Consider the following 257,335-nt stretch of genomic DNA (forward strand, 5'->3'; position numbering starts at 1 on the left):
GCCCAGGCCTGCTTAGGCCTAACCCAGCCACGGCCAACCAAGCCAAGGCCTAGCCCAGAATAATTCAGCCTATCATGTTCGAGACAAGTCACAGCCACCCATGTCCTGTCTAGCCCAGCACAGTTTAGCCCAGGGATCAGCAAACCATAACCAGGTCAAATACACCCCTGACCTGTTTTTGTAAATAAAGATTTATTGGAACACAGCCATGCTCATGTGTTTGCACTATTGTCTGAGGGTGTTTTGTGTTAGAATGGTAGAGTTGAGCAGTTCCAACCAAGACCACCTAGCCAAATATTTACTCTGACTCTATAGGAAATGTTTGTTGACCCCTGGTCCAGTCTGCCCCTTCTCAGTCCAGCCACACCCTGCTTCCTGCCCCGACCCAGCCCCATCTGGCAGTACCCACCTGTACATGAGCACAATGATGATGACTCCCAGAGCCAGAAGAGAGGTGCCCACCCCCAAGCCCACCTGGGCTGCCATGGGAAAGGCCATAGGGCTCTCGCTATCATACTGCACGAAGCCCAGGGAGAAGCGCAGGTTCCCCATCTGCACCTGTGTGGGGAGCCACCTGTGAGCAAGGCTTCAGCACAGGACCAATGCCTGGCCCAGTCTGGAGCCTGCCCACTGACCGTGAACTCAGGCAAATCATCAGGTGCCTCCCGGAGGGCATGGTGCCGGGGCAAGGGCTGCTCCACAGGAGGCTCGCAGTACAGGTCGCTCCTGGTCAGCGTCTTCACCACGCAGGGGCCGTCCCCTATCATGGCCACAACCTCCTCCTTGGATATTGCAAGGTCCAGATTCTCCCCCTGGAACATGGGGTCACTGATCTATCACTCAGATCTCTTCCCTGAGGGGAGGAGCTGGTGGTCACTCAGATCCTATCTCCCTAATTATGGGCGGGACGGTCCTGAGACTCACCCGCAGAAGCAGGGCTTACGGTGCCTGAACACCTCACCCCTGCATGTGGAGTGACAGTCCTGTGGATGTCTTCCATTCTGTCCCCCCAGCCTGACCCTTCACTGCCCTTCCCTATCCTTCTTCCTCAAGTCTTACCTTCTCCAGAGCTAAAAGTCTGGAGACTCTAAAGTTGCCCCAAATTCTGCCCAGCTGCCTTGCAAAGCCAGAACCCCTACTCCGTCGGCTGGCCTGCCAGGTCAGTGATGATGGGTTGTCTACCTATGGCATGTGTCAGAATACGTGCCAAGTGTGTGTCTGCGTGAGTCAGGCTGTCAAATGGGAATCAGCCCAGGCCCCTGCTGTGTACCATGCCACCCACCTATTGCGTGTGCCAAACCATTTATATATTGTCATTCTGATGCCTGCCATGGAGTGTATCAGGACCCAGGCCAAGGACCTAGGCCGCTGCTAGGTGCGTCGGGCTAGGCACTCCACCACCCGCCTGCTCAGCTCTTGCCACATGAAGGGCGAGGAGCCAGGTCCATCCTTACTCTGCTGTCATGCCCCCTCTGCCACACACGGCAATACTGTCCAGCAAAGTAAAGCGCCTGGGTCCCAGCAGGAGCAGTACCTCTACAGAGATCACACTTCCAGGCTTGTGCCGGAATGGCATGGTGGGGTCCTCACGGTTGAGGGGCTTCAGAGTGGGGTCAGCCTCATAGGAGAAGGGTGTGGGGTTCAGCGCAGCAAAGTCAAAGACCAAGTTGTCAAGGATAAATTCCACGCGGACCCAGGGGTCCTCGGGCAGGCCCGGGAGGGCAGGTGTACGGCACATGATGAGCTGAGAGGAGTTCACATGGCATGGCTCCTCAAACTGGGGCAGTGGGCGGAACGACAGGGGAGGGTCAGCTGAGGGGGCACGCAAAAACAGGGCCCAGTAAAGATGGTCCCCGCCACCCACGGCTGTCCACAGGGCGGTGTTGGGTGAGGTGGGTGACACCAGCCCAGCACAGGCAGGGGTATCGGGGTATCCTACGGGTATCCTACGTGCTGACTGCCACAGGAGGCTCCCGGGGAGCATGCTGTTTCCGGGATCCCGCGGCGCTTCCGCCCGAGCTCCTGGCCCAACCCAAGTGTTCGCGGGGCCACAGTCACTCGGATTCTTGGTGTCTGTACCACATCCAAATTCTGGCCACGGACCTTTATCTCACGTCCTCCACTGTAACACAGCATGTGAGCCAGTCATGGCTTATGAGAACCAGGCTTTAAAGCACAGCCCAGTGCCAGTTAGGTTAGCTCATCCCCAGCCCAAAGTCACGTGGTCCCTCTTCCCACCAGCAATAAAGCCCTACAAACCCCTCCATGTACTGGATCTGCAAAGACCTCCCTGCCACATGTCATGCAGCCATGCCCTTGACCCAGTCAGTACCTGAGGAAACTCTTGGTGGGGCCAGCAGAAGTGACGTTGGGGTCTGACGTGTACTCGAACTGGCTGTGTTGAAGCCTCCGCTCAGTGGCCCCAAACCACACAGCCACAGGGAGCGTGGCAGGCGTGGGGTGTGGGCTGGTCTCACACTGCAGCTGCTCTTCCTGGTACTCCAATAGCCTAGGGAAGGGAGGTAGGAGTGGAAGGCAGGCCCGGCTGGCCAGAGTGGGCACAGGAAGGAGAAAAGGACGGTTCCAAGACACAGGACCCATGCAGGCCTCAGCTCACTTCCATTCAGTGCTGACTGCCATCTCCACAGAGGACCTGGAAGCTGCATTCGCATGACAGCCCCAGGTTCAGGAGGGGCTGGCCACTTTCTGATGAAGGAAACTTGGCCCTCTCCCCGTTTCTGCTCTCCCCAGCATCCCACCCCTCCGTCTTCTCCCTGGAATGCACGGATTTTTATAGAATGAGGAAGCAGGAAGCAGCCCTTACAGGTGACAAGGCTGATCTCCAACTACCACTCGGATGTCCTCCAGTCGTCCAGTCAGGAGCTTGGAGCCGTGCAGGGTGAGACAGGTGCCCCCGGCTCTGGGGCCCCGTGTTGGGAAGATGGAGTACACCTTTGGGTCCTGTGGGAAGGGGGATAGGGAGAGACAGGCATCAGGCCAGAGACAGAGGCATGGGAGCCTGAGGCAGACAAAAAGACCCTGGGGTGGGGAGCCCAGGAAAGTGAAACCAGATGGGCTGGAAGGAGCCACCAGAGCGGGTGGCCCATCAGCAGCTGAGGTGGTGGAGGGGGGCACAACTCAGCAGTCATGTACCTGGTAGGCAAAGTTGTACTCTGAGACGCCGCGTCCTCTTCCTGGTACCTCCACTGTGACAGTGCCTGCCACCTCCTCCCCACTGGCTTCAGTGATACACACGAGGCTGTGGGCACAGAGCAGGCTGGGGTGCCAGGCCACACCAAGGGCCCCTCAAACTAACCTGGCTGTGCCTTCCTGCCCCACTAAGTCAGGTGGTCTCCCCACTCCCCCATCCTCCGCAAGATTGACAGAAATCTTTCTTGCTTTGGAGGGAATTCCTTCTGGCATACCTGGAGGTTCTGGCACCTAAGAATTAACATTCGTGGTTTAATCATCTGAGTCCAACCCTAAGGCCCCCTAACAAGGAGGAATTTCTCTGTGTGGCACAAATTAACAAAGGAGCCCTTTAAGGCTAGTGGTGGGGGAGAGTTGCTGAGCTAATGAGTGGGTCCAACTGGCCGTCATCAACGTGTGCACAGCACCACTTGCAAAGTGGTGGAAATTTGATTTCCTCATGAAAAAAGGTCCCTGAAAGCCTCCAGTCAGGTCTGAGTATAGACGTGAATGGAAAGTGAGCGATCTAAGAAAATGCTGGTTCTTGGCCAGGAAACAGAAGCTTGGGGCAAATTAATTTCCAGAATGTGCAGCCTATAGTGGCTTAACTTCGTGACATTGTCACGGTCACTGCAAATACTCTGAGGAAATAGAACAAGTGATGTGTAAACTATCCAGGAGAGGCTTCAGTCAGAATATATTTTAATCACATTATAAATCACTTCATAAGTTTCTTTAGTTTTATGATTCTAAAATCATTAACAGTCTAGACAGTCACCTAAAGTTCTCAGTCACAACACATTGAGGGGGAAAAGCTACATGCTCTAGCAAAGTTTTGTTTAAAACATAGATTACCAGGCCCCAGCGCACGCCCACAGACCCAGATTTCCCCGGTGAGTCTAAGGATCTGCTCTGCAGCGGTTCTGGACAGGCTGTCCAGGTAACCCTGACATGAAGCCGGGTTTGGGACTTGCTGCTTGTGGATATCTCCTTGGCGATGTCCCATGTATGCACTTTTGGGACCCTGCAACTGCCAGACGTGTCCCCATGAGCCAGAACCTCTGTAACCCACGAGCCCTGGGAGGCAGGGACCTCAGGGACTGGATGGAGAAGCCTGGCACTCAGCAGGTGTGCCACACGTCTGCCTCTGGGAAGAGCCCGCCTGGGGCAATGCTTAGAGGAGAACAGTCAGTCGGTGTGAAGGCCAGCCCCTGAGCATAGCTATCTGGAATCTGAAGACCCTGCTATCACAACTACACCCACAGTCACTCAAAGCCAGGCGAGGACACTTGGGTGCAGCCAGGAAGCAGAATCACCTGACAGCTCTAGACAGTGGCTGGGCCCCAGGCCCAGGAATGACCCCCCCAGTAGCCCAGGCCCAGAAGCTACAGGTGTGTGCATGACACCAACCCCAGCACTGAGGCATTGTGACCAGAACCAAAGAATGGGGACAGGGGAGGGCAGATGAGTAGTGGGTGTGCCGCCCTGAGCAGGAAAGCCAACCGCAGAGCCCAGCCACCGGCTCGTTGGTCCAGCCAGCTCACCTGCTGGAGACCTCGTACATCTGAGCATCCACCATACAGGGCACGCCAGCCACCCTGACCATGTCCTGCACGTCCTGCACATGTTGGCCCAGGTTGGAGCCCTTGATGGTGACACGGGTGCCTCCATCTACAGGCCCAGTCAGTGGCTCCACCTGTTCCAGGACAAGGACGGCTCACTGACAGCGTGGAGAGACAGCCCCAGCCTCCCCGCTCGGGGCCCCCTGGGCCCACAGCAACCCACCCTCCCTCCAAGGGCAGCAGTGAGGAAGGTACATGCCAGAGTTTCAACACACCGAGTGGATGAGGGGTGCAGGGCACTGGGTGGCCACAGCGTCAGCATTGCCACAGGCCTCCCGGGCCACACAGCGTGAATGTTCCCCCTCGCACCACACACAGTCATACTGGGGCAAGGCAGTTTGGCAGCGGCTGCAGTCCCCGTGTCCCACGGAACAGTCATATAGTACCACTGGGGGTGGCAGAGACAAGTGTGAGAGGCAGGCCTGGGAGAGCCCCATTGCCACCAGCCAGGAGCAGCCCCAGGCAGCTCACCATGCAGCCCCGCGGCACTGTCCACTCGCAGACGGCCGGCCCGACGCAGAAACAGCCCCACACGGAGCTCTGGCTGCAGAGCCTCATAGCTGAGCTGGACAAATGGAAGTGGGGTCAGAGTCTAGGGCTGGGGGAGGGGGTGTCAGAGAAAGGACCAAAATGACTCATTGTGGGAACACAACGTCAGAGGTCAGAGTTGGGGTACAGAGACACCATGGGACCATAGGGTCAGAGGTTAGAGCTACCAAGACTCCTGGGACACACAGTCAGAGGCAGAACTGGAATGGAAGGACGCAGTGGGGCCAGGGGCCACAGGGCGGGGAGTCAGAGCTGGGATACAAGGACCCCACGGGACGAGGATCAGAGGTCAGAGATGGAGAACCAAGACTCTCTCAGGGCCACGGGGTCAGAGCATGGGCTGGGAGGAGGGGGTGCAGTCCGCTAAGGGTGGTAGCCAGCCTGTGGCCAGGGCGCCTGGCCCACCCCGACTCGTGATCTGCACCTGGTGCTGCTGGCACGTGACACGACACTGGGTTTCCGGAGGCAGCTCACATGCGACCTGGGCCTCAAGCACCACCTCGCGGCCCTCCAGCTCCATCACACACTCATTGTCTCCTGGGCTATCCTGCGGGCAGAGGACATGGCTGCGCTGTCGGGGTAGCTTCAGGAGCTGGGCCCAGTGAGCCCAGCAGGCCCCCCAGCACAGCCCCTGGCTTGGGTCTGAGACCTGGGGCCCTCTTCCTGCTCCCTCGTGCTGGTATATGATTTGCCCACAGCCAAGGAGGCCACGACGACGCCCGCAGGCAAGACACGCTCACCTGGAAGAGGTGCAGGTTCCTGCCCAGCAGCTGGACTTCTCGCTCCACGTGGACAGGCATCAGTGCGGAGCCCTGAACACTCTCCACGCAAGGGCAGGAGCTTGCCCCCCAGATCACCTCTTCCTGCAGGCACCAAGAGCGAGGCAGGCTATGGAGCCTACCCTGCCACCCCCGTCCTTTCCCACACACAGCCCCAGGGGCCAGGCCGGCATGAAGCTACAGCCCCCACCCTGCCCCTCGATCCCTGCCGATGCAGAATGCAGAACCACAAGGTGAGCGCGGGTACACCTGTCCCAGTGCCCTCCCCTGAGGCCTCCTTCCTGGGCTGGGCCTCACCAGCTCCCAGAGCCCGGGGGTGTCGTACTGGTAGTCGAGGCTGGACAGAAGGATGAGGGGGGCAGGAGGGCCTTCGTGCTCAGCTGAGTCTCCATCACCTGAGAGGAGGGTGGAAGTGGAGAAGGCGGGCGTGTCACCCCCTGTCCACTCGTCCGCCTCGGGCAGCTCGCCGCCTTCTCTCATGAGCCAGTCCAGAGCAGGCTTTGTGGAGCCAGCGGCCCCTGGGAAAGTGGTGGCAGGAGCAGTGCTGGGGGGCTGGTCCAGGGGTACCGCAGAGGGGAAGGCCTCAGGACCGGGGTCTGCAGGGGCAAGGGGCCGTGGTGCTGCATCTGAGGGTGATGGGTGGGAGGCCAAGAGGTCCTCGGGTGTGGCCGTGGGTCCGAAGTCAGTGACAGCAGGGACAGCAGTTCCAGGTCTGTCCGGGGGGCTGGGAGGGACAGGCTCCTCATGGAGCGGTGACTCTGTGGAGGCCGAGGCAGGTGTGGGGCTGGGACCTGCCCGTGGCCCCCAGGGGCTGAGCAGGGAAGGCGTGGCCCCAGATGGAACATCTGAGGCTGGGGCTGAGGAGGGAGCCCCAGGCTTCATGGGAAGGGTGTCAGGAGCAGGGCTGACCGTGGCCTTGGGGTCTACAGGTGGGAAAGGGGTAGGTGCATCTCTTGCAGGAGGGGCTGAGGAAAGAAGCGGGCTCTGAGGGGGAGGCAGAGAAAGACGAGAGGGGCCACTCAGCAGGCAGGCGCGGGAGCAGGCAGCAGGCAGGCAAAGGGAATGTTAAGAGGAAAGGAGACCAAGGAAAGAGAAACAAAAACAGCCCATTAATTCTCCAAAGGAGAAAAGGGGAGGGCAGGCTCCGGGCCTCTGTGCTGAGGTGGGGCACGAGGCCCAGACCTCCCCGCCTCTCAGCTACAAATGTCCTCTCCTAAAACAGGCAGGACGGCGGCAGCCTTCTCCAGTGAGTCCATCACACACAGCAATTCAGGTGCTCACAGGGGCAGGCAGGCACACAGACCCCGGGCCATCAGAGAAACCCTTATAAGGGGACCCCAAACACCCTATGTGGCCCAGCCCAGAGTCACGCTCACCTGTTGGCTGACCACCATGGGCCCGGAATCACACGAGATCTTGTGTGTGCACAGGTACTGCCAGACACACCAGTTACACCGCCAGCGGCTGCTCACGCAGGCCTGGCACCTGCACAGAGCACAGCCATGGGGCAGGGGTCGCCATGGGACAGCCCTCGGACTGGGGCCCAGGGTGAGGGACTCACTGAGCAGAAGGGTGGAGGTCAGCGATGGCTGCACAGTCATAGAAGGAGAGGGAAGCTTTGGCAATCACGACGGCGCCAAACCTGAGCTCCACACTCACAGAGATGTGGTCTGCAAAAAGGGAGAGGAGGCAAGGGCTAAGGTGTGTGGAGGGGTGCTCAGACCCCGAGCCGCTGTCCTGAGACCACACAGAGTATGCACCCCAAATGGGGAAGGCTACCTGAGGTCAGAAGAACACAGTCCACAGGGCACAAAATGGGGACTTTAGGGGAATGGGGACTAGTGGGGGGCTCTGAGAAAGGCGTCGCTTCAGGGCTCTGGATTCACACCTCACCCCGACCACACCCCTTGGAGCAAGATAGTAGGAGGGCAGGGCTCCCAGGCCCTGGGGCTGACCCCTGCTCTCACCCACCGGCTCCTTCCGGCAGCGCTAGGGCCTCACTAGGCTCTGGTGAGGGGCACATCACACCAGAACTGGTCAGCAGGGCAGGACTCTGATGTTCCTCAAAATGGCAGGAATATGACTCCCCCGGCCACAGGGGTGGCAGGTCAGGTATAGAAAGGAAAACCTGCCAAGAGAGGCCAGGACACACTGTTGGAGCCATTGGGCAGCAGATCAGGGCTCAAGCTTAAGGGGCACCCAATGTGGGCAGGCATCAGCACCCCAAGCCTTCACAAACACCCTCTGGTTGGTTAGTAACAGATGGAGAAAGCGAGGCCCCAAGAGAAGTGACTTGTACAAGGCCATGTGGTGTTTGGTACATCTGACACCGAAATCCAAAGTGCCGACCCTTCACCAGAGCCATCCCCACCAGGGCCCCGCCTGCTCTGGTCATTCACCTCCCTCCTCTCCTCTCGGCTGATGTTAGCAGGACTCAGAGCTGCCACTTGCAGACAGCTCAGCTCAGGCTGGAAGCTCCACAGCCACCGCTCTGGGCCCTGGCCCCTTGAGCACTCGGAACGGCGGTTGCACCTGGGCGAGAATGATGAGCGTCCACCTGTGACCCTCACAGGGCCACTGGGAGTTCATGGGGCAGGAACACCTATGCTCCTGGGGAGCTGGGCAGGATCCTCAAGGGGGCCATGACACCAGGCTGTGTGCCCTGGCAAGGCACCGATACCAGGGTAGGGACAGAGTAGGGTGCTGGGGTCAGGAGTTGAGAGTCCTGGGTAGGGCAGTTATGCAGGAGCACTGAGGGCAAGAGGCTGAGGGTGGGGTTGGAGAAGGGGTTAGGAGTCGGCAGAGCACTAACCTGCCGAGGAGCACACACCACCCGCAGTAAGGGTCCCTGTGAGCAAGACAGGACGCACAGTCCAGATGCTGGGCACAGGAGGCCACAGGAACCTTGAGAAGCTGTGACAGCAAAGAGGACTTGGAGCCAGCCATCCAAACACCAGGGGCTCACCCTGGCCCCGTCCAAGATCCCTCTAGCAGCCAGGCCCCAGCTCCCGCCTGGCACTCACTGTGCTCTGGGTCATGACATAGAGGTGCTCGAATGCCCCATCGAAGGTGAGGTCTCTGCTCACTGCAGACCCCTGCTGGATGCTCTGTGTGATGTATGGTTGGCCATCACTTCCCGGACCCAAGTAGACCTGAGATCAGAGACCACAAGGTCTGGGACCCAAGACCATGGCCACAGGCTCAAGATGCCCTTTCCCCACAATGTACAGGCATATTTCCTCCGAGGAGTACAGGTCACACCACCCAGCCCTGCAGGCAGAAGTGGAGGATCAGATCACAGATAAACATTACCCAGCTTTAGGAAGAGCACAGGTCATCTCTCACAGCCTGGGGCCAGGAGCATGTGAGATCCCACATCCCAGCCCCAGAGGTCACGGGGGAGGTTCTGCCCAGGCTTGGTCACCAACAGCCTGTCCCCTCCAGACTTTGGGGTAGGGCCCAGCACTTCCTGTGAACTCACCCTGTGCAGCTGCCCTTGACTGTCACCCAGGAAAGCAATGGTGTGTCCATCCTCCATGGTGACCGCCACAGCTGTTAGCTGAACCCCTGGCCACTCTAGAACTGGCATGGCTTCCAGGGGGACACGGCTGGCCATGGGGCTGGGTGTGTGGTCTGAGCCACAGGGATAAGCATCCAGAGTGTCCTGTAGGCAGCAGGAAGCACCATAAGGCCCTCCCTGGATAAGCTCCCTGCACCGTCCTCCTGGGCGACCATCCACTCCCTCAGAACCCCTGCCAGCCCTCCCTGAACAATTCTGTCTTCTTTGCAGGGCCTCCTGGGACAGCCTCGTCCCTGCCCCAAGCCCCTTGCCAGCCCTCCCTGACATCTCCCACAGTGACATCCTTAGCCTTGCCTTGGGGGCTTATCTCCAGCTGCCTCGAACACTCTCCAGCTGCTCCTTCCCCTTTTTTTGAGCCCCATCTGCCTGGGGCCCCACCTTCACCCATCTCTGGCCTGGGAGTTGCTTCCTGCAGCATATGCGTAAGAGGAGCCTTCTCCTGGACCGCTTCTCCAAAGCCTCTCTTAAGCTTGCACCCTCATCTCCAAGTCCACTCACCTGGGCCCTGCTACCTCTCACTGACTCATGTGTGCGGCTTCTTCCCTTTTGTTTAACCCATTCTGAGGCTAGAGCTAAACAAGTTTCAACCTCACCTGCCCTCTTGCTCCAGAACCTAAAACAATGGGTCCTACCCCACACACACATTCTAGGTGGCTGTGCCGTACCCCAGAACGCCGGACACCGTCTCAGTCCACCTACACAAATGCCACCCCTTCAGCGTCCAGTTCGAGGAGGCTGCCATGCTTCCCGTAGGTTCTCTGTGTCTGCCATGCCTCCACGGCTCAGACACCAAGTGCGTAACATCTAGTGACCTGATCCGCCCCCACACTACCCCCAACTTGCCTCAGACTCCCCAGGCAGCTGCTTGGCAGTGACGTCCTGGCCAGTGGCCTCAGAGATGGGCAAGGGCTGTGGCAGTGCTGGGACTCACCACAGGCAGCTGTGCACAGTCGGAGTTGACATCATACTCGATGTAGGCCACCTCGGCCCCGTCCTCGGTGCGGCCCTCCCGAGTGTAGCAGGCATCACGAGTGCGATTCGCAAGGCGGTCCACCTCGTCCAGGGGGAAGGCACAGAGGGCGGACGCTCCAGATGCCCCGGCAGCTGCTGCCGGGGGTCGGCCCACAGTGGGGGGAGCGGCCGAGGAAAAGGCTGCAAAGAGCACCTCCCCCCGGGCCACCTCTGGGGATGTGGCCACAGCCGCGGCCTGGATCAGCCCGTAGCGGCCACCCTGGCAGGCCAGTGGCAACTCCACATAGGAGTAGTAGTGCTGGTCCCGCAGGCACACACGGGACACATAGGCACGAAAGGCTCTCGACTGCGCCTGCAGGTCCCGACGAAGGAACAGGAAGTAGGCATTGGTCCCACGTGCAAAGGCGCTCACAAAGTGATGGCTGTACTCAGAGAGGCGGCCCACGGCCAGCTTGGCAGTCTCCTCGTAGGAGAAGGCAGCCTGGGGGTCCGGTGGCCGTAAGGCTCTGGTCGTGATGGGAGGGATGCCACCCCCCACACCCCTGCTGGTGTATCCCCGCCCCACGAACAGGAGGGGCTCCCCAGCCAAGCCCTGGGCTACCAGTCCCACCGTGCTGACCGCAGGGTCATTGGCCGCCACGTACTGGGTGTCCCCAGGCCGCTCTGGCCGCAGCAGCAGCTGCTCAAGCTGCCCTAGGCGCCGCTGCTCACAGACGCCCTGGTGCACACTCCCGCACACCACCAGGGCCCCTGGGCTCACCAGGAGCAGCTGGTTCAGGTTGTTGGTAGGCTGGGCCTGGGGGCACTCATCAGGCACCACAGGTGGCAGGCAGTCCCTGCTATCTAGCACAGGGCCAGTGGGCACAGCGGCCTCCAGCTGTAGCCCAGGGCTCAGCTGGAACAGGAAATTGGTGGCTCCTAAGTAGACGGTGCCTGAGGTAGGATCCTGTACCAAGTGCTGCAGATATGTGCCGTTGGGAGTGAAAGCAGCTGGTGGAGGGGGCTGGAGGGTAAGGACCCACCCGGCCCAGAGCATCTGGAGAAGAGCTGGGCCAAGGGCAGGCATGGTCACCTGGCAGGGAGAGAGTTGGAGCAGGGTCACGTGGGGCCACTGGTGAGGGATAGGGCTATGCCATTGCCAAGATACCCCTCCTAGCCCAGGGGGTGAGGAGAGGACCAGGCTTAGACAGGCACTGGAGTCCAGGATACCCCAGGACCACACATTAGCAAGGGGTCAGGAGATCTTTTCTGGAAACTTCCACACTGCCCGTCTCTACAAGCACTATTCTCTCAGGAGACCTGCACCCCACCCTACCCTCACCCTGCACTGCCCCACGTCACCTACCACAGGGTCTGAGGGTGAGAGGCTAAAGGGGCAGATTGTAGGAAACATCCCATCCCCAGGGACCGGGGCTTGGAAGGGGCAGGAGAGTAGATGACTTGAGGGAGAGGCGCAGAGCCCCGAGGACGGCGCAGCGCCCCGAGGACGGCGCAGAGCCCCGAGGACGGCGCAGCGCCCCTTTCAGAGCCGTCAGTTTCCTGGGCAGAAGGAGGAGGGAGGGCTAGGTCCCATGAGCCACTCACAGGTTAGGGCAGGGCAAGAATTGGATGAAGGGCCTTTCAGGCAGGAATCCAAAAGGGTAATAAGCATAGAACCAAAGGGCCAGAGAGAAGAGGGAGGTTAAGGCTGCCAGGGATGGGGCCTGAAAGCCTGGACCCCATCCTGGAGAGCCCCCCGGAAAGATGAAGGTCACACTTCTCCCAGATGCCTCGGTGTGAAGTCAGGCTCACCTGGCAGGACCGGCTGGGTCAGGAGACAACTGCATGACCTGTGTGAGTCACCTAGCCAAGGAGAAAGCAGAGCATCAAGCTGGTGACTGGGCTGCAGGCATGTGGAAGCCGCAGAGGTACCCCCTTCCCGCTGGCCAGCCTGCCGGTGGAACTGGGCCCAGCCTGGCCCTTGGCCACCAAACACATTCCACATGGGACGCCTCCTCAGAGCCCACACAGAGAGGGGGAGGGCAGTGGAACCAGGCACCCGCAGGTCCTGGGAAAGGGCAGCTAGGAAGGAGTCCTATGGCTGGCAGGGCCCAGTGAGGCCCCCAACATGGCCATGTCCCCCTGCAGCCCCTTCTCCTCCCTTCTTGGCACTCTCCCATTCTCACCCTCTGTCAGAGTCCACTCTATCAAGGCACCCAGGTACACACTCTCCATACAGGCCAGGGGCTGTCCCAGCCCAAACTGCCACTAGCACATAAGCAGACACATGCTCGCGCACACCAAGCATACACATCACCCCGCCTGCGTGCACACACCCATACACAAGCACATGGGTACTTACATACACACACAAGTGTGCAGATACAATCGGGACACAGAAACACAGACAGACACACGGATGCTGACACACCTGCACAAAGACTCATCCACATAGCGACAACTTCCTTAGACACAAAAACACACAAATCACACAAACATGCACTTTGCACAGGCACATGTCACACCCACCTACCAAAGACATACACACCACCACCATATTCAGACACCCACACATATAGATCCACGCACATTTCCCTGGTTCAAGCCCTGTCCCGGAGGGCTGTGGAAGCCAGGCCATCTCTTGCTATTTCCTCCCCTGAAGGTCAGAGCAGAGCCAGGGCCCAGTGGGGGGGAGGGAGGGTGCCGTCCTAAAAGAAGTCACCATCATGCCCAGCTGAGCCCCCCAGCCCCAGGAGCTCCCAGAACTTGGGTGCCTGCTCTCTTCACAGACTCCTCCTTGTAGGCCCCAGCTAAGGCCTGCTGGAACCAGGAAACCATGGCAACACCATCTTCCCCAGCCCCGGGTGGTCCCCAGCCAGGAGCTCCAGGAGTTGGTGAAGTGCTGAGACAGGCTATACATTACAGGCCGGGAGACACTTCCCTTACTTGCCTGTGCCCAGGCCACGTTGCCCAGCCCCTCCCGCCATCCATCCAGCTGCCGGTCTGCCTGTGGGAGAGCTTCCCTCAGCCCAGGTCAGCTCCTCCCAGCCCAGGGCCCCACGGGGTGTCCCTGGGGCTGCCCCAGAGTGAGCGGAGCTAGGCGCAGGAGCTAGGCGCAAGGCGCAAGGATCGGAGGAGAGGCCAGCAGCCCAGCGGGAGCAGGGGAGTTGTGGCCACAGCTCGGCTGGGCACTGCTCCCGAAATAGCTTGGGGGTTTCCATTTTTAGTGTGCAGAGAACAGGACAGCTCTATGGGAGCAAGAACAAGGCCGCCTCTGTTCACCACCCGAGGGGGTAGGGAAGGGGGCGGCAAGGAGAGTTGTGAACCCGGCGAGAAGCCCAGGACTGTGGCAAAGCCAGCCTTCCCAGGAGCCCCCCACCTTGTTTCCAGGGGTGAGAGAAGAAAGTTTCCTCCTCTTGGAAGGCAGGGTCTGCCTGGGGACTGGCAGAGGCCACCTCCTGCTTGGGATACGCCTGGGGCAGACGGCCCATACTTGGACCAACACTCACTCCTTTATTCATTTGCAAACATTTGCTCAGAGCCTACTATGTGCCAAGGTTCTCTACTCCTCAAGGGGAAGCAACCAAGACACTCCCAAATGTAAAATCACAACGGGGTGGCCCACAGGAAGAAGGGTGGGATCAGAACAACTCCTGGCCAAGCCAGAGGAGGCTGGAGGCTGACCCACCCTGGGAAAAATGGCAGGCTTCTTCTATCTCTGAACACCGCCTGGTACCCCTTGCCCTTCCCCACATACCTTGAGTAGGGGAGGAGGAAAAGAAGGACAGTGACAATTTCTCCTCCCTTTTGGGCACTCCTATTTCATTTAACCTCTGCCACAGGCCACAGAGCAGCCCCCAGGCCCTCCCACTTCACGGGAATCCAAGCACATCCCTCCCCTGAGTCTTTGGGGGACTCTAGAGCCTGTGACAAAGGTCAAACCTCTCCAATGCCTACCCTCTTACATCCAATCCATGCCAGTGCTCCCCCACACATGCTCCTCATTCCTGCCGGCCTGAACTACAGGCTGTTCCCACTGCCTGGAATGCCCACTCCCTGTCTGTCCCATTAATTTGACTCCCAGCCATCATGTCCTAGGGAGCCTTCCGGGCTGCTGCGGAGCCCATTGGGTGGGTGCTGAGTACACTGCAGCTCTGCCTTGGGCTCTATGAGCCTCAGAGTCCCCATTTGCAGAACAGAAGGCAGGAGGACTGCATGTGCTCTGACTGCTGAACGTGATACGGTGTGTGCCTGGCATTAGTGGCACCAACCAAGGGCACTTTTGCCCGTTCCACCCTCCCACTATGGAGTTGAAGTTGCTTGAAGGCAGGACTTCAAGAGGCCCCAGCAACTCAGAACAGGTTAACACAGAGCAGGTGCTCCTGGTATTTTGAAAGAACCCCCTTTTCATAGCCAAGGAAACCTAGCCAATAGGAGAGATACGGGGTTCTCTAAGCTACTTGGCCTCTCCGAGGACAAGGTGTGAGCCCCACTTTTGTTAATGACCGGGCCAGAGAAGACTGAAAAGGATGGTTTGGAGCCAGGCCTCACGTCCCCAACTTGCACAGCTAGGATCTCGTGCTCACTGGGCAGATCTCAGGCCCCGTCCAGACTCACAGCCACAGCCTCTCGGCCTGTGCGCAGGCCTGTGCTGAGGTCTCTTCTAGCCCACCTTTCTGTGGATCTCGGCAGCAAGGCTCAAGGCTGCCTAACTTCTGTCTGCAAAGAGCCAGCACCAACTGGACCCTCGAGAGGCTGTCCTCACCAACCAAAGGGGCTCACAAACTCTGCCCTTCCACATCTGAAGACGGGTCATCATAAGCAGCCGTCATTTCCGTGTCCCGAGTCCCGAGTCCCAGGGATCAGTGAGAAACTGGCCTTTCCTTTCGGGGATCCTGCTGGGCTCCCAGGGTCCAGCCAGGAGAAGAGTTACTCATTGACAGTGCTGGAGCGCACACTGCTCGCCCTGTTGTCTGTGTGTTGACGTGGGGTGGGAGGATCCACCATTTACCCGGCCCCCGCGAGGACTCAAGGACCGTCAGTGTACTAAGGGGGGGTCCCCCTCTGGAGGTGCGTGGCAGGAGGCTCGCAGCCCGCCTTGAGCGCAGCCTGGTAGGGCGGCTACTACACGAGGGGAAGCCTCTCCTTCCCGTCGGCTCTTCCCCGACCCTCCTCCCTCTTCTCCGGACCGCGGGGCAAGGACCCCACCAGTGGTCCTGGGAGGGCGGGGAAGGGGCCGGCCGGTTCCAGCTGAGGCGGCGGCGAGGAGGGGGCGCGGAGGAGCAGCTCCACCTCCTCTGTCTCCCAATCGCGTTACAGGCGGAGCCGCCAGAGTTTCCCTTCGCGCGAAGAAGTGTGGTCCCAACTCCCAGGACCGAAGCCGCCCACCACTCACCCGGGCTATCCCTGCCCCGCGGGGTCGAAGCCTCAGGCCCTTCACCCCGGGGTGCACCGCCGTGCCGGTCCCCCCCGCCCCGGCCCGGGTCCCCGCACTCACCGCCCGGCTGGGCCCCGCGGGACTAGTGCGCCGAGGCGGGCGCCAGCCGCTCCGGGCTCGGGAATCTGCGCGCGGCGACTTCGCTGCCCGACCCCCCCCCCCCCCCGGAGGTGGGTCTGACGGAGCCGCAGCTGTTACCCGGAGACCGAGGGGCGGAAAACTGCGCCCGCTGCCCGCCCCTCCCGCCGCGGCGCTGCCACCGCCCGGAACAAAGGAGACAAAGCCGCGTCGTCCGGGCCCGCTCCGCTCCTTCCCCCCGCGCCCGCCGGGCCGCCCTCCCCCCGCCCGCCGCCCAGGCCAGGCCGGAAGCAGCCGGGAGAGCCGGGCGCGCGCCCCGAGCCGCCCGGGACCCCGCATTCCAGCCCAGCCGGCTCAGAATTTGCAGAGGGCGGGGGACTTGACCCCTCCCCTGTGGGGGGGCAGGCACCCGGGCGGTAGCCATGGCAACGCGGATCGCAGCGGGCGGTGGGGGGGAGAGAAGTGGAGCGTGGCAGCCCCACCCCGCCCCGTCCCTGCCCGGCCTTACCTGTGCTGCGCTGGAACTGGAATTGGGAGCACCCCCAGGACTGGCGGGGCGGGGATGAGGGTCGCGTTCCGCACCCCCAGGTGTGGTGGTACAGCGCGCGGTCCTATTCCTGCCCGCCAGCGCCGGGTGGGACCCACGCCCCTCACCTGCCCCGCCTGTTAGCTAGGCACCACCTCTGCCCTCCAGTGTCCCGAGCTTCCTCTTTCCTTACCTGGCTCCCGTAGTCAGCCTCCTCCAACTTTCTTTACCTAGGCGCCTTCTTTCTCCCACTGCACCGGGTCCTGCCCACTGCCCCTACTCCCTGGACTCCCAAACAGCCAACCCCTCCTTCCGGCCCCCACCTCTGGCTGTGCGGGAAGAGCCCAGCTTTTGGGGTTGGGCCTGGGTTTGCGCCATCACTAAGCCAAGTAACCTGACCCCCGCCCCCGACTGTATCCACAAGCCTGTTTGCTCACCGGCAAGTGGAGGTGATACCACACCTAGCCTGGCAGTTACAGGAGGGCTCATCGACTGTAAAAGTGCACAAGCAAGGGCGCATTTCCTTCGTTTTCTCCCAGGCCTGTCCCTGGATCCACCCCAAAGAGAGAAGCTTGGGCAAGTCCAGACTCCCTCACTGACAAATACCTGGGCATTAGGAGGGAGGAACCGCTGAGCCCAAGGGTTCTCTCCAGAGGCCCATTTGTGCCCCCTGCTGGGCCCTTCTCACCTTGGCCTGCCCATTGCAAACTCTGGAGCGAGGACCTGGCCCATCCTATTAGGACTTTTGGAGGACTTTGGCTTAAGGCCATTGGGATGGCTTCCGGGAGGAAAAATTTGTCACATACACATCACCCTGGAAGATCCCAGAGCCTCCCCAGACTGGGAGGAGTCTCAACCACAAAGTTCAGGTCATCCATACTTGCTACTGTCCAAAAAGCTAATACCACACAGGCACCCTCTTCCCACCTCCCCCCTCCATCAAGAGTGCCTTCCCTCTCATCTACCTCATGCTGCCTTCCTAATTCTCCCTCCTCAACTCCGCAGGCCACTCCTTTTCCTCCACCCCTTCCAGCAGCTGGGGCCAGGCACTCAGTACCTGGTCTGCACCAGCATGGCACCCTCTCCCCAGTTCCCTCATCCATGGCCTCTGACACAAGACCTCAGGTTCCTGCCCATCTGGCACCCCAGGTCTTACGCTCCACAGTCCTATATCCATCACCATCTCAGCAGGTCAGTCAGCCTGAGTCGCTCACAGGCTTTCCTGCCTGTGATGCTTGTGGGAAGCCCTTTCCCCGTGGCTGGAATCCTCCCCTCCCTAAATCCATTCACTCAAGTGCACACCCTTTAGGACCTACATCATCCAGAGGGGGACCTGGGACTTCCAAATCCCATGGCACCCCTCATCTGATATGGCATCTTCTACCCTATTGGAAGGGGAGCGCCCCAAGTGCAGAGGTCGTGTCATCCCATGCCATCCTGGCGAACCATTACAAAGAAAACAGTGCCAAGGATGAAGTGACCCAATGACCAAGGGACCAGGTGCTCAGAGGTTCATAGCACATGTGGGGCCACTTGGGCCATGCTCACTGCCCAGGCCTGAGCACAGGCTCCAAAAAGGGAGGGCACCTCATGGGAAACACTTCTGGCTCTGAAGGCCTCTGCTGAGCCAGCCTGCACAAGTCCCCACCCGCAGACCCTGTGTAGCAACTTGGTTCTCTGAAAGGTTCTCGAGGCCCACAGGTCCTCCAACACTCCAGTGGAAGTACAGAGTGCCTCCCCACTGCTCCTGTTTACTCAAGGATACACAAGGCCACGGTGGCCATTTAGCCGGGGAGGTCAAAGTTTGCCCTTTCCCTCTGAAAAGGCAGAGGTCAGTGGTTCTCAAGCCAGTCTGCCTCCATGCCCCCCACTGTACCTCCCACCTCTGGGAGGCCTCTCCCCATCACTGCCTCTCCATTCACACTGCTGATGGGCTGAGCTCTGCCATCCCTGGGCTGTGTGGGGGAGCATACCCAGCACTAGTGGCACACCAGTACTGCCCAAAGCACTCTGCACCAGGGACCCAGATTGACCACCAATCCCTGTAATTATGTCCCCAGCAATATTTATCAACCCTCCCCACCAGTCCCTCTTCCCTGCTCGCCCCTGATCATTGCTCCAGCGTTAGATTCAGGAGGTTCTCCCCACCATGGCAGAGAAAGTGATCCAGAAGAGGGGCAGTAACCATGGTCACCAATGAGTGGGGAGCAGGCTAGGTTCCACTTACAGGAACGCCTATGCCACCTGACACAGGAGGGTTGGGCAAGCGGAGGGCAGGCCAGAAAATCCAAAATGAAAATCCAGGCCTCAAGGGTAAGTGTATCCAAAATGGTGCTGCACCAAGGACAAGACCAATGGAGATGAGAGAGGAACTAAAAGGGGTGATTACGGTAATTCCAGACCATGACCAAGGGACCAACAGACAAAACTCAGTCCGATATAAATTACTTTAAATAATACAAATTCAAAGACATTTTAATTGGACACTAGCACAAATTTTTCATAATTACTGTAAATGAGCATTGCCTAAAAAGCCAAGTGTGCCTGCTAGTGAGCGACAGAGATGGTACTCAGACTCCAGCTGAGGCTCACTTCACTGCTGGGATTCTCTAAATCCGCATCCATACCCATCTCTCAGGCCCTCTGGAGGAGGGTCCAGGTGCTAGCTGGCCCTAAAAAGCATGTAGAGCACAGGCATGGTGGCCGCAATTGTCACACAGGTGACCAGCGTGCTGTAGATGGTGTTCCTGTTGACCTGGGCTTCTAGCCTCTGCTCCATGTCCGACAGCGCCAAGATCACACCCCCCTGCTCCAGCAAGGAGTCAGGCAGTGCCCCATCTGCTGGGTCCACCAGGCCTGGATGTGCTGCAGCCTTTGCAAGCTGAACCACCCCAGCTATTTGGCTGAAAGTCTTTTCCAGGCCGTCAAGCTGCTCTCGTAAACCCTCTAGACAGGAATGGACCTGCCTGGAATGGCTGAGATGCTCTTTCAAGGCAGCTGAAAGGACATCTGTGTCTCTGTCTCGGGTCGGGGAAGTACCTGCCTGGGACCCAGAGCTCTGCCCCAGGCCCCTTAGGTCCGCCATGAGGTCATGGAGGTCCCTCTGCTGGAGGGAGTAACTGGATGCCTGTTCCCGGATGGCCTCCTGGAGGCTCACAGGCCCCTTCTGTGCCTCCAGGAGCAAGGCCTTCAGCTCCTGTAGCCGCACACGGTTCACGTAGGTGGAACCAGCCACACCAATCAGGGCGCCCAGGACTGACCCGATGAGGGACCAGTTCTTGGTTCTCTCCGCTCGAGTGCGCTCCTTCTCATGACTTGCCCGCACGGCTGCAGAGAAGAGTGAGAACTTCTCTCGCTCAGAGTCTTCAGCACGCACATAGGCCGCGCGAAGCCTCTTCTCTTCCTGCGGAAATGAAGCGGTATTAGACAGCAGCAATATGACCCTGCAGCTTCAGCTGCCAGCAGATGTCCCACTACCGTGTCCCTGGGGATTAGCCCCACGCCAGGCACACATTACATGCTAATGAATGAAGGCAGCACAAATCTGGCTGGGTGGGGCGAGCAGATGGATATCAAGGGTGGTCGAGATGAGCGGCACTAAGCTCCTACCTGAGCAATCTCAGGAAGTATCTGGCACTCTTGGGGCTACCCCCTCCATGGTGCTCTCTCCTCAGCAATCTGGGACCCAAATTATACTGTACTGGACCGTGGACCCCAGTCCTCCAGGCAGGAGGAAGTGGGTGGACGGGTTCTGGAAGCCCGGGGCCCAGTCCTTCCAAGAGGGGCTTCCGGTTTACCTCCTCCCCAGGTCTCCAAACACCAGACAGTCAGGGTTTCCGCCCTGCCCCTCCAGGACCTGCCAGGCTAGGGTCCCTGTCCAGGTGACGGAGGGCTGCCTGCCAAGGCACCTACCTGCAGCATCCTGTGCTCCAGGGTAGCCAGTTCCAGATACTGGCTGTCCTCTCTGGAGATGCGGTCCAAGCGGTCCCTCACCTCCTTCAGCTTGGCCTGCTGCCTTTCCAAGTCCTCCTGAGCCTCGCGCACGAGCCCCCGAGCTACCATGAACACTTTCTCCGCCTGTGGAGAGAACAACGGAGGCCATCTGCCCCTTCTCTCCATACCCACATGGGCTCCGCTCTATTCCCAAGAAGGCTGTGGCTGAGAACAGGGCAGTGGGGTGTTGGTGCAAAGGGTGGAAAGAGAGTCCCTCGGACACATAATCCTGGCTCACCCAGGGCTCCTGAGTGCAGCCCTGGGCCACGCCCATCAGAAGCACCGGATTTATCCATTCAAGTTGAAAAAACATGCCCCTGAGAACCTCAAAAACAGCTAGGAATGCAGTCTTTGTCCACCAAACCCAGCCAGCTCTAGTCTGACACAAACATCAGGAAGGAACCTATGAAAGATGTTTCCGTGTGTTACCTAATTTACACCTCACAACAGCCTCCATTTTGCAGGTCCAGGAACCCCTCTCAACCAAGGTCATGACCTCCAAGGGGAGAGACAGCACTGTACCTCAAAACTTCCAGTTGAAGCCCGGGTTCTTCCCACCTCACAACACAGGCCCAGGCAGAGGCAGGAGTGGGAACAGAGGTGGCAGAATGCATTTCCACTGCCAAAAATGACTTAACAAACATAGGCAGCTCTTTCCACCTCACAGAATGACATTTCCCAGGGCCTCTGCCTTCACCAGGGGTGTTTTAATTACACAGCAACCCCCAAACCATCAATGAAGGAAGTGTTTGCTGGCCTGACAGAACAGATGCTAACGTCTAGGGACTCACTGGTACACTTGTTTTCGGGGTGGGTGGGTCGGGCACAGTTACACAGAGATCTTCACCCCAGCAGGCTGTGAGCAACAGTCAAATCCCCCTCCTAGAGGTATTTGTTCAAGAAAAGACAGATCATGGTAGCTTCTCAGCCACGTGGCTGGTGACCTGTTTGGCAGGAGCCTCCGGGCTCTATTTCCCCAGTCAGAGGGCAGGGCCCACCACTCAGGCTCCCCTCCTCACCTCAGTCACGTTTCCCTGGGCATCTCGAACCTCATTGAGTCCAACAAACTCTTCATATCTGTCCCACCAAGTCTTGGCTGTGGAGGACGCTCGCTGCTGAATGCCACGGCCCAGGGCTCTTCCCAGCGCTGTGAGGCGGCGGTACGGCCCAAGAGCCACCTCTTCAGGGCCTTTCTCTCTCGGCTGGCTGGGGCCCGGGCTGCAGAGAGTCCTGGTCATAGAATGGTCCCTTCCCAGGAGGCCTCTCCGCACCAGCACAGCGGGCACACCCATGACGTGCTGCATGGCAAACACAGGGCTGCACCCTGTCATCGGGAGACCTGTGGGGCACACCAGGCAGATCAACTCGTGGCTGAGAAAGGATGGGCATAAGTCAGGTTTCGAGACCGAGGGACAGTTCTGAAATGACTTAACTTCCATTAAAAAGTCAAAACTTAGGGCGGCCGGATGGCTCAGTTGGTTAAAGCGTGAGCTCTGAACAACAGGGCTGCTGGTTCGATTCCCACATGGGCCAGTGAGCTGCACCCTCCACAACTAGATTGAAGACAACGAGCTGCCGCTGAGCTCCCAGAGAGGCGGCCAGATGGCTCAGTTGGTTAGAGCACGAGCTCTCAACAAGGTTGCAGGTTCAATTCCCACATGGGATGGTGGGCTGCGCCCCCTGCAACTAAAGACTGAAAACGGCAACTGGACCTGGAGCTGAGCTGCGCCCTCCACAACTAGATTGAAGGACAACGACTTGGAGCTGATGGGCCCTGGAGAAACACAGTTCCCCAATATTCTCCAATAAAAATGAAAAAAAATAAAAAGTCCAAACTTAGCGCAACTCTGCGCCTGGAGACAGCCGACACTGTGGTCAGGCTTCCCCCTGGCTGCACCTGAACAAGGGGACACATCAGGAAAGAACATGTGTCAGAAATCACACCTTCCACTTTCCTCCACGACGCCACACGAACCAGACCCTCTCATTCCACCCACCTTCTCCCCATGCCCCAGCTCTGTTGTAACTCAGATAAGAATTCTGATGCCCAGGTTTCTGATAATGTCAAAGAAAATTCTCAAACCATAGTTGCGCCCATGCTGTCAAAGCCCCACAAAGATTGATAAAGGCTCCTGGGGTTTCGGGGACAGAGGACAACTTTTCTGAGGTTCACACTAACCCTTCTCCACCTGCCCTGCAAGCCCAGACTTTCCAACTGCCAGTCTCACATTTCTCACTTTCCTTAAGCTTTCTCCCTCCTCTCCAACCTTAGTCACTGCTCAACAGGTTAGGTTTCTTTAATCTTTCCTTTTTCAACTTTGCTTTGATGTTTGGGCCCCAACAACGCCTACTTCTCCACCTCAACAGCACAGGGAGTCTCCCATTATCCAGTCAAGCCTTGCCAGAGCACAAGAGCAGCTGTGACCCAGGAACCCCTGAAGAGAAGGCCATGTGATGCAGGCTCCCGGGCAAACCTGAGCCAGCAGCACCCTCTCCTGGCCGAGCTGCCCCTCCACCCACAAGCCCTAGAGTACTGACTCTGGCTGTCAAGAGTGACACCTGGTGGCCGAACAACCAGGCCAGAGAGAGAAAAGCAGAGGAAGCTGGAGACAGTAGGACAAATTGAAGGCGCTCCAGTAACAAAGAGGCTTCCTGATGTATGGTGACGTGAAACAGAGACCCGCTCAGGACCTTCTACCCATTGAGCTGTGCTTAGAGAAGCTCAAGCCCTCTTGAAAACAAAATTGGATAGGGAGGGACATACCTCCTGGACAAAGTGAGCCTGAGCGGAGAGCCACAGAAGGGGGCATCCCTGTTACAGTGGTCCCAAGCTGGTGCTGTACCGGAACCCCTGGGTCCCATTCATAGGGCCCAAGGGAGCACAAGTCATGCAGGCCCAAATGGCTGGGCGAGCCTCTTAGGCCTCCATGCCAGCGCCCACAGCGCCCAAGCTGTGACCCCACAACGATCCTGCAGGTGTACCCCTCATCAAAGCAAAGCACACAGTCTTACAGCCCTGCCAAACACAGCACGCAGTCTCAGCAATGCTCAGCAGAAAGGTGTCTACCTGGGCCACCAGTACTTCCTCCCTCTCTCAATCCTATCCTACCAAGGCTGCTCTCCTGGAAGCCCTGCAAAGCGTCCACCCTGCCAGGTCCAGCAGGTGCTTCTCACATTTCTTCACCGACCTCTCTGCAGCTTTCAACACCCTGTCTGTTTGAAATCACTACCCCCTCTAGGCTTCCTCCGACCTTCTCAGCCTCCTTTCCAGGGTCTTCTTCCACCAGCTGCCCCCTCTTGGACCCCAGGAAGGATACCTACCCCGGGCAGAGATGACAGCTACTGCCTCCTACGAAGTCTTGGCTTCCTCCCTGCCCTTCACAGCTGTTCTTCACAAGGCAACGAGAGGCTGTTAACTCCTAAGTCAGATCACGTCCCTCAGCTCGAAACCCCTAACAGTGCCCATCTCACTGGCATAAACACTAGTCCTGCCAGTGGCCAACAAGCCCCGATCCTCTCAGCCCTCACCCCCTTCCTTCTCTCCATCTCTCTACTCCACCCCAGCCACCCTACCATGCTAAACATGATCCTGCTACTTCCTCTGCCTGGGCTACTCTTCCTCCACAATACGGTCGGCTCACCCTGACTTCTATGTCTCTGCTCAGCTATCACCTCGGTCCTCAGACGCTTCTCTCATCTAATCCCATGGCTTTAAAACAAATCTACGAGAATGTTCTAAAATTGATTGTAGTGATGGTTGCACAACACTGTGAAACACTACAACCACTGAACTGTCCACATTAAATTGAATTATATGGTATGTAAATTATATCTAAGTAAAGCTGTTACTTCAAAATAAAAACCAACTATACTGACTTCTCCAGCCCAGATCTCTCCTTTGAATTCCAGGCTCATTTATCAAACTAGCCAATCTACATCTCTGTGTGCAAGGTTAATGGGAATCATAGATTTCCCTCTCAAACTGGCTTTTCCCACAGCCTTTTCCACCTTGGTTGATGGGAACCGCAAGTCCCAATCAGGCCAAAAATCTCTTATCATCCCTGACGCTGCTTTCTCTCCCACCTCACATCCAATCCATTAGCTAATGCCACTTCCTTTCTAAGTCCAGAATCCCTCTTACTCTTGCCCCTGCCACTGCTACCACCTGGTTCCAATGGCCAACATCTGTTCCTAGATTATTCTATGAGCCTCCTGACAGGTCTCCCTGCTTCTACTCTAGCCACTAGAGTCTACTGTCAACACAGTGGTCCTTTCAATATGTCTCTCTGGGCTCAAACCCTGCAATGGTTCCCCAGTTCTCTCAAGGTAAAAGCCAATCCTTTCCATGGCCTACAGGCATCCACTGCCTGGCGGTCACTCTTCTCTGACCTCATTTCCAACTAGTCTCTCTTTCCTCACTCTGCTGCCGCCACCAGGATGGTTTTCTTCCCCAGCTTTACTGAGATATAATCGACATGTACCATGTCAATTATACTTATAAGTCAGCGTGATGCGATACACCTACCTGCATATTGCGGGATGTTTCCCACAACACAGTTGGCTACCACAGCCTTCACCTCTCAGAATTACCACGCACGGACTTCTCCATGTACCTGGCACACACTAAGCTTGCCCACCTCAGAGGCTTCACGCCGGTGTTCACTATCTGTACTGCTCACTCCCTCCTCTTCTTCAAGTCCTGCTCCAATGTCAGTGCCATCCCCCCCCCCCAGCGCTCCTTACCCCCCTCCTCTGCTTCATCAATCTCTGCGCACACTATCACGGGACCTGGGACAGGGATCTCACTTATTTACTGGGCTCACGGTCTGTCTCACCCACTAGAATGTCAGGCACTGGTTTCTTCACTGCTGCATCCTCAGTGCCTAGGACATTATCTGCATATAGTAAATACTCAACACAAATGTATTGGAGGAATAAACAATTTGCAAAAAGTTGCACGTCGTACTACATTATGAAATCCAAACTCCTTCGGGGGGTCTCCAAAGCTCTGAAACCAGGTGATCTAGCCCTCGCCCACTTCTGCCACGTCCCTCGCATCTTCCTCCAGTCGCGCTGTGCTTTCCTCGGTTCCAGGAATGCGCCAAACTTCAAGGCCTTTGCACACGCCCTTCCCTCCACCTGCAGCGCTTTGCCCGCGCGCCGTCCCAGGTGCTTTCTGGTTGGCACCCCTCCTGGCTCCCGGAGCCTCCCCTGGCAGGACGACTCCCTAACCCCTCACCCCGGTACCTGGCCAGCCCAGCGCCGGAGCTGCAGCCCCAACCGGGCCCCCGCCACTCAATTGATCTCTGAGACTTTAGCGCCCGCCTCCAGAGGGCCGCTTCCGGCAGCGCGAGCGCAGCTTCCTGACTCGGAGCCAATCAGCTGGCCCGCGTGGAGGTGGAGGCTCAGGGGAGGGAGCCGGGCTCCGCTTCCGGTGGCAGGGTCTGGGGAAGGGGCGGCAGGCGCCATGTCCGGCCGCGAAGGTGAGTGTGAGGGGGTGGCGGGGCGAAGTGACGGGACCCGGTGGGGCCGGGCTGAGCGTGATCATGTCGCCCATAGGTGGCAAGAAGAAGCCCCTGAAGCAGCCCAAGAAACAGGCCAAGGAGATGGACGAGGTAAGGGCGGCGCGGAGGCGTGGGCGGGCGCGGAGGGGCTGGGGAGCCCGCCTGGAGCGAACCCGCTCTGCTTCTCCCTAGGATGAGAAGGCATTCAAGCAGAAGCAAAAAGAGGAGCAGAAGAAACTCGAGGAGTTAAAAGCCAAGGCCGCGGGGAAGGGCCCGCTGGGTAAGTGAGGGCTCGCTCGGTGGAGCCCGGGCCCTGCGGACGTCCTGAGCGTCGGTGGACGCGGCCCGGGGCGGCCGGTTCCTGCCTGGGTGGGGAGTGGCGAGGTCTCCCTGCGTGGTGGCCAGGCTTGGATTCGCCGCGGCGGCAAGGGACGGGAGCCAGACCGGGTCTGGAAACGAAGTCTGCCTCCCAGGCGGTCTGGGCTTCCCTTCTTGGGGAAAAGGCAGAAGTGGAAACACAGAAACTCGTATATCTTAGGCATAATTCCAAACAGCCTCCACAATTTCTCGCCCCAAAGTCATATCTCATTGCTTTTTAACTACTGTTGTTAACGCGAGTATATACTTTTGCATCCTGAGTCTTTTCTGGATGCGCCTAGACTGAAATCTCCGGGTTTCTTGGCAGGCTGTTACGCTCTGTGCTTTTTCTAACTTAATTCCCCACCGTTCTGCCTCTTCTTTTCCTTTACGTAAGAGAAATTGATTACATACCAAAGATTTTTCAAGCCCAACAGCCCCGGTGTTTTCTGTGCTTCTTAAATGCTGTTCACATTCATGCAACTAGTGATTAGTGCCCCCCAGTTACGTGTGCCCTATTGAGTCACGGTGAGCTACGAGGGGGACGATGGAGGCCGGGGGGATGGGAGCGTCATCCAGGGCTTCCCAAGGCCTTTTCTCAGTGCGTTTGATTCATTATTATCCGCACGGCCCTGGGAATTCTAGCGATTGAGATTCCATTTTGGAATGATGTGATGAGGTATCGTGCACTTTGCCTGACTGTGTATAGGAGGTCAGTCCTCAGTGAAATCCTATACGGCTTGTTTCCACTGAACATCATCTAATTTTTTTTTTTAAGGTTTATTTGGTCACAGCCCTTTAGGATCTTCATTCCAATATTAGGCATGCTTAATTCTACGACTATGTTTTCAGTTACTGTGTGCCAAATAGATAGTCATTTGTAAATTAAGTGAAATAAAGGTATTGAGGAAACCAGACTCCAGAAACATAATATGGAAGGTACTGCGGTGTGATGTCGCAGTTAAGAATATGGACTTGGAAGTCAGACTACCCAGGCTGGAATCCTGGCTTCATCGCGTATCAGTTTATGACTGAATACCTTAACACTAAGACTTCATTATCTGTAAAATGGGTCGATAGGGGATGAGGATTAAATAAGCCAGTCTGTGAAGTACACAACACAGTGCAGATCCAGACCAGTGTGCAGCCATTTCTTGTGCCCCTGCTTCATCCTCATTCTACTTTTGCCCAGAATAGACAATATTGGTAAAGTTCTATATATACTTATGTTAAAAAGAATGCTCAGTAGAGAGCTTAAGCCTTCCATGTCAGGCCCTGGGGTTTCTACCATAGGAACTGTATTTTTTCCTAGCTGAAACTTTTTTTTTCCTTTGCAGCCACAGGTGGAATTAAGAAATCTGGCAAAAAGTGAGCTGTTCTTGTGCCTGGGGCAATGGTGATCCTTAATTCCATTCCAGTTTTAACATTTGGATTCCCTGCCATAAGACCTGTTGCCACCTATAGCTAGAATGAAGTGTTGTTTTGTAGTCTGTTGTACATTTAAGAATAAACTTTTGTAAAAATAATAATAATAATACAGTGGCTCATCTGTTTAGTTCTTCTCACTCAGCCATTTCAACCTTAGCTGTGAGGTCAGAGGAAACCCGACCCAGAATCCTAAGTGTGTTCTTCAGTCTTTGTTCTATCCCAAATTCTGTACTGCCTGGAATTAAACCAACTCATTTGAAATGGCTGTCGTTTTTGTGTAGTTGTATACCCGACGGAGCATTACATGAGGTTAGTGGAAGAATTTGCGCTTTGGAAAGAAAACCCATCTTTCTCTGTTAAGACATCCACGTTGCTATTTGTTTTAATGGGGTAGTTCATCTGCTCATGTAAGGAGTCTGCTGTTTGTAGGCTGGGCTTATACCAGCGAACAGTTACTGCTGTCAAGGAACTTCTCCATAGTGGGAGGGGAGCAGGACAAGTCCACATGATATGCGTTGTAAAGGCAAGAAAACGGGAAGGAAGATTCCTGAAAGTCTTTAAGAACCAAGCTTACTCTGAAGTCCCCAGGTCTGCATTTCCACTAGGACTCCAGAAATATCCTTCCTAGGTTCTTGTGTCTTACACCCCATATTCAACTCATCAGGAAAATTAAATCTGATCCCTTCATACTTATTACAATGCCCCCCCAATTGTCACCCTAAAATCTCTCACCTGGATTACTGCAGGCACATCCAAGTTTGTCTTCCTGCTCCTACCCTTGCTCCCCTACAGTCTAACCTTCACTCAAGACGCAGAGTGATCTTGCTAAACAGTGAAGTTATACTTCATTTCTCCTTGGCTCAAAATTCTTCAATGACTTCTTAGAGCAAAAGCCAGAGTCCCTACAATGACCAGTGAGGTCCTAAGGGACCTGAACACCACTCCATGCCCTTTGGTATCTACAATTCTGTCCCTTGATCCATTTTGAGCCGCAATGGCCTACATTCCAAGCAAGCTCCTGCCTTCCTGGGCTGTCACCAACTCTATACCTGTCACTCTTCTGGATACTGGAAAGTCCCTCCCTCCCTTTAGAGAAATGAAACATTACAATAGTGAGCTTTTCCCTGACCACTATAAAGGAGCAGTCCCAGTGTCTCTTACCCTGTTTTCATTTTTCTCTCCTGACATTTGTTATCACCCTTGACTCCGGGAGGAGTAAATTCCTGGATGACAGAGGCCATTTATGTGTGCTAAATGCGTATGTATTGAAACAATTCAGAAGCACAAATATTTGGATTTCCCCTCCAGAACCCTTGATACAACTATGGGAATAATACTAATACCGTGTTTCCCCGAAAATAAGACTTAGCCAGACAATCAGCAATAATGCATCTTTTTGGAACAAAAATTAACAGTAAAATAAGACCAGATCTTCTATTAACTTTTGCTCCAAAAGACGTATTAGAGCTGATAGTCCAGCTAGGTCTTATTTTCGGGGAAACACGGTAGTGCTAAGCTTTCTTTGAGAATGTTCTTAAAAAGGACTCTAGAATTAGTCAGATTTTGCTAAGTCAAAACTGGAAAAGGTTTTGACAGATTGAAGCCTGTTTTAAGACTAATGTACTTGATATTAATGGGGGGAAAAGAGCAAAATCCTGCTTTGGTCCTCTCCTGGAAAGTGGCACAGACAGCAGCATCTTTGGACTTGATGCATTCCCTGTGGGACCTTGCCAGGTGGCATCCAGCCCTGTGCTACTGAGAACAACCTTGGGAGCCAGCACACGCCCCTGAGAGTGAAACCTAAAGTCTCCCAACAAATCAAGTGCAGTCCTATCTCTACAGGACCAGACACCTGCAGCAATTAAGACTTAAGGATTCGATATTTGGGAAACTACCTGAAGGTAACCAGCAATTATTTCAAAAAACTAAACTCAGTACACCTGAAATTAAAATTACATTGAATGTCAACGGTAACAAATAATTTTTTAAAAAACACCTAAACTCAGGTATTCAAGACCCTCAGGATGCTGACAACCATCTCCTTTTCACTTACTGCTTTCACAAATATTCATAGGACATTCACAGGCCGTTTGGCATTGAGCATGAAAGGATGAAAGTCTTGCCCCTGTTACTCTCCAACACCCTGTTCCCGTTAACTGTCTGCTGCCCGTTAACACCACTGCTGCCCAATAAAATCCTGCCAGGCACTCAAGCCCAGCTTGAATCCTTGCTCCTCTGAAGCCTTACCTTCTCTCCGCCATAGATAACGCCTACCTGGCACTTGGATGGCCTCCATCTTTGTATTGTTTGCTTGTCTGCCTAGTCTTGTGGGCCAGCCTCCGTGCTCACTCCGATAACTCCCACTCAACCTGTAGGACCGCCCAGGGGACCTTCCTTGACATAAGCCTCATTCATTTCTATATTACCAGCACTTGGGTAAAAGACTCGAGTGCTCTCAGAGAAATGAATGAATAACGTTAACGGACTGAGGAGCCACACAGGCACCTTTTTAGGATCACCCTTCCTTAGACTTTCTTCCCATACCTACCTCAAATGCACACATTCAAAACAACTGCTGTTCTCAAACCTGTCTGCTCACAACGGTTCTATTCATACTCTTCGCCCAACCCCACTCTCCCGGAGAACCTGGAGTACGTGAGGGGTGGGTCCGACAGAGGACAAGGAGGTTACAGCGACCAAACCCCTAAACGCTGGCTGCCTCGATTCACATGCGCACGTGTGAATGCCACGGCGAACTCCTCCGGCGGGTACTCCACGAGATGCCGGGAAGGAGGCGCACAGCCACCCGCACGGTGGGGCTGGTGAGCCGGGAACCCGCACTGCTGTAGCTTGGGGAGCGCCGCACAGAGCTCCGGGAGCCGACCTCCTGAGTCCCAGCAGCGAGTACAGAGAGGCCAGAGGCGACCGAGAAGGGTAGGTACTCCGCGGAGCACCGCGGCGCGCTCGGATGTGTGTCATCGCTCCGCGCCCGCCAGCTGGCAGCTGATTGGCCCGTGGACTCGGGGGCGTGGCCCCAGCGCCTGAGGCGCGCGGCGGCGCGCGGGAGTGTGTCCAGTTCTCCGGCTTTGCGGCAACCAGGCCGCGCTCGGTTCCTTCCGACTCTTGCTGGCAGCAGGCATGGCTGGAACCGCCGCGCCGGGCAGCAGGAGGCGGAGCGGGCCCCCGACCCCTAGCTCTGGCCCGCCGCCCAGCACCGGGCATCCTCCGAGCAAGCGGGCCCGCGGCTTCCCAGTGGCCGCAGCTCTGGACCCCGAAGATCCGTTCGGTCCGCACGGGGATTTCACCGCGGACGACCTGGAGGAACTGGACACCCTCGCGTCGCAGGCCCTGAGCCAATGCCCGTCCGCTGCTCGGGACGTGTCCAGTGAGTGCGCCCAGGGGTCTTTTTCCCGAGGGAGGTGCAGACTTTGCCAGACACCCGTGAGCGCTGTGGCTTCGGAGCCCCGCGGCGGCCGCTGCCTTGCACCCACACCGCCTCTTCACCTTTTAAAAAGATAGGAACAGCTTGATGTAAGCAGCGGTCGTGTTCCCCAAAGGTCCTTTGATTTGGGGGAGAGATGGGTCAGGAATGTCAAACAACCGATGTGAAATACAGAAAGTTAGGCTAGCGTTTTACTTTAGTTTTTCAGGTTAGGGTCACCGGGTTCTTAGTTCTAAGCAGAGGTCCCGCCTGGGACTCCCACCGTCAGAACCATCACTACCTTCGCAGGGAGACCCATTCGTGTGGCACTTGGGGGAGGTTTCAGATCCAATGAAGACCGCTGTCCCCCTTGAGCCTCACGAGCTTAAGAGGAGTCCGGCAGAGGCAAGAGACGAAAGAAGCTTATTATCGTATACAACCAGTAAACTGTTCCAGGTGCCCAAACCTTAGAAATTGCAGCACACTTAGCAACGAGCAAAAGACCAAAATCCCTTCCTTCGTGGAGCTTGCATTCTAGTTGCGGAATGAGTGACATCTTGTGGCGCTCACAGAAAGAGAAAGGTCTTGAGAGCAACTTGCATCTGTTCTTGGATGTCTCACAGGCATCTTAAGTTCCACACAATTGTTTCATGGAAACCCACTCATCCTCCAGCATCGCCAGCATGGTGCCTGGAAAAGCAGACGTTCAGAAAACACCCATTGATGACCCAGTGTTCCACATGACACTGACCAGCACCGCTCCCCAACAAGTCGCGCAAGGCGACAGCTCCCTTTCCTTGACTATACATCAAATTCCTGTCCACACCCTGTAACTTGACTTTCTTAATCTGTCTTGGAATCCATGCTCTTTGCATCATCTCTACCATCTCCCTGATCTGTTACCATCACCCCTGCCCTGGACAGTAGTCTGCTAAATCGTCTTCCCGGTGCCAGGCTTGAGTGCCTACAAATCAGACTTCCCACCCCAGCCAGAGTGATTTGTCTTGAAAAGATCACTGTGTCTCACACACTTCCTTAGCCTTCCAATCATTCAGTTGGATCAAATTCCTCTATTATAGGCTTTCCTATATTTGTTCTCTGCAGTTCTCATTACAGTTGTAATTTTACATTTATACATGTGATTATTTTTTAATGTCCTGTAAGCTCCACAAGCAAAACGATAATCCATTTTGCTCACCATTGTACCTTTAGAGACTAAATCATGCCTGGCATATTACAGGTGCCCAGTAAATATTGCTGAATGTAAATCACTGAGTTCTGACTAGGGGGATTCCCACAGTGCCTTTCAGCCTTTAGATGAGACTCTTAAAACTGGGTGGGGGATGGGGAGAGGGTGGCAGGATCTATTATTTTATAAGGATCATTTATGAGTTTGAATCATGTTCTTAGATTAGAAAAGTTCCTATATTGCTTACTAGATCTTTCTCTAATTTGCCTTCAAGAGGGATTCTTTTCAGCATTGTCTGGTAAAAGTGGAAAAATGTTGGGTCCTGAAAAGTATGTGGGGACTTTTTTTTACAGGTGTCTATAAGGTTCCCAGATTAGATGGAATGTCAAAAAATCCTGCGGGGAAAAACAGAGAAAGTGTTCCAGTTAAAGCTAATTTTGAATTGGAGGTACTTCAAGCACAATACAAAGAACTTAAAGAAAAGGTAAGTGACTTAACTTGTGGTTTTTATAACTAATTCATTCACTTATGCATGCATTGTACAATAAAATATATAAAACTTTAAAAACTAGAGTCCAGATTCATCCCCATGAAAGGGGAGGGGGGGAGGCTGGGGAAAGAAAGCCAGAAAATTGACACCAAAAGAAACTAAATCCTGAGATTACTAACAGCCAAGGCAGGAAAGGAAACACTATACACCAGTTCCAAAAAGAGATACAAACTTGCTGTTTTAGCACCAAGATAAATTTATAGTGTATTTCTTATATAAAGGATACAGCGTCATAATGGTTGCTATTCATTAGCAGTTTTGCAAAAAAGCAGACATCTTTCATATAACCAAACTGGGTCACTGTGTAAACCAGGAGCATAATGTGGAATTTTAGTTTTGTAAAGTGTGTGACCCAGATTATTTAAGACCTATAGAGCCTACAGAATCTGCATGCATGAGTGACAAGTATGTCATTAAGCTGTCTTGCTGAATAACTGCTGTCCCACGAAGGAGCCTAGCAGACCACGGTGACGATTGGTTGGTATGGATATATTTTGAGCACTCACTGGTCTGTAGGACGTGTTTTACATTGGCTTTTTCCATCTCTCCAGGTATATGTTGAAACAAGTACATATATAATTTTCTCTTACAAATTTTTCACAAGATTGATTTGGGATTTACAGATGAAGGCAATGGAAGAAGAAGTCCTCATTAAAAATGGAGAAATTAAAATTTTACGGGACTCACTGCATCAGACTGAATCCACTTTAGAGGAACAGAGAAGATCACATTTCCTTCTTGAGCAGGAGAAAACTCAAGCACTCAGTGACAAAGAAAAAGAATTCTCCAAAAAGGTGACCCAGAGCATTTGTTTTGATTGTTATGGACACCAGCTTTGCCTGCTCACTGAGTTCTTTAGACACAGTGGCCAAAGTTTCATGTAAATCTTCCCGGAAGATTTCAACAGTTGTTTGTCTTAAGTACTTTCTGGTATCAGCTCATTGCATGTCCTTTTCTTCAGGCTCTTTTGGCAGATCAGAAACACGATCTAGCTTAGGCCAAAAGGAAACGTATTGGCTTCCATAACTAAGTCTGGGAAAGACGGTGTTCTGTGGCTTCCACTGAGTCAGGCATTACCAGGCATTACCAGGACTTCTCTTTATTCTCTGTACTATAGACAGGCTCCATCCTTCTGGTAGAGGATATGTTCTCCAGAAGCTCCTGGGCTCATATTTCATAGCTTTAGAGCAGACTGAAGATTTGGTCTCCCTTCTCTGGTTTTAAAATTCTAGGGGAGTTTTAACATTTAAAATTGGTCTCACCTGAGTCAGGTGCCTGTCCTTGAACCAGTCACTGTAAGAACACAGGTGAGAGCTCCCATTCATATCACGTAGTCAGAGGTAGGGAAACGATTGTTTCTCAGGGGGGAGATGCTGCTCTGGGAAGGAAAACCGTTGGTGTCCAGTGTGTACCACTTTCCTTAAGCACCTCCCAAGGCTTCAGTCTCAAGGACATGGAGTCTTCATTCAGCAAACGTCCCAGAAGTACTACCTGTACCCAGCACTAACAGTGCTAGTTGCCTTTCCATATATGTGATGAAGAGGAAAGGATTTGCGGTCAGACAAACCAGAGTTTGAATCGAGATTTTGTCACACACAAGTAGTGACCTCAGAGTAATGACTTAAACTCTGTGACTCATTTCCCTTGTCTGTTCCAGGGGATTACCCGAAGGGCTGTTGTGAGACTTGAAAGACTGCACTTACTGTGTCTTGTGCTGAGCCTGGCATGGGGTTGTGCTCAGGGAGTGACACCGATTACTGTGGGCTATAGACTCCGAGGGCCAGGGCAGCAGGTCTCCCCACACTGCACAGGGCTTTGGTAAAGCTCTTCCAGATACTCTGCCCATACTTTCAAGAAGACCTGGAATTGTGCATCACTGTATTCATTAAAAGGCCAACATGTGGGGCGGCTGGTTAATTCAGTTGGTTAGAGCACGATGCTCGTAACACCAGGGTTGCCGGTTCAATCCCCACATGGGCCACTGTGAGCTGTGCCCTCCACAACTAGATTGAAACAATTACTTGACTTGGAGCTGATGGGTTCTGGAAAAACACACTTAAATAAATAAAAGTTAAAAAAAAAAAAAAAAGGCCAACATGTTACTGGGAGATATGGTACCTTGTCAGGCTCTGCGGGGCATTTTACATTCATTATTCTAATTTAATCCCCCCAACTGTGAAGATGGGTATTTATGTTACAGGTAACCTACGGCTCAGAGAGCCTGAGTAAATGGTTTTTGAACACTCACAATAGTTCAGGTCAAAATATCTTTCTAGAACACCATCTGTCTTTCAGAAAGAAGACTAAAGCTCACTATTTTAGGACATTTATATCACAGCAGACTTTCTTATTTATTTTTCATTGTTTTCCATTAGCTTGAGATTTTGAAGCCCAGAGATGTTTTTGTACGTGTGATGCAGCCACTACAAGAATGTTTCTTTTGCCTTCCAGCTCCAATCATTGCAGTCTGAACTGCAGTTTAAAGACGCAGAGATGAATGAATTAAGGACAAAGCTTCAAAGCAGTGAGCGAGCCAATAAACTAGCTGCTCCCTCCACTTCTCACGTCAGGTAATGATGATGCTGGAAGGAGAGTTCTATTTTGCATTGCCTAGTAAAAAGTCTGAAAATGTCAGGCTAGTCCTGAATAGAAGCCATTTAGACTCTGGGCTGGGGCCTAGGTCCTCTTGCTGAAGGCTTCAAAGGTGGTTTGGCTGAGGCCTCACAGCATACAGGCCCCACACTCTAAGAGTGCTTCCTCTGAATGGGACTTTATAAACATATCTCCTGAGGACTAGAAAAGGCTGGAAAGATCATCCCTAAACTTTTGGGGTGGGCCAGTCTTCACGTTTATGAAATTTGTTTCAAGTAACTGATTTTTGCCCCAAGCATAGTGTATTTCAGTCCCAACTACTTAGAATATTTTTTTCCACTTGCTGCCCTGGGACCTTTGTCCAATAGCCCCCGCCTTTGCTACAGATATGATGAGCTTGTTAATGGTCTGTGTCCTGCCCCCAGCCTGCCAGAAAAGTCTGGCCCACTGTCAGTATCAGCCTTGAAATTTGGACGGTGTGCATCAAGGTGGCTTTCTCTGCTATTGAGCATTCTGCAGCCTTTGCTCACAATGGGCAGAGTGTGAAATTGAACTCTTCCTGCTTTGCGTTGTCCAGGGAAGACAGGAGAACAGAGGGAATCCATCCTCACACCTTCACACATCACTAACTGAAAGGCCTCGGTATGGTCAGATCTGATCAGAGGGTTAAGACTGCTTCTCTAACATAGAGCCCCTGGCACTGAAGAGCTGGCTCAGTGTCGCAAGATACAACACACCTTTTAATAGACCCTCTTTCTACTGAAAAATCTTTGAATACAGTCCCTGACTTAAAAAAGAGGCCATTCCCCAGTGAAAGATGTTTTGGGGGAATCGGAAATAGTAATGGAATTCTGGCCAATATCTTTGGGTGATTAGAAGAATATGGAAATAAAAGAAAGATATTTTTTAACGGATCAAAATGCCTTGAATTTTACACTGCTGTCTTGATGAAGAATGATAAATATATAGTAGATAAAACCTTTGGTCAAATCACCAAGATATGAAAAGTTTCAAGCTTGTTAGAAGTTTTATAACCAGGTATTTTAAGTGGCTTTAGCAGAATCATTACTTTGCTTACATAGTTCACTTTTTCCAGTCCTAGGAAAATAAAGACAGAAGCATGTTCTCCACAATTTGGAAAACCATCTTTTCCTACAAAGGAGTCTTTTATTGCTAACATGCCCCTTCCCCACCCCTGCCAGACAGAGCCAGGATACAAGTCCCCGGTAGGCAGAGAGGGTAAGTCAGTCTATCCATCACCTATTGCTGTATAACAGATTACCCAAACGCGTGGTTTTAAACGAGTATTTGTTTTCTCTGGTTTCTGGGGTCGGCAATTCTGACAGGATACAATGGGGCTGGTTTGTCTGTGTGGGGACTGGAATCACTGCAGGCTGGTCTGGAGCTGGAGGATCTGTTTCTAGGTGGCTCACTCAATGGCTGGCAACAGTTCCTCTCCACACGTGGGCCTCTCCCCAGGGCTACTTGGCTGAACTCATAACCTGGTGACCGGCTTCCTCTAGAGCTAGCAGACCCAGAGAGAGCCAGGTAGAAGCTATCCTATTTGTGGCCTAGCCTCAGAAGTCACATGGCATCACTTTTGTCACGTTCTGTTTGTTAGAAGTGAGTCATTGAGTCTGGGCCTCATTTAAGGGAAGGAATCTAGACTGTACTTTTTGAAGGGAATTAAGTGTGTCAAAGAATTTGCAGGCATATTTTAAAGCCTCCACAGTCAGCATCCACTGACATGCCAGAACCACAGCTAGTATCTAGGGACATGTGTTCCTTTCAGAGCCCAGCCTTGACCTTGTACATCCCAGTCCAGACTGATGGAATGCTACTGCTTTCTAGAGAGTTACAGTCTAGCATTAGCGGGTTTTCACTCTGAGACTGTGTTGTGCCAGTGAATCTTGTAATTCGGATACATTGCTTCTCTCCTACCACCATCAGCCTGGCCATGAGTCCCAGTCACACTACTTCCTGGCTTGTGTGATTTGGACAAGTCCTTTACCCTTGCGCCTCAGTTTTCCTATATAAAACAGAGCTAATGATAACACCCTCTCGTAGGGTTGCTGTGAGGAACAAGTGAGGAACATGTGTAAAGCTCTTAGCACTGTCTGGAACACAATAAGCACTATCTAAACGTTAGTGGCTACTGCTTTTATGTTATTGCCTTATTTTGAAGGGGGGCAAACAGCTTAATTTTCCTTTCCTCTCCTTGTGTGACTTCCTACTTTACATGAGGAAGGCAAAAGATGTGAGAGAGCCCTTGAGTTGCTCTGGCTCTTGTTTTGATCCAAGGTTGAAAAAGTAGAACAATCTTTGTCTTAAACTTGTTACATTTAAGAGTTTCTGATATACCTGTGCTTTTGTGCTCAGGTTTTGATTCACATTTTACCTAGTTTCAGAGAATAAGGCCCACAGTCTGGGAGGTGCCCCCGGAAAGCAAGAAGAGTCCCAAAAACATGTTGTTGACAGCTGGATGCAAAGATCAAACACTCGAGGTACCAGAATACCTGCTCCTCGTGCAGGAGGCCTGCTGGCTCCAGTGGCCCTCTGCCATGCTGCAGTTGAATTGCCTGGGGAGCCGTCCGGGTCTGAGGACAGTGGTCAGAGGGTCCAGGGAAGTCGTAGTTGTGACTTAAGCAGAAGACTTTATTTTTTTTTATTATTTATTTATTTATTTATTTATTTATTTAGAGTTTTAAAGGAAGATAATTTATTAAAGGCAGGAGAAGAGGTTGCAGCTCCCAAGTGGGAGGGGATACCCGAAACTGGGAAGCCCCCAGAAGACTTTAAAATGGAGGGGGCCAAGAGCAGGTGTGTCACAGAGCTTTCAGCACCCGTAGGTGCCTGTCTCAGTGGGGCGTAGTGCCAGCTTAGAGGACAGTTGGCATCCAAGGAATCCCCCCTTTTTCCTTCTGAGGCCATAGAAAAGGCCTCCCACGTCAGAACTTCTAGAGTCACCTTGTTTTCTGCAGGTTCCATTTTGATAAACCTTCTCCTGAAGCAGCCTCTGATCCCAGGCTCATCCCTAGGTCTGTGCCACCTCCTGAGCAGTTGTTCCGAGGCTCCTCCCAGCACCCTGTTACAGCCACTGGGGTTGGGCAGGTAAGCATGAGATTCTTAAAAATCTTTTAGGAAGAAGCTTCCAGGAAGCAAGTCCCTTTCTGGCCTTGGCCAGCCTGGGAGGCCGGTGCTCTGGGCAGGGAAGCTAGAGAGTTTGCCAGGCAGGTTGTTTGGGGCCCTTGACCTTATCTCCGTCTCACACTGTGTGTTTTCTTTTGTGTTTATTGCTAGTTCCTTGCCTGGGATTTCAAACCTGAGGACCACAGTTTCTCAAGATGGGTCATTTCCCCTCTCGGCCCTTAGAGAAGCACAGAACCTGGCATTTACTGGACTGAATCTGATTGCCAGAAATGAAGGCTCATGTGACAGAGACCCAGCAGAGGGAGGCAGCAGGGCCTTCCCGCTCTGCCAGCTCCCTGGAGCTGTGCACCTCCTCCCCCTGGTACAGTTCTTTATCGGCTTACACTGCCAGGCTTTGCAGGATTTGGCAGTAGCCAAGAGAAGTGGGGAGCCTGGGGACACACCGACACATTCCTCCCGCAGGAGCTCTGGGGTAGATACCAGCCCCGAGGACTCACTTTGCAAGCTGGAAGCCTTCTCTGTGGCTTCGCTCAGCCTTCTTCAGCACCTGGTGTGCCACAGTGGAGCAGTCACCTGCCTGTTACTGTCACAAACCGGAGCGGATTCTGCTGCTGGGGACGGAAACCAGAGCCTAGACTCCCATGGGGACGCGAGCCCCGCCCCAGGGGCGCTTGCTGGTGACCAAGGCCAGCATCCACTATTGAAGATGCTTCTTCACCTCTTGGCTTTCTCTTCTGCAGCAACAAATCACCTTCACGCCAGTGTCATCAGCCAGTGCCTTAAGGTTTTGGTGAAATTAGCTGAAAACGCTTCCTATGATTGCTTGCCCAGGTATACTGCAGCGTGGGAGTCATGATTGTGTGTGGGGCTTACCCGACCTCTTGAGGTTTATCCTGTGGCACTTATATTCTGCTCGTCTCTTGACTTATCTATACTGTTCAGTTCTAAGCCTTGGTTTAGGTTGTAAAGCTTTGTTCAGGGAGTTCTGAAGTGAGAACCAAGGAAGTAGTTTATTTGGCTTAATTCTGCCTCTGTACAGCAGACGCAAAAGCCTCTGTACAGAAGACGCAAAAGCAAAAAACACACGAGATAAAAGAGAGCGGTTAGTCATGAGGGAAGAATGTCCTGCCCCCGGGACAGACAAAGGCTATACCAAGAGGCCTTTAAACCTGGGACGTGGATCAGGTGAAGCCCACGTTTCATTTTGGTGGGGTTCTCAAAAGAGGGTGTGGGAGGGCGTGCAGCCCACACACTGACCTTGTTGGGAATCTGCCTGTCATTGTGCCCACCTTGAGCAGGAGCCACCGGTTCCTTGCTCCACTTAAGGTTTACTGGAAGTGGTAGGATAGTGAACCTAGCTCATGAACACTATTGTCATAAATTCCAAACTTGAGGTTCCAGAGCCTCAAGACTGGAAGAAACTAAACACCATCTGGCCCATTCCCTCATCCAGTAACCCCACCGCCCCCTCTCCTTCACCAAACAGGCCAGTTCCTGTCTCGAAATGACTCTGCTGACGGCATGTAACTTTTCATCTCTGAGTTCAGATACCTGTTTCTAAAAATACTCCCAGATCCTGGTTTCCATCTGAATCTATTCTAGCTGGTCTGGTCTATCGGAGCCAGACCTGGTACCACAGAGAGTGCGGGCAGCACGGTAGGCGCAAACCATCTCCTGGGTGCCTGGCAGGGGCCCAGCTCAGTGGCTGGTTGCTTGTTTCATATTTGTTAAATGAATGAATACCAGGAACCACATTTTTACCACTTCTCTTGGTAGAAACACCATCATTCCATTCCTGTTCAACTTGTCCACAGGACATCAAAACACAGCCACTCAGTGGGTGTTTACCACAGGCCGGACACAGATGCCTTCCATTCACTAGCTCGTGCGACACCCTCGGAGCCCTGCATCTTCACACTAGCACAGAGCCTGGCTCACTGAGCACTGTGTTTGTTGAGTGAATAAGCCCTGTGTTGAGGTAGGAAAAGTTGTCAGATCCCAGAGGGAGCACGCTGGATGGGTTTCAAACCAGTTAGGTTCCTGAGCCATGGCCCCTGATCACGTCTGATACCACCTCCCACTTTGTGCTTCTCTTCAAAATTCCTTTACACTTGCAAGCTGAACCCCACTACCGCACAGCTTCCTGTCCACCTTGGCGTGAAAGCTAGGGACGAGTGCCACCAGGGCTCTGAACCAGCATGCAGTGCAGGCAGGCTGCAGCCTCCAGAGGCACGCTCCACCCGGGCCTGAGGGCAGCCTCACCCCTGTCTTCCTACAGCATCTCTTGTAGACATAGGTCCGGGGTTGTCCCCAGGTACTATGATGGCAGGGGCTTTGGGGCAAATAGGTCTCATCCCCAATTTCAACCAGAGCAGCATGACTTACCTATTGTGCGTTGGCGGGGTGCTGCGAAAAACTGCATCTGAAAAGAAAGCTCTGGTGCTATCAAAACAATTTGGAAACCTCTGTGTTGTACATGAAGATGGATTCTTCATGCAGATAGTTTCAGGGGCTTTAGTGGACTGGTTAGGAGCCACTTCTAACAACGAGGTTGAGTTCCAGTTTCCCACAAAGTCCCGCTCTCCTGGCGATGGAAAACATTCAGCTTCTTGTCTGCCATACAGGGATTTGCTCTAAAATGAGTTCACCCCAATAGTGAGAACTTGCTTCCTAGTGGCATCCTGAGGAATATTCTTAACCCTCGATGCTGTGCGCCAAGACACTGCAGGTGCGTGAAGGGGGACATGCGCATAGAGCTGTCCCTGCCCCCCCATGAGGCAGTGTAGGTCGGACAAACATCATTGGTTGACTTGGGATTTGGTTCCTTGGTAATAGCTGCCCCTCTGCCCGGAGACTTGGGGGAGAGTGTGCTCACCCACGTGGGTACCTTCTCATACTCAGTGGCAGAGAAGCTGCTCTTCTTACGTACAAGTGGAGAAAATGGGCTTCCTTTCTTGGCGAGTGGTCTCGTAAGATCCAGCCATCCTGAGTCCACATTGATCACTTCTAGAGCCTGGCCAGTCCTTTGGTGGTGGGAACAGGGCACTGCTCTCACCCAAGACCGGCCTCCCTCTTTGGGAGCAGAAGCAGTGTGGAGGTCAGGCACCCCGGGTCCAGGGAGGCAACCCCCATTTACTGGGTGTTACTGTGCCGGGTGAGGGCCTATCTCTAAGCCACAGTGAAGGGGAGCACCCACTCATTCGTGTGAAAGTAGGTGGTAGTCGGCTGGCACTGGAATGCAGGTCTTTCTGGACCACATCTCTACTGGCCTGAATTCCTGTTCCCTTCAGTGGAAAGGGAGGGTGAATGTGAGACTGGATGGGAATTGTCACGTTCCTCTGGGCCCCTGTGTTGTAGGTTCCAGTGTGTGTTCCCGGTGCTGCCGCCGTGCCTCAGCCCAGAGGCTCCCCTGCCCAGCGTGCTGCTAACAGTGGGGCTCCTGTCCCTGCTCGTGGACCACGAGAAGCTCACGTCTCAGCTCTGCTCCCACTCGGGTAAAGTGGGCAGCGCGGGCGTCTGGACTCCTGCAGGGTGGAGGGAAGGGTGGCAGCAGGGACGGGGCTTCTGCAGCTGGTGCTGGCTCTGGGTGAGAAGCGGGGCCCCCAGTGAGAGCTGGGCGTTCTTTTCAGACGGCTGTCTGCTCCTGCTGCTACACACGTACATCACGTCAAGGCCTGACAAAGTGGCCTCGGACACACAGTGGCTTCAACTAGAGCAAGAGGTAAAAACGCCAGAGCCCCTTCTGCGGACTGTTCCCCACCCCGCCTCACCCCAAGAGCCATTTTCCCTCCTTCCTCTGGAGAGACGGAGCTTTAATTCATTTTGGTAGCTTATCTAGCCACTAACAAGGTAAACTCATTTGGGGGGGCTCCACTCCACACAGCTACAAAACAGTGGAGCCCAGGGTATCTTGGCAGAGTTGTCTGATAACTGGTCCTACCCAGACCTTGGAGCCTGGTAGCTGCAGGTGGGCCTGGAGGAACGTGGGTTGTTGGTGAGACATGGTTGTTGGTCCAGAGATTGGTCTGGGAAGGACCCCATTTGTGCAGACAAGCAGTTGCTAAGGCAACTGGAGCTCTTGTAGGAGCCTGAGAAAGGCCTCGCTGTGATGCGTCAGGGTCTCGTTCTGCCACAGATGGAACAGTCTGCTCTTATTCTAGGCCGTGTGGCTCCTGGCTAAGCTCGGTGTGCAGAGCCCCTCCTCCGCTATCACTGGCTCCAACTGCCAATGCAACGTGGAGGTGAGTGCCCGAGACAGGCAGGGGGCGAAAGCAGGGCAGCTCTGCTGGGGGGTGAGGCGACCCTGTGCAGGGCCCCGTGCCGCTTCTAACCCTGGTGCCACCACGCAGAGCCCTCCTCACCTGGGGGGCAGGGGCAGCTACTGCCCAGCAAAGCAAGTTGTTAGGGTGCAGGAACTGCAAGCCTGACCTCAGTCTGCACCCCCAGGTGGTCAGAGCGCTCACGGCGATGCTACATAGACAGTGGCTGACAGTGCGGAGGGAAGGGGGGCCCCCCAGGACCGAGCAGCAGAGGCGGACAGTGCGGTGTCTGCGGGACACGGTCCTGCTGCTGCACAGCCTGTCCCAGAAGGACACGCTGTTCACGGTGCACTGCGTGGAGGCCCTGCACCAGTACGACCAGGTGATGCCAGGGGTCAGCGTGCTGATTCGAGGGCTCCCAGACGTGACAGACTGTGAAGGTGAGCTGGCAGGAGGATCCCTCGCTGCCCTGGCCCACCTGTGGGGCTTTCCTGAAGTTCATGGATGAGTCAGCCTTCCCGGCCTTGTAAGCAGCCCTCCTTCCACCACGGTCTTTGCCAGCACTGGAGTCGTTCTTACCTTCCTGCTCCAGTTCTTCTCTGAGCACATCAGGCTGCTTTTTGCTCATATCTGTTGAGTTGGCCTGGCAGAGCCACGGTTTTTCCAGAAACATCCCTGTTTGAATTGCCTTTGTATCACTGCTTGCCGTAGGTGAGGGAGCAAGGCCTGGGCATGGAAGGGACGGGTTAGTTCCTGTGGGCGTGGGGGGAAGAAAGGTGGGACCTCCCCCAGCTCCAGCACCTTCAGGTCTTCCCCACAGAACCCTCTTCTGTCTCGCTCAGAGGCTGCCCTGGACGACCTCTGTGCCACCGAGACCGACGTAGATGACCCAGAAATGGACTGTGGCTGAGGCTGAGAACCGAGCCACCTGGTGGCACCAGCACCACTGTTTTCCTCACCTCGTCAACTGATTAAAAGCAGTGACTGCTGTTTAAGATCTTGCCAGCCTTGTGTTCCGAGTCTGATCTGTGTTGGCTGAGTGGGAGGGATGGAGCAAGAACACGACTCGGAAGGTTGGGCTCCTTCCTGTCCTAGCTGGAGCTGAGACTGGTCCCCATGGTAACGAATCTGCCTAGAGGAAGGAGCCCTGCCCTGCCTGTGGAATTGTCCCTGAGTCATCGCTTTGGGCAGAGGCCATGGGAAGAAAAGTATGACAAGAAAGGAGGCAGCCCTCAGCCCAGGCCTAAACCAGGGAGGCCTGGGGAAGTGGGGCTAAAGGGTGGGTGCAAAATGGCCACGGCAGGGGCTGCTGACAGGCTTGAGTCCTGGAGCTGGCCTTCCCCAGTAGCATGGGCACCACTGCCGGTGTCCTGACTGGCTGTCTTGCTGCTGAGGGCCTGGCTGCACTGTGCCAGCCAGCAGGCCCACAGCTGTACATCTGAGGCGGCCTTTGGGGAGTCACGGGTGGGGGGGGCTGACAAGCAGGGCGGGCCTTGCTCTCTCCAGCCCCGGGGGCGGGCTCAGACTAAGTTTCACTTCCCGCCACTGCTGCCAGCAGCAAGAACCAGTCAGTGTGCACCCGAGTCATTGCTGCTTGCCTGCCTGACGCTTGGTAAGTGAGGACCCCCAAGGGCCTGGGCAGGGTGGGAAGGCCATGGGTTCCACCCACCTCAGGTTCCTCTCCCGACTCAGCGGGCACAGGAGGCGGGGGTGGGGGGGGGGTGGGGGGGGTGGTGGACGGACGGACTGGACGACAAACCCCGGACAGTTGAATGTGCTGATCGCACTAAAGAAGCCATCCCACCCTCTCTGGCGTCCTGCCTTGAAAATGGGTCCTGGAGCTCACGACAGTGCCTGCTTCCCCTCCTTTCCCCTCCCCTCCCCTCCTTCAATCTTACCACTGGAGCACTCACACCCACTCCCCACCCTGTGCTCCTCCCCAGGCTCAGCGGTAAGTACCCACCATGGCCTCGCAAGCCCTGCCCCAGGGGCCCATGCAGACCCTCATCTTCTTGGACTTGGAGGCCACTGGACTTCCCTTCTCCCAGCCCAAGATCACGGAGCTGTGCCTGCTGGCTGTCCACAGATGTGCCCTGGAGAGCCCTCCCAGCCCTCAGGGGCCTCCTGCCACGGTGCCCCCACCACCCCGAGTGGTGGACAAGCTCTCCCTCTGTGTGGCCCCAGGGAAGGCCTGTAGCCCCGCAGCCAGTGAGATCACAGGCCTGAGCACAGCTGTGCTGGCAGCGCACGGGCGTCGACACTTTGACGCAGACCTGGTCAAGCTGCTCCAAGCCTTCCTGCAGCGCCAGCCACAGCCCTGGTGCCTCGTGGCACACAACGGTGACCGCTACGACTTCCCCCTGCTGCAGGCGGAGTTGGCCATGCTAGGCCTCTCCAGGGCTCTGGACGACGTCTTCTGTGTGGACAGCATCGCTGCCCTGAAGGCCTTGGAGCAGACTGGCAGCACCCCCGAGCATGGCCCGAGGAGGAGCTACAGCCTGGGCAGCATCTACACACGCCTGTTCGGGCAGGTCCCGCTGGACTCGCACACGGCCGAGGGTGACGTCCTCGCCCTGCTCAGCATCTGTCAGTGGAGGCCGCAGGCCCTGCTGCAGTGGGTGGACGCTCATGCCAGGCCCTTCAGCACCGTCAAGCCAATGTACGGGGTCACAGCTTTTACTAGAACCAACTCAAGGCCACCTGCTGCCACAGCCACTACCCTTCTGGCCAGAGGCGGAGAGTCCAGTCCCAACCTCGGGGGGAGCAGGAGGCCCAAGGTCCTACCTCCCGCGAAGGGCCCTGAAGCCTCACCCAGGGAGGGCCTGCTGGCCCCACTGGGCCTGCTGGCCTTCCTCAGCGTGGCAATAGCCACACTGTACGGGCTGTCCCTGGCCCCACCTGGGCAATAGGACAAGAAAGAACGTCTGATGAATAAAGACCCGCACAGCACTGTGGTCCCTCGCCTCTACCTTCCCGGGCAGCTTGGCAGCCGCCTACACCTCTGCCTGCACCTCGGCCGGGGAGGGGGCACTGAGGGCGGTGCGGTCTTTGTCCCTCACCCTCCCCAGCAGGACGGTCAGACGTCTGAGCCCAATACAAGCAGGGAAAACAGGGAAATCCAAGGGCTGGATGGAAATGGTACCTGGCCTTCTACCCAATGCCTGCAGCCAAAGCTCTGAAGAAAGGGGGCAGCAGCTCCAAATGTCCGCATTTATTATAAACAAGGGTGCAGACCCTGACTCTCAGAAATATATCAACAGGCACAAAGCTGAGACAGATGGTGAGACAGAAACAGGGACAGGGAACCCCGAGGTATTCATGTCCGGGCCCACGGCCACCCAAGGCCCCTCCACTTTGGTCCCTTTGCTCCAGACAGTCCATTGGCCCAGGTGTCCCCACTGCCAGGACAAACTGTAACCGGGGGCACAGGACCTGGATATTCTGTGGGGCTGGTGTGGGGGAAGCAGGGGCCACAGAGGTCAGGGGGGTCCCTCTCCTCCGGGACCCAGGGGTTTCAGCCTCACAGAAACGATCACATTTTGAAACAGAAAAGAGGCCAAATGTTTGGCTAAAAGTAAAACAAAAACACTGCAGGAAGGACACCTGAGTGTGTAGGTAGGTGGACAAGGCCACCCTGCCCACCGCTGGCGGGGGCTGGGGCCAGCCAGGTAGCCAGCACCGTGGGTGGAAGTGGCCCTCCAGGTGGTCCCAGGGAAGCTGCGGAACAGTCCAGGCAGAAGGCTGTCAGGGTGGGTGGGGCTCTGCCTTAGGTGTTTGGGTACCAGGAGGCTGCCCCCCTCCACTGGCCATGGCACAGGCTCCAGGGAGCTATGGGGTCAAAACCCAACTTAGCCAGGTCCCAAACCTCACCCACTTGCCTGAATCACAGCTCTGGTTCTTCGAAGGGAAGCACACAGCCCGGGGACAAGCTGTGGCCTCGAGCAGTGGCCAGCCATTCCACTGAGACCAGAACGTGCGTGCATCCTTCCCAGAAAAAAGCTGTGCGGTCCTAATGTGACAAGCCCCACATGGTCCCCCTGGGGTGGTCTGGAAAAGAACTCCCACCTCATGCTTTGAATTTTGCTTGAGATTTCAAGGAAGAGTAATTTCAAGTGAGGAAGAGAAAAAGGTACGGTCCCAGTAACTGGTACGGACTGTCCCACCTGGCAGCACCACCAGAAGCCTTATGTACAAACAGGACACACACACATCCTGCATGGGAGAAAAAGGCTGTGCCCACGTCCCCATTCACACGCACATACACACACAGAGTATCAAGTGGCAGCCAGAGAAGCAGGGCCGTTCTCAGTGGGCGGCCCTCGGCGGCTCCATATAGGCTGGGTTGTAAGGAGGCTGGCTGGCAGAGTAGGGCATGGCTGCACCTCCTGAAAACAGAGAGGACACCGGTTGGCTGGGGGTACAGTGGGGTCTTTGGGGTTAGGCAGAGTCAGAGTTGGCAGTGGTACTCACCAGACAATGTCTCGTGGTAGGCTGGCGGGCCCATGGGCTGGGCCGGGTAGGGTGGTGGGTACTGTGCCGGGTAGGGTGCTGCCGCCAGCCCTGGCTGGGGGGGCATGGGGTGGTAGCCCTGGTATGACGGCCCAGGGTAGCTGGGCGGCACACTTGGAGGCTGAGGGTAAGGGGCGTGCACCACGGTGGTGGACGTGGTGGTGGTCACGACCGCTGTAAAGACAATCCCCGTCAGGACCCTCAGGCTTGCCCTTCCCCCTAGTTAGCCGAATCAGGGTCCCGGTCAGCTCCCCTTGCCCCCCTGGGATCTGTGCACAAGGGCCCACTGGGCATGCTCACGGCGTGGTCGGCGGCACATCTTGTACAAACAGCAGCAGGAGCAGGTGAAGCAGACGATGATGGTGACAACGAAGAGCACAAAGATGGTCAGGCCAATGGCCACAGTCGCCCCGAACCTGCCGGAGAGCCGGGCATGACCAAGGCCCCCATGCCCAGGACCGGCAGGCCACAGCCCACCCCCCCGGGGGCACCCCTCTCACTGAAGGAGGTCGGGCAACAGATACAGCCACTTCCGGTGTGTAGTTTGAACCTGTTTCAGTCTCATTTCCTCATGCAGAAAACGGGTTGTGAGACTAGGTAAAGCAGCCCACCTGGGCTCTGCCCCCTGGCCCCCACCCTCAGGAGTATGGGAGGGCATTTTCTGTGCCTCCCACCATACACACATCCATCCCCCAACTGTCAGCAGATGGTCACCGAGCACACGCCACAAGCCAGGCACTGTGGTCTGAGCCAAAAACTCAGCGACGGGTGAGACAGACCAACCTGTGGCCTCTGGGAGCCCACAGGCCACTGTAGGAGGCAGATGCTGGAGGTAAAACGACTCAGGAAGCACATGGGACGAAGATGGGGAGAAGTTCCGGGACAGCAGAGACCAGTGTGGCCAGAACAGCGAGGACAGGAATGCAGCAACGGCAGCCTCTGTGCTGGCCAGCTCGCAGCCCCGGGCAGGGCTGTCCCCGAGGTGACCTGAGCCTGCTGGGTGCGATCAGCAGGCCCACTATTCACATGCACCTCCATCTGGGCTTCACAGGGTGGGTAAACTAAGAGCCACATGGATGACATAGAGGGGCTGGAGGTGCCTTGACTTCTGGAAAAGGAGGCCACGCTGCTTGACCCAGGCCCCTCAGCAAGGAGGACGATGGTGGAGGGCCTGCTCTTTGAGAAAGCAGGCCCTGGGCCAGAAGTTCACCCAAACTGACTTTCAAGGGCAGAAAGAACCTGTGCTATGCTCCCCTGTTCCCAGAGGCCAAGCTCTGTTCTAATAAAAGGCAAATGCTTAGCAACTGCACCAAGCCCGTTAAAACCTGGAAAGAGCCTGGTGAGCTGTCGGGTATCTGCCTCCTGAGGCCCAGGGCAGGGCTGTGGGGGCTTCCACCTCATGCCCAGACAGGCAGCACCCCCTCAGCAGGGCCCTGCGCCACAGCCTAGGGACAGAAGGAGGACAGACTCTTCACACTCCAGACTCAAAAATACCCAGCAGCATTTGCAAAGCAGGAGCCACTGGCTGCTGTGCGGCCCAGAACAGGCCCCAAGACAGGACTGTCAGTCAGCTCCTCCCTGACCCTCTGCTGACCCAGGGAATGGAGACATGCATCCATTCAGAGACGGTCAATGAGAGTGCCATCATCTTCAATTTCTCCCACTCTCCCTTTCTCTCCCTCACTTTCACTCTGCCACACACACACACACACACACACACACACACACACACACACACACACAGAGGGGGACCCAAGCTCACCCCATGTTAGCCTCCACTTTCACTCAGAGTACTGCACCCCCGACTTCCCTCTTTCCATCGTGGGCCACTCACTTTCAATCTCCTCCCCTTTCAGAGAAAAGGAAAGCAAACCTCCTAGGCCCTCCCCTATCGTGACGTCAGTGGCAGGAAGGACAGACAGGGGACCCTCTTAAAGACACAGCACACCAGGTGCCCCAACTGTTCCCAGCTGTGTGCTGAGTAGGGAAGGGCCAGGAGTGGGGAGGGAGGCAGGCGCTCAGGTGTCTTCCCAGGACAATGCCACCACGGGGTGAGGGGTGAGAGAGACACCCAGACTCAGTGTGCCTGAATCACTCCTGCTCAGCCCCTGCTCAGCCTGTTCCAGCCACCCTCCTTGACGGGCACCTTCAGCTACCTAGGCCTCCCAGCAGGACCTTGGGGCCCCCTCTGCCACCCTGCCGGGTCTGCTCATGTGACTCCCCACTCAAAAGCCTACTCTGGCTCCTGTAGCTCTTGGGATCACTCAGGAATTCGCTTTATAATTTGTTACATTGTGTGTGTGTGTGTGTGTGTGTGTGTGTGTGAGTGTGTGTTTGTACTTTCCTGTACATTTATTAAAGTTGACAAGGAAAACAAAATCTATTTGTCTCACTTACAATAAGGCAAATTTTTAATCCTTCATTAAAAGTCTAAATACAGTAACACTCCTGTGTGGTCTAGGACTCCCACTTTCCCTCTGTACTCCAGCCACACCACCCTCCCTTCAGCTTCGGAAAGCACCAGGCTGTGTCCTGCCTCGGGGCCTTTGCACTTGCAGTCCCTCCTGCCTGGTCTACCTTTGCTTCCTCCCATCCCCATATCAAGTTTTGTTCAGCCTGCAGCTCAAAACATCACTTCCTCAGGGACACATTCCCTGACCATGCAGATGAAATCAGGCTTCTTGATGTATGCTCTTGCAGAATCAAATTCCTGTCTACCTCAGTTTATAAACACGCACGCCTTCGTGCGAGCATTTGGTTAACTTGCAGCTAGCCTCCCGCTTGTGGGTTCGTGGAGGCACAGACTGTACCTGCTTTGGGCCATCACTGCATCTCCAGCACCTGGCATACAGTAGGTGCTCAGTAAGTCTCTGACAAATGAAGAAATTCACTCAGGGCCCCCGTGGGAGCACTAAGGAGGACTGCCAGGCATGACGCTCCAAGGAAGCACAATATTTCAGGGGTGGTCGCAGAGTGTGGCAGGGGCCCATGGCCACAACAGGTCATGAGACTAATAAAACCATACCTCTGAGAGGAACGGGGCTTCCCAAGGCTGGCGCTACCTCCCAGATCAAGGAGTCTAAAGGCCAATTCAGAAGGCAGAATTGGGCGGCCCCCAGCAGGCTGAAGACTCCCAACGTTCAGATTGTGAAAGCGCTGTCTCTGGAGCTTGGACACTAACTCTCACCATTATGTTGACAAGGCAATAGACCGGCCATGACACAGCACGCGGGAGAGCCAGCACAGGTTCACCGCGCCCACACCTCACCTAACGGACCTCCGGACCTCCGGGCCTTTCCCCTGCACTGTCACGGTGGGGGCGGGGCAGAAGATCAACATGGCTGTCTGGGGCCCACAGCCAGAGGTCCTATCACTCAGGTGCCTAAAAACATACCAATCTTGCCCAATCATCCTGTGAGGGGCAAGGATCTGGGAAGGGACAATGAAATCAGAATCCAAAGAATCATGACAAGGGAGCAAGGCAGCTCTGGGAAGGGAACAAGCAGAGAATGCACACAGCCACTAACTGTTCAACAGAGCAGGATGGGCCTCATCTGCCAGAGTTGGCGTGGGGGTGGAGGGCTGCAGAAGACCTAGGCCAGCGCCAAGCGCACAGGTAACACGGCTTCCCTTCGGGAAGTACGGTGCCCGTGTCAAGGACCCCACCATCCCGGCTGCACCAGGCAGATGTGGGCTCATCAAGATCCCTGCGCTCTGACCTGCTGCCTTGTTCTTGGGGAACCCAAGGAGTCACCCAGAGGGAGACCCAAGGGCAAGGATCCAAGAGTGAGGAGGAGGAGGCAGTTGGTGGCAGAGAGTGAGGGTGGAGCTGGCACAGGTCCCTGGAGCTCCCAGCTGAGGCCCAGGCAGCAGGGGCTGGACCCCACCAAGAAGCCAACACTACAGTAGACAAACAACAGTGCCCTTGGCACAGGGGGCAGCACACAGATGCTCACCCAAGAGGACATCTCCTTGGGGCTCGGACAGGCAGCCACCTGAGGGCATTCACAGAAGTGTCATTGACAACCCTGTCCCTCTACCCAACTAGCACCGGCTCCCCAAGCCCTAAACCTTTATAAGGTGGGCGCTGTGGGAACCACTGGGGCTCTGCTCAAAAAGCAGAGATGGGCGGGGGGCAAATAGGAGGGGACCACTACTTCAGTCATCTGTACTTCCCAGTGGGTGGGCAAGACAGCATGAATGGGTGGCGTGGGGGGCAAAGCAGGGCAGGGAGGCTGTAGGGCACACCCACAAGGCTCCATGGTGCGCAAACCATGGTGTGCAGTCAGGCTGGCCAGGCCTGCTTCTGGGAGCACACCTTGGGGAGGGAGAGGTGACCCAGTCACCTCCCTGCCACCACAGCCCCAGGAAGCCACTTCTCCTCCTGTGCCCCCTCTGGCTGTCCCCTCTCTCCACTTTCCCAGCTTAAGTCCCCACCATTGCAAAAGCAGCCTTCTTCAACCTGATTCCTCCTCCAACTCCTGTCTTACTGCTCATTCGTTCACGGCCAAGTCTCCACGGAGCTGTGTACACTCACCTCACTGCACACGCTCCCCACTCACTCTTCAATCTGCTCTACTGGACAGCTCCTGCCAAGGGCGCCACGGCCTCCATGGTGTGGAATCCACATTTCTCAATACAGTCTAGGCCGCCTTCCTGTCTCCTCCCCCTCAGGTCCCTGCCGCCAGCCCTCAATGGTTGTTGACCCTCAGATTCAGTCCTCAAAACATTCATCCCACCCAAACCAAGCCCTTCACCCCAAACCGACTCTCCACCCTAAATCCTCATGCTGGGCACGACCTCTGACCCTGTCACTGCAGCAGAGACCAGGGCACCCCCAACCCCTTGCCACTCCCTCAGCTCCCTTCCTAACAGACAGCTACTGAATGCCTGGCCTCCAGCTCACCTGGCCTCACCACGCACAGTCTGCCTCTAGCCTCCAGCACATGGGACCAAGAAGCCATGGCTGCCTCCCGTGGCTGCCTGCCTGCTCTCCTCATCCTCCACGGAACAGCTAGAGAGGTCTTCTTCCTAAAACACCATTCAGACCCCAGCAGTGCCCAGAACCCTCCGTGGTGTTAACTGTCATCAGGACAAGGCCCACGCCTGGGCGGCCTACAGGCCCACACTGGCTAGATGTCAGGCTCCCCTGAGACCATCTGAAAGCCCACAGTTCTGGACATGGAGGGAGGGGTGCTTCAAAAGCTCAGTCTCCATCAGCTGAGGAGGCAGGATCAGCCCCAGGCTGGGAGGGATCACAGGCTGCACTTCCTGCCCTCCCGCACTCTCAGGAGTCCAGCCTCAATTTCCCTGCAGCCAGTGAGGCCCCACACCCGCCCAGGCCCACAGGGCAGGATGGGGCAGGGCAAGAACCAGACAGCCACACAGGCCCAGAGCCCAAAGTCTCTTCCCCCAAAGGATCAACCAGGCCTGGGCGGATCTTCTCCTGAGAGGGGCTTCTACACCCACCAGGGCAGGGACAGACAACATGGGGAACAGACTCCACCGGGAAAATACACACGAGTGGCTGCACAGCCATTCCATCCACATGAGCTGTGAAGTCATGAGACCTGTTATGGTGGCAACAAGACAGGGAAGGAACCTGGCGAAGGAGACTGGAGTTTGGGAGAATGGGTTGTTCCTTGGCCCCGACAGGAGGGCCCTGACACGGTAACCACGGCCCACAAACCGGACACAGGTAGGTACTGGGCATCATGAGTTGTCTGAATAGCTTTGCCCCACAATTGTCACCCTATCACCATGCACCCGGCATTGCCACAGCCCCTCTCACTGCCACCATTACTCCCTCCCCTTGTACCCACCATCAGCATCCCCATCACACCTCGCTGCCACCATCGCCCCCCCCCCACCATCTTACCACAACTGCTTCCCATCACCACACACTGCCTGTCACCCATCACCAGCAGCCTATCCCCACAACCACCCGCTCAGCACTAGGGCCCCCATCACCTCATCCCTGCCCCCATCGCCCCATGCCTGTCACTCCCTCGACTCTCCTACAGCCATCAGTCACCCGTGCCTACCCCCTCACTTAGGTCAATATAAACCCCCACCCTTGGGGGGGGTTTCACATGTCAACCCCCCACCACAGTCACCCCCATTGCCAACACCCCAGCACAATGATAAGGACACAAATTCCAAACATAAGGATCAAGGGTCTTGGTGGTCAGATATGGTAACCACTTCCCTGCCATTCCAGTCCCCACAGCCATCACCCGAGCCCACCTGAGCCCCCTTGTCACCTCTGCCAGGAAGATGCACCCAGCCTGCAGGTTTTATTTACCCTGACATGGGGTCGCTGTCTATGTCAGAGCGGAACTTCAGCGACTCGGCCAGCTCCCGCACATGGTCTGCGTTCTCCCTGATACTGTCCAAACTGCAAAGAGGAAACCTCACAATTAGCACAAGGCCCACCCAGTGTACCAGGAGCAAACAAACATTACACGAGTGCACACACAGGACACGTACAAGCGCCAACCCGCCACTGGGTCATTGAGGCAGCCGTGGTGGCCCCGGAGCATAGATATCACACCACCCTGGATCTCAGGCTACAATGCCACACATTCTTCTCAAGTGCACATGGGACAAAACCAGCACAGACCACATGTGAGGCCACAAAAAGAGTCTGATGAGATTTGAAAAGACAGCTGTCCTCCTAAGTATGTTGTTCTCCAATCACAAAGGGTGAAGTCAGAAATCAGGAACAGAAGACTAAAAAGCCACCAAGTTAGAAAAACAAAAAAGGAATGCTGAAAATAACTCATGCTTTGGGAAACTACTAGTTAACATGGCACAAAAAAGAAACAACAACAACAAGAAAAACCCTGTGGGTTTAAAGAAATCCTAAAGGAAATTAAGAAATATGTAAAACGGAATGATAATGAAAGTACTACAGGTCAAGTTCGTAAAACACAGCTAATGTAGTTCTTAGAGGGAAATTTGTATTTTTAATAGTGAGATGGGGAAAAAGTAATAGGGCAAACCCAAAATGTAATATAAAAAAGGAATTAATCAACGTAAGTACAAAAATAAGAGAAAAATGGCCACAGAAAATAAGAGATTAACAACACCAAAGCGGCTAGACCTCTGGCAAGACTAATCAGGAAAAGGAGAAATGATACAAAAAGAAAAAAATACAGAATAAAAAAGGGGAAATAACTATAGGAACCACAGAGATTTTTTAAAAAATGATAACCTTGTTTGGATTCTGACTTGAACAAACTACCCATGAAGAAATTTTTGAAACAAGTGAAGTCAACTAAAGACAGACAAGTATTAAAAGCTATTACTGAATTACTGTTAATTGTGCCATATGTTATTGATAACAGTGGGTTAATTTCTTTTTAAAGGACTCATTTGTACTAATATAAACTAACATTTAAGGAGAAATGTTTATGAGGTCTGGGATTTGTTTTTAAATAATCCAGAAGAAAAGAAAAAGTGGCAGGAGGTATGTGGAACTGTGTCAGAGTGTTGGTAACCATGGAAGTGGGTGATGGATATACAGAGTTATTCTCTCTGCTTTTGTAGTTATTTGAAAATTTTGTAGTTATTTGAAAGTTAAATGTAAAAATAAATAACATTTCAAAGGCTTAGGAACAACTACACCCTAATAAGTATGAAGGACAACCCACAAAGCTGAGGAGAAAATATTTTTAGAAATCAGTGTGAAGGAGGAAGCATTTGAAATCTTGCTCCCCAGCATACGAGGTCTGACAATTAAGTTCGCGAACTTGTTGCAATGATGTTGCTAACCTTTTTTGATATCAGAGGGATCATTCATTATGAATTTGTACCAAATGGACAAACAGTTAACCAAGTTTACTATTTGGAAGTGCTGAAAACGCTGCATGGAGAAGTTAGACAACCTGAACTTTTCACCAACAATTCATGGCTCTTACATCACAACAATGCACCAGCTCACACAGCACTGTCTGTGAGGGAGTTTTTAGCCAATAAATAAATAACTGTATTTATAAATTGTAAAATAATTGTATTTATATAAAAATAAATTACACCCTTCCTATTCACCTGATCTGGGCCCCCTATGCTTCTTTCTTTACCTGAACATAAAGGAAATATTGAAAGGAAGATATTTGATGACATTCAGGAAATCAAGGGTAATACGATGACAGCTCTGATGGCCATTCCAGAAAGAGTTCCAAAATTGCTTTGAAGGGCAGACTAGGTGCTGGTGTCGGTGCATAGCTTCACAAGGGGAGTAGTTTGAAGGTGACCATAGTGATATTCAGCAATGAGGTAGGTAGCATTTTTTTCTAGGATGAGTTCGCGAACTTAATTGTCCGACCTCGTATGTCGTCAGTTTGGCTCAAATAAACTCTCATACAAATTCTCTTTGGAAAAAGAAAATCAGTGTGCAGGCTTGGCGGGCAATGACACAGGGCAGAGTACCAGGCTGGGATCCAGTGGTGGGATCCAGTGGTGGAAGGCTGGGAAGAAAGATCCGTGGACATGAGCCGGCCTCTGAGGCCCTTTTTCTCCTGGGGACATTAGCCAATTTCAAGGGGTAGCTGAGAGGCTAAGGAGAACTTCTTTTTTTTTTTTTTTTAACGTTTATTTATTTTAAGTGTGTTTTTCCAGGACCCATCAGCTCCAAGTTAAGTAGTTGTTTCAATCTAGTTGTGGAGGGCGCAGCTCACAGTGGCTCTGATGACTACCACTCACTTGGGCTGGGACCTAAAAAGCTGCATCCCAAGAGGAAGGGAGAAAATTGGCACACAACATGACTAGTTTTGAAGAAAATCCTAAAGGTCTCTGGATACAGAGTCAATTTATAAAAATTATATCTCTGTATGTCAATAAATAATTAGATAACAAAAACTTTAAACTGTGCTATTTACAGTACCATCAAAAAAATCAAAAACTTAGGGAAAAATACCATGAAAGATATACAAGGCTTTAACATAGAAAACTATAACACATAATTAAGAGAAAATGAAAGAAAACCTAAATACATGGACAGATATGCTGTGTTGATGAATTTGAAAACTCAATATAGTAAAATATCAATTCTACAACGATAGCCTATAAAGTCAATGCAATCTAAGCTGATTTTAGAATCACCTTGACAAGCTGATTCTAAAATTTACATGCAAAATAAAAGGCCAAAAATAACTAAAACAATACTGAAAAATATCAAACCTTATTATAAAGCTATAGTAATTATGAGTCTTTTAGCTCAAGGAGAAACAAATTGGCAATGTTAACATAATAGAGAGCCTAAAGACATATCCATCCATGTGTGGACACTCAATTTATAACAAAGCTGGCACGACAGAGTGATAGAAAAAAGATCGTTTTCTCAATAAATGGTGTTGGGTCAACTGGGTATTCATATTAAAAAATAAAATTTGATCTCTACTTACATCTACTACTAGCCACATACTTAAAAGAAATGCATACCCATGTACACCAAAACGTAAGTACAAGAATGCTCAGAGCAGCAGTTTGTAACAGCCAAAAAAATGGATATGCTCCAGATTTCCATCAACATTAGAATGGATAAATTATGGTATAAAACTAAATACCACACACCAAGGGAAACGAACAAACACCACACTATGGTGCTTCACATGAAACTCACATGTGAAGAGAAGGAAACCAGATACAGAATAGGCAAATACATATGATTTTATTTGTATGCCTCTACATGTCTATGTAACAGGTGTAGCAGGTCAATGGATACCATTAGGGTTACCAGAGGAGATGTTAATTGGGAAGGAACATGAGAGGGCTTCTGGGGCTCTATGATGTCCTATTTCTGGATAAGTGGTGATTACATGGATGTGTCTACTTTGTGATAATTCACTAAACTGTACACTTCAGATTTGTGTAATTTTATTTATTTATAATATGAAAGACAGACTCTTAACGGTGGACACTGAAGCAGAAGATGTAGTATATGTCTAATTGGAGTTCCAGAAGAAAAAAAGGAAAGGAAGGGTAACATTTAAATAAGTAATGGCAAAGAATTTTCTAGAACTGATGAGACACTAAACCAGATTTAATAAGCTCAACAAATCCACAGCAACATAGACAAAAAGATATCCATACCTAGATACATCATAAGATGACTGAAGAATACCAAAGGCAAGAAAAAAAATCTTAAAAAGCTGACAGAAGGAATAAAGGATTTCTTGTAAATGAGGGACAACTGACTATAGAGCTGATGCCTTAACAGAAATAATGAAAGCCAGAAGACAATAGGTTAAGAGAAACTAACCATTAACTTAAGTTCTGCTCAGATGAAATATTCTTCAAAAAGGAGATCAATGTAATGTACCCCATTAACAGAATAAAAATAGAAAAATCATACAATCAACACTACAGATGCAGGAAAAATATTTGACGAAATTCAGGAACTCTTCATCATAACAACTACAAGCAAACTAGCAATAGAAGAGCACGTCCTCAAGCTGATAAAGGACACCTATGAAAAAGCTACAGCTAACATGGTATCTAATAGTGAATCTTTTCTCCCTAAAACTGAAAACAACACAAGGATGTCTGCTCTCACTACTTCTACTTAACATTGTACTGGAGATTCTAGCCAGTGCAATAAAGCAAGAAAAAGGAATAAAGGTATATAGGTTGGAAAAGAAGTAAACGGTAGAAGAGAAAAAAAATGTAATAAAAACCAAAACAATACAGTAAGTGAAAAAGAAAGAAGTACAGGAGAGACAAATAAAAAGCACAAAATAAGATGGCAAATATAATCCCAGAATACCAACAATTACATTACTTTTAAATGGAATAAACGTTCCTATTTTTTAAAAACTTACCAGTCTGGATTAAAAAAACAAAACAAAAGACACTTGTAAAATATAAGGATACCAAAAGGTTGAAAGTAAAAGGGTGGATTATGATCCATCAGGAACACTCAGGTGTAGCTGTAGAATGGTGCCACCATTCCCAAGAGTACTTTGGCAGTCCTTAGGAACTATGTGCATTTCTCTGACCTGGGAATTTGCTCCCACATATACTTCCAAGAAATCCTCACATGGCTCTGCAGAAGGTAGGAGCAAGTCCTACAAGGATGCCCATGCAGTTATCTGTGATAGCAACAGTTTTAGACTCACACCACAGAGAATGACACAGTAGTGATGGGCACACGCCAGATGTACACAAAACAACACGGGTGGGTTTTAGAAACACTGTACTGAGTGTAAACAGGAAGGGGGTTCATTGTACCACAAAACAAAATGGACTTTGCAAGAACAGAAACAATCACAAGGATATGGCAGACTGGTTGCCTACAGGGTGACAGAGGAAACGAAACTATCATGGGAGATTAAAATAAATACATTAAGATGATGGGGGCCTGGTCTTGTCCCGACAATGATGATCACCTGGCATGAGCTGAGGCGGACGACCACCTCAACCCCCTATACCTGTGGCCAAACACAAAAGAAACAAAGAATGTGGCAAAGGGAGAGCTATGCAGGGGCCCGGATCCTTGGCTTCCGTCCATGAAATAGTCTACACCCAAGGTGCAGTGCAAATCCATGGGCCACACCAGGACACAGGCATGGCACCCGATGGAGCATATGCCCATGCACTGTGCCCTTCAGGGCCCATGAGATGGTACCTGTACAAATCACATACAACATTCCCCCCAGGGGCATGTACATACTGCGGGGTACACTCATGCCAAAGTGTGTACTGGGTCCAAGTACACACCCAGGGCTGAGCCACAGGACCCGCTGAGACCACAAACCCCCGAGAAACCTGCTCAGGCCAAGGCTAGGGGAGCTAGAGCCCCCCAGGCAAAGGGAGAGAGGGGACTAAGTGAAGAGGGTCTGGGAAATCCAGCCCAGAACAGAGACTCCCCGACCCAATGCTCCGCCACCATCCTGAGAGGTCTGAAGGGCTGAGGGGAAGGGCTATTTCCCTTCCACACACACTCCCGCTGGGGCAGGCTCCAGTCACCCACCCTGTGACCACCGATGCACCCACCTGCTTTCAAAATCAGCACACCCTTCCTGGTTCCACACAAATTTCTTCAGCACGTCAGAGCAGCAGTACTGGTTATAACAGGTGCCACAGCAGAAATCAGGACAGGACTTGGGGAAGAGGTTGTATCCACTGGGAGCTAGACACACTTCATCCTGGGCTGGAGAATAGAAACAGGTCTTCACCTGTGGCCCCATGCTGAAGCCTCACACCAGGACTCAGCCATGTCCAAGACAACACAGCTCTTTCCCCAGCACAGCCAGCAGGCACAAGCGTGCTGGGCCATTGCTGAGCCACCCGAGTCACTGACCACCTCTGGCTCCTACCCCAACCATCCTTGCCTCCTCCCCCCCGGGCCACAACAGATGTACCTAACTGGGCTCTCTCTGTCCCCACGAGTCCGCTTGCCTTCTGAAGGGAGAGTGAACTTGCTGAAGTGTGAGTCTGACTGGGCCACTTCCTCCTCTCACACCATCCCTGGTTCACATTGCCTCAGCATCAAGTCCAAGTCCACAAAGTAGGATCCGGACTGCAAAGGCTCACCCCAACTTTTCAGTCCTATCCACATTCTGCCCGTATTCTTTGTGTCTCCCACCCCCACCGTCAAATCTACTCCAGGCCACCCTCTCCAGAAGCCACCCAAGCTCAGCAGTCACACAGCTGAACAGTAACACCCCCAAGCAGCTGCTGGGGACCAGGCACTGGACAGGCCAATTTGCAATCGCTCTTCTCTCTCCCCACCACTCAGCCACGGCAGCCTCAGCCCCTGCTGGACAGGACAGTGTCAGGGGCCCAGCCGTCACAGACCACACCCACTTAGGCTGCTTCCTGACCACTTCACCATCGCCCACTGTCACACCCACCACACAAGTGTCCGTGCAGCACTTAGTCCTGCACTGGGCCTGCAGCAGGTGCCTAGGAAATGTCTGGGCTCTCAGGAACCAGGGCTCCAAGGCAATGGCACCATTTCAATCCCCAGAACCATCACAAGGCTTTCAGCCACAGAATTTGAATCTAAGGACAGCCCCACAGGCTGGTAAGGATAGAGCGTCAGTACACAAGGTCATGCTTAGGGGCCTGGCTAACAAGTGTGGAAGATGACCCAGGGCTTTGGGTGACCACAAGGTTTCCAAACTTCCAGGAAGATGCTACAGCCATATGTTCCCAAGCTACCTTAGCAGAGATTTAGCAGAAGGATGGGAAGTCCAGGACTCTGCCTGGACCCCAAATGGAATCAGCCAGTCCAACAAGGCCCAGTTGACTATGGTGGACTGGGGATAGGTCTGATGATAAAACTTGTCATGTGGTTGTCACCTGGAAACAGCCCTGGGACTCTAGAGACCCAGCCCAGTCAGTGTATTACGTACCCTGGGGCCATCAGCAGAGCGAGGCCTACTGAGTAACCTCCTCGAGAAGAGATAACAGGAATAGGGTGGGGTGTGTGGGAGGGGTACTTTGTTCTTAGCAGCTCCAGGCAGAACACTACTCCCAGCAAAGCTGTGGGGCAGAGGGTGGGACCACCAACAGGCCCAGCCTAGCCAGCTGTCCACCTGACAGCAGATCTGCTCAGCATGGCCCAAGCTGCTAAGAGGCAGAGATGACCCACCACCACCTCTAGCAAGGTTTTTACAGCATTAGAGACACAGCCCAGCCCAAGCGTCTAAGCTGGGGCTGAACACAAACACCAGTGACTCTGTTTGGGCCCAGAGCCCAATGTTCTTTGACCCCCAGAGACTCTGGACAAGGCTCTCCAGACCTCACTGGACAACAGACCAGGGCTCTGCCTCTTCTTTCCCACCCCAGGTCCTCCAGATTCCTCACAGCCCCCAGGAAATAAGGTCCTTCCCCTCCAGGAAGCCACCCATCCAGAAGGACCTTTGGCTTCCTGTGGCTGGAGGGGAGGGTGCTGTTTCAATTTCTAGCCCTAAAAGGCCCCCAGTCTGGCCTTCTTCCCGTCTGTGAATCATTAGTGTACAGCCAACCAATCAACACATACAGTTAGTTGTGTCTCCTCCAACCGGAGTCCCACCTCAGCTGCCTCCAGGAACACAAGGGCCTGGGAGGCGGCGGGTGGGGGCAAGGGGGCTTCCAGCCAGTAAACAGAGGCCAATGTGAGACCTCTGAGGGAGGGGCCAGGCTCCCAGATGCCACCACGCAGGGCTAAGGCCAGGCAGGGAATCCTACTCTAGCTTCTGAGGAGTCAATGCCTTGAAACATCCACCAGAAGGAGGACAGACCCCACCCCGTCACCCCCCTAACCCTCACCCCCCCCACACACACACACACACAATCCCAGGACAGAACAATGGTGGCAGCTGCCTGGGGTCTGGGCAGTGTCAGTACAGGCAGGGAGGGGTGCTGGGAGGAGAAGAGGTCAGTCCTGGGGGTTTGCTGACTGCCTCGGATTTATTAGGGGTGGGACTGCCAGGGTGGGGGCACAGTGGGGATGGTAATGCCTGGGCTCGATTCAGGTCCGGAGCAGACGTGGCTGGCCCCGTCCCTGGCCGGGACAAACTCCCCCACCCCCAAAGGCTCACCACCCGGAGGCGGCAGCAGCAGCAGCAGGAGCAGCAACAGGATCCGGGCCGTGGGGGCCAGCGCGGCCATGGCTGGGCAGACAGACGGATGGACAAACGGACCGAAGCACCAGGGTCGTGGTGCAGCCGCAGCTCCAGCGACCCGCGCGGCCACCCGCTTCTACGCCACGCCCCGGCGGGTTCCGGGAACCCCGCCCAGGAGGAAGAGGAGGAAGGAGGGCGAGGCAGGGGAGGGGGTGCGGACGCCCTCCCAGCGCCCGGGCCCGGCACGTCCGGCGTCCGCACGAGATCTCGGGACGGCCCAAGTTGCCTTCTGCTCTCCGGAGACTTCCCGGCCCCAACGCCCAGTGGGCGGAGGGGGTCTCGACGGGAACCTGCACCAACACTGGAGCGCCTGCTGTGTGCGCCGGAGACCGACTTGCCCCTCCCCGGGCCTGGGGCTCCTCCAGTGCCCAAGGAATCCTCCCTCTCCAAGAGCTACCCGAGGACCAGGTGACGTGTTGCGACAGTGCCCACAGCACACCTGGGCACGCAGTCAGCGCCCAACAAATGTTGGTTCCCTTCCGGAAGTCTAATCCGGAGGCCTCCAGGGACCCCAGCTCTGAGCACACAACATCGCCTCTCCCCTGGGGTGAGGCCTCTATTGCTGTAGTCACCAACCCCCCAGACCAAGCAGCCCGGGACCTGGGCAAGCCTGGCTCAAGTGGCTTGGTCTCAGGGATAGAAACTAGCAGCTCCCAGGCACTCACTGGGCACCTCGGGGTTCAGGGGAGTGCCTGCTGGCACACATCCTTGCCTGCCCCCAGCACGTGCTGTTCACAAGACAGTGAAATGGAGCAATGGCTGACAGTGGTCCTGTCCTGCACTGTGGGGCACACAGTGGAGCACTGCCTTACTCTGGGCTGCTGTAACAAAACACCACAGACTCCGTAGTTTATAAACACATTTATTTCGCACAGTTCTGCAGACTAGGAAATCCAAGACCATGGTGCCAGCGGATTATGTATCTGATGAGTCACCTTCCTGGTTCTAGATGGCCATCTTTTCCCTCTGTTCTCACAGGGCTGACAGGCCAAGGAACCTACCTCTCCAGGGCCTCTTTTATAAGGAGAGGAAGGAATCCCATTCTTCAGGGCTCCACCCTTCCATCTAAGCCCACCTCCAGATGTGGTCACCCTGGGGGTTAGGATTTCAACACACGAATCTGGGAAGGGCGGGAACATTCAGTATATGGCTTTTTTTTTGGCAAGCATTTCTTTGCCCAGGATCTCTGACCTGCGCCCACCCTGCACCTGACACATTCAGTACATTATACTTCAGGCAGCAAAAACAAAATGTCACACTAACTGGGCACCCAAGCAATGTGTACACGCTGCGTACAACCACATGTTCTCACCTGAGAGCAGAGGTATGCTGTGACAGGTTTGATATCGTGGGCTTTTAGCACAAGTTGGCCTGTTGTTTTGGCCATTTTTGGCCTGTTGTTTTCTTTCTTTAATAGCACACGGGTGGGAGCAGAGGTATGAGGATCCAGGTAGGATGAGGGCCCCTCCCTGACACAACTCAGCCGCATCCTGCCCGGCTGCCTCTACCCCCTCACCTCAGTTGAAAAAGGGAATAAAGGAGCCCCTTCAGCCCACGGACCACTTTCCCCAGAGAACTGCCAGAAATCACTCCCCCAGGGGATGGGCTGCCTCAGCCCCCAGTCCTCTGTGTGCCCCCCTCTCAGGCTGAACTGTAGCTGTTTGCGCATCCATCTCCCCAGGAACCCTGTCATCTTAGCCCCAGTGCCCATCCTGTCCCTGTCCTGAGCTGTCTTCTACTTTCCCCTTCAGGTCCACCCTTCACCTACCCTGGGGCTCCCGCTTCTTGGGCTGCTCCTTGGGTTTAGCCAATAGAAGGCAGCCGAAGGAGGTAGGAGGGCGGGAAAGGAGGGCATGGGTGGGGTGTGCCTTCCCAGTTCTTTCTCCAAAGCTTCTGCAGGCAGTCAGACACACCCCCACCCACCCTGCACGCGCACCCACAACCACACCTATCACCTGGGTCTTTTTTAGGGACATATGCTGAGAAATTGGGACTTTATCTTGAGGGCCTGTAAGAATGACTGACTTGAGAGATCCCTCTGGTGGACAGATGATAGGATCTGAAACTGGAGGTTGGGGGCCAGTAGGGAGTTGGGGGTGGAGTCTCACCAGGATCCAGCAACCCTTCCCCACCTGTCCCTGGGGGCCTAGGAATGGAAAGGGCTCCTACTCCTCCGTGCTGCACCAAGCCTAGGTGGTCCCCTGAACCTAACCTATAGCTCTGTAAACAGTCCCTTTATTGAACTCTCTTCAAATACCCAGCTTGATAAGAATGACTGTTTTCAGCCAGGACCTTTACGTACAGCTGGGGCCAAGCTGTAGACAGAAATTCTGCATAGGGCTTGTAGGCAGGAACAACACCCAATGATGAGCAGAAAGCGCAGTGCCCGACGGGGTGTAGATGGCAGGGCCTGGATGCAGCTCACCAGCCCAGGACTGACCCGCCGGGCCAGGAGTGGTGAGTGCTAAAGTACAGCACTGTCGGGCCCTTGCCGTTCCTCTCTACCCAGTACCTGAGCCTCAGAAGACAGAAATGCCAGACATGTTCCCGAGGCCAACCAACCGGACACCCCCTCTCTGGAGTTTGCTGGAGCTGGTGACCAGCAGCAGGACAACAGGCACTCCGCTTTGGCTGCAGCCGGGCAGCAGCATGCGGTTTGTGGTCCTATGGTGAGGGCTGTGTCCCCTGCTTGCCCTGCAGTGGCGGCAGTGGCTGCTCACCAAGCCAAAGCAGAACTTGATTTGGGCTGGAGATGAAGTTAATGTGGCCTCTACGTCTTACCCTCCAGCCCCTTTGGTGACTCTGGGAGCTACACAAGTTCTTTTTCATAAATTCCATTTGTGATTAGGGTAGGCAGAGTCACTTTCCTCCAACTGATTGTCACCAGGAAGGGCAGCAGGTGCCCAGGTCGGTGGGGGTGTGTCAGGCGGGGTCTCTAGTTGCGCTCCCAGCACCAGAACACAGAATATGTGGAGGCCAAAAACAAATACCAATGGAGCATAGATAGGGGAGTCCACTATATACCACTATATTCTCGCTGGGGGCTGGGTTGGAAACATAGGAAGCAGGAGCCATGCGATTCGATTTGCAGTCTGCCATCTGCTTCTCTGCCAACCAACCAACCCTTTGCTAACTGTAATCCGTGCTTGCCAGCTCAGCCATGGCACTTATATCAGTGGCCAATGGCTAACTGGTTACAGCTGATGGCCATCTACTACCCTAGCCATCACCTTTCCGTTGGTAGATGAGGTGAGGCCGAGAGGCTGGAAACTGCTCTCTGGGACTCTGTCCCCACACCTCACTTCGGGCACCAGTGCCTCACTAGCCCAGCAGGATTCCAGGCTTACACATACCCCTAAGTCAGAGGGATATGTTGTTAGAAGCCAGAAAAGGAAGACATCCCGCTTATCGGAGTGTACATACTGCTCATCAAGACCATTTTAGTGAGCTTCTCAAATCATAAAAAGAAGAGTGACAGTATGGACAAAAAAGAGGCCATGTTGTCATGCAGGGAGTCATGCAGGGTCTCAGCAACCGCTCCCCGCATAAGAACGCAGGATATGGTGAAGCCAAAAAGGAACACCCACAGAGCCATAGCTGGGGGAGTCGTACCACTATATTCTCGCTGGCGGCATCCGCCTCTCTGCAATCCGCTTTTGCTAGCTCAGCCACCATTTTCTTGCTAGTCCCCATTTTCTGCTAGCGTAGCCACAGCAGTTATATTAGTGGCCAATGGCTCATTGGTTACAGCTGACGGCCAACTAGCCAGTGCTGACGGCCATCTACTACCCGAGCCAGCACCTTTCCACGTGAGGCCGAGAGCCTGGAAACTGCACTCCTGGCTCTGTCCCCACAATCATCTATATATCACATTGTGTGTTTACTACCCTGAGTCACTCTTTCCATCACCACATATTTGATGGAGCATTTTCTTTTTTTTTTCCCTCTTCTGCCCCCTCCGCCCCACTCCGGTTCAAGCCGTTGTTTCTCAGTCTAGTTGTGTAGGACACAGCTCCCTGGCCCATGCTGGTATTATGAGCCTTGTGCTCCCCTGCTCTGATGCTCATGCCGACCTCCGACCTCCGGTTGCTCACGGCAGCCCACCTCCAGGGAGAACAGTTTTTCACAATCTTAGCTGTAGAGGGCGCAGCTCACAGGCCCACGTGGGAATCCAACCGGCGACCTCGGTGTTAGAAGCACAGCACTCCAACCACCTGCGCCACCGGAGCATTTCCTTAATCCACTGAGATTCTGCTTCCAAGCAATTGTTATCAGTTTGACTCAAATAAACTCATTAAACTTCTCTACAAGTGTGGATGTTTCTTACGTGGACAACAGAACGTACCTTGAGAACCAAAAGGGAGGAATGGGCACCTCAGCAGGAGAGAGAGAGAGAGTGTGTGGGGACAGAGCCTTGAACTTATGTGAGTGAGAAATGAACTTCTATCATGTTGGGGTCTTTATACATTTGGGGGATTATTTGCTATAGTAGGGAGCAGTACCATAATTGATATAGTGTATTTAAACACATGCTATTCTATGTTACATTATACTCATCTATACAAATTTTTTTTAAAAAAATGGGGACTAGCAAGAAGATGGTGGTTGAGCTAGCAAAAGCGGAGTGCAGAGAGGCGGATGCTGCCAGTGAGAATATAGTGATATGACTCCCCCATCTATGGCTCCCTGGGTGTTCCTTTTTGGCCTCACCATATCCTGCGTTCTTATGTGAGGAGTGGGAGCTGAGACCCTGTAGGCCGTGCCACATGACATGTGGCGCAGCGAGCAGGGTCCCCTGCGTGACACATGGCGTAGTTGGCAGGATACGGTGCCAGCCAAAGCTCCCTGAAGGGCAGTAGAGCAGTTTGTGCGTATGAACACTCAGTCTCAGGAAGACCAGGAGGAGCAGCTGCCGGAGAGCTGGACCCTCGTGGAGGGAAGTCGTGGACGGTTCCCCAACCAGCAGAGGCCGGAGAAAGCGAAGGTCCTTGCGGCCCTGTGGGCTGGGAAGTTCTTGCTGAGGCAGCCCGGATGCAGGACTTGTAGTCCCAGGAGGAAACACTCACAGTCCTCCGTGGAAGATGAGGGTGAGGTCAAGGTCATCCCTCACCCCCAGGACAGCCCTGGCGAATGACTATGGACTATGGGGAATTGCCTTCCATCCCTAATTTAATGGACCACTTGACTGCTTGGGAACATACCGTCATGTAGTGGAACTGGCGGATGTTTGCTTTTGTGTCTCGACCGGCCACCATCGAGCAAATGTGAGAAACCCTGGCGGTGCCCTGAGAGGCCCAGAGACAGTGGCAGTGCCCTAAGAGGCCCTGGCTGTACCCAGGGAGACTGGTGAACCCTAAGAAGCCCAGGAAGTCTGGCCGTGCCCAGAAGGACTGGTGATGCCCTGAGAAACCCTGGCTGTGTCCAGAGAGCCTGGCTGTGTCTAGGATATTGCATTCACCTCCAGGCTCCTCGCACAGGGCCCCTCTCGGAAGACGCTTGTCGCATAGATTGTGAGGTGAGACCCTGTAGGGGTGGAGTATGGGGACAGAGCCAGGAGTGCAGTGTCCAGGCTCTTGGCCTCACATGGAAAGTTGCTCACTCAGGTAGTAAATGGCCATCAACTGTGATTGGATGGCCATCAGCTGTGGCTAGTTGGTTGTCAGCTGTAACCAATGAGCCATTGGCCACTAATATAACTGCTGTGGCTATGTTAGCAGAAATATGGGGGCTAGCAAGAAGATGGTGGCTGAGCCGGCAAGCGCGGATTGCAGTTAGCACGGCGGAGTGCGGGTTGCGGACAGTGTGGATCCAACCTCCAGTGAGACTATAGTGCTGCCAGCGAGAATATAGCAGTATGACTCCCCCATCTATGGCTCCGTGGGTGTTCCTTTTTGGCCTCACCATATCCTGCGTTCTTATGTGGGGAGTGGGACTAGAGACACTGCCTGACACCCTGCATGACAGAGAGAGAGAGAGAGAGAGACAGAGACAGAGACAGAGACAGAGACAGAGACACACAGAGAGAGAGAGAGACAGAGAGAGAGAGACAGAGAGAGAGAGACAGAGATAGAGAGAGAGAGAGAGAGAGAGAGAGAGAGAGAGAGAGAGAGAGATAAAGAGAAGAGAGAGGGGCCGCTAGGTGGCTCACCCAGTTGGAGCTCCGTGCTCCTAACTCCGAAGGCTGCCGGTTCGATTCCCACATGGGCCAGTGGGCTCTCAACCACAAGGTTGCCAGTTCAACTCCTAGAGTCCCACAAGGGATGGTGGGCTCTGCCCCCTGCAACTAAGATTGAACACGGCACCTTGAGCTGAGCTGCTGCTGAGCTCCTGGATGGCTCAGTTGGTTGGAGTGTGTCCTCTCAACCACAAGGCTGCCCATTCAATTCTCCCAAGGGATGGTGGGCTGTGCCCCCTGCAACTAGCAACGGCAACAGGACCTGGAGCTGAGCTGCATGCACCCTCCACAACCAAGACTGAAAGGACAACTTGACCTGGTAAAAAAAAAAAAAAAAAAAAAGTCCTGGAAGTACACACTGTTCCCCAATAAAGTCCTGTTCCCCTTCCCCAATAAAAAATCTAAAAAAAATAAAATAAAAAGAAAAGAGAGAGGGGGAGGCAATTCCACCCATAGAAATAAAAGCCTTCATACAATGTAAGGAGAGACCTTTCCCCCTCTTGGGGTTGGTCTGCTCCACATCTTGGAGTGTATCTGCCTTTGCTTATAAACCTCTGACTACCCTACCTATACCTGCACAAGATGCTGTAATTCTTTCCCTTGAGAAGACAAGAGCCAAGGAACACGGTCACAACCCAACCCTGTAACGTCACCACCGGTGATGTGCTAGAAGAAGATTCAGAGTTGTGGAACCTGGGGCTGAAGCAGACCCAGCTCCCTACCACAGTAGTGGATCATGCCCAGGGTGGCAGTTACGGGGGTAGGGCGGGGGGGGGGGGGGGGGGATGTGGGAGGGTGGGAGGGGCGTTGGGGCGGTGCAGGAGACAATACCGTTTCCAGTTACAACGCAGGGATCACAACAAACACAGCCACCACTGAAACACTATGACGTTACCTCTCCTATCAGCTTAGCAGTCCCCAAGGAGACAGCCTGCCTGCTTACACACAGAAGCTATTAGGTTGGTGCAAAAGTAATTGAGGTTTAAAAGATTATTTTTTTTAAATTGCAAAATGCGCAATTAATTTTGCACCAACTTAATAATTTGGACTGAAGCCCTTTGGGGTTCTTGAGGAAGAGGAACTGCAGCACAGGATTTTAATTTGGGGAAAATTAAATAACCTGGAAAAAGAGTGGATATGAGAAATCAGTGAAAGCAAGAATCTTCCACAATCTGTAACCGAAAATGTTGGAGGAAAAATTTTTACGTTTGCGTTTTACAGATTAGGGTGCTGGTACGAATGGCTTGTGTGTTGTACCAAGATCACCTCATTCTATGATAAGTTGAAATTGGTACAGCAGAGTTAGCATGTCCCTAGGTAGACAGGGAGGTCCCTGGTGGAATAAACAAAGACAGCCATATCCTAAAACTTTAGGTTTTGAAATCACTCCTTCGCTCCAGGACATAATGTAACAAGGCCTTGAGGTTAATCATAAAATTCATTTTGGCTTGACAAATGGAGCAGATCTGATAGATAAGAGTGGGTTACTTTGCTAATTCCTTCAGGATGGACAAGCAGAATGAACCTGGTAGACGAATTTCATTAGAAGGCGCCAGTTTCCTTCTTCAATCAAGTTCCCTTCTTCAAACAGCTCCCCTTCCCCAAGCAGGCAAGGAAAGGTATAAAAGTAAGAGCTTGTGCCCCAGTCAAGGAGAACCCCCCATTCGGGACCCCCTCCCGATTGGGAGCTGCAACGTTTTCTCCTGCCTCTAATAAACTATCCTCTTTTTAAAACTTTTTCCCTCTCCCTGGTCCATTCTTCGACTTCACGAGACACGATCCCGGTCTGCACTCAGAAACTGCCGGCAGATGCAAAATCACCTCCATCAAAACGACAGGAAGAAGCAAAAGATTCAAGAGCTGTTGAAGAGGGCTGTGTGCCAGTTATCAAACTGTGTTTTGATGGGATGTTGATTTTATTTGCAAGATTAGCACTGCAGACTATTCCAGAAGACTTGGATTTACGAGGTGACGGTCTGCGTAAGAATTTAGATACATATAAGATGCATAAGAAGTCTTAACCGCTAAGACTCAATTCACACCTACTACCAAACATTGACAACTTGAGGTGAACTCGGAGCAATCAAACTGTGGGCCAAATGCCACATCTACTCCAATGTATTGGGTTTCCTCGGTGGTGTTTCCTAGGCTATGTTAGCAAGAACTTGCCAGTTTTATCCGAATGCAATAACATCAACTCCCGTGTGTGTGTGTGTGTGTGTGTGTGTGTGTGTATGTGTATGTGTGTGTGTGTATTTTCTAAATGGTTTAAATTATATTAAAATAAAATTGATTGTAGACACTGAAAAAAAAAATTCATAGCTGCTCTTTGTCCCTATTTCCAGACTCCAGAGCTCCTAAAACACTTGGAATTTTACTGTCTTTTGTATGCTAATGAGGGGACTCCAGGTGGGGAGATTCCAGCATCAGGATGGGGTTGGTCACCTGAAAGACATTGCTGGACAGGAACAGAGCTGGAACTTTCAGCTCCACCCCCAACCTGGGATGGTGGGGGGTGGAAATTGACTTCTATCGCCAAAGGCCGGTGATTTAATCCATCATGCCAATAATGAAACCTCCATAAAATCCCCTAAACCGTGTTCAGGGAGTTTCCAGGTTTATGAGCACATTGATATACCACCTGGGACAGTGGCAGCTGTGGGCGGCTGGGAAGCTCTGTGTCACCCTCCCTCTCCCTATACATCTTTTTCTTTTTTTTTTTTTTTTTTTTTTTTTTTTTTTTAAACTTTTTTTTTTAGTTGAAGGGGTACAGGACTTTATTGGGGAACAGTGTGTACTTCCAGGACTTTTTTCCAAGTCAATTTGTTGTCCTTTCAATCTTAGTTGTGAATGGCACAGCTCAGCTCCAGGTACAGTTGCTGTTGCTAGTTGCAGGGGGCACAGCCCACCATCCCTTGCAGGAGTTGAACTGGCAACCTTGTGGTTGAGAGCCCACTGGCCCATGTGGGAATCGAACCGGCAGCTTTCGGAGTTAGGAACATGGAGCTCTAACCGCCTGAGCCACCGGCCGGCCCTATACATCTTTTTCATTTAGCTCTTTCTGAGTAGTATCCTTTGTAATACACTGGTAACTGCAAATAAGGTTTTCCTGAGTTATGAGTCGGTCCTGTGAATTACCAAACCTGAGGAGGATGTTAGGAACCCCCAATTTATAGCCAACTGGTCAGAAGTCACAGGTGGCCCTCTTGGGGCTGGCACATGAAGTGGGGGGTGTTACTGTACATAGAAAGAACAAGGGCGGAAGGGGGTTAGAGAGGGGGAGGAAGGGAAAGAAGAAGTGCTAGAAAACAAAGGAGGGAGGAGATGAGATCATTCTTAAGAAAAGGTGCAGATACCAGACCCGGGAAAACTAGATTTTGGTGACCGAGAACAGACCCAGGACGCCATCTTGCCTCTCCAGGTGAATTTTAGCTAATTGTAATGGATTATAACACTATTAGCATTGCAGGCAGGGAAATATCTCCATCCCCTTTGTTGCCCTGACAGTTCCGACAAGGGCCAAATAAGGACAAAGGAATCCCACCTCTGAAGCGAAGGAGTGCTCAGTGAAGACCCCACGTGGCAATGCCTATAACGCCACCCCTAAACCTTGAATATTTGATATCCTCATTCTAATAAATTCCTAAGCCCCTTTGTTCTTTGATGCACTTGCTCTTTTCCTAGCCTGTCCGCTCCCCCCAGTTTGGACGTGTACTACCTTCTTTTCTTTTAATAAATCCACTGCTTGCTTGGCTTATTCGGTGCGTCCTTGAATTCTTTCCAGTAACGATAAAAAGAACTGTGTTTTCAGCAACACGGGCAGTCTTGTGGGACTGAGCCCTTAACCTGTGGGGTCTGCACTAACTTGGCAGTTGGTGTCAGAACTGAGTTGAATTGTTGGACACCCACTTGGTGTGGGAGAATCAGAGAATTGGTTTTTGGTATGAAAATGAAAACACACACAATTTTGTGTCTGAAGTGGTGTCAGGAAAACAACACCGCGGGTGGCCACTGCGGTGATAGTTCATTGAGGATAAGGCTTTGGGAGACCCAAGGCTTTCATCTTAGAATAGCGTGAGGAGCCTGAGAAATGCACTGACTGCTGTCAGTTGGTTGCCTCTAACAGCACCAAACAGCTTAAAGAAAGAGAATAACATGGTCAGATTGTTAGCTGTTTATGTCAAGGCACAAACTGAAAACTTTCTCAACTTTAGAAAGGCATCTCCTATCTCTTGCAGCCAAAAGGACTGAGATAGTCCATCATGAAACCCCAAGGCTGATTCTATAGGCTCCAGATTAAATACTGGTTGAATTTACAGCCTCACTAAGCCTTTTATGTAAAAGTTAGACACTGTGAAGATTAATAAACAGAAACCCCATTTAAATTGGAGTTAGGATTGCCTGTAGGGAGAGATCTCACACTACTACTAATTGTCAATTACTTCAAACAGGAAGAGAGATACTTTCCATCTCCAAAAGGAAGATGTTTTACTACTCCACTACTCCAGCAGGAAGAAGGAGGGTCTGCTTCTCACCCAGCAACCACTCAGCCAATGAAAAGCCACTACACTATGAACTGCCAGTGTCCTCTAGTGGACTCTTTCTTTACAACAACCCCTCTGAACCCCTCTTTACCTCTATAAAAGAATGTTCCTCTCCTTTTGTCTCTGGACTTGCATGTGGTTCAACATTAGACTGTATGTTCTAAATTGCAATTCTTTGTTGTTTCCAGGTAAACCCATTTTGCTAGAGAAATATCTGGCTGTCTATTTAAGGTCAACAACCATTATCATGACAGAGTATGTACACAGAGACTCTGGGAAACTGGACTCCACATGTCTACATCCAGTGGTTAGTTCTCAGTCCTTACCTTCCTTGATCCCTCCTCCCCAGAGTCACGTGACACAGCGGGCCACTACGCCTTCCTCCCACACTCCCCACACTGCTCCTTCTCATACTTCTTTGCTGGGTCTTCCTCATCCCCAGCTCTTAGTGTGGGGGGTCCCCGGGGCTCGGTCTGTAGGCCTCATTTCTTCTCTATGCACATTTCCCTTGGAGAACTTATCCAGTGTTATGGCTGTAAATACAATCCACACTGGTGATGCCGTTTCGTATCTCCAGCTCAGGCCTCTTCAGCTCCAGACTTGAAAATGCAACTATCCTGTTAATATCTCTACTTGGATATCTAAGTGGAATTTCATCTTAATGTGCCTTCAGCAGAACTGCTGACCCTCCTGCGGGCTTCCACATGTCCGTAAGTGGTAACCCCATCCCTTGGCATCATGTCTTTCTCACATGCCTTCATCCAAACCATCTGCCAGTCTTGGCTCTATCTTCCAAATTCATCTAGAATCTGACCACTTCTCAGCAGCTCCGTCACAAACATCATAGTCTCTCACCTGGATTATCACAGCAGCCTTTGGACAGGTCCCCTGGCTTCTACTTTGTCTCATGAGGTCTGTTCTTGATGCAGCAGCAGCCGGAAGGATCCTTTACAAATGTTCATCAGATCAATCATTTGGCTCAAGGTCCTTCATGGGCCCCCCATTTCTAAGGCCCCACATCATCTGTCCCCCATGACCTCTGACCTGCTCTGTCTTTCTTGCTCCCTCTTCTGCCGCCACTCCAGGCTCCTCTGTGTTCCTGGACTTCACCGGGCTCAGCCTGCCCTCGGAGCCTTGTGCTGGCTGTGGAGTGTGCCACGGCTTTGTGTAGGCCTTTGGTAACCTCACTGAGGCCTTCCCACACCCCCTTCCCACACCCTCCTGTCTCAGCACCCTCTGATATACTACATCTAATCTCTTGACTGTGTCTTCCACCACCAGAATGTCAGCTCCGGGACAGCAGGCAGTCTGCCCTGCCCGTCATGCTTACTGCTGTCTCCCTACTGCTTAGTCCATGGACACTTAATGCATTAAGTTAAGGACTTAAACAAAATGAAGTGATATGAAAGAACCCGCAGGAATCAGATTACCACCAACCCCCAGGCCTTCTGCACCTCCTTTGCCCAATGGAGCAAGACACCCCCCAGAGCTCATGAGGGCGTTACTTTCCAAGGGGGTACCAATTCTTCTCATGCCCCTCCTCCCCAACTCTTTGGTATCTCCAGTGCCTCATACTCGAGATGGATTCCAGCATGTCTGGAGACCTTATGACAAAGTCAAACCCAGACGGGAAGGTATATATATTAAAAGAATTGTAAGACTTTGTTATTGTATGTTGGCCAAAGTATGGAGACTATGTGGGACAAGATTGACGTCCTGGACCAGGGAGATAAGACTGTAAGTTTACGTTGGGCTGAATTTATCAATACAGGTGCACTTGCCAGAAATTCTGGATACAGCTGCTGGCTTAAGCTGCTGGGGTTGTTCTGTGTCTACATGCTTGGCTAAAATGATGCTGGGTCTTACTACATGCAATGGAGATGCCAAAAGTTCCCTAGTAGAATGTATAGGAAAGAATCCAAAGCCTCAGGAAGATTCACTCATTCGTTCAAGACAAATGTTGGACTGAATTGATTAGACAACTCACTTTCTCCCTGAGTCCCTGCAGAGGACCCAGAAGATACTCCTGTCACCAAGGCCTTACTCAGTTCCCTGCTAAGGTGCGCATCTTTGAAAATGTTCAGTTTGCTATGGCTGCTGTAACAAAGTACCAAAGTACCTGTTGTCTTAAACAACAGGAAGTTATTGTCTCATAGTTCTGGAGGCTGGAGGTTTAACACCAAGATGTCAGCAGGGCCATGCTCTCTCTCTGAAGACGATAGGGAATTTTGGATTAAGGCCCACCCCACTCCAGTATGACCTCGTCTTATTACATCTACAATGACCCTATTTCTATATAAGGTCACATTATGAGGACCTGGGGGTTAGGTCTTCAACGTATGAATTTGGTGGGGGACACAATTCACCCATAACAAGAGCCTGTCCTCCATGTGTCAGGGATGCTGACTGGAGACACTCTCCTTGGAATGGCTCCTGGATTTCCATGCAGATATCAAGACCTGGGTGACAAGGGCCAAGTAGCAGTGTTGAGCTGCCAGAGGAGGGAGTGGCGTGGGGACTGACACACGGCAGGAATTACTTGATGTGCAGAACAAAATAACGAGGGCTGACCAAGAGACATGACTGCAAGCGAGGATTTCTCACCCATTTCCCAGAGACGATCAGTTCACAAACTCGGGCCCCTGAACGAAGTGGGGTGCGTACCCTCTCAGGAGGGCCCTGTGAAAGTAGCACAGGTTCCTGCTGGCACGTTCCTCACCACCCTTCCCAGAGACCTGTGGCCATTAACCAGGGAGTGGCAGACACTAGTTCTGGCTTGCCACAAAGCCATTTGTCACTTATAATAAAATTGTTTTGATCAAACACCGATGAGCCCAGCCCCAGCGGATGAGTAACGACTGACGAAAACCAAACATGGCGACATTCCCGTTTGAAGGTGATCATCTTATTTTATTTAATTTATTAATATATAGTATATAATTATTATAAACATAACTCAAATATTGCTGACATCTGTCTTTGCAACATTTCATTCAATCCAAATATCCTCTGATCCGGCCTAATGGCCACTGTTTCCTAGCAACCCAAAATGCTACACAATTCTTCAACATGACAACATATAATCGCTCTTTCTAGGTTGTGGTAGAACATTGAACCTGAAGAAAAATTCTGTTAGTTACATATCATTCCTTCTGTTGTTACCTTGCTGCTAAAAACCTTAAAAACCTTTTTCAAAAAGTGCTGAAGCCTCCGAGGTCAGGTGTCCACCCCAGGAACTCAGTGCCGGTACACAGGTGAGGACCGCTGGGCTGCCCATCTTCACCTACCAGGAAGACAGTGGTGGTTGATAGCTTTCTGAGCCCGGGATGAGTCCAGGGGTTTGTCATCCACCGTGACACAGCTGGGGACAGCAGAACCATAGCTCAGCCCAGCCACAGCCACTCTCCACCCTGACATACCGGGAGAGCCCCAGCTGGGCACCCAGCCATGTCCGGACTCATGTCCACAGACAAGCACCACTGCTATCTGCCCTCCCAACAGCCCAGCTCCAGCGCAGGAGGTAGGTGTAGACATTCCAATGGAATTCTGAGGCACGGGAAAGGAAAAACCCTGCCCCTGTCACCGTCTTCCCCATCTCAGAGGTAGGTAAAAAAATAGAAGGAGCCAACACACCCTCACCCATGGGGTTGTGTAATCCCTCCATCCTTGACCCAGCCTCTGGTCCCCTGCCCCAAGGATGGCAACATTTGGGACCCACATTTCCAGGGACCCTAGAACGCTCCCCTTATAGGTGCTCCACCTCAGATACAACCCATCTGCCTCTTGATCAGGGGTGAGGGCCCAGAACCCTAGGTTGGCCCAGAGAAAACTGGGGCCCTGCCCATGTGTGCCAGACCCAGGACTCACTCCAGGGCAAGACAGTTTCCTTCCCAGAGAGCAGTAGGCCTGGGGGTGGGAGCTGGACCAAGGATCCCAACACAGAGACCACAACATGGCCGTCTACAGAGCTGGCCAGAAAGAACACCTCACAAACGGAAAGCTGGCCACAAGATACAACCTTAGATTAGGATTTCCTTTAAAAATTATTTATTGCAAAGAATGCTGGATACAGTGTGCTGTGTGGCTGAGATCCAACACCACCCATTCCAGGGAGAGCAGTCAAACATCTGCAACACAAGCATCGACGCTCATGGCTAAAACCTGGCCGCCAACCCGGTGTTGGCAGCCAGTGCAGAGACCACTCCGGGGGACAGGTGAGGAGGGGCTGCCCCATCCAGGCTGTGACACCAGACTTCCCTCTGCCCTGTCACATTTCTCAGGACACACAGTGAAAAGGCCTCGCTGGTCTCACCTCAGCCAGCCTGAGGTCCCGGTGAGGCGGTGACATCCAGGTAGATGGACACGTACATGGAACTGACTAAAGGGACCTGCTGTGGCTAATAAGTGAGCATGTCCAGATGACCAAAAGTCACCGAGACTCCAGGGCACACAGAGCAATGGCTGAAGTCCCCATGTCCCAAAGGCAGTGGCCCTGGGTTTCAGGGGCTTGGGGCTGAGGGGAGCTAAGTCCAGAAGGAGGGTCCTGCCCCAGCCCCACCTGGACATCTCTGCACCATGTTTGTCTGCAACTGCAGCACACGAGGCTAGGTGACCAGGAGCTGGGGCCAGGGAAATGGACTTCCCTCAGGGGCAGGGGGCACCCGGGGACTGTTCTGCCAGGCCCAGTCTAGGTTGCAGGTACAAAGTGGACTTGGGATCCTGGGGCCTAGCGTCACCAAGGTCCACCTGTGGAGAGACAGCTGGCATGTGACTACAAACCCAGACACGTTCTCACCCAGCCCTCAACCTGCTGGCCAGCCTGGTTGCCCAGCTATAAAATGGAGCTAGAATTCGCTGCCTGGCCTGCCTCTCCGAGCCCAAAAGAACTCAGGGGCATGAGAGATGGCAGATTTCCCGAGGTTATTTTCAACAGGCGCCCGTTCACATGAATCAAAAGCTGTGATGTGTCTGGAAAAAATCCCCCGTGGACAAGGCTGCCTCCGGGTGCCAGCCTTCCCCCTGCTCAGTCTCACAGGTGGAGGGCAACAAATGCTAGGATGGGCTTTACAGGACCACAACAAGCTTTTCTCCATCATTCACAGCAAATACATGTCCCTGCCCCCGTGTACACTCCTCTGTGGACACAGGTAGCCAGGGGCGGGAGGGTGCCCAGAGGGCAGGGCCAGGAGGGGTGATGGGACGGCAGCATCTCCCTTGAGCACTTGGGCATGTGCACTGGGAAGAGTAACTCACACAACACCGTCTTTCCAAGGTTTCACCGTGGGAGCAGTCGGGAAGGGGCGGCCTTGGCCACCAGCTCCCACAAGTACTCCAGTGTATGCACGCCTGGGAAGGTCACTGTAAATGCTGTGCTCCCTGCAGGCTTCTGCACATTGCATTGTGCTGAAGTGAGCACACTGCTTTTCTAAGTGGCTCGGACATAAGGGCCATGGCAGAAGCTTTCAGTTCTTGGCAGGGCAGGCTGGGAAGGGCTCTCCTCTGACCGAAGACAGTGGAGCTCAGGAGTCCACAAAGCCCTTGCCTCTGACTCAAGAAATGGCCACAGAGAGGACTGCAGGGCACCTGCAGGGGTCCCCAGGTCCACCCCAGGCAGCCTGGCCATGGTGGGATCCTCATAGCAGTGCTTTCCATTTCACATTTTAGGGTTTCACACCTCATGAAGCCAACCCGACTGGTGAGCGAGGTGCCCAAAGCTACAACAGGGTCCAGTGCTGGGCAACGTCTCACCAGCCTGAACAGGCACAGTCTGGCTGAGTGATTTTCAGCAGCAGGTCAGGCACCAGGTACAACCCCATCGCTGTCAACAGGAAGCAGGCAGACAGGGGTGGGGGTTCTGGGCACCATAAGCCACATCCAGCTTTGAGGGTGTTCCTGCATGGTGACTGTCACGTGGCCAGGGGGCCTGGAATGACCTTGTCTGTAGAAACCACCACCTGGCCGGGGTTGCAGTGGCTGAGACAGTCACTGGTGAGCAGGCACTGTAACCAGGGCTTCCTCTGAAGGCCTCGAGATGTCTACATTCTGCACAAAAATAGAAACACAGAACATTCACCCTAAGGCAAGAACAGACACCCGCTGCCCACTGTCTGCTTTCCTCACTGCTGAGGGCGTCTGGGCTCACATTCTCACCCCGGGGAGCCCCGGCTGTAGGACTGCAGACCCCAACCTTTCCTAACAGCAAGGGCCCAAGAGCCTCTGGATGCATGGCTGGTGGACAAACACAGGAACCAAAGTGGGAGCTGAGGATGACCCTGGTCCCCGCTGGCTCCTTGCAAGCAGGTCAGGCATTACCCATAGTGAGGCCGTCCCCACCTCCTGCCTCAGGTCTGGATTAAGTAAGGAGAACACCTGGCTGGGACTTGAATCCTCATCAGTGGGGACAGGGAGGGGACCAGCTCCGGGGAGTGCCCTCCTCCTGACTCCAAGTGTCAGTGGACGGTGTCAGATGTAGCCCCAGCAGCCGGGACTCTCCTCTCAGAGCTGGGCACAGGCCCTCTTGGACCTCCAGAAGGCCTCAGCTGCAGGTGGCCCCCACTGAGTTCTGTCCATTCCCTGTGGAGCCCAGGGTACCTCCGGCTTAAGGAACTGACTGTGTGAGACATGCATAATCATCACTTGCCAGAGCAGGCCACCAACAACCTGGCTGCAGCCCTGTGCAATGTGACATGCCCAGATCAGCAGGGAGGGAGATCGTGCCCACACCCCATTCATAGGACCAGCCACAAGAATAGGAGTGGCAGGTACACTTTTCATGAGAGGCAGGCTTCCTAAGTGCCCCCTTTCTACCACCACCCACCTCCAAAGATGGGCCAGCACCTGCAGATCCTGACCACCTGAAAGGCAACATCCGGGAACCTGTGGCCAGCATTAGTTTGCCTCTCAGAAGCACCCGTGCAGAGTCAGGCAGGGTGGCTGCCAGCCATCCCGTGGCCATGCTGGCTCCGGTCCTGTGGTCCCCCAATGCCTGCCAGGTCCAGGGGCTTCTCTCACTTTCACCCTGCCAATCAGCACTGGGGCCCAATGCCTTCTGGGCTTTCTTCAACACAAAGGATGCCTGTTAGGATGTCTTCCCCTGTGAACTGTGGAGGCCAGACTGGGCCTGGATCAGACTCTCAGGGAAAATGGGGAAGAAGTCTGCATGGTGACTGGCCCTGGAGAGAAGTAGCAGCTTTGGGAAGACAGACCCACACATCTCTGTCTGAGGGGCTCAAGGCCAAGGTCAGCAGCCCAATGCCTGGCATGGCCCCAGGGCCCAGCATACCCCATCGTGGATGCAGTAGGCACAGCTGAGGCCCCAGGAGCCTTCTTGGTACCGTAGACTCTGGGAATAGGGTCTGGAAGGGGTGGTCATGCCCTCAGCATCAGGGGGAAAGGTAAGCAATGTGGTGGAAGGACACCCCTGCATAGAAAGTGGTTCTGGGGGACACTTTGAGGAGCTTTTTATCTTAAACAAGGCACTGGGGGAGACAGGGTGGAGGACTGCTCTTCTGCAGGAAGGTCTCTGCCCAGTGCCGAGAAGCCCTCAGCTTCTGCAGGGCTCAACAAACACAACACCATTTTAATTTTAAAAGATGCTTGAAAAGGTGCTCATGAGTCCTGGGCTGCTAGAAGAATCCCCACCTGTCCCCTTGTCGGCCTCCAGCCTCTTCCTCAGCTGGGACACCCTCCTTGGCTCAGACTTCTCTGCTGGGACTGCTGGGGAGCCGCCACACCCAGGCTCAGGAGCTTCCTCGCCTGGTGGCTGAGCTCCAAGGATTTCCCCACCTCCTGGGCACCACCACACAGAGCCATAGCCTCACCTGGCAGACAGGAGAGCCACCTGGGCAGAGAAGTCAAGCTCATTCTGGCAGGTGCCCCAGCTGGGCCTGGGCTTGGAAGATGCCGTGTCTGGACACCCCTGGGAAACTGTGGCCACCCCCCCAACAGTGACCCTGTTGGTACCTGAGGCCTGTCCCGGTGCGTGTTCACAGCTACCACGTTCAGGAATATGGACTCCACTTTACAACCTGCCAAAAGGGAAGATGCAAATTCATTTCCCCTCTCAAAGGCAGCTGGAGCCACAGAGGGTAGAACCTTCTCTCAGGAGGAGGCTAGGTATATTGTGGACAGAACACTGTCTCAGCCCCACCCTCGTCCCTCCATCTTGGGCAGCGCTGCGGGGCCCCGTGAGGAAGGATGGGGCATCTTGTCAGGCCCATGCTTATCAAGTGCCACTACCCAGCGCAGCTTTGGTGAGGAGTCCAGACACCCAGGCAGGGCCACACTGAGGACCCAGGCTTCCTACCTCGGGGACCAAGGGCCGTCTGAGGAGCAACAGGCCTAGTTCAGCACAGGGCCATTATGCTCAGTCTTCAGGGTCCCCAAAGCATCCATACCCAACCCTGTCACACACGAGGCTGAATCAACATCGTGCCAGGTGCTCAGTGCAATGGGGGACCGGGGGGACCGCACACTGGAATGATATCAGCTGCCATTGAGTTTGTCATCATCCTGCAGAGAACACGTACTCCTAACTGTGCCGAAGGTGAGGCGCCGAGACCCAGGAGCTCATGAGGAAGTTGCCTGAGGACGTTCGGTGGCACAGCCCAAGGCACAGGCGGAACGCAAACCACATTGCACCCAGAATATTTTAAGGTTTAGGTCCTGGGAGCCGTGGGGCTTCGTGGGGGTTTTGGAAAAACCAGTGGAAAAGCCCCTTGTGTGGGTGGGTGACGGTTAAGAAAGGATAGCTGGGGAGGCTCCCCATGGCCACAGAAATGGAAGCAAAAATTTACAAGCAAATTAGGAAAGGTAGGAGGTTGGAGCGAGGAGGAATGACTTCCTAATGAATTTTCAAGGGATTTGCAGAAAATCAAGGGACTCTGTAGATAGCCAGAGTCTAGCAACCAGGTCAGTGCAGGAAGCTTCCTTACCGTAAGCCACAGGGGTCAGCTTCAGGACGGTGTGCAGAGGACACTTGAGGTAAGGCAGCTGTTCTGTGGACACAGACGGGGAGGGCTGGCACGCCAGGGATGCCTGGGTGACCGTCCCTCTCGCTCTCTCATACATACACATTCCACCTCCCCGGGGGCAGAGCCCGCACCTGCCGCCTTGTCAAGGAAATAGGCCAGGAGGCAGCGCATCACAGCCTGGTGGCAGATGACCAGCACGTTCTCTTGCCTCTCCAGTTCCATGATGACAGGTTCAAGTCGCTGGACCAGGTCCTCATAGGACTGAAAGGGCAAGCAGGAAGGGTCCCTCAGGCCCAGCTCCAGGGGTAGGGATGGAGACATCCTGGGTAGCGGGCCACCTCCTCACTCTAGGACCCCTCATCACTCAGAAGGCAGGCTCCCGAAGGCATGGGGGTGGGCAGCTCAGTGCTGGGCCTGCCCCTACAGGACTATGACAGCGAGATGTCAGATGGAGAGGGAAGCTGTGGGTTGAGGATTGGCAGTCTGGGAAGGGATGACCTCCCCCGGCCCAGAGCCAGGTCCTGGGCGGACTGAGAGGGCAGGGCTGGGTGGGCCTCAAGCTGCCATCCCAAGGGGCCACCTCTGTGCCCACCCACAGGACCCTTTGCTGAACCCTCAGCTGCTGGAATTCACATGCTGGCAACTGGTGACTAGTGGGAAAGACACTGCTCCCTTCTACCCACAGCAGACAGAATGCACAGAACGAGGCTTGGGTATGGGAAGCTGGAGCAAAGACCCCCAAAACTTCCAGAGTACAAACTTTCGGAAATACCTGAGGTCCCAGGAACAACCCTGGGAGGGTCTGGGCTGGGGGTGGTATCTACAGCTGTAGGGAAGGTGGGACCACCCTGTGATACCCCTGGGAAAGGGAAGGCAAAGTTGGGGAGCAATGGGGGGCAGGGATCTGATGGGTCTCAGGCTTGGGAGTCCAGTGCCACACTGTCCATCCACAACCCAAGGAGGGAACTACAGCCTGGGCCACACGGCTGGGAAGTGGTGGAGGTGACACACACACCCAGCTTGGTCTACCTCTGAGGCCAGTCCCCCCTGTAGCCCACGTAGCCCCCGCAGAGCCCCATAGGGCCCTCAGCCGCACAGGGTCCCACCAAGCAGGTAGCTGGGACTAAGCCCCCGAGTTCCACCTACCTCCCCTTTGGGATACCGGTACCGGTACTTGTCCTGGTCCCGCAGGGCAAACTCCAGTGGATAATGATCCTGAATTTCCTCGTAGGTCATTTCCTCACAGACGCCCTAGGGAGACACCATGGTCATCTCACCTGCCATACCAGGTCAGGGAGTCAGCCCTGTGTTGGGGGGAGGGCAGGCAGGACAGACCAGGTTTACAGGGTATTTCCTGGGCCATGGAGGCCCTCCCAGCCTGGAGCTTAGAATCTCCCACCTGGGAAGAGCTGGCCCTCTGGAAACACTGAGCAGGGACAGGGGGTGGCCCTTTTACAAACCCTTGTTTGTAAAAAGTTATTAGAACAGTCTTTTCACCTATCCATCATCTATCCATCCCAGTTAGTAAGGCTAAGTATGTGTCTTTTCTAATGTGTGTTTTGTTTTCTGTGCTGTGGAAATACTACTCTGAGTACGGATTGTGGTGCAAAGTATAAAGCAAGACCTCACTCGTGTCATTCAGGACACACACACACACACACACACACACACACACACCCATAGATTACCTTATACAAATGCCATTAAAACAAACAAACAAACAAACAAACAAACAAACAGCAGAGAACCCTGGTTGAAAACACTGAAATGTCTTAAGGGCCAGAGAGGCCCAGAGCACGTGGGGCCATCACTTCTTTAGCCATGACCAGCCCTGACCGACCCATATTATGAGCAACATTACAGACCCTTCCCTGGGCCCCTGTGAAGAGGGACAACCTCCCCCCAATCCACTCTTCTGTCAAGGAGCTCAGGAAGATGTGTCAACTGACCAGTGGCTGTCCTACGAGGCTCAAGCCACAGACCAGACATGCAGAGTAAGGAAGGAGCAATGAAACACCCATAATAAAAAACTGCCGGTTTCTGCCTTTGTCCTAGGTTTTTTTCCTAGACAAAGCCTTGGGGGCAAAGTTGTCTATTAAAAAGGAAAGCTAGGGGCCAACCAGGTGGCTCAGGCGGTTGGAACTCCGTGCTCCTTACTCCGAAGGCTGCTGGTTCCCACATGGGCCACTGGGCTCTCAACCATTAGGCTGCCAGTTTGATTCCTGGACTCCCACAAGGGACAACGAACGGGCTGCGCCCCCTGGAACTAAGATTGAACACGGCACCTTGAGCTGAGCTGCCGATGAGCTCCCGGATGGCTCAGTTGGTTGGAGCGCATCCTCTCAACCACAAAGTTGCCGGTTCGACTCCCGCAAGGGATGGTGGGCTGTGCCCCCTGCAACTAGCAATGGCAACTGGACTTGGAGCTGAGCTGCGCCCTCCACAACTAAGACTGAAAGGACAACAATTTGACTTGGAAAAAGTCCTGGAAGTACACACTATTGCCCAATAAAGTCCTGCTCCCCTTCACCAATAAAAATCTTTAAAAAATAAAAATAAAAAAAAGAAAGATAAAGAGGAAAATTTATAGCTGTAACTGCCTATATTAAAAAAGAAGATCCCAAATCAATAACCTAACCTTCCACCTTAAAATATAGGAAAAAGTAGAGCAAACTAAACCCAAAGCGAGCAGAAGGAAGGGAACAGTAAAAATAGATTGGAAATTAATGAAATAGAGAATGGAAAATAGAGAAAAGCAATGAAACCAAAAGTTGGTTCTTTGAAACTATCAACAGAATTCACAAACCTTTTGCTAGATTGATAAGAGAGTAAAAGGCTCAAATTATTAAAATCATGAATAAAAGAGGGACATTACTACCAAGTAAGGATTATAAGGGACTATTACAAACAACTATATGCCAACAAATTAGATAACTTAGCTGAAACAGGAAAATTCCTACAAAGACACAAACTACCTATTGTGTCCCCCCAAAAAAAGATACGCTGAAGTCCTAGCCCCTGATAGCTGTGAACATGGCCTTATTTGGAAATAGGGTCTTTGCAGATATAATCAAGGCCATAAGAGTGAGGCCCCAATCCAGTGACTGGTGTCCCTTCAAGAAGGCCGTGTGATGACAGAGACACACACAGGGAAGATGACAATGTGACAATGGAGAGAGGGATTGGGATGAGGCAGCTGTAAGCCAAGGAATGCCAAGGATTGCTGGTAACCACTAAGATACTTGGTAATAATATGGGCATTAAAAGTGTTTCTAGTGACAGCTCAGAGGAAGTGAAGCACAGCAGAGAAGCTTCCATTGTCCTAAGGAATGCATATAACACCAAGAACAGAATATTGCTAGAAATATGAATGTTGAAGGTGCTTCTGGTGAGATCTCAGAAGGAAATGTAGTGCATGTTACTGGACATGAGAGAAAAGGTGATCCTTGTTATAAAGTGGCAGAGAACTGGGCTAAATTATGTTCTGGTGTCGGGTGCTACAATCCAAAAGGCAGCGAAGAGCAAGTGTTGACAAGGATGAGGAGAAATCGGAACCTTCATACACTGCTGGTGGGAATGTAAAAGGGTGCAGCCCTTTGGAAAATAGTCTGGCAGTTTCTCACAAGGTTAAACGTAGAGTGTCTGTATGACCCAGCAATTCCACTCCTACGTAGGTATATACCCAGGAGAAATAAAAACGTGTCCACACAAAAACTTGCACATGAATATTCATAGCAGTATTATTCCTAAAGCCAAAATATGGAAACTACCCAATGCTCATCGGCTGGTGAATGGATAAATAATGTGTGTTATATCCATACAAGAGAATATTACTGGGCAATTGAAGGAATGTACTCACTGAGACATGCTACCACAGATATGAACCTTGAAAACATGCTAAGTGAAAGAAGCCAGTCACACAAGACAGTTAATATCATATAATTCCATTTATATGAAATGCCCAGAATAAGCCAATCTATAGACACAAAATAGATCCGTGGGAGCCTAGTGCTGGGGGGAGGGATTGCAAGGAAATTGGGGCGATGAGTTGCTTTTTGGAGTAATGAAATGTTCTAAAATTAACTGTGGTGATAGTTGCACAACTCTGTGAATATATTAAAAACCACTGAATTATACACTTTAGATAGGTGAACCGTACGGTATGTGAATATCTCAATAGACCTGTTATTTAAAAAAACAAAAAAAGAAAAGGAAAGGAAAAGGAAAAGTAAGGCAGTAAATTGTGGAAAATCACAATGTTGAAATAGAAGATCAGCCCTAGGCTGTTTACCAGAACAGAGGAAAAGAGAAAAGATAAACATGGAAAGATGAGTAATAGATGACAGATATTAGAAGTTTCCAAACTTGAAAGATAAAGAAAGGAATCCACAAGCATCTAGGAAAATAGATTAATTTAGGAATATAATCAAATTAATTTCAAAGGAAAAAAAGTGGGGTGGCAGCAGGCTGCTCTGCGAAACCAGATGCTGGGGCCACATCCATGTCCCTGGAGGACACTGGGCCCTAACCTGCTTCAGGGAGCTGCTGCTTGAGAAAGAAACCATTTCATACCAATTAGGATGGCTACTCCCAAAATAAAAATAAAAAAAAAAGGAAAGAAAGAAAAAGGAAAAAGGAAAGAAAAATAACAAGTGTATAACAAGTATGTTGCCAGGGTGTAGAGAAATTGGAACCCTTGTGCACTGTGGGAATGTAAAATGGTACAGCTACTGTGGAAAACAGTACAGTTGTTCCTCCAAAAAATTAAAATAGAATTACCATATGATCTTGCAATTTCATTTCTAGGTATAGACCAAAAATAAATGAAAACAGGTTCTCAAAGAAGTATTTGTACCTCTTTGTTCATAGCAACCCTGTTCACAATAGCTAAAACATGGAAGTAACACAAGTGCCCATTGATAGACGAATGGATAAGCAAAATGTGATACACACACACACACACACACACACACACAGTGGAACCTTATTTATCCTTAAAAAGAAAGTGAACTCTGACACATGCTACAACATGGATGAATCTTGAGGACATTATGCTAAGTGAAATAAATTAATCACAAAAAGAAAATACTACATGATTCTATTTATATGAGGTACTTAGTCAAAAATCATAGAGACAGGGCCGGCCCGGTGGCTCAGGCGGTTAGAGCTCCATGCCCCTAACTCCAAAGGCTACCAGTTCGATTCCCACATCGGCCAGTGGGCTCTCAACCGCAAGGTTGCCAGTTCAACTCCTCCTCGAGTCCCACAAGGGATGGTGGGCAGCGCGCCCCTGCAACTAAGATTGAACATGGCACCTTGAGCTGAGCTGCCTCCCGGATGGCTCAGTTGGTTGGACAGCGTCTCCTCAACCACAAGGTTGCCGGTTCGACTCCCACAAGGGATGGTGGGCTGCGCGCCCTGCAACTAGCAACGGCAACTGGACCTGGAACTGAGCTGTGCCCTCCACAACTAAGACTGAAAGGACAACTTGAAGCTGAATGGCACCCTTCATAACTAAGATTGAAAGGACAACAATTTGACTTGGAAAAAAGTCCTGGAAGTACACACTGTTCCCCCAGTAAAGTTCTGTTCCCAATAAAATCTTAAAAAAAAAAATCATAGAGACAGAAAGTAGAATGGTGGTTGCCAGGGGGTGGGGCAGCGGGGGAATAGGGAGTTATTGTTTAATGGGTACAGAGTTTCCATTTTACAAGATAAAAAGAGTTCTGGAGATGGATGGTGGTGATGGTTGTATAATACTACGAATGTATTTAATATCACTGAACTGTACAATTAAACATGGGGGTTAGGATAGTAAATTTTATGTTATATGTATTTTACCACAATAAAAACAAATTGGAGAAAAAGCAGGAATGGTAATATTCAAATTAATCTATGCAAAAAGTGGTTTATATCGAAATAGAAACCATCCAAAAGAATGGCTGAGCTATAATGGAGTAATTGGTACCAGATTTGCTCTGGCTCCAACATAAACACTCAAAAAACTTGACGAAATATATACAACAATGGTTTTTATACATCAGACAACAGGCAGAGCAGGGCTGTGATCCTTCAGAGAAGGGACACCAGAAGCCTACAGCAGCTTACTGCCCAGAGGCCATTCCTGAAGAGCAGAACATAATTGGGGGAAAAATGGAAGACACAAAAAAAGAACAAAATTGAACTCCTAAAGCTTAAAAAGCACATTTGAACTGATAAATGTCAGGTTTAATAAAAACACAGAAGTAAAGATAAGTGAACTTGAAGACATAACAATATAAATTATCCAAACTGAAGCTCAAAAATAACAAAAGATGGAGAAACAATGGACAGAAGCTCAATTACTTGTGGGATTATCCCAAAGGTCACATATATTATACCAAGTGGTCTAATATACACGTCGTTGGAGTCCAGAGTGGAACAGAGGGCAGAAGAAAATATAGTTGAAGAAATGATGGTTTAACATTTTTTCAAATTTGGTATTTAGAAACCCAGAAATCCAAGAATCTCAATAAACTCCAAGCAGGATAAACATAAAGAAAACCATACCAAGGTAAATCATAATCAAACCGCTGAAAATCAGTGATAAAGAGAAAACACTAAAACCAGAGGAAAAAGCTGATGTATTATGTACAGAATGAAGATGAGAATAACACACTTCTTGTTAAAAACAATGCAACCCAGAATACAATGGGACAGCATCTTTTAAATGCTGCAACAAAAGGACATGTGTGCGGAATCATCTCTTTTGCCCCTCCAGGTCTTTCTCCTGCTTCTCCACCTGCTTTCCGCCCCAGGAGGCTGACCCTTGTGGACTGCATCCACAAGGCTCCCATGGCCACTAATTTCTCGTTGGGCTAGGTAGGCCATGAGGAACACTGGCAGGGGGTGTCACAGGGACGGAGGAGAAAGAGGTTGAGATGTTTATTCCCAGGCTCCCTCCTGAAGGAGTTGTTTTCTGCCATCTAGGTCCTCACCCAAGATCCCATCTCATCAGGCTGCCCCTCTTTCACTGCTCCCTGCCTACAAGTTCCTATATCCTCTCCACCTCCTCTCTCCTCTGCCCCAAGGAAAGCAATGATCCCTGTTGCTGTGAGGTCAGGACAACGCAATGCCTCTTGTGGTTTCCCCATATCCTGCCCACACCTGGTAAACAGTCCCTTTATAAACCATCATTGAATTAACCTAATTGGAGTGGCCATCTGTTTCCTTTTATATCCCACAAATTCAAAAGTCATGAACTTTTAAAATGACTTTATGACAAAACATCAAAATACAGAAAGAAAAAAGTAAAGTAAACAAAGCAAAATTGTTTAAAATGCAAGAAAAATTAAGTCATAATTATAGAGTATCCAACATCTGACTATTGACTTATGAAGATCAAGCAGACAAAAAAATAAGACACAGAAATTTGAACGATATAATTAAAGAAGTTGAAATTAATGAGATACAAACACAAACTTTTTCTTATGGAAATTTTCAAAGATACAGGAAAGGAGAGACAGCAGTATAACCCATGTACCCACCTCTTAGCCATAAATGTTAACACACACACAATCTTGTTTCAATTAAAGCTATACCTGTTTCCCTCTCCCCAATCAATTCAGTTACTTTGAAGAAAATGCCAGACATGATTCCATTTTACCTGAAATACTTCAATATAAGACTCTAAACATTAGAATGCTTCATTATCACACATACCCCAAAACCCTGTGACTTGTACAATTGGGCAATGGACATACGTTGGATTTTGTACCCAACCAAGGGACAACAGACCTTCCTTTCAAATAGCCATGAGATATTTATGAAAATTTACCATGTTCTAGACAATCAAGAAAGCCTCAATACTCCTGAGGCCCCCAAAGGAGGACCCACGCTTTCCCACAGTCTGTCCCTTTGCCACTGGTGCTGTCTGGCAGGGCTGGGCCCTGGCACCCCCGGGGGAGCTTTGCCTTGAGAGATTTGGCTTCAACCGCAGATGTGGCGCCACCCAGCCCTGTGCCCCCCAAGATTCTGCCAAGATTGCAAGGACAAATGCATGAAAACAGCCCTTTGGCAGATTTGTGTTACTCCAAGATACACATACACGCCTTGCCCCGGTGGTGTACCTAGTCTCTGCTTTGCATGCCCTGGTGTTGACTTGGGTCTGTGGGAATTGTCTGGAAATCGTGTATGTAAGTGCATCCTGTCCTGTAAGTGCCCAGATGGGGCTGTGCCCTGCACTAGTGCCCTCCTGTGTAACCCACACTTCTGAATACAACTGTAATTTATATCCGCGACAAAAATGACAACAACAACAAAAAGAAAGCCTCAATAAATTCCAAAAGGCTGAAATTACAGGTCATGTTCTCTGATTGCAACACAATAAAATCAAACAGAAAATAGCTTTAAATGCTTTCATTATTCAAGAAGACAAAATGACTATAAATGCCGTCAATAAACTCTAGAAGTTAAAAAAACCAAAGGACAGTAAATAAAAGGAAAATAGTATCAACGAAAGCAAAAAATAAATTAGAAAACAGAAAAACAAAAGAATTGATACAATCTGAGATCTGGTTCTTTGGGGAAAAATTCCGTGAGTGACTAATCTCTGACAAATCTAAGTAAGTAAGAAGGAAAAAATCCCACAAATTCAAAAGATGGAAAAAGGGTAATAACAGCTGATACTGAGTATAACTGACTGCTATGTTCTAATTACTTTCAACATCCTGATGGACAAATACATTTTGAAAAAAATAAACATCAAGATGACCCAAGGATGGAGAAGAGGAAGTGATAAAGTAGGTAGAGTAAAAGGCTGATGGTAGAATCTTGGGGTTGGGGGTGCAGACACACCCTAAGGTGACTCCCAGTGAGTCACGTTCTTATATAATCCCCTCCCCTTGAACGCAGGCATAATCAGTAACTGGCTTCTAACCAAGACACTATGGCGAAGACGTCAGTTCTATAACCATGTTATGCCATGTAAGAGTCCATCTTAACTGCCTACAGAGAGATAGACTCCCTTACTGGCTGTGAAGAATCACGATGCCATTGCCATTGCGAGAGCCACGTGCAAGGAATGGTGGGTGCCTCTAGTTGCTAAGAACAGCCTTTGGCTGACAGCTAGAAAGAGACAGGATCTCACTCCTACAATCAATCATGAGGAGATGAATTCTGCCAACAAGAATGTGAGCTTGGAAGAAGACCCCGAACCTCAGAGGAGTCAAAGCCCTGACCAACATCTTTTTTTTTTTTTAGATTTTGTTGGGGAAGGGGAACATGACTTTATTGGGGAACAGTGTGTACTTCCAGGACTAGTTGTGAAGGGTGCCATTCAGCTTCTAGTTGTTGTCCTTTCAGTCTTAGTTGTGGAGGGCGCAGCTCAGCTCCAGGTCTAGTTGCCGTTGCTAGTTGCAGGGGGCACAGCCCACCATCCCTTGCAGGACTCGAGGAATCGAACTGGCAACTTTGTGGTTGAGAGCCCACGCTCCAACCGACTTAGCCATCTGGGAGCTCAGCGGCAGCTCAGCTCAAGGTGCCATGTTCAATCTTAGTTGCAGGGGGCACTGCCCACCATCCCACAACTGGCAACCTGTGGTTGAGAGCACACTGGCCCATGTGGGAATCGAACTGGCAGCCTTCGGAGTTAGGAGCATGGAGCTCTGACCACCGGGCCGGCCCCCAACATCTTGCTTATAGCCTGGGAAGACCCTGAGCAGAGAACCCAGCCATGCCTTACCAGATTCTTGACCCACAGAAACAGTAAGATAATGTGTGTTGTTTGAAGCCACTAATTTTGTGGTAATTTGTTATGCAGCGACAGAAAATTACATGCAATAGAAAATACAGTGAACATAGAGGTATTACTGTAGAAGTCTTTTTTTCATTTGCAATTTGTAAAAGATTTTTATTAAAATATAGCTAACATACAATATATTAGTTTCAGGTGTACACTATAGTTATTCAACATGTACGAGCATATACCTAAAGAACTGATCACCATAAGTCTAACAACCATCTGACACTGCACAATGCTATCACAGTATTATTGATTAAATTCCCTAAGCTGTACATTACATCCCATGACTTGCTTTTTCCTGGATCGCACTTGTCCCCCTCAGCCACCTCACCCATTCTAGTCTCAAGTACCATGTCTGAGGTACTTGGGAGGATACCCAAGCCCCGACCTCTTTTTGGAGATCAGACTGCCCCGTGGATATCTGCTCTTGAACATCTCCCAGAAGTTCTTCCTTTCGCTCAGTATGTATTTACTGAGCACCTACCATAAGGTGAACAAAGCAGACACAGTTCTTGCCCTCATGGGAGCTCATCACCTTCCTCACCCCAGAACCCCCAGTGGCTGGAAGCCTGGAGTCATCCTGGATGCTTTCCTCCTTTTCAGCCCCCAATTAGTCATTATCAGTTCTATCACTTTACCAGGACCTCAGTCCCCAGGACGTGGCCCAGTTCCTGGCACAGGGCAGGCTCACATAAATATATGATGAATAAATGAATAAACATCCTTCAAATCCATCTTTGTTTCTTTCACAGGTGCCACCCAAGTTCCAGAGGTCATCACCTTACCAGGCCGCTTACTACAAGCACCTCTAATGAGTCTCCCTTCTCCAGCTTGTCCCCCCACCTCATCCCAACAAAACCGTTCCCTACACCAGTTGGGGTGATCTTTCTAAGATTCAAATCTGATCTCATTAGCAATTTCCACTTCAGGCAATGGTGGACTAGCTTGTTTCAGACTAACCCTCCAGTGAGATCAACTGGAAAAGACAGACAGAAAAAAAAAATTTTTTAATCTATTTGATATCATCATAGAGTTACAAGGCAGAGAGGACTCGAGGAGCCAAGATCTTGGAGTGAAGGGAAGCCCAAAGAGGTGAACCTGAAATATAGCATCATTTTTCCCTTTGAGGTTTTATTGTTTCAAAAGTGGCAGTTAAAAGGATGAGAAGTAAGGGGGTGGTGGAAAAAGGTGAAGGGGGATCAAAAGGTACAAACTTCCAGTTATAAGATAAGTCAGGGCCGGCCCAGGGGATCAGGTGGTGTGCCTAATGCCACTGGTTGCCCCCGGTTCGATTCCCACGTGGACCAGTGAGCTGCGCCCTCTGCAGCTAAGATTGTGAACAATGGCTCTCCCTGGAGCTGGGCTGCCATGAGCTGCTGTGAGCGGCGGACCAACGACTAGTGACTGACTGCCTCAGCTGAGGGGAGCACAAGGCTCATAATACCAGCATGGGCCAGGGAGCTGTGTCCTACACAACTAGACTGAGAACCAACGGCTTGAACCGGAGTGGGGGGCAGGAGGTGGAAGAAGGAGGGGAGAAAAAGATAAAAAGTCCTGAGAATGTAATGTACAGTATGGTTACCATAATTAACAATACTGTATCATGTATTTGAAAGTAGCTAAAGAGTAGATCTTAAAAGTTCTCATCACACACACACAAATTTTGTAACTATGTGAGGTGATGGATATTAACTAAACATGGTGGTATATACATGTAGCAAATCATCATGTTGTACAACTTAAACTAATATAATGCTACGTGTCAATTATATCTCAATGCTACGTGTCAATTATATCTCAACGAACCTGGGAGAAAAAGAAAGAATGAGAAGTCAAGTTTGAAGTGGGGACTGAGGGGACAGAAGCTTGGCAGAGCTGTCAGCAATCTCAGGCTGAGGGGACAAAAAGATAAAAGCTTGGGGCTCACAAGTTTTCCATCAGAAAAGTCTAGGAAGACCTAAAATTTGAGTAGCCTCTACAAAGATCAAAATCCAGCTTTAAAACACCTTTATCTCTGAGTAGACTAAGGTAATCTGCCCCGACTGCCTACCAGAAGCAAAAGTTAATCCTCTGGAGAAGATAACATTAACCGGAACCTCAAATTACCCCACAATTGTTCAGACAAAATGTCCTGCTTGTGTCCACCCAGGGACGCCCCCGCCCCAAAAAATGTCCAGCACTCAATCAAAAATCACCAGGTATGCATATCCAGAATACATAAAGAATCCTAAAAATCAATAAGAGAAAGGTAGACAATCCAATGGGGGGAGGGGAAGAGTAAAACACTTTACAAAAGCTATCAAATGGCCAATAAACATGGTAAAAAACTGCCATAATTAACAGTGGATACTCGTGCATGAACAGATACATAAATCATATGTAAGAACTTAAAAGTAGGTAAACTAAATCAATAGGAAAACGATAGATGGACGGTTAGAAGTAAATGAGTTAACTGGGGAAAGATCAGACTTAAGGCTTATGTAAAACATCAAAATAAATTCTGGCTGATTTAGATAGCTAAACGCAAACAAAGGGAAGGACAGAGGGAGTGAGAAACAACGAAGAAAAATTAAGGGGAAAGCTTGCCCTGACCTTCAACACTGTCACCCTGGCTGAGCGCAGCTGTGCCGGGGAGATTTGGGCCGGGGCAGGAAAGAGGTGGGGATTACCGCATCGATCTCATTGAGGACTTTCCACTGCTCGTAAGGCACACCGAGTGCCTCGGCCGTCTGGATTGTCCTTTTCATCTGGCTTGTCCAGACCTTTAGGTCCTTGATGTTCTGATCACGGATGAACTGGGCCAGACTCTTGGCAAACTGAAACACATCACAGGCAAATTCAGACCACACAGCCACAGGGTCTATGAAGTAACACCCGGTGTCAGAGAACACAGGATTTGTAAGACATGCACCAACCTCGCAATGACACCCACACCCACAAGTGCTGTTCTTGCGCATTCTTCCCAGCCCCCAAGTGAAGACCCAATTGTGGTTCATTAGATTCCCTGCCACTGCCCCCTAATCCGACCACGTGCCCTAAACTGTATGACCTCCCCACTAAGGCCTCACTATCTCCCCTGAACCGTAGTGCAGCCATTGGCTGTACTGTAGGGACTCAGAATGTCATGTCCCTCCAAGGAAAGGGTCCCAGCTGGTGACAGCTCACAGGGCAGCCAGAGATCCAGGCATCTGCTTGGAGCTTGGTGACTTTCCCTATATGAAGCGGACATTCCAGACAGAAGGAAGGTCATCCATCTTGATGACTACCTAATAGCTGGAGTCCAGCCCCAGTGCACATATATGCACACACCCAGCCACCCAGCGGGACCAACGCACAGACACACACACACTGACCTCCCTGCCCCGGGGGGACAGGCCCGGGTCCCCACCGATCCGGCCCTTGAGGTTGAGCTCACTCTCCCCGTGGCGGCACAGGTAGATGGAGCGGGGCGTGACGTGGATGTTCATGAGGTAATACACGATACGGCTCTGGATGTGGTCAGCCACTCGGTTCACCACGTAGCTCTGCCCCACGTCCATGATCTTGATGTAGGACAGATCCCTTTCCAGAGAGAAGGCAGAGAGAAGCCTGAGTGACCAGGGCCCTCGAGGGCACATCCTGCCAGCCACCAGCCTTGATATCACAATACACAGGACTGTCAGCTGGTGTGTAAGTAATGGGGGTGAGATGGGAGCAACACAACACGTGTGACATATAGACAAACCCTATGGGAGGTACTCAACACTCATCACGCTCCCACAGGGGACAGCTAATGCGAGGGGTCAGTCGTGTCACACTGTGGACCCCTCCTGCCTACCTCTGAGCTCTCAACACACTGTCTCTAAAATAAACAAGAGACAGTTTTTTCCAGGATTGACCTGGGAGTAGCTGACAAATGCTCCTCCCCACCACTCTTCCTGTCATCCATCTCTGGACCGGGCCTTTCCTTCCCCCGGTGAACTCTCCCCTTATTACCCGGCCCAGGGCATCCATGTGCCGAGTGGCTGCCATGCCCCACACTGGGCAGCAGGCAGGTGAGGAGAAGCACAGGAAGATGGTGCTGGTGGCAGCTGCCGAGAAACCCAGTCAGTTACTCTCTCCTTGTGTGCAAAGCGTTCAGAGCACACTTATCTGTTTATGTTTGCGGAAGGGGGTAGGGCGGCAGGAGGAAAAGGCGGGGTTTCTCTGGCATTGTACTTGGGTCCATTCCCCCCAGAGCCCTCTGGATGTTCTCCTCTGAGTTCTCACTGACTGGACCATGGGACCTTGGTGTAGATTTAGAGGTGTTATACAGACACCACCACCATTTACTGACAAATCCAACAGGAGCTGCTCCATATAAGCCCGTCTATTGTGGTCACATCACAGAACCATGAGGAGAAACGCTGTGCTGTGGAGACCAGGGCACACACGGACCACCACGGAAAGGCCCAGCCACAAATGTCACGTAGCTCCAACCGGCTGAGGCTGGCTGAGAGGCCAGCTGTACTCACAGCCAGTCCAGAAGTCCAGACCCAGAACCCAGCCCGTCACCGGCTGCTTGTTTTCCTGTTTACATATATATCCTTAGGTCATTATAAGTGACCCAAGCACAGATTTATATTCCAACCTTTTTACTCAATGCCTAACATACACTTTCCTGTCTCTTTGGTATGGTTTATAATGACTGTGTAACACTTTACCAAGGGGTCACACAGTTATTTACTTAACCGCTGCCCCCATTTACGTAAGACAGGACAGCCAACAAGTCAAACGCAGCCTCACAGCCTCTTCTGGTAAACATGGTCAAGCCCATCTGTTGACATGCCGTCTACATTCCTTTTGCACTACAACAGCAGAGTTGGCTGCCTGCCCCAAAGCCTAAAATATTCACTGCTTGACCCTTTGTATAAAATGTTTGTTGACTGCTGCTGAATGCCCCCATATGGGCCTAAAGACCCCACCCCACCCACCACTCTGCTGCTGGATCTTCCTTTTCAGAGAGGGGGGCAGCTAACAGCACTGGCCACGAGGCAGTTTGGGCACCGCTGCCCGCTTCTCAAAACGCAGATTGTGCACGTAAAGGAGAGTATGTCATGTTTGCAAATGCCTGTGGGAAGAGCCTTGATTTTATGATGGAAAAGTGGAAAATTCTGACTCTCAGAATTCCAGATAAGACAACAGGGGTTCTGTAAGTCACCTCTAGCCAACGACTTCTGACCCAAGGAAGGAAACAGGCAGAGAGCAACATCTCTGCCTGTTGGGGAGGCCCCTCGGCCACCACCATGGGGAGCCCCAAGGAGGCAACCAAGTAGGCTCCCCTGCCCGTCCCATGAGGGCAGGACACAGTGCTCTCCTTGCTCACCTGTCCAGGTCCTCGTCCAGAGACTCATATGAATTCTCATAGCACTCGATGCGCCTCATAAAATCCTCTGTGGCCTCGTCACTGTCCCGGTTGACGTAGTCAGGGCTGCCCAGTTTCACTTGCTGCCAGAGCCACGCACAGAACAAGGATACATCAAGGCTGGAGGCCAGGCAGGAGCAGAGACCAAGGAGAATGCTGGGAAGGGGGGGCGGGGGCTGGGCCGGAGGCCAGGCCAAGGCTGGGGAGAGGGGTGGAGGCCAACCCCCAAAGGGACTGGTCCCACTAGGGAGAGTCCAGCAGCTCCCATACTGGTGCTAAGAGAACATCACTGGGCACCCTGAGGATGGGGTCCCTCATGTTTGTGGGACAGAAGGAAGTGAGGCCAGAGGGGCGAGGGTCCTGGAAGACCCTCCCCACCTGAACTATCTCCCCAATCCCAGATGCTCATTCCTGAGATAAACAGGGGGCAGGGGAGAGGGGAAAGACTCTTCCTCTTTCAAAAATATAAATACCACCTGTCACCCCACCCTCTTACCTTGGGGCTGAACTCCTCTCCCATTATCCCGGGGATTATGAGGGGAAGAGGAGGGAGCAAGAATGAATGCCACACAGCCCCCCATACGAGTGGCCCTCGGGGATTCAGGCTCGCCTGACCCAGCATTCTACGGCCTCCCACCCCCACCCCAAGGTTCAGGAAGACCAAATTCAGGCCGGCTCAGGCACCAGTGCCAACCTGGAGAGGGACCTCACTGTCACATGTCACCATGGTTGTATTGCTGTCCCACCAAGGTCAGATGCACCACTCACCACGATATTAGCAGCTATAACCTCAGGGGCCACACAGATGGACTCAACGAAAAAGGTCTGCAGCAGGGACCAGGGCGAGCAGGAGAGAAGGGACCGCACACACATTTAGGGTTCTGGGCCTGGCTCCATGGAGCTCCCTACCCCACTGAAGGCCAAGCTGAGCACTTGGGGCCCTGAGGCCATGCTTTTGGGGGTGGGGGCAGCATCTAGAAGCCTGGAACCAAAGCAGATACTGCCCTATACAGGACTCTCCCACCCAGACTCTGGCCTCCCCAGAAAGAAAATCCCAGGTGGAAAGGAAAAAGACCCCTCTAATCCCAAATCCACTGGAAAGCCGGCCGGCCTGCCTGATGCCCTGCCCACATCAGGAGGCCGTGAAAGGGGCCCCGGAGGGTCCAGACATTCCACGGCCCAACTGAGGAGGTGAGTCACAAGGTCTCACCTTATAGCCGTTCTGTTCCCCAAAATTAAAGATGGTCGCTCTCCGTTCTCGGGTGGTATTTGTTGCATCAAAAACCTAGGACCAAACAGGTGTTAACTCAGCCTCTGGCCCTGGGGAGGGTCGGAGGCCACCTGCCAGCTGCAGTACAGGGAGTGGATTTCTCTCCAAGCCCAGCTGCTGTCCGGGCCACCCGCCTGGCCAGTCTCCTCCACACCTGCAAGGGCTGGGCTGGTTCTCCCCTTCCTTGGGGAGCATGCCCCACGGAAGCTAGAAGGAGTGGGTGCCTTGCTCCCGGCAGGGCAGCAAACCCTCGGCATGGAGGAATGTAATCGGCACTGTTCTGCATACAGCAGGTGCTCAGTTCATGTTTGACCAACAGGACTTCCAGTGAAACAAACTGAACCTGGAGAACTGAAGCCACATTTATTTGCACTCCATCCCGAGACCCCAGAATGGGAAAAGAAGCATAAAGACAACAGGAGAGGAGAGGAGAGAAACAAGACATGTCCACAAAGTTCTGTAGGACAGTGACTGACTCACAAATGGAGAACACCAAACATAAGCCCTTGCCAACCAGAGCACACGTGCTTGTGCAGAACCGGGATGGTCAGGAACAGGGGCACAGGCATCTGTCAAAAGGGACAAGGGTGCGGAGGAAATGGGGGGACTGGTTGGCCTTGCAGCCAAGAGCCAGTGGAGCTGCAGGCCCGTCCCCACCTCATCCAACCAGCCTGGGGCCTGTGCGGGCACCCCGGGGACAGCCACTCACCCACCCATCCTCAAGCAGTTTTTAGAGCATCACTTTTTTTTCCCAAATTGGGGAATACAGAGGAACAGTGTGTTTTTCCTGGACCCATCAGCTCCAAGTCAAGTCATTTTCAATCCAGTTGTGGAGGGCGCAGCTCACTGGCTCATGTGGGAATCGAACCGGTGATCTTGGTGTTATGAGCACTGCACTCTAACCAACTGAGCCAACTGGACGCCCTAGAGCATCACTTTTTCAAAAGAGCATTCGAGGGCTCACTGGCTGCGCCAGCAAAACCGTTACTGTGGAAAACATACTAAATCAAACAGAATAAAAGAAACTTCAAGAAACAAAGACAGGGCATGGAACAGAAGGAAACATCAAAAAACATAATTATTATCTAGAGAAAGACACAGAATGCTCTACTAACCATGAAATAAGATCAGAGTTCTAAAACACTGGAATACTCAGAGAATAAGAAACTTGGAAATTAAAACGTGAGCACAGAAATTTTTTTAAAAATTCAAGCAAATACTTGTAAGGTACCATTGAAGAAGTCTCCCTCAATGTAAGCAAAAAAAGACAGAAGGAGAAAATAAAGGGAAAAAGATAGAATCAAGCCTAGCATACAGACACCAACCGTTCTAGAAAAAGAAGCTCTGAAAATGGGAATGCAGTGAGGAGTCAACTGTCAGAAAGTGGCAGGTTTACCCAAGTAATGAAATGACAGTTTCTCTGACCTGCTGGAGAGATTCCTGATGGAAAGCGTCCGGGGACCCAGCATGGTGAAGAGAAGACTCACTACAAGATACATCACCTTAAAGACTCTATAGGCCTCCCCAGAGGAAGGGCCATGAGAAGCCCCCAGCTCCCTCCAAGCTTTTAGGAAGATCAGCAAATCCAAATGACATCAGACTTTTCCATAGGCACGCTAGAAGCCATAATACAAGGGAGCAACGCGGAAATTCTAAGGGGAAACTACTTCCCACCTAGAATTCTATACCCAACTATCAAATATAAGGATAAAAAAAGACATTTCTAAACATGTCAGGTCTCGTGAAATTTACTTCCCGAGTACCTTTCTCAGGAAGCTACTGGAGAGTGTGCTCCAACAAAACAAGTCAGTAAACCAAGGAAAAGGAAGACAATGGGTCCAAGAGCAAGGCATTCAAGTCAGGAGGGAGAAGGGGATTCCCAGGGTAACAGCTGTGCCACAGACCTAGAGGGCAACTGATCTAGATGGCGCTGGGGGACAGGGCCCTAAAGGAGGCATGCCTCCAAGAGGAAAAAGGAAGGAAAACACAGTTCCCAAGTTTGACTGCATAGGGGTGGGGTAGGGTCTTTCCCTGTAGGCACTCTTGCTCAGCCTTGCTCGTCCCACCCTTCCATCTAACTAGAGAGGCCAACACAGGTGGAATTCCTCACCCAGAATTCAACTGGTTCAACAGCCAGTCAATGCTGGGCAGGATTCTCCCCATACCAGGAGAAATCACATTTGCTAAACACTTAGGTACCGTGATTCCTCTAACCTGTGAGGTGACTCACAGTGTGAGCACTCAGGAGGAAGTCCTGCAGGGTCACACACAACCACAGCCCAGGAGAAATTCCTAGCCCGTAGCCAGCCTCTGGCGTCCTCTGCATAGCAGCTGCAGACTTCCTCCCAGGGGCTGGTGCACACCCTGCCTTCCCCTGCAGACGCCTGATGAGCAAAGCCTGATGAGCAAAGCGGTGGATGGGTGTGAGCTCCCACGTCACTCCCAGATGTCACCAGGGTATCACTCACCGCCACATGTCCCCCCTCCTCACTAAGGAACCGCCGGACGTCACGGAGGGCTGCCAGGGCACACTGCCTTTGGAGGAGAAAACACAGCATCAGCCAGCACCCAGACCTTGGCTGGAAGTCAGTGGGTCAGGGACACGTCCTACGCCAGACAGGAGAGAGGACAGTCCCTGGGGTCCCCTCTCTCTTTTTAAGGTTTCTCTTCTCTTCTCTGTCCTTGAGATGATTTTCAAGCTCACTCTGCTCCTGAAGGGTGGAAGGCTGTGTTTCTGCCTTTGGGAATACTTTTTGAAATACCACTTTTCTGAACTTTCGCTTCTCATCTTAACATGTACATATCCAGGCAGCCATTTTGCCGTGTTCATGATTTCTAATTGTCATGCATGTTCCATGATTGTCAATAAAAATGCTCTTAAAACCAGACATGTGTGAGTGTCAGGGGCTGGTGGTGGGGAGAGGGGAGACACCAACACTGGCCCCTAGGGCAACATTACACTTAATATCCAATTTTCTTTCCTGGAAGAGAGAACTCCCCAAATCATCCCTTCTGAAGAGGGTGCTTGTCTCTTTCTCTTGCACCCATGTTCACAGACCCTCTGGAAGGCAAAATCCTCATCACAGCTGATCCTGACTAGACTGTTCAGAACACCTTGGCCTTTTCGTTGATTGCTGCAAAATGGATTGGCACTGCTAACTTGGTGACTCAGGGCAGGGCTCCTAGATAGCCTCATGGTGGGACTGGTCACTAGAAAGCCCAAGTGATTACAAAGTTGAACTCTCAGCGCCACCCACCCACCTCCAGGAAGGGGGTGGGCTGGAGAGTGAATTGAGCTCTATAAAAACTCTTGAACAATGAGAGTTGGAGAGCTTCCAGGTTGCTGACCACATGAAGGTGCTAGGAGGGTGACGTGCCATGAGAGGGCATAGAAGCTCCGGGCCCTGCCCCCCTCCCCTGCCTGGGCATCCCTTCCGTTTGGCTACTTGTATCCTTTATCATAAACCTGTAAACATAACTAAAGTGCTCCTGAGCTCTGTGAACCATTCTAGCAAATTTCTGAACCTGGAGGAAGCTGTGAAACCGAGGGTCCTTGCCATTCTAATGTGATTTAAAGTGTAGTTTCAAAACACTTTTATTTCCCTTCTTCTCTTTCTCAGCACACTTCACAGACCTGACTTTAGTCTCTCATCTTGATGATTGTGAGCCCTGAGGCAGCGGAAGACAACAGCCTAGTTTTGATTACGAGTCACAGGGTGTATGCCCCGGCAGGCTAAAGATAACATCTTAACCTAAGTTATGTTTCTGCTTCTGAGCCTTAAGCCAGGAGGTCTCTCTTGGCTACCTCTCCTTGAAACTGATGCCGGGCGGGTTCTGGGCACCAAGAGCTAACCTCCGCGTTGTCCTCAATACCTGAAGAAATAATTCATTACCCTTATGTTACCTCTGACCAATCAGTTCCTAACACATCCCTGAACTCTTAACCCACCATGTCTTGTCATTCTGCCCTATGTAATCACTAACCTACACGCTATCAGCTGGTCAGGTCTTTTAGGGCATGAGCTCATCATCTCCAGATGGGCCAATTCTGATAAACTAATTCCCTTCTTTACTGCAAACCCCTGCTCGTGCATTGTTTGGCCAGAACATACAGGCTGACGAACTTAATTATTGGGCTTTGGTGATATCTGTGGGAACCCCTGGTTTATAGTGGGTCAGTCAGAAGTATGGGTAGTCCCCTGGAGACTTGGGACTGGTGCTTGAAGTGGAGGCAGTCTAGTGGGACTGAGCCCCCCCCACCTGTGGGAACTGACCTAACCAGGTAGGTAGTACCAGAACTGAATTGGAGTGACTTGATGGACATCAGCTGGTGTCCAAGAACTGGAGAATTACTTGAGGTCAGAGAAAAGACCCCAGTGTCCTCAAGCCCTCGTGTGTGGTGACTGAAAAGGCACAGGTATGATTGAGTGTGCACACGTGTGTGCATAGGGTATGTGTGCACATGAGTATAGGTTTTGTATGCATGTGTCCAAACATGTGCATACAGGATACGCTTGTTTGTGAACACCCACGGGCATACACAAGGGGTGTGTACACACACCTTCATGTAGCATGTGCACATATATGAGTATGCTTGCTATATATCATGTATGCATATAGGGTGAGCACAAGTGTGTATATGACCACACATGTGCTGAGAGATATGCAAGTATGTGTGCAGGTGTGTGTACACCCACCTTCATGTGGTGTGAAAAGTGTTAACACAGCAGCCTGAGAACACTGTCCTTTGAAAGGCCTGCTTGCAAGGCTGGCCACTGGCTGGGGTCTGAGAATTTGAACTGTAAGCAGATCCCTACATTGATTAAAAGGGAAAAAAAAAACCTTTCCTTAAGCAATAAGTGACTCACTGTGTCTGGCCAGGTTACATAGACAATATGGTTTATACTGAACAGCTGCTTTCCTTTTGGGATTCTGAAATTCTGGTATATGCTAGGCACAGGGTGCTATGTAACCAGCCCCCAGTAAAACCCTGGGCCCAGGCTGCAATGAGCTTCCCTAGTAGACAACACTTCACATGTGTTGTCACAAATCCATGCTGCAGAATTCAGTGCATCCTGTGTGAGTCTGGGGCAGAGGACTCTTGGAAGCTTGTGCCTGCTTTCCTCTGGACTCCATTCCAGGTGTCTTTTCCCTTTGCCGATTTTGATTTGTATCATTTTACTGATAAAGCGTAGCCAGGAGTACGGCCACATGCTGTGATCCTAGCAAATCACTGACACTGGAGTGGTCTTGGGGACTGCCCCACACCATGTCTGAGTGTGCTCGAGTGTGTATGTGTGTACACAGGTGAGCATGAGTGTGCCCTGTGTGTACATGTGAGGAATGCAGGTGTGTATGTACTTGTCCTTGTGTGCTGTATGTCTGAGAGTACATGCACATGTATGTCTCTGAGTATTTATATGTGTCGGTGTCCACAGCTGTGCATACTCACATGCAGTGTGTGACTGTGTATACATGGGTATGTGAGTACGAACCCATGTGTATCTATGAGGTGTGTGTGCACATGCACATGTATGCATATGGGGTTCATGAGTGGCAACAACTGTGTGCACAAGTATGAATGTGCCTGATGGAGTGTGTACATGTGACCCACATGTGCATACACGATTGTGCCTGCTGTTTGTGACCTCCCACTGTGCCCAGTGGCAAGGACAGACTTCAACATGGTGTAGCTCCAGGGACGTCAACAATGTGTGAGTACCCTGGCCCCTGAGAAATGCAGCCTTCTCTTCCCAGGTTTCCCTTTTTAAAAAGTCTGATTCTTCTATTTTGCCAGTTATCTGTGGGACATTTTGGAATGGTTCATGGGAAAGGGCCATGCTGTCCAGTGGCCAGACCCAGGCTTTGAAGACATGAGGGAGGGTTTCTAGGAATAGCCAGAAGCTGCGTCGGTAAAGCAGTACACATGAACCTTCCGACTTCCACTGCTTGGACCTCTGTTCCAGCTGGGTGGCCTCGGACTAGTTTCCCAACCTCTCTGAGTTTGGGTTCCCCCATTTAAATTAATCCCGACACTACCGTGTTTCCCTGAAAATAAGAGCGGGTCTTATACCGTATTTCCCCGAAAATAAGACTGGGTCTTATATTAATTTTTGCTCCAAAAGATGCATTAGGGCATATTTTCAGGGGATGTCTTATTTTTTCATGTACAACAATCTACATTTATTCAAATACAGTCATGTCATCTTCTTCTGGAAAATCATCATAACGTACTAAATGCGTCTGTCTGGCTGACGAGCTTCACGGGGGCTTATTTTCGGGGAAACACAGTACTACCTTTGATGGGTGGCCCGAGTGTAATGACTGGTGGGCTCTGGCAATGCCAGCTCCTGTGTTCTTCCCACAAACACTTTGGATTCATGTTCAAACCCTGAGTGATCCGAGGCAATACCATGGCTTTCTGACCTCAGCCTCAGCATCTGGACGAGCAAGGCACCACCGCCCACTACAGGGGAGGATCAAACAAGCTAGTGAGTGTCCACAGTTTGAGGCTCTTGTAGAATTTGCATTTGATACGACCTCTCACTCACTATTGGGAGATTCTGAAGTGATGGTTAGTGGTACCTGGGCTTAGACTCAAGTCTGGGCTCTGTGAAATAACTTAGCTTCTGTGAGACTCCTGAGCCTCAGTTTCATCATCTGTAAAATGGGGGGAGGGAGACAATGGGCATCGTGGGCCCAGCACACAGTAGGAATTCAAATATCAGTCCCCTTCCCTTTGTCTGGGTCAATATCACCAGAAGGTCCAGACTTGAGTTTCACCCAGAACGCGGCCATAGAGGCCTGAATGTCAGACTCTCCTTCCCTTCTTGGTGCAGCAGCCTGGCCCAGCCCCATTGATCCAAGAGCAAAGACCAGCTGAAGGGCCAATACCCAGTGGGGAGCTCCTGCCACCTGGTGGCCACAGAGGGAGCCGGCCGCCCAGTGTCCAGACCCAGGAAGCTTCTGGCCTACTCTGTGCTTGACTTGGGGAAGTTACTAGAGCTGGGCCAACCTCTGCTCAGTGCCCTACCACTATGGCTGGGCCCAGAGCAAGGACAAGGGAGCTTCCTGATCCTTCAGCTGACACCCGCCAAGAAGAGCACAGCATAGCTCCTCAGACAACCAGCTGGTGCTTGTTCTTCTGGAGAAAGTACTTAGTTCAAGTGGGGGTGTGTGGGGGGGTAAAGGTGGGGCCAGTATCATATGCAAATTTCCACCTCATGAATAACAGCAAAAGTGTGAACCAGTCACCCAGCACCTCAAAGCCAAGCCAAGGCCTATCTCACACATGCCAAGAACATGCCAAGCATATGCTGACCATCCTCCAAATACACAGGAGGGGCTTATCCTGGGGCAAGGGAAGAAAGGCCCCAGTTCTGGGCCTAATCCTTCTGGCTTTGTGAGAAGGTGCCACTCCCACTCTGCCCCATCCCTGAGGCCTGTACCCCTGCACCCACCCGGGCTCCCCTCCCCATGGAGGGCCTGGCCTTTGTGCAGCTGGCCCCTGACCTGCCCTGGCTAAGCCTTTGCCATCTCCCTGGAGCCCTGTCCTCCCCTCCTACAGGATGTCCTTACCAAGGGCTCATTAACACAAGGGCAGGGCAGCAAGGACAGACACCAAAAGGTCACACACCCTCTCCCCTTGTCCTCAAACCCATCATCACATGCCCAGCGACACCACACCTGAGAGGTCACAGCCCATCCAAGCAGGGCAAGGCCAGGGCTCAGGAGCAACTAGGTTATTACTAGCAACTGGGCTGCAGGGGCCCAGGGTCTTCTCTATAAACACACACACATACACACTCACTTCCTGATTTTCAAGCCCTCTTCGTTGTCTGGAAGGAAAAACTCAAAAGATTTGTACGTCTTGACCATGTCCCGGCGATACTGGCCAACGTTGAATTCTGGGGGAAAGGAGAGGCTCAGCTTTCACACAACAGCAACCCTCCCCAACTCCTGACCTTGATCCACCCCCCAGGCCGTGCAACAATCTAGCCTTCTCCCTTCTCTCCCCCCACCCCACACAGCCCCAATGCCCCCTGGGAAAGCTGAGGCCAAGTCTCACCCCGAGTGGGCACGCCAATCCAGTTCAGATAGCGAGTCAGCTTCTTAGAGATGTAGGTCTTGCCCCTGGCAGGCAGGCCCACCATGACAATGAGTGTCGGGCAGTTGGTCATGCAAACTGAAAGGCAAGGAGCACAGGTCAGACAAGGGCTCGGACCCCTCCCTCTCTGCAGGTTCCTCATTCTCAGGCCACAGGACTGGCAACAAAGGTGCTTCTCGGGCCTCCTCATATAAGACAGCGCCCTAAGCACCCCCAGACCTTGTCTCAAGCTGCTGCTGGCATGTCCCCATTCCCCAGGCCTATCTGGGCTCCAGCAGAGGCACCGGGAGCTTGCCAGCCCTTATCCTTATGTGCACAAGATATAAAGCTGGCCCTGCCATGCCCCTGGCTAAACGCTGCTGTGGAGTTCCCATGGCAAGCAGGGCAGAGCCAAAACCCAGTGGGGTGCTAAACCCTGTCTGTCACCCAGGAGTCTAATATTTATTCAGTATTCCCGACAGCTCTGTCCCACTGCTTATCCTGCCCAGGGAGAATTTCTATTCATCAAACAAAGCACAGCTCAAAACCTGCTTCTTCCATGAGTCCTCCACGGCACCTACATGCCGCCCTGGTGCACGCTCTCCCTCAATCCTGGTCACCTCACCAACGAATCTGCTCCCCGAGACTCATCACTTGGAGTGAAAGCAGCCCTGCAGTGTCTGAGCTATTTTGGCTCCTGGGGTCTGGCAAAGAGTTGGAGCTCAAAAATTACGGTCAGGATTGGAGAGAGAGGCATCTCAAAACCCACCATTGTGTGAGGGCCAAAAGGAAGTGGGACCAGAGACCCAGGCCTGTGCAAGGGCAGCCCCTTCACCGCCGTCCCATGTGCCACCAAGTCAATGTGCCAACCAGAGGAGCTGCCGAGGCTGGAGGTGGGGAAGGCCTAGACATAGCCCCCCCCCTCAATTCCTGGCCTGTAGAACTGCCAGCCTCATGTGATCCAGCTCAGATTTCAGGGTGGTCCCACCTTAGAAGCCTCGGGAAGCTTCCCTACCATCATCCGCAGGTGAAACCTGGCTAGATGAACAGATGTGGAGATCTGTCAGTGCCCCTCCTTTGCCCACGTGGCTCTACCTGATAGCACTCCTTAGACAAACTGCCAGGCCCCACCCCTCAGGGTGTCTCCAGCTGGAGCTGCAGCATAGTGGCCCCGGGCCAGCCCTTGCCTGGGGATCAGGAGTCAGAGAGACCTGGGTTCCTATCATGACTCTGACACTTGCTGGCAACTCTGGGCCTCAGTGTCCTCACCTGTAAAATGGGATGATAATCCCTCAGCGAGGTCTAGCATGATCTCCATGTAAAAGCTAGAGTACTTCCGGGAAGCTCTGCCCTGTGCCCTGTGCCCCACCCTGGCAGCACGCCAGGCTAAGGACACAGGTGCACCTAAGCATCGACTGCCCTTGGGACTTGGGGCATGGAGGCACTTGTCTGTCCCCATGCAGACCCTTCAGGGAAGGACCTGCTTGCCAGTGAAACCACACTGAAAACTGAGCTGGGTCGCATGACATTTGGGCAAATATGACACACACAGTGAGCCCCAAAGGAGGGGAGGAGGGCATCCCATGGAACAGGTTGACAGTGAGCAAGAGTGAGGAAACTTGCAGAAAAACCTCAGCATTGGCTAAGGGGAGAGAAAAACAAGTTGGGCAAGGCCCTGTGTTCTGAGGGCCGGCAATACTGGGGCCTATGCTGTTTGCACAATTTCTGGCCGGATGGCTGGGGCTCTCTAGCAGCTGTAGGGCAGTGCACCGCTACAAACGGTGGGGGAAAACCTGCACCTCTCCTGTTCCCTCTGATGAGGCCACCCCTTGCCACTGCTCCCTGAAGGGCTATTCCACGACCTCGGGCCTGGGGTCCTGCATCCCCTCTGCACATCTTCTATCTTCCCAGAGATGCCCTGACCTCCTCCCATGGCATTTGCTGACTGCATCCCCCTGCCCCATACACAGCAGTGGTGGGCAGGCAGGGCAGCAAATCCTGACTGGGCGCAAAACAAGAGCAATAAATTACCTATTACCTCTGTTCCTCAAGATAAGTTCCCAAGGAAATGATCCAAAAGAAAAATCAAAGTACAACTGTATTCACAACAGCTCTGCTTCTAACAGCCAAACACTGGGAAAGTCCCAGCAGTGGAAGTTGCAAACTAAGGCTCACATGACTTTGCCAGGACAGAGCGTGTGGACCAGGTGAGCTGCGCATGCAGCCAGAACTGCAGCTCTGGGCCCTCAAGGACCCCGGCACTGAGCTACGGGACAGCAGGAAACACTGTTTAGGACACTGGGTATGTGCGGAAGGAAATCTGAAGACATGTCAACTCAGCTTCCCTCGCTAGTTCCTTTTCCTGTTCATTTGCTCGAGGCCACACGAGCCCTAAGAGCCAAGAGGCCTGAGACAAGCCTGATGCTGGACAGTGACCACTTTCTGATGGTGCCACCACAGGGCACCATCAGCCACAAGTCCCTGGAGTAAGTTCCAGAACTGATTCCTGAACTGCACTTGCTCCCACTTCCTTGGACCAGGTTGGGGAAGGAAGAGCTCTTTAAAATAAAGCAAACTTCGGGGTTTCGTATGTAGCAGAGCAGCTCCCTCGCTGCGATCTACTGAAAGTCAGCCCTCGACACAAGGATTTGTAAAAAAAACAATAAAACAATTAAAAAAATAAAAAATAAAATAAAATAAAGCAAACTGGCATCACTGTCCTATTCAGAGGGGACAGAAAGTCATCTTTCCTACTGTCCTGTGTATACACCAGTCATGTCCTTACCCAGGATGAGTCTTGCCACCTTGTGGCTAAGAAAAGCCATCAGACAAATACTGTCCTTTTTTCCGTGCCTCACCTGCCCCCAGAGCTCCTTCAGGTCTGAGCTGAGGGGTCATGATAAGGAAGATATCATGACCTCAGAGCTTCCATGTGTGGCTCTGAGTTTTGTCAAAAGAATTGCTAATGGCGAGCGGGGGTGGAGGAGGCAGGGGACCAGCCTCTGGTGCTCGGAGGAGCTGAGGCAACCCACCACATGGCACAGACCAGCCGTGGGTCCCGTGTCCTCTTCGCTACAAAGCCCTGTGATCAAGTCAACCTGTACCCACCACCCACCCTCAGGTCCTCACCTGTCCTCGCGGGCCTCCAGCCTAGTCATGAGCTCGCCTCGCAGAGGGTGGACTGCTGTATGAATGCAGGCTGGGAACTGGGGGTGCTGCACGAACAGGTTCCATGTTCCGTCACTGTTTACTCACTCCCAGCTGTGAACTCTGGGACCCTAGCGTGGGGCCCAAACCCCAACACAATCTGCAGATCTCATCTTTCTTTGGCCTCTTGGGTGCCACCTCCTCCTCACCCCAAGACAGTGCAATAACATGAGCCCCTCTGCTCAGGCCAGAGCCCTATTTTAATCACAGACTTGGCGACTCTGAGGTAGCGAAAAGCAAAGAAAGAGTGGTGGCAATGAAATTACAAAATGGCTGGCTACCCCTTACAGAGCTCCTGCTCGTTAGGAGGTTCACAGCAACTTCACTGAACAGATGGTGAATGTTTTGTTCCACAGATAAGGAAACTGAGGCCTAGAGGGTCAACCCCTTGCCCGAGGTCACATAGCTGAGCCATGATGCAGCTTGAGTGTTCCTGCCTCCAAAGTCCAGGTTCTTACTCCTTCTCCTTTATGTAATAACAGCAGCCATCTCCTACGTAGTTAGGGCAACACAGCCCTAACACAGGCTGGCCAGAAGGAGCCTCAGCCTCCACACCTTCAGAAAAGTCTGGAAGGAGGGCTGGCTAGGGCATGGCCACAGCCCCTCCAGACTCAGAGCACCGACTAGAAAGCCATGGCCCCGAGACTAAAAGCATGATCACAGCCTCGGTCCCCAACCAGGACCTATATCATGGTCAGAGCCACAACCCACCAGAACATCTGGTCAAAGCCATGGCCACCCCCTGCCAGGACCCCCAGTGTGGTAAGAGATACACACACCCCTCCCCCAGGACTCACACCATGATCAAATCCAAGGCCCTCAGGCTGGTCTCAAAGCACGACAATGATCAAGCACTCTCCCCTCCCTTATCATACCCAAGCAGAGGTTAGAAATGCAGGGAGACCCTTGCATATAACCCAATCTCCTGGCCTCCATTTCCATATCTGTACCAGGAATTGGACTAGATGTTCTGAGGTCCTTGCCAACTTGCAAATTCATTACAATGTTTCAGTTATTCCTAAAACAAATCTTTGTTTTTCTTGGTAATACAAAAGTTGCAGACTCATTTAAGGACAAGCAGAGAGTCAAGGTAGTGGATTAAGCATCTGGAAGCCCAGGAAAGATGAGCCCCTTAACAATTCCATGAATTTCAGCATGTCTCCTAGATGTTTCACCCCCCAATTTTACCATTCACCCACGACCCCACATGAATGCTTCCACACCCCTGGACACAAAGATAGGCCCATATGGCAAATGTTCTCACTGTCTATTCTGCTCACATCTGCGCTTCCCTGAAATTCCTCCCAAAGCTCCGGTTAGGGCACAGAAGTGGGTAATGAAGGCCAAGGGGTACCCTTCCTCCCACTGGAGAACTAGCCCACCCTTGGGCCTTTCAATGTTCTGGGCTCAGGGAAGCCAAGTGATTTCTCTAGGGCCAACACAGCTCAGACACAGTCCAACCACCGGCCCACGCTCTCTGGTCAGCAGAGAGGGTAGGGCTCAGAGTCCGAGTCTGAGGCGGTGGAGACACCGGAGTGCGAAGGGGCTGGGCCCTCCCCGAGGCGATGGCAGCCAGATGTAGCCCCCGCCGACCTGAGCCATCCCCACATACCTGTCCCCGCCCCCTGCTCTGCCACACCTGTCCCCGGCCACCCACCGGTTCCTGCTCCTCTCCCACCAGTCAAGGCAGCCTCATCTGTCCCTGGTTCCCCACCGGTACCCGGCCGCGTCTCCAAGAGAGACCACTGCCCAGGCCGCCCTATCCACCCATCCTTCTGCCACCGCCCTCCCCGCTCCCTGCGGACCCCGCCTCACCACCGCGTTGGCAGGCGTGCAGGGCGGGTCTCCCATTGCTGTACGGTATCCAGATCTTCTTCAGGGGGTTCTGGGTCAGTTCCCGTGGGGACGCCATCCCGGAGCCGGGAGGAGTCGGACTGCTGGGCTTCCAACCCCAGGAAGCCGGGCCAACTCTAACCACTGGAGGCTCCGCCCCGCGGCCCCGCCCCTCTCACGCCGCGAAGACGCAAGCCCACCTCCCCGCAGGCCCCGCCCCCAAACGAGTAGGCTCCACCCCAAATGGAAAGGGGCTGGCCCCGGACCACGCATGCCCATCTCGTCAAAGAGCCGGTTTCAGACCCATCGGTCCCGCCCTTTATGCCGGGATCCAGGATGCGCATGCCCAACTCCCCACAGGTTCACGTTCTGGAAGGTGCAGGCCTCGCCCTGGGTGAACAAGCCCAGCACACTCAATCCGACCTCGCTGATTAGCATGGGCCTCTCCCAAAGCCTTATCCTGGGCGCCGCTGCCTCGCGCCTAGGGCACCCGAGGTTCCACTCCCTGCCAACGCGGGGAGGAACGGGTTTGCATGCAATAGGGCAGGGCCTACGTGACCCGCAGGGCTTGATTGGTCAGGACTCTAATCACTGGCCTGAGGTCTCAGCTGTCAACTCCGCGAAGCCCGCGCGGGCTTTGCGCCAGACCTCCTCATCTGCTTGGAGTCCCAGGATTCTCCCCCGCCTACTGGAGCGACCTATTCACCTACGCTGAAGAAAGCTCCTTTATCTCATGGACAGATCTCAAAATTGATCGTGTTTCTTTCTTTCCCTTAGCTGCTAGGAAGCTCACGCTAAAACCCTGACCATCAGGAGCAAGTGAGAGGTACCTTGTAACTGAGCTCTCCGGGGATTCGCTGAGCACAGATAGTATCTTACTTCTCACAGGACTTCATTTTTACCAATTAAATTTTAAATCATGTTTACACTTTTTTTTTGTCAGCCTGTCTGTTAGGAAAATAGAATGTGCATGTCATCAGTCTTACAAGATTCTGGTAAAGATTAAATGTATCAATGTCTGAGAAATCCACTCTAAAGCATATCAATGTTATCTTTCATTCTATTGTTTATCTCCTGTCTCTAAAAATGCAGTGGAATTAAGGGACAAGGGAGAGATCTGTAAATTCAGAAATCCCTGGGTCACTCCCCTCTGTTTCCTCAGCTCAGTCTCTCCAAGTTCTGGACTCTTTTTTTCTGCCCTGGGGTCCCAACCAACATTGCTGGAACTTATCACATTTCTGGAACCTATCAAACACATTGCTGGAACCTATCAATCACATTGCTGGAACCTATCACACTGCTGGAACCTATCTCACTGCTGGCACCTGTCACACTGCCCTCTAGCGATGTCCTCTACCACCCCACCCCCACCCCCACCCCAGGCAAGATCACTGCAACCTCAAGTTCTCTCTGCCCAGGATCCAGGTACTAGGGGCATGGAGAACAAAGCTCCACCCAGTACACCACAGGTGCAGCACCCTCTCCTTCTGCCTTCCTTGCCACACCCCTGCCTTGGGTTAGTCCTCCAAATCATCACCCAGCCCTTCAGAGCCTGGCAAGGACCCTTAAGATGCCTGACACAGATGGCTCGCCAACTTAATAGGAAATGAAGGTTCAGGAAGTACACATGTTCGAAGCCCACCTAGACCCTCCCTGAAACCCACTCTAGCTGCCTCCCCTGCAGAGACCCTGCCTCAGGTGGATTCGCCACTTCCTCCTTCACCCTCCCTCTGCAATGTCCAACCCCACCCCTCTCCACCTCCTGCCCACCTCTATGAGGACACCCATGGGTGGCTAGAGATTGCAGGATGCCCCTTGTGACCGTCCTCCTGCTTCCTACTCCAAAGCCATTCATTCTGACCCTGACACAGCCAGCTCTCCTGTCAGTCTCCTGGCCTCTGCCAAGGTCATCCTGGGACTACCCTGGCCTCAGAGACCTTGTCACCACATGCCCACACCCTGTCCAACACCCAGCACTCATTGCAAATGCTGCTTCCTCTAACACCCACAGACACCCAGGAACTCTTCAGCCCCTTTGGGATGTTAGTGAAAGGCTCAGGGTAGGGGGCCGCCAGCATAAGGCAGGAGGCCAGGGCCATGTCTGGGAAGCCATCTCCACGCCCAGACAGTCTGAGCCTGGCTTCCCAGGAAAAGCAGTGACTCTCCAACTCCCACTCTTCTCCACACAGTCTGACCCTGGGCTGACCCAGACGTATCCTCCCTAGTACCTATATCGAGTAGGAGGCTACATGTCAAGAGCAGGAGGAGCCTGGGGCCCCGCCCCAAGGCCACAGTCCACGTCTGCTCTGAGGATCTTCCCCATCTCCCCTCCCACAGTCCCAATTCTCAGGGAGGAAACTGAGGCACGGGAGCAGGGCCCAGTATCACAGAGCCGGCCCACAGTGCAGGATGGACTCAGCACAACTTCCCATCTTTCAAAACCTCACCTCCCATACCTGGCACTATCACCACACTTCCACCTCCACACCTGTGGTTTTGCTTGTCCCCTCTATTGAAATGCTCTCCTGGCTTTCTGTTCCTCTCTTGTCAGTAGACGCCCAATAGAAAAACTGGCCCTCATGGCTTTTACCTCCTTGGGGCCATTCCAAAGTGAACCAGCTATCCTGGCCCAGGGGTGGGAAGTGGGCCAGGATGTCAGCATGCATTCATGTGTGAACATGTCCTACTCAGTCTCTCTCCACCAGGAACCTGCCTAGCCTGGCCCTGGTTCCCTCTCATGGTACCTTCTGCACTGACCACTAGTCCTCCTCTCAGTGTCCCAGGCTACAAGCTGTGGGGTGGCTGGAGTCCTCAATCCTCAATTCTCAAACTCTTCCATCCTCTGTCTGCCAGCCAGTCCTGGCCAAAGCAGCAAGCCACCCTTTGCAGCATAAAGGGCCAGGGACCTCACACCAATGCACAAAAGCATGCATGTGCACACAGCTGCACGTACACACACTAACAAGCCCTGCATCCAGGCCCACGCAGAGACAGGCTGCAGCGGGCCTGCTGCTCTCTGCTGCCTCCCTTCCCCTTTATTCCCCTCCTCCTCTTCCCTCTGCTGCCACTGGAACGTTCAGGGAGTTAGTTCCCAGGAGTTCCAGCTTCCTCTGGCCATTTCTGGTCTCCCTGGACCCAAAGCTCACAGAGGGAGTGAGGTTCCAACTTGGGGACATAAAGCCATGTGATCAAGAAGCCTGGGAACCCTGATCTGCACTTGCTGATTCCAGCCAGGCACAGGACACACAGTAGATACGAAAAGTGGCTCAAGACAGCCAGGGAACACAGAAAGCGCTCAAAGAGGTTCACAAACAGGACAGAGCACACAATAGTTGATTAGTGCAGCTCTGGATGGAGTCAAGGCCCACAGTAGGTGCCCTAGAAATGCTGGTTTAAGGGCTAAAGGCATCTCATAGGAAAAACTTCCCAAATGAGCCTCTGGAGCTCCCCAAACCGGTGTGACTCCTGAGGGGGGACCTGGACAAACGTGACCTCTTGGAGGCCAGCAAAGGGCCCAGAGGGAGGGCCTTGGGCAGCTCCAGCTGGCTGTCCCTCCCCCTGGGCTGGAGGAAGAAGCTATTTATAGTTCCCCCTTAGCCCAGCCCCCTCTCCCCTGAAAAAACGACAATGTTCCCCCTCTTCGAGACCACTGACATACTGATGTCCCTCAGGGCACCCCTGTACCTGCAGAGATCCCCAATAGCCTCCCACCCCTTCCAGTACCCACCCCCACTGTGACCAGGTCATTTCCCAGTCCCCCCACCCTCTCTACACCACTCCGAGCCTACCCTGCTTGTTGCTCCCTGACCCGCAGTCCGTCAGGAAGCTGCCTCTTTCCGTGCCTCTGTCCATCCTGCAACCCAACTGGCCTGGGCTACCGCCCCCTGCAGCATGGAGTCCGGCAACCCCGCCCTCTGGCTCTGGAAAGAGCAGCGTGCCCTGTAGCCCCGCCTCTCCAGCCCCGCCCTGGGCCCCGCCTCCCTGGCTGCTTTCAACTGAGATCAACATCAGTGCCCCCACCCTAGGCAGCCACACTCCCGCCAGTATTGCCTGTCTCCAGCCAGAGCTGTCCATACTGCCCAGTGTCTGCCCTCATCTCCAGCTGGAGTTCTCCACACTGTTCAGCCTGCCTGGCCCATCCTCAGGCAAGCCTGTGCACACCGCCCACCTCAGGCCCACCTCAGGCCCAGCAATGGAATTGCAAGTGTGAGATAAGGCAAAACCTATGCCTTCCACACCGAGGGACCAGGTCAGTGACATGAGGAGAGGGCAGAGGGGCAGCACAGACAGCTAGGACTCAGCCTCAGGTGTCACGGCCTGGGTACACAGGACAGTGTGACTCTTGGCCTCCCATTCTCTATTCACTACATTTATTGAGTGCTTCCTGCATGTCAGAACTTCATGTACTCTTGTCACTCAATGTTCAAAAGAAGCTTGGTGGCATTACTCTGCTTTACAGATAAGGAAACAGGCTGGGAAAGGTGAGCACACATGCTCAGGACAACTTGATGAGGGAGGAGCAGAGTTGGCGGGAGCCCCAGCAGCCTGAGCCTACTGTCCCCTGCGCCATGTGTGTCCAACAGCCAGGGTTGGGTGTGCAGGGGTGTAGGTAGGACACTGCCTGGCTATGTGCTGTGCATGCTTCATGCAGGTTTGGGGGACAAGCACCTGTTCCTCCCAGCCCCCTCACTTGCCCTCACCTTGCTCACACATTCGTGGAGCTGTCAGATACCAGAGGCAAAGCCACACATGTACACACACACGCCGCCCCACACACAGGTAAGGCTGCCAAAGCCACAGACTTCCCATTATGGCTATCTGTGCCTGGAGATACCCCTGACGGCCCCATCCATCTGGGTGGGTCCTACCTCAGGGAGCACAAAACATGCATGTGACCCTCAGCCAGCACTTTCCACCCCGTGTGGTGACCTGTGGGGGCAAGAAAGACCTGGGGGTCTGGTCTTAGGTGGGCTGGTCCCAGATACAATGATGGGCTCCTGTGTTGAGATTCCTGAAAGTGGCGTGAGAGTGACCAACCGCATGTGGCAGTACCCGGATGCTGTGACTGTGGGGCACCCACACATAGCGAGTCTCCACGTGATAGTGACCTCCCACGGTGGTGTCCAAGCTGTCCAGACACATTGGAAGTCTGTGGGGCTCCCAGACATGGCAAGGCTCCACTTGGCAGCCACGCGACGTGGCGACATCCAGGCTGTCCAGACACACTGACACAGTCAGATGTGGTGACACCACATGGCAGAGAACCCATATGGCAGTGTCCAGACGTATTGTTCTCAGAAGTAGTATGGCCCAGCTCTGCTACTGCCCTCCAGGTCTCCCCATCCACGTGGCCCATCTTTGTGACCTCCCTCCCTCAGGCTCAGCGGCGGCCAACACGGGTCAGGATGTGAGCGTTGGCGGCAGCCTGCTCCCTCACCGCTCTGGCCCGGGCCTGCTCCAATAGGATCTGCAAGAGGCCGAGGGGGACATCCAGCGAGAGGGTGATGCGTGGGCCGGGGTGGGCTCCAAGGCTGGGGGGACTCCAAGCAGTGGAGGGGCCTGTGGTGCTGGCTGAAGGGCTCTCTGAAGCCACAGGGCAGGGAGTGGCCTGGGGAAAGTTCTGAGGTAGGAGCTGGGAGGTTGCGATAGGGGTCGCAGGGACAGGTGGGACCCTGCTCAACGTCAGGACCGTCAGCACCAGCGCAGCGCACCTGGTCATCGCGTGGTCAGGCTGCGAGGAGAAAACAGGTTCAGGGCAGGGGCTGGGGTCAACGGTGGCTTGGGGACAGACAGATGGGGAAAGACAGAGAGGGAGACCAAGAGAGTGAGAGAAAGAGACTGAGAGGTGAAGATTAGAGAGGCCAGGCAAGGGACAGAGAGAGACAGAGACAGAGATGAAGGGACAGGGAGAGAGCCAGAGTGAGACAGAGAAAATCAAGACAGTCAGACAGAGAAGGGGCCAGACAGACAGAAATGAGTGAGACAGAGACATCCAGAGACAGTGTGTGTGTGCGTGTGTGCGTGTGTGTGTGTGTGTGCGTGTGCAGAGGGAGAGAAGATGGGGAGGATAAGGAGAAAGAAATGGAAATGAATGAAAGTGAGGAACAGCAAAACAGAGGGAGCCTGGAAGAAAGAGACAGAAACCAGCCCAGAGACGACACCGTGATGGAAAGAAGGAAGCAAAGAGAAAGAGAAACACAGAGGGACAAAAGGGAGCCTGAGGTCTAAGCAAGAGCACTTGCAGCAGGGCCAGGACAAAGACAGGGTGGTAATGGGAGTCCCTGAGGAGAAGCAGCCAGAGACCCAGAGCCCCCTCAGGTCCAAAGACCTCCAGTCACCCACACCTCAGGTCCACTCACCCCCAAGACACTGTCCATCCCACCCTGACCCTAGTCCTACCAGCAGCAGCAGTGTCCTCTGGGGTGTCAGGGCCACCGGGGCTGCGTGGGGCTGGGGCTGGGCGGTGCTATGCTGTGACCTCACTGTCTGTCCCCTTCAGGGTCCTTTTATCTCCCTCAGTCCCCTGGGGTGGGAGCTTGGGCATGTCTCCTGACATGAGGCAGTCCCCTACCTATGACTCAGCCCTCCTGGGGGGCAGTGAGGACATATCCTCAGCTCCCACCCTCTGTACTCCTTTCTGGGGACAAGTTGGGGACTAAGGGTCCAGGACAGTGACCAGGGCTAGACAGAGGGACTCTGCACCCATTCAGGATAGTAGTGACCTCCCAGGGAAAAACTACCTCCCGACATTCCCATCTCCCCAAACAGTCACCACAGGGGCCTTTAAAAACAGCAGCTTTAATGCCCCCCAAGAAACAGCACCATGTCATCACAGGCTCGGGTCAAAGGGCGGGTCAGACGTAGTCACATCCGCTCACTGCCCACAGCCACCCCCACACTGAGTCATCTGCCAGGGAGGCAGGAGCCACAATGGGGGTTTGTCCACAGTGGGGAAGGCGAGACCCACGGGGACCAAGTCACTGAAATAACGGACAGACTCATGCACGCTGACGTGCACACAGCCTCTAGCACCAAGGAAAGGGACAGCAGGGTCCTGCTGAGACGCCGACTCCTCTGGGGGTCGCTGGACTTCAACTCATCATCTGGGCCTCAGCGCTGGAGAGCACCTGGTAGGGCAGGTTGGGAGCTGTCTTCAGCCACTTGACTTCATCCAATCCCTAGGCCACAGAGCGGCACTGGGCAAAGGATCAGTGTGGGAAGGAGCTGGGGCCAGCGGGCGTGGGGGCTCTGACCTCAGAGACGGGGTCCTTATCAGGTCTCTCAAGGAGGGAGCACGGAGGGGACCATACTAGGGATTCCACAGCTGGGTTCTCTATTCCGTTCTTTGGTCTGGGGGTCTGTACCAGGTCCCACATTTTGAGGGGACTTCTGACCCGGGACCCTGACCCAGGACCTGATATGGTTAGGCTCAGTGCCCAGCTCCCTACTGAGGTGGGGGGTAGGCTCATACCAGTTCCCTGGCTCTGGACCACCCGGGGTGGGCAGCGGCGTTCACAGGCCTCACGGGTCCCAAAACGGTTGGCATTCCCTCCACAGCCACCGTAGACAAAGGGGTGACAGGACTCTGTGCCACCTGCCACAGCTCGATGGTACCAGCGCAGGGTGTAGGCAGTACAGGAGCCCTCATCCAGTGGAAGCGAACAGGGGTCTGGGCCGATGGGGGGGTCAGGAGGTCAGCAGGGGTTGTGGCAGTCAGAGACGACTGGGGTCGGCGAGAGGTCAGCAAGGACCAGCTCTGCCTGCCCCTCCCCGAATCCCTCTGGGCGCAGCCGCCATTCTCACCGGCACCATCCCAAGCCGTCTCTGGGTCCTGGTAGTCCTCCACAGAATACTCAGAGTATTCATACTCATCATCCTCGGGGGGCACCTGGCCTGCACGCAGGGTGGGCCAGGTTTGTGCTGCCCCGCCCCAGCCCACGGGGCGGGGCCAGGCAAGCAGCACTGGTCTCTCAAGTATGTGCACAAGAGTGTCCACGCATGTGCTCTGCATGCACGAGCTCCCGGCCTGTCTGGGCTCCACCCACACATGCCCTGGGGGGCCAGCTGTCCTCACCTTCCTCCTCTACATGAGAGACCTGGAGCACAGGCACGAGGCGGCGCTGGGGGCCAGCGGTGTCTGCGGCATAACTCTGGAGGGGTCCTGGAGCAAGGAGCAGGGGGGTACAGCGCCCTGGGGTCATCATGATGGCCACCCCAGGCCCACCCAACTAAGAGGACCAGATGAGGAAAGTTCCGGGAGCAGAAAATACCAGAAAACTACTCACGTGACCCGGATGCGATAAACTGGCCCTGGCAGGCTGGAAGGGGCAGAGGGGGCAGGGAGAGAGACAATGAGAGACAGGGCAAGAGGCAAAGATGGAAAGAGGTAGGGAGGGAATCACACACACACACAGGTATTAGAGATACAGGAGAGGGACAACAGGAGGGAGGGACAGAGAGACAGACAGAAGGAGACAAAGGAAGAGAAGCAGAGGGAGAGAGAGAGGGAGAGAAAGAGGAAGAAAGGCAGCAGGAAACAGAAAGGACGAGAGGGAAGTTGGGAACAGGTCAGCAAAAGGCAAGAGAGAGAGGGAGAGCCAGATGGTCAGAAACAGGCAGACGTGAGACAGTGAAGGCAGGCGCACACAGAGAGGAGGCAGGCATCCCTCTCCGATGCCCCTCAAGGCCATCAGAGATCCCCCGGCCCCATGTCAAGCCCAGAGGGACCAACGTTGCTCCCACCTTCACCCCCTCCACACATGGCCACACTGGGTAACCAGGAACACTACACGTCCATCCACACCTGCCTGCACGTCTCCCTTGGGGAAGTCTTGTCACCATGTCTTCTGAAGAATGTGTATCCTTCTGTGTACCCATCCATCTCCACCCATCTTGACTACTTGCCCCCCACCCTGTAAGTTCTGGGGACCCTGCCTGCCCCTGTCTAGGAGTGAGGATGGGACACAAGAGACTCTGGGTGGGGCCCGACTCACCACAGTGCTGACTCATCTCCTGACGCACAAAGCCCCGAATGTCATCCTCCTGGGAGCACCAGACCACAGGGATCACCAAGAACCCACAGATCCCGGGAAGGACAAAGGGCCCATGATGCAGCGATCATGGAGGGACAGCATCGAGTCGGGCCCACGGCCCGAAGGACCAGGGTGTTGGGTGCAGGAGGAGGACCCCAGCCCACCCTGGCCCACACTCACTGTCAGCGCAGCTTCTCCCTTCTCACCACGGGGGCCAGCAGGTCCTGGCCGCCCCTGTGGACAACAGGTGGGACCAGGCTGTGACCTCTGATCTCAGGGACACCAGAGGTCATGCCAATCTCTCACCCCGAGCCCAGGGATCCCCACTCACCTGCTCCCCTCTCTCTCCAGGGGCCCCAGGGGTGCCAGGGGCACCTACCACACTCTGTCCAGGGGGACCTCGCTCACCCTGAAGGCCAAGTGAGCAGGGTCAGAAGTAGGACAAGTTTGGGATTATAAGTTCAGAGGTTGGGGCAGGGATATTGGGAAATGGGTTACAGGGTCAGAGATCAGTAAAGTTGGAAAGGTCAAGGAGGTTCAGGGGTCAGAAGTCAGCGTCAGGGCCCCTCACCTTTTGACCCTGAAGTCCTTCAGATCCTTTGGGACCAACACTGCCAGGCAGCCCAGGGGGACCACTAGAGCCTTCATTGCCCTTGGGACCTGGGAGACCCCCAATTCCTGGGGGGCCCTAAGGAGAAATAGGTCAGGGTCATTGATCAAAGTCCACAAATATGGACCCACTTCCTGAGAACACAATCCCTTCAGTTCACCATGACCTTGGCCTCAACTTACCCGCTCCCCTTTCTCGCCCTGGTCACCCTTGGGTCCTGACTGCCCATCAAAGCCTCGGTCACCCTGGGAACACAAAGAAGTATGAGAGACTCTCTACCCTTGCCTCCCTCATCTCAATTACCATAAGCCCTCTGACTCTGGCCACAACCTTCCATAACCCGAGCACCATCTGCCATGCTCCCCATGACCCCGATCCCACTGTAACACCCCCTGCCTTATTTCCCCTACACCGACACTCCCCCTCCATTGTAACCCCTTAGCTCTGATGCACACACCCCCTGCTCCACCTCCCATCCCACTGCTACCCCAACCCACCCTGAAACCTTAAGACCAGCTCTACTCCACCCCTCAGTGCCCCAACCTTCCACCACCTGCCTTCACCTGAAACCCTCATGACCCTACCATAACCTTCCTTGCCCACCCTGAACCCCCTGATGCCCACTGTCGAGAGGCCCCGTACCTTGGGACCGATCAGGCCCTCTTTGCCAGGGGCCCCCAACTGGCCTGGCACGCCCGGCTCCCCCTGGAGGAGAGAACACATTGAGCTAGGCCCTGGCCCACCATCCTTCCCATTCTGGGTGTGCCCCTACTCACCATATCTCCCTTGCGTCCTGCCAGCCCCGGGCGACCTGGGGAACCTGCTTCTCCCTACAGGCATCAGGTGGAGGGGTCAGCCTTAGACCCCAGGCCCCCTAGCCACCCACATCCCCCCTCACCTCTGTACCTTATCTCCCTTCTCTCCATCGAGGCCACAGGCTCCCTTAACTCCCCGTTCACCCTGAGGGACAAAAGCAGGTGGAAAAGTGACTTCCAGATACCTCACTCTATAACATAAAACCCTTGACCCTGAAACCACTCTCCAAACAGGTCTCAGACACTCCAACCGCTCACCTTCCAACCTCTGACCTAAAACCTCCCATTCAACCCTGAATACGCCAATATCTGACCCTCAGGTACCTGACCTCTGACCCCAGATACCTCACCTTCCAACATCAGGCCACCTGAACAGGTTAAAAACCCAGTCCCCTTCCCACCTTGAGGCCCCGGGGACCCATGAAGCCAATATCTCCTTTTTCTCCTCGGATACCAGGGGCTCCATCCTTTCCTGGGAATCCCTGGAGAGAGGAGTCACTATGAAGTTGGGAGGTCAGTGAGGGATCAAAAGGAATCAGTCTGGATATAATGGACAGGGAACACCATGGGAGTGAAAGCCACCCCTGGAGACCAGAGTCACTGGAAGGGCAGGGTTTTCCATGGGGTCACGGGTCACCATGGGGAGGGGGTCACCACATGGGAGGAATGATCATAAGGATTACTATGAAGGTAGGGGCCCCTGGCCAAATGAGGATACCATGAGACTACTGGGTCACTGTAAGGGCCAAAGGTCACCGTCAGGGGATAGGGGCCTGTGGGCATCTTACCGGGTCACCAGGAAATCCTGCAGCACCAGGCTCCCCCTGTGGGAAACACAGATCGGGGAGGGCAACCCTTCAGTGCGAATGTCCCAGTGTGACTGTCCCCAATGCTGGCCTGTTGCATGTGCGGCCACTTGGTGACTCTGGGTCAGGGCCCAGGCTTCACAAAGATCCCATGTGAACACACATATGGCCAACAGTGAGGGAGGCTGAAAATCCTCCAACACTCAGAGGACATCTATGGGACACATGTGTGTGACGTGTGGCTCTGGGTCTGTGCCTGGGGTGGGGCTTGCCTTGGGTCCTGTGAGTCCACGTGCTCCTAGCAACCCGGCTGAACCCTTGTCACCAGGTTCTCCCTTGGTGCCCTGTGGGAGTGACCAGAAGAGGGACATAATCAGGACCAGGCCAGGCAGGCAGCTTGGAGTATGACTGGGACCTGCCACCTGGGGCAGAGCTCACCAGTGCCACTCCCACCTGCCACCCCCAGTGGCCCATCCCTCCCAGCCCATGCTATACAGCAAGGTGAAGCTGGGAGCTGTGGCCCATGGAGTGGCTCATTTCCCCCAGATTCCTGCCCCTCTCTCCTACCACTGGGCCCCTAAACCTCCCTGGAGTACCCCTAATACCCAACAAGCCCACTTTCAGTTCCCAAAGGGCTTCTCATAGAGCTGCCGTCTGCAGGCTCCCTCATGACCTCACATCAAGGCCCTTGAGGTCTCTGCAAAGGCTCAGCTGCCCCAGTCACTACGGCCTACAGAGCCCCTCCCCTCAGACTCCCAGAAAGCCTCCCTCCCATCCTCCCTTCCCAGCCTCACAGACCCTCCATACAGCCCTCACAACCCACAGGAACCCCTCCAGACCCCATATCGAGTATCCCGCCCCCTTCCCTGTACCTTCTCTCCAGGGATCCCACTATCACCCCGAGGTCCTTTTTCGCCATCTGTGCCCCGAGGCCCTCGTTCACCCTGGGTCAGGGGTCAGAAGTCAGGGTCAGGGGCTGGAGGTCCCTCACCCTCTGAGGATTGGAGCTCTCAGGTCTCCTGGCTCAGCCCCCATAGGAGTGCCTCCCACACCCAAGGGAGACCCAGTCTGAGCATGGAGCAGATCCACTCACCATGTCCCCTTTGGTACCCCGTGGCCCCGGAGGCCCCACAGTTACCGCTGAGTCACCCTGAGTGGATGGACAGTCAGAGGAGTCAGGAGCACCCTTAGCCCCTTGCCCCTGCCCTCCCCCATGCCCACACTCACCCTGTCACCCTTCAGCCCTGCGGTTCCAGGGTCACCCTGTTGGGTAGAAGAGTGTGAGTCTCACCCAAACGGAGAAGTCCCAGGTCCTGAATCACATGACCCATCCCCCACCCCCACTCACCCCAGGAGCCTTTTCTCCTCATACTTACCTTCTCCCCACGTTCCCCCCGGCCGCCTGGGAGGCCCTGTGTGAGAAAAGAAGACTGGGCTAAGGGACTTTGGGGGGAACTAGTAGGGAGACAGGTCAGGAAAGGGGCAGGGAGGACTGAGGGGGCCACAGGGGAATAGAGGAGGCAAAGGACCAGAGAGTAGACAGGGAGAACCAGGCAAAAGGCACAGAGTGTCCCAAGGGCACAGGCAGGTGATTAAGTCACACCACTGGTGCTTTCCCCAAGTGAACCCACCATAAGTCCTCGGGGTCCCTCCAGGCCAGGGCGGCCATCTTCACCCTAGATGGTGACATTAAATTCATTGACTCAGAAGTTGGATTTAGAGGCAAGATCTGTAATAAAGGGAGGCCCAGTGTGGCTCCCTGCAGTGGGCTGTGGCTGCAGAGCAAGACGTACGTACCCGGACACCTGGCTCCCCACGCTCGCCGCGGGCCCCAGGCAGCCCTACTCCAGGGTCTCCCTGGAGATCAATAAGACACCAGGGATAAGGGACAAGAATCAGTGGGGGACAGATTCATGGGAGTTCAGTGGAGGTTGGAAGTGGTGACAGGGTCAGTGGAGCCTGGAGGGAGTGACAGGGTCAGTGGAGGTTGAAGGGAGTGACAAGATACAGGAAAGAGCCAGGAGCATGGTCTCATCTACCTTGTCTCCTTTGAGTCCAGAGGCCCCAGGCGCTCCCTGTAGACAGAGTGAGGTGACGGTCCCGTACCCCTCAAAGGTACACACACCTACCAAGTAGTGTGGCATAGTCCCCAGCCTAAGTTCTCACATGAACAGACTCCAACACAGGAATCAGACACGTGGGGAGGTTGGGGCACTTCTACTCACCGCTGATCCTGGTGGTCCAGGTGGCCCCAATGGACCTGGAGCTCCCTCTCTCCCTGGGGGGCCGGCCAGACCCTAACAGAAAAATAAGGAAAGAAAGGTAGAGAGTGACTTGGGCACTTTCCTCTCCCTCTGCCTCCTAAGACTGGGAGCCCCTGCGATAGGGCTTGGGCCCCCTTCTCCTCATCCACTATTGGATTCAGACGTGCTGAAGTCACCACGTTCCTACATGCTGCTCCCAGTACCCTTACCCGCTCTCCAGGGGCACCTGGCTGACCCATCTCTCCTCGAGGGCCTGGCTGACCAGGAAACCCGACGATACCAGGAGCACCGGGGGGACCAGGGAGGCCCAAGTCTCCCTGGAACAGAGATAGCAAAGGGAGGAGTGGTCCCAGCAGCACCCCTTCCCAGGACTAGTCCCAGAATGCCCTCTTCCGGGAGCACCTTTCTATTTACTAGATGGGATGCTGCCCAATTCATGAATTGTTCAATAAAACCAAGTAGATCTTTGAAAAAAAAGAATGCCCTCTTCCTCCCACCTCCAGGGGACCCCTACCCACTGCCCCTACCACTGGGGATAGGGCAGAGACTTACCTTTAGACCTGGAGGACCAGTTTGCCCAGGGGGGCCCTGGACCCCGACTCCTGGGTCACCCTTCAAGGTAAGAGGGGTCAGATCAGGCTCAGGGAGTCTCAGAACCATGACCCCTCGCAGGGACACTTTGGGGCACACATACCTTCTGACCCTTGAGTCCTGGAGCCCCTTTAAAACCCTAAAAAAACAAAGTAAACAGCTCTCTAGAGGGTAGGAACATGTACCCAGAGCTTAGATATGGCCTTAAAACAGTCCCAGGTGAGTGCAGATGTGATTGCAGACCATGGAAAGTCAGACATGTGACCAAGGATTGGCTCACGGGAATTCAGAGGTGACCATGGTCTCACGAGGGCACAGACAGAGGGACGTTCAGGCCTGACCACAGACACATGCAGCTCACACATGAGCACCGACACGTGGGACTGTGCATGTGAGTACAGATACAAGAGGGGGGACTCAGACAGGTCCCATCCCCGGGAGCTCAGGTGTGACCACAGACATGAAGTCAGATATATGGAGCACAGATAGCGTGGGAAAAGGTGCAGCACAAACATGACCCAGAAGGCACACAAGAGCTCCTGAGACCTGGGAAATCCGACAGGAGCACACGTATGCTCACACAGGGTAAGGCACAGAATGAGCATTGGCACACGGAAGCAGAGATGGAGCCCCAGCCCTGGGAGTGTGTGCTTCCAGGAGCAGGACCCTGAATGCAGGGATGGGTGGCCAGGCTCTGGTTCAGACAGGCGCACGGACCCAGGAATGGTCCCATATGTCCCTGATTGCACTCCTCAACCCAGGCTCAGACTTGCCCAGACCCCACACTCACATCTTCCCCAGGGTCTCCAGGCTCCCCTGCACGGCCGGCTTCACCCTGCACAGAAAGTGTGGTGAGGGGGTCTGGCCACGCAACTTCACCCCTCCCTGCCCAGAGCTCAGGCCCCGGGACCAGGCCCACTCACCTTCTCACCCCGTGGTCCTGGCAGTCCTCGGTCACCTTTGGGTCCCTGTAGAGATGGGTTAGGAGGCAACATGGGGCATCAGGGACAAGATAGATGAGACTCAAGGAGGATGGCATGAAGCCTGGGGTCAAATGGGGGACATATTGTGGACGTTGGCGGTCATGAGGGAGGGTGCACTATGCTTTTGGAGGTTCCACACTCACCGGCTCTCTCACCAGGTCTCCAGCAAGGCCTCCAGGGGCTCCCTGTGAGGGGGAGGGCTCAGTGGGGTTCCTCGGCCCCAACACTTGGCCCCTCTTCCCAGGCCCCCCACACACTCACCTTCTCTCCCTTTGCTCCAGGGGGCCCGACCGCAGCCTGTGGGGAATGCCTAGTGAGTTACCTTGCCCCTTGCCGTATCTCCCCAATCCCGCTGCCCCCTGCCCTCTTGGATGAGAGGTTCAAACTAGGCTGGAGGTGGGGTCAAAACTCACCTGTCCAGGGGCCCCCATGGGTCCAGGCTCTCCTTTAGATCCCACAGGGCCGGGCAGACCTGGTGACCCCTGTGGCAGAGCAGCATGAGGAACTCGGTGCTTTTCCACCGCACTCACACCCCCCTTACTCCTCCAGGCGCCCCATCACAGGCCTGCAGCATGCTCCCCTCACAGCACACACCGGCACACCAGGGGCTCCTCTGTCTCCATCTTTTCCACTGGCGCCATCACGACCTGGGGCTCCCGGCTTCCCTGTCTCCCCCTGAGCAGGAGAAGCTCTGTCAGGGGCCTGCCCGTTGCCTCCCACCCTCTGCAGCCCAGCCCTGATCCTCAGACTCACCACTTGTCCAGGCAAACCTGGTGCCCCCTGAGGACCCTGAGGGACAGAAGTTAAATGTCAGGGGGAACACAGGAGAACATGGGATTCAGAGGACAGGGACACGGTGGCCCTGCTGGGGCCAGAAGGGACTCACTCACCACAAGGCCTGAAGAACCAGGGGGGCCTGGGAGTCCCACAGGTCCAGTAGGTCCAGGCAGGCCCTGGGAGAAGAAAAAATTCAGAGCAGTGCCAACCCTGCCTGGCTCCCTGTGACTCTGACCCACGAGCTGGGCCACTCACCCGTCCTGGTGGTCCTGTCTCTCCAGGCTCCCCCTGTCAAAAACCCAGAGACTGAGTGAGGCCACAGATGGACAAGAGGCTCCTCAGCCCCGGGCCACAAGAGCCCCCAGGGATGGGGCACCTTGGCGCGCAGCCTCATTGCAAGGCACTGACATCCCAGGAGGTTGGCAGATGTTATCCTGCTGCAGACATGGCTCGAAGGAGCCTCCTCCTTCTTCCAACCACATACCTGCACACATCTGTACTCACCTTCAGGCCAGAAGGTCCCTGGGGTCCCGAGGGGCCGGCGAGACCCTAGAGAAAAGTGTCAAGGGCAGGGGATAAGGGTCAGAGTTATTCGTCTGGGCTCAGAGATTAACATAAACAAGGCCTGGCTCATCAGTGGGGACCAACACGTGTCCCACCCCCACTAGCCAGTGCTCTGTCACTCACCGGGGCACCTGGTGGTCCAGGGTCTCCATGGCCACCCTGTTGGAGAGAGAAAGAGTCTGATAAGGGGGAGCCAGACCCACTCCACCAGAAAAACTGAGGCAGTACTGCCCATGGTGGGGGTTGGGCACAGGATGGGAGCATAAGGGGTGAGGATTCTGGGGTACTCACCACCGGGCCAGGGGCCCCCCTTGGACCTTGTAGACCCTGGATAGAAAAGGGAGTGGCTGAGCCTCAATCTGGGCCTCACTTGGATCTCTTCCTGCCCCCTGGCGGCCTTTGCCTGGGGGGCCCATTTCTGTGCCCCCACTGCTCCTTGGCACAGATCACCCATACCCACGGACTGCCCCTCATGGATAACACATATGTTCCTGTGTGCATGCGCACATGCACGTGTGCGTGCACACACACACACAGCCACCTCTCAGACATCATACATCTGCACTCGCACCCGGGCACACAGGCACACACCGGTCACTGATCACTGATCACAGTGGAGAACAGCTTTCCCCAGAACCTGGCCCGAGCTGGTCCTGCCTCCACTCACCGGCTTCCCTTCAGGCCCAGCCACGCCGCGCTCTCCTGGTAGACCCTGCAGAGAAGAGGTTTCAGGCCACACGACCCTTGCCCTCCATCCCAGCTTCCCCCCAGACAGTCGGGCAGCGCACACTCCAGTCCAGACAATGCAAGAGCCAGGTGCTGGCACACATGTGCCAGTGGGCAAGGACTCACCGGGCTGCCACCATGACCACTCTGTCCAGGCTCTCCCCGGTCTCCCTTGATGCCTGGCACACCCTGCAGGCAGAGTGTCATGCTTCAACCCCCAGGCACTGCCATGTGCCCACACACACCCCACCCTGGTTTGCCCCCATAGAGGAGGGGGAGGCCTCACCCTGTCTCCTTTGGGGCCTCGGTCGCCATCACTGCCTGGATCCCCCTGTGGGGATGACATGTCAAGCCAGGTCCTGGAGCCATGGCAAGGGGTGGCCCCCAGGTTGATCCCACACACTGACCTTAGCGCCCTTGAGTCCAGGGAATCCAGGACCTGGCTCATCTACAGCCACCTACAAGCACAAGGTCATAGGGGAGAGACGCGTCTGTCACAGAGGCATGGAGGGGTCATCCTAGATCCCAGATCCCAGAGGGTTATGGGGTCAGAGACCACGTGGAGTTTCTGGGGCCTACACTGATGGTGGCTTCCTAGTGACAGCCAGTCACAGGCCTAGTGCAGGGCTAGGGTGATCACCTTGGGGCCAGGGGGGCCGGGGGGTCCAGGGATTCCAGGAGGGCCATCTCTGCCCTGTAGGAAAGAAGGAGACGGGTGGCTGCCCCGGCACAGCCTCTGGGTCATCCCACCTCATGAAGCCCCTCGCAGCTCACCTGTTCTCCGCGTTCTCCTTTCTCTCCCCGTTCTCCCTGGAGTGCAGACAGCAGAATGGGGGTTATGTTTGTGTGGAGTCCAGCTCTTCCCGACCCCACTTCCCTGGCCCTCCCAGCCAGCCCCCAGGCTCACCCTCTCTCCTGGCCTTCCTGGCTCTCCCGCACCCCCAGCCGAGCCTGGGAGCCCAGGAATACCAGGCTTTCCAGGCTCCCCGGCCAGGCCAGGAGGCCCAGGGGAGCCCCTCTCCCCAAGGGCCAGGCCAGGTGGCCCCTGAGGGCCTGGGTCTCCACGATCTCCCTTTGGCCCACGGTCTCCAGAAAAGCCGATGGGTCCCTAGAGGAACAGAAGAGTAGAAGCTGGTGGCTGTACAACCACACCCTCCACAGGGCACCCCCTACTGAGCAGCCAGCACACACCTCCTTGCCTGGGGGGCCCCTCTCGCCTGGGTCCCCCTTGGGGCCACGCCGCCGGTCAGGCACTGGCAGGAAGCTGCCTGAACTCTCATCCCAGGTCTCCACAATCTCCCGCAGGGCAGATGCCTGAGTGACAGCAGCAGTGGGAGGAACATGGCCCATTACTGCAGCCCCCCATGCCCTGGCCCAGCCCCATGAGGCCTCTACCAGTGCCCACGCCCAGCCCCCAAACAACCTACCTTGATGCCAATATTTTCCAGCAACCGCTCCACATTCTGGAAACACAAGCTGGATAAGGGGTTGTCGACAGAGAAGCCCTGCCTCTGCCCCACACTGTCCCCAGAAATAGCCTCCACGCCCTCTTCCTCAGGCCTCCTACCAGAAGACCCTTAGCCCTTGGTTGAAGAGGCTCGAGGCCCCTGGAGCCCCTCCCTGGCACGCCTCCAATGCCCTCCCCTGAGTAGGCTACAGGGATCCCAGTCGGGCAGACAGCCCAGTACATAGGACAGAACATGTGGGGTCTCATAGCAAGGGGCAGGGGAATAGAGAGGTGGCTCCTGGTGGCGTGCACATGAGTCAAGGACCAGCTCCCCGGCTTCACTCACCGTGACACTCCCAGGTTCCCCTCTCAGGCCGCGCTCTCCGGGGAGGCCCTAGAGACACCAAGACACAAGCTGCTGGGCCCAGCTTGTGGGGCATGTATGTGTATATATGTGGGTGCTGTGCCTACCTGGGCATGGGAAAAGGGGGGTGCCTCACCTGTTCGCCTTTGGATCCACTGTCCCCGCGGTCACCCTGAGAACAAAGAATGATCAGGTGGGGGAATGCCCCTCACCACACCCCCTATCTAGCACATGCACACTCACCTTGGGGCCCAGACTTCCTGGAACACCAGGAAAACCCTGAAATATGACAGAACACAAAGGGTCACACAGGACCATAGCATGCTGGGAGGGTATCTGGTGGGAACACAATAGCCCCTGTTGCTCCCAAGTCCTAACTTGGCCCTGGACACTCACCTGGCCAGGAGGGCCAACCTGCCCTGGGAGGCCTGGGGGGCCTGGGAGTCCAGGGCTACCAGGAGCTCCACGCTCACCCTTGGGGCCATCGTGACCCTGTGGAGGATGCAGCCAGCATCAGGACCCTGAGACCTCAGAAAAGACTGAAGCCATATATCACAGGGTCAGGGTGATAGGTTAGAGGTTACAGAAGACTCCAGCACTCACTTCTCTCCCAGGGGCGCCCGAATCTCCCTTCTCTCCCTACGGAAGACAAAGGTGCTTCAGACACGGCCCCGATTTAAGGCCAGAGAAGATTCCAAATGAGGGGCTTTACCTTTCTCCCGTCTTCTCCGGGGTCCCCAGGTTCTCCCTGCGGGTAGAGGGCGCACATCAGCCAACGTTCACTGGCATCTGGCTGCAAGACGCTGTCTTGGTGACGACTGACTGTGGCTCCAAGCCCGTGTGTGTCAGAGCACGGCTGTGACCCTCTGAGCGAGCTGTGCACACCTGAGGGTGTGCCTGCATGGTCTGCTCGCCGCCACCCGCAACTGCATGTCCTCCTGTCTCTGGCTTCCGAGATGGAACCCCACATCTATGCATCTCTGGGGGCGGGGAGTGTCCACGTGTCCTGGGTCTGTATCTATCAGCATGTGTACCTGTGCATGGGTCTTTGTGTCCTGGTAGGTGACACTGGGTAGGTGTCTCAGTCTGTCTGCACATGGTGATCTGTGTCTGCATGTGGGCAGGGCCTTATAAGGTTTGCACACATGGACGTGTGTCTGCATGCCCCTGGTGCCTTGAGAACTGTCGGTGTGACTTGTGTGTATCTCAGTGTGTGTGGCCATATGTGTGCGAGTGACTGTGGATATAAATGCATGTGTCATTATGTCCCAGCAAACGTCACATGGCAGAGCCTGGGATATATGTCTCCCCATGTCTCAACACAGGTCCACGTGTGGCCGTGTGTCTGTGCGGCCGTGTCTTAGCATGTATCTGAGTCTGGGTGGAGGTGTTTGTGCGTCAACATGTCTCCACGTGTCCCTGATGCGGCTTTCCCCGTGTCTGCACCTGTCGGTCTGTGCCTATAGCCCTTCACCTGTGCCAGGGGGTGCGTTATTTCAGCACGTGTCGGCCCATCTGGGCACAAGCCAGCACGTCCACCTAACTCACTGTGTCTGCGAGGCTGCGTGTGCGCGCGCGTGGACGCGTGTTTCAGGATGTGTTTATGTGTCTGCACAAGGTCGCGGGTGTTGGGCTGTCTCGGCAAATGTCTGCATGTGAGGCCCACGTGTATCTATTCATCTGGGCTGTGTCCCTGTGCCGGCACCTGTCAGCCGGTCTGTCTGCTGTGCCTGCTCTGGACACTCACGTTTTTCCCATTCAGGCCTGGCTTGCCATCCTCGCCTGGCTTTCCCTGTGGAAACAGATCATTGGTCAGGAGTCAGGATTGGAGTGAGGGCAGTAAGGAGGCAAAAGGGAACCATGAAAGCTGGGACTTACCAGTGCTCCAGGGGGGCCGGGGGGGCCAGGAGGTCCCTGTTCTCCTCGGAGGCCCGGAAGCCCCTGGAAAAAATCTTTGCTAGGATTGAGGGGAACACTGAAATACACCCTGGGCAAACCCACGGACTTGGAGGACCCCACTAAGAGTAGAGACCCCCAGAATTGGGAGGTGCCATTGAGATCCCCTGAGGCAGAGACCCCAAGCGTTAGGGGGCCCCTGCTGAAATTCTTGAGGGAAGAGGCCCCAGGACTTGGGGGGAGGACTACTAACATCCCCAGGGCAGAGAAAGTCAAAAAGTGGGACCCTGCTAAAACCTGCCTGCCAGGGACTGGGACCCCTCCCAAGGACAGGCCTGGCAAGCTCCCCTTCCTCCCGCTGATGTGTGACTCTGATGACCTGACTACAATTTTCGCTGAACCCCTGAGCTGCCCTGCACCCTAACCTCTCCCCTTACTTACATCTCTCCCTGGGTCCCCGGCTTTGCCTGTAGCACCCTGAGGAGAGACCCAAAGTCAACAGTGGTCCTGGGGTCAGCGGTACTGCCTACTGACAGGGCCCCTAGTTCCTGTGAACATAAGGCCTGCAAGGCAGTCTCCCCCCACCCAGGCAGGGATGTGGAAGACACACATAACCCATCTGGCCCAGAGCGCATCAAGACCAAGAAGAGCCGGGTGAGGCTGGAGTCAAGCGAAGGGGTGAGGGGAGGGGCGTGACCAGGCAGTGACCAGCAGGACTCACATGAAGCCCAGGGGGGCCAGGGGTTCCTGGTTTCCCATCCAGCCCACTGCGGCCATCCAGGCCAGGGGGGCCCCTGTCACCCTGAGAAAAACAAAGTGGTAAGCGCCTCAAAGGATGAGATGGCCCACAGTCAGAAATCTCCACAACCTTTCACCTTTTCTCCTGCTGGACCTCGAACACCTGGATCCCCCTGGAAGAAAAAAGATCAGTGAGAGGCGAAGGCAAGGTAGGGATGTAGGCTGGTGGAGCAAAGTACATCACTCACCTGTGGGCCTGGGGGCCCCCGAAGTCCATCAATGCCCTGAGGATGGGGAAGGAAGAAATCAGAGCAGGCTTTCCCAGGCCCACACCTCCCGATGGGACCAACCACACTCACCCTCTCCCCAGAGGCTCCAGGGGGGCCGGGGTCACCCTTGGGTCCCCGAGGACCCTCCTGTCCACGGTCCCCAGGCTCTCCCTGTGGCAAAGACAAGCTTGTTGAGGAAACAGCACTCTGGCCACAGGCACGCCCAAGGCAGAGCCTGCCAGGCAGACAATGGGTTGCCTTCCTATGCTCACAGCTTCACTCCACCCACACACCCTGATACCTTCTCTCTGGCTCCAAGCCCCGCTTCCACCTGTGGGGAAAATGACCAGTGAGATGAATGGCTCCACAAGGGGCAGTGGGCTGGTGAGGGCAGACAGGGTCCTGAGGGGCTGTGGGATCAACAAAGATACCAGCTGGCAATGGGGGGAAGTGGGAGCCAGCAGAAGGAACGAGGGGACACAGTGTGGAGCCAACTGGGGCAGGAGAGGGAGATGACAGAGGACCAGACCCAGATCAACCCTTACCTGACGTCCAGGGGGTCCTGGAGGTCCCTGGGAAAGAAAATAATAGTCAACAGGAGCCCTGAGGTCCCAGGGCACTGCTCAGGTTTGCCCTCCCAGATTCTCTGCAGCACCGCAATGCCAACCCCCAGGAGGCAGGTCAGGCCTGGAGACGGCCATCAATGCTCCCCACCTTGACCTCGGCTCCCTAGTATATGGGTGCTGACCACTAGAAATCTCCATCCCTCTTGAGCCCAGAACACCAGCACTACTCACCGGCTCCCCACGGTCACCCTTGGGTCCAGCTGGTCCAGGGCTGCCCTGCAGGAAGTCAGAGGGTCAGGGACAGAATTTAGGCAGCAGTTTTGGGAACCTTTGGATGTACCCTAAGGACTCATGGGGATCCTGGTAACCTTTGCGGGTTGAGAGGAAGGGGTCACAGGAAATGAGTATTGTGAGGGTATAGCACTATAGGGTTGGGGTGGCAGGATGGGGGCTGGGAATTGGAGGGTTGGGGGTTGAAGATGAGGTTAAGGTCAGGGGTCAGAGGTTAGGACTCACATTTCGTCCATCCTCTCCAGGTTCTCCCTGGTCTCCCTTCTCACCCACAGGTCCCCGAGCTCCAGGTATCCCCTGGGAAGAACAGCTGGTCTGAGACAAACCCTCCCAGCATTCTGCAGCCTTTCCCATGACCCTCATATTGTCCCAGCTTCCCCGTTGCCCCAAAAACCATGCCAGTTTCCCATCACCACACGCCTCCCTGCGAGTTTCCATCACCTCCCTCCAGACTCTCCCATCACCCTTTCTCTCCTCAGAGTGTCCTATCACCTTCATGCCCACCTCCTAGAGGTTCTCCCATCACCCCCTTACTTCTCCTTGCCAAGCCTCACCCGAACGCCACGCTCGCCAGCTTTTCCAGGCAAACCTGGGTCACCCTGGTGATGGAGAGAAAGCCACACTGAGCAAGTGAGTTAGGCTCAGACTCACTCAGGGAGTGGGGACAGAGAAGGGCCTGGGCACCAGCTGGGCAGGATGCAGGGGTTGGAGTGAATGGCCTGGTGGAGCTCCCTGCCCAGGGAACATAGTTCAAGGGTAAAGAATCAGAAAGCACATTGGAAAGGAATCTCACCGGGGGGCCCTCGTCACCTTTCTCTCCAGCTTCACCCTGTGAGACATGAAAGTCAGCCCTGGTCCCGAGACCCCCAGTCATGCCTGCAACACCCTACTCCTCATCCCCAAGGACTCCCCCAATCTGGCCGTCTTACATCTCGTCCTCGGGGGCCAACAGGTCCTGCGGGGCCAGGCCGCCCAGGGTCTCCCTTCTCTCCAGGAGGCCCTGAGTCACCCTGTGGAGGACGCAAGATATAGTGGCCAGCCCTTGAGGAAAAGTGAGCCCAGAAACCTTGCCATTACTGTACCTGTACCCAAAGTCACAGGTACTCACTGGGGGTCCTGCTCTGCCAGTGAGGCCAATAGGGCCCTGCAGCACATGGGGAGGAGAGACAAGACTTAATTGGGGCTCCCAAGCAGCACCTCATCTTCTTCCATCACACTCCCTATCCCCATATTTATTCACCCGGTTTCCAGGGTCTCCCTTGGGGCCAGGGTCTCCTGGAAGAACCAAGCCAGGTGGGCCCTGTGGGTGGAAGGATCGTAAGTCAAGGGGGCAAGAGCTTTACCTGTTCTGCACCCCCAAACATTTTCCCTATACTCACTGGTTCCCCTTTGACTCCGGTAGCTCCTTTGGGTCCAGTGGGCCCCACCTCTCCCTGGAGGTGAAAAAACCATCAGCACCAGCCCCAGGTCTATGACCCTCACCACACAGCAATCATGCCACAAACCTCATGACCTCCAGGGGCCTCTAGGCAGACCTTATGACCTTGACCTCAACTGTGTAAGCCTCCCTTCATCCTCTCCAGATTTACCTTCTCTCCTTTGACTCCAGCACCAGTAGGTCCCTGAAAACAAACAGGACAGACACAGCTTGGCCCGACCTGGGATCACAGTACTACAGCCTTGATTGGGGATGGGCTTATATAGAACTGGAGGTTACAGAGTTCGATCTCCGCACAGAGCTCAGAGTCACCGCTGGGAGCTAGGCAGGGGTTACACGGAGTTCATGACCTGCATCGTGGGTCACGGGGTCAAAGATCATACCAGGACAGAGAGGCATGTTATAGCATAAGGAGAGTCACAGAGCTCGGAGCCCACCCAGGGTCCCAAGGTTATGGAGACACTGGCTTCCAGGTGGGTTACTACTGCCTGAGGGGCTGTGCTGTGCTCAGAGCCCCATTCCCCCCTCACTCACCCCAGCAGGGTCCCCAGGGCGGCCAGGCTCCCCCTGTGGAGAAAGGATGGAGGCAGGGATGGGTCAGAGACCCATCTAGGAAGCCAAGGTCCCAGTGTCTCACCTGCCACAATCCCTGCTATAGGGGTGACACTGTACTCCAGCCCAGGACCCACCTTCTCTCCTCGGCGGCCAGTGGGTCCTGGTGGCCCCTGCACATGGAGAAAGCGTGAGCCCAGGGGAGGAGGAACACGTGAAAGCCTCACTCCTGGTCCCACCACAGCCACAAACTCACTTCAGGACCCTCGACTCCAGGATGCCCAGCAACTCCCGGCAGCCCCTGGGGACAAGGAGCAGAAATGCTGATCCAGGCGGTGGGGGCAGGGCAATTGTGGCAAACAAGGGCTAGAGGTTGAGAGTGGGACTGGACAGGGGTCACCGAAGATCAGGGTTTAGGTCGGCAGTGGTCAAACTGAGCAGGAAGGTTCAAAGCCCGGGTCAGTGGAAGTCAAGGTCGGTTCCGCAGAGTGAGAAAGCTAAAAGTAGGTCCTTGGGATTGAAGATTAAAACCTGCATCAGCAGGAATTAGGAGTCATGTGAGGAGAGGTCAAGGGGCAGGGGTAGTGGAGGTCAAGGGCAAGAAGTCAGAACTAGGAGGGGCGCAGAGTGCAGGTCAACGGGCACTGGCACTGGGGTCAGTGGGCTCACCTGGGGTCCTCCTGGGCCGGGGGATCCGCGTTCACCCTGATGGAATAGAGTGGGTCAGAGCTGAGTCTGGTTCCAGACCCCTCAGGGCCCTGAGAGCCCCCAGGCTGCACTTACCTTCTCTCCCGTCTCACCTACAGCCCCTTGCAATCCTCGGTCACCCTGAAGAGAGATTGACAGAAGTGGGGGGCCTTTACTCTTGAACCCCAGACTAGGTGTTTCAGACTCTGGCCATCCCTCTTCTGAAACCAGAACCTCTGACTGAAGAGAACCCTTATCTCCTGATCCTCCCACCTCCCCTAATCCTATAGAGGTCCCAGTATGTCACCCTCATACCAGACCTCTCCTAAAATGGCACTTACTTTGGGGCCAACGTCTCCAGGAGGTCCCCGTAGGCCCTGGAAGGGGTTCAGAGATTTGGGGTTGAGCATAAGGATGGAGTAAAAGGTTGGTGGCTGCGGGTTGGGGCTGGAGCTATGCCTACCACACTCAGAAGCCCTGATCCTATACTCACCCGTTCACCCGGGGGCCCAGGTTGTCCTGGGAGGCCTGGGGCTCCATCCTCACAGTCACCCTGAAGGAGAAACAGATGAATAGAAGGCTCTGCACCTCAGTACCCAGAGCCCCATGCCCCAGAACTGGGACACCAAGAGATAAGGTCTCTTACCTTTTCTCCTTTCTTTCCAGAGGGGCCAATTGGGCCTGGGAGTCCGGGGCTTCCAGGAAGACCCTAGGAGGAGGTGAGCAAAAATATGAGCCCCCTACTGGCCCAGCACCCATCCACTGCCCCAGCAGAGCCCCTACCCTCTCTATTTACACCACTGAGCATGGTCCCCAGGGCCTCACCGGCAGCCCGGGATCCCCTGAAGCACTGTCGCCAATACCTGGTCCAGGAGGACCCTGGGAGAGAATAGCAGGTCAGGGGATAGCAGGGAGAATCAGACTCCAAGCCACCCCCTGCCTCCCTTGCCCCTCACTTACCCGCTCCCCACGATCGCCTTTGTCACCCTGGAAGACAGATCATGACCCCATGACCCTGGACCACACCTCCATTCCCCAACATACCAGGAGGAACGAGGGTCATGGGGTCCATTAGATTACAAAGGTCATGGAGGAACTGAGGAGTCATGGGGGGGTCAAGGGTTCACAGGGGCTCAGAGCAACCAGTAGGGTTCACATGGAGTCACCAGGTCACTGGATCACATGGAGGTCATGAGACCATATGGGGGTCATGTTGTCACCTTCACAGCTGTTCCAGGAAGTCCTGGGGGACCACGGGGTCCTGGGTCTCCCAATGGGCCATGAGATCCAGGAGGGCCCTGATCGAAGAGACAAAGTGTAAAAAACAACCCCACAGACCCTTCCTTTCGCCATGCTTCATCACTTGCCCCCACATACCCTAGAACTTACCGGAGGTCCAGGGTCCCCTTTCAGCCCAGGAAGCCCTGGGCCATCACCCCCAGTGACTCGTCCAGGCTCTCCCTACAAGGACAGAGAACAGTGGGCAGGGTTCAGGGTATGGAAGCTTTGAGGTGGGAGAAGCCCCGAGAGGTGCCCGCTACTCCTTATCACACCTCAGGCTCTGCACAGAGTCTGGCCTGGGTCAAGAATGCTCCTCCCTGGGACATCCTGACTCCCTCCCTTCCCCCTTCACCTACCGGCTCCCCTTTCGGGCCTCGAGGCCCTCGCTCTCCCTGAGGACAAAACAGAGCAAAGGATGATGCTTGGTCTCAGGTGCATCTCAGGGTGGGCCCCTCCGGGCCAAAACTGCCCCACCACCCCAGGTCTTCACTCTGCAGAAAGAACTCTGGGAAGATGCTGGGAGAGCAAAGAAGGAACAGCAAACTTACCGGTTCACCAGGAGAGCCAGGCCACCCGGGGGAGCCCTGTAAATGGAGGCCAGAGTCAGGACAGTCAGACCGCCCCACCCACTGAAGCAAAGTGTCCCACCACGTGACCTACAAGGGCAAGGATCACTCACCTTTGGGCCAGGCGTTCCAGGAGTCCCAGGGAGGCCGGGGCTGCCTGGAGCCCCATCTGCCCCAGGGTAGCCCTAAGGAGGCAAAGAAGTCAGGGTAGGAAAGGACACTTCCTCAGTGTCCCTGACTTGCTGGAGGAGCCCAGACTATTCTTCATCTGGAGTCCTCACCCCATAGGCCCCCAAGTGTTGGGGGTAAAGCAGGGGAACAGAGACATGGCCTCTTTGAGCTGGATGGAGCCTGAACCAGCACCAGGCCAGTGATGAGGCAAGGGGCCTCTCCACCTCAAGGACTTAGAACTCACCCAGGCTCTCCAGGGAATCTCAAAACCCCATTGGCCTTCCTACTTCAGACCCTTCCCCAGTCTCTGGTGGGCTTCATAGTGTCCAGTTCGGCTTCTAGAAATACCCTGTGTTTCTAACTCTGCTCTTTCCTTCTCTTCTAAAACCCCTGAGGAAATATCGAGGAGTGCCTTAGGGGAACCACAGTGGTCTCCACACTCACCCTCTCGCCCTTTGCAATGGAACTTCCTGGGGGCCCCTGGGGGCCAGGAGCACCGATCCTGCCCTGAGCAGAGAGAACAGGTAAGGAGGCTATATATGCCAGTCAGGGCAGAGAAGACAGGTGTGGGGAGGCACTCACCGGGAGGCCGGGGGTGCCAGGAGGCCCAGTTTGTCCTTTCAGGCCCTAGGAAGGGTGGTCAGTGAGCCCTGTGCTGCCAGCCTTCCCCCTGCCCCCCTACCCCCAACCCATTGTCTACCCCCCACCAGGGCCACTCACCATCTCTCCGGGTTCCCCCTTCTGGCCCTGGGGAAAGATTTTGGACAAGGGTCAGAGTGGCTACCCATAGGCGTGGCCCTTGCCCACCCCTTAACCCTGGACACTTACCTTTGGACAATGTACCGAGCAAGGCTCTGTCTGGGGCTGTGGACACAGGGTCTGCTTGAGGCCAGGAAGTTCTACCAAGAGCCCCCAGAGCCCCTCCTCTCCACGCCCTAGTCCCCATGAAGCCCCTTCCAAACCGGAATGGCCAGAGCTACCTGACACAGGATTGTTGCCAAACTATTGACTGCCTGATCCAAGTTTGGACCGTCATCCACAGCAAAAAAGGTCTGGACAGGGAGCATGCCTGGCACCAAACGACGCAGCTCTTCTGGGTCAGCTCCCACCAGGCCCAGGATCATCGCTTTCAGCCCTAAGGAGGGTCCAGCAGCTTGCATGACACCCCTGCTGGGGCCAGCCCTGTGCCAGCTTCCACGTCCACCAGCCCTACTCCTCACCAGCAGCCTGCGCCTCGCGGATAGGGTTGAAGATGTCACCTCTCAAGGGCTCATCTACTAGCAGAACCATCACCCCTGGCACTTGCCGGCGGCGTCCAGGAGCATCTGGTGCCAACAGGTATCTGTGAGCTGCACTCACGGCTGTGCCTGGTAGGAAAGTCATGTCAGAACCCAGGGGCACAGAGCTCCCAATGGAAAAGCGCCAAGAGTCCGTGTCCACTGTAGTCCTTACCCAGATTGTTCCCATTTGGGTCCACGTAGGGGATATTGTGGATCTTCTGCAGGATGGCGCCAGGGTCATGGGAGCTGTTCAGCGGGAATAGCGGGGAGGGCCGGTGATTGTAGGTCAGGAGGCCAACCTGGGGGGGGGGACACAGAGCCTGGGGAGGATGACAGAGTAGGGATGGGGGACACAGAGCCTGGGGTAGGGGAAGTGGAGACACAGAGCCTGGGTACATGACGAAATCCGAACTATTAGGGGTAGCAGTGATGGAAGAATAGGGAGCCAAGCAACAGGTTCGATCTGGAGCCTGGGGAAGGACTGGCAGAAAGCCTGGGCCAATGGTAGAGTACGGAGATTGTATCTACCGTGGAGCCCAGGGTGGAGAAGGGCAGGGACAAGTAGGAGTATGGCTGCCTCTAGAGCCAAACCTGGACTGCATGTGGCCCAAGGGGACCAAGTGCAGACACCAGACGCCCCAGAGCTCGCTTTACAGCCTCTGAACGATCAGCATTGTCCCGAGTGGTGTGCAGCAGGAACACCACATCCATCAGGCCATGGGGACACACTGCAGGAAGGGCTATGAGTTACTAAAATGGGCAGCCCATCTAACTACACCCTTGGCCCCTCCCACTGTGCCCACCATACTTGGGCTCTGGGTGACAGTGGCCTTAGGACCCTGTACACCCTCCCGGATGGGTGTCAGGGTGAAGATGTAGTCGATGCCAGGCTCTAGCCCTGTCACCTGCTGGGAGCTCGAGATTCCTGGAAGTGTCTGTGAGGCCCCAGGCATTTCTGCAGAGGACAGAACTCAGTGAAACAGGAGGCCCTCCGTGGAGTCCCACTGCCAGCCCACCCCGACCCTGGCCTCCCCTTCACCTTGGCCAGGGCGTCTTAGTGGCCGCCAGGATAGGATGTAGCTTGATACACCAGATATTGGGGTCCAGGCCAGAGTCACTGAGTCAACTGAGGTGTCTACCACACGTAGTTCCGTGCTTGGGACACGAGGTGACTCTGAAGGTGGGATTAAAGACCAGGGATCAGAATCTGTCCTGAGAATCCAGAGGAGAGAGATCTAAGGAGATCCTGGGGCAGGTTCATTTTAGTGAAGGAAGTGTCATGGTAAGTCATACGGAGGTCACCCCAGGGTCAGAAGTGATAGAGTGGCTACAGGAGGAATGCAGGAAATCGGGGTGGGGGGGTCACCAGTGGGGAGAAGAGCACACCAGGGAAGAGGGCGCTCTGGGCTCACCAGTGTATGCAGTCACTTCGGTGGGGGGCCCTTCTCCAGCCGGCCACAAGACACTCAGCCATATGCGGTATGGGGTCGCTGGCTCCAGCCCATCCAGTTCATAGCTGCTGAGCTCTGGCCCCAGAACCCGGGACTGTTCCTGGCCACCTGGGGCAAATGTGAGGGTCAGGGCTGGAGGCACGTGGGAGGATGCTACAGCCTGGCATTAATGGACACGCGCACCTCACTGACCCTCACCTACCTTACTGACGATGACTGACCCTTGATAACCAGTTCCACCCTCCTGATGGATAGCCCCGTCCTCGCTGACCCCAAATGACCCTCATCGATCTCGCCCACCTAGTTGACTAATCTCCGGAAGGTCGCAGACCCAACTGACAGACCCTGCCCACTTTCACTGACCTCGCCCACTTGGCGACCTCGCCCACTTGGCGACCCCGCCCACGGCCCTATCCCCAGTGCTCCCTAACCCCCTACCGGGGGCACTTCTCACCCTCGGGTCGCCAACGCAGACGGTAGCCACGCGCCCCGGACACCGGCTGCCAGCGCAACCCCAGCGAGTGCTCCCCTCGCTGCACTACACGAAGGGTCTCCAGGGCCGGCGGAACCTCAGGCGCTTGAGAGAAAGCACAGAAATTAGGGAGGCTCCGCTCCCACTAGTCCCTCGGCCAATCCCAGACCAACCCTGGAACACGCACCTCTGCCCATCCCAGGTTTTAGGCCCTCAGACCCCGCCCCCACAGGCTTACTACCAATTCTGGTCCCTATTCCAAACCCCGCCTCCAAACCGGCCCAAGCTCCGCCTACGTGTGGTGACCACAATGGAGACAGGTGCTCCCTCACGGTCCCCGACCAGTGCGGTCACTCGCACCGAGTAGCTGACTCCGCCTTCCAGGCCCCGTATTTCTGCGGAGTCCGTGTTTCCGGGGAGCATCTGTTGTCTCGTGGGGCCACCTGGCCAGGCGAACATGGGGCAGCGGTGAGGGGTGGGGGTGGCTGACCAGAGGGGACAGTCCTGAGCACGGAGGACAAAGGCGGGGTTAAGGAAGCATACCTTCACTCTGGCCCCAGGCCAGTCTGTAGGCTGTGGCTCCAGGGACCCCCACCCAGGTGATCCGCAGAACATCACTGGAAGCATTCAGGATCTGCAGCTTTGACACACTGCCCACGGGCACAGGGTCTGGGGGCAGAGGCAGGGTAAGGCGTCAGGGACCCCCAGATGGCTGGCAGAAAACAGAGTGGTAGTGCAGGCACGGGCCATACGGGGAGGTCTGAAGCTCAGCACCAGGTTGATCGGTGTAGAGCAGTGTAGGAAAGCCATGAGGGGGAGGAGGTGAGGTCAGTGCCTTGGAGCAGGCAGTGTGGTCACTGTGGGTGAACACTTAGTCCATGTGGGGTCAGTGTGGGAAGAGAAGTTACTGAGTAGTGATGGAGTGGGCAGCTGGAGCAGTCAGGAATACACAGCAGGGTGGGGTAGCCAGCGAGATGTGGGTAGCAGCTGGCCAGGGTCCACTCACCGGTCTTCACAACCAGAGAAGCAGGGGTCCCCTCCACACCAGCCACGTGGGCCCACACGTGCACCAGGTACTCAGTACCTGGCTCCAGCCCATCCAGTTCAGCCATCGTGGCTTCCCCAGAAACCAATTGCGATTTCTCTGGGCCTGGAAGTGAGGACGGAGGAAGCTCCAGGGTTAGTCAGACTTTGCCCTCCAGTGCCCCAGCTGGACCCCTTAGAAACTCCCAGCCACCATTCCATCCAGACCCCCCATGACCCTCCAAAACCTATGGCCCTTACCATGGCCCGAGCGCCAGGAGACCTTGTATCCCGTGGCACCAGGAAACCTGTTCCAGGCAATGGTGACAGATGAGCTGCTAGTTTGAGTCATATGGACGTTCCTCACTGGGCCCAGTGGGTCTGCAGGGAGAGGCAATGGGGAGTCTGGTGGGGGAGGCAGCAGAAGGTCTGGCGGGGGTGGTATTGGGGGCCATTGAATAGGGGAAGACTATCAAAGCCTAATAGGAGGCAGGTATCTGATAGGGGAGATACTGAGTGGGTCAGGTGGGGGAAGTAGTGGGGGTTCTGACAGAGGGGATAGTAGGAATCTGAGGTGATAGGTAATAGGAATCTGAGAGCAAGGGAGTCTGACAAAGAAGGTAGTAGGGTTCCGACGGAGGTAATAGGAGGCAGTGAGGGGGTCTGACAAAGGAGAATGTGAAGGTCGAAAAGGAAAGTCGGGTCCAGCAGAAAAGGCAGTGAGGGCCTGAGAAATAAGAGGGTGGAAATTCTAAGGCAAAGATAGTGGCGTCACAGGTGGAGGCAGAAGAATCTGACCCGAGCAGGGGCTTAGGAGGAGGCCAGGGAGACTGAAGGGAGAAGCAGGGCTGTGAGGGAGGAGGCAGTGGGAATCTGAAGGGGGAGACTGGCGTTCTGAGGAGATGCAAGGGTCTGAGACGGGAGGCCTGGGGGTCTGAAAGGGCACTGGAGGTAGAGAGCCAAGTGGCAGGGGCAGGCCCTGACCAGTCTGAGCCACGACGACCACAGGGGGGCCCTCCTCTCTCCCTCGCAGTGCTGACACAGACACCTGGTAGGAGGTCCCAGGCCGCAGCCCCATGATATCTGTGGCAGTAGATTCCCGGGGCAGTGTCTGGCTGGATTCTGGACCTAGGGTCAGAGGGAAGTGTTGGCACGGCTCCTGCCTGCCCCTTTATCATTCCCTCAGCAACCTTCCCACACACCCTATACTGACCACTGTCTGTCCTCCAGCTAATCCGAAATCCACTGGCTCCAGGAACAGGTCCCCAGGCCACCCTTACTCGCGTTGCGTCTGATGCCACTACCCGCAGCCCTGGGATGACAAGTGAGGTTTCCGGCTCTGGGAGTTAAAAACAAGAGGTCAGGGGTGAAGACCAGGACTGAGTGAGGGAGGCAGTTGTCCCCCCCACGCCTCCTGCAGCACTCACCCCTGCGGATAGTGAGGATGCTGGCACCACCCTCGCGGGCGCCAACCCGAGCGGACACCCGCACAGTGTAGCTCCGCCCAGCCCGGACATCATCCAAGTCAAAGGCTGTCTGACTCCCAGGAAGCACCAGGGTCCGCTCAACCCCTAAGGGAGAAGGCAAGGGAAGTGGGCAGAGGTCACTGAGACATCGGGATGTGGGCCACAGACGGTCAGTGATGGACAGAGACACAGAATGAAAAGGACCAGTGAGGGATGGGCCACGGGGTGAAAAGGATGGGAGATGAGGTCATTGGAAAAAAGTCAGTGGGGACAGCGACACAGGTTTACAAGGGCCAGTGATGAATGGGGACACAGGGTCAGGGGGTCAGTGGACAGGGACATGGGATGTATGATGACAGAAATCAGTGGGCAGCTATATGAGGTGACAGGTTATTCACAGCGATGTGACAGGGTCAGTATTGGATGGAGACATGGGACGAGAGGTCACAGTCGAGAGTGGTCACAGCTAGGGTAATAGGAGGGCAGGGACTGAGCTTGTAGTTGTGGAGAAGGGTGAAAGCCATGGACAGGGACACGGGGCAGGGAGTGGAGACAGATCTGGGTGGGGCAGAGCAGCGGGCAGCAGATCCTGTGACTGGTCTGGACTCTGCCGTCTTGAGAGGTGAATAGACCAGGAGACAGGAAGAGGCTGTGGAGACGCAGGAGTGGAAGGAGATGCGGGGAGGTCAATCTGACCCCGAGGGCTGGAACTTTAAAGTGTGTGTCAGGAGGTGCTATCTGTGTCCGCCTCACCCTGGATGCTGCGTACAGTGACGCGGTACTCGGTGGCACCGGGAACTGCGTTCCAGGACACTCGCACCCGTTGCCCAGGCAGCTCTGTCGCCTGTAGGTCTGTCACCGGGCCCACGGGCTGCCCTGGCCCTAGTGGGGAGCACAGCATGAGAGGTAGCCTGGGTTCCCTATAGCTTCCCCTCTCACCTGGCTAGCACCACCGAGTCCTCACCAGTGGGGACCACAGTTGCAGGTGTGGCCACCTCCCGGCCCTCCAGCAGAGTGTAGAGCGTGAGGCGATACTCAGTGCCTGGCTGCAGCCCATCCAACTGGTAGCGGGTCACATCAGAGGGCAGTACCACCTTCTGCGGTACCTCTAAGACTGCAAGATGACAGGGTGAAGCAGCTGAAGCCACACCCCCGACCCTGCCTGCCCACTGTCCCCCCTGCACTGACCACTCTCACGCCGCCACTCCAGCCGGTAGCCACGGGCCTCAGGCACCACGTTCCAGGAAAGAAGGATGGATGTTGGTCCAAGGATGACCGGGCGCAGTGTCTGCTCAATGGAAGTTTCTGCCCAGGGTACACGGCATGTCAGTGGCCCCCGTGCCCTGTCTGCCTGCCCACCCAGCCTAAAGAAAGCACCGGGCCTTCTCACCAGTGCGGGCAGTCAGGGAGGTGGCAGACCCCACGCTACGGCCAAGCAGGGCACTCACGGTCACCTCATAGTCTGTGCCAGGCTCCAGGTCACGCAGCAACACTGAACCCTGCCCAGGGCCCAGCTCCTGCTGCTGCACGGCCCCACCTGTTTGGGGGTGGGGCACAGAGTGTTCAGTGGGTCTTGCAGACTCAGGACTCTACAATCCTGTCTGAGGTGCAGGGACTCCCTTCAACCCACATCTCTCACTCACCGATGAGGACCCGCCATGTCACACGGTAGCCAGTTGCACCTGGCACATTCCGCCAGGCCACCAGGAGGCTGTGGGCTGTCGTGTTCTGGATGGTCAGCTCCGGCCCCTCTAGGGCAGCTGGGGGAAAGTCGCACCAGGGATCAGTGCAGTCAGGAGTGGGGAGGGGTTACTGGGGTGGGTGGTTAGGTGGGTGGGGTCAGAGGTTAGCAGAATTGCTCACTGGTCCGAGCTGTCCCGCTCACGGTCTCCCCGATGCTGTTGGCGTAGAGGGCAACGACAGTTACTTGGTACTCGGTCAGTGGCCGGAGACCCTGCAGCCGCATGCTGGTCTCACCAGCTGGGACGCTCACCTGCCCAGGGTCAGAGGTCACTTCACTGTACCCAGCCAAGCCCCCAGCCCTCCACCTATGGCTCCTGATATCGTTACCTCCCGCCGTTCACTCGGCACTGGCTGTCCCAGCCCTGTCAGGGGAGTGTACTGGACCTTGTAACCAGTCACAGGACCGCTGGCTGCTGTCCACTGTACTTTCAAGGATTGACTGCCGGGCTCAGACAGCACCAGGTCTCGTGGACCAGAGGTCGAGTCATCAGCTGAGAAAGGGGGAATCAGGCAGGAGGATCAGGGCTCAGCACTTGAGATGTGGCATTGGTGTCAAAGGTCAGGAGCACAGAGGGTAGGGGAGCACCTCTAGGGCTTGATCAGAGGACAGCACCCCAAGCCTGGTGTCAGGAGCACACGGGATGGGGTTGGGGTTGGAGGTCCTGGTCAGGGCACACAGGATGGGCAGGAACTCACGGGGCAGGGTCACGGGCACACCACCAGCAGTTGTGCATACTCTCCTGGAAACGAGGGGCAGCAGCGTCCTCAAGATGCTGAAGTCGTTGACGAAGAAGAAGAAATCGCTGGTGGGCTGGGAGGCAACTCTCTTCAGCTCCTGGGGGTCAGCATTCTTGATCCCTGAGGTGCCATCCAATCAGGGCTCAGCTGCCCACATGTCCACTGACTGGTCCCTGCCCCAGCCAACCCGTCACCCCACCTCAGTACTCACCCACAGCAAACAGCTTGACCCCCTGCCCCTTCAGCCTCTGGGCAGCTGTGTCCACCAGGTCCTGGGACTTCCCATCTGTGATGAGGACACAGACCTGGGCAGGCGCAGGGGTCAAGTTAGGGCTGCCTCAGACACTTAACCCGGGGTCACCTTGGGAGGCATGGTAGGGTGAGAGATCACCTTGGGGACACCAGGTCGGGCCAGCTGGGGCAGGAAGACGTGGTCAGCCACATGGAGAATCGCGGCCCCTGTGCGCGTGTTGCCCCCCTTGTAGCTGAGTTCACGGATGGCACGGATCACATCACCCCCTGAGCCAAGCGTATCCAGGCCAAACTCTGTCCTGTGGGAGGCAGGGATGTGGCAACAGGCTAGGGGCCAGGCGCTTTGCTGGCCCTGGTCTCCAGGGAGGCCTCTGGGGGGAGGGTTGTGAGTATCAGGCCCCCCTGAAGGTCCTCTCGGTCCTGTGATGCCTGCTCTGCACCTCTGAAGCCCCCATGTTAACCAGCTCCTCAAGTGCCCCTTTGTGTCCTGCCTGTGGCTGGGCCTGGGCAGGCCTGCAGCCCTTGGGGCTCCCAGCCTGGGGCAGGGGCGGGGCAGGATGTCTGATTAATTAAATAAGTGTAGGAGGAAGGGCCCAGTTGTAGGGAGGTGGATATTAGCCAGACAGGAAGGCCCTCTAGTGAGTGGAGAGGCAGCAGGCACCAAGGGGCCAGAACACAGGGAGTCCAGCAAGCGTGAGGCACCTGGGGCCCCTGGGCCCCCATGAGCTCTCCGTGTTCAGATCAGGTGGCACAGCCTTTGTCTTTGGCAGGGCACTAGTCTGGAGGTGCCTCAGGTGCCAGGGCCCTGTCTGGCGAGGAGGTCCTGGCGGGCGCTCTGGGTTCCCCAGAGCCTGGGTCTCGGTGGCTTTTCGCACCTATCTGGGGGAGGGACACTGGGGGCAGCTCTGGGCCCCCAGCTCCAGCACCACTCACCGTGGGTCGTCACTGTACTGCACGGCGGCGAAGCGAACACCCTGTGCACTGGCTGCTCCGGAGAAGGGCAGTACCAGCCCCTCAAGGAAACCACGCACTTCGCGGAAGTTGCTGCGGCCGATGGACGAGGAGCCGTCCAGCAGGAACACGATGTCAGCCGCATAAAGGCGCGTGCAGGTCACTTTGGGAATGGGGGAAGGAGCGATCACGACCTCTTCTTGGAGTCCATCCCCCTTCGCGGTCCCCTCCCCCTCCCGGCACTGTGGTCCCTTGGGACTAGGAGTTGGGGACGGGGAGTAGCCCTTATCTGCTCTGCAGACAGGCTCGGGCCTGATCGCCTTGGAGGAGCCGAGGTGGTGGCCTCAGGCGACTCCGTGGAGCATCGGTGGGGAGGGAGAGTCGCCTGAGCCGGGGGTGTATCTGGGACGGAGGTTGGCCTCGGGGGCTCAGCGCGGGGTGACATAGGGAAGGGGACCCAGCGCGCATCTGGGGAGTTAGCGTTTGGGTCTGAACAGGCTGCGGTGCCGTTTGGGAGACGCAGCGCGGGGTGCGGAGCGTTTGGGGAGTCGGAGGAAAGTCAGGAGGCCTGCACGCGGGGGCGTGTTGCGGGGCATCCGGGATGGAGGCCGAGTGCAGCCGCGGGTGACAGGGTGCAGTGTCCTGGACGGGGTCCGTCCTAGTCGTGCCCACCTCTTTCCCTGTGCTGGGCCCGCGCTTGGGGCGCCCCTGCCAGGATCCCGGCGCAGAGCGCGGCCACCAGGAGCGGCAGCCTCATCCTGGGTGGGGAAACGGTCAGCCAGGACCCCCGCCTCTGCCCCTCGGCCCCCGCAGCCTTGGCACGTCCGTGCCCCGCGCTCCCGGCCCCCAGTCCCGGTCTTGCCTGCGGGTCCCCCGGCTCCCTCCGCCAGCCGCCGCCGCAGTCCCGCGGCCACAGCAGAGAAAAGTCCCTAATCCTGGGGGGCGGAGCGGCAGGCGGGGACCCAGGGGCCCGCCTCCATCCACCGTCCCAGAGGTCGCCGCCCCCACCACCCCTCCCCTGGACGGACGATCTGACTCCACTTAAATGTAAAGACCCCACCTCCTATGGCTTCTGGGAATCCCCCAGAAGGTTCTCTACAGATGTTGAGGGAGCCCCTTCCAACCTCATCTAGGGTCAGAGGTCTTGGCTGCTTTAGGTCAAACGGAGCGACTAGTGAAGTGACTGCTGGAGGCTGGAATTTCCATAGGTTCCTGGGGACCAAAGAGGCAGCAGGATGGGGTGGGGTGGGGGTATGAGGCTGCAGCTGGAGATGACTCAGCCCCCACCCTATGCGGGTGCCCAGACGAGCCCTCGGGCCACGAGTCCCGCCGGCCACTCCTGTGATTAAGCTTTCGCGCCGTCTCTTGGGTCTCCTGTACCACACCCTGATCCCCTTTTCAAGCTGAGCGGCCCCCAGCAAATAAGGGCTCAGGGCTCATCCCAGGGAAATCCACTGAGCTGCACCCAAGTAATGTCCAACCCCCCCCCCCCATCTGGAGGGGGAAGTTAGGAGGAGGGAATCTGTGTCATGTTTATGCATACGTGTCCATCCCAGTGCCCTGCACCCCCTACTATGCCCTGAACCAGTCCCAGGCAGATGCCATCCAGCTGTGCCTGCAGGGAGGGGCTACCGGTGAGTGGAGGGTGGGACCACACACAGCTCATTTCTCAGGAATTCACCCCCTCCTGCCCACAACCCTTCTCATGGGCCTGTCCTGCCCCAAGCCAGGTCCCCCTACCTACACCTCCTCCTTCTGGCCTGCCTGAGTCCCCTCCTTCAATCTCATCTCCTTGAAGACCTGCTTCTACCCATCGTCCCACCAGGCCCAGAAGTCACCCTGGGCTCCTCTCCTTACTGCCCTCACAGTCCACCTATGGCTTCTACCTTCATAACCCTTGCCCCATTCATCTCCCCTTAACCAGCCTGACTTCCCACCCATATATCCCTCAACTGGCTTCTGTGACCGTGGATGGAGCCCCTCCAACACACCTCCAGATCAGGACCACTATCATGAGATGAGTCTAAAGCAGAGAGTCTCAAGAATGCAGGCCCCATTTATTTTTCCTGCCAGTCCTGGATAATTCTGGAAGCTCAGAAAATACATCTACACTCCCCACTGCTACCGGGCCCCTTCCAACATGCTTGGCCCCACAGCCTCCCCTGGGGATCCACGGACTGAGTGGGGAGAGACGCGGACAGCACTTGTTAACTTGCCCTCCCTGGACTCCTCCAGGGCCTGAGGTCTCGGGTATAGCCAGAGCTGGGAGCAATGAAGTCCACCTATACTGTTGTATTGCCCAGAGGCGGGAGCTACTTTTCTCACTGACCCGTTCCCCTAATTATCCTGGGATGCTGTGCTATGACTCATAGGACCCAGAACCTTTTCCTAGCACCCTCCACCCCTCGAAGCTGTCCTACAGGTGAGGGCAGCAGAGAACCAGACATTTCTCCTTACAGAGGCAGTCAGTCACCAAGACCCTCCCCTTCTCTCGCACGCGAGGGGGCGGTGAGTGCAGGGCAGAACTGGCACGTACATTATGGACATAAGTGTGGGTCCAGCCTGTAGGGGAAACTAGAGGCTGAGCTGAGAGGGTGTTCAGGAAAACCTCATCAGAACCATGAGGGGTCCCCAAAAGAAAGGAGGGCCACCTGCTGTGATGGGGGTCACTCAAAAAGTGCTGAAAGGCTGTTGGGGCGGTAGAAGCACGGCTGGGGCGGCGTGCAGGTCTGGAGCTCCCAGGAGGCTCAGGTGCAGGGCTGTGGCCCCCCAAGGCCCCTGGCTCCAGCCTCCTGGCGGGCACAGGTCCTAGGACACAGCCCCAGAGGCCAGCTCCCTCCATCAGGGCAGGGGGGCCCGGAGCTCTGTTCTTTTCCTTCCCAAGCTGGCTTCAGTCACCACCTCTGCCAGATGGCACCGTATCTATTTCCAACTGGGGCCCCTTTTCAGGATTCTAGCCCCATATCCCACTGTCCTGGGCACTCCAAATTTCTCCCAGAACTGCGAGCAAAAGTTGGGCAGGCCATGCTCCCCTTACGTACCATTCCTCTAGGTACCCCAGCCCTGTTGGGGATGCTGTCCTGCTTGTGTCCCCCACAGCCCACTCTAGCTCTTCCTACAGCCATGACCTCTGCTGGGCCATAGTGCAGCTCACCAGGTTGCCACCAAATCTGGCCCGAGTCCCCATGCTAAACTTCAGGCTGACCAAGTCACTTTTCCTGGGAACTTCCAATGCACCTCCCCCACACCTTCTGGATCCAATTCCATGGCTTGGTATGAAGCTCTGGTGTCTAGCACACCTGGAGCCTGAGAGTCAGGCCTGGGCTTCGAAATGAAGCCCCAACCTGACTGCAGAGGGTTAGGGGTGCAGGAAGAGGGGCCTACCTGCCCACCTGCCTTACAGACCAGGGCCCAGAGGTGGCAGGGGGACTAGACAGCTGAGCGCTCCACCAGGTCCTGGCTGCCTCCGGAAGACGGGGAGGAGATGGTGGGGCCAGCAGCTCAGGACTTGCCTGGGAGAGACCTAGTCAAGGGAGGGGGCTCAGGCCCCACTGAGCTCAGGGCTATTCTTGGAACCTGAGTCAGCAGCAAATCAAATCGAGGCAAAGGATTCTTGCCCTGCCTGTCCAGGCAGCAGTTAGAAACCCAATGGGAACATTATGCTCCAGGCTGTCCTCCTCCCAGAATCCAGAGTAAACAGATGAAGGTGGCTTCCTCAGGGACAGTCCTTGGTCCATCCAGGGGACCTGGGACAGCCAGATGATTGCACAGGGCACACAATAAGGGGATTCCCACCTGAGGCCCCTGAGGCCCCAGGCTTAGACCACTACTAGGGCAAAGGCTGGGCCTGCAGTTGCCATGGAGGCCACCTCACTCTTGGGACAGACTGGCCAGGAGCATTCCCCACGTGGCTAAGTGGAAACATCTGGCCTGAGCTCCCTGCAGGCATCAAAGGCTTCCGGCCTCCGTGCTGCACCCCCACACTAGCCCCTGAGGACACATCAGCCTGTGGGAAGGCAAAAGGATCCCAGAGGTACAGAACTGGGGGGGGGCAGTCCCTGCTCCCCCATCCACTGCCCAGTGGACTCCATGCCAAAGCCAAGAGAGGGACAACGCAGTTCTCAACACAGGCCTTTATTGGTGGTCATCTGCAGCACAGGTTTGAAGAGCCCAGGTGGCTCGTTTCTGGTGGGGGGACCGTGCACACTGGCCCCGCCCTCTTGCCCGCACAGGCTTCCAGCCTAGAAGCGCAGCCAGAACATGCCGCTACGGATCCGGTTGTAGTCTGGGAGCTGCTCAATGGGGCCTGTGGGGATAGGGTGGGGTGTCAGGGTGGGGTACCTGGCTGGTACAGGGACACCTGGCCCTGTGCCGCACCCAATTCAGAGCTGCCCAGAGCAGCACAAGACAGGCTTTGAGTGGAAAGAAGGAAAAGAACATTCCTCTAGGGGTGCTGAGCCTGTCCCTGCATGCTCTGGCCCTCAGAGCCCCACCCCACACACGGAGGTGTCCGTTACCTGGCGGGTGCGGGGTACCGATGGAGGCACCTTGGCAGGGAGTCAGGGAGCTGCTGGGACAGGTTTCTGAGCAAGCACTCCCTGGCAGACAGACTACTGGGCAGAGACTCCTAGGGGCCTCAACTTGCTGCTCCCACTGTAGGCTGGGGGGTGGGGAGGCCAAGAGCATGGCCCAAAGAGAAAGACAAAAAAGCAGGCCTTCCCGGTCACTCACCCAGTGCAGCGAGGGCTGGACACTGGTCGTAGAAGTACTTGGCGCAGACCTCGCGCACGGCATGGGCATCCACCTCCTGCAGGGCGAAGCACAGGGCACATTGACTGACAGGCACCGGGGCCGCCTCTGCCATCACCACGACCCAGCTGACCGGCATCTGCCACGTCCCTCGTCCCAAAGGGGCAAGGCAGCAGGGCTCTTTCACCCCCAGTGCCTGTGCCTGCCCTCCCCGCCGCCCAGTTACACCAGCCCCGCAAATGACGCTGCCTAGGATGCCGGGGATGCCTACAGAGGAGCCTCTGCTGTCGGGCCTCAACTGCCCGCCCTCCACGAGTCTGCCCGGTCAAAGGTCCAGAACCTCCCAGGGGCCCACATTACCGCAATCCGACTTTCCCACTCGGTCAGGGGGATGCGGCGGCCATAGGTCAGCAGGCTCCGTCCGATGTCCTCACACACAGGAGTGGTGCCTGCGAGGGTGGGGGAGGCTCACGTGTCCACACCCGCTCCACTGGCACCCACTCAGCCTCAGCTTCAGGCTGACACCTGGATCGTGGCCTGACCCCAGCTCACGACCCATTATTGCAGCAACGGGCCGTTGCCCTGGCCACACACACCTGTATCGGAAGCGCTAAGCCCTGTGGGTGGGGTGGGAGGGTAGGGAGTGACCTCCAAAGTGTTCCTTTCCACTCTTGGTTAGGAATGCTGGCCACCCGGGGCTGTCACTGCCAGGAGGCACCCAGCCCACCCACGCCAGGGGCTGCAGGCCTCACCGTCCAGATGAGACACCAGGGCATTTCTGAGGATGTTCTTGCCCCGAAGCACCTCGCTCTCCGTGGCGCTGGTGCAGAGACGCATCCTAGGGCAGGGGCGGGTGCTCTCTCTGAGGGTGCTGTCCCCGGCCTGCTCCCAGGCCCCCACCGACCCCGCACCAAGGGGCTGGCACTCACCACTGGCCTTGCAGGAAGAAGAGCATGTCGTCGACACTCATTCGGTCGCAGACGAAGTGCGCGCCCAGCAAGCCTGTCTCTGCGTAGCAGATATTAAAGGTCTGGAAACTCTGGCACAGCTTGTTGGCCACGGCGACTGAAGCCAGTGGGCTGGACATGTGCTGCCAGGGGAAGGGGAGTCAGCACCCAGCCTTCCCTCTGCGGCCCACACCCTGAACCGCACAGGACAAGAGCACACAGTCCCAGAACCCACTCTTCTCTGAAGGCAAGGCCCTGGCACTCACCACGCCACCACCGTAAGTGCAGTCATAGTGGCCGATGATGGCATTGGCCACTTGGAGGACCACATTGTCCGGGTTGGCCCAGCCAGGCCCCTCCACTGCAATGGCCACGTGGGCCAAAGGCAGGGCGTCATCACGGTGGCAGATCTGAAAAGTATGTGGCAAGACTGAGGGACAGCCAGACAGCCCAGGTGAACAGAAAAGGTGCCAGGTGTGGGCGGAGTGTGCGCATACAAGTGTGAACACGTGTGCTTGTGGGGAAGCAGCCACGGGACCCCTTCCCTAGTCCTGAGGGATCTCTGGAGTTGTGAGGCTACCCATGCACACACGGGTCCTCCCAGGGGCCCACCGGGCAGCCCACCTGGCTGCCAGTGAAGCGGCATGGAGCGAGAGCGGGCACAGCATCCTCTGTGTATGTCCCAGACACGCTGCCGAAGTGCTTCTGGGCGAGGTCGACCAGCTGCCGGTGCTCCACCCCTGCCGAGACAGAGCAGTGTTACTGGCCGGCCAGGGTCCGAGGCACAGAGTGCAGGGATCACGCACAACAGTAGGACCCCCTGTGCTGTTTTGGCGGGAAACAGAAAAAGGAAGACATGACATCAGGACAGGGTGAGGGAAGGAGATCCCCCATAGACAAACTGCTTCCTGGGCAGGGCAGCTCCCATCACCTCAGGCACAGGAAACAGCAGCACACTGGGACTAAAAACGGGCTCCGAAGTGACGCATTCTCGCTGGTATCAAGGACAAGACGGGCTCCTTGGACACAAGGCCACCTGCCCTACCTCAAGCAGATCCTGGCTGCTGCCCCTGTGAGGGGTGGCGAGTGAGAAGGCGCGAGGAAGTGCTACTGCAGGGCCGTGACTAGCTCTGGGGTCCCCTGAAGGCTGGGGACATCTCCCAGTACCATTAGGAATTCACGCCTTCAGGACCCCTGCTGGACCTCACCTCCTCTCTCAACAGGAAGTCTGTGCTACCCCAGCTCACGGCCTATTGGGCACCGGGGCAGTGGGCGGCCTTCCCAAGCACAGCCCACTAGGTGCCTCTGCCTTCCCTTCTGAGCTCAGATCCTGTTGGGCTCCACAGTCTGATATGCCAGTCGCTCCAACTGCTCTTGGTCCCCAGGCTTCATGGCCCCAAAGCCACCAATCATGCTCCTCCTATCAACCTTTTTCACCCACCCAGCTGCAGAGGCCATAAGCCAGGGAAGCGTCCTGGACCCTGCTCCCACCTCCCTCTCCCACGTCCAGACCTCCATCAAGTTTCCATCTATACAACCATCCTGAGTCCACCTACTTCTTTCCCTCGCTCCTCCATCTCCTGGCAGGACCCTCCCTGGTCTGCTTGTCTCCGCTCTGGCCCCCGCTGTGGCAGCAGAGCAAGCCTTACATACATCCGGCCTTGACACTGTCCTTCCCCTCTGCTCAAGGGCACCACTCCCCACCTAAGTCCCACCATTCTGTAGGCCTCTGTTCAAACGACATGTGCTTCAAAAGCAGCCCCCTAATTTCCAAATCTGAGTCCCCTTTTAAAATCCCCCTACCAACCTGTGCCTTTCTTTCAAGGTACTTTCCAGTCTCTCATCAAATGTGCATCATCACACATCCAAAGCCTGATGTGCTTAATGGCAAGGCCACGAAGAACAGGCCTGGGAGTTTGAATCTCCCACCAGCCTCTAAACTGGGTCTCCTTGAGACCAGTGAGGCTGAGAAAGGCCTGTACTGGGGAAACATCCTGTGTGGCCAGTCCCAGTGGTGGCGGCAGTGCAGAATCCCTCCCTACCTCAGAGGGCAGAGGAGAGAGGCTATTCCCTTCAAGGACAGGGCAGGACCTGGGTCCCCGGGTAGAAAATCCCCTATGGTCAGAACCAGGAGACCTGGGCCCTGGTGACCAAAGCCAGTGACTACTCACTCGTTACCAAAGGGGTTCAACGAGCCCATCACTCACCTCCAGCCGCTGCTAGCACCATGCGAGGGGCCTTGTAATGCTGGCCAAGGTACTCAGTTAGGTCAGCACGAGACAGCCTCCTGTAAGACATACAGCCAGTGGGTCAACACCTCCTCCAAACCAGAGTGATTTGGGTCATACGAGACAGGGCTGAGCAGACAAGAGACATGGCTTCTCTAGAGAGAGCAAGCCCTAGCACACTGCTCGATCCCTTCCCCATCAATGCCACCGACCCCTCCGGGGCCCAGCTGTCACCTGGTCCCACCTCACATCTGACCTCAGGACAGGCTCATAGCCCTCGTGCGGGGGGTGCAAGCTAACACTGGGGGGCTCTTGAGGGGCAGCATTAGAGCTCGTCCCACCAGAGGACAAGAAGCCACATGGATGGGATACCCAGACCCTCGCCTGCTCAGGTTGTCAAGACATGCATGGAAGCGTATCCTAAAACAAAGCCCTGAACTGGAGCAAAGACCACACAGGAATAAGAAGATTCATAGGAGACCACATGACAACACAGAAAACGTCCCCAGTTGTGTGAATTAGGAAAATGAACAGCACAGGCAGGTAACTAACTAAAACCGAAGCCGTGTGGACGTGACCTGGCTAGGACAAAATGGGGGAACGAATTCCACCCCAAGCACAGCCAGCTCTCACCTAACATTCTCACTGGGCCCCTCCACAGCCTGAGCGAGAGGTGTGCCCTGGAACGCAGTGGCATGCAGGTAGTCAAAGACCACGTCCCGCATGGATGCGTCGTTCTCCTGCAACTCCCGCAGGATCACATCACGCCCCTTCTCAATCTGGGAGTCCTCCAGGCTGCAGTTCTGCACAATGTCCGCCAGGAGCTCCACAGCTGGATGCAAGGACAGGTTTGGGCACCAGGTGGGCCACCGGAGACCGGTACCAGCCCAAACCCCCCAGGCCTGGCACCCCAGATGCCTTGCGGCAAGGCCATACACCAAGGGTAACCCCATTCTTCGGTCATGCCAGGGGCTCCTGGGTGCCGGTCCTCTGCACCCCTGCAGTGCCATCCCCAGCCCAGACATCACCTTTCGGCAGGTCCTTGGCCAGCGCCTTGATGTAGTAAGCCGTGTGCTCCCGAGTGCTGTAGGCATTGAGATGGGCCCCCATGCTCTCCACCTCCTTCTCCAAGGCATTGCCAGGCCGATTCTTTGTTCCCTGGAACCAGACATCAACAGGACCGATCAGCAGTCACTGGAGAGCACAGGACCCTCAGGCTCAAGTTTCAGCCGAACTAGTGACCACAGGTAACCCGCTCAGCAAACAGGATGGGCTGCAGGGCCCAGAGTGTGTGCTCACCAAGTGCTGAGCAGACCCTGAGCTGACGGGGCCACAGCATCACGGGCCAAAAGAATGGGGACAGCCGAGGGCCAGGAAAGAAGGGCATGACCAAAGCAAGCGTTTCCTGAGATCCAGAGCGCCCCGAACAGCCTGACCTTACTATCAGCACTCCCCCTCCCCGACAGTCGTGGGCAGGCAAGCTCACACAGGGTCCAGGTGATTCTACCACGACCCACTCTCCCCCCACAGCATGCATGACTGTGTGCACACGTAGGCACACGCGTGTGCGCCATGGCCTCTGTGGGACTGAACCCTGGTTCTGTGCATGTGGCAGTGGTGCTGTCCACTGGTACACATGTGTGAGGCTGCAGCTGGCGAGGCTGCCTGTTCCTGCTCCACACCCCTGGCCACCCGTGTCATTTAAAAGACTCGGGCTCTACTCCGCGCCCACACGGGCTGACTGGGGGGCTAGTGATGGCTGTCTCCACCCTCCAGTAAGCTCAGCACTCACTTGTACAAACAAGACGTGCCTAGGCAGTTCACCAGAGCACAGCACTGTACAAGAACGCACGCCCACCCACGTCTGTGGGCGTGTTCTGATGCACTACGGGTGCCCCACAACTCCACAGCAGTTCATGCACACGACACAGGCCTGGCCTCTCTGGTGAAAAGCGGGGTTCCTGTGGCTCCCTGGGGTTTTTCTGACTCGGGGGCTCACCAGCCAGCAGACAGGCACTCACTCAGGTGCAGCTAAGCCCACACAGCTCCTTCCAGAAAGGCCAGCCAGAGATTGCCCCCCAGCTGACGCCCCTAACGCAGGAGGCCGACTTTTCTAACCTGCATCCTCAGGAGGAACAACAGGTTCCTAAGCCCAGGGGAGACACAGGACTTCAGGAGCCTCACCTTGAAAGCCAGATGCTCCACAAAGTAGCCCGCCCCATTGTTCTTCTCGGTCTCGTACCGGCTGCCGACGTCAATCCACACGCCCACCTGGACAACAAGCCACCGATAAAGGAAACAAACCACCCCAGCCCCACTTACCACCCACCCTGCGTGATTCAGCAAAAGCCCAGGACCCCCACCCACACAGGCCAAAGCTGAGGCTCATGGTCCCAGGGTGGGGGATAGCTGGGCTTGGAGGTACACAGGGCACCCTGGCGGATGGCCAGTCACACTGCATCAGCTCACCACCTCTCCTTCCTGCCGTACTTCCTGACGAGTTGTAAAGGACTCCCAGGTTTCTAACTGTGCATGTTCACCTGATCCCATCACCACATGAAATTCTAACATTCAGTCTCTTTATTCAGTTTGTTTTTTCTCGGCAAGCAACATTCATTCACACTTAAAAGCCTTCATTCACACTTAAAAAGAGTTTTTAATCAGACCTGAACACTTAACACTGCCAAGTGTCTCCTTGGCACAATGACAGAATCTTATAATTTTTTTTAAATAGCCTCCTGGTGTGCTTGAAACAAATGACACCACTCACCCCACATGGTCACACAGATTTACTCTTTTAATTTACTATTTGTTCACAGCTGATTTAAAAATTTCCCATCTACTTTCCTAAGGGATGCTAAGAATATGTCACAGATTCTTCCATAAACATCTATTTCACACCTAACATCATGGAGAGCAAGATGCATTTTACAATCCATGGTATCCTTTGATTATATCTGACAGCATTCTTTCTCTGGCACTGGAGCACAGCAGTGCTCCTTGCAAACTAGAGCATCTTACAGTCCATGACATACAGCATTTCTACAAGTGTCATGTCATTAGGAAGTTGCCCATCATCTTTTGCTGTGTTCAGTAACATCACAAAGGGTATTATTAGTTCCTGAAAAACTAAAAGAACTTGCCAATAAAACCACTTAGCCCCAGAATTTAAGGAGGGGAGAAGTGGGAAATTTATTTCTTGAGACTATTCTCAGCTATTCATATACCAAGCCAAGATTCTGTTCCTTTGTATTTTTAAGAAAATTATCCATTTCACCAGAATCTTCAAATGCATTTCCTCTGCAACCTGAATAGACATTTCTCCAAGGAGAACATACAGATGGCCAATAGATATATGAAAAGAGGCTCAACGTCCCTAATCATCAGGGAAATGCAAATTAAACCCACAATGAGGTATTTCCTCACACCTGTCAGGGTGGCTATCATCAATAATCAACAAACAAGTGTTGGTGAGGATGTGGAGAAAAGGGAACCCTCGTGCACTGTGGGATTGCAAATTGGTGCAGCCACTACGGGAAACAGGGTGGAGGTTCCTCAAAACATTAAAAATAGACTGACCAAATGATCCAGCAATTCCACTTCTGGATATTTATCCAAGGAAATAAAAAACACTGATTCAAAAAGATACGAAGTGTGATTTAAAAATAGGGTGAATGTTTAAATTAAAAAATATTATAGTAAAAAACACATTGCCATTAATTCCTCTCAAAATACTCTCCCTCGCTTCAAACACACTTATCCCATCATTCTTGCCACTTTCTGAAGCAGTTCTGGAAGTCTTCCTTCATGAGTGTCTTTAGTTGCACTATCGTGGCTGCCTCGATGTCCTGAATCGATTCAAAATGTTTACCTTTCATGGTCATTTTGACTTTTGGGAAGAGCTAGAAGTTGCATGGTGCCAGATCCGGGGAATAAGGTAGATGAGGAGAAACCCTAATGCTTTTATTTGACAGAAATTGCCATATACCAGAAGCAATGCCTGACCACACAGAGCTCTGCCATGATGGAGGATGAAACCATTTGCCCATTTCTATTTGCTACTCACATCATTTCTTAAATGCTCTAATAAGGGCTTATTTAGAGTTCACCAGCTTTCCTGGGTACAAACTCAGCTTGCACAATTCCATCAAGATCAATAAACACAATTAACATCATCTTGATGTTAGGTCTTGATTGACGCATTTTTTTCTACACGAGGAGAACTGGGTGATTTCCACTGAGAACTCTGAACCTTGGTCTCAGGATCATAACCATAGCCCCAAGTTTCATCTCCTGTGATGATGCCTTAAAAAGCCAGAGGGGAGCCGGTTGGCTAAGTTGGTTAAGAGTGAGGTGCTCTTAACAATAAGGTTGCTGGTTTGATCCCCACATGGGACATTGTGAGCTGCACCCTCCACAGATAGATTGAAACAACTATTTGACTTGGAGCTGATGAGTCCTAGAAAAACACACTTAAAATAAATAAGTTTGGGGGGAAAAAGCAAAAATTTCAATCACTGATTAAAAAAAAAAAAAGCTGGAACCTAAGCAGCACAATCACACAACTCTAACGAAATTGACAAATGCTATTGCTTTTTGTTCAACAGTTTAAACACGTGAAACAAATTTCGTACGCACTTGCTTCATGTTCAAATCTGTTGTTAAAATACTTTGAATGGAACTCTAAGAGATGTTCAGATCCTCAGAAATTTCTAATAGTCAATTGTCTGCTTGATCGAATCGTTGTGCTTACTCTTTCAATATTCTCTTGGGTTTTTGATGTTAAGGGTGTCCCAATCTCTCGTCTTCAACTGATTCACAACCATTAACGAAATCGCCTGAACCACTCGTAAACCATCTTTGTGGTCAAGGCAGTATCACCATAAACTATTTTAACATTTTGTGTGTTTCTTTACCACTTTTTCACAGTTTGAAACAAAATTTCACGTTGTGTTGTTTGTGATCCACGATTTACAGCACGCTTTCAAACACACCTCTCAACCATAGCTCACACCCGACTGACTGCACCGAATAGGATGAAACTTGTCACACACTGTTACTAAGATTCGACACACCACTTCCCATATTAAAGATCCCTTTCTGCTGGATGGTACTTGGCAGGCGCATTCACCGTAGGTTTTGATCACACCTCGTACATGCACCCCATGTTCACTGCAGCACTATTTACAACAGCCAAGATATGGAAGCAACCCAAGTGCCCATCAACATACAACTGAATAAAGATGATGTGGTACATACACACAATGGAATATTACTCTGCTATGAAAAGAATGAAACCTTACCATTTGAGACAACAGGGATAGACCTAGGGAGTATTACGGTAAGTGAAGTAAGTCAGACAAACACTATATGACCTTACTTATATGTGGACTCTAAAGAACAAAATAAATGAACACACAAAACAAATAAAACAAATATATTTCCCCCGCAATGCACGGCTGGTCTAGTGAGGACATTAGGATTTTGAGCTGTGAGGCTGGTAGTCACGTGATGTCTCTGAACCCCCTTTTTCTTACTGTAAACTGGAGACAGAATTGCTCCTCTTGTATTGGCTGCTTAAGAAAAAGCTGGGAAAAACTTGGCCTCCTGCTTCGCAAGCATCATATGCTAAATGAGTGTTGACTACAGTGAGGATTGCCACCCCTACCCAGGGAATCCAGGTGGGGCTGGAGCTGAGATCGGGGTAGGAGGGTCAATGCAGCCGGGAATGAGCCGGAGTCGGACCCAAACCACAGCGAGCTCAAGCCCAAGGTCACCCCCAGCCCTGGGAAAACTCCAGGTCCAACATGGAGGACCCCTCTGGACGGCGGGACCGCACTCACCGTGCAGGTAGCATGGGAGGACTGCTCGGAGGCCACGCGCAGCCCGTTGTCCAGCAGGCTGACCTGCGTGTCTGGCACGCTCTGAAGGGCCTGGGCGAAGGTGGCGGTGCCCCGCAAGGCAGGCGACTTCAGCAGGGCCGGGTGCTGGAACGAGGTGGCTGGGACTGAGCACTGGGTTGGGGGATCGCCCCTCGGCAACCAGGCCCGCAGGGGGATCCCCATCCCCGCCCCCAGGCCCGCCGAGAGGCTCCCATCCCCGCCCTAGGCGGTGACCTTCCCACGGCTCTGACCCCGCGACCTCCCCAATCTCGACTCGCTGCCCCTAACATCCCATTCCCTGTCCGCGTCCCGAAGCCCCACATCCCATAGCCCCGCGCTCTTGCTGCCACCTCACCGAGCGGCGGGTGCGCAGGAGCACTCGCGTCCCTGCATTGGCCGCCCGGCAAACCGCGGAAGCCGCCATCTTCTAGTCGTCGGCCCTGGGCCGCACCACGCATGCGTAAAGTGGACGCGGCGGCGCCCGAGGCGCAAGCGCAGTACCGCAGCCTTGGCGCTCGGCCGCCCCCTGGCGGAAGCCGAGGATATTCACTCCTGGCTAGTGTCTGGTTTTGTCCGCGCAGCCACAGGTGCCTGCGCGCATCAGTCCACCTAGCTCCCTATTGGCCCGCGCGGGCCTGTCTGAGGTCCAGTCCGTCTTCCCTTTCCGCCAGTGGGAGGCAGAGTGCGTGATATGTCTCACGATCCGCGGGTGCCTCGGTTCCGCTGCGTACCCAGAGCGGCGTGGCGGGCGGGGGGCTCCTCCTGGGGCTAAGAGGAAGGCTGCTGCAAGTCACGGTTTTCACTTTAAAAGAATGAAGTAAATTCAAAGGGTTGACGTGGGAGAAGTTGAACAATATATTGCTAAGAAAAAAGGAGTAGTTGAGACTAAATTTTGAAAAGGATTCCTTGTTTGGAAAACAAAACACACAAGCAACAAGACTTGGGTCTTTTCTCATAGTTTGCAAAAACACATTCCCCGTTTCCTTCTGAGCCCTCCCTGGCAGCATTCTTCAAGTTCAGGTTTCTGCTAAGGGTTGAAGGTGTGGGGGCGGGGAGAAATTCCCCTTTCCCTATTCTGATTCTTTGGGCTGGTGGAACAATCAACAAGAGACAGATTGACAAGAGAAAATCAAGCTCAATTTTGTGTGCACAGGAACCTTACATACATGAGAGGTTCAGAGATAGAAAGGGAAAAAAGGCATTCTGAGCGAGGGAGGAGTAATGCGCCTTGAAGCTTCAGGTTGTCATTGCAGGGTGAGACATAGCAGTGATTAGTAGTTTGCCCTGCCATGTAGATAGGTCAACGAACGTTATCTCTGCTAATCTCTTATTATGGGCAAGGCTCCTCATTCAAATTCCTCTAGATAGCTGTGGGGGCGGAGTAAAAGTTTCTCCTGAGTCCACAGGGCCTCAGTTGACTTTAGCTCAATATAATCCACGTACCTCTGAGGCATATCTTGGGTGGCTCATTCTGAACCCACACAAAGGCAATTTGGGCTTTTTCTGCTATGCTCCTTGATATTCTTCCAGCCTTTGCTCACTGCCCAATGCCAGAGCCATTTCCACATTTAAAAAATTTGTTGCAGCAGTACCTCACTCTTGATACCAACATCTATATGTTTTCTGTTGCTGCCATAACAAATTACCACACACTTAATGGCTTAGAACAACACATGTGTTATCTCACAGTTCTGTAGATCTCATTGGGCTAAAATCAAGGCATCGACAGGGCTGTGTTCCTTTCTGGAGGCTCTAAGGGAGAATATGTCCTTGGTCATTCAGGTCGTTGGCAGAATTTAGATCCCAGTGGTTTGTAGGACGGGGTTTCCTGTTTTCTTCCTGGCTGCTACCTGAGGTCATATCACCGGCTTCTAGAGGCCACCTGAATTCCTTGGCTCTTTCCACCATCTTCAAAGCTAGCATCAGAGGATCAAGTACTTTAAATCTGTGCTCCTTTTCTGCTTTGAAGAGCTCATGTGATTATTTTAGGCCTACCAAAATAATCCAGAATAATCTCCCTATTTTAAATTCTTTAACCTTAATTCCACCTGCAAAGTTCTTTTTACCATGTACTGTAACATACCCACAGATTCCACACCTTCCCTAGGAGGCATCAATTCCTGCCCCTCCCCAGCCTGCTCCCTCCTGCTTTCCAGAGCTTTTTCTTTCCCCTGAAATCCCCACCACTTTATAGTTCCTGGAACAGGTCAAGGTCTCTTCCCCCACCAGGTCCTAGTCCTTCTGACTGGAACACTCTCCCTTTCCTCTCGTCATCCCATTCATCCTTCAGGTCCCAGCAATCAGCTCACACCTGCCCCACCCTGACTAGGCCAGCATACCTCTCTGCAGAGTAATTGCCTTCTTGAGTCTGTTTCACCACCATCACCACCACACTCCCCTATTTATGAGTGGGTCAGGGAGGAGCCAGTAGTGTTCTGCGCACCAGAAGATCCTGGCATCCACAATAGGGCTAGCAAACAGTAGGTGCTCATTAAACCTTGTATAGAAGTGGGCCTAATAAGAAGCTGATGAAGTTCAACCTTGAATGCCCTTTACTTCCTGGCTTTGGGAGGGGCCCCAGTAATGTCCACAGGATCAAGTATTTTTGGAAAACTTGCAAAATTAAGATAACCTAACTGCATCCAGTTAGGACTTGTGTCCTTTTCCCACTCAGATTCTCCTCTATCCCACTTTCCTTTACATGGGGACATTGGAGAGGCTGTGACATTTTTGGGATCCAGTCAAGTGGAAGGTGAGTTGGAGATTGTCCCAGACTGGGTTCTCTGGGGAGCAGACTCCAAGAGGGAGATCCGGGTGTTTACCAGGGAGCTCTTTAAAATGGGCTGGCCTGGTGGCTCAGTCGGTTGGAGCTCTGTGCTCCCAATGCTGAAGGCTGCCATTTCGATTCCCACATGGGCCAGTGGGCTCTCAACCACAAGGTTTCTGGCAGCTGGACTCCTCGACACCCACAAGGGATGGTGGGCTCCGCCCCCTGCAACTAACAATGGCAACTGGACCTGGAGCTGAGCTGAGCCCTCCACAACTAAGACTGAAAGGACAACAACTTGACTTGGATAAAGTCTTGGAAGTACACACTGTTCCCCAATAAAGTCCTGTTCCCCTTCCCCAATAAAATCTTAAAAAACAACAACAAAAAGATTGGCATCTGATAGAGGGAGAAAACCAGTTGTGATGGGGCTCTTCGCAGCTGAGGAGGACCTATCCTCTGGCTGCCTTATCAGGCGCTGGCAGAAGCAGGCTTTCCTTGAAGGTGAACATGGGCAGCACATTTCTGATGCTGTACCGGGACGCACTTGGTTTGTGTTCAGAGGGAAATATTTCTGTGGTTTGCTCCACTTCTGTGCATGGTTAGCTCATTGTTTCTGTCCTGGTGTAGAAATGGCTTCCAGGGACCTCCTGCTGGGTCAGCACTCCTGGTCAGGACAGAAGTGCAAGATCCTACTGCATTTAGAACCTGCCCCACAGTGTCCAGTGCCAGAAAAACTGTGGGCCAGAGAGGGAAAACAAGGTTTGAAATGTGTGGATCCAGAAGCCCATCTGTGGAAAATTCTTCCAAATCATTCAGCATGTATATGAAAGTTGGTGATTTCTCAAAATTGAAAACAATCCAGGCCATTTATGTGACACCATCAATAACAAATTGAGAGAAATAGAGAAACAAATTTTCTAAACTATTAATAACTAACACACAAATCGCAATCAACCATGTTAGAAAGAAGACCGAATTATCTTTTCTGTTCTCTGTATGGAAAATATTTAATTACAAAATCCTTACCCTACAGAGGCCATCAGAGTGAGCAGTCAGAAAATGTAGGGGAAAAAGTATTACAGAAATGTATCAAGAAGTCACCACAAATGTTATCGTTCAGGAGTTGGCATTGTAGTATGTCAACTTTATAACATTGGTAACTTCTCATTTCTCATTATTTTAATTCGCTTGTTTCTATTATTGAATTCATAATGTTCTATGGTTTTTATAAAACAGAGACCCTAAAAATGCATAGGCCTTGGTACCCACTCAACCTGGATTGCCTATGGCAGAAGGGAAGAGGGTGAGGGCCCTTTGGGAAAGTTCAGCCTGCATGCCACTTCTGGAGGCCTTGGAGCAAGGGCCACTCGGGCACCAGAGCACGTTTGAGACACCATGAGGATGCAGGCAGCCAGGGTTCACCTTCCAGCCCCCGCTCCAGCGCAGGCCCTGAAGACTAATCTGACTCAGCCAGGTTATCACTACTGGGCAGCACTCCCTGGAAGTCTCACCTGATGGCCAAGTTTTCTGCCACCACAATGGGAGCCCCCGAGGTGCCCCAGAGGAGCCGTTGTATTTGTGGGTGGGACTTTAGGGTGGAGAGGTTAGTTGGTGGGGGCAATGGAGCCGTGTGAGCCAGCTTGATCCCCAACTGCCCACCTATCCTGGGCGCTGAGGCCTCAACAGGTCTGCTGGCTCTTCAAAGTAGAAAGGGGTTCAGGGTCCAGGCTGGCCTCGGAGAACAGGCACACAGGCCCAGCCTGGCCCAGAGCCTCAGGCCACCCCCACCCCGCTGGCCACCAAGTAGAGAGAGGCACGTGTTGGGTCACCCACTGGGGGTGGGAGTCCCCTTTATTTGCATTGGCTGCTGGGTGGCTAGATGCTGCAGGTGGCCCTCGATTTGGACAAGGAGGGAGTCCAGCATGTGCAGGACCCCGATGAGTAGGGTTCGGTCTGAGATCAGGGTGTGCCGTTTCCAGGATCCCGGGGGGCCAGTGGTTGCTTTCGGATGCTGAGGCTAGGACCAAGAAGCAGGAGTGACAGCGGAGGGATGGGACGGAAGTTGACAAGGGAGAAGAGCCTGGGAAGGGGGACTGAGGGCGATGAGGTATCTGCTGTGGACTACAGTGGCCATGGGGCCCATGGGGGCGGGAAGAAGAATAGGGATATTAAAGGGAGACGGATGGGGGCAGGTACTGACCATGAGGAATGGTCAGTGGCTGATGGGTGTGCTCAGATGGATGTAGGGACCTTGGGGTGTGAGCGTTGGGCAGCAGGAGGCCCCCAGGACGTGGGTAGGAGGATGGGTGGGCCATGGGAGGATATGAGTTCACTGGGTATAAGTGGACGTAGGGGGCTGTGGGGGACGGAGCAGTACTGTGCTCACCTCGCTCTTAGCGGCCTGCAAGCGCCTCCTCTGCAGCAGCTTACGGCTGAGCAGCAGCAGCAGCATGGTAGCGGTGAGTGTGACCCCAGCCACAGGGTAGATGTGCTTTCCCCCCAGTCCCATCCAGTGGCCAGGACAGCCCAGGCTGGCCCTGCAACCCTCCAGGCTGTTTGGCTGGCACCCCCAGGGCTGTAACTCCAGCCCCACCTGGTACCACAGTGGCCGTGACCAGGCATAGCTCGGGGAAGGCATCGCCAGGGGGAGCAGCAAAAGCAGGAAGGATGGTGTGCACAGCATGACTGCCCAAGTGCCAGGCGGAACCTGGGTGCCTAGCAACAGGCAACACAACCCCTCCCCCAGAGGCAGCAGGTTCCAGCTGGGCCCATGGCCTTTCAGGAGGTGCAGCCTGGCCAGAAAATGCGGTGGGGGTGGGAGTGGGGATACAGTTCCAGGCCTGGGAGGATGGCATGGCAGGCTTGGGGCCCAGGACTGAAAGAGCACCTCCTCCCACCCTCACCTCTGCACCTAACACCCAACCCCTACAATTCTAACCCCAGTGCCCCTAATGGGCTGTCTAGCTCAGAGCTGCTCAGGGGTCCCCTATGCCCAGCCTACCCCACAGTGCATCACAGCAGAGTGAATGCTCAAAAACGTGGGGCCCCTCACTCTCTGCATAAAGCCCCAAGGCTCATCCAGCCCGGGAGGTCTGGCGTGCTTTGGTCTTCCCTCCCGCCTCCCCTGTGATGCTGCACCTACCTGAGTTCCCTACAGCAGGAGCACATCCTTGACTCCTAAAAAGGCACCTCTCGTGCCTGGACTTTCAGCTCAAACGTTACCTGCTCCCTGAGCCTCCTTCCCACAACCGTTTTGGGCAATACAATCCGTCCTCTCCGTTTATTTTCTTCAAAGCATTGCAACTTCTTATTTGAGGTCTGCCTTCTACTCCAGCACATAAGCTTCATTCAACCAATATTTACCAAGCACTGCCATGTGCCAGGCAGCATTCTTGATGCGGGACATGGGGTGACAGAGTAGACAAAAAGCCCCAACTTCCTGGGCTGAGGTTCTGGGGGTGGAGAGAGGACAGCTGAGTGGTGAACACAGCGCAGGGCACATATACACTGAGACAGAAACAGCTGGGTAAGGGTGACTCAGTGACTTGAAGGGTGGGGCAGCATCCGTCCCCTTGGCCAGCACTTTTGCAGCATTTGGTGCCATTTCCTCATTGAATGCTCACTGAGCAACCCAGGAGGCAGGCACTCTTACCACTCTTGCTCTACTGATGAGGAGACACCAAAGCCCAGGAAGGTTCTAGCGTCCTCCATACCCCGATCACTCAGAGTATCTATCAGCTGGCCTGAAGGCCCACTGCTGCCCTCTGGGCCACATGCCCCAATGTTGGGATTCTGTGGCAGAACTCAGCACATGCTCTGTGGCTGACTGACTGGCAAAGCAGAGGTGATCTAATTACACAAAGAGGTGTTCTCCCAAGTCAGTCACGTGAATTCTTACTTCTAAATGCAGAGCAGCAGTACCTGTGAACACCTGAGTGTCCTTAGCTGGCCGCTCAGGTGTTCACGCTACATTCTCCAGGGGCTGCCCCGTGGCACCTGGCCTGCCCTGGCCCTTATCAGGTGTCCCTGAGAACAGATCATTCTTGAAAAGCAGCTCTGATTCCAACTACTTCACCAAGAACAGGTGCTGAGGGCTGTGTGGCTGGGGACAAACTTGAACCTGGGAGCTTCCTTCTGGGCCTGGCCCCAAGCTCTCCCTCCTACTCTAGACTCTCCCTGCCTGACCCTGCCCTCCCTAAGCCTTCTGTTCCCACCCCACCCCAAACCCAGCTGACTTCTGATTCCAGTTGCCACTTGGGGCATAAGAAGGGTCAGGAGCCAGGGCTATAGACAGCCCGGCCCCCACCAAGCCACAGCAGAGCCTGGTATTGGCAAATGAGTCTTTATTCCTGAGGGTGAAAACACTCATACTCCCCTGACCTGGCCGGGGCCCCATCCCAGGCCTAGAGCACTGTGCTTGGAGTCTCAGGACCTCCATCCCTGAGTTGTGTCTGTGTGTGTGTACTGAGGGGACTCCTGGGTGACATCTGGAGGCGGCGCAGGAGTGGGTTCTCGCGGGTGCCCCATCACACCCTCCAGAGGTGGGCAGTCTCAGGCAGTGAGGCAGCATGGTCAGAGTTTGGTAACCTGAGCAGGCAGACGAACGGAGGCTCCCGTCAGTTACCAAAGGGCATATCAGCCTTCCCCCCTGGACAGCAAGCCCTGCTCCAGGAGAAGCTTCATCTAAAGGCAAGTGGGCATGCCACTGGGGTCAGAGGCATCCAGGAAGGGCGGGGACTCCTGGAGCTGGGGTCAGAGTGAGGAAACGCAGTAGATAAACAGAAAGAGCTCAGTGGACCAGAGCTCATCTCACCAACACAGGGCTGACTTGGTTGGACCTGGGGTGTTGGAGGGCAAAGATGACAGCGTCGTGGACAGAGGCAAAGAGATGCTGCTTAGTGATGGACGCACCGAAGAACTGCCCAGCCTCGAGCTGGGCGACCACAGGAGCTGTTGGCGAGGAGGTCTCCCCTGAGGCAGAGCACCACCAGGAATTCCAGCCCCACTCAGCAGCAGAATGCCCTGACTCACACACATCACCCCAACTTCCCCCCGAGGCTCCAGCTCAACCCTCCCTCACTCTTGACTCTTGTCCTCTGCCTCCTAGGAAACCTGTGACCTCCAGCTTCAGAGAAAAACTTTTTCCTTGTGCTGCCTGGCAGAGCCCCACCCTCTTCCCGAAACACTCTTGCGGGTCCCCAGCCCCACCCCTACTCACTGTGGCAGGCGGCCATGTACACCTCCACCTCGATCTCCCGGAAGTCACGGAAAATCTGCAGCAGAACAGGGGGCCGGATTCAGATAGATACTCAGGGGTTCCCAGGCGGGGATTCAGGCAGAGGGGGAGGGAGGGAGCTTAGAGGGGAAGCTCAGAGGGTTTGGGGGTTGGAAGGCTCAGGGGCTCTTAGAGCAAGTTACGGGGTCAAGATAGAGGCTCGAGGGGCCTGGTCCTCCCCCCGCCCCTTACATTCTTCAGGCTCTTGAGGCAGACAGTATCCACGAAGGAGAGGGCGCCCAGGTCCAGGACAAGGCTGTGGAAGCCGGGCTGAGGCAGGCCCAGGGCCTTCAGCGTGAGCAGATCTGGGGCCTTGCCATCTTCTTGGCCATGGGCTGCTGTATCCTCCAGCTTACTCTCTGCACTCTCCTGCTGGGGAACCAGACACACTGCAAGCGCCGCCCATGAGGCGACAACGGCAGGGAACATGCAGACATGCAGGGACACACAGGGTCAGACGTGGAGCGAGCATATAAACATGCACACAGAGGGGGCATGTAGGGGACACACGAGGATGTGGACATGGGGAGCCTCCTGGATGCAGACAGGAGGGACACCCAGCATGTATATCCTGCTATTTCCTCCGGGGCCAGGCTTAATAGGGACACTTAAGAAGGGAGGGCGCTGGAAGACTGTGCCCCGTCCTCAGTCAGCCCGGGTGGAGTGGGTTGGGGGCCAAGAGACAGACCAAAAGAGACACGCACACACGTGCACACACAGGCACCTCAGCACCCTGCCGGGGTCTCTAATTGAGCTGGGCATCCCCTTTGATCATTTCCCACGCCCCACCCCCATGAGCACAGACTGTGGGGGCTTGTGGACTCCCAAATTCGAGGTCTTCATCAAGGCCTCAGATCACAGACAAGAAGCCACAGTAGAATTCTATGGCACATGACTAGAGATTCTTCTATTGAGTATCTGATCTCTCATCCCATGCCTCCTGCCATTGGCGCAACCACCTTGAACCCACAGTGGCAGGTCCATGGCTTCCCTCACAGGAAATGTCTGGGCACCCCAATGTCTGCAGCTCATGGCTGGCCCGTCTGTCAGCCTCACCTTGGCCTTGGAGCCCTCCACATTGTTGCTCTCAATGTCTCCGTCACTGGTGTTGACATTGGAAGCTGAAGTGCACGTGCAGGCAGCAGTCTAGGCCAGGGAAGAGGGGGACAGAAGAGAGTTGTCCCAGCTGCCATGTAACAGCCGTACCAGGCAGACCCGGAGTCTCCCCCTGGCGTTGGGCAGTTAGGCAGGCCAAGAACCAAAGGTTGGGAGTGGGGCTGTGCTGAGGCCGTCGGGTTTTGAGCAGCTTTCGGAACAGCCATAGATGGAAGAGGGCTGTGATGGTTCACGCTGCCAGTGGCTCAGAAGGTGGGAGAAAAACAAAACCCACCAAGAGCAGACTTGCCAAGGGAGTAAAGCAGGGTTCCTGGGGGCAGCAGGGAGAAAGGAGAAGGGGTAAAGAGCAAGGATGAAGAGTGCGGAGCCCGGGAGGCCTGGAGGAAGGCTGGGCGGGGTCAGCAACAGGACGGGGCAGGCGTCACTGGCTCAAAGGGGCCCCTGCCTGCTTCTGGGGCTTCTCCTTCTGCATTCGCTTCAGCTTCAGCTCCTGTTTCTTGAGCAGCTTCTTCTTCTGGGAGATGAGGTGGTCCACATCCACACCACACTGGAGGCAAATGTCAGGGAAGGAGATGTGGGCACTCTGGGGCGGCGAGGGACCCTCTGACACTCGCCCTGGGGACCCCAGCCTCACCCTCTGCTTCAGCGCGTCGCTGTAGAGCTCGGCATTGGCGAAGCACATGGTGGCCGAGGAGCGGAAGACCTTCACGCCTGGGACCTCCCTGGCCTGGGGGTGGGTCAGGGTGGGGTGGCTGAGCCCGCTCTCTCTGCTGGCTGCACCTTGTTCTCCTGCCTTTCCTCCCCTGTGTGCCTCAGAACCTGCCACCCCAACCCTGTGCTCCCCAGCCAGCACGGCTGGCCCTGTCATCCTGACTTCTCGTCCTGCTCCCACCCTCCGCCCAGGCCCTCAGCCGCCCGTCAGGCTTCCCCAATGCATCCTGCACCTCTCCCTCCCCAGCTCCCACTAACCCCGCTAGGTTTCCGTGGCTTTTAGCTCTCCCCTTGGGTCTCTGACCCGGCCCTGTGGTCTGCTTTCTGTGTGCTACATGCAGCCAGAGCCCCTCCTCAGCTGCCATCCCAGCCACGTCTTCCCCAGCTCCCAGCCCATTCAGGGCACAGTCCTGGTTTCTGCTCAGTGTTCAGGCCTGTACATTGTGCTACCCCTGTACCTCCCTTTCCATCCATCTGAGCTGCTCCCCCGCGTGACCTTCTGTCACCTGCCTGATCATACTGTGCTCAGCCTTCAAGGCTCCATGTCAGGGGGATGGGCTTGTTTATTCCAGAGAGCCCACCTCTGTTCCCGGCGCTTGGCAAGGGGGCCCACGAATGATAGAGATTTAATGACTCCATCAGATCAAGAAACAGCCTCCCTGGCCCAGGATTCAGCAGCTCTGACATTCCTGACCCAGGGCTGCCAGGCAGGATGGGGCTTATACTGCTGGCTCCAAGAGAGCCTTGTCCCGGTCCCAGGTCCATCTCTGTCTACTCTTCCCCTGTCGCTTCCTAGCCCCTCCTACTCTGAGTTAGGGTCCTAGTCCCAAATTCCTCCCCTGAAACTCCAAGGCCCAAAGTGCCCTTAACCCCTGCTGTCCTTATCGGGCGTGGAAGGGACTGACAAAGGCCCTTTCTGCTTCTGACAAAGGCCCTTTCTGCCTCTGTCCCACCACATCCACGCCTTCTTCCTGCTCAGCCCTGCCACTCACCTCTGAGAACTCTGCCACGTCTCTGTAAATATCTGTGTCTGGCACCTGCCCCAGGACAGAATAGTGGGGCCTGTGAAGGAGAGTTTGAGCGTGGTGGTGGGGGCATGAGGAAAGGGGGCTATGACGGGGTACTAGGAGCCTAGGGTAACCCCCGAGATGTGGGAAAGCTGGGGGGAGCCAGTGTGGACCTCATCCCTCACCAGCTGGAAGGGGGGGACCCAAGAGGCGTGACTCACAGCTGCATGCGGACCACCAGTAGCAGCAGGGAGAAGACCACTGCCACCGCCAGGCCCAGGTCCAGGTTCAGCAGGATGGTGGCCACAAAGGTCACCAGCCAGATGAGCTAAAAACAGAAAGGCAGCAGTCAACAGGGGCTAGAGGGGCCTCGAGCTAAAGGTCCCTGTTCCCCCCGGGCTCCGCGGCCTCTCACCAGATCCACACGATTTGCCTTCCAGAGGGAGCATATGTCGGTGAACTGCTTCAACATGCCCTTCAGGTTCACGATAATGGTGGCTGCCAGGACTGCCTGCGGGGGTGGGGGGCAGTGTCACCTGGGCTGCTGAAAGGGGCCCAGATGCTCACAACCCTGACCCCCAGTGGGTCAAGCACGCTGGGCAGAATCCCAAACCACGCAACCACCACCTGCCCCCGAACCTGACAACTTGGTTCGCACTCTGACAGGTTCTAACTCCTGACCCTTGGCTCCAAACCTCACCCCAAAGATCTCAACCTTGAAAAACAGGGCATGACTTTGTATCCCTGCCCCTTACCTGGGACCTGACGGATCCGAGCCCTTGGCCTGACCAAGGCCCTTAAACCTGGTTGGGCAGGGATGGGGACTCACCTTGGGCAGGTCTTGGAAGAGTTCCCCAAGTTTGACGATGATAATGAGGATGAAGAGGGAGGAGACGGCTCCGGCCACCTATAGGGTGGAGGGTGGGAAAGGAGGAAGGTGAGCCTGGGTGGGATCACCTGAAGCAGTTTGTGTGCACACAGGTGGGCTGCCCCGCCCACACCTGAGGCTCACCTGTGTGTTGCCCCCAGTGCTCTCCTGTACCAGGCTCCGAGACATGGAGCAGCTCACAGGGAAGCACTGGAAGATGCCCCCAATGAGGTTACTGAGACCGAGGGCCACCAGCTCCTGTTGGGGGAGCCCAGGTGTGAGGAGACTTCACCAGCAGTGTCTGGTCACTGTGCCACTGTGTCTAGGCCTACACATTGCCACTCAATAGCGTCCAGAGACTTGTCTGCGGTCCCAGGTGTCCTCCTCTCCCACCCTCAGACCCCCACATGGCCCAGAACACCTGTTTGCTGCTGTCTCCCTGCATCCCATCTGAAACTCTATCCCCCCAGGCCCTGGGGTCTCTTATATGCCAGGTTGCCCCCTACATGTCCCTCCTCCTGTCCCCCAGACCTGATTACTGTCCACTCGGTAGCCATGCCTCAAGGCGAAGATCTTCCCCAGGGAGATGGCAATGGCAAAGCCAACCACAGCAATGGTGAAGGCCTTTCCCACAAGCTTTGCGAACAGCTGGGGGCTGGGGGCCACTGGAGGTGCCAGCCTGTGAGGGACATTGTGAGGCCAAAGGAAGCTGCTGGGCCTGGCCACCCTCCCGCCCTGAACTCCAGGGGCCAGAGCTCACCCTGCAGGGATGTGGCCCACAACATCCACCCCAAATTGGTGCTTCAGGCCGACACCGTACGAGATGCCTGTGGCCCCAATGAGCTGGGGAGAGAAGACAGGGTCAGAGGAGGGAGGCGCTGGCAACACAGGGAAGGGGGGGTGGTTGGGGGGGATGAAGAAACCACTCTGGGGATGAAGAGGGATGGGAGGCCCGAAGCAGAACCTTCAGAGGAGTAGGGGGAAATCGGCGACAGGGTGAGAAACAGACACCACCGTTTGGGAAGAGGAGACGCTGTCGGGGTGGGAAGATGCCAATATGGGGGCTTTCTGCTGTGCCCTGCCCCCCAGGAACTCTCACGAGTGCCTGTTCCAATTAATCTTTAAATACCTGGGGGATGCCCACAAGGATATAGCCTCACTTTCCCCTTTCCCCTGCCTGCCCCCCTCCCCCAAGACTCCTAACCGTGAACAGTTCCCCAGGAAGCGGCAGGGGCAGGTGTCGCTGCAGCTTGTCATTCAACAGCTTCACCAGCACAAGGGCCACCCCTGCCACAACTGCGGTGACCACGGTGCCAATCACGCTCTGGGGCAGCTTCCGGCAGACCTCTGCCACTGTCTGAGGGGAGGCGAAGTCACAGCCAGCACTCAAGGTCATGGGGCAATCCCCCCCACCACCACCCCTCACTCACATAGATGAGGGACAACGGCCCAGAGGTGCTGCTCAGATGAAGGCCAAACACATACTTGAGTTGCGAGACGAAGACCTGCACAGCCGCGGCTGTGGTATAGCCACGGACCAGAGGCTCTGACAGATAGGTGACCACGAAGCCGAAGTGGACCAGGCCCAGCCCCACCTGTGGGGTGGCCAGGGGCCGTCAGGGGACTCTAGGGGTGGCTGGAGCAGAGCCCAGAGCAGGTGGGATCCGAGGGGGATGTGATGAGGAAGACGGTGACGGTCAGACACTCAGGGGGACAGGCAGACAGGGGTGGGCGTGGGGTGGGGTCCCACACTCCCGTCTGCTTCGTACCTGGAAGAGGCCGACCAGGACACTGAGTGTGGAGGCCAGCTGTACCCGGGCAGCGTCTCTGGCAGCCTCATCGACTGTGGAGTTTGAGGCCTGCAGGAAGGCCTCGTCTGGGGCCAGGGATTCTGTCACACTGCCTACCATCACGGACATGACAGCAAAGGTGCCTGCAGGGACCCGTCAGGGCATGTCTCAACGGGAGAGGACACTGCCCTACCCTGGAGTCCTGATCTTAAGAGAGAGGCCAGGAGACATCCAGTTCTAGCCAAATGTCCTCAGACTAGGCTGTGCCATACAGGCAGTGCTGAGCTCAAGGGCTCCTGAGGGGTGCGAGAAATGTTGGCATCGTCTGCCTCGCCCACTGTATCCATTGGCTCAGGACCTCTCCTCTTGTGAAAGGTGGAAGGGGGCACAGCCTGTTTCAGGCTCTCAGGCCTATGCCAAGTATGGGCCCCTCAAGTTGCTTCATCCACCCGCATCCTCCTGGAGCCAGGGCCTCCAGGTAACCTGAACCTGCAGCCCCTCGCTCAGAGGCCTAGTCCTGCCTGGGAATGATCCTTGGGCCAGTCTCCCAGGGCCCAGCACCAATGCTGCCTTCTTCCCTAAGTTCCCTTGCGCTGCTCAGCCCTCCCTCACCCTGTCCTCCATGGAGGATACGGGCATTCTCCGGCAAGACTGGGCCTGGCTCCACTCACCCACAGAGATGTGTCGGGAAGTGCCAAACAGGAAGTAGATAAAGACAGGGTAGAAGGAGCTGTAGAGGCCAAACACGGGGGGTAGTCCAGCCAGGAGGGCATAGGCCAGGCCTGGAGGTGGAATGGTAGCAATGGAGACTTGGAGGCCAGGCCTTGAAAGGATGAGGGAATCCCAGCACTAGTTCATAGGCCATAGTTCCAGGGGCAGGGGGCATGGCTGCAGGGAGTTTTTTGGGGGGCGGGGAGGGGACTTCAAGCCCAGGACCTTGAAGGGTCCCAAAAGCTGCCAGGGTACAGCCTCTGGATCAGAGCTGGCTCACCCTGTGGTAGCTGCATAATGGCCACACTCAGGCCAGACAAGAGGTCGCCCAGGAGCCACTCACGCACAGGATACCGGGGTAGCCAGACCAAAACCGGGAGGTGCTGGAGCAGAAGGGCTCGGGCCCGAGCATGGGAACACCTAGGGATACAAGGGCAGGTATTCAGGACGTGGGCTACCTAAGTCCTGCCAGTGGCCCCTTCTCCCTCACCCGCTCAGCCTTACTGCAACCAGGTTCGCCACTGGCGGGTCCCAGTTGCTGCGCCCCAGCGCCCCAGCTCCTCCAGCTGTTCCTGGTTCAACAGTGGCCGCTCCACGTGGTAGTCGCGCCTCCTCAGCTCCATTGTCTCTGTCGTGGCCAGCAGTACCTGTGTGTCCCTCGGTCTGCAGTGGCAAGACCAGAGACACAGTGAGGGCACCCCTGGCCCAACCTCCCCTACATCTCCACCTCAGGCCAGAGTCACTGTGGGGACAGAGCCTCAGAGAGCAGTTTCCAGGCTCTCGGCCTCAAGTAGTAGATGGCCGTCAGCTATGGCTAGGTGGCCTCAGCTGTTACTGGTTAGCCATTAGCCACTAATATAACTGCCATGGCGACGCGAGAGGGTTGGCTGGTTGGTTGGGAGCGGAGAAGCGCGGATTTCAGCTAGCAAGTGGGGGTGGGTTGGTTGGCAGAGAAGCGAATGGTGGATTGCAGATCATGTGGATCGTACTTCCTGTGTCTCTCCCAGCCACGAATGAGACTGAGGTGCAGGAAGACCCCTCGTTTGGGGTACTGGCGGATATTTGCTTTTGTGTCTCGACCAGCCAGCCGCCAGCGAGAATATAGTGGTATGACTCCCATATTATGGCTCCATGGGTGTTCCTTTTTGGCCTCACTATAGCCTGCATTTCTTGTGTGGGGAGCGGGAGCTGAGACCCTGCATGACAGTCACCCACCTGACTTCTAGGCCCCAAGATCTAGGCAGGTCCAGCTCCCAGCTGGCCTCTCGGGCCCCACACCCATACTCAGGAAGAGACAGTGTCTGAACTTTGGCTGGTGGAAGCTTCTTGCTAGGTTAAAGTCCCCCACAAAGAGACAGCAGGATGAGCACAGACCACACCTCCAGCCCAGGTGTGTCTGCTTAGCCCCGAGTGCTCTACAGGCCCGGTCCCAGGCTGACTGCCCCTCCCAGTCTCCCCCCTCCATTTCCCCAAGCCCGCTGCTCTTCCCCAGCCAATCCCTGTCCAGTCTGAGTCCTTATCCAGCTGCTCCATGAGCCCATGTGCTGGCTGTCTGAGAACACACAAAAGGACAGGATCCAGCAAACCACGGGTACAATTCTTCAGGCACACCCTTCTTCAGATGAGCCCCTCTCCTCTAAGATTACCCCTGAGCCTCCAGCCCCAGGGTCCAGGTTGTAGACAAGCTCGGTCTAATCTGGGAAAGCCAGGGGATGGCTCTCATCTGGAGAGAAAGGGGTGTCACCTGGAGGGAGAAGCTTCCACCTGGAAAGAGCAGCTCCCACCTGAAGAGGGAGATGTCACCAGGGAATAGGAGATCTCAGGGCAATCTCACCTGGGCGGAAGCTCTCACCTGACAGGAAAGTTTTCACCAGCCAGGTAAATTCTGTCCTGGGGAGAATCTCTGCTCTGCCAAGAGGTTCCCTCCTGAAGGGGGGGTTGATCTCCCTTGGGAATAGGAGATCTGTGGGGAGGCAGTTTTTACTTGGGGAAGCTCTCAACTGGGGGCAAGCTGCTCTGGAAGTAGATCTCACCTGGGAAGAGGAGCTCTTAGAGGGGGCGCTTTGACCTGGCGGGAAGCTTTCACCATCTGGGAAAGTTTTCACCTGCCAGTGAAGTTCTGATCTGGAGCAAACTCTCACCTAAGGGAACCTCTGACCTGTGGGAGGCTCCCACCTAGCACGGGAGAAAGCTCTCACCTGGGAACAGATCCCACAGGGACATCTTACCTGGGGAAAAGTCTCCCCTGCTGAGAGAGTTCTGATCTGTAGGCAGCTCTGACCCAGGCGGAGGATCCCACCCAAGGAGCAGGAACTCACCTGGGAAGGGCCTCTAACTTGGGTGTCCCGATTGGAAGAGGAAGTGGAGTGGGTACCAGGAAAATCCTCAGAGACTTGACATCGCTGTCTCACAGAGATCTGTGAGGCCCTCGCCCCTCCTCCTTGAGTCACTCAGGTCTTCTAAAGGGACTTCCCCCCCCCCCCGCCCCGCCCAGGACCCGTGCTTGGAGGGCGGGCCCTAGGTCCTTGGCTCCTCCCTCTGGTGCAGCACATGGTCAGAACACGAGCGCAAATTCTGGGATCAGTAGTACAACTGGGTGACTCAGACCACCGCCACGAACTCTCGCCACCAAGGCGCCCCACCCGCGCACCTCCTGGGCGGGGGCTCCTCCGCTCGTAGCCGCGTCCCTGCGGCCCACCGCTGGCCCTCAGGCGGCGCTCGAGCGGCTTTCCGCACAGAACTCAGGGGCTGGGACCGAGCCGGCTCCCGCCCCATCCCTCGCTGCAGGTGGGCAGCTTCCAGCCGAAAATTGGCAAAGAGGTAAACCGAGGCGTTGCGACCGAGAAATGGCTGCTCCTGACTTGGCGGTGCCCCTTCCGAAGAAACTCAGGCCGCGCGCCTGAGCGGGGGCCGTGGGGCGGCCCGCGCCTCGCGGACACCGGGACCCGGGCTGCGCCCTGCACTCACCCTGACGTCTCCGACAGCCCCATGGCCGGCCCGTTGCCAGGTGCCCGCAGTTCTAACAGCTCAGGCTTGAGGCCGCTACCTGCCGAAAGGCGGGTCTGGGACAGGGGCCAGGTCTGCGGCAGGCACCCAACGACCAATTCCCGGGCAGGACGGGGGAGGCTTGGGCCAATCAGAGTGCTCGGGCGGGGCCTAAGGAACGTTTTGTGGGCGGGGAGAACCCCGTGGAAAACAAGTTAACCCCTTCTTCCCCTTCGACCTCCCTCCTGCCGCCCAAGGTGGCTCGCCCAGCAATGCTGCCTGAACCTGGTGGACCGGCAGAACTGGGACGAGCGGCCCCAGGTCCCTGAGCCAGATCTTGACTTCTTGCGGAAGTTCCCTGCGGGATGAGGAGGGGAAACCCCCAAGTGGGCAGGATGCTTGGGGGTGCGACTAGTGATCGGAGCCTTATTTCTCTGTGGGGGATATCCGGGCCCTTGGGGCCTGTCATGCCTCTGAAGACGCCACTCTCAGGCTTTTCCCCTGAGATCGGGCATGTCTCTGAGACCCAAGGTGCCCAAAGCCTCTCTTCCACTCTGGACACCCAGAACTGAAATGAGTCTGAGGTTCCCCTCCTCCACACATAGCACAGCCCAACCATCTTGCCCCAAGGTTTCAGCCGGAGCGGAGCCGTGGAAGAACGCGACATCGCTGCTGCCAGCTCCAAGTCTGAGAGGCTGGTAGAGGTCAGAGCTATCAAAAGTCTGAAGGACAAAGTTCCTAGGGTTGGTTTGACCCCTGGCCAGGGCAAATGCCAGGTTAAAGCTGCAGCCCTGAAGACTCAGGACGTTGCTGCCTTGAAGGAGGGGCATTCCCTTGGGACCTTACTCCCTGCACCTGTGCTCACACTTCAGGCCTCAATCACAAGGTGATAGGCCAGAATTCAGAGTGAAAGGGATGGGAACCTGGTCCAAATCTCCGATGAAATAGGCTAAAAATAGCTGGATATTCTTGGGGGTGGAGGTGGGGAGGGGGGTAAGACAGTGCTCAGATTTCTCCCAAAGGTCAGCTTGATTTGAATCATTCATAGCCACCCTCTGATCCCACCAAACAGAAAGAGGCAATAACCATTTTCTATAGAAGTTTATTCCCAAAACAGAGCGCGGCTTCACGGAACAATTTACACAGACAGGAAAGGGGGCCATGGGGCTAGAGGGGGTGACCCCCAGAGAGGGGCATCTACGGAACCTAGGACATAGCAAGGACAACCCTCTCTCCCCAACAGTGGACCCCTCAACCCTTCAAGGGCGGGGGTCACTCTGGGTAAGGAGAGCTGCGGTCCTGGCTGGCAGGATTTGGCACCAGTCAGTAATGTAGAACTTTTAATCTCCTTGGAAACTGCCTCCCAAAAGTATGCATAGGGGAGGGGGTGTCTGCACACACTCCCCCCCTCCCCCGGCAATCCTACACCACCATTGTTCCCAGTGGTCAGAGGATGCCTTCTGGGTCTGCTTGTTCAGCAGGGGACTCAGGGCTGACCTTTGGCCTGGGAGAGCTAGGGGTTAGAACCCCTCCATATGGCCAGGCCCAGGGTCCTCACAGGTGGGTCCTCCAAGCCCCTCTCCCACTGTCTTTACTTTTCACTTGTAAACAAAGGGAAAAAAAACATTCTCAACTGTAAACAAAGTATAAAAATTCAGTTTTAAGGTGTAAACAAAGTTTTAAAATGTTTTAAATCTGGCCCTGTAAACAAAGTAACAATAAAAGTCCCCAGTTTTAGACATCAGACAAAGTAATAAAAGAGTTTTGTGAACAGGTCGTAACAGTCGCTTTCCCTTTAGAAGAGAATAAAGGAGAGGTGGAACTGCGTCTCTTCCTGCAGCCCAGGTGCCTAGGGCCAGGGAGGTTCCTGTAAACTTGGGAGGCAGTGGCACCTACATTCTGCGTCTCCAATTCCCTTGTTTCTGCTCCCTTTGCTCTCCCTGCTACCTCACTCTTCAGAATAAATTCTAGCAGGGGGCAGTGTCAGGGAATCAAATGGCACCACAGACAACTTTTGCGCACAGCACAGCCGGGGTTGGGGCTGAATCAAGACCCCTGGGCCCACCCTCTGCAGGGAATGTCTGATTAGAGGCCTGAGCCTCTCCCCGTGGGAGAAAGGGAAGCCTTGCTCTGTAAACATGACATCTGCTGCTCCACCAGCACCCACAGCATCAGTCCTAGGTCATAAGGCAGTAAGTGGCAAGGACTCCACATAATAAACATCCACGTCCACGGGGAGGGGCAGCATGAGTGAGCCCATGAGGAGGTCAGAGGACCCCTCTTTCCAAGACCAACCCCCAGTCCCAGAAGTTTGGCCCTTGGGGCATCCAAGAAAAAGCAAAGATCAGTTCTGTACTTTGGGTTCTGACAATATTCAGATCAACCTGGGGGCGGGGGCGGGGGTGGGGACGGGTGCATTTGCCTGAATCTACCCCAGTAAGGTGAGAGAAAAGAGCATATGATTTCCCAGGGACCCAACTGGGGCCAAACTCTGCACCTCTTTCCCTCTGTCCCCCTCCCTCTCCCAGCCCAGTCTCAGAACCCCAGGTGACAGAAAAGCTGAAAAATAACATAAGCATATCTCTCTGGTTACAAAGGTACAAAAACGTATAAAAGTCCTCCCTTCAGTTCCCTCGCCCTGCACACCTGTTCCACACATGCTTACACGCTCACGGACGAGCATGGACACTCAGCACTGCGGCAACAGGGCGAGATGGGGGCTGCCTTGGGATCAGCCCGACTTCTGGAGTTTCTTCTGTTGGCCCAAATCCTCCATCACCCTCGGCTGTTCCTCGGCTTGTCCATCTCTCCCTCAGGAGTGACCTTCACTTCTGGGAACTCTGCAGAGTTGAACGAGGACATCAAAGGTGGTTGCTGAGAGGGCTCTGAGTCAGGTAGCTCTGGACTCCCCCCACCTACCTTCATGCCCCATCACCTTTGCCCCTCAGTCCCTAGCCTCCTATGTCCATTTTGGGGTTCTCCAATCCCTTCGCCCATTCTGGGCCCCCCAGAGTCATCAGCAAGCCCCTTGGCAGGCCACCGATGTCTTTTCTCTAAGCACTTAGCAAGCATCCACTATGTACAGACGTTACATTAGGCACCCTACAGATTCTATCTCAGAAGTCCCTGTATCTCAGACATATTTGCAGATGAGGAAACTGAAGCTCAGAGAGTCAAGTGCGACTCCAGAGCCTGAACCCTTGCTCAGTGCGCCCAGCTTCTCCCTGCCTCCTGCCCCACCCCCGCCAAAGGCCAGACACCCAGGCTAGGCTGCAAGAGGATCCAGGTGGTTGGTGCTCACAGCTCCTTCTTACTCTCACCCCTCCATCCTTCCAGAGCCCTGGGCACCAGGCCCCCAAATCCTTTGCCTCTCTCTCCTTCCTTTCTCTTCCCCCAACTCTGCTCAGATTCTGTTGGTCCCCCTCCTCACAAAGCCCTCTCACTCTACAGACCTCCACAGAGCCTGACCTAGCCATTCCTCCTCCTTAAAACCAAGCTCTGGCAACTTCCAAGGTCTGGCAACTCTTGGTTCCTCCCCACTCCCTCTCTGACTCCTGTGTATCCACCTGCTTCCTGGGAATGTCTGCTATTCCCTACCCCACAGATGCCTGACAGGCACCTGAGATGTGCCAGGTCCCCACTCACTTCCTGTGTGCCCAACCCCACAGTGCCCAGAGGCAGGAGGAACGTCGTATTGACGGAATAAATGAATGGTCTACCATCAAAGTTAGCTCTTCAGCCTGGAATATAAGAGACCCACATCCTGGCACTACTTCTGACCCCTCCTTACCCCACACTTACCCCTTAAACACAGCCTCCTGAGCAGGCTCCTCCTCTCCTCCCTGCCCCTCCTACTTGGTTCCTGCCCTCCCCCCACCCCTAGTTTAAGTCCTTTCGGAAGGTACCATCTTTCCTCCTTAGCCCAGGAGGGACAGGGGAAGGTGGCTGGGCCCAATCGTACAGGCAGCGAGCCCATGTTCATCACAGTCCCACTTCCTACCAGATTTCTGCCCTCAGCCTGTGGCCCCCTTGCTGTGCTGAGCCTGGGGGAGGCCACACTGTCTGCCCACCCACACCACTCTGTGGCAGAACACAGGGCAGAGTGCGTAGCAGGCTGCCCTGAGCTGATGAGGGTGTGAGCAGGTGGCTGGCCCCTGCTTACTCTGAGTCTGGCGACAGCTCCGAGATGCTGTGGGACGTGGCTGAGCGTGGTGTGGAGGGGCCAAGGGCAGAGGCTGTGGCAGAAGGCGTGGCAGTGGTGTGAGGGCCGGAGGGCGTGCTTGAGGACTGCACAGAGGAGAGAGCCGAGGAGTTGAAGGAGGCAAGGATAGAGGAGAGAATGTCCAGCTGCTCTGTGGAGGGGCCATGGCTAGGACCACTGGCTGGGTCCTCCCGAACTCTAAGCAGCTGCGGGGGTGGCCCAAGGCCTTCTCGTGAGGGGTGCCGGCTAGGCACGCGGTCCAGCTGCTCCCCTGAGTTCGATCTCCTGGACAGAGAGTCCAGGGGCCGGGATGGCAAGAGGGGGTCCCTTGAGAGTTGCCGCTGAGGAGACAGGGGCAGAGGTGGGGGCTGAGGGTCGAGGTCCCGGACACTGTGGGGTAGGGGGAGTGTGCTTAACCACTCGCAGGGGGCGCCTAGGTCCAGCGCATCTCGTGACCTAAAGCGGCCGGCCAAGGTGCCAGGGTAGTCCCTGGGTGGCTGCCTTCGTGGTAGGGTGCTGCCCCGATCCCTGGGCTCCAGGCGGCCTGGCACAGCATCCAGGCGTTCCTGGGAACCTGGCCGACTCAGGGGACGCAGAATAGGGGCAGGGGCCTCCTCCAGTCGCTCACGGCTCAGTTGCCGCCGGAGAAGCAGGTCCAGCTGTTCACGGGAGGAGTAGCGGCTAGCTGGCTGCGAAAGGCTGCCTGTGCCCCCTCCAGCATAGATGCGACCATAGGAGGCAGCTGGCACAGCACGGTGACCCAAGGTAGCTGCACGACACCAGGACAACTCCGGGGCGCCTCGGGTCTGTGGCACCAATGGGCATTGCAATGGATTCTTCAGGATACCTGTGAGGGAACAAATGGGGGACAGGCGTATGGGGGCGGGCAGGAATCCCCTGGGTCTAGGAACACAGCAGCCCTGGGGTCCCTGTGTCACAGGACGGGGCAGAAACCACCGGAGGAGGGTCAGAGGCAGCTCCTGGGAATTCCAGAGAGGCGACAGGATGGGACAATAATCTCCTCGGTCGGGACAGGGCAGTCCCCATGTACTTGGGTAGGGGCAAACCTGCCCCGGAGGTCAGAGGGAGGGGCAGCCCCAGGTTCTGGTGATACAGCTACGATTGAAGGGCAGCAATTCCCTGCGATGGGGCAGGGGCAGTCCCTGGGGTCCCTGTGAAACAGGAGTGAGGACAGAAACTCCTTGAGTTGGGGCAGAGACAACCTCTTAGGGTTCTTGTAAAGCAAGGTAGGGGGCGGAAACCCTCCAGATTAGAGCCGGAGTTCTGAGATGGGGGTACAGCACCTCCTAGGGTCCCTACAAAGCAGACTGGCATTGGGGGAGGGGAAGGGATCCCCTGGGTTGGGGCAGGAGTGGTCGCTGGGTTTCTGTGATGCAGACCAGGGGCAGGCAATTCCCAGGGCAGGAGGGGGCAGTCCCCGGGGACCGTGAAGGGTAGAGGAGCAGAAACCCCGCAGATCCAAGCAAGAGGAGCTCTCAGGATCCGTGGGAAGCAATATGGGATTAGGAGGATGAAATCCCTGGGTCAGGGCATGAGTGGTCCTTGGGGTCCCTGAAGTATCAGCCAAGGTCAGGGATCACACCTTTCCGCTGGCGCTGGGCCCGGCCCAGGGAGGTTTCGTCGCCACTGGTCAGGGCCAGGTCCGGCTGATTGTTGTTGGCGGCGTCCTTGCTGGTGTCCAGCCCCAGGCGCCTTTCAGAGCCCCAGGTCTGTAGCGCACAGGGAGAGGCCTCATATTCCCCCAGGGCTGGCCAGTAGGACAGGAGGTCATTGCCATCCACATCTGTAAAGCCAGGGCACGTTACAGGAGCCTCTGGGTTGACCCCAGTGACTCATGACCCCTGTGACCCAGATTCAGTGACCCCTGACCCAAATAACTCCTGAAACCCCGGCTGTTCTCACTGAGCATGGGTAGGAACAGATCAATGGAACCATGCAGGGAGGGGTTACTGATAACCCGCACTCTCCACTGGAGGTGGACAGAGACTGGGGGGGGGGAAACCTGATGGCTGAGAGCGGAACCCCAACCCTCAGGGAAGACCAGAGGCCGGAGGGGTGACATGTCATCCTACAACATCCCTGACCTTGCACTTTTGTTGCCCGGGCTGTTCCTGGGTCTCCAGCCAGGAGAACACAGCTGGGAGGCTGGAGGGCCAAAGGGGTGTGGGGGCCCAATAATGACCCAGGTTCCCAGTAGGTTGGTCCCAGGAATCCTCAGGGGATAGCAGGGTCCCTGGGTCATACCCAAATGGAATATGGAGTGTCCTTTGGTCACCTATGGGGTCACCTTTGGGGTGGGTGAGGAGCCTCTCACTCTGGGCTGCCCGGCGGAGTGGACGCTGGAAACGCCCCCGTGTTCGGCCATTGTCCTCGCTTTCTGAGGATGGGATGGACAGACTTCTCTCCTCCTCCAAGGACAGGTCACTGTCAGAGTCGGAGTCTGCTCCTGGTGGCAGGAAGGTCAGGAGGAGGAAGGCCTAGCAGTGGCTTGGGGAGGTGAGGGACTTCAGCAGTCTTGACGGTGGCTGCCGAGAGGGGGCTGGGGACCTGGGGAGAGCTCGGAGTGGGGGTAGAAACAGAAGGGCTGGGGGGGTTGGGTGCCTCCTGGGGCAATAACCTGGGGGGAGCCCGCCTCATTGCAGTCAGCCGCTGCTCCCAATTCGGGGCAGAAGAAAGGGGAATTGGGGAGATCCTCTGCCTCCCTCCTCCCTGACCCAGGCCCCCACCTCCACCAGCATCTCGATGGAACATGGCCACGTCCAGGTCAGTGGGGCCAGCGTGAGCCTGGAGACTATGGTCAGTGTGGTCAGCAGTCGAGCCATGTCGAACCAGGACATTGTCCCTGGAAATGCAGCAGCCCCCCACCCCATCAAAGAGGCATGTAACGGGGTGCTTTGGAGGCTGGAGTTTCTGCGCATGCATGTGGAATGGCTCTGAAGCCATCCCAGGAGCGAGGCAGGAGGCGTCTGGAGCAGAGGCAGCAACAGATGGCGGAGACGGGGCCTGATAACGCCCACCCCTGGTAAAGTGGGGCTGCCTGAGCTGTGCGTCCCCAGCACAATGAGGCCCTCTGCTCACCTGAGGCAGCCACGGCCCCGCTGGCTGTCTTGGTCCTGGGCCCGGCCGGAGCGGGCACTGCTCACGGAGGAGATGGTGGAGGCGCCCAGAGTGATGCGAATGAGGCCGCTCTCCTCAAAGAGCGCGGTGTGGTTGTAAGGCCCGGGTCCCTGGGGGGCGGGGGCGGGGTGTGAGCCAGCCCCGGAGAAGCCTCACACCCCGGCCTCCCGCGGCCTCCAGCCTAACTCCCCAGCCCTGAGAGCCCCTCACCGTCCCAGGTGCTGGTCGGGCCTCCTCGGGTGCTGCCTTCCTGCCCAAACAGGCTGGTGTCCAGGCGGCCCGGGCATCTGCATTCAGGACACAGAAGAGCAGCAGCACTGCCAGGCCCTGCAGGTCAGCAAGGGTCAATGAGAGATCAGAAACGAGTGAGAGAAGGTCAGAGAAGGGTCCCCAGGGGGTCAGCAAGGCAGTGAGAGGTCAGAGTAGCACGAGTGACTGGAGTCAGTGAAGCTCAGTCTGGGATCAGCGCCCAGCCTGGCGTCAGGCGTCCAGCAGGAGTAAGTCCCAGGCCAAAGCCCTGCCCAGGGCTGGAACCCCCTGCTGAAGCCCCATCGGGTCCAAGGTGAGGGACGGATGCCAGCGTTACCTGGAGCCCACAAAGTCCGGCGTGGAGGTAGTGGAAGGCCAGGACGCTGTGGTTGACCGCCAGCAGGCCGAAGAGCCACGAGGCACTGACCAGTAGAAGGAGCACAAAGGAGCTACGAAGGGTTCTACCGCGGGAACATGGAAGGACAGGAGGACACGTGAGAGTCACACAGCGCTCATGCAGGGGGCACGGAAGGAATTTACATAGGAACATGGAGGTCTCAGGACGACACTAGGGGAGATGGCAGGTCACAGAAAGAACCAGGTACTCAGAGAGCCATGAGGGGACATGGGGAAAACACAGGAAGGGGGGCATGTGAGAAAACATGGAAGATAGGAGGGAACACGTGGGAAGATAGCAGGGAAGAGGCATATGTGGGGCCACAGTATGGCGAGGGCACCAGAGAGGGCACCGCAGGCCATGGCAGGTGTCACTTCCTCCCACTACCCAGTATCTGGCACCCAGCCTGCACCAGGGATGCTGTGGAGACCCCAGTCCCTACCCATGAGGGGTGAGAGCCTCCCATGTCCCCCACCCAGCCAACTCACAGCACAGAGTTCTTCTTGGCCTCCCTCTGCCCAGTAGAGCAGGATGTGCGGGCAGCAAGGAGAAACATGGTCCCGTTCATCTGGACCCACGGCCAGACATGTGGAGAGAGGGGGCAGGGAAGAGAGAGAGAGATGGTGAGAGACAGACAGAGACCAAAACTCACAGAAAGTGAGGCAGAAGCAGAGAAACACACACACACACACACACACACACACGAGAGATAAGGAACAAAAAGAGACACAGCCACTTAGAATCATAGAAAAGGTCAGAGATAGGAAACCAGAGAGACACTGAGAGGTGGAGAGACAGAAGAGAAGAGAGACGCAGGGAGGCAGAGCCAGGGAGAGGCAGCCACATCTGACCCCATGCTCCATCTCCACGCTAGCTGACTGGGCAACAGAAGTAGGGGCTGGGCCCAGGAAGCTTGCAGATTGCCACCTGGGACCCCTCAGCTGACAGCACCACACCCGCTGCAGGGCCCCCTTCCACCTCCAAGGGGGACACACGCGTGCTACCGCGTGCAGGGCACTCACCACAATGACAAGGACTACAGGGCCTGCAAAACTCCAGATGAGGGGTTCATGGACTGAGATCCAACAGAAGTCGGGGTTCCCATAGCCCTCTGGATCCAGGCCAACAGCAAGGCCTGGCAGGGGAGAAAGGGCAGGACGGAAGGGATGTGTTCCAGAGCAGCTGAGCTCTCAGCATGGAGAGGAGTTGGGGCTGAGAGCAGGCCAGGCCTCTCCAGGGGCAGAGGGCATGGGGGTGCTGACGTTGGGGTCATGATCAGGACTGGGGGCAGGGGCAGGGGTCAGGCCATGTGATGGATGGAGATCGGGGGTCACAGATGGCACGGGCCAGTGAGGAGGGCCCTCACCCAGCAGCACCGCAGGGACGCCCCAGCCTAGGGCGTGGTAGAAGCGCATGGCGCCACGGTCCACGTTGCGGGGCTCAACCTGCATGCGGTAGAGATGCAGCCCCTGCACGAGGAGCCAGGCGAAGGTGCCGAGGAAGAAGTAGTGCAGGAGGATGGCAACTGCGGTGCACAGAAGCTGCAGGCAGGGCAGGGGGAGTCAGGGCCTCTCCTGCCTCGCCCGCCTCAGAGCCCCACAGGCATCAGCTCCCCACCTCTGACCCCTAAACCACAGCACCTTACCCCAGGATCCTGCCCCAAACGCTGGCCCCACCTGGAGCACCCCTGACCCTGACCCTGCACCTGGTTTTGGGTCCTGTGGATCCCCAGCAGAAAGAGGAGCTCTGCTACGCCCAGGGCGGTGGCCACGTTGGCATGGATCCCACGCATGTTGGACTTGAGGCTGCGCAGGCTCAGCAGGATGACCGCAGTCAGCAGCAGCGCGGCCACAGAAACGGCCACAACCACGTGGGTGAACACAGCCAGCAGCTCCAGGTCGCCCTCTAGCCGCTACGGGAACAGGATGGTGGCTGGTGTTGGGCACCCCTGCTCTTAGACCCTCCCACTTTCTCGGGACCCTGAACACAGCCCCACCTCACGGGGAGAGGCGTCCATGAGGACCCCAAAGGTCCCTGTCCGGCTGCAGCGACACCGTGCGTGGGACCCATTCCTGTGCACCAGCTCGCAGTCCCGTGCTGTCCACATGCCATGCTGGTCGGTCCTGCAGCCACAGGGCAGTTAGACCTACCACCCGCTGTGAGGAGGGCCCCATCGCCAGGCAGGGGTTTGTGAGAGGCAGTGGCAAGGGCTGAGGGGATCGGAGTTGGGAAGCAGCATTCCTCATGGGTCTGGGTGCACAGGGGCTGGGCCTCCCAGGGGCTAACAGGGGACTAAGGGTTTCCAGAGTGGAGGTCCTCACGGGCCAGGTGGCTCCCACTGCACGCAGATGGCCTTGCTCCGATTCGCCGTCTGCAGCAGCCGGAATTCGAGGCTGATCGGGGACTCCAGGACACCCCTTAGGAAGTTGCGTCCATGAAATACAGCCACGCTGACCACCGGGGAGTTCATAACAGGGTTCTGGGGGAGCCTGAGGAGACACCCCACCTGGGCTCGGACACTGCGACCTCCCTAACTTCCGTCCGCCTGCTTTACTGTCTTCATGCCACTTGCCACGGCCAAGCCACGGTCTGGGATGTTCCTGAGTGGATGCTATTTCTGAGAACCCCTTCAGCTCTGCTGGGCTGCTTTAAAACCAGGGGTCTATGGCCTAGCTAGGGCATCATGGTTCTGTAGGAATGGCAGGTTCTCTCAGCCAAGGGGTTTCAGACCTATTGCCCACACTGGGGCTTGAGGCCTGAGCAGCTCCACACTATTTACCTCAAACTGCCCTCCCTTCCACCCCCATCTGACTGACCTCCATCAGCCGGCCTGTTTCTGCCTGTCTGTCAGCCAGTTTGCCTGTCTGCCCGGCGCCTACATCTCCTGTATGTGACTGTCCCATCGTGGCTCCAGGTCTGTCTGCCACTCTGCACAATTCCACAGAACACATTTGACGTGGAAGCTGGCCAGCGTGGACAAGGCTCCTTGGAGCTGTGCATAGGACCATCTGTGTGCCTGTGAACCTGCTCATCTACCCTCCAAAACCGGGGTGCTAGGCTGGGGATAAGCTTGCAGGAAGCTCAGGGTGAGGGTGTAGGAGTAACTCCACTGTGTACCTGGCGCCCCGGCGCTCAGCCTGGAACTGGGCAGGGAGCAGCCCTCCCAAGGTACGGTAAACGAGGAGGATGATGATGGAGACCCCAGGCTCAGGCTCGGGCTCCGGGGGAGCGGGTGGAGGGGTCACATTGGAGGTGGTGGCGTTTTCCATGTTGCTCCTGCTGGTGGGCAGAACTGCCAGGGGAGGGGGAGGAGCCACTGTCAGCGACCTCCAACCCCGAGTACCCACAAACCCAACTCTGAACCCAACCCTTCAGTTCCAGAACTGGGGGACAGGATGAGCAGGAGCCCATGAAGGGAACATGGGCTCCCAGGACTAGGTCCCAACTATCAGGCCTGGGAGAGGTCCTCTGTGGTGAGAGTGGTGTGGCCAGGTGTGGGGGGAGAATTGACGTGAGAAGAGTCTCTCACAGGGTCTGACACGGGAGAGGTCTGGCAAGGGGAGAAATGCAGGAGGGCGACATGCTATCTGGCTTGGCAGTGGGGTGGGGGGCTAGGAAAGAGAACCTGGACCAGGGGTCACCAAGGGCTCTCACCTTCAGGTGGGGACGGCCGTGGGGACTGGGAAGGCAGCAGCACATGGGTATGAGGATCCCAGGCATCCTGGCCTCGGAAGAGGTTGCTGTGATAGCGAGGGTAGCGACGGGTCCCCCGGGTCAGACTGGGGTGCTCCACGCGGTCGATGCTGAGCACTAGCCGGAAGAGGGTGAGACCATGGAGGACCTCCTCCCTGTGCTGAGGGTCCCCTCCCTCCTACCCCCATCCCATACCCGAGTCCCACAGCCCATAGCCTCCCTGCTACCAGCACAGAGCCTGTCCCTGCAAAGCACTGAGGGTGGCAACCCAGCCTCCTGCCATTAAGGTTGACATCGGTAGCCCCCAGCCCCTCAGAACTCCAGGTCCTAGTCCTTTCACAGCCCCCTGCCCTCCCCCTCCCCCTCCCCTCCCCCTGCCCTACCCTGACCCCTACCCTTCGCCTCCCCCCCTCGTCACATACTGATGTTGGGCGTCACCAGCCCCACGGGATTCAGGTATGTGAGTTCCATATTCCTTGCAAGCGTGGCCGCATACTCCTCCAGACGCTGCACCAGCCCTGCACTGCCAGGGGAGGCGCCGGGGGCTCGCTGCCCCAGTGCTGCCCACAAGTCCCCGGTCTCTGGAGCAAGCAGTGCAGAGCCGGCCCACAGCAGATTCTGGGAGGAGGGAGGGGAAAGTGGGCTCAGCCAGGTGAGGATGTGTGCGAGGACAGGGCAGGCCGGAGGGGTTTGGTCAGGTGCTCAGAGGGGCCCCAGCTCGCAAGGGGGTGGGTCTGGAGAGGACGAGGGAAGAGGGAGAGCCCAGAGCCTTCACTTCCCTGGGGCCTGTAGGGGCCTGAATGGAGGAGCCAGGGCTCAGAGTCCAGGGCCAGGGGGTCAGGAACACAGGGTACAGCCCCACCTCATTGAAGTGAGCGTCCTGTGTGGCTGTCAGCCCAAAGCCCTGCTGGTGGCTCTCAAAGGCCAACAGGTGGGCCAGCAGGCGAGCAGTGACTCGGACATCTTGGCTAAAGTAGTGGTCAGTATGGCCGGTCACCTCCCGCAGCCTCTGAGCCAGCTTCTTGGCCTCCACAGTATCCAATGCTGTCTTGTTCAGCTCTAGGCCATCCAGCTGCCAGGACAAAGATGTGGGTGGTCACTGTGGTCCTTTAGGCCTTTCTCAAAAGCCTCACAGGAAGGGTTAGGCCAGGTTAAAGGGCAACCAGGAAAAGCCCATGTCAAGGGCTGGGGCGTGATGTCTGGGGCCTACCACAGGCCTGGGGAAGTTGAGGCCAGGGCTGGGGCCGGGGCCAGGCAGGTCTTGAGTGCAGGGCATGGTCTGGGCAGTCTCACCAGCAGATTGAGTTCTCGAAAGGCAGGGGAGGTACAGTTGAAGAGGTCGGGCTCCAGCCAACCCTGGTCCTCGTCGCATAGCCGCACAGCAGCACCTGGAGCAGGCACGCCCTGGTCAGACCTGGGGCCTGTGAGAAGGTGACACCTTCTCCCATCCCAGGAGGAGCTCTGAGGCAGAGACCAGAGGTCTAGGCATCTGTGGCTGGAGCCCAGGCAGGCTCCAGCTGCTTGTCAGTCAGGTCTGCATACCACACCCACTACAAAAGTGTACACAAGGGCAGCGCTATGCGTACACCTGCGCTTGCACACGTGCACACGCACGCACACACACACACAAAGGCCAGGAGAGGTTCACGGATATGTGGCCCAGGGCAAACGCACACACACTCACACACACCAATGCTCACATCTGCACACACATAGGTGCATGGACCAGGACAAACATACAGACACAGTGCTCTCTCATACACGTACACAGACATGCTGACACAGACCAGGTTCTCCAGGAGTATTTTGTGACCAAAGCGTGGGGGTGGAAGTTATCACACAAGGTTTAACTGCCCCAGTGATGACTTTCCGGCCGTTTCTCCATTGACTGTGGGATTGGGATGGGGTTTGCGTAAGAATTGACCTGGGCCTGTAGCCATTAGCCAAGAGGGTCCCTACCTTAAACACAGAACCCCCTCCCCTCAAAACAGACTCACAGACGTGTGTGCAGGCACAGAAAGACACACACACGAGCATGCATACACAGACAATCTATCCAGCCACTGCAGGGGACCTCAGGCAATGGGGAGGGCTCAGTGGGGACCTCAGGCAGTGGGGAGGGGTCTGTAGGGTCCTCAAACGGTGTGTGTGTGGTTCTTTCTTGACCTCAGACAGTAGGGAGAGGCCTACAGGGACCTCAGGAACTGACGAGGTGTCTGCAAGGACCTTAGGAAGTGGGGAAGGAACTTCAGGGTCCTCAGACAGTGGGGAGGGGTCTCTGAGGACCTTAGGCATCAGAGAAAGGCCCCTGGGGTTGGTCCTCAGACAGCAGGAAGGGGCGTCCAGGGACTTCAAGCAGTTGGGAGTAGCTTTTAGAAACCTCAGGCAGTGGGAGGGGTCTGCAGGGACCAGGCAGCAGGAGGGATTTGCAAAAGCTCTGGCAGTGGGAGGGGGCAGCGCACCTGAGCAAACACGTACCCCTTACCTGCACCCCGCAATCCTGCCCAGAAGCCAAGAGAAACAGACGGAGGCTCAGTGAGGTGTGTGGGGGGACCCAGAGGCCCTAGGAGGTAGTGAGGGGCCCACATGGACCCCTACCCCACTCCCACCTCTTTGCAGGAACAAGGCCACCCAACTCAGGAAAAGAGGTGGCTCCAGGAGTCAAAGGACAGGCCCACCCTACCCTCAGCTATGTGCCTGCCCCCCAGATACTCACCCAGGGCCCCCCGAGGACAGGGCACTGAGGCCAAGATGCCAAATTTGGTCTGGGGCCACCACACGCCAGACCTCAGGGACTTGGGGCAGGCATCATAGAGCACTAGGGAGAAAGGAGGTGCTCAGCCGAATGGCCAGGGGCTGGGACAAGTGACAGTCCTACCCACTGTCCCTCCACCACCCAACCCAGGCTCACTGCCCACCATTCCCCTGCTGGCCTCACGGGAGCTGGCCTGTCAGGTTCTGTAACAGGTCATCAAAGTACTTGGGGCAAATGTGGGGATCCCCTGAGTGTCAGCGTCTCCTCAGAGAAGCCTCGCACAGTTCCTACCCAAAGAGCTAAGAATGCCATGAAACTTGGCGGCAGCCAGCATGCCAGAGCTATTCTCCTATGTGTGGAGCTGGGTGGAGCCTGCTCACCTCGGCAGCCACTGGCTGTCACCTCTGCAAAAGGACTGTCACAGCTGTTACACTGGCGGCCAAGGGCTCCTGGGCGACAGGAACACTGCCCGCTGTGGGGGGCACATGAACGCGAGGTGGAGCCCACAGGGTAGCAGTCACACGGGAGGCATGAGTCGCTGCCCCACGGTCGGTAGTGGAACTCCTGTTTGAGAATGGGTCAGGGGCCTGAGGTGAGAGGTCAGAGCTTGGGGAATGAGAGGAATCAAGGAAAGGTCAAGAGAATGCTCCTCACAGGCCAGGAGGAAGACTGGGCCTCCAATAAAACTTAAGGGAGGGGTTACATGTCAAGGACAAGAGATGGCAGTTAGGTCTAAGGACAGGGGTAAGAGGTCAAGGCCTGAGGTGGGGGCAGAGGTCAGCAAGCCAGATAAGAATCGCAGTCCATAGCTAGAGCAGAGTTCAAATGTCAGGGGTCATAAGCCAGGCGCACCTTGCAATGACACTGCCCATTTGTCTTGTTGCAGTTGGGGTCAAAGCCCTTATGAACATCGCAGTTGCAGGGGCCACAGGTTGGGCTTCCCCACCAGCCCCGCGGGCACTGCTGGTCCATCCTGGGGGTGGAAAGGCAGGCGAGGTGCCTCCATGATATCTCAGTGACCCCCACTACTTCCCACAGGTCTTCCCATCATCTCAGCCTCCAACCCCTTACCTGTGCTCACAGTGGTGCCCGAAATAGCCACCTGCACAGTCACAGGTATAGCCATGGGGTGCTTCTGGGAGGTGCCGGCATGACCCCTGGTTCTGACAAGGGTTCAAGAGGCAGGCATCCACACAGCCTGGGCCATAGTAACCTGCAGGTTAGGTCACAACTCAGGACACTGGCCACAGAGCATGAGAGAAAACAGGTACCTGTCCTTCTCAGTCCCCTCCTCTAGGCTTTCCAGGTGCTCCGGTCTTCACCATGAGCCCCAGGTTTCCACCCAGATCACACCACCCCCCTTAGTTCCCACCTGGCCAGCATTTGCAGGAAAAGGTCTGCCAGAGGTCTCGGCAGTCAGCATGGGGCGGGCAGGGCCCGGATGCACAGGCGTTGGTCATGACACAGCCAGGTTCCACATTCACTCGCTGGCTGGGGGGAAGCAGGGCCGGGGACCCCGAAGGCGTGGAGCCGAGCCATACCCCCTAAGGACACAGCCAGCCAGGGATGAGACCCATGTCAAAGCACCTCAGCCCCAAGCCCTACAGAGCCAGCCCCCTGGTCTGATGACTCCTGACATGCAGTCTCCCAAAAAACACCAGACCCTGACCCCAATGTCCCCAACTCAGTCCCCCAGGGGATCCCTAATTGTGCTGTCCCTGACACATCACCTCCAAGGACCCTTGATAATCTGAGCTGGACTCTCACCTTCAACAGCACAGAAAGGCTTGACCTGTCTCTGATGGCTCTGGGGCCCCACCCCACGCCACCCCCCACCCCATCCCTCACGTGACTGCAGCTTTTCAGGTCCCAAGGCCTCCTGATCTCTGACCACTCACAATGCCCCATATCATGTTCCCATGCTGACCCCCACCTGAACACAGCCAACCAGACCCTGAGGAATCTCTTCACCGCTGGGGGGCAGGCCTCCCACATGCAGTCGCTTTACTTTCAGGCCCTGCAGCTCACTCCCTATCGCCATGGTGTCCTGGGGGAAAGGGACAGTCAGCACCGGGGGTGAGGGTGGGGGGCTGATGGAGCCCTACCCTAGCTCAGACTCAGTCCTGGCCTTGTCCTAGCCCTGCATGACCATACTTTTCCCCTCTGTACCAAGGGAATGGTTGGGAGTGAGCTGCTCCCAAAGACAGAGCGCCTGCGGGAGCATGGGGAATGGATGACAGGAAAGTTTCAATCGCGACCTGGCCTCAGACAGGCGCTGAAATCCCATGATTCTGAGCCAGGGAGATCGGGGCAGAGACCAGAAGGGGTTTCCAGGAGTTAGGCAAAGTGATGGCTGCAACGGTACCTCAAGACCAGGCCAGAAATTTGCGTAGCCTCCCTGACATGAGGAGAGCTTGGCAATGGACCAGCCTGGCTGGCAGGGTAGGAGGAGGTGGGAGACTATCAGACTATGGGCAGGGGAGGGAGTTGAGAGGGGCTGGACTAGAGATGGGATCAAATGAGATGGTCTGATTGGAAGACAAAATGGACTACCCCAGGGTCAGAGGTCAGACCTGGAAGAGGCTAAAGTCCAGTGAGACCATGAGCACATGGTGGCCCCGCCGGCCACCTGCCTCCTCTTGCAACTCCAGCCGCAGATCATGCCACCGGCCATCACTGACAGTCACCTGGTCCAGGAGGAGGTGGGCAGCATGGCCAGAGCCCCTGGTCACCGTCACAGACAGCAACCCCCGATCCAGCTGTGGGTAGAGAGGCACAGCCCTGGGGTCAGAGCCCCAAGTTAGGCTGGAGCTGAGTCAGGAGGTGAAATCAGAGGGCTCAGAGGTCAAGAATATCAGAATAGCAGGAGCAAGACTATATCTGGCACCTAGGGCACTGTGCCCAGGGACACTATGTTGCTGAGAGTGAGGTGAGAGGATAGAGGTCAGGACCAGAGGTCGTGGATTAGTGCAGCCAGCACAAGAGAGTTATCGGTGCCCTGCATACATCATGGTGGGAAAGAGGATCAAGGGCCCGGGGCCAGAGCAAGATCCGTTATGGTCATACACCTGGCAGAGAAATATGCTGTGTGACCAAGCCTGAACGTACAGTCATGTTGCTAGTGGCATTGTCGATTGAGACCTGAGGGTCTAGGAGGGACAGGAGGACAGACACACCTGACAGAGGAGCGTGTTGTGTGTCCCAGCCTGCACTTGCATCAGGACCCCCTGCGTCGCCCGTGTCCGAAATGCCAGCCCCAGGTACCATGGCACAGACATGGCCATGTCATTTCCAAAGTCCCATCTCAGTGTGCCGTTGCCACGGAAATGGTGGGGATGGGCCATGGCTGAGGGGATAAAAGGAGCAGGGTCACAGGCCCCACCTCAGGAACAGAACTCACCCTGCAGGCCCCTCCTGCCCCATGTGGCCCACTCACTGAGCCGACAGTCTTTGCCACCAAAGCCCACAGGGCAGTCGCAGCTGAAGCCGCCCCAGCGCTCTGAGCAGAAGCCACTGTTCTTGCACGGGTTTGAGTCGCAAAAGTGCAGCTTGGCCTGGCAGCCTGGGAGAGGAAGGCACATGGAGGAGATGAGACATGGGTGGGGCACAAGTGCTGGACAGAACATAGAGGTTCAGAGGGGCTGAAAGTGGCCATGATCTCAGTCCCATGTTCTCTCAGGCGCCTTAAAGGCTGGCCTGTGATGAGGGGTGAAGTCGGATTTGCAGTCACACCATGTAGTCACCCACCCCGCCCTATTATGCGGGCAGAGCCTACCTGCCATAGTGCCATTGTTTGCAACAAAGGCCGCCATGTCCATCCGGCGGCCGTCAATGTGCAGGTCCCGCATGCAACCGATGAAATCCTTGTGGGACACAGGGAAGTTTTCGGGAAGGTTGGGGACACCCCCCAGGAGCAGAGGGCCCGTCAGGTCCAGGGACCTGGGGGACAGAGGTTCTAGTCATTGGTGGAACTGGGGCCAGGGTAGGATTGCTCTTGGGGGACATTGGAAGGCAGGACTCAGAGGGTGAGGTGATTCAGGAGGGAGGGTAAGGCCAGGTTGGGGGAGCAACTGGGACTTTACTTCAGCTGGAGATGCAAAGGAGAGCTCATGGTGGGCAGAGGGTCTGGGGAAAGGTAGAAGAGCTGGGGTTGAGAGAGGATGAAAGAGTGAGGCATGTGGACTCCTGGGGTGGGGGTGAAGAAGTGAAGGTGAAGTGGGGTTTCAAGGTCCTAGTGGGGAGAGGAAAACCTGGTGGTTCGGGGAAGGATGGGGAGTTTGGCAGGCTGGAGTGAGAAGTGGGGTACGTGAAGGGGTGGGGTGGGCTCTGGCAGGCAGAGGGCAGGGGCTCAGGGGCTGGGGGGGCCTCACTTCTTGGAGCTTGTTTGGACGCCAGCAGCCGCACAGGAATAGTTGCCAATCTCAGCACCAAACTGAAGAGCCACGGCCACGTCGCAGTCATCCACGCTCAGCACAGCCACCTTGTCCTTGGAAGGGCCCTGAGCGCCCCCCAGGGCATCTGTCCGGGGCTAGAGACCCAGCCACACAACTCAACGGGACCCCCGTGTGACCACTGAGGGGCAGAACCTGGCATCCCAGCTCCCCCCACACTCCCAGGCCAAGGATGGTGCCCACCTTGTTGTAGTATCTCAGATGCACTGTGTGCCACTGCCCGTCACTCAGGCCCCCTGGAACTGTGGGACTGACCACTGTGTTGGACTCACCTGTTGGGGGGATGCATGTGGAGGGTTGTCTGGAGCTGCTAGGTTGCCACTCCCAGTCATGTAGGCACAGATACGCCCAGGGTGACCCTGAATGCATCAGATCACTCCCCCCTACTGGTATCCACACTGGCTGGACCAGAGTGCCTTTGGACAGATAGGAGAAGCACACCCCCACAGGGAATGGCCATGGGATCAGGTCCTCACTGATGTTTGGCATGGAGGTGTGTGTTCAGGTGTGCAGTGAGGCAAACCCAAGGGAACCCGGGGCTCGCACCCATCCCCATCTCCCCCATACATGCATCCACTCAACCACACAGCCCCATGGCACTCACCTGTAGAATATGTGAGTCGCACTTGCCCAGCCACGAGCTCCAGGGCCAGGAAGTCGTGCTTCTCATTCAGGCGCCCATTGTAGAAGAGGAGCCCACTTGGCTGCACAGTTGCGAACCTGGGTGGGGTGGTCAGGGTGCGTCACAAGCTGGACACCCCACACCCACCATCCCTGCAACAAGAAGTTTCCAGGGGTGCCCACCCTGGCTGGGATAATAGAGGAAGTGATGAGAGAGGTGGGGGGGGGGCAAATGCAGTGAAGTTCTGAGACTTCTGCAGGGCATCAGGGATGGGGCCGTGTCCTGTGGGACGTCAGGATGGGACAGTCAGGAACCGGAGTCGGGGTCATGTAAGCAGTAGGGAGGGCGTGGAGCTGCGCAGAGACACGGAGCGGACACCTACGAGAGGGACAGCGTGAGGTGGAAGCGCTGCCGCAGGCCACGAAACATGACGAAGGAACTCGGCGGGAAGGAGCGTGCTGCCACCTCGCAGCGCGGGCCCTCGAAGGCGCCGCCTGTCGGGCACTGGCAGCGGAAGCCGCCGTCCGGCGCATTGGCACAGGTGCCCCCATTGTGGCAGACGCCCGGGACACAGCGTCCGGCCTCCGTGTCCAGCTCGCAGTCTTCTCCTAGGGTCAGACCGAGGTCAGAGGTTGTCACAACCACAGGTGCCCTGCCCCTCCCATGGTCCCGCCCAGGCCACTACCACAGACCCTCAAGCCCCGCCCTGCCCACGGCCACGCCTCCTTCACAGCCTCAGCCCCACCTAAGGCCTGTAGGTCCTTCGAGGCCCGAGGCTGTCTCTGGGCCAGGATCTACGACTTCTGGTCTCACCGTGTCCAACCTGAACTCAGTTGGCTCAAGGGATGTCCCCGTCCTCACTTACTTTGTGGTTCCGCCCTCACGCTCTGCCGGAGGTTCCCCCAGCTCCGGCCAGACAGGTCCCCAGCCCCGCGCCCTGCTCACCTGTGAAGCGCGGGCGGCAGACGCAGGTGTAGCCGCCCTCGCGCCTTGCGCAGGCGCCGCCGTTGCGGCATGGGTTGGAGTAGCAGAGGTCCAGCTCGGTCTCGCAGAAGTCTCCGGTGAAGCCCAGAGGGCAGCGGCAGCGCAGGCCTGCGATGGGCTGGATGGGTCGGAAGAGCGTGGAAGCTGAGGCCAGGAAGGGCGCAGACGAGTCAAAACGCAGCACTGACACGCACTTCATGTAGTTCTCACAGGGTTCCCGCAGGCACACGTTGTCGTCGAAGGGCAGCACATCCAGAAGTGAGCGGGCGGCAAGTGCTGCACGGCGCACGTACAGCTGCTCCTGCAGCTCCTCGGAGCTGAACCAGGGACCCGCAGCGCCAGCCCCGGCCCCGCGTGGCGCCAGCGCCGAGAAGCTCACATTGAGCACGGTGCCCCCCACGTCCGTGTCGTTCTGGATGTTGAAGATGAAGACATCCTCAGCAGGGGTGGCAAGTACCGCAGCCACGCCTTCCAAAAAGTGGCCCAATAGTGGCGATAGGAAGCGCTCCTGCCACATGTTCTCCAAGCGCACGGTCAAGCTATTGGCCAGCAACTCCTCCGTGATGATGACCACACGCAGCACACACTGTGCCGTGACACTGTGCAACCCATCTGCGAGCAGGGGTAGAGGCAGGGGTCAGTCTGGGATCAGCAGCTGCTCTCCCTGGGGCACAAGAGGTCTGGGACCAGTGACTGCCCAGTCCTCCAGCACCTAAGTGAGCAATCTGACCCTGCCAGGACACAAGGGGGTCTGGGATTTGTTACCACCAGCTCCTCCAGTGTCTGTAGGGGGCTCATCCAAGCCCATGTAGTGGGAGGTCACAAACTGTTAACAAGTTGCTGCTTCCCCTACCCTCCCTCCAACACAAGGAGGTGCCTGAGCCAGGGGTCAACCAACCCTTCCCCGCACCCCCACACACAGTGCCATGGGTCAACAAGCCATTCCTCCAACACGACACAAGAAGGGCCCTAAGTGGTCATTAACCCATCCTTCCCCCAGTTATCATGGTCAGCAGGCCACTCCCACTCAGGACACAGAGGAACCAGGACCACTGACCACCCATCCTCCTGCATTGCAGAACCAGCAAAACATCCCCTCCAAAAAACCAAGAGGTGTCCATACAGGAACCACCCTTCCCCTATCTCTGGTCAGCAAACTACTTTCCCAGGGTATTGGAAGGGGCCCTGGCCATGGGACCACTCAACCCCACTCCCTGGGTTGGCAAGATCCCTCTCTCAAAGAGTGTCTTGCACCCTGACTTCCTCCACCTTCAGCATTCTTGGGTCAGTAAGCTGCCCATCCCCCCAGACAGACCTGGATCCTGCGATCTGAGTGGCCACCCTCAGAAATGAGGACGAGGTGCTTCTATGCCTTGTCCCCAGAACCCAGCACACATTGGGTCATCAATGAAGGTTGGTTGTTGAGTGAACTGAAGGCTAAATGGAGACTGTGCTTCTTTGGCGGTGCCAAAAATCCATGCTCCAGAATTGGGGAATGGACACTAGTAAAGCCTGTCTGCCAACTTCTGTAGCCTTCAGTAGACAGGATTGCAGGAGCCTCTCCCACCTGCACCCTCCTATTAGGGAGGGCTTTCTGCAAGCCTGGGGTTGTGGTGGCAGGTAAGAGGCAGGTGGGCCTCTGGACATTTTCCCAAAGGGCAGGGCCTCTGTCAGTCCCTTGGCTAGTAGCCAGATCAGTGTGGGCTCTCTCTCTGCCTGAAGCCACCTGAGTAAGCGGCTGTTCCTGACCATTAAACTATTGGCTTCTTTCGCCTGCACAGATGGGGTGAGGATCAGACTGGACCCAAAGTAACCCATCATTTGAACAGAGGTGTGGTGTGGGCTGACTGGCCTATGCTGGCTTTCCCTGCAACCTCCAGAGAATTACCGCAGGACCTCCAGCCTTTCAGAGGGAGAGGGGCTATCAGATACTTCATACAGTCTTTATGGGGTCTGCTGAATGCCCTAGACTCTTTGGGGTTCTGTAGAGACTTTCCAAGAATCTAAGCAGGGACTATGTGAACCTAACCTAAGGGATTCTGGGAAGGCTTGGAAATCCCTCTTTGGTTTGAGGTGCCCTGTGGGAGCCCCTGAGGCCCTGACAGATTGAGGTCACTGGGCTACTTTCCTGCCCCCACCCCTCACCTGTGACAGTCACCAACATGGAGGCCACGAGTGGGCGGTTGTTGTCTAGCTTGCGGCTGAGTCGAAGCTCCCCGCTGGTCTGGTTGACCACCAACAGCTGCAGCTCATTGCCCCGCTCAAAGGAGTAGAAGAGGTGGTCGGAGACATCGGGGTCGTAAGCTGGAATGCGCCCAATGATGCCGGAGGGGAAGGTGTCTGAGCGGTTAGATACATAGTTATTGAAGAGGATCTGGAAATTGTTGAGCACAGGGCTATTGTCATTCTGGTCAACCAGGCGGATGTGCACAGTGGCCCGACTCACCAGAGGGGCTGACGTGGCCTGCACCACAATCACATATTCCTGGCGAGCCTCATAGTCCAGATCAATGAGTGCTGTCAACTCTCCAGAGAAGATGTCCATTTGGAATAGCTCGGGGATGTTCCCCTCCACAATCTGGTACATTATATGGGCATTGGGCCCTTCGTCGGGGTCCACTGCAGTGATCTGGGCCACCACCGAACCCACAATGCTGTTCTCCTTCACTCGTACCTCAAACTCCTCAGCTGGGAAGACAGGTGCATTGTCATTCACATCCTGCACGGTCACCTGGATGCTGACTGGAGTCCGCAGTGGGGGCACACCTCGGTCCACGGCGTAGGCAGTAAGTTCGTACACGGGCACGGCCTCCCGATCCAGCCGCCTCACTGTGCGGACAATGCCCGAGGTGGGCTCAATGGTAAAATCTCCATCCCCATCTTCCCCATTCTGGAAAGTGTACTGGACCCGGCCATTGGCGTGAGCATCCCGGTCAGTGGCTGAGATCTGCAGAACACTGCTGAAAGGCGGGGCGTCCTCCGCGACCAAGCCCGTGTAGTGGGAGGCCACAAACTGCGGCGCATTATCATTCACATCATTGACCATCACCTCCACATAAGTGGTGTCTGCCTTCTGCGGGATGCCATTGTCTCGAGCTGTAATAGCCAGCGTGTAGGTCACCTGATCCTCATAGTCCAGCGGGGCCTGCAGTGTAATGGCCCCTGAGTCTGCGTCAATGCGGAACTGGGGCAGGTTGTCCTCCAGTAGATAGGTGATACGAGCATTCTCACCCACGTCATCGTCAGAGGCACTGATCACCACCACGGTGCTGCCCACTGGCCGATCCTCATTCACACTCACAGAGTAGTGGGCACTTTGGAAGACAGGCCGGTGGGTGTTGGCGTCTGTGATGTTGATGTGCACATAGCAATGATCGTGAAGGGCACGGTCAGATGCAGTTAGCGCCAGCTTGAAGTAGCGTTCCTGCTTGTAATCCAGTGGCAGAGCCAGTGTCACCAGACCGACACCACCCTGGGTGCTGATGGCAAAGCGATTCCGAGTGTTGCCACCTGTGATCTGGTAGCTGATGGCACTGTTGGCGTCACGGTCTACAGCGGTCACGCTGACCACACTGGTGCCCACAGCTGCATCCTCATTCAGCCGTAGGTGGTATTCCTTCATCGTGAACTCAGGCCGATTGTCATTAACATCCAGCACAGTCACTGTGACGCTGGCTGAGGCTGAGAGTGGGGGTAAGCCATGGTCGCGGGCTTCCACACCAAAGAAGTAATGCTCCACAGACTCACGGTCCAGGGGACCACTCACAGAGACCCAGCCAGTGGCACTGTTTATCACAAAGGGCGTGTCAGGTGCCACACCAGTAAGGGAGTATTCCAGTCTGGCATTCTCCCCATGGTCGGCATCCACTGCCTGAATGTGGATGACTGAGTGGCCCAGGGGTGCGTTTTCCAGGACAGAGACCTGGAAGGGCGTGCTGACAAAGATAGGCGTATGGTCATTGATGTCCGCCACCTGGATGCTGGCCAGGCCGGTGTTGTTGGACAGTGGGGGCCGGCCTGCGTCCTGCGCCCGGATGCGCAAGGCATACTCTCGTTCTGCCTCAAAGTCCAGAGGTGCCACCACCTGGATTTCGCCCGTGAGGCTGTCGATGGCAAAGTGGCCGCGGCTGTTGCCGCTGATGATGTTGTAGTGCACCAATCCGTTGGCGTCCTTGTCTCGGTCGGTGGCCGTGACGCGTAGCACCACCGTATGGGGGCGCACATCCTCGCGCACCTGCGCCACGTAGCGCTTCTCGCTGAACTGAGGCGCGTTGTCGTTTTCATCCAGCACGGTTATGTGCACACGCACAGTGGCAGAGCGCGGCCCGGGCTCTTGGCCCTGGTCGCTGGCTTCCACCACCAGCTCGTAACTTTCCATGTGCTCTCGGTCCACGCGACCGCTGGTGCTGATGAGGCCTGAGCGCGGATCAATCTCGAAGGCGGCGGCAGCTGCGGCACGCGCAGCTGGCGGCCCCACGAAGCGGTAACGCAGGTTGGCATTGGGGGGCGCGTCGCCGTCTGTGGCACGCAACTGTAGGATGGGGTAGCCCTCCTCCACGTTCTCACGGAGCGTCTCCCGGTACTGCACCTGCTCAAACACCGGCGCGTGGTCGTTGCGGTCGGCCACTGTAACTGCCACCATGGTGGTGGCCGAGAGGCGCGGCGAGCCGTGGTCCTGCGCCGTCACGCGCAGGTAGTGGCGCTCTATGTTCTCGCGGTCCAGAGCCGCCTCCGTGCGGATGAGGCCGCTCTGCGGGTCGATGCTGAACAGCTCCAGCGAGCGGCTGTTCATGAGCGCGGCGAGCGTGTATATTAGGCGTCCGGCCTCGCCCGCGTCCGGGTCCTGCGCTACTACACGTAGCACCGCGGTGCCGGCCGCCTCGTTCTCGGGCACTAGCGCCTGGTAGTTGTACTGCGGAAACTGCGGGTGGCGGTTCGCGGCGCGACGGGGGCGGACCCGGCTGGCGGTGGGTATTCTCCAGGCTCCTGGCCCGGCCGGGACCCCCGGGGGGCGCGGCCCGGCGAGCTGCGGAAGGAAGCGGCGGCGGAAGAGACGGCGGGAGCGCATGCGCTTGGGCGGCGGCTCGGGAGCTGTCCGAGAATCGCGCGGTGCTGAACCAGATGCTGGAGCTGTCCTCGCCGTGCGCGGTGCTGAATCCAGCCCGGGGCCAGATCCCGCAGCTCCCGGAAGACAGTCCGCCCGGGAAACTGTCCTCTCGGCTCGGGATGTCGTGGTTTTCTCACTCTGACCCCTGTGCCCGAGCGCCCACAATTCCCCGCAGCAGCGTGTGGTTCCCACTTTTTTGGGGAAGCCTCTCTCAGCATTCTTTAGGGAGGACACCGGCTTAAAACCACGGGGCCGAACCAGAAGGTCTGAAGGGAAGGGCGAGCTATTCTCTGGGCCCTGGACCTCTGGGGACAGAGCCTCTGGAGACAAACTATCTCTTCGTAAGGGTCCTGTCCGCCCGCAAGAGGAGACCTCTGGGCGCCAACATAACAGAGACCCTGGGCCCTGTCCTCTCTCTCGCCCGCGGCTGCCTAATGCCTGGACCCCGTATTCCGCCCCCAGCCCAGCGTCCGGCTGCTCAGGGGACCCACGACCACTCTGGGCGCTTTGCCTTCCCCCTCGAAGCCCCACGAAGATAGGCTCCCTGACTCCCAGGCCAGGCTCTCCATCCTCTCGGGCCCCGGGTGGCTCGGGACAAAGAGCTAAGGCTTCGCCGCCGATCCGCGCCCCTGGCCCTGTAGCGGCAGCTACTCCCGGGTCCCAGCCTTGGCCCCCGCCGTCCCCCAGCTCCTCCCGGCTGAGAGGGAACAAAGAGAGGAGAAGGAGCACGAGTAGCGGGGTCGTCGGCCCCCTGAGACCCCACCACGGCGGCTGCCTCGCCATCACCCCCCGCCTCCCCACACGGCCTCCACCGCCCCCCGCCCTGGTCCGGGCCTTGGGCCCGCCCCGCCGCTCGGGCCCTCTCCCAGGCCTCTGCCGCCGCCCCGGTCCCCCGCCTCTCGGCCTGTAGTTCCGCGCCACCGCCGCCACCCTTTGGGCACCATCTAATCCGCGGCCAGAGCCCCTTTGGCGTGCAGCCCCGGCTTTTGCCTCCCCCACCACAGCATCCCCGACGCTGCTGCTGCCTCCTGTCGCTCCAACATGGCTCCCGGCTGCTGCGATGGTTCGTTCCACCTCCGCCCGAAGCTCCAAATCCGGTGGTACAGCCCGTCGCGCATGGCAGTTCTGACTACCGAAGCTGTTGCCGCCATCTTTATTAAGGGCAAAGCATAAGCGCTGCCCACGGTGCTGAACAGGGCGCGGAGGTTCGCGGCTCTTGGATCCACCCTCCCTGTCAGGGGCCACCGCCCTCACCCGCCTCTCCTTCTAGGGCGCTGCCCCAGCTCCGTCTCCCAGCCTTTCTTCCGCTTGCGGGTCTCTCGTCTCCCTTCCTGAGCACTAGCTCCGAACCCTGTCCCGAATTTTGTTCTGAAACTTTGGTGCACAGTGAGTGTACTCTTGACTGTTTGGCGGGCTGTGGGTACTATACGGAATGCTGGGGGCGGAGGAGATGATGGTTAGATGTATACCTGGGGCGCCAGCAGCCCGAACAATAGCTTTAACTATTCGATCGGTGAGTTTTAGCTCATGAAATATGTCTCGACCCTTTCCTAGTTCAGAGTGCCCCTACGGAGCAGGGCGGGAGGTGCCCAGCCCGAGGTAGAAGCAGAGGCCAAACTGTCCTGCCTTGGCGGCTCCAGGCGGTCTCCCAGGGCTGGGGGGCTCCTCCACTGGAGGCTAACCTTCCCCGCCCGGGTCGCGGGTCTCGAGTGCTTTGGGATGCCACGTGGAGTCGGGCATTGCCGCACGGCTGCGGCCCGGGATCCTCCTTTCGCCCGCTGTGACCGGGTCCCTTAACCCCTTGAAGGGACTATCGGAAGCTCACTCCTCCTTCCTCAGTTCAATTCAGTTCTCCCCACGTTGCGCAACTCCGCACAAGTCGGTCCCGGCTGGCCAATGGGCAGGCGCCGCGGAATAGACGACACTGAATACGAGAGGGGGCGGGGGGTGAACGCAAAGCGTTCCAATCCGAAAGTCGCGGTCTCTATTGGCACAATGGGAGGCTCCGCCCCGATGGCGGACTCATTGTCTGGGGGGAGGGGGCTCCGCGGGTTCCAGGATAGCCCGGAGACATAATCCAGGAAGCGCTCTAAGGACTGGCCTGCAAAGGCAGCGGCGACCACTGACTGCAATGCCAGGTGCAGAGGGTGCGGGCGTCCCAGGACCGAGGAAGGAGGAAGGAGTCAGGTTCGGGGCCTAGAACACCCCAAGGGGCGCGGCTCCTGCTTCCAACAAGTAGAGAACTTCGGGCTAAGGCCTCTGGCCCACCCCAAATGGTACATATGACATCACCATCAACCAATCCGATGGCGCATTCATTGGCCTCTGGACTTCTGTGTCTCCAGGAGGCGGGGTTCCCTCAAATTTCACCTCCAGGGCGCCCCACGTGGCTACTGCGAACCAGCGGATGGGCCAAAGTGTTGCCCTCCCGGGCCACAGAATCTGAGGACCCCCTAAGGTTGGAGCTTCGCGCCAGATACATGGTCTGGGTTCCTACAGGCGTGAGGGTGGAACATCTACAGAGACGCTGAAGGAAGGAATTCCGTTGTTTGGGGGCCCAGTCAGTGCAGGCTCTGGGAGAGGGAGGCGGAGAACGTGAGTTTGACCGTACACATGCCCTCTGGTTCCACAATCTAGGAGTGGAGAGCACAAAAGTTTACACCAACGAAGGATGGAGACAGGCAGAGAGCTAGGGGAATGCGTTCTGGGGTCCCAGAGGAGGCGCCTGAGCCACCTTAGCTCTCTGGAAAGGCTTCCCGCAGAAGATGCCTGAGTGGAGCATTGAATGGCCTAGAGGAGGTATCCTAGGTCCTGGAGGCTCTGTGGGCAAATGTGCAGAGACGTGAAGGGACCATGGCCGGAGGAAATCAAACTCTGCTCTCTCCACTAGGGCTAGCACCGGCCTCAACTGTGCTCCGTGCACAGACAAGACGGAGACCTCTCCTTGACACCCCTGACTTGCTACTGCAGATGGTTCTCTCTGGCTTCCTGCTGTTCCTGCCTTCACCGCTGTCCTCCCATGGCTCTCCCTTCCCATTTGCACTCACCTCTATGCCTCACCCCCAGTGGCAGCTTCCAATGCCCCCTGTGAAGACAAACCCAAGTATTGTTGAGAGTTCCTCCATGTCCAGCCTTGCCCCTACCTCCTAGGAACATAGCAAGACCCCTACATGGTTCATCTTCAGTCTCTTCTCATCAGCTCCAAGCTAGGGGGTTCACCCAGGGCCCAGAGACCTAGATTTGAGGTTGCTATGGGGCAGGTGAAGAGCAGAACAGAAGACCAGAGGGCAAAGTCTTGGCAGAAACTGCCCTCCAGGACATCTAGGCCTCTTTCCTCCTGCGTTGTCCTCCCTACCCTGTGTTTACTCCCTCCTTCCTCCCAGTCAGGGGTACATTGCTGGGAGAGCAGGCCAGAAGATATGGCCAACCCATCCATCTCAATTATCCAACAGTGGCTTGATCTTACTGAGATCTCTAATCCATCATTCATCACTTCCTCGGTTCCTTGCCCTTACCACTAGCCTTACAGAATCCAGTCCTTTCACAACTCTCCTGCCCTACTCTTCCTGGACAAACATGCTGGGCTAAACTCTAATCCCATTTAAAACAGACTATTTGTGAATCCCTCACCTCTGGAGCAGCAGAGCATTGCTAGAGAAAAACATTCTACACTCATGACTGCAGCCTAAATATTTATATAGGAGGGCTAAATTAAAAAAAAAAGGTATGAGGTTTGGAAAGGGAAAAATATATAACTCATACTCAGACAACAGGATGTAAAAAAATCCAAAAGTACCTACAGATAAGTTGTTGAGTTACTTTAGCAGTCACTGGACACACAAGGTCAATATATAACAAAGCAGTTGTAATTGTATATATCAGCAACAGCTAGAAAATGAAAAATTTTTAAATGATGCCATTTTACAATAGTGTCAAGTAACATAAAAAGCCAGGAATAAACCTAATGAAAGATGTGCAATGATTCTACACACACACACACACACACACACACACACACACTAATTGAAAGAATAAAGGCATAAATGAAGTGAAAAACTATGTTCAAATGTTGGAAGATTCAGTATTGTAAAGATGCCAATTGTTCCTAAATTGATATTCAATGCAACTCCAATAACAATCCATATATATATATATATATATATATATATATATATATATATATATATAACATAGTGTGTGTTCACGCACTGACAAACTAGATTCTAAAATATCTGAGGGCTAGGAATACCCAAGACAGTCTTGAAGAAAATCAAAGTATGACAACTTCCTCTGATATCAAGAAAGCTACAAAACCTAAGACTGTCTGGTGCTGGTGTGAGAATAAACAGACAAATGGAATAAAATCTAGAGAGAGGCCTAAAGATGTGTGGAGACTTGAATTTTGACAAGGATGGGCTCTTAAAAGCCAATATGAGGAAGGGATGGGTTTTTCAATAAATGGTGCTGGGTCAGTTACATATCTATGTAGAAAAAATGAAATGAGGCCCCTCCTTCATACTACCCACATACTCAATTCCAGATAGATTTTTACCTCTGAATAGGAAAGAGCTTTTTGAAGAAAATACAGAAGCTCTAAATGACTTAAGCAACAGTTTTTTTAACAGGAAATAAATGCAGTCATCATAACACAAAATACTGAAAGGCTGGATTACATTACAATTAAGAACTTCCTTTCATCAAAAGATAACGTTAAAAATGAGAGAAGATATTGTAAGGTATACAACCTAAGGACTCATATCCTGAATACATACTACAAGTCCATAAAAGATAAAAAGCAGATGAATGGGCTTGAACAAGCACTGTACAAAAGAGAAGATCCAAATAGATGGTGAACCAATGAAAAGGTGCTCAACATCTTTAGTTATCAGGGAAATACAAATTCAAAAATAAATATTATATCAGAATGACTGAAATAAAAATGACCAAGTTTTGGGGAAGATATGGAGGAGCTGGAACTCTGACACTACTGGAGTGTATGTTGGTACAATTACTTTGGAAAACTTTGGCAGTATCTGCCTGTGACCCTGCGATTATACTCTTGAGAACATACCTCCCAATATAATGCATATGTGCAAAAAGTGACATGTATAACAATGTTACTGACAGCACTACGCATAAGACAAAAATTGGAAACAACTGAAAGCATCAACAGTGGATAAACTAAAATTGGAAACTAAACAGTGGATAAACTAAAATTGGTATGTCCCCTACAACATTGGGAATGAAAGAACTGCAACCACGTACTATGACACAGATTAATCTCAAAAACTTAATGGTGACTGAAAAAGCCAGATACAAGAGTTTATGATTTCACTTATACAAAGTTCAAAATGAGGCAAAATTTATCTGTCATTACCTTTAGGTACGTGGCCTGAGAGGAGGAGGGAGTTGGGGAGTAAAAGGGGGTGCACAAGTGGACTTTGGGGATTGATGGTGTTCTATTATTTCTTATAATAGATGGTTATATCAGCATTCTATTTCATAATTCATGAAGCTGTACTCTCTGTATACTCTACTTTTCAGTGTGATTCTTCCATAAAAACAAGAGAAAAACGATCGTCCCCACCTAGTCAGATTCTCATTCTGTATGTTTTGGGACCTGGGCAGGCAGGTGATCTTCACCCAGCCCCTTACCTGGAGTTGCTGTATGCATGTGCAGCCTGTGGTCACTGGGGCATGTTCCACAGACATGGTGCCAGCACCCATTTCTAGTCCAGAGGTCAGCCCAAACCCCAGCCCTCATTGCCCCTCAAAAGTTCTTGAGTTTTTTTTAACCCCACCCAAATACTCCCCTTTGAGTGGCTCAGTTCTCTGCCTTTTCTCCTGCCTAGACACATCCCACACCTACTGTCATTCCAAGGTGTCCCCTGAGTTCTCTGGCTAATTCTTTTCCCAGATTGTGGTTGTAATCTTGTGTTGTGAGACCATCATCAAGGTGATTGCTGAGGGGGTCCTGGAGTTCTGGCCCCCCTGAGAATGTGTTTGCTCTCAGGGGCCAGCATTTATTTAACTTTGATAGCTGGGGCTCCTGCATGCTTTACAAACATGAGCAAGTGCCCCTGGGACAATTGTGTGGAAGCGGGCAGCAGCTTCTGGTGCTCCTGTCAAAGGGGCCACACTCTTCATCATAGGTGCCAGCCCTGGGACAGATGGAACAGCAGAACCCTACTCTTCCCACGGGGTTGGCGTAGGCATCATCACAGGGAACAGAGAAGGCCCAGAGGCTGTAAATATTCCTACCTCAGCTTCCCGAGGGTCTGTGCTTTCCTCTGAACTAGTTTCTCAGAATTGAGTTTCTCTGACATCAGCACTCCAATGAGAAAGGAACCGTGACTTGAAGTGTTTCATTGATTCTAAATGCAAAAGGGAGGTGGAATGCCTCCAGGATGGAGGGTGACCAGATTGTACTACTGGGAGCTTTACCAGGGCCATTTTGTCAGCCCGTCCTCCAGGTGGGGCTGTGTGGTTAACTTTCTGAAAGAGTCAACAGTTAAGGATGGACACCTCCCCATCAGTCTTCTGGGCTTTGTTCCCATGGGTTCCCTGGCATGTGTTCCTGCCTCCGCTTCCTAAGGACCAGTTTCCTGGGGACCCCATCCCTAGCCCTGGCCTCTTGTTGCTTCACTGCATTAGTCTTGTTGGGAAACTAATAGCCCCATCTTCAGCATCCTAATGAGAAAGGAAGTCATGACCGAAGTCACAGTACCGACTCTGGATGTGTGGAATTGTGACAAGAATCATCTTGGATAAAAAATAAAGGGAACTGGGTGTCTGGTTTGCTTAGTGGTTAGAGCACAGTGCTCGTAACACCAAGATCGCCGGTTCGATTCCCACATGGACCAGTGAGCTGCGCCCTCCACAACTAGACTGAAAACAATGACTTGACATGGAGCTGATGGGTCCTGGAAAAACACACAGTTCCCCAATAATCCCCAATTAAAAAAAAATAAAAAAATACAGGGAACTGATGAAAACCACTCTGGTGTCTGCCAGAGGGTTCTGTACTCTCCTCCCCACTTATGGTGAGAGCTTTTAACTTGGGAGCCCTCAAGGAAAATGAAGTTTTTGCCAAATGGCCCCTAATTTCCTCTCAAACAGCAGTGCAAATCTAACCCCACACTTGTTGAATCTTCATGCCCTACGTAATTATCAAATTTCTGCTGAAGCAAAATGAGGAGAGCTTGCTGGGCCCCCTGACAAGTGAGGAAGGGAAGCTGAGCCGCATTCTGAGGCCAGCGTTGGGTAGGGTTTCGTTGGGGGTGGGGAGAGGGCATTCAAGGCAAAGATTTTTAAGTGAAGTGTGGAAGGGCAGTCACTTGCAAATGGATGAAAGGGCACTTGTTGGCTGTGGCCCAGAAGTGGGAACTCAGGGAAGAGAGGCTGGAGCAGGACTCCAGGGACCCTGAAGGAGGCCTGTTGGGGACCATCACCCCCACGGATGGAGACCAGGACAAGCTAGTGATGAGGTCCTGAAGCCCCAGTGCCCCTGCCACTGTCTCCCATCACTGCCCAGGACCACACAGGGAAGCCTTCCCAGAGGCCTGTGATTTATTTCCAAAGGTGAGCTGCAGCACATAGGAAAATACACATGGCTTTTCAGTCTACATTTTTACAGAGAAAATAGATTTCTGTCATGGGCTTTCTCAGTGCCACCACCCCATTCTGAGAGGCTCAAGGATAGGCTGGCCTGCCTCCAAGATTCTGCTTTCAAAGCAGCAGCTTGGCCAAGACCCCTGGGGGTGGGAGTGAGGGGGCAGCAACCCCCACGAGGGCTGGGGGAGCACACGAGCAGCACACACTGCAAAGCTAAGGCAAAGAACAGAGCTGGCGGGGGGTCTCCCCTCACCCCAAGGACATGGCTCGGTGAGGCCCAGGACACAGACCAGGCAGGGTGGGGGTGGGGGCTCTGGCCCCCATCTGGAGCAGCAGCCGGGCTCTGAGTGCGCGTGTGTACATGGGGGACAGGGAGACATGCTGAAGAAGCAGCTACTGAGAGATGGAGGGGCTTCACATCATACATTCCCAGTGCCCCAGCATCGCTCCCAGAATGTGGTCCCCAATCCTGTACTTGGCCCCTGGCATTAGCCCTACTTCAGGTGGGGGGCCCTGCTCAAGTCCCTTCCATCTCCCACCCCCACACACGCTGTCAGTGCAAAACATTCTTAGGGCCAAACCCCAAGGCCCCTGCACCCTGCCCAGGGCTGCAGGGAAAGGAGGAAAGGAAGGTGCTAGCTGGGGGCCTCGCCCAGCTCCGGGAACTCCTTGCACATCTCTCGGACAATCATGCGATCCATCTGGCACTGGGGTGAGGCGTCCTCCTCGTTCAGGATGCGCCGCAGCGTGGCCTGCAGGTCAGGGAGCCGGTGGCGGTGCTGTAGGTAGGGCGTGGAGCGGACCACGGCGTGCATCAGCGAGAGGTACTCCATGCGCAGCTGGGGGAAGAGCAGGCAAGCTCAGGGACAGGCCACCACTGCCTCACGGCAGCCACACAAACCAGCTCACACCAGCGAAGGTCTGGGTCGCGTCCCCCACACCCAGAATGTACTTGGCACACACCAGACCTTTGATAGTTGTCAAGTAAGTAAGTAAATGAATGAATGAATCAGCCCAGATGTAGTCAGTCCCAGAGTGCAGCTGGCCCGAGGAAGTCCTAGCTCAGAGAGTTGGCAAGGAGAGAGGAGCCTCAGGCTCCTTTAATGCTGGCCCTTGCGGTGCCAGTCTGTAGTCACAGGCCCTCTGCTTCTCACCCTGGAAGATCTCATTCGCACCCATTGCTTCTAACGCGACCCGCACTCATACCCCCGGCCTAGACCTCTCCTGTGAGCCCCAGGTGAGAATCAGCAGCCACCCACTTGCCACTTCCTGCATAGCTCCGACCTCAAACCCCTATGTCCACCATCACTCATAACCTTCCCCATCTTCCCAAAGCGGAAGGCTTTCTCATGAAGGTGTCCTTTTGGATTAGTCTCTCCCACACCCCAAGCTCAACCCATCACCGAGACCTGCCCATTATCTTACCTTCTACATATGCCCTGAATCCATCTCCAATCCCCCCTGCCCCAACTCTCCCTCCCAGCACCTCAGGTTAAAGAGCTCCAACAGCCCTCCACTCAGACACCCAAGCTGCTCCTTGCCCTCACTCAGACCCCCCAATCCCTGACCTGACCCCAGCATTTTCTCTTGGTCTGTCCCCCTCCCTAGCCCTCATTTCTCTCTTTACCTTTGATTAGAGGAGACAATACCAAAACCAGTGTTAGGTAGCATTGCCCTACTGACTCCCAGCCCTGGTCAGACCTAAGCGCCTGCAAATGAAACGCTGGTGTCCAAACAGCAGACACCTGCAGAGCCACGTGCAGGCCTCAACCTCATTTCCTACCACAGACCTCCGCCGGACAGACGGCCACTGCCTGGGACTACCGCCACTTTCTTGGTTCTGTTCGCTGCCCCATGAAGCACCACTGCCCACCTTCTCTGTTTTCTAAACCTAGACTGCCTGGTCAGCTGGCCTTTTGCTTCATGGTGAAAACAAGCGATCTTCCCGAAAGCCCCGTCTTCTCTCGGCATCTGCATCTTCTCTGTTCCTACCGGAATGAACTGCCCTGGCTCCTGCCAGGGGCAATCCCCTGACATGTGGGCCTGAACCCTCCCCCCACTGCCTCATCTCCTTGCTTTCGGCCATGGCCCCCTCTCCGCAACACATGGCCCCTTCTCCACGCTTACTGGATCGTCCCCTCTGGCTCAGAGACGTGCATCTTCATCTCCCACCTTTAAAACACTCTCCCTAACCCCATGTCTCCGTCCAGCAACCCCCCTTTTTCTGCTCTGCTTCACAGAAACTCACAAGAGTTGTCTCCATTGACTTCTTCCAACCCCCATCTAGTTTAACTCCCTTCCAACTTCAAATTCTCTCCTAATCTTTCCACTCAGACTCTCTTGCTTCCATTCCAGACGTGACATGTCAGTCACCACTGACCTCTGTGTGGCACAACCAATGGCCAATTCTCAGCCCTCATCTTACTCAGGCTCCTAACTGTGAAGATGACTCATCTCTCTCCTCCTCTAAACACATGGCTTTGGGCTCCTGTTCGCTTGGTTTTCCTCCTGGGTTTCTCCCTACTTGCTGTACTGGGCACCGGACTGAGGTCTGAGCTTCCTTCTGACCCGCCCATTCCCGTTCCCTAGGTGATCGCGCTGTCACAGGCTTCCTACCACATCAATGCACAGACAACCCCAAAGCGTGTCTCTCCAGTCTCGACTCCTACCCCGCTGCCTCCCTGCCGTCCTCTGTACCTGGATGTCTAGCAGGCATCTTCTTAACCGTGACACATCAAAACACAACTCTGTCTTTCCCAAAGGCTCCTCCCCACCTCGGCAATCTGTTCCTCATCCACCTGGTTGCTCAGACAGATGTGGCAGCGAGCTCTGCCAGACCCACTCCCAACACACCCACGTGGGGCCCTTCCCCCACCGCGTCCGGCCCTGACAGCCGCGGCTGCTTCCTCACTGGGCTCAGCTTCTGTTGTGCTCGCTCCCATGGTCACCATTCCGTCTGGGATGCGCATCATGTCACACCCCCTTCCTCGTGCTGCAGCTCCACCCCCCCTTGCTCTTCCCTCACCCCCCACTGCTCCCTCCAGACAGCCCACCTCCACATGGCCTCACAGTGGCTCCTTTGGGTCCTGGCACACCCATCACAGCTCCTGCGCGGCCTCCCACACCTGGCTCCAGCAGCGTCCCCATCCCTCATCTCCAGTGTCATGTCCCCCCACTTCGTTTCAGTTGCTACGCAGCTACCGTCCCCGCCGTAGCCACCTCCAAGCACCTTGTCTCCAGGCGACAGGTCCGCGATGTGCCGCACGGTGATGTCTATGAGCACCATCATGTCCGTGTGGTAGAAGATGGCAGCCGTGCTGGGGCTGGCAAACACATCCTGCAGGAACTTGAGGATGGAGTGTGGCGGCTGCGGCTCGTGCTTGAAGATGCGCACTGGGTCATCTAGGAGGCGGGGCAAGAGGCCTCAGGGCAGTCCTCAGAGGGGCCCCAGAGCCACCCCCGGGAGGAATGGGGGCCATGGAGTCACAGGACAGCGAAGTGGCACCCCCAGATTCCGGGGCCCTCACCCCCTCTGTTCAGGAGCAGGAGCAGCTTCTCGGAGAAGATCTTGACATTGGTGTGCTTGCTCAGGGCGGCCATGATGACGTTCTGGTCGGGGGCTGAGGAAGGACATGGGTGGAGGCGAGAGCACAGGTGCTAAGCCTGGAGAGCCCCCAGCTGGTCAGCCACCTCCCAGCCGGGCCCCACCCCCAACCCCACCTGGCAGGTGCAAGTTGAGAGCCAGAAGCAGATTCATGCACAGATCCGGTAGCTGCTCTGTGGTGTCCAAAGGCAGCCCGTCCTCCACGATGCTCAGCAGAAACTGGGCGAAGGGTGTGCCCAGGTGCTCTGGGAGAGGGGCACACAGAGGTCTGCAGCCCCGCTCCCCTCCCCCACACCACCCAGCCTCCCGGGGTTTCTGTGAGCCCTGGAGACACCCAGTCCTCATCAGGCTACGGCCAGTGGGTCCCCAGGCCCTCAGGCCACAGTCCCAGCTCCAGCTGGCTCTGCACTCCCCACAGTAAGCTGGTCAGCAACCAGCCTTCTTACCATAGTGCGCATACGGCACTGCCTCCCCCATGGAGAAGACCATGGCCAGGATGAGAGCGGAATAACAGAGTTTCTGGTGGTCTGGGGGGGCAAGGCAGGCAGTCAGAGCCCCTCAGGATGGTGGGAACCCCCCCAGAGGGCAGAAAGCTCCCCTCGCCTCACCCTGCGTGTCTGTCTGCATGTCCCGTGCCAGCTCCACAGGCAGCACAGATGACACGAGTGTGGAGATGATGGCTACGTCCAGGCTGCACATGGCACCAAAGCACTTGAGCAGCAGCAGCCGCAGTGACACCCGGTGCTCCTGGCAGGGGACCGTGTGCTCAGTGCCTGGAACTCCCACATCGACCCAGGTCCTTCCATGCTCCCTCCCCTCTGGCTCGCACATACCATTTGGTAGTAGGCCACCAAGGCTAAGACAGACTCAAACTCGTTTCTCTTGCACATTTTCTTGCAAACTTCAGGGTCTGCGTCAGTCTGTGGGGAGGAGGAAGTGTGCAAGTCACTCAGTGTGAGCCGTGCGGCCACACGTGAGTAAACTAAGTACAGGGAGGGGAGACTCCTGAGCACTGGAAGATGGTGCAGGGTGAGGGTGCTGCTCTGGATACTGGGGAGAGCTGTGGGCCCCCGCCCCGCACCAGAATGTGCAGCAGCTCCTCCAGGTAGCAACGGATGACACCCTCATCCTCGTACAGGGCCCAGCTGCGCTGCTGGGCATCATCCTTCCGCCGAGCCAGGTCTGTGAAGATCACCTCCAGCCGCTGCTGGTCATGGCAGACCTGCCCTGAGGGCAGGGCAGCGCTCAGGTCCTGGGGGAGGGCAAGGCATGGCTCAGCACACTCCCTGCCCATCATCTCCAGGAAGCCCCCAAGGCCTGGAGCTCAACCCACACCGAGGTCATGGGCATGAGCTCTAGGCCGGCATCTGGCAAGGGGCCCTGGCCTCACCTACCAGAGCTGCCCCTAGTCAGCATCCTCCTAGGACCTGCAAGGGGGCCACACTTGGCTTCTCTCAGCTCCTCCCCACTGCTCCCCCTTAAGCTCCCACAAGACCTGTTCCCGTGACCCATCCCTCAATGTCACAGCTTCCAAAGGAACCAGCCCGGTTCTATTTCCCTCTCCAAGTAATCCCACCACCTCCCAGTTCTGATAACCTCCTGGGACAGGTTTCTGCATAAAACGCATGTGAGAGGTGTTTTCTAGCAACTTGCCTGTCATCCCAGTCCTGGATAATCCTCCATGATGAGAGTCATGGACTGTCGCTGCCTGAGTGAGACTCTGACACACCCCCCTCCAACCCGAGCTGCAGGAGCCCTGGAGGTCCCCTGGCCTCTCTGGCCCCCACTGTGTAGACTGGGCTTGTTGCCCTCTGATCCTGCTCCCTGACCAGTGCCCACCCCCAGATGCCCATACCTCACTCACGTTTGAGTCAGCACTTAGGCCTCCATCATAGCTCTCGAAGCACCCATTTCTCTCCACTGCCAAGGTCAGCAAGGCACTGCCCTCACTCATGCCCTATGTCCATTCCTTCCCTGCAGCCAGAGAGAACTCTTGGCCACCCACATCTGGTCTCTCCTGCCACCTGCCTCCCACACCACTTGCTCCCTCACTCCCTGTGGCCCAGACACGCTGGCCTTGTCCCACTTCCTCCTGCGAGCCAAGCTTGGTCCTGCCTCATGCTCTTTGTCCAGGCTGAGCCCCTGCCTGGCATGATCTTCCTCCCTCTCTCCTTCAGGGATCAGCTCAAACGTTTCCCAGCACCCAGCTTAATGGAAGCCCAGAGCTGGAGGTCAACAAATACCTGTCACGTAAAGGCTGGACAACAGTGTGAGGGTGGGAATGGGGCAGGGGCGGCAGGATGGCCGGAGGATGGGGAGGCCCCTGGCCCTGCTGCCCACCCTCACCTTGCCTTCTACCAGCGAGAGGAGGACCTGCTCCATGACAGGTGAGCTGGCTGGCACGGAGGCCTGGATGTGGCCCACCACCACGCCAATGGCCACGCGGCACAGCTCGTGGCTCAGGCCGGTGTTTCTCCGCACGAGCTCCATCAGCTCTGCCCCGATGGTCTTGGGCACAGCTGTCTCCGCCACCGCCTTCTCCTCTGCGGTTCCGAGACTCAGCGCGCCCAGGCCCTCCAGCTCATCAGGGGCCGAGGTTGTATCTGCTACCTCCTCTGTAGGGGAATCAGCGGCTGGCACCTTGGAGGGAGGGGGCTGTGCCTGGGACACAGTGGTATGGGCGCCTCGTCGGGGCACAGGTGGGGGGGTGGGTGAGCAGCTGTGGCCTGGCTCAGATGAGCTGGAGCCAGTGTAGAGCGTGTCAAGGGAGGTGCTGCTGACTGAGGAGCCACTGGACACAGAACTGCCCCCGGAGAGCGTGGTGTTGCGGCCGCCTGTGGGCAGAGTGGACACTGCTAGGGCAGTCCCCTGGGGGCCCCTAGCCCTCCAAGCCCAGAGCTCCTGTACCCTAGTACAGGACCTAATTCTTCTGCCAGATCCTCCCTACCAGGCCGAGCCCCAGTTGCCCCACCATATGCCGTGTTCCCCCCAAGCCTGGCACCTCCAACTCCCTGACACAGCAGAACAACCATTCCAAGCACAGGGGCCCTGCCATCCTCCCAACCCCGCCTTCTCACCACTCCCCGAGGCCACCAGGGCCTCACGATCTCGGCGCTTCACAGGTGGGGGTGGTGTGGCGGGTGCTGCTCGGCGAGGCTGAGGTGGGATCTGGGAGGACACAAGTGTGACCTGAGAGGACAGGCTGCCATGTGGGGAGCCAGCCTGGCTGGGGCCCTGAGCTCCCAGCATGGACAGGGCTGTGGCTCTGCACTATATCGCTGACCCGAGTGGACCCTTTGAGCTTCTGGACAAAGCCTTAGGCCCCATCCACGCCCTCCCCCAGGATGTTCTCACCATGTACCTGGTAGAGGCCTCCGTCTGCCCCAAGATACTCAGAACTGGGCAGGCTGTGCTGCCGCTCGAACCCAGCTCGACACACCCCATTGGGCTGCCTGGCAGCAGCGGCATCCAGATGGTGGTCACTGGTGGACGGGGTCATAGCTGCAGGGCTGGAGGTGGAGGGGCCCCTGCGGGACAAAGTCTCTTTCCGGTGGTAGATTAGCTTCCTGATGAAAGGCCAGCGAGATTATTGGGGGTGTTACCTCACAACTCCCAAAGTCCTCACACTTGCCCTGTGGAATGCTGGGCCTCCCACAGCCCAGGCCACCCCCACCTCCCTCATACTCCACTCCACTCTGCACCGTCGCCAATCCTGCCCTCTGTGCCTCCGGGTGCCCACAGAAGGAGCCCACCCACACGCTAACTGGGGGGTGCCCTCCACACTCACTGGAGGACTCCGCGCTGCTCCAGGCTGTACTTGCCACCATCCCGCATGGCTGCATTGTGCACGGCCTCAATGGCCCGGTCAATGGCTTGGAGGACATCCTGCTCCAGGCCCTGAGAGGAGGGGGAAGGGGGGACAGTAGACCTGGGGGCCAAGTGAGGCTACTTAGCCCAGGCCTAGCCCAGGCTGGAGCCCGGGGCAGACAGAGGACCACTACAGCTGAAGCCTGGAGTGCTAGACGTGAACACAGAAAGCTGAACTAGAATATGAAACGGGGTTCTCAAACTGCGTCACTCGGGGAGCTGGGGCATGGCATAGTGGTGCCCGCTCAGGATTTCACCCCATAGTGAAATCCAGAGGCCTAGAGCAAAAACACAGCCCAGGGACCCCCGGCTTGAGGCCGGGAGCACACACCTACTTTATTCCCAGACTTGACTCAGCTCAGGCTGAGCTGCCAAGCAGGCAGCCTCTACTGCCTGGAACCCTTAACAAATCACCCTGGACCTTGCTGATCCTTCACAAAACCAAGGTCACACTGCAGAACAGCCCTGTCCTCATAGAGTCTTCTGCAGGCCTCAGTGGCTGAGGACGGGCCAAAGAGATCTCCTCTCCCCACCACTGCTGCCAGCCCTCATCCCTACCCCTCCTCAAGCTGTTCCAGGAATCTTCCAGACCTGCCCTAGGAAGCAGCGGTTCTTTGTGGCAAAGGATGGATGTGAGAAAGGGGCCTGGCCCCTGCCTCAGATTCTGTGTTGCCATCCCCAGAAACTCAGGGGTCCAATCTACCCAGCCTGCCTGGCATGGGGTGGGGAGTAGCGGGGTGGCAGCTGTGGAACCAGCCGGCCTTACCCCTCCCCAGTGCCTGGCACACATGGTCCATCAGGCTACACAGGAGCCTCAGAACTGAGGTGATGTCATTCCAGAGCAGATTTGAGAAGCTGCCCTGATGGGGACAGACAGATGGACACAGAGGTTAGCAAAGCCCTGCAGGTAGCATCGGGTGTGCCAGAGTGCAGGCAGACAGGAGACAGAAAGACACCCATACACACAGAAAGTAAGAAAGACAGAGAGAGAGGGGGGCGGGGAGAGATAGGCAGAGGGAGACAACGCAGAAAGAAATTGAGAGCCGGAGACAGAGACAGGGAGAGAGTTGGAGGAAGAAAGACACACACAGGTGGAGAGTCAGAATGACACAGAGATACAGAGAGAGTTAGGGAGACTGAGGCAGGGAGATATGCAGAAAGAAACCAATACAGAGAAAACGGCAGCTTCTCTACCTTCCCCAAAAAGCCAGCCCTAGTGGCCCTGGCTTGGGGAGGGGCCTCACAGGCCCCTGGGGAAGCAGCAGGGACTTTCCTCAGAGGCCTCCAACAAGAGGCCACCCAGGCCAAGAGGCTGGGTCTGATATGCTCTCTCCAGCCCAGCAGCCATGATGACCAGCACTCCTCACTGTCACTCCAGGCACTCCGAGATAGATGGGATCAGGCTGAGGGTCCAGGGCCCAGGGCCCATCCCCTCTGGTAAAACCAGAGGACAGCTCCAAATTTATCCTGTTATTTCTGTCCTGAACTGGGCTGGGACAGGATGGGGCGGGGGTACCTGGCACAGGCCAGCCTTGGAGACTCAAGGCCTTCCTTCCCACTGGGGTAAGAATAGAACAGCTGGAGACACTGCACCCAGCCCCCACAGCAGGACCATACTGGGGAAACAGGAACTGGGGCTGCAGCCTCCATTGGAAGGAAATGGGGCCATAGTCAGACCAGCGGGAGCCATGGGGAGGTCTCACTTCCTCACAATGGGAGCAGTCCCCACTCCAGGAAAAGGAGGGATGGAGTTCCCTCACTTTCTGAGAAAGGAAATCTGAAAAGTCAGGACCTGAGGCTTGGGGGGTTGGGGGGGGGTGTAGGGGAAGTAGTGCCAGGAAATGTCAGCAGGGGCTGAGATCCTTGGTTCAAAGTAGGTGGGTGGGTGGTCTTAGGAAGAGCTTGGAAGGTGGCTGAATACAGGGTAGGGAAAGATACTGAGGTCTCAGGGCTTTGGGGGGGTCATAGAGGGGATGGGGGTGCCTATGGCTCCAGGGTCCAAGTTAGAGGGTGAGGACATGGAGGGTGGCTAGGGAAATAGGTGCTGTCCAGGGCGGCCAGGTCTCAGTGGCGTAGGCAATGGCTCCAGTTGGGGGTCCGAGAGAGGAGATCAGAGTGGAATCCTGGAGACCCTAAGGTTAAGGGTCTGGAGTCTCAGGGATCTGGGCAACTGGTCAGAATTCGCTGGGGCTGGGATCTCAGGGCTGACTCTTGAACTCTATTCAGAGGCGGGTTCAGCTATTCAGTCCCAATGGGGCTGGGATCCCAAGGAGTCTCATGGCAGAATTAGGCTTTCGGAAGGTCTGGCGTCCTCAGAGTTGGCTGTCAAGGGCCTGGTCTCAGGTGGGGGTGCGAGCTCTTGGGGCGCCAGTCCTCGTGGGTCTGCGGTCTCAGGGTCAGGTTCTCAAGCTCCCTATGTGCTGAGGTCCCGGTGGGCCTGGGGTTCCGGGGTCAGCCCTGCGAGCCCGTGCTGGGGCCCAGCTTAGGGGTCCACGGAGGCCCGGCGGGAGGAGCACACTCACCTGCAGGCGGCGCAGGTAGGCGGGCGGCACGTAGCCCGTCTCGCCACTGCGCGCCCGCGCCGCCAGCCACCAGTGCGCGCTGCTGCGCTCCAGCACCAGGAAGGTCTCGCCTGCCGCGAACGCCAGCGCGTTGGGCTCCGCCGAGCGGAACGCGTACAGCGCGCGGTACATGGGGCCGAGCAGGGCCGCGATGGGGCAGGCGAGGCGGCCGGGGCTGCCGAACCAGGTCGCCAGGCCGCGAGCGCCGCGGCCGCCCCGCCCCGTGACACATGACGCGTGCGCGCGCTCGCCCGCCGTAGCCCCGCCCCCCAATGTGTCGGCCCACGCACGCAAGCGCAGCGCCCCCTGGCGGCCCCAAGCGGCTCGAGAGTCCGCCGCCCTTTCGGCCCCCGGCCTCTCCAACTCCAGGTCTCTGGCTCCTCGCCCCAGTCCCCTCCCCAGGGCCCCAGCCTCAGTTTCTCCCATCCGGCCCTCATTTCCTCCGCTCAAGCCCAAGTGCTGCGGCCCGTCCTACCTCCCGAAGGAGCGCTCGGCCGGCAGTCCAACGGCAGAGCCTGTGTCCCGCGCGTCCCTGCCACCCCGAGGGGGTGGGTCCCGACCTAACAGTAAGGACGGCTACCCCGTGAGGGTAATCCCGTTGGGTCTCGCCATTCCGACACCTGGAAGCGCCCGCGGAGGCCGGGTCTCCTCGGTGTTTTTTAGGTTTTATGACTCCTCTTCACCAAGTGCCAGCTCCGTCCAGCCGCATTCCTCGCCAGTGGCGGGCAGTAGGGAGCAAGAGTGAGGAGGGGGCCGTACAAACGGAAACCAGGTGGGGCCCCCACTCTTGCTGCTCACCCAACCTCCTCTCTTCTGCCACTAGCTTCCTCTCTCTTCCTAACGTGCGTCTTTGCGTGGTCTGCTTCCTCTGCCTGGGACACAACACGCACTTCCCTCCCTCACAGAATATGAACGCTCCCACTCCTATCAATCACTTTCACATTGCTCTGTGCTCTTCTTTGTATAGGACTTCCAACTCCAAATGATCTTCTTTCCGATGCTCCCTTCTGAGAGCAGTCAGGAGGGCTGGTTGAGGGTTGGGAATAGGGTGCCATGTGGCTTTCAGAGCTTGTTTGACCCACCCACTTTCCAGTCAGTCCTGACCTGGAGATCTTTTAAGTCCAATGAAGGAAGGCGGGGGAACCCTGGAGAGAGGGTCTCTGGGGAGTCCCCATTCCTGGTCCAGCCTAGGTTCCCTACTGGAAGCCTGGGCCCAGGGAGCAGGGGATGGAGGCACAACAGGGCCAGTGTATGCAGTTGGCCTCTTTTGGGACATAGTGGACATGGGCACAGCGGGCTTCGGAAAGAGTGCTGGGAGGTTCAGGACAGGGGTGAGGCTGTTACACCTGGACATCCAGAACCTGCCTTCCTGGCACCAGGTCTGTGCCCTACCCCCCAGTGTCTGGTTCTGCAGTTCAAGAAGCTCCTGCCATATTTCCTCTTCCAGAAACCCTCCTAACACAGCAATAGCTGCCCTCTTAGGGTCTGCCCTGACTGGAGCTGCATGAAGGATGAAACTGGCACAGTTGCAGTGGGGCCAGGGGCTGGGTAGTAGTGGTGACAGGTGGTATGGCCAAGAGAACCAGCCTGCACAGAACACCTCCTCATTGAACCCACCTCCTGGGACCCTTTACCACAGAGCCCATGGCTGCCAATGGACCAGAGCCTAGTGGCTACTGGAGGCCCAAGTATTTGTTCCGGGACACCTGACATCACAATGTCCAGCCAATTAGCTGCTGCCAGTGGTGCAGCAGCTAGACCTAAGGTTTGGCACACCTGCTGCCCAACTTTGGCTTAAGCTGCATGAGGGCAGGAAAAGACCTGTGTCAAGTGTCGCTCTTTGCTGTAGCTGTCTGGACACTAGGCCAGCACATACCCACAGGAACCTGGCTAAGGTTGTGTGTATGGGGTTCCTCTTGGGGTGTCCTAAGGGTGTTAGATTAGGAGACTGAGGACCAATCCAAGAGGCTGTGGTGACTTTTAAGATCCATGGGGTGGGGAATACTGCTGGGCCAAGGTGGAGGTCATGACGTGTCACACACCTTCTGAAGGTTGGCTGCCTGCCTCTGGCAAGAAAGACAGCAGCACTGTGTACAATTAACAAAAAGATTTGTATTAGAACATTTACACTCAGGGAAGAAAGAGGTATCTGCATCATCAAATGTGGAATGTTGAAGAAACAGTTAAAATAAATAAAGACTCCGAGCACAGTTGGGGCTGGCTCAGACTGGGACTCATGGGGCCTCTGCACATCAGCTCCAGGCTGCAGAGGCCACCACCTGGCCATACTGGCCTCCTCCCCGACGCAGCACAGCTGTGCCTGGGACAGAGTCTCTCGAGTGCTGGTGCAGCCAGCAAGCTCACTCCCCACTTTCCTCGCTTATCTCTGTGACAATGTCTATCAGGCTCTGGAGCCCGAAGATATAGCCAGCATCCTGGCCCTCGTGTACCACGCTGTCCTCGCCATACAGCCTGCAGGTGGTGTGCGCAAAGTCGATCATGCGCACGTCCACTGAGCTGGCGCCGAGGGGCTTGAAGGCATAGGCTCCAGCAGACTCGTCGGCCGACTCCTCCGACAGGTCCTCCAAGTCCTCGGCATCCGAGTCCAGCGCCACCTCAGGCCGCTCCTTGCCGTCGTAGATGACTAGCAGGGAGCTGGAGTAGAAGCGGTAAGACTCCTGTCGCTCCAGCACCGCTTTGAGCTCAGTGAGCTTCTTAAGGACAGGGCCGAGGAGCTCCCGGCGCAGGTACCGGCCGTTGTGGAAGAACTGGAAGAGTGCCTCCTTGAAGCCTTGCACTGACAGCTTTCGTCCATGGTATTTGTTCATGAACATTAGCTGCCCACTGCCCGCCTGGTACACCTGTGGGACGGAGAGCAGCAGGTCAGGCGCTGACAGCCACCTCAGAGCCTGGACCCTGGGGAGTGGTAGTGATAGGACAGCCTTGGATCAGAAAATCCTTTAACTTGTTGGGTACACCAGTCATAGGAGACACTGTCCTCTCCAATCAGCACCCATCAGGATACAGCCCTCTGACTTGGGTTCTGTCCCCAGCACCCTGGTCAGTGTATGGTGGGTGGAGAGGAACTAACTCTTTCCTTTCTCTTCTTCCTGTCCCTAGACTCTGGACTCAGTCAGCCAGGCCAGCCCCAACGTGCATCACCCAGGCATGCTTTCTGTACTAACCAAAAAGTGCCACATTCAGTCAGATCTGGCATCTTTTGAGAAAACAGGAATTATACCAGGGCAGGGCAGTGGCAACTAATGGACAACCCAGCCAGCCATGCCACGCACCAGCACTCCCTCACCTGCATGCCACACACGCGTACACCAATGACCGCAGAAGTGCTCTGCTGGCATTTGCGGATCTGGTTGGCTGCCTTCTCTTCTGAAGCATCATCACCATGCTGGCGTGTACCCATCTTGAGGTCCAGGACACAAGGGACCTCGTAACGGGAAGTCAGGTTCTCCAGTAAAATAAATTCTGAGTGGTTAAGGAAAATGCCCCTCCAAAGAGGACGTGATGCCAAGTCCACAGAGGGCTCTATCAGTGCTGCCATCTCCCACACAGGGAGCCCAAAACTGACTAGAGAAGGCTAAAAGGCACCTTCAGTTTTTGCCCAAGAACAGCCTGGGTCTGGACTTAACACAGGCCTGGGCTCCCCCAGCCTGAGAGAGAAACACCATTTCCTGAACTCAGCAACATGTGGGACCATGTCTTAATTACAAATAGAACATCAAGTAAGTCCAGTAAATCTTGTAGCCTTAAATATGAACTAGAAACATTAATTAGTACGAATGCATGAAAAGTTCTTTTCAAAATAAATGTATTTCCCAGCTGTGTGCACTGAAAGGTCTAGAAACAATGACCAAAATAGAACAGATGTACCATGTTTCCCCGAAAATAAGACCTAGCCAGACAATCAGCTCTAATTAAAAATTAAGACATGGTCTTGTATTAACTTCTGCTCCAAAAGATGCATGAGACCTGATGGTCCGGCTAGGTCTTATTTTCGGGGAAACAGTATGAGTGCCCCCAGCCAGCCCAGACTACTGCTCCTAGAACAGGGACTGATGAACTGCAGCCCCCTGCTCCTCGTTGTTGTACAGCTTGTAAGCTAGGAATGGATCTTACGTTTTTAAGAAGTCAAAAGATATATATACAGTGGGTGCCAAAAAAAAATGTGTACAAGTGGACACTTTGGTCAACGTTGCTCAAGCACTAGTTTGCCATAATCAGAAGTGTCTGGAAGCAGAAGGTAACCACTTTGAGCACCTCTTGTAAATGCAGAAGTCACACGAGACTTGTAGTCATCTCTTTTTGATATTATTACATTAATAGTTTTTTCCTTTCTTAAAATGTGTATAAATTTTTTCGGCCCCCTCTGTATATGTAAAAAAATACTTCGTGACACATGAAAATTAAATGAAATTAAAATCTGTGACCATAGTTTTATTGGAATACAGCCACACTTATTCATTTATTATCTATGGCTGCTTGCTTTCATGCTACAATGGCAGAGTTGTGACAGAAAGTATGTGGCCTGCAAAGCCTAAAATATTTACTATTTGTCTGTTTACTGAAAAGGTTTGCAATCCCTACTTTAGAGGAATGACTAAATTCACATCTGGAGTGGAAACATAACACAACCCTGGACCATCTTTTCATACCAGAAAGTAAGAGAGGTATCACAGACTATTGTGATTATGTCAAAATGACTCAAGAGCTTATTTTAAAAGGCTCCCAACTGGCCAAACATGAGACAGTATGAGCATCAATAAAGATAACTACAATGGACTAAAACATTCAAATATGTTTAAATTTATGGATTCATGATGCTAAAAAACTCACTGGTCACCTTTGGAGGATGTTAAGAAACCCACTCATTACTCCAAATACATAGTAAATAAAGGAAAAATTTAACCTGCCTTTCCTATATAAACAATACCTCAGGATAAGCACATAGCTGATGAGGAAAGGTTTTTCTTTGCAGAAGGATTCCAGCTAATGAACGAATGACAAAATAAGAAAATCATCTAATAAAAAAATGGATCTAAGGCAATGACAATACAAAAGAGAAAAGACAAAACACTGTGCTTCCCGATGGACAAGTACAAGACCACCTCTGGGAGACTCTTGTCCCTCATCCCACCCAAAATTGAACCTAAATCTGATCAAGACTGTAGATCAAATTATCAACTTAATGGAAACAGAGAAGGCAGAGTAACATGTAAAAGACACCACAGGGATGTAATCAGTAAAATCCAGATGGTGGGAAACTCTAGAAGACCCAGTTTCTTTGGCAAGAAATTTCCAAGAAGAAAAAACAAGGGTATTTAAAAAGACTTAAAACATTTCAACCAAATGTAACATGTGAACCTCATCTGGATCCCCAAAGAAACTATTGATATAAGCATATTTATGAGACAATTAGGAAAAGATGGACACAAACTAGGTATTTCACAGTAAGGAATATTGTCCACTTTTTAAGGAGTAATGGTAATGTTTTAAAATACGCTTATCTTTCAGTGATGCATGCTGAGGTGTACACAGATAGAATGACATGCTGGAGACCTGCCTTCAGAAATAGTTCAGTTGCAGGGTGCTCAGCGTATAGAGACAGTGTTGACACAAGACTGACACGACTGGGTTAACTGCTGAACCTTTGTGACCGGTACTTAAAAGGTTCAACATATTCTATTTTTAATGTTTAAATTTTTGCATAATAAAAACTTAAAAAAAGCATAAATACAACACAACACTCAACTCTGAGGAATTATTCCCCATAATATTAAATAAAAATTAATGATACATAGCTTAATGGGTAAGAAGGGACTAAAAAAAAAAAAAAAAAGACCCTGTGCTTTCTTCCCGTGCCAGTCGGGTGAACCACAGGATTGAAAGGTCAGTCCTCCTCCCCACCACCTGGCTCTTGACAGGTAAGTACTGTCTGGGGACTTCTGCAGGCGTTTGAAACTAGCCCCTTACACTCTAGGCTAAAGCCCCCCTGATGCAAGTTGGTCCCTCCAGGAGAAGCACCATAACCCCCGGGACCTATCAACTCCCTTCCCCACCACCTGTACTCTGAGACCAGCCTTTGGCCCTGAGGGAAGTGATATCATAGAGGGTATCCAGGCGCCATCATGATGAAAAAAATCCAACCCTTTTCTCCAAGCTCCGAGTCTGCCCATTCACCCTCCCCCACCAGAGATGCCCTGTGAACAAAGGATACTGTACTGGTTCCGGTGTTTTGCATTCTCCTTCATTCTCTGTAACTGTTGTTGGTGGCACTTCATGCTCCAAGGGTTATAGTGTTTAAGTTGGGAACTTACGTTCCCCTTTTTCTCTACACTGTAGTACAAGACTTCAGATTTCTTTAGCCACTCAAATTCTTCTTCTAACTTATGGCTACAAAGAGATAAGGAACCAATAAATCACAATGTCTTATCAAAATTCAGAGCCAAAGAAGCACAAAGGAATTTACTGGAGTGATGGAAAGTTTGATACTCGTACCTTGACGTGGTGGTTTCATTGTACACACATCAAACTTAAATGGGTACCTTTTACTGGGTATATATTATACTTCAAGAAAGGTGATTTTTTTTTTTAAAAATTAAGGGGACAGCTCACTATTTTTCTACAGTAAGGAGAACCTACAATGCAAGAAAGCCTCTGCCTCCATTTCCGCCGCATAAGGCAGCCTTCATTGCCCTTTGCTTCTAGGCAGAACCACCCCTGGTGTCTAGTACATCCAGGTTCCCTGACTCTGAATGCTGGAGACTTTGAATTGCTGGAAAATGTGAATTGCAATTCCACAGGAATAAGTCAACCTACTTAGATTACACATACTTCGATTTATATTTTTACAGCTCTGCAGAGCTTTGGGGATGCACAGTGGACCATTTCGTCTACTACCTGAACCAAATGGTTGTCTTGGTCACTGCTATAGCCCTACAATGCAGTACAGGGCCTCGCACAGGTCAGGTGCAGAAGGAAAGAATGACTGAAATTCTTTTACAGCTGCCACTGTAGCTATTTACCCAAAATAACATGATTTAATGCAGAGTCAATTAAAGAGAAGTGGGGCATGCCACGTGGGAAACTGACCACTGAGTGACAAGGCACCTACTAAGTCTATCATGTGACTTAGGTCCAGGGAACTGACTGCTCCCCTCCCAGAGTTCAGGGTTCCCCTTTCAGTTTATACCCACCTCTTCATCTTCTCCTCTTTCCAGTGCTGCCGCACCCAGTCCTTGGGGGTCTTTTCCGTTTCTAGGACATGATGTTTTTTGTTTGTCCACCTTAGGAACTTACTTTTAGGTTCACAGTCTGAACTGTCTACACTGTCCACAGTTCCATGGTCCCCTTTTAATGGATATGCTATTAAACACAAGTTCCTGTCTTCATCTTCTTCAAAGCACACAGATACCACACCTGGAAGAGGGTGAGGAGCAGAGAGGACTTTTAATTCCACAGGAACAGAGAGGACTTTCAATTCCACATGTGTTATAAATAACATGATTGTAACGTTTGTGTTTGTTCTTACCCTGTTCCTTAGTCTCTCTATGTTGCCAGAGGCCCCAAACTCATCTGCAAACCTAACAAATATCAGAACAGCTAGAAAAGATGACACCATACAAGACAAGCGATTAGGGAGCAAACATGGCCGAGTCTTCCTCTCTGATGCACTCAACAAGGCAAGAGCCAAAGAATTACAAGACACATTTTTCCATCATTGAAAATGTTTATTAATTTTTATGTAATTCTTCTAATCCTAAGAGAGACGTAAAAACATTTGCTCTTTATATCTTGTGGGAGTTTTTAATGCCCTAAACAGAAACTCCAATGGCCCTGAGGCTTGCTTTAAAGCAGAGCCTGAACACAGGGGGCAGGGAACAGAGGTTCTGAGGGGTAAGAAGCATCCAAGGGTAAAGGGAGACTGGGCAAGCGGAACAAAATAAAGGAGCAAACAAAACAAACCACACAGCACAATAGACACCCTAGCAAAGGCTTTTTGCAGCACCCCCCACACCAGTGGGCACCCCAAGCCTTTTGTCCTTAAATGTTAACTTTATTGGTCTTTGCAGTCTCATGTCACAAAAGAACAAAATGAACACAAGGCAAATAGGGTTGGGCTGGGAGCATGGACGCGTGGTGGCCTTGAAAGCAGCTCTCCCCCTCCAGTCTCTAGAACCTGCCATGTGTAATTAGTCGGCTGTCAGGTGGCAGCATTTCAGCAGGTGCCGACGAGCGCCTTACAGCCGACTGGCTGAACACCTTTCCTCCCAGGCCTCTCTGGCTGGGGATCACTCAGTTTGCTCAGTCCTTGCTGCCCGCCCGCTGCTGGGGAATGCGTGCTCACAGAGAGACGACACTTGTGAGGTGGTCCCCAGCTCTGGACGCAGAGGAGCCGGGGTGGGGAATTCAGGGGATCACACTTCCCTGTGGCCACGGGGAAAGAACCAGGGGGAAAATGGGGGCAGGGGCGGCCAGCTAACAAGGGGCCTTTGGCTTTGTCCTGGAAAAAACAACAGAGAAGGACCAAGTGAGGGCCCCCAACTCCCCCACCCCCACCACAACACACATGCATATTGAGAATACAGAGAGGCGCCCAGTACATTCTGTGTTCAAAAAGCATGTTTAAATAGTCCCAGAAGAACCTAAAGTGTTCAAGAGTCTTTTGTATAACTAGGCAATGCAAAACTTAAATTATTTTCCTTATTGGATTCTTCCTTGATCTACAAAGGATCCAGCCTCCCCAGGAAAGATCACACCACGCTGGTGGCTGCTGCTATCCCCCAAAATGCATTCTAAAAAGGAAGAAAGAGTCACCATATGTGAATCAAAGGGTTGCTGTTAACGTTGCAGTTTTGGGGACATTCCGTAATAGCAATGGGCTTCAGCTAATCAGCACAGGCCTCCCACTCCTGCATTCCATCTGACTCAACCCTGCTCCCAGAGCCTACCTAATCACCAGGGCTTCTGGTTTCCTGGAGGACAAAAAGCAGGCGTCAAGTATTCTGCGTCAAATCCTCCCAAAGTCTTCCCCCACTGTGCCCCCATGGGGGCTATGGGTTACTGTGATCAAGAGACACCTGAACATAAAACACAACTACACTTCCACCAAAAATAAACTCAAAACAAATCCACAAAAGAGAATTGAGCAATCTTACCAGGGCTTGAAAACTGAGGGTGTGAGGTGCTGGGCTGAGAGCCAAGAGGAGGAGGGAAGAAGAGGGAAAACACAGAATGAGGGGGTGGGGGCCCCGGGGATGGCTGCCATGGAAGGCTGCGACGCCTCGCATGTCCTCGCCAGGCAACGCCTACAGCAGCTGGGGGCTCACCTTTGTATTGGGGAGTGAATTTGCGCATCTCAGCTGGGAGAGTCTCGTAGAACTGGTGCTCCCTCGGGACCAGGGGCTTGCACAGTGTCGTCTCGTTGAAGCGGAGCACACAGGAGTGCCCCCCAACCTGGTGGACAAAGGGCTCCAGCAGGACGCCCATGGTGCGGGGCTCCACGTCCATGGCCCTGAAAGCTGGGCTCATCCTCCAGGCGCAGGCGGCAGGGAGAGGGGGAGGCGGCGGGATCCAGCGGCCAGCGAGTCCTCTGCCGTCTGTCTATCCGTGGGTCCGTCTGTCTGGCTTCGGCTCCTCGGTTGCGCGGGCTAGGAAGCTCTGCCGGAAGCAAACAGTGACAGGAGTTGGAAGCCTCCTGGGAACCAACCGCCTCAGAGCGGTAGCCCTGCTCCTTCAGCTCCTTCAGCAGAGACAAACAGACTGAGCTCACTCGGGGCCCCGCCTACATGGCCCATTCTGGCCCCGCCTCCTCCCGCAGAAAAACAGCCGGAGCTCTCGCGGGGGCGGGGCCGGATGCCCACAGGCGAGGACTGGCTCCAGGTGCATCTGCACAGCCCGTGCCTTAGAAAGCCACAGCTGCCCGCAAAACGCGAAGCCACGCCCAAGTAGTCACAATTTCCAACCTAATACTCGGATTAAATCTGACCATTTCTAAGTAAAATCGTTAAACTTAATATGATGAATGCCCAAATCTCTGTTAATTTTATGTGTGCGTGTATATATATATATACATATATATATATATATATATATGTATATATATATATTTTAATGAACTTTATTTTTTAGTTTTACATTCACAGCAAAATGAGGAAGACAGAGATTTCCCACATAACTCCCTGCCCCTACACATGCACAACCTCCTCCATTATCAATAGCCCCCAGTGCAGTACATTTGTTACAATGATGAAGACCCTACACTATCATAGTTTGCATTAGGATTCACTCTTAGCCGTTATGTTTTTATAAAATATATTTAAAGGGAAAACCTGTTTACACACCATCAAGATTTACTTCCCCAGGGTGTCCACACACACCATCCCTGCCCCAGGCCGAGGACAAGCCCCATTAACCGTATTAGCCGTGGAGCTTGGGCCTAGCTTTAATGATTAACGTCTGTATCTAAAAACAACTGATCAAGGGTGGCTAACTCCCTTTAAAATGATACACAGTGTTCTAGGTCACCAACTATTTTTATCAGTTCTATCCTGATCGCCAAAAGCTGGGGCACACCTTTAAACTAAAGCTGTACTCCCGGGGCAATCGCCACGCTCATCCACTCTGAGGTCCAGGGCCTTACACCAAACTTCCCATTCCCAAACACACTGGATCTCAGCAAAACACGCCTCTATGGTCTGTTACCTGTTTCTATAACTTACAGATTACAGAGTCACTGCCAGCATTACATACAGGGCTTGGACTACACTACACTATCTATATAGGGTTTCTTACTGGGAACTCTTCTGGTTCTCTTGACTCCAACCGAGATGGTGGTGGTGAGAAAGGCCTGCTGGATATGTGCCCACAGTCCTCTAAGGTGGGTAAAGCACCTATTATGTGCTAGGCTCATTACAGGAGCGCACCTCATTTGGTCCTTATGATACTTTCTAAGAGGTAGACACTACTCTCCCTGTTGTAAACAATGAAGCTGATTCGGGGAGGTGAAGAAACTAATCCAGGGCAAGAGACAATAAGCCACCGCTCCCAAATAAACCTCCCTCTGCTGGATGCTGCCACACAGCTGCCGCTAGGGCCCAGGGTCTCTGGCTCTTCTGCCTTAGTATAGCACTCCTATGTGCATGGGACATTTAGCTTGTTCTGTCAGAGTGCTTTCACCATGTATTACAGTTCCCATTTATAAAATAGTCATGTGCCACTTGACAATGGGGGTACATTCTGAGAAATGCGTGTTTAGGCGATTTTGTCACTGTGCAAACAGCATAGTATGTACTTACACAAACCTAGATGGCACAGCCTATTACATACTTAGGCTATAGGATATATTCCCTATTGCTCCTAGGCTACAAGCCTGTACAGCAAGCATGTTACTGTACAAAACAATACAAGACTAAATCAAGCACAAGAGAAACTGATGCAATCAAGAGAAGCAGTAAACATGAGATATGAGGCTGCTGCTGGCCTGACATGGCATACTGTTTTACAGCAAACCTGTTGTTTTTAGTAAGTAGAAAGAGGACACTCGAAAATAATGATAAAAAGTATAGTACAGTAAATATATAAACTGTACACTAGAGAGCTGTTTCTATTTATAAAATTGTGACATAGTCATTATCATTATCAAGTACTATGTACTGTACATAATTATATGTGCTACACTTTTATATGACTGGCGGTGCAGGTTTGTTTCCACCATAATCACCACAAACATGTAATGTGTTGTGTACATTAATGCAGCTACAAGGTCACTAGGCAATGGGAAATTTTCAGCTCCCTTTTAATCTTATGGGACCACCATCATTTATGTGGTCTGTTGATTGAAATGTCATTATGCAGCATATGACGGTGGGCCTCTTTTTTTTTTTTTTTAAAGATTTTATTGGGGAACGGGAACAGTGTGTACTTCCAGGACTTTTTTTCCAAGTCAACTTGTTGTCCTTTCAATCTTAGTTGTGGAGGGTGCCATTCAGCTTCAAGTTGTTGTCCTTTCAGTCTTAGTTGTGGAGGGCGCAGCTCAGCTCCAGGTCCAGTTGCCGTTGCTAGTTGCAGGGGGCACAGCCCACCATCCCTTGTGGGACAGTTGAAACGGCAACGTTGTGGTTGAGAGGACATGCTCCATCCAACTGAGCCATCCGGGAGCTCAGCGGCAGCTCAGCTCCAGGTGCCGTGTTCAATCTTAGTTGCAGGGGGTGGAGTCCACCATCCCTTGCAGGACTTGAGGAACTGAACTGGCAACCTTGTGGTTGAGAGCCCACTGGCCTATGTGGGAATCCAACCGGCAGCCTTCGGAGTTAGGAGCACCGAGCTCTAACCGCCTGAGCCACCGGGCCTACCTGGTGGGCCTCTTTTAAAGAGTTTTAAGCTGTTGTTAATTTCTTCCTTTCACAGAGAACTGACTGTGGGCCCCAAATGGACTCAAGGACCAAGAATCAATGAGTTTCCCTATATACAAAGAGCAGAAAACCAAAGGTCCTGATTTCTCACCTGGCACTATCCTGTCACCAGCAGAGAGGCCCTCAGGAGGGCATATGCAGAGAAGAGTCCCAGGACACAACACAGGCAATCAGTTCTAAGAATGTGTACATTCCAACAATTCCAGACTCGCTCCAGAAGGTGGAGCTCTGAGATGCTTGGCTACACAAGCCTCTTCTCTAGGTCTATAGAGACCAGTTCATACTAGTCTATTGAAAAGACCTCTTTAGTAAGAGCAACACCCAAGAGCTTGACTCATGGGTGGCCAGGCACGAACCAGAAACCATAATTATTAAACTGTGAAAGCACAAGACATTCATGGGCCAGGCTTTAGAAACACAATCTTAACATTTTATAAATATAAAACTGCTTTTGTTATTAGAGTAATGCTAACAATGATACAAAATCCCTTTCTAATTCTGTTCAAGATTCCTCAAATGTATTCAATTAAGTAGGAAAATCTCTCTCCAGGCATCTTACCCATCCCCACTTCCAATGACAAATGTAAAACATAACCCAGTCCTTCATGGCAGCTCTCTAGAGTACAGTTCGTGGGTGTGGCTGGAGCCTGAAAGGCCCAGTTAGGGTCCCCACCTCCTCCTCCCAGGTCCCCAGTGTGTTCAGTAGCTGCTGGGTATGATGTGGCACCTTGCCACTCTCCCCTAGCACCCAACTCTGGCAGTCCACAGGGCACTGCTCCCCACAGAAGAATTATCTTGGGTAGAGAGGCAAGAAAAATACGGCTCATTCTCGCTTGAGCCAAGTCTGATGACAGAGGAAACTCCCAAATGTGAGGCGGAATTAGGGAGACAACAGATTATCTTATAGTGAGATAGAGCCAGATTCTAGTCCCAAATTCTGCCAATCAATTACTTGGAGAAAGTCTCCAATTCCCTGACTCCCTTTAAGTTTTACATTTTATAGAACTGTTTTCTGGTTTGTAAAATGGAAAGGAGAGGCCTGGAGGAGGCAGTGCTAATAAGTAAGTGGTAACCAGTAGTTTGTTTTAATCAAAAAGGAAAAACCAGGGGCCGGCCCGGTGGCTCAGGCAGTTAGAGCTTCATGCTCCCAACTCCGAAGGCTGCCGGTTTGATTCCCACATGGGCCAGTGGGCTCTCAACTACAAAGTTGCCAGTTCAATTCCTCGAGTCCCACAAAGGATGGTGGGTAGCACCCCCTGCAACTAAGATTGAACACGGCACCTTGAGTTGAGCTGCCGTTGAGCTCCCGGATGACTCGGTTGGAGCGCATCCTCTCAACCACAAGGTTGCCTGTTCGATTCCCACAAGGGATGGTGGGCTGCGCCCCCTGCAACTAAAAAATGGCAACTGGACCTGGAGCTGAGCTGCGCCCTCCACAACTAAGACTGAGAGGACAACAACTTGAAGCTCAACGGCGTGCCCCTCCACAACTAAGATTGAAAGGACAACAACTTGACTTGAAAAAAAAGGCCTGGAAGTACACACTGTTCCCCAATAGTACCCCTTCCCCAATAAAAAGAAAAAAAAAAGGAAAAACCAGTAAATATCAATTTACTACACATAGTGAGTTGAGTCCTTTTTGTGATTATTTTATTTCAATTATGTTCCATCTCTCAATTTGAACATAAGTGTGGCTTCACTGTAAAACATAGTTCTTAAGGCGGCCAGATTGCTCAGCTTGTACAATGTGGTTGCTGGTTCAATTCCCACCTGGGATGATGGGCTGCATCCCCTGCAACCAAGATTGAAAACGGCGACTGGACTTGGAGTTGAGCTGCGCCCTCCACAACTAGACTGAAGGACAACGACTTGGAGCTGATGGGCCCTGGAAAAACAAACTGCTCCCCAATATTCCCCAATAAAAAATTAAAACAACAACAACAATTAAACATATTTCCCATGTTTGGGATTGCAGATAAAGAAGTAGGGCTTCTGTTCTCTCCTTACAACTCCTATCCCTGTGGGAAAAAGAAGCATCAACTTCCTCTCTAGTAGCCTCCAAAGAAAAGCACCCAAAGCAGCTGCTCCGTTTCTCCTGCTACTCTCTCTCTGTTCCACATGCAGTTTGAGCAGCGGGATCTTTTCATGGTTTTTAAACATCTGAGGTCTAAGGCCCGGTTTCCCAGGAATCCTGGAGTAGTTCTAGTTACTGTGAAGTCCATGCTATGGATGGACCCTGCACCTAGGGAGATAGGGAATAACCATAAAACACTGGCTTCAGATTTTATATTAGCTTTCTATATTGCCTCACACATTTGTCCATGAAACTGAACAGGTAAGGAACAGAGAGAACATGATTCATCCTAGGCTAGGACATAGCTTTCCCCCACAGCCATTCCCCTAAATTTATCAAACTGGTTTAAGGATCTGCTGGAAACAATACCTTAATATTCTTACCTTTTAAAATACTACAAATAAAGCAGCTATGACTCATGAACGCCCCTGGGCCCTTAGCTCACACATCTTGAATTTAGTTAATGAGGCTACGAAATGGGATCTGCTGGGGCCACTTACTCTGCCTCGAGAAAAAGCCCAGGTTGGGGTAGTCACAGGGGCTGATGGTGGGAGGTACACAGCCTGATGGTGGAAGAACAAGCCTCACCGCTGTGCACCCCCTCTCCGCGAGCCCTAGAACCACCGCCCGGCATCTGCACACTTCCACCCCCCGTGACTCTCCCACCAGCTCAGGCCCCGGATCTCTCAAACACCGTTGGGAGAAATAACAAAAAGATACAACCTCTTTGGAAACCAGTTTGATAGTTTCTTATAAAGTTAAACATATACTTATTATATGACCCAGCAATCTTCCTCATAGGTATTTACCTAAGAGAAATAAAAACAAATGTCCACACAAAGACTTGTACATGAATGTTCATAGCTGCATTACTCACAATAGCCAAAAGGTGGAAACAGCCCAAACGTCCATTAAATGGATGAATGAATAAACAAATTGGGGTATATCTGTATAGTAGCATATTATTCAGCAAAAGGAATGTATCGATACATGCAACAACAAAGGTTAATGACAAAAGCATTATGTTAAGTGAAAAAAGTCAGTCACAAAAGACTATATATACTGTATGATTTCACATATATGAAATTCTAGAAAAAGCAAAACTAAGTACAAGAAAGCAAATAAGCAGTCGCCAGGGGGCAAAAAGGAGGGGAATAGGATTGACTGCAAAGGTGCCCAAGAGAGCTTTTAGGGTTCTCTTGAACCCCTAAATGAAATGTTCTATGCTGTGACTGGGACAGTGATTATAAACTTGTCAAAGCTCATCGAATTATAGACTTAAAATTGATGAATCTTATTGTATACAAATTATATTCAATAAAAGGATTAAATTTTTACTTACACATTTTAGAATGTACAAAAATTTCATAATTATATATACTCAGAAAAGACTGTACTTAAAAAGACCACCACAGCTGTGTAACAGTGTCTACATGCAAATGCACTGGCTGAATTTACTTTCCCATCCTTTCCAACTGGGCTCATTTGCCTCACACTGAGCATCTTGAGTCACCAGTACCAAGGTCAGCCTGAGTCACCATCCCGGTCAAAGCAAGGGCTTCTTTCTTTCTGTGAAAGTACCCCCTGACAGCTATGTTTTCCCTCATAAATCCATGAAATCCACTGCTAACCCTAAAGCCATCTGCTCACTTGGAATAATTTTTATCAGGGTATTAATACTAGCAGACTTCTACCAGTTGCATGGTTATTTTCTTCAATTCTTGTAAAGCCAAAGCAAAAGCATCCTTTACACACTAACAAGCAGAATGGAAGCATAAAGGTTCAACAGGCCTTTCTGTACAACACCAATCCAAAGATAAGAAAAATCAACATCAAATCTGCTCCAATATGGCTTCCTAGCTATTTCTCCAACATGCCGGCATACACCCACCTCAGGGCCTTTATACTTGCCACTCCCTCTGCTTGTACCCCCATTGGCTCACTCTTAACCTCCTCCAGCTCTTCATGCAAATGTCACCTGTTTAACGAGGTCTTTCTCATCCACCCCACCTGAAAGAGCCACACCTCCCCACCCCCACTCCCTTATACAACCCCGCTTGCTTTTCTCCTTAGCACTTACCACCATCTAACATACCGTATATTTCTCATTTGTCTTGTGTATTTCCCATCTCACCCACCCAGCCTCCACCACAAAACAGTCCCTAAAGTCAGAGACCAGGCGCCCTACAGCATATGCCTCAAATCACTCCTGCACCATGAACACCTGCTGCACACAGGTCAAGAGAACTCAAAGGCACCCTCTGCGATTATCCAAACAACCGGTGCAGGTTTGGATAATCACAGTGGGTGCCTATGAGTTCTCTGGACCTGTGTGCAGCAGGTGTTCATGGTGCAGGAGTGATGTGAGGCATATGCTGTAGGGTGTACAATCATAGGTGAGTACAATTATGAAAACGAGGCATGTCACACACCTTACAAAATGCATTCTGAGCACAGACTGGTACTTATTTTGTATTTATAATCTCCCACCTTATCAAGGCTGCATTAACTGGGGAGTAAAAATGAAGGACCCGCACCTGAAGACTCATCTGAGACCTGCTGGTGTGGAAACATTTCATGTAAACAAAGCCTAAGCTCTTAATGTAATGACAAGCAATCTCCTGGAACAGTGTCTATTACAGAAACTCAGACAAGAAAAGAATATTCACTGAAGAATAAACTTTAAAAACGTAGCTCTTGGGGCAGCCGAATGGCTCAGTTGGTTAGAACGCGGGCTCTGAACAACAGGGTTGCCGGATGGATTCCCACACGGGCCAGTGACCTGTTGCCAGTTCAATTCCCACTTGGGATGGTGGGCTGCACCCCCTGCAACTAAGAGTGAAAACAGCGACTGGACTTGGAGCTGAGCTGCGCCCTCCACAACTAGATTGAAGGACAGCTTGACTTGGAGCTGAAAGTCCTGCAAGGGATGGTGGGCAGCGCCCCATGCAACTAAGATTGAACACGGCACCTTGAGCTGAGCTGCCTCCCAGATGGCTCAGTTGGTTGGAGCGCGTCCTCTCAACCACAAGGTTGCTGGTTCGACTCCCGCAAGGGATGGTGGGCTGCGCCCCCTGCAACTAGCAACCGCAACTGGACCTGGAGCGGAGCTGCGCCCTCCACAACTAAGACTGAAAGGACAACTTGAAGCTGAACCGCACCCTCAACAACTAAAATTGAAAGGACAACAACTTGACTTGGAAAAAAGTCCTGGAAGTACACACTGTTCCCCAATAAAGTCCTTCCCCAATAAAATTTAAAAAGAAAAAAAGGTTAAAACTGTAAATTTTACGTTGTATATAGTTCACCATACACACAAAAAAACTAAACACAAAAGCAGCATCTATTCCCAGGGGTCACGGCTGCCCATCCACTTCCAAGGCCCTATAGTCAGTGCACAGAAAACCTCCAATGCCTTAAAGTCTTACAGCTCGTGTGTGAAAGAAACTTGATAACAAGTTTCCCAGATCTGACAACTATCCTAAAAATTTACATGACATATGATGACTTGTTTGCATCCCAAAGACCCAAGGTTTTCGGGTTGCTAAATTATCACTGAAAGGTAAGTACCCCATATTTTGCAGGCAAAGCAAAGGAAGGCTATGGTTTGGTGCTCAGTACATGCTGCAGGTTTCTGCAGCGATGCTGGTGGGTCTGCCATCCAGCTTTAGATGCAGTATCTCAGTAAGTCAATACAGAAGGAAAATCATCCTCTCCATGACCAGGACTTCCAGGAAGGTTGGGCAACAAATGAGGCACAATCCCTGCTGACAAAATGAATATACAAAAAGGAGTTTTAGCAAAATAAAGCCAGGAAGAGAAAAGCTGTCAACATTTGCCTTGTGGGAGGCACCAAGGATCATGGCTGACCAGAATGACCCATCTGAGTATATGGCATCAAACTATCATCAACCTCAGGAAAACTCCCACCACGGCTCCGTAAAAATCAAGTCCTGGCGGGACATCTCTTATCTCCCTCCACGTCCATAATAGGAGAGTGTACGATGGACTATTAGGATACTATAAAAAGTTTGCTTATCAATTTTATGTTTTAAACAATATCAGACAATGCTTATGATATGCTCTTTAAGTGAAAGAAGCAAGACACAAAATTTATAATCTACATTGTGTGAACTATGTCCAAAGATTTAGGAGAAAAAGACTGGCAAAAAGTACCAGATATGCCACTGAACTGTACACTTTAAAATGCAGGCGTTAGAGCTCCATGCTCCTAACTCTGAAGGCTGCCGGTTGGATTCCCACATGGGCCAGTGGGCTCTCAATCACAAGGTTGCCAGTTCAATTCCTCGAGTCCCGCAAGGGCAACTCTCCATTTTCAGTCTCCTCCTCCTTGGTACAGCCTACGACTCACACCACCTTGTAGGTAACATACACAACAGGAACACACAGAAGTGACCCTCTCAGACTATGGGCGAAATTGCTCTGAGGTCTCAATATATAGGGGACATTACTACTTTGGTTCTCTCACTGCCAACAATGAACAATCCCTTAGCTTCAGGCAAGATTATATGCTCCTGGCCTGTGGTCAGTGTTTACCCTGTTCAGCTCTCAGCCAGTTCCCAAATGAGATGACACATGAACTCATCCTCTTAAACAAAGGGTGCCCAAAATGTTTCAGTCCTCATGGGCAAGCACAGAATCCAGACAGCCCTTAACCTGCCAAGGCCAGCACTGACCCCTAGAGTGCTTCACCTGCTGGTGGAGGGACCAACGTGTGCCCTGCATTGCACTAAATCCTGTGCCCAGGGGGCACAATTTCCTCTGTGTCCTCACAACACCTCACTCAGGTAAACACTCCCCTCAAAGGCCTACGAAGCATCCCAGGCTCAAAACATCAATCAGGCAGCTTTCATCACCCAACCACTTTAAATACAGTCGTGTTCTCCAACTAGCCAGGAAAAGAACAAGATACGAGAGCGAGAAAATTCCTGACATTGCACAAGTCAAGCATTATGTTTAACACAGGACCATTTGCCAATCATCCTCTAGGAGTCTGCGATTTCTTTCCAAAATAAGGCATAGCAAAATTTAAGAAAACTTTGGGGAAAGCAAGTTCAGCTGCACCCATAGTGCTGAAGCAAATCACACACTGATCCCTTCAGTATCACCTGGCTTCTGAGGACAGTGACTTCAGCCAATCAAGAGCACATCTGAGGACTGGGAGGGAAGGTCAATAGGGCACTTCCCCTTTGTGCCATCTTACCACTCTGTTCGCTCTCTTTGGAGCTATACAAGGAGCCTATGGTACTTTCAAAGTAAAAACATTCTTTGAGAGAGAGAGAAATCATTCCTGGGAGAGAGGCAGCCTGCCCCTTCCTATCCCAGCCCTCACCTGGCCCAGATCTGCTGGAAACACCCATTAGTTTTTGGGGGCCCAGAGTGTCAGCTGCTAACTGGCACTCCTGCAAGGTCCACCCTTCCAAATGCCCAAGGACTCTGCATCCTGGGCTTATAGTCCTGCCCTTGTCTCCAGAGCAGGTGCAGCAATACCAATCAACTTGTAAAGTTCTCAGGCATGCAACACTGGGAAGGTGGATATTTTATCCATGAAGTCAGAGACAGCTAGGAAAATAGTGTGTTGTGGTGGACACACATATGAGGGGAAGGTCAAGCACTCAAGAAGGAACACATAGCTGGGAGCAGTGACACTGAAGCTTGAGTGAAACTCACCTGAAAACAGATTTAGGAATTACCTACAAAGGAGACAGAAGGTGCCCCAAGACTAATGTACAAAGAAAGAAGAGCCCTGGGGGCCGGCCCAGTGGCTTAGGCAGTTAGAGCTCCATGCTCCTAACTCCGAAGGCTGCCGGTTCGATTCCCACATGGGCCAGTGGGCTCTCAATCACAAGGTTGCCAGTTCAATTCCTCGAGTCCCGCAAGGGATGGTGGGCAGCGCCCCCTGCAACTAAGATTGAACACGGCACCTTGAGCTGAGCTGGCACTGAGCTCCCGGATGGCTCAGTTGGTTGGAGCGCAGGCTCTCAACCACAAGGTTGCCAGTTCAACTCCCGCAAGGGATGGTGGGCTGCGCCCCCTGCAACTAGCAACGGCAACTGGACCTGGAGCTGAGCTGCACCCTCCACAACTAAGACTGAAACAGGACAACAACTTGAAGCTGAACAGCACCCTCCACAACTAAGACTGAAAGGACAACAACTTAACTTGGAAAAAAGTCCTGGAAGTACACACTGTTCCCCAATAAAAGTCCTGTTCCCCTTCCCCAGTAAAATCTTACAAAAAAAGAAGAGCCCTGGGTCAAAGACCCTGAAACTGGGAACTGCCCATGAGTAGAGGGGGCGATGTCACCGAGAGAGGACGTCAATAAAGAGACATTATCTCCTGGAGGCCAAAGGAGACTCTCCGTCCAGTTCCACACAGAAAATCTAGGGCTCATACCCTTTAAACCATATGACACAGAGGGAGGGGGAGCATCATGTACTGTGTGGCTCTTTGGGTCCCTGACAGCCCTCAGAGTTCAGTTTGGGGCTCATTTTTGAATAAGCCTTAGCAGTTCCTTCACTGAAAAGATATACAGGAATGACCCGTCAAACCCCAGCCATCAGAGTCAAAAGGTCTCAAGCACCAAAGCCAGAAGATGGAAACTCTACAGGACAGTTGCTTCAACAGATAAATTATAAAAACAGAGTGAGCATATATAAATTTAAGAAACAAAAGAGTCACTTAATCAAATGTAACGTGTAGACTTTATTTAGATCCCAATTTGAACAAACCAACTGTAAAAAAATAATGAGATAATTGGGAACATTTGAACATGACTTTTTTCTTTTTTAAATTAAGGAATTATCATTGTTTTTCACGCAGAATGATGTTACAGATACGGTGGGTAGCCCCTTGTCTCTCAGAGACACTCAATGAAACATTTATGGACGAAATACATTTGGGGTATGAGCTTCCTAAAAAATTCAGCATTGTTTTTAAGTGGGTGGGGGAAGGCAGAGTGTAAATGAAACAAGACTGGCTAGGAGTTGATAACTGTGGAATCTGGTGATGGGTGACAGACCCAAACCAACTGTGCATCATCTTCGAAGACTGTCTTTTCCTTCAAACTCTGAGGTGGCCTCTAAACTAAATTTTTGGTGAAAAGGACCATTCCTTGCCATTGGAACATACTGCAAAATGCTAGTACTATTTGTCACTCTTCTTACTCGGTATGCAAATATGAAGAAATACAATTTATTTAAAAAACAAAAACACGCTTTAAAATATAATCACATGAAGGTAATCGTCTGCTTACTTTCTATTATACAAAAATATATTCAATTTGTTTAAGGTGATTATCTAGGTAAAATAACTTCACTTAAAGGGAAAATTCTTCCCCAGTGCATCCTTGTTATGAGCCAAACAATGGAAAATTTTCACCTCAGCAAGCTGGCCTCAGAGAGGCTCAGGCTCATCCCAGTTGCCTGGATACCAGTGCATCTCCAGTGCGCGGAGAAGGCTCTGGTACCTTTCTGCAAGGCAAACTGGATAAGGTTCATCATCAGCCTTGTTCCTTCCCCACACATTCCACTGCTCTGACAGATACAGGGCTGGTGTACAGGTATACAGTGCACTGGTCTGTCACCTTCAAAGCCTTCAAGCAGACAAGAAGTCTATTACATTTGCTAAACTGGTTTTTACAATCGTATCAACTATAATCCCTGTTCTCATCCACTTCGATTTCTAACAAATCCTGTGAATTCTATTCTAAACTCACAAAGCAGGTAAACCAACTGGAGTAACAGTTAACAGTTCAAATGACTTTTTCTCCAAAGACAGTTACTAAGCGATCAACTGGCCTATTATGTCAAATATGATAAAGTATTCATTTTCCCTGGTTTCTAATTATGACAGTGGCTAAAGTTAGAATAACACCACCCCCCTGAAACTTCTCTTCAAATACTTAACAGCAGGTTACAGCAGTGCAATTATACAAACTCCACAGCAGCAACCAATGTAAATAAGCATCTTAGTTCACTTAAAATGTTACCCTGCTAAAAATGCAAATATTTTAACTACTAGAATTCATCAAAATTACTGTCATCATAGTGCTTTATAAAAACTATCATAAAACTGGTTATCTGCAACATTTCTGGTACCACTTTTCAAAAGCTCAGTACTTTTTCTAAAAATTACTCTTCCAGATGACTTTTATTCTTGCTCAATGCACATTTTGCTATCAAAATGTCTCATTCCAAGCAGTAACTAGTTCTATTTCCCCTGGCATTTAAGAGCACTAGATTTTACTGGCTTCTACATTTTATTTCCACAACATCTGGATTCATTTCTCTGCTAGTGCAGCTTTTTCATAAACGGGAATACACTTGTGAAACGAAAACATCATCAGGATGCAAAAAACAAAAGCAGTCTGTAATCAAATGTGAAAGAAATGAAAGCTCCACCCCTAGTGAAGTTATCACTATAAAGAAGGCGTCCTCTGATCCATTTTAAGACTTCTGGATAATAAGGTTAGGTGTGCAATCTCCCCACCAGACACCGACCAGCTGATACCAGCTGACGGACCCAACCGCCATTCAACACTCAAAATGGCTGCACATCTGCCGGCCCCAGGTAACAGTACCTGAGGCGTTGGGTTGGCTCTTTCACCCAAACACTCAAGGAGAACCACCGGCTCAATGACCCGGGAGATCGTGGACGTCAATGTCCTAGGGAGACGACGACCCGGGGGAACCTTTCCTCCCCAAAGACCCGAGACTTCCTCAACGACCGGGGTATATTCTGCATCCCCCCAATATCCAGGAGACCCCTTTCAATGGCCGGGGAAGATTCTGCCCCTCAAAAACAGGACAGATCTTCTCTCCCAACAACCTGAAGAAAAACGTTTCTCTCAATGACCTGGGGAAATCTGGCCCCACAAAGACCCTGGAAGACCTCCCCTGCCCGCCATACCAGCGGGAGCCCCTCCCCAAATAACCTACGGATACCTCTAATAACCAGAGACCTCGCCCCACAAAAGCCCGGAGCAACCATCCCTTAAAGCTCCGGGAGCGGCGGAGCAGCAGGCACCGTAAGGCTGGCTTTACCTGCGGCCTCAGTCTTGTCCCGCGGCGCTTCCGTCCTATTGTTTCTCTCCCATCAAGATGGCGTCGGCCGCATCGGGCCCCGCCCCCCCGCGCCTCGCTCCCGGCGACCCTCGCTATTGGCTCACACCGGGAGCCCCGCCCGCGGATTGGGCAGACTGAAAAGTGCTGTTGCTAGGGCGCTGGAATTCTCTGCGGCAGCTTCCGGGAGGGGCGGGGTACGGGGCGGGGCCAGAGAGCGGGGCGGAGCCTTGTCTGCCTCCCCAGGGAGGGTGGCCAATGAGGTCAGGTGAGTGATGGGTGGACTGACGGCTTCGGGCTGATGGCTGCAATGTGAGATGCCTGGGGGATGGATGGATCAACTGAGCGTACCATTTTCCCCCGAGTCTGAGGTGTTTCCCAGGATGTGGGACTTCCAGTGCTAACGTTGAGACAGTTGGCAGCCAACTGGGAATCTGGTCACCCTAGCAGATGGATGTGGATGGATGGAAAGATGGACTAAAGAGTGGCTGTAGATGGTGGATGAAGGAGTGTATATATGTACAGGTGGACCGATGACTGGATGAAGATGCGTGGACAAATGACTAAATACAGAAGGGTGGCCAGAGGAATGGTTGCAGTTTTTGTGACTGGTGGATGACCCAATGCCTGACCCAAATCCCACCAAGCTCTACACTGCAGGGCTTGTCTGGGGTTCATTTGTCCTGGGCCCTGTGTTGGCCAGTAGGGCTCCCACGTGAATGAATGTCAGTGTTGCTGGGAAAGGCAGGTGCTGAGAATGGGCAGGGCCTCCTACCTAATCTCTGCTCTTTCTGTGAAGGAGGTAAGTGTTGCAGCCCTTTGTGCTGTAGGTTCCCAGAGGTGTGAATTCAAGCATATGCTTGAATTCAACAAGTATTTGAATTCAAAACTTCATTCAACAAGTATTTATTGAGTACTTATGCTCTGTGCTGGAAATACAGCTGTTAACAAAAGCAGTTAAAAAAAGAAAAAAAGCCAGCCCTTATGGGGGCGGAGAGCAAAGACTTCCTGTGACCAGCTGATCTCTCCTCTCTTGGAAGCACCTTCCCTGTGTGGCTTTCAGGGTTCCTTGCCCTCTTAGTGTCCTCTGATCTTACTGGTTCCTCCTCTTTGCCTCTTCTCTTTCCATCTACACTATTTCCCTCATAATCTCATCCAGGTTCATGGCTTCAAATTCCACGTGAATTACTCCCAAAGGTGTATGTCCAATCCAGAGCCTTCCTGAATGCCAAACTCAATGTCCAGCTGTGGGCTAGGCATCTGCACTTTGACTTCCACTTGGCATATCTAACTCAACTTGTGCCACTCTAGTTCTGGTTCATCCCTCAAACCCACCTCCCACAGCTCAAGTGATAGCAGCTTAGTCCTTCCTGTTGCTCAGGCTAAACGCCTCGGAGTACCTCTTGACTACTTACATTCAATGCCCCAGGAAACCTGTTGCTTCCTTTGCATCATCTACCCAGAATGAGACCAGGTCCATGGCCTCCACCCAGTCCAAGCCACCACCATCTGTCCTCAGGGCAATGTCACAGCCACTTCCCAGTCTCCTGCTGCTGCCTTTGCCATCTTCAGTCTGTTCTCTACCCACCAGCCTGTGAATGCATAAAGCCTAACCCCTCATGCCCTGCTCAGAATCCTGCAGTAGCAGCTCCCAAAGAAAAACCAGGGCTGGCATGGGCCCCATGATTCCTCATCATCTCTCTGACTACATCTCCTCTGTTCACCTCCAGCCCCACAGCTCAGCCTCCCAGAGTTACTCGCATGTCATACCCATGCACTCTCCTGGCTCAAGGAATGGGCTTCTGTTGTTCTCCATACCTGGAATGCACTTTCCACAGATTTCCACAGGACTGCACCCAATGCCTTCAGAGCCCCTGCACCTTCAGACTGCAACCTGCACCTTTCGGCTCCCAGCACTCAGGATTTCCTAGATCCCCTTACTCTGCTCCACTGTTTTCCCCATAGCTGTTACCACCTCCTCACTCATTTATGTAGGTATTTATTATCCTCATACAGCATTGCCTGGCTTCCTCCACTAGAACAAGAGCTCTGTGAGGTGGAAATCTTTGTATTGTTCGTGGATGTATCGTAAGTACCTCAAACACCAAGTAAGTTCCAGAAATACCTGCTGACTGACTGAATAAAATGAATGCCATGTGGTGTTAAGTGATAAGTGTATAGAAAATAATTAAAATGGGGCAGCAGGAGGTTGGGCAGGAGGAGAGTGCCCCAGATCAAGGCCCAAAAGGCCCTCCACCCAGCATGACTGCTAGGAGGCCCAGCCCATCTCCTGCTCCTGTTCCCCACCTGTGACTTCAGGACCTGCAGTAGGTGCTGTAAACACAGAAAAAAAAGCCTAACAGGCACCAGTCATTCAGGCCCTCACAGACAGGGACTGTCCCACTTCCTCTGCCCACCCAATGTCCCACTTCAGTGCTCCCTTGTATAGGGTGGAGGCTGGATAGGGCAGGGTCTTCCTGGGCAGCCCCAGCATTAATTCACTCTTCCATTCATTCCATAAGTGCTTACCAAGGGCTGACCTGGCCTAGACACTGGGCACAGGGCAAGAAAGGACACGACCACAATTTGAATGATTTGTGGAGTCCCTGCCCTCCAGTGAGGAGTGTGGGTTGGGGGTGGGGTGAAGTATGGATAAAACAAACAATAAAAGAACAAATAATTATGGGCAGTGTGAATACATTGGAGAGAAGGAACTAAGCTGATATGCCGAGTATGGTGTCTATGTTCAAGGTAGCAGGAAAGATATATCTGAGAAGAGAACATCTGAGTCAAAGGCACTTGCTGAGTGGGAAGATCTCAGAGAAGCCATTCCTGACAGAAAGTACAGCCACTGAAAAGACCCCAAGAAAAGAACGCATGCAGCATGCTAGAGGAATGTGAAAAAAGTGTTTGGGTCTAATGGAGGAAAGATCTCAGAGCTCAGTGGAAAGCTCAAAAGCCTGAGGGAACAGATAACAGAGTGGAGGCCAAATCCAGGAATCCTGATGTGCAAACCTGATGTCCAAAAGGAGAGAAAAGGATGGATGAAATAGAGGCACCAACCAACCAAATTACCAAAAAAAAACTTTGCTGACGTAAAGAGAAGCTGTGGGGCTGGCCCGGTGGCTCAGACGGTTGGAGCTCCATGCTCCTAACTCTGAAGGCTGCCGGTTCGATTCCCACATGGGCCAGTGGGCTCTCAACCACAAGGTTGCCGGTTCGACTCCCGCAAGGGATTTTGGGCTGCGTCCCCTGCAACTAGCAACGGCAACAGGACCTGGAGCTGAGCTGCGCCCTCCACAAGTAAGACTGAAAGGGCAACAACTTGACTTGGAAAAAAGTCCTGGAAGTACACACTGTTCCCCAATAAAGTCCTGTTCCCTTTCCCCAGTAAAAATCTTTAAAAAAAAAAAAAAGAAAAAGAGAAGCTGTGTCTACAAATGGGAGGCACTGACCACATTCCCAGAGAGTATGGGATGGAAAGACTATAATAAAGTTCTTAAGCTGCAGGAGAAAGAGAACATTGTACAAACAGATCAAACAAATTATCTACCCAGGAAGAAGGACCAGCTAGCTGGTCTTAAACTCTCCCCCCACAACACAGGCACATGACCTATGCCCAGCCAGGGGAGAGTGCTCATGCTCGGAGAGGGAAAGGGCCACTGATGGAATGGAAAAAAGTAGTGGAATTTCAAAGTTACCAAATGGAAAAATTAAATTAATGATATCTTAAAAGAAAATGAAAAAAATACTAGATTTTCTGTATAAAATTGCTAATATTCAACAGTTTTAACCACAGAAATGGTAGTTTTATATAGTTCAATTGAATAAAAAGATAAACCATAAAGAAAACAAAACAAAACAACAAAGTAATCAAACATCTTTATCATACTAAATAAGGATACCTCAAACCCCATTAAAGACCTAGAGACTGGGTTAGAAACACAAAACCCAGCCATGTACTGTTTATAAGAAGAACACTTGAAACCACAAGAAAAGACTGAAAATAAAGGAGTTGGGAGAAAGAGATGTCAGGCCAGCACAAACGAAAAGACAGCAGGATTACCCATGTGACATCAAAGGATAAGATTTAAAGTGATAGGCATTGAGCAAAACAAAAAGGGCCATTATCTAACAAAGGCACAATTTATGAAAAAAATATTTTAAAAAATCATAAGTCAACATACACCAGATACTGAAACTATTTTTTTATGTTAATATTTTATTTGCATGGAAGATTCACAGAAAAGAAGCCAAAACCTAAAGCTATTTTTTTTTAAGCAGGAACTAGATAGGATTGGTATCAACACTGTTATCATTACATATTGCCTTAGAGTTCAGCAAATGTAGTAAGACAAGAAAATTAAATGTTATAAATACTGGAAAGAAAGAGATTGCACTATCTATTTAGTCAATGCAATGATTGTAATGTAATGTATTGTAATGTAGTCACCCAGTGGCTCAGGTGGTTAAAGCTCTATGCTCCTAACTCCAAAGCTGCCGGTTCAGTTCCCACAAAGGCCAGTGGGCTCTCAACCACAAGGTTGCCAGTTCAATTCCTCGACTCCCGCAAGGGATGGTGGGCTGTGCCCCCTGCAACTAAGATTGAACACGGCACCTTGAGCTGAGCTGGCACTGAGCTCTCAGATGGCTCAGTTGGCGCAGGCTCTCCACCACAAGGTTGCCAGTTTGACTCCCCCAAGGGATGGTGGGCTGCGCCCCCTGCAACTAGCAACGGCAACTGGACCTGGAGCTGAGCTGCGCCCTCCACAACTAAGATTGAAAGGACAACAACTTGACTTGGAAAAAAAAAATGATTGTAAATCTGGAAAATCCAAAGGACTTTCTCGAAAACTACTACAATTAATGAGAAAATGTTAAAGTATAAATACAAGAAAATATTTTTAAAATAATAGCGTTTATTACAAAAGCCCCTGGGAATAAATAAAAATGAGAAAAAATATTCGATTAAAAACAAAACTATAAAATATTTAGGAATAAATTTATTTTAAAAAGTATAGAAACTGCACTAGATGGGAAACCTACAAAAAATCTTACTTAACGACATGAAACCTATAGAATATTATTAAAAGATAAAGTATCAACAAATGGAAAGACATGCTAAATTCATGGTGTAGTCCAGATCTCAACCCTCAGCTGAGTCTTTCTCTGGGAATGGTCCTCAGCAGAAGGCAGCCACCTACCCAAGGTTAACCACTCCCACTCTAAAGATCACCTTGTGCCCTTCCAGCTACTACCTGTCCTACAGAAGTAACCATTATTCTGACTTCTATTACCATATAGAAATTTCCCCCATTTTAAATTTCATATAAATTGAATCATACAATATGTACTTTTTTTGTATCTGGATTTTTCATTCAACATTATGTCTTTGAGATTCCTCCATGATAGTCTGTTTTGCGATAGTTTTCTCTTTTTCATTTATGTATAGTATTCCATTGTATGACTATACTACAAGTTATCAATCCATTCTACTGTTGATAGGCATCTAGATTGATTCCAGATTTTGGTTACCTTGAATATAGTTTCCATGGATGTTTCTTTACATGTCTTTGGTGAACATAACCATTCATTTCTGTTGCACGTAACCCAGGCTTTTTGGACCTTTCACCAACATCCTTAGCATCTTGGTGTTTGTCTTCATGCTTGTGGTCCCCGCATTGCAAGCTAGCTGCAGTCTCTCCAGACATCACATTAGTATTCAAAGCAGGAGGAAGATTGGCACCAGTCACATCTATCCCCTTTATCAGGTAGGCAAACACTTCCCAGAATTCCTTGCAGACTTCCATTTATTTCTCATTGACTAAAACTGTGTCATTCGTGGCCACCCCTAAGTTCAAGGAGGCTGAGAGGTCAGGAAATGGGGTCAAGATTTGTCCATCACTTGAGACTGGTCACGTGCCACCCTGGACAAACTCTGGATTTGTTAGCAAAGACGAAGGAGGAAAAAATATTGGGAGGCAATCAACAAAACCTTACATGTGAAAAGATGTTCAGACTCACCAGAAAACAAGAAATGCAAATCTAAATGAAAAATGTAACAATGGCAAAACTGTGGAGAGAGTAAAATGATGAGTGGTTGCCAGGCATTAGATGGGGAGAGAGTAATGGATAGGGAGCACAGGGATTTTTTTAGGGCAGTGAAACGATTCTGTATGATACTGTACGGGTGGATATTGGTCATTAGACATTTGCTGAAACCCATGGCATGTACAACACAAAGAATGGACTTCATGTAAACTATAGACTTTGGGTGATGATGTGTCAACATTAGTTCACTGATAGAAATAAACGTACCACACTGATGCAGGATGGCAGTGTGGTGGGGGTGGAGGGGGGAGATGGGAACTCTCTGTACTTTCTGCTCAATTTTGCTGTCAACCTCAAACTGCTCTAAAAAGGAAAGTCTTCATTTTTGTAAAGAGTAACAATAAGTCACTTTCTATTTTGTAGACTAGCAAAAGTTAAAAAGAGCTGTATCAACACTTGCTGTCAGGGGTGTAAGGAAACGGATTTTTCTAAACATTGTTGACAAGGGAAGATCAGTTACAACCTTTCTGGAAAGCAATCAGGAAAATTCCAGTAAGATAAAAATGCATATACTTTTGGACCCTCTAATCCAAATCTTGGGATTCTCACTTATAGAAATCAAAGGGCTGAGATGTGAGCTGTATGGTCAGTGATGTTTATTGCTACATAATGAGTAGTGGGGAAAATAACCTGCAAAGTGATGGCCCACCCATAAGGGCACTTTCAGTAGTTCCATACTGGCACAGTTACCACCAGTTATCACCGTATGTTGTATAACAAATTATCTAAATTTAGTGGCTTGAAACTATAACACTTATTTTGCTCACTAATCTGTCATCCGGGCAGGAGTCAGCGAAGACTAGTGTGCTGCACGGGTCTGAACAGCTTGAAAGTTGAGGCTGGAATCTGAAGGCTCCTATTTAAGTCTGGCATTACTGACTGGCAGCTGAGATGTTAGCTGGGGCTTGAACACCCACATGTGGCCGCTCCTTGCACCCTGGGTTTCCTCATAACATGGTGGCAAGGTTCCAAAGAGGATTGTCCTGAGAGAGGAGGCCAGCTGGAAGCTGTATCATCTTTCCAGCTTAGACTTAGAAGTCAGTGTCATTTCTGCCTCATTCTATTCATTAGAGGCAAAGCCACTAAGGCCGGGCTAGATCCAAACAGAGGGAAATTAGACCCCACTTTTTGTGGGAGAAGTATCAACAAGTGTGTAGACTGAAAGATTTTATGTCATCAAAAAGGAATAATACCATTTGATTTGGAGGACTTGCCACAAAGTTGGGATGAGTGAGAAAAATAAGATGCAGAAAATTGTGTACAACATGATCTAAATATGTACAACAAAAAAACTGCTCTGTAACTGTATACATATAATTATACAAGCAAGGAAAAATATAGGGAACATATATCTTGTAACTATGGGTTCCAGAGAGTGATGGTGAGGGAAGGCAGGGGTAAGCAAAAGAGGAAAAGATAAAAGACTGCTAGAAACCAGCAGTTAGAATGGGTTCCCCCTTCTGCATGTGACTATAGGTGTATATTTAATTGTATGAAGAAAGTGATGTTTTAGAGGCATGTTGAGATGCTAAAAGCAATCAAGAAAATCAAGGATGTAGTGACCACGTGACCTGAAAACTCAGGATAGGGTGCTGACACTGTGCTTCGTCTGAGTCTCGTTTTGTGTTTGGCCTGTGAGAATCTTTCAGCACAATGTCTTCGCTTTATGCACCTTTCTATATTTGTTATATCCCATACTTAAAATTTCTTTTCAATTAAAAAAAGGAAAGAAAAGCAAACTTTATAGAAGGTTCCCAGTGAGTCATGGAACAAGGACTCTAGCGGGACCACTGGACACTCAGCTCAGCAGAGTGTTCCAGATGGAGGTCCCAATGAGCAGCATGGAGGTAACACCCAGAGCCATGCTGTCCCCGACAGAATCTCCCTGCAGGGGGACAGGAGAACCCAGAGTGGAGCCCTGGGCCACTCCAACATTTAACTGTAGTCTGGGTAAAGCTGGCAATGGAGGTGGGAGGCAAACCAGGAGAACTGGATATCCCTGAGGTGGTCCTTGAAGAAGGACGGAGGCATCCACCACTTGGGACGAGATTCCAGGGAGCCTGCAAGTACACTGGCTCTGCCTATGGAAGTCACTGGGGCTGCAGGAGAAGATGTGGTGAGAATGGGAGGTGAGGAAGGAATGGCAGGAAAGTCTCAAGGCTTTTCCCATGAAGGGAGAAAAATGTGGCAGGAACTCGAGGAGGACGTGGGGAGCAGAGGAGCTTTTGATCTATTGCTTCTGTTTTCTCCCTAAGAACAAAGCGAGGTCATTGCTGAGAGGGGCAGGGGTTTGAGGATGGGCCCTGGGCCAGGAAGCAAGCCTGTGAGGAGCCTGGAGATGAAGGACGGTAGGGAGGTACTGAGCAGAGAGCTGGCCTCAGGATGTATAAGTAACCAGGTCCCAGGCAGGAACAGACCAGGGCAAAAGAGGTTGTCTTGCCCCCCAAAACCGGGGGGCAAGAATTGGAGGAACAGTTCAAAGTGGCCCTTCTGTGCTGGAGATCAAAGTTGCCTGGGGGTGTGCGTGTGGGCAGTTGCTGCTCCCTGCCACACTTTGTCTCTCCCACACAGCCCTAGCTGGAGCCAGGAGAGGGATGGGGGTGGGAGTGTTGTCTGGGATCAGGCACGTCTCCACATCCCTTTTCCTGCCTGTTTCTTAAACCCAGCTGGCCCTTCTGGCCTAACCCCACGCCCTCTGGCCTGGAGTCCTGCCAGGGCCCCCAGCATAGGGAACATGATGTGATGTTCCCACCAGGGCAGGGGTGCCTCCCAACACCCCCCACAGCTCCCGCCCTCCACACCCACAGCCCTGGGACGTTGGCCAGGAGGGGAGGAGCTGACTGCAAATGTTTCTGACGGTTTTTTTTACCCAGAACAAAAGGCAGGAAAATTATCAAGACAAGGATCTCACAGGGCCGGGCTGGAGGCAGCTGGAGTACATCCTGGACTCATACACCCTGTCCCTGGCACAATCGCCAATCAGGCAGTGAAGAGCTGGGGCACTCTGGGAAATCCCTGTTGTGCTGGAAAGCCCGCCTGGTCTCAGCAGGCCGCACTCCAGCACTCTTAACGCACCTTTGCCTGCACGTTGTAAACTTGGACTAGAACCAGTTCCTGGGTGCGAGGCTAGCCCTCGGGTTATAAACCTAGCTTTACCCATTTATTGGGGATGAGACTAATCTACTCAGTTTTCAGTTGTGAGGCCAGCTGTCTGTCAGGAGGTGGGGGCTCTTTTGGTGTGAGCCAAAGATGCCAAAGGTTTAAAGTGACCACAGGGGGAGAGACCACACCAGCCACTGGATCCCAGCCCCCTATGTGTTAATAGCTGGTCCTTGGCTCAGTCTAGGCAGGTGAGAGGCTGGGCTGGAAACCCACTGGGCCAATGCCTGCATGCAAGGCCAAGGGTAGGGCGCACTGGGTGTGTGTGTGGGGGGTGGTGGTGGAGGCCTCCCACAAACCTGCCTCCTTTACAGATGAGCAAGCAAAACAGAGGCCCTGGCTGAGGGCTCCAACTCACCTTCATCTGCCGGGCCTCAGGCAGGAGGAGCTGCCAGCTGGGTGGAACCATCTTGAATTCTGAGGCAGGGCAGATTTGAGCATTTTATATGTTCACCCACAATGGCGGCCCAGACTTCAGGGTCTTGGGGGCATGTGCTCTCCACCCCCCAGCTCCCTCCTGGTTTGGGAAGCACTCTGGTTCCCAGGGCTGCATCTGCAGGGGGGACGGCCCCTTGTCTGGGGTCCAAGCTGGTTCCTGGGGGCGTCTGAGCCTGTGTGGCCTCACTTCTCACTCTGTGCAGAGACTGGCTGCACAGTTCTGGGGCAGGACACTAGGGTTCAAGGCAGCTCGCTCGCTGTTCCGACTTCCCCAGAACTTAGGCACATGTGCCCCAAAGGCCTCTCCTCTACTGCCCAACAGGCCCCAGACTCAGCTTCAGGTCCCCTGTTCCTCCAGCTGCTGGGTTGGGCTCATGGCAGGCATGGGAGTGCATACCGCAGGTGTCCCGGCCAGTCCTGGCCTTTCATTTTCAGAATGAAAATGTCAAGTTTAACTATGCTTGGATGTTATGCTGGACAGTGCTGCTTTGCTTATGTGGTGGGTCTGGACTTTAGCTCTTTTTACCTGTTTGCTAGAAAAAAGCCAAGTGCACATCTCTGCTTCCTCATTCTGTGCATTGGAGGACCTGGCCAGAAAGGAGATCGCGGGATCCTGGCTTCCAGCAGAACACACAGTGACTTTTGACCCATGGCTCAGTGCAATTCTGCAGAAGAGGAAGGGGTGGGGCATGGAGATTTTGGCTGGTACTGTTGCAACTTCTTTCCCAAATGCTGACGGGCAAATGCCCATTCTTGTACCTGTCAGGATGGACTGACTGGTGGAGTCAGGTCCCGCTGGCTTTCCTAATGTCTGGGGTAGTTCCCAGTTCCCCTTTGGCTTCACACTCTAGCCTGGCCAAACCTCCTCTGCAGCCTTTGTAGCTTTGTAGTCTATAAACGGGCTGGGCACTGCCTGACTCTGTATTCTCAAAGACAAGCCAGATAACTGGTTTTATAGAATAGTAAAAAGGGCCCACGGGATCAAGGATGCTGGATGGGAAGAAGCCAAAGAGGAAGGGGTAGTAATGTCACAGGAAAGACACTTTCAGAAACATTTGATTCTTACGTCATCACAGAAAATCATCTTTGGACAACCTTCGTCATGATGTGTAGAATGAGTAGCATGAAGATGATGATTTCTGAGGGGTTCCTACCTGGGGGGGAATCTTCCTTCAAATGTTAAATCTAGTTTTTCTCCTTTCACAGCTCTCCCGAAGCTTCTGCAACCAGAATTGCGTGATGCATGCTAGAGCAGTAAGGGACATTGCATTCTTGTGTGTCCAAACTACTCACTTTACAAAGAGGCAATGGCAGCCCAGATAAACAGCAGCATGACCAAGGTCAACAACTGGCCTTGGGAGCCTGAGCAGCCTCAAAATATGAGACAGGGGCTGCTGTCTGTGTTGAGTCCAGGAATATGG

At 54.0% G+C, this 257,335-nt stretch overlaps 15 protein-coding genes across 41 annotated transcripts in view; 3 read left to right on the forward strand and 12 right to left on the reverse strand.

The window, feature by feature from the left end:
• Positions 1-16,270, reverse strand: part of PLXNB1 (plexin B1) — a 26,836-nt gene extending 10,566 nt beyond the window's left edge. For 2 of the 3 annotated variants that reach the window (XR_013994931.1, XM_081073307.1), the window contains exons 1-23: positions 16,168-16,270; positions 12,483-12,533; positions 10,651-11,763; positions 9,621-9,803; positions 9,163-9,291; positions 8,952-9,052; positions 8,539-8,671; positions 8,111-8,267; positions 7,701-7,809; positions 7,516-7,624; positions 6,437-7,123; positions 6,101-6,223; positions 5,785-5,907; positions 5,283-5,376; positions 5,027-5,199; positions 4,734-4,885; positions 3,154-3,259; positions 2,825-2,961; positions 2,333-2,509; positions 1,951-2,122; positions 1,535-1,777; positions 636-812; positions 410-558 (exon numbers count right to left, since the gene is read on the reverse strand). Coding sequence is in view for 2 of the 3 variants with exons in the window: in XM_081073307.1 (XP_080929433.1) it covers positions 410-558; positions 636-812; positions 1,535-1,777; positions 1,951-2,122; positions 2,333-2,509; positions 2,825-2,961; positions 3,154-3,259; positions 4,734-4,885; positions 5,027-5,199; positions 5,283-5,376; positions 5,785-5,907; positions 6,101-6,223; positions 6,437-7,123; positions 7,516-7,624; positions 7,701-7,809; positions 8,111-8,267; positions 8,539-8,671; positions 8,952-9,052; positions 9,163-9,291; positions 9,621-9,803; positions 10,651-11,757 (4,541 nt within the window). In the remaining variant the exon portion in view is untranslated. The remainder of the gene's footprint in view (positions 1-409; positions 559-635; positions 813-1,534; positions 1,778-1,950; positions 2,123-2,332; positions 2,510-2,824; positions 2,962-3,153; positions 3,260-4,733; positions 4,886-5,026; positions 5,200-5,282; positions 5,377-5,784; positions 5,908-6,100; positions 6,224-6,436; positions 7,124-7,515; positions 7,625-7,700; positions 7,810-8,110; positions 8,268-8,538; positions 8,672-8,951; positions 9,053-9,162; positions 9,292-9,620; positions 9,804-10,650; positions 11,764-12,482; positions 12,534-16,167) is intronic. The other variant, XM_081073308.1, reaches the window with a different exon arrangement.
• Positions 16,271-19,147: 2,877 nt separating this feature from the next.
• CCDC51 (coiled-coil domain containing 51) lies at positions 19,148-30,600 on the reverse strand. Of its 5 annotated transcripts, none has more exons than XM_081072380.1 (4): positions 30,542-30,600; positions 21,724-22,043; positions 20,624-20,788; positions 19,148-20,114 (listed from the first exon to the last, which is right to left on the reverse strand). In XM_081072380.1, the coding sequence occupies exons 2-4, from the start codon at positions 22,033-22,035 to the stop codon at positions 19,374-19,376; spliced, it is 1,218 nt and encodes a 405-aa protein (XP_080928506.1). In that variant the 5' UTR covers positions 22,036-22,043; positions 30,542-30,600; the 3' UTR covers positions 19,148-19,373. The 5 variants fall into 5 exon arrangements, with proteins under 5 accessions (XP_080928506.1, XP_080928503.1, XP_080928505.1 ...); XM_081072377.1 differs by lacking the exon at positions 30,542-30,600 and adding an exon at positions 25,952-26,041; XM_081072379.1 differs by lacking the exon at positions 30,542-30,600 and adding an exon at positions 25,671-26,009.
• TMA7 (translation machinery associated 7 homolog) lies at positions 26,091-28,254 on the forward strand. Its single transcript, XM_081072182.1, has 4 exons — positions 26,091-26,187; positions 26,264-26,319; positions 26,401-26,488; positions 27,903-28,254. The coding sequence occupies exons 1-4, from the start codon at positions 26,172-26,174 to the stop codon at positions 27,935-27,937; spliced, it is 195 nt and encodes a 64-aa protein (XP_080928308.1). The 5' UTR covers positions 26,091-26,171; the 3' UTR covers positions 27,938-28,254.
• A 409-nt stretch (positions 30,601-31,009) lies between the features above and the next one.
• Positions 31,010-44,211, forward strand: ATRIP (ATR interacting protein). Of its 4 annotated transcripts, none has more exons than XM_081072127.1 (13): positions 31,016-31,378; positions 32,957-33,087; positions 33,777-33,947; positions 35,605-35,723; positions 36,842-36,984; positions 38,148-38,249; positions 38,727-38,856; positions 39,046-39,726; positions 42,253-42,389; positions 42,525-42,616; positions 43,056-43,136; positions 43,342-43,594; positions 43,997-44,211. In XM_081072127.1, the coding sequence occupies exons 1-13, from the start codon at positions 31,132-31,134 to the stop codon at positions 44,062-44,064; spliced, it is 2,355 nt and encodes a 784-aa protein (XP_080928253.1). In that variant the 5' UTR covers positions 31,016-31,131; the 3' UTR covers positions 44,065-44,211. The 4 variants fall into 4 exon arrangements, with proteins under 4 accessions (XP_080928255.1, XP_080928253.1, XP_080928254.1 ...); XM_081072128.1 differs by having other exon boundaries at positions 43,077-43,136; XM_081072129.1 differs by lacking the exon at positions 38,148-38,249 and having other exon boundaries at positions 31,010-31,378.
• Positions 44,212-44,339: 128 nt separating this feature from the next.
• Positions 44,340-46,102, forward strand: TREX1 (three prime repair exonuclease 1). The gene is made up of 2 exons (XM_081072131.1): positions 44,340-44,766; positions 45,098-46,102. The coding sequence occupies exon 2, from the start codon at positions 45,119-45,121 to the stop codon at positions 46,061-46,063; it is 945 nt and encodes a 314-aa protein (XP_080928257.1). The 5' UTR covers positions 44,340-44,766; positions 45,098-45,118; the 3' UTR covers positions 46,064-46,102.
• A 248-nt stretch (positions 46,103-46,350) lies between these two features.
• On the reverse strand, positions 46,351-62,624 carry SHISA5 (shisa family member 5). Of its 2 annotated transcripts, XM_081072132.1 has the most exons (6): positions 62,195-62,624; positions 59,661-59,817; positions 53,968-54,060; positions 47,964-48,079; positions 47,625-47,837; positions 46,351-47,539 (listed from the first exon to the last, which is right to left on the reverse strand). In XM_081072132.1, the coding sequence occupies exons 1-6, from the start codon at positions 62,262-62,264 to the stop codon at positions 47,460-47,462; spliced, it is 729 nt and encodes a 242-aa protein (XP_080928258.1). In that variant the 5' UTR covers positions 62,265-62,624; the 3' UTR covers positions 46,351-47,459. The 2 variants fall into 2 exon arrangements, with proteins under 2 accessions (XP_080928258.1, XP_080928259.1); XM_081072133.1 differs by lacking the exons at positions 53,968-54,060; positions 59,661-59,817; positions 62,195-62,624 and adding an exon at positions 49,426-49,543.
• Positions 62,625-77,019: 14,395 nt separating this feature from the next.
• Positions 77,020-115,409, reverse strand: PFKFB4 (6-phosphofructo-2-kinase/fructose-2,6-biphosphatase 4). 3 transcript variants are annotated; one of them, XM_081071420.1, is made up of 14 exons: positions 111,512-111,877; positions 106,472-106,588; positions 106,214-106,310; positions 100,872-100,938; positions 98,344-98,418; positions 97,902-97,958; positions 97,095-97,216; positions 95,104-95,311; positions 94,420-94,566; positions 83,116-83,220; positions 82,101-82,230; positions 81,931-81,993; positions 80,960-81,024; positions 77,020-79,039 (listed from the first exon to the last, which is right to left on the reverse strand). In XM_081071420.1, exons 1-14 carry the CDS (start codon positions 111,606-111,608, stop codon positions 78,980-78,982), a joined length of 1,410 nt encoding a protein of 469 aa, XP_080927546.1. In that variant the 5' UTR covers positions 111,609-111,877; the 3' UTR covers positions 77,020-78,979. The 3 variants fall into 3 exon arrangements, with proteins under 3 accessions (XP_080927546.1, XP_080927547.1, XP_080927548.1); XM_081071421.1 differs by lacking the exon at positions 111,512-111,877 and adding an exon at positions 115,318-115,409 and having other exon boundaries at positions 77,024-79,039; XM_081071422.1 differs by lacking the exon at positions 97,902-97,958 and having other exon boundaries at positions 77,024-79,039; positions 111,512-111,691.
• Positions 115,410-116,909: 1,500 nt separating this feature from the next.
• Positions 116,910-117,248, reverse strand: UCN2 (urocortin 2; the record flags this gene model as incomplete). The annotated part of the gene is made up of 1 exon (XM_081071826.1): positions 116,910-117,248. The coding sequence occupies one exon, from the start codon at positions 117,246-117,248 to the stop codon at positions 116,910-116,912; it is 339 nt and encodes a 112-aa protein (XP_080927952.1).
• A 1,063-nt stretch (positions 117,249-118,311) lies between these two features.
• COL7A1 (collagen type VII alpha 1 chain) lies at positions 118,312-149,096 on the reverse strand (the record flags this gene model as incomplete). The annotated part of the gene is made up of 118 exons (XM_081072848.1): positions 118,312-118,656; positions 119,001-119,198; positions 119,294-119,422; positions 119,604-119,690; positions 119,815-119,847; positions 120,523-120,571; positions 120,742-120,795; positions 120,893-120,970; positions 121,133-121,249; positions 121,354-121,416; positions 121,814-121,876; positions 121,948-122,001; positions 122,078-122,131; positions 122,388-122,468; positions 122,775-122,810; positions 123,065-123,136; positions 123,665-123,736; positions 123,886-123,942; positions 124,020-124,055; positions 124,169-124,204; positions 124,424-124,468; positions 124,590-124,649; positions 124,832-124,867; positions 125,018-125,089; positions 125,266-125,373; positions 125,609-125,668; positions 125,751-125,786; positions 126,438-126,482; positions 126,571-126,615; positions 126,774-126,815; positions 126,892-126,927; positions 127,044-127,112; positions 127,225-127,305; positions 127,384-127,419; positions 127,521-127,583; positions 127,663-127,695; positions 127,912-127,956; positions 128,095-128,130; positions 128,263-128,298; positions 128,639-128,683; positions 128,824-128,886; positions 128,984-129,028; positions 129,105-129,155; positions 129,338-129,391; positions 129,472-129,507; positions 129,605-129,805; positions 129,889-130,011; positions 130,125-130,160; positions 130,491-130,538; positions 130,645-130,680; positions 130,752-130,787; positions 130,905-131,000; positions 131,112-131,147; positions 131,221-131,256; positions 132,256-132,300; positions 132,387-132,449; positions 132,846-132,881; positions 133,126-133,206; positions 133,280-133,315; positions 133,391-133,426; positions 133,502-133,582; positions 133,713-133,742; positions 133,957-133,983; positions 134,209-134,253; positions 134,494-134,565; positions 134,823-134,867; positions 135,062-135,097; positions 135,198-135,278; positions 135,377-135,412; positions 135,509-135,568; positions 135,648-135,701; positions 135,858-135,890; positions 136,241-136,273; positions 136,396-136,431; positions 136,515-136,559; positions 136,928-136,963; positions 137,042-137,086; positions 137,287-137,322; positions 137,439-137,498; positions 137,592-137,654; positions 137,771-137,824; positions 137,906-137,932; positions 138,166-138,243; positions 138,335-138,406; positions 138,583-138,618; positions 138,775-138,810; positions 138,906-138,977; positions 139,408-139,470; positions 139,546-139,590; positions 139,684-139,710; positions 139,792-139,827; positions 139,926-140,098; positions 140,184-140,330; positions 140,416-140,542; positions 140,835-140,971; positions 141,052-141,198; positions 141,283-141,417; positions 141,656-141,802; positions 142,149-142,271; positions 142,463-142,609; positions 142,710-142,835; positions 143,173-143,316; positions 143,451-143,570; positions 144,174-144,317; positions 144,403-144,528; positions 144,617-144,760; positions 145,409-145,526; positions 145,609-145,769; positions 145,844-145,960; positions 146,046-146,192; positions 146,299-146,415; positions 146,519-146,648; positions 146,726-146,889; positions 147,095-147,256; positions 147,348-147,441; positions 147,528-147,687; positions 148,322-148,502; positions 149,012-149,096. 118 exons carry the CDS (start codon positions 149,094-149,096, stop codon positions 118,640-118,642), a joined length of 8,832 nt encoding a protein of 2,943 aa, XP_080928974.1. The 3' UTR covers positions 118,312-118,639.
• Positions 149,097-152,457: 3,361 nt separating this feature from the next.
• On the reverse strand, positions 152,458-162,660 carry UQCRC1 (ubiquinol-cytochrome c reductase core protein 1). The gene is made up of 13 exons (XM_081072423.1): positions 162,501-162,660; positions 162,107-162,250; positions 158,448-158,534; positions 157,292-157,421; positions 156,897-157,095; positions 156,243-156,322; positions 154,660-154,775; positions 154,302-154,445; positions 154,018-154,178; positions 153,841-153,926; positions 153,449-153,537; positions 153,071-153,146; positions 152,458-152,645 (listed from the first exon to the last, which is right to left on the reverse strand). Exons 1-13 carry the CDS (start codon positions 162,567-162,569, stop codon positions 152,581-152,583), a joined length of 1,446 nt encoding a protein of 481 aa, XP_080928549.1. The 5' UTR covers positions 162,570-162,660; the 3' UTR covers positions 152,458-152,580.
• A 3,937-nt stretch (positions 162,661-166,597) lies between these two features.
• On the reverse strand, positions 166,598-168,142 carry TMEM89 (transmembrane protein 89). The gene is made up of 2 exons (XM_081072424.1): positions 167,302-168,142; positions 166,598-166,932 (listed from the first exon to the last, which is right to left on the reverse strand). The coding sequence occupies exons 1-2, from the start codon at positions 167,596-167,598 to the stop codon at positions 166,741-166,743; spliced, it is 489 nt and encodes a 162-aa protein (XP_080928550.1). The 5' UTR covers positions 167,599-168,142; the 3' UTR covers positions 166,598-166,740.
• Positions 168,143-168,247: 105 nt separating this feature from the next.
• SLC26A6 (solute carrier family 26 member 6) lies at positions 168,248-179,445 on the reverse strand. Of its 12 annotated transcripts, none has more exons than XM_081072416.1 (21): positions 179,361-179,443; positions 176,898-177,056; positions 176,674-176,813; positions 176,354-176,464; positions 175,662-175,825; positions 175,323-175,487; positions 175,097-175,249; positions 174,653-174,735; positions 174,424-174,571; positions 174,037-174,150; positions 173,854-173,931; positions 173,440-173,535; positions 173,246-173,352; positions 173,010-173,079; positions 171,941-172,033; positions 171,752-171,853; positions 171,247-171,336; positions 170,383-170,562; positions 170,134-170,188; positions 169,729-169,886; positions 168,248-168,367 (listed from the first exon to the last, which is right to left on the reverse strand). In XM_081072416.1, the coding sequence occupies exons 1-21, from the start codon at positions 179,381-179,383 to the stop codon at positions 168,275-168,277; spliced, it is 2,382 nt and encodes a 793-aa protein (XP_080928542.1). In that variant the 5' UTR covers positions 179,384-179,443; the 3' UTR covers positions 168,248-168,274. The 12 variants fall into 12 exon arrangements, with proteins under 12 accessions (XP_080928542.1, XP_080928546.1, XP_080928538.1 ...); XM_081072415.1 differs by lacking the exon at positions 168,248-168,367 and adding an exon at positions 169,109-169,502 and having other exon boundaries at positions 169,729-169,865; positions 170,383-170,559; positions 179,044-179,391; XM_081072419.1 differs by lacking the exon at positions 168,248-168,367 and adding an exon at positions 169,246-169,502 and having other exon boundaries at positions 169,729-169,865; positions 170,383-170,559; positions 179,361-179,445.
• Positions 179,446-179,791: 346 nt separating this feature from the next.
• CELSR3 (cadherin EGF LAG seven-pass G-type receptor 3) lies at positions 179,792-205,773 on the reverse strand. Of its 3 annotated transcripts, none has more exons than XM_081072426.1 (36): positions 202,014-205,773; positions 199,830-200,480; positions 199,267-199,492; positions 198,867-198,982; positions 198,446-198,534; positions 198,182-198,339; positions 197,587-197,750; positions 197,248-197,373; positions 196,988-197,157; positions 196,385-196,570; positions 195,745-195,858; positions 195,184-195,355; positions 194,883-195,024; positions 194,664-194,784; positions 194,192-194,375; positions 193,773-193,874; positions 193,542-193,556; positions 192,350-192,444; positions 191,919-192,128; positions 191,479-191,674; positions 191,018-191,173; positions 190,481-190,655; positions 189,685-189,780; positions 189,360-189,486; positions 189,069-189,275; positions 188,730-188,904; positions 188,386-188,498; positions 187,852-187,931; positions 187,304-187,427; positions 186,928-187,044; positions 186,679-186,827; positions 186,327-186,442; positions 185,888-186,046; positions 185,183-185,383; positions 183,541-184,426; positions 179,792-182,218 (listed from the first exon to the last, which is right to left on the reverse strand). In XM_081072426.1, exons 1-36 carry the CDS (start codon positions 205,756-205,758, stop codon positions 182,191-182,193), a joined length of 9,891 nt encoding a protein of 3,296 aa, XP_080928552.1. In that variant the 5' UTR covers positions 205,759-205,773; the 3' UTR covers positions 179,792-182,190. The 3 variants fall into 3 exon arrangements, with proteins under 3 accessions (XP_080928552.1, XP_080928551.1, XP_080928553.1); XM_081072425.1 differs by having other exon boundaries at positions 189,685-189,852; XM_081072427.1 differs by lacking the exon at positions 193,542-193,556 and having other exon boundaries at positions 189,685-189,852; positions 192,350-192,470; positions 193,769-193,874.
• A 6,753-nt stretch (positions 205,774-212,526) lies between these two features.
• Positions 212,527-222,838, reverse strand: NCKIPSD (NCK interacting protein with SH3 domain). 2 transcript variants are annotated; one of them, XM_081072162.1, is made up of 13 exons: positions 222,583-222,838; positions 219,981-220,090; positions 219,555-219,759; positions 219,271-219,361; positions 218,540-219,027; positions 217,275-217,445; positions 217,027-217,113; positions 216,802-216,940; positions 216,640-216,720; positions 216,310-216,438; positions 216,117-216,209; positions 215,819-215,991; positions 212,527-213,428 (listed from the first exon to the last, which is right to left on the reverse strand). In XM_081072162.1, exons 1-13 carry the CDS (start codon positions 222,751-222,753, stop codon positions 213,225-213,227), a joined length of 2,142 nt encoding a protein of 713 aa, XP_080928288.1. In that variant the 5' UTR covers positions 222,754-222,838; the 3' UTR covers positions 212,527-213,224. The 2 variants fall into 2 exon arrangements, with proteins under 2 accessions (XP_080928288.1, XP_080928289.1); XM_081072163.1 differs by lacking the exon at positions 222,583-222,838 and having other exon boundaries at positions 219,548-219,759; positions 219,981-220,088.
• Positions 222,839-224,713: 1,875 nt separating this feature from the next.
• On the reverse strand, positions 224,714-246,284 carry IP6K2 (inositol hexakisphosphate kinase 2). Its single transcript, XM_081071949.1, has 6 exons — positions 246,189-246,284; positions 231,966-232,296; positions 229,833-230,055; positions 228,854-229,029; positions 225,929-226,104; positions 224,714-225,482 (listed from the first exon to the last, which is right to left on the reverse strand). Exons 2-6 carry the CDS (start codon positions 232,165-232,167, stop codon positions 224,982-224,984), a joined length of 1,278 nt encoding a protein of 425 aa, XP_080928075.1. The 5' UTR covers positions 232,168-232,296; positions 246,189-246,284; the 3' UTR covers positions 224,714-224,981.
• Positions 246,285-257,335: the final 11,051 nt, after the last annotated feature.

Source organism: Rhinolophus hipposideros (genome assembly GCF_964194185.1).
Source record: "Rhinolophus hipposideros genome assembly, chromosome: 14".
Taxonomy (NCBI): Eukaryota; Metazoa; Chordata; class Mammalia; order Chiroptera; family Rhinolophidae; genus Rhinolophus; species Rhinolophus hipposideros.

Excerpts from the sequence above, each read along its gene's own strand:
- CCDC51 (XM_081072376.1), bottom strand. The coding sequence starts at position 22,143 with ATGGAAGTTAAGTCATTTCAGAACTGTCCCTCGGTCTCGAAACCTGAC. Across the intron at positions 20,789-21,723 it reads CCCAGGGAAACGTGACTGAG|GCGGAGAAAGTGTTCATGGT; the intron begins GTGAGGAGGGGA and ends TTCTCTCCACAG. Across the intron at positions 20,115-20,623 it reads TGGAGCACAGGATGCTGCAG|GAAGAGAAGAGGCTTCGCGC; the intron begins GTAGGTGCCTTG and ends TCATTTCCGCAG.
- TMA7 (XM_081072182.1), top strand. Across the intron at positions 26,320-26,400 it reads AGGCCAAGGAGATGGACGAG|GATGAGAAGGCATTCAAGCA; the intron begins GTAAGGGCGGCG and ends GCTTCTCCCTAG. Across the intron at positions 26,489-27,902 it reads CGCGGGGAAGGGCCCGCTGG|CCACAGGTGGAATTAAGAAA; the intron begins GTAAGTGAGGGC and ends TTTCCTTTGCAG.
- ATRIP (XM_081072127.1), top strand. The coding sequence starts at position 31,132 with ATGGCTGGAACCGCCGCGCCGGGCAGCAGGAGGCGGAGCGGGCCCCCG. Across the intron at positions 36,985-38,147 it reads GTCCCCGGTAGGCAGAGAGG|TTTCAGAGAATAAGGCCCAC; the intron begins GTAAGTCAGTCT and ends CATTTTACCTAG. Across the intron at positions 43,137-43,341 it reads ACTGCCAATGCAACGTGGAG|GTGGTCAGAGCGCTCACGGC; the intron begins GTGAGTGCCCGA and ends CTGCACCCCCAG.
- TREX1 (XM_081072131.1), top strand. The coding sequence starts at position 45,119 with ATGGCCTCGCAAGCCCTGCCCCAGGGGCCCATGCAGACCCTCATCTTC.
- SHISA5 (XM_081072132.1), bottom strand. The coding sequence starts at position 62,264 with ATGGCCGCGCTGGCCCCCACGGCCCGGATCCTGTTGCTGCTCCTGCTG. Across the intron at positions 48,080-53,967 it reads GACAGCGACCCCATGTCAGG|GTTCGGGGCGACTGTGGCCA; the intron begins GTAAATAAAACC and ends GCTCTCCGGCAG. Across the intron at positions 47,540-47,624 it reads CTACCACGAGACATTGTCTG|GAGGTGCAGCCATGCCCTAC; the intron begins GTGAGTACCACT and ends CTCTGTTTTCAG.
- PFKFB4 (XM_081071420.1), bottom strand. The coding sequence starts at position 111,608 with ATGGCGTCCCCACGGGAACTGACCCAGAACCCCCTGAAGAAGATCTGG. Across the intron at positions 97,217-97,901 it reads TTATAGCTGCTAATATCGTG|CAAGTGAAACTGGGCAGCCC; the intron begins GTGAGTGGTGCA and ends TGGCTCTGGCAG. Across the intron at positions 95,312-97,094 it reads CTGGACGAGGACCTGGACAG|GGATCTGTCCTACATCAAGA; the intron begins GTGAGCAAGGAG and ends CTCTCTGGAAAG.
- UQCRC1 (XM_081072423.1), bottom strand. The coding sequence starts at position 162,569 with ATGGCGGCTTCCGCGGTTTGCCGGGCGGCCAATGCAGGGACGCGAGTG. Across the intron at positions 162,251-162,500 it reads TCCTGCGCACCCGCCGCTCG|CACCCGGCCCTGCTGAAGTC; the intron begins GTGAGGTGGCAG and ends ACCTCGTTCCAG. Across the intron at positions 158,535-162,106 it reads CCTCCCATGCTACCTGCACG|GTGGGCGTGTGGATTGACGT; the intron begins GTGAGTGCGGTC and ends CTTGTTGTCCAG.
- TMEM89 (XM_081072424.1), bottom strand. The coding sequence starts at position 167,598 with ATGCTGTGCACACCATCCTTCCTGCTTTTGCTGCTCCCCCTGGCGATG. Across the intron at positions 166,933-167,301 it reads TGCAGGCCGCTAAGAGCGAG|CCTCAGCATCCGAAAGCAAC; the intron begins GTGAGCACAGTA and ends TCTTGGTCCTAG.
- SLC26A6 (XM_081072416.1), bottom strand. The coding sequence starts at position 179,383 with ATGGGGCTGTCGGAGACGTCAGG. Across the intron at positions 176,814-176,897 it reads CAGTGGCGAACCTGGTTGCA|GTGTTCCCATGCTCGGGCCC; the intron begins GTAAGGCTGAGC and ends TTGTATCCCTAG. Across the intron at positions 174,151-174,423 it reads ACCGAGTGGACAGTAATCAG|GAGCTGGTGGCCCTCGGTCT; the intron begins GTCTGGGGGACA and ends CTCCCCCAACAG.
- CELSR3 (XM_081072427.1), bottom strand. The coding sequence starts at position 205,758 with ATGGCGAGGCAGCCGCCGTGGTGGGGTCTCAGGGGGCCGACGACCCCG. Across the intron at positions 200,481-202,013 it reads CATGTTGGTGACTGTCACAG|ATGGGTTGCACAGTGTCACG; the intron begins GTGAGGGGTGGG and ends CCCTGCTCGCAG. Across the intron at positions 195,859-196,384 it reads TGGACTTTAGCCTCTTCCAG|GACACCATGGCGATAGGGAG; the intron begins GTCTGACCTCTG and ends CCTTTCCCCCAG.
- NCKIPSD (XM_081072162.1), bottom strand. The coding sequence starts at position 222,753 with ATGTACCGCGCGCTGTACGCGTTCCGCTCGGCGGAGCCCAACGCGCTG. Across the intron at positions 219,028-219,270 it reads CCTGGTGGCCTCGGGGAGTG|GCGGCCGCAACACCACGCTC; the intron begins GTGAGAAGGCGG and ends CTCTGCCCACAG. Across the intron at positions 217,114-217,274 it reads AGGAGCTGCTGCACATTCTG|ACTGACGCAGACCCTGAAGT; the intron begins GTGCGGGGCGGG and ends TCCTCCCCACAG.
- IP6K2 (XM_081071949.1), bottom strand. The coding sequence starts at position 232,167 with ATGAGCCCAGCTTTCAGGGCCATGGACGTGGAGCCCCGCACCATGGGC. Across the intron at positions 229,030-229,832 it reads AAAGAGGAGAAGATGAAGAG|CCATAAGTTAGAAGAAGAAT; the intron begins GTGGGTATAAAC and ends ATCTCTTTGTAG. Across the intron at positions 226,105-228,853 it reads AAAACACCGGAACCAGTACA|AATTTATTTTACTGGAGAAC; the intron begins GTATCCTTTGTT and ends TTAACCACTCAG.